General features: G+C 42.3%; 6 protein-coding genes and 3 long non-coding RNA genes across 28 annotated transcripts; 5 read left to right on the plus strand and 4 right to left on the minus strand.

Annotated features, from left to right (window-relative positions):
- Positions 1-13,443: 13,443 nt before the first annotated feature.
- On the plus strand, positions 13,444-22,541 carry LOC127060084 (uncharacterized). Its single transcript, XR_007778682.1, has 3 exons — positions 13,444-13,930; positions 14,811-14,974; positions 22,450-22,541. It is a non-coding gene; the product is annotated as an uncharacterized LOC127060084 (long non-coding RNA).
- LOC103824150 (uncharacterized) lies at positions 15,626-21,366 on the minus strand. Of its 6 annotated transcripts, XR_007778680.1 has the most exons (6): positions 21,247-21,351; positions 20,141-20,243; positions 18,788-18,853; positions 17,681-18,266; positions 16,848-17,332; positions 15,626-16,063 (listed from the first exon to the last, which is right to left on the minus strand). It is a non-coding gene; the product is annotated as an uncharacterized LOC103824150 (long non-coding RNA). The 6 variants fall into 6 exon arrangements; XR_007778681.1 differs by lacking the exon at positions 20,141-20,243 and having other exon boundaries at positions 18,083-18,266; positions 21,247-21,366; XR_003944848.2 differs by lacking the exon at positions 20,141-20,243 and having other exon boundaries at positions 16,977-17,332; positions 21,247-21,366.
- An 18,582-nt stretch (positions 22,542-41,123) lies between the features above and the next one.
- FGD5 (FYVE, RhoGEF and PH domain containing 5) lies at positions 41,124-116,877 on the plus strand. Its single transcript, XM_018924469.3, has 21 exons — positions 41,124-41,257; positions 48,799-51,742; positions 68,458-68,587; positions 71,274-71,332; positions 71,443-71,473; positions 81,569-81,720; positions 83,510-83,666; positions 84,070-84,157; positions 86,741-86,791; positions 88,312-88,370; positions 92,493-92,564; positions 94,053-94,121; positions 99,404-99,487; positions 100,983-101,062; positions 105,328-105,427; positions 107,189-107,326; positions 108,376-108,478; positions 110,472-110,602; positions 112,314-112,442; positions 114,094-114,242; positions 114,754-116,877. The coding sequence occupies exons 1-21, from the start codon at positions 41,245-41,247 to the stop codon at positions 114,788-114,790; spliced, it is 4,776 nt and encodes a 1,591-aa protein (XP_018780014.3). The 5' UTR covers positions 41,124-41,244; the 3' UTR covers positions 114,791-116,877.
- A 3,570-nt stretch (positions 116,878-120,447) lies between these two features.
- NR2C2 (nuclear receptor subfamily 2 group C member 2) lies at positions 120,448-159,451 on the plus strand. Of its 7 annotated transcripts, none has more exons than XM_050979488.1 (16): positions 120,448-121,662; positions 124,769-124,852; positions 126,106-126,205; positions 132,659-132,769; positions 133,617-133,817; positions 135,043-135,145; positions 136,179-136,358; positions 138,113-138,260; positions 139,877-139,991; positions 140,406-140,539; positions 143,170-143,347; positions 143,619-143,740; positions 144,259-144,398; positions 147,243-147,380; positions 148,887-148,992; positions 151,115-159,451. In XM_050979488.1, exons 4-16 carry the CDS (start codon positions 132,698-132,700, stop codon positions 151,287-151,289), a joined length of 1,812 nt encoding a protein of 603 aa, XP_050835445.1. In that variant the 5' UTR covers positions 120,448-121,662; positions 124,769-124,852; positions 126,106-126,205; positions 132,659-132,697; the 3' UTR covers positions 151,290-159,451. The 7 variants fall into 7 exon arrangements, with proteins under 7 accessions (XP_050835445.1, XP_050835443.1, XP_050835446.1 ...); XM_050979487.1 differs by lacking the exon at positions 120,448-121,662 and adding an exon at positions 121,881-121,996; XM_050979486.1 differs by lacking the exon at positions 126,106-126,205.
- Positions 126,217-159,728, minus strand: LOC108963539 (uncharacterized). 2 transcript variants are annotated; one of them, XR_007778699.1, is made up of 6 exons: positions 159,630-159,728; positions 142,457-142,690; positions 137,697-137,787; positions 134,019-134,146; positions 132,420-132,504; positions 126,217-130,795 (listed from the first exon to the last, which is right to left on the minus strand). It is a non-coding gene; the product is annotated as an uncharacterized LOC108963539 (long non-coding RNA). The 2 variants fall into 2 exon arrangements; XR_001992239.3 differs by having other exon boundaries at positions 126,217-132,504.
- Positions 159,729-159,899: 171 nt separating this feature from the next.
- MRPS25 (mitochondrial ribosomal protein S25) lies at positions 159,900-161,343 on the plus strand. Its single transcript, XM_009099364.4, has 4 exons — positions 159,900-160,077; positions 160,198-160,304; positions 160,613-160,700; positions 160,924-161,343. The coding sequence occupies exons 1-4, from the start codon at positions 159,944-159,946 to the stop codon at positions 161,108-161,110; spliced, it is 516 nt and encodes a 171-aa protein (XP_009097612.1). The 5' UTR covers positions 159,900-159,943; the 3' UTR covers positions 161,111-161,343.
- Positions 161,344-161,980: 637 nt separating this feature from the next.
- RBSN (rabenosyn, RAB effector) lies at positions 161,981-175,982 on the minus strand. The gene is made up of 12 exons (XM_050979485.1): positions 175,890-175,982; positions 175,385-175,613; positions 173,974-174,117; positions 172,063-172,163; positions 171,381-171,426; positions 171,125-171,286; positions 170,025-170,266; positions 169,146-169,216; positions 167,372-167,458; positions 166,844-166,946; positions 166,330-166,404; positions 161,981-165,445 (listed from the first exon to the last, which is right to left on the minus strand). The coding sequence occupies exons 2-12, from the start codon at positions 175,545-175,547 to the stop codon at positions 164,363-164,365; spliced, it is 2,277 nt and encodes a 758-aa protein (XP_050835442.1). The 5' UTR covers positions 175,548-175,613; positions 175,890-175,982; the 3' UTR covers positions 161,981-164,362.
- An 8,256-nt stretch (positions 175,983-184,238) lies between these two features.
- On the minus strand, positions 184,239-185,868 carry TRH (thyrotropin releasing hormone). Its single transcript, XM_009099361.4, has 2 exons — positions 185,676-185,868; positions 184,239-184,816 (listed from the first exon to the last, which is right to left on the minus strand). The coding sequence occupies exons 1-2, from the start codon at positions 185,866-185,868 to the stop codon at positions 184,239-184,241; spliced, it is 771 nt and encodes a 256-aa protein (XP_009097609.2).
- A 15,895-nt stretch (positions 185,869-201,763) lies between these two features.
- TMCC1 (transmembrane and coiled-coil domain family 1) lies at positions 201,764-275,616 on the plus strand. 8 transcript variants are annotated; one of them, XM_030227879.2, is made up of 8 exons: positions 201,809-201,875; positions 203,930-204,003; positions 205,377-205,623; positions 215,446-215,502; positions 218,618-218,862; positions 261,706-262,640; positions 268,998-269,133; positions 271,472-275,616. In XM_030227879.2, the coding sequence occupies exons 5-8, from the start codon at positions 218,659-218,661 to the stop codon at positions 271,784-271,786; spliced, it is 1,590 nt and encodes a 529-aa protein (XP_030083739.1). In that variant the 5' UTR covers positions 201,809-201,875; positions 203,930-204,003; positions 205,377-205,623; positions 215,446-215,502; positions 218,618-218,658; the 3' UTR covers positions 271,787-275,616. The 8 variants fall into 8 exon arrangements, with proteins under 8 accessions (XP_030083738.1, XP_030083743.1, XP_030083740.1 ...); XM_030227878.2 differs by lacking the exon at positions 203,930-204,003 and having other exon boundaries at positions 201,764-201,875; XM_030227880.2 differs by lacking the exons at positions 203,930-204,003; positions 205,377-205,623 and having other exon boundaries at positions 201,779-201,875.
- The last annotated feature ends 11,781 nt before the right edge of the window (positions 275,617-287,397 follow it).

Genomic DNA, 287,397 nt, shown 5'->3' on the forward strand with positions numbered 1-287,397 from the left:
TAGAGAAGGAAGCGGACTGCCGGGTGACCGTGGCCGTAGCTCCGGACCTGAAGGTGAGCTCCTCGGGTGAAAGATCTGTGACGATGTCGAGTCGAGGAAGGCTGATGATGCAAAGTCTACAAGAATGTGGAGATGGGTCGGAACTGCCCTGCCCGGCAAAGGCCCTGGTGAGGCTGAGGAGAAACCCTCTCCCTTTACTTCCAGAGAGTCTGTCCCACTACAGACCTCTCCGCTAAGCTGACATCAAATTGCCCCCTGTGATAGTAAAGGTTTTTCCCCTTCTCCCAACTACTGGCCCCGACACTTAGCTTTTGGAAATCGAGCCGACAAAATCCATCGTCGGTTGGACGTGGACATCGAGAGGTTCTCCGTGTGTGCTTCGGTGCTGCCGTTTCCAAACTTGGGCTACAAACCTCCTCAGGGTAGCTAAGGCGAAACAGAAAAGGTGACTATTGCCCTCAAAAGGAGTAATCCCTGGGCCTCCTCCACACTGCTGCCCTAGCTCACCTCAAATTTGATTTGACTCCAGAGGCTGCCCAGAAGATATCTGCAAAAAGAAAAGGTAGACGCTTAGCATGCTGCTGCTTAAAACTGACCTATGAGTCACCCTGCTTAAACGCAGACTCACCTGCTCTCCTCTGTTCCTGGCCGTGCCTAGGGCAGCGACAGCACCTGCAAAGAAACAAAGCAGGAAAGCACGCTGAGATACTGTGAAAACACAACCACCCTAATCTGACAAGTGAGCCACACCAATACCTTAAACTTGCACCCACCTGGCATCAGGCATGCTCGGCCAGGATTGATGGCAAGTGGCCCACCTAAAATAAAAAAAAACAATAGTGGATGCTTAGAGCTGCACCAGAAATTGAGACCTGAGCAATAATAACTACTTCTCTCCACTGCTCACCTTCACTGCTGGTATCCAGACTGACTTCCTAATGAGAAAGACAAAGAACAGTGCTGTAACAGAGTCACCATTTACACTTCTGCTGCAGAGACAAATGGTGCCTCACCTGCTCGGGGGGGCTCCCTCACCCGGGATGGGGCCCTCTGGCACAGATTTAATCCATATGAACCTGAAAAAGAGTTAGGACAATAGTCAAACTGTTGCAGGATAGCTTAAGAGCTCCAGACATCTTGTGTCAATCTACAAATCCCATCTGGAGTCCAACTACATCCCACAGAATAAACTTTAAGGCCCCGGGACTTCTATTGAACCGGGCTATGCAGCAGGGCAGAGCAGCTCCGGCACAAATGTGTGAGGACACCCGTGACACAAAACAGGACGTGACAAACAAAGGGGACACGACATGGACAGAAATCTCTTGGCAAGGAAAATGACTGCAAGGACTGAGAGAATGTAAAAATGAGATGAGCGAGGTGAGACTGATGGTGAGCTGATGAGGCTCAGATAAGCTGGAAAGAAGAAGATGCTAACTGAATGATTTCTTCCAAGAACTGCAAAGATGGATGCCTGGGAATCCTACGGTCAGAATCCTCTGCCTAATCTCACATTCTCACAAGTCCTAATCTGCTGTAATGGATCCTTGTGGGGTGCAGCTGTCCATACAGCTTGGAACAAGACCTGAGAAGACATCTGACTGGATGCTTCTAAAGAGACATGCGAGTCCGATGCCAGTCTGAGCTCCCGAGTCAAAAGTTCTATGGCATTGGTGCCAGAATAAAGAACGCAGATCACAGATGGCACGACTGGTTTCCGATAGGCCCCTCAAAGGCCTGAGGTAAAAGACATGAGCTACCCAAACACACAGAATGCACGATAGACAAGTGACACGATACACACCGGACCTGCTCTGCCCTGTGCACCTTGGCACTCTGATACAAAGTGACATTTTCCCTTTACAGGGCCTAAGGAGGCATTGCTTGGACATCCCTGTCTCCAAAGCCGAATCAAAATCCCCTCCCCGTGAGTCGTGACCCAGATCCTGATTTCATCCCCTCTCTGGGTTGTAGCCCTCTACTTATCTCTCAGAGAGGTGGGCGTGCCGATCCGTGCCGGGTGAAAAGAAAGTGGCCTCGCCGTCTGGGAAGTCCCTGCTGACACCAGGCTGTTGTCTCTTAGTCTGCCAGGAGAAAGGAAACCAAACGTGAGTGCACAATCTTAGCAGCACAGCGGCCAAAACATGACAATTTTCCTGCTCACCGTTCTCCTGAGAATGCCCGGCTCCTCGGGCCGCACGCCTCAGACCTGCTCGGCAGCTGACGCCATTGTCACATCGTGCACCTGGGTTAAAGTGGAGACAGGGTGATCTGGCATTGCTGAGACCTGAGTGTGGAGCCTCCCTCCTCCTCCCTGCCTCCTCGACTCTCCGCAACTCCTCGGCCATTCCTGAGAGCTGCGAGGACGGGACCACGAAACAGAAAATCTGAAGGCTTCATCATCACAGACTCCTGTAACACTTCCACAGGGCTCACATTTGCAGGAAACCCAATCCATCGGCCAGTGAGTGACGGGGGCTTGGCATACTCCGAGTGGATTGCCTAAAGCGCACAAACGAGAATGGAAGCTTAGAGTTGCACCAGAAAGTGAGACCTGAGCAATAACGACTGCTGCTCTCCACTGCTCACCTTCACTGCTGGTATCCAGATTTACCTCCTAAAAAGAAAGAAAGAACGTGCTGTAACAGAGTCACCATTTACACTTCTGCTGCAGAGACAAACAGTGACAGACCTGCTCAGGGGAACTCCCTCACCTGGGATGGGGCCATCTGGCACAGATTTGATCCATATGAATCTGAAAAAAAAGTTAGGACAAAAGTCAAAGGGCTGCAGGATAACTTCACAGCTGCAAATACCTTGTGTCCATCCACAAATCCCATCTAGAGTCCAACCACACCCCACATTAAAAACTTCAAGGCCCTGGGACTTCTCCTATTGCACCAGGCTATGCGGCAGGGCAGAGCGGCTCCGGCACAAATGCGTGCAGACACCCGTGACACAAGACAGGACGTGACAAACAAAGGGGACACAACACGGACACAAATCTCCTGGCAAGGAAAATGACTGCAAGGACAGAGAGAATGTAAAATGAGAAGAGTAAGGTGAGACCGACTGCAAGTTAATGAGTCTCAGAGAACCCTGGAGAAAGAAGATGCTAACTGAATGATTTATTCCAAGAGCTGCAAAGATGGATGCCTGGGAATCCTACGGTCAGAATCCTCTGCCTAAGCTCGCATTCTTACAAGTCCTAATTTGCTGTAATGGATGCTTGGGGGGCGCAGTTTTCCGTACAGCTCGGAAAAAGACCTGAGAAGACATCTGACTGGATGCTTCTAAAGAGAGATACGAGTCTGATGCCTAGCTGAGCTCCGGAGTCAAAAGTTCTGTGGCATTGGTGCCAGGATAAAGAACACAGATCACAGATGCCAAGAATGGTTTCTGATAGGCCCTTCAAAGGCCTAAGGAAGAAGACATATGACATGGCATACCCAAACAACACAAGGCACGATGGACAAGTGACACGACGCACACCGGGACTGCTCTGCCCTGTGCACCTCAGCAGTCTGATCAAGAGTGACGCTTTCCTTTTACGTGGCCTAAGAGGACACTTACTGGATATCCTCATCTCCATAGTGTACTCAAAAACCCCTTGCAGCAAGTCCCAATACAGTGGCCCCTTTTTATTCCCTCTAGCCCTCAATTTATCTCTCAGACATCTGCGGATGCTAATCCCTGTTGGGTGCAAGTTGTCTGGGAAGCTCCTGCTGGCACCAGGCTCTTGACTCTTAGCTGCATGAAAGAAAACCAAGCATCAATGCATTATCTCAGCAGCACATAGGCCAAAACCAAAAAACTGTGCTTCTCGCCATTCTCCTAAGAATGCCCAGTTCCTCGGGCTGCACGCTTCAGCCACGCGCAGAGGCTGACGCCCTTGTCACAAGGAGCACCTGGGTTAAGAGGAGAAGAGGTGATTTGGCACTGCTGAAGCCCTCGCAAACCCTCGCTCCTCCTCCCTACTTCCCCGACTCACCGCAACTCCTCAGCAGTTGCCAAAGGCCAGCCGGATGGGACCGTGAAATGCAAAGGTTCAGGGCTTCATCACCAAGTCCTGTAGTACATCCAGAGGGCCCAGAAGACCAGGAAACCCAGTGCATTGGCCAGTTGGTGACAGGAGCTGGACATATGCCGAGTCAATTGCCTAAAGTGCACAAATGAGAATGGAAGCTTAGAGCTGCACCAGAAATTGAGACCTGAGCCATAACAACTACTTCTCTCCACTGCTCACCTTGACTGCTGGTATTCAAATTTACTTCCTAAAAAGACAGACAAAAAAGAGTGCTGTAACAGAGTCACCATTTACACTTCTGCTGCAGAGACAAATGGTGACCCTGACCTGCACCTCACCCAGGATGAGCCCCTCTGGCACAGATTTAATCCATCTGAATCTGAAGAAAAAGTTGGGACAAAAGTCAAACTGCTGCAGGATAACTTCACAGCTCCAGATAGCTTGTGTCCATCTACAAATCCCATCTAGAGTCCAACTACACCCCACATTGCAAACTTCAAGGCCCTGGGACTTGTATTACGCCAGGCTATGCAGCAGGGCAGAGCAGCTCTGGCACAAATATGTGCAGACACCCGTGACACAGGACAGGACAAACAAGGGGGACACAACACAGACAAATCTCCTGGCAAGAGGAATGACTGCAAGGACTGAGAGAATGCAAAATGAGATGACCGAGTTGAGACTGACGGTGAGCTGATGAGGCTCAGAGAAGCCTGGAGGAAGAAGATGCTAACTGAATGATTTATTCCAAGAACTGCAAAGATGGATGCCCGAGAATCCTATGGTCAGAATCCTCTACCTATCCTCACATTCTTACAAGTCCAAAACTGCCTTGATGGATCCTTGCGGGGCGCAGCTGTCCATACAGCTCAGAACAAGACCTGAAAAAGACATCTGAACGGATGCTTCTAAAGAGACGCAAGTCTGATGCCTGTCTGAGCTCCCGAGTCAAAAGTTCTGTGGCATTGGTGCCAGGCCAAGGAATGCAGAGATCACAGATGCAAAGAATGATGCCAGGGTTTCTAAGAGGCCTCTCAAAGGGCTAAGGTAAAAGACATGAGACACCCAAACACACAGAATGCACAATAGACAAATGACAGGATACACATCAGGACCATTCTGCCCTGTGCACCTTGGCACTGTGCTTAAAAGTGATAGTTTGCCTTTACAGGGCCTAAAGGGCCACTGCTTGGACAACCCCATCTCCAAAGCCGAATCAAAATCCCCTCCCGGTGAGTTGTGACCCAGACCCTACTTTCATTCCCTCGGTGGGTCGTAGCCCTATACTTATCTCTCAGACATGTAGGCGTGCCGATCCGTGTCGGGTGCGAAAGAAAGTGGATGCGCCGTCTGGGAAGTCCCTGCTGACACCAGGCTATTGTCTCTTAGTCTGCCAAGAGAAAGGAAACTAAACATGAGTGCACAATGTTGGCAGCACAGCAGCCAAAACATGACAATTCTGCTACTTACCATTCTCCTGAGAATGCCCCGCTCCTTGGGCCCCATGCTACAAGCATGCTCAGCGTCTGACACCATTGTCTCAAGGTGCACCTAGGTTAAGTGGAGACAAGGTGATTTGGAATTGCTGAGACCTGAGCGGAGCCTCCGTCCTCCTCCCTGCCTCCTCCGCTCACTGCAGCTCCTCGGCCGCTCCCGAGAGCTACCCAGATGGGACCAGGAAATAGAAAATTTGAGGGCTTCATCATCACAGACTCCTGTAATATTTCCGCAGGGCTCACATGTGCAGGAAACCTGGTGCATTGGCCGGCAGGTGACCAGGGCTGGACGTACGCCGAGTGGATTGCCTAAAGTGCACAAACAAGAACGAATGCTTAGAACTGCACCAGAAAATGAGACTTGAGCAATAAATGCTTCTGTACACTACTCAGTGCTCACCTTGCCCACTTGGCCTTGACTGCTGCTCTCTGCCTTGACTTCCTAAAAATAGAGACAAAGAACAGCGCTGTAACAGTCACCATTTATACTTCCTCCACAAACAGTCACTGACCCCCTCGTGAGAGCCCATTAACCTGGGATGGGGTGCTCTGGCACAGGTGAATTGCATCTGCATCTGAAAGTTAGGGCAACAGTCAAACAGCTGGAGGGTAAATCAACAGCCGCAAACATCTTATGTCAATCCCGGAATACCATCTAGAGTCCACCTACACCCCACGTTACAAATTTCAAGTCCCCGAGGCTTGTCCTATTATACCAGGCTATGCAGCAGGGCAGAGCAGCTCTGGCACAAATATGTGCAGACACCCGTGACACAGGACAGGACATGACAGACAATGGAGACACAACAGGGACAGACGTCTCTTGACAAGAGGAAGGACTACAAGGACCGAGAGAATGCAAAATGAGATGACCGAGGTGAGACCGATGGTGAGCTGATGAGGCTCAGAGAAGCCTGGAGGAAGAAGATGCTAACTGAATGATTTATTCCAAGAACTGCAAAGATGCCTGTATATCCTCCAGTCAGAATCCTCTACCTATCCTCACATTCTTACAAGTCCAAAACTGCCTTGATGGATCCTTGCGGGGCGCAGCTGTCCATACAGCTCAGAACAAGACCTGAAAAAGACATCTGAACGGATGCTTCTAAAGAGAGACGCAGTCTGATGCCTGTCTGAGCACCCGAGTCAAAAGTTCTGTGGCATTGGTGCCAGGCCAAGGAATGCAGAGATCACAGATGCAAAGAATGATGCCAGGGTTTCTAAGAGGCCTCTCAAAGGGCTAAGGTAAAAGACACGAGACACCCAAACACACAGAATGCACGATCGACAGGTGACACAATGCACGCTGGGACTGCTCTGCCCTGCGCTCCTTAACGCTGTGATCAAAGGTGAGACTCTCCTTTTGTGTGGCCTAAGAGGGCCACTGCTTGGACATCCCCATCTTCAAAGCGGACTCAAAAATCCTTCCCAGAGGGTTCCAACCCGGCACCCCGCTTTCATCCCCGCTGTGGGTCTTAGCCCTCTACTTATCTCTCGGACATCCGGGGACGCCAGTCCGTGTCAGGTGTGAAAGCCATCTGGGAAGTTCCTGCTGTCACCGGGCTCTTCTCTCTTCGTCGACTACGTTAAAGAAAACCAAGTATCAATGCGCGATCTCAACAGCACATCGGCCAAAACCCAACACATCTGCTACTTACCATTCTCCTAAAAATGTCTGGCTCCTTGGGCCACATGCTTCAGCCAGGCTCAGAGGCCGACACCGTCATCGCAGGGTACACCTGGGTTAAGAGGAGACGGGGTGATGTGGCATTGCTGAAACCTGAGTGGACCTTCGCTCCTCCTCCCTATTTCCCCAACTCACCGCAACTCCTCAGCCGATGCCAAAGGCTACCTGGAAGACACCTTTAAACAGAAACGGCAAAGGCTTCATCACCGAGTCCTGTAAGGCTTCCACAAGGCTCACGAGAGCATCAAACCGGGTCCATCGGCCGGTGTGCGACAGGGCCGTGGCGTTCTTCAACTGGATTGCCTAGAGCACACAAACGAGAATGGAGACTTAGGGTTGCACCAGAAATTGAGACCTCAGAAATAACAGAAGCTTCTGCCCACTAGTCACTGCTCACCTCGCCCTCTTCAACTGGACCGCTGCTATCCGGCTTGACTTTCTAAAAAGAAAGGCAAGGAACAGTGCTGTAACAGTCACACATGACACTCCCCCCACAGAGAACAGAGACTGACCTGCTCAGGGGAACCCACTAACCTGGGATGGGGTGCTCTGGCACAGATGAATTGCATCTGCATCTGAAAGAAAGTTAGGACAAAGGTCAAAGGTCTGCAGGACAACTACACAGCTCCAGACATCCCGTGTCAATCCCGGAATACCATCTAACATCCAACTACACCCCACATTACAAATTTCAAGTCCCCGAGGCTTGTCCTATTATACCAGGCTATGCAGCAGGGCAGAGCAGCTCTGGCACAAATATGTGCAGACACCCGTGACACAGGACAGGACATGACAGACAATGGAGACACAACAGGGACAGACGTCTCTTGACAAGAGGAAGGACTACAAGGACCGAGAGAATGCAAAATGAGATGACCGAGGTGAGACCGATGGTGAGCTGATGAGGCTCAGAGAAGCCTGGAGGAAGAAGATGCTAACTGAATGATTTATTCCAAGAACTGCAAAGATGCCTGTATATCCTCCAGTCAGAATCCTCTACCTATCCTCACATTCTTACAAGTCCAAAACTGCCTTGATGGATCCTTGCGGGGCGCAGCTGTCCATACAGCTCAAAACAAGACCTGAAAAAGACATCTGAACGGATGCTTCTAAAGAGAGACGCAAGTCTGATGCCTGTCTGAGCACCCGAGTCAAAAGTTCTGTGGCATTGGTGCCAGGCCAAGGAATGCAGAGATCACAGATGCAAAGAATGATGCCAGGGTTTCTAAGAGGCCTCTCAAAGGGCTAAGGTAAAAGACACGAGACACCCAAACACACAGAATGCACGATCGACAGGTGACACAATGCACGCTGGGACTGCTCTGCCCTGCGCACCTTAGCGCTGTGATCAAAGGTGAGACTCTCCTTTTGTGTGGCCTAAGAGGGCCACTGCTTGGACATCCCCGTCTCCAAAGCGGACTCAAAAATCCTTCCCAGAGGGTTCCAACCCGGCACCCCGCTTTCATCCCCGCTGTGGGTCTTAGCCCTCTACTTATCTCTCGGACATCCGGGGACGCCAGTCCGTGTCAGGTGTGAAAGACGGCCACCTTGCCATCTGGGAAGTTCCTGCTGTCACCGGGCTCTTCTCTCTTAGTCGGCTACGTTAAAGAAAACCAAACATCAGTGCACAATCTTAGCAGCACACCTACAAAAACCAGGAATTCTGCTACTCACCAGTCTCCTAAGAATGCCCGGCTCCCTGGGCCATACACTTCAGCTGTGCTCTGAAACCGAAACCATTATCACAGGGTATGCCCGGTTTAGACTGACTCTGCCATCACAGGGTACACCTGGCTTAGAGGAGACAAGGTGATGTGGCATTGCTGAAACCTGAGTGGACCTTTGCTCCTCCTCCCTATTTCCCCGACTCACTGCATGTCCTCAGTCATCCCTGAGAGCTACCCGGATGGGACCTTGAAATAGAAAATTTCAAGGCTTCATTGCATAGTCCTGTTATACTTCCAATGGGCTCATGAGAGAATCAAACCTGGTCCATCAGCCATTGTGCAATGGGGGCTTGGCATACTCCGACTGGATTGCCTAAAGCACACAAACACAATTGGATGCTTAGCGTTGCACCAGAAATAGAGGCCTGAGCAAGAACTGCTTCTGTCCACTGTTTGCTGCTCACCTTGCCCGCTTCCCCTTGATTGCTGATATCCAGCTTGACTTCCTAAAAATAAATACAAAGAACAGTGCTGTAACTAAATCACCAGATATGCTTCCCCTGCAAACACAGAGACTGACCTGCTCAGTGGAACCCTCTCAACTGGGACGGGGAGCTGTGCCACAAATTTTTTAATCCATCTGCATCTGAAAGAAAGTTAGGCCAGAGGTCAGAGGGCTGCAGGATAACTTCACAGCTCCAAACATCTTGCATCAGTCTAGGATTACCATCTAGAGTCCAGCTACACCCCACATTACAAGTTTCAAGACCCCGCAACTTGTCCAATTATGCTTACACCAGGCTATGCAGCAGGGCAGAGCAGCTCTGGGACAACAGTGTGCCACCACCCGTGACTCAGGACGGGACAAAACGAGGGGATGCTAAACACAAAGAACACATTATGCTACGGACAGTGTGACACAAGGTTGACCGAAAAGTTACTAGCAATAAGAAAAACAGCAAGGGCTGAGAGGATGCTAAAAGAGTTGACACATGCTATGGCAATGGTGGATGGAAGAGGATCTAAGGAGCAGAAGGAAAGACTGTAACAGAATGACTTGTTTAAGAAACTGTTGGTCATGATGATGAAGATGGCTGTAAGACAATGCTGCATTGAGAATGCTCTCCATATCATACAATCTTATAAGCCCAGGGCATTACAACTCATGGCTGGAAAGAATGGATGGTGATACAGCCGGGAACAAGGCCTCAAAAGACATCCGACTCCATGCTGCTGAGATGTGACTCGAGACGCGGCCAAGCCGGCCGGTAAAAGAACTAATGATATCGGCATGGTGCTGAGAAGCGCCAGTGTTTGAGAACCTAGAGATGACGGCTGATGCTTGTGCTGAGGGCCTCAAGGGGAAAAGGCAGAGATACCTGATCCAAGGGTAGGTAACACAGGACTCGCTAGGTAACACAGGACACCAGACAACATGACACAGACCAGAACGGTTCTGCACTGCACACCCTAGAGCTGCCATCAAAAGTAGAGCCTCTCCCTTTAGCTGTTTGAAGGGGCATCTTAGAGGACAGCCCTTTACCCACTGCTAATTTTTTACATCTGTCCCAGGAATTTCCAACCCAGCACTCTCCTATCCTCCCATTTCCAGGCTGTGGCCCGTGACTTAGCTTTTGGATAACCGGTGATATGAATCCACATTGGGCCTGAAATAAGTCTGCCTCACAGGGCCCCATGATCACCTGTTAGCCTCTCAGCCAGCTACAATAAAAAACACCAAGATCAACGTATGAGTTTAGTGCTGTGTGGGCCAAATCCCAGCAAGTCAGCTACTTGCCCTCTCCTGAGTGTGCCTGGGTCCTCGAGTCTCCAGCTTCATCCTGAGTCCAAGGCTGTACCTGTTATTATGAGCAGCACCTGGGTTAGACAGCGGCAAAGTTACACGGCATTTCTGTGAGCACAGTGGATGAGCTGACGTACTGTAAGATGCGTGAATGCCTCTGCTCTGCTTATGAAAAGCCTTAGGGGCCCTCAAATAGACACCATTACTCACTCTGCCACTCTGCTGCCTCAACCCCTACCCACCCCCGTGCCCCAAATAACTCCTAACTGCATACCCTGCTCACCCTTCCTCCCCTAGCCACAAGCTTCAACTTAACTCATCTGAAGTCTCAATCTCAAATATCATCTTCAACAAGGGGGCAGATCTCTTTTGTGAAATGATGAATCTGCTGAAAAAATCTGAAGTGCTATACTTAACACAACCTAGAATTTCAGGAAGTTGCACACTTCTTTAAAAAAAAAAAAAAAAACCCAACCAAAAAAAAAAAAAAAACCAAACCACAAAAATCACGAAAGTGCCTTACCACCCCTGAACGCACAACCCAAAATCATGAACTTAAATACTCCCTGTGTTCAATGCAGTTTTCTTCACAGCATCTTCAAAGCCTCTGCTGTTTTAGAGGCCCAAAAGTGCTTGCTGAAATATAAGCTGAAAGAGCCTCTTCACCAGAATGAGAAGAGAGCTCTTATGCCCCCTGATTCCAGAGAGGGACTGAAGGCCCTTAGGAAAGGCTGAGGTTAATATACCCCTGATTGGCCCCGCCTCTCGTTCCCATGAACACCCAGGAAAAGGGAGGGGCCAAATTGCACCAGGTATAAAAGCCCTCAGAGCGGCTGCAGCTGTTTGGCTCCTCTGACTTGAATTCAAGGGGAATAAAGGGCTTGATACAGGAGAAAACACCTCTGATAAATAACAATGGTTTCCTTTTTGCTACAACTACTCGTAGCAAAAGGGCAGAAAACAGGTAAGAAATAGAACTTTGTGTTTAGGCAGCGCAGTTAGGTAAGTTAGGTAATTTATTGTTAACTTAGATAATTATTCCTTAGTGACTACTAGGTAGTACAGTACACGTGATTAAGTAGGGTGGAGAGCAATACTAATGATAAGAATGGGGTAAGTCTCCTTGGGACCTCTAATTAGGGCTATCTACATTATAAATAAAAGCAAGAAAAAATAATAGACTCTTGGGTGATCTTAGGATTATTTATGTGCCGGACATACTCCTATACAAGATATTTCATACCAGGGCATGGGTAGAAGCACCCTGAAATGCATGCTTAAACCCTTAAAATGCTGAAAAAGGGAGAGCTTCCTTCAAGTGAATCCTTTAAAATGAAGAAATGGGTCAGTAGCATCCACTGAAACCGATACAATGGCAAATAAATGGTTTATTTCCTTTAATTTAGTCCCTCAAAATATTGGGAAAAGAGGGGTTTTCCTCACTTTAAATTTCTGATATGGTGGAAAAAGGGAGATTTTTCCCCCTCAGTTCAAGCCCTTAAAAAACCTAACCCTCACTCCTAACCCTGTCGTACAGTGTGAGTGGCTGCAAATGGAGGCCACTTTCCATGGAGAAAGAAGTCATTTCCCTAGAGTCTGGGTGTCAGCTCAGAGGTGCTGTTTGGGGCTTTAAGGGTGTGAAGGGGCCTACTTGCTTCATTCCTCCATTCCTTCATTCAGTTCAAATACAGACAGTAATGGGGGAGGAATTGCTTCCCTCACTTTAAATTCCTTTTGTCTGCATAGTTCCTGTTTTTTCTGGGCATGCTTTGTAGAGACTGGCAAGATGAAATCAAAAGTGAAAAGGAGAAAGATTCCGCCCTGCAACTTCATGCCCTGGCTCACCTGCTGAGCTGCTGCTGCTTGGAATGAAGGTTTGTCCCTTGACGCCTCCTTTAACCGATGTTCCACGCATCCAAGTTCACAGCCTGGTGCTTTTCCAGGCCTTGTGAGAAGTTCTCGCAGTCATTCCATGAGGCAGTCCCCAGGAGCCAACCATAAACCCCTCTCCTCCAGCAGCTTGATGCAAAAGTGAACTGAGGAAGCCCCTCCTAAAGCAGCCCCCAGCAGGAGCCACCCTCTCCTCACCCTCACAGCTCGCATCTGGGGCTGTTGCCACTCTGAGTGTGAGGGCAGTGGCAGAAGGGACTTGCTGCTCATTCCCTGGACGGTTCATTGTCCGCAGCTGACATGCTGGGGCACCGGGCTTTCCTTTCTATGCATAAGAATTGTTGCAGTATGTTTTCTTTGTTCAGGTTCACTCCTTAATTTGTGGTTTTGTTCACTGTTTGATCTGTGGGTTTTGTAATCCCCCTGCATTGTCCTCCCCCTGTCTTCGGAGTGGCATCGGCTCTTCATCTTCTAGCTTATGTTTCTAGAACTAGATGTGCTCCCTCATTGTTATTCAGGTCAGTTAGATGTCAATCTCTTTGTTTGCCACCCAGCCACTCCCTACCAAGTGGTTAATCCCCAGTCTTCCCAGTTGTCAATCCCTCTTGTCCCTGCCTCCCACAGAATGTCAATCCTAGCCCAAACCTGCCCTCTCTTCTGGAAAATTCCCTGTCTATCCTGTCTTTTAGAACCCTATTGGTTTACCCAAGTTGTGTTCCTCCCTAATGCTCCCTTATTGGTTCAAGTGTAAAATGTCCCACCTTCAACCCCTCCTCAGCCATACCCCTATTGGCTTGCTACCCTAATCCCCTCCTCCTGAGTGATGTTATAAAAGCTCTTGTTTGTCCCAAGTCTTGGGTCCTCACCTTGGATCCTTCACTTGGATGCTGGTCATGAAATGAAGCCACCCTTGCTTCACCCCAAGACCCATGCTGCTGCCTTTTTGTTCCTGTGCCGAACCACTGCTGGTAGCTGGGATTTGCGGAGCTTGTGAGGGGGATCTGTCGCGCCCCCGTCGTCATCACCTGGCCGGGCAAAGGTCGGCACCGTGGCAGTTGGTGCCCAGCATGTGAGGCTCCCTTCCTCGTCTTCAAAAACAAATGGGCAGGATTGGTGGGGGCGCCCGCCTCACGGAAAAGGAGGAAGGGAACAAAGACATCGATGACAGCTTCAAGCTCCGCCTTGTGACTCAAAGAAGTCCCCGGACTATCAGTGAACATCGCATTTGATCGGCACACCTGGTGAGGAGAGGGACTGGTGCAGGAAGATCCTCAGGGACCATACCCCTATTGTACCTTAAACCCGTGAGTCAGCCGAGGATCACCTGCCAGAGGATGACCTGACACCCGTGCTTGGAGGGTAAGTGAATCGACGAGCACATTAGGGGCTGATAGCGGCCGTGCACAGGGCTCCAGGGACGGGCCTTGAAGCACCGGGAACACCCAGATCCTTGGAGGTGGTGGGTCATCCCTCCTTCACTTACCAGAGGGTGTTTTGTCTGCTTTCATTTTTCCTGCCCCAAGTTAGGGCTCTCCCCCAGGAAACTGGGGCACCGCTTGAGGGGGTGAGAGTGGAGAACACCAGGATGGAGCAAAAATTTTTCACTAAGCAGCAGCACGTCCAGAAATATGGGAGATATATTTAAATTATTGTTAAAAAGACCTTTGATCACCCTGAGTATCATCTTATTTGATTGTGTCAAGCCCTTCTCTCATAGATTCGCCTATAGCTTCTGTGAAGCTCCCTATACCCTCTGTCCCTCAGACTACCCAAAAGCTCTTCCCTATCCTAATTAGGGCCGGCCACACTGCTCCAAGCGTCTGGCCCCACACTGTTCAGGCCTTATTAGGCACCTGCAGTGTGCTGAGCCTCCCATTCCAAGATGGCGATGGCCACGCCGCTTGGAGCCCACTTTCCCACCAAAACCCTTCTTTTACGGCCCCACCCCTTCCTCAAGAGCCGCCTCTCACATTATGGGTTGTAGGCCAGTCCCCCTTGCGGGAGGTTGGGACAGAAGCAATCCCTAATCCTTCTTTTGGCTCGTCCTCTGGGGAGGGACTGCCAGTGGGCTCTCCCCTCAGAGGACCTCCCTCCTTGAGGAGTCATCCCTCCCTCTAGGAGGACTCCCCTCTGGAGGCAGGCGGAGCTAGAAACCCAGACCCGGTCACCGTCATCTTGTTCCCCCCAGGGTGGCGGTGCCTGGATCTCTTTCCTCACCTACCCCCTTACTTACTTGCAGCAGCCACCGGTTTTACCGTAACGTTCCCCGTAAGATTCGCACCTGTCGCGCCCCCGTTGTCGTCGTCGCCTGGCTGGGCCACGGTCAGCGCCGCGGCAAGGATCCTTATTCTGCTCCAGGTGCCCAGGGCTGAAATTTGGATTCCATCTCCAAAATTCTATGAGGTTAGTAATTCCCAAGGAAATTCCCCACTGATAAGCCATCACCTACAAATTCTTCTCGGGAAACATTACTGCCTTGGCTTTCTGTGGGAGTGTTTCAACCATCCACTGGGGATTCAGGGACTTGGCTGGACTGTTTAGGGCTCATCCTGACAGGCCCAGGCCAACTCTAACCACCCTCATCACTGCCGCACCGCCAATTTCAGGGATATATAGATAGTTTATAAATACACTCCTTGCCTGCCACTCAGTCCTTCACTGCACATCCCAGGAGTGGATTTACTCCATCCTTTGTTCCCAACAGTACCTCTTCAGCACAAATCCCACTTCTCGCAGACACAAACCAGAAATCTAGTACAGCTGTTGGCTCTAAAAGTAATTTTCTTAGTACATCTGGCTACATGATTAAAACAGATACATGCATTGCTGGTCATAAAGGGAAAGCTCTTCAGAGGAGAAAACAGCCATTTTGGTAGCACACTTTCATACACCTTCAGAAAAAGCAGAATTAGCACCAACTCCTAAGACCCCTGCTGAGGAATCCAGCCCTTGGGACACTCAATGCGGCAGACATTGAAAGAGAGGAAAACCCAAACTTGGAGTGCAAAAAGAGAACATAAATACATCAGCCTTTAAAAAACCTTCACGCCGCAATAGTGAGAAACAGTGACATTTATTGTTTCCTTGCTTTTTGTGATGACATAAATATGAAGTAGAATCACATTAAACACAAGGCAGAGCTAGGATTTTCCAGGTCTTCATTTTGGCAATCTGGATGACAAATACCTCTTCATGTGCTAACACCCAGCCCAGTTAAAATCCATCCTTAGCTAGCTCAACCTTTCCTCACCTCCCATTTCCCACCGCTCTGCTCAGGGCTTTGCACCTCACGCCCTTTCCTCCTGCGGTGGCATGGTGCTGGAACACAGAAAGGTTTTGGCTGGCACTCACGCTCCCACCTAGATGATCTTATTACCAGGAACTCTTCTGCTTTCCACTGCACGAGCCGTGATGACATCTGCTCACAAAAACAGATCTTTTCCGCAACGAACCGCAGGTGTGAGGGAACGAGTCCTGAACAATTTTTTCAGCCTAAAACAAAGAAATACTTTCTAAGGTTTGGATTCTGTTTCAGTCCACCGGAACCAAATGAATCTGCTCTGGCTCTGAAAACATCGGCAACACCAAACACAGCTGCCAGCATGAAGCACCTCGCTGTTCCTACCTGCCCTGTCCTTCACACCCTGCTTTTTTGTGTCCTGCGCTACCATGCTACAGACTGCTGGAAGCAAGATTCATCCCCAAGAACCGTCACACCGATACCCCTGAATATTTCAACTTTAATGTGAATATTGTAGGAACCTCCTGAATGCCATTCCCTAGTACAGCAACAAGACAAGGTCCTCACTCACCCAGTATCTTCATAAAATAGAGTACAAGGTTTAAACAAGCCTTGTGGTTTGAGGGGCATTATCGGCCCAAAAAGCCCAACTCTGCATCCAGATGAAATGAACACGAGAAACAGATCAATGAACAACAGATGCATGGGACGCTGTCAGCTTGGACCTGTATTTAATTCAGCCATGGAAAAATATGGGCCCGAAGGTCTCGTGAGAGAGTGCAAAATAACTGAATGCTGTTTCTAAAATGTGCCCACATCATTACTTTAAGGTGTGGCTCAATTAAGGAACAATACCAGTAAAGCCCACAGACACAAAGCTGGTTTTTTTCCTTCTTTTAAAAAACTCGACTATCTAAATTATGGTTCAGTAATTCAGGTGAGTTCAGCCTGCTGCTGTCTGTTGAAAAAGGATCAACTCAGTCTACACTCTAAGATATAAACAGCAGTTAAATAAATTAAAGAGGTGGGACACACAGTATCATCCTTCCACTGAATGCTGGCCACAGAAGAAGCTTCTCTTTGCCCCAGGAGTTGCAAGGAATTTGGTAGGTGAATGACATCAGAAAATTGCTGTAAAATCAAAGGCAGAAAGAGAAGATCTACCGTTAAAAGGCAGAAAAATGGAAAAGGTTTCAGAAAACATCTCTGCGGCCCAAATAATAATTATTTCCAATTCCCCAGTGAGAACGGGAACCTGCAGCAATTCGGGCCGCACAGTTGACGGCAGCGAGAACTCAGCACGCATCCAGAGAGGCATTTCCAGCATCTAAAGTAAAAAAAAAGGAGAAAGAGTTGATTTATTTTATTTTAAAGTTACTTGAAGTTCTGAAAACCAAACCAACCTTTGCTCTTGATTTTGGCTCACTGACACACACGCAGGAAGCTAATGGTCACAGAGGCCCTGCTTGCAGAATTCCTGATCCAAATCCTCGCCTTTCCCGGCCAGCGCTGAGGGAAATCTGACAGAGGAATAATAAAGAGCCTTTGCCGAGAGCAGTCATCACCCCTGTCCCCTGTCACCCACGCGCGAGGGGTAGGGCCCTGCCTCGGGGGGCTGCAGTACCGCTCTCTGTCCGCAGGGCGGCAGCACTGCCGCAGAGCTCAGCCCGGGGCTGCGACGCGCTTTAAGGACAGGCAGAGAATGGACGCAAAAGTTGCCAGAGAGCCCTATTCCCTTCAGCCCCAGCAGCTTTTCTTAAGGATTCAGCTCCTCCACCCAGCGATGCTGGGGTGTCCCAAATGAGATCTGAGCCTCCACCCCATCCCCTAGCCTTTCCTCACCCCCAAAGAAAACACAAAACGAGTACCTGGACAGCAGCGTGTTGCTTTATTAAAGCATTTCCATATGCACACGCCCCCAAAAAGGGGCTCTGCTGCAACAAGAAAGGGTGGCAGCCCCCAGAAGGCCTGAAGTTCCTCCCCAGCTCTGCTGTCGTGGACTGACAGCCACCCCACGGCACGGGGGCAGTGTGGCTGGGGACACTGCCTTGGCTCCTGCTCATGCTCTGCTCTGTTCCTGTACTGGGGCCGGCGGCAGCAGTTGGTTCATCCCTTCCCTATGACACTGCCGCTGCTGCCCCCCGGGATGCCGTATGTTCAGGTTCCTCGCATGGTCCCACACTTGATCTTCATTTTTAATGGCTGTTACGTATTCCCCCAGTCCCTGTCTTGAGGGGCAGGGGCTCGAGAGAAGTAGGAAGAGAGAGTACCATGGAAAACTGAGATGAAAAAGTTGCTGAGTATCTCAGCCTTCTCCATGACAATTGCCTCTAGTTTTCTTGTCTTGCTTATCAGGAGTGCATGGGGAGTGTGATGTATGCATTTTCTTTCCTTTTCTGTTCAACATACTTTGTCTTGGCCTTCCTGACCTCATCTCTGCTCTGGGCAGCATCCCTGCAATGAAAGGAAAGCATACACTGAAGACAGGTGTGAGGTTACAAGTAATTTGGAATTCAGCCATCCATGAGTTCTAGATTTACTGCCCATTTAAGTGCACATATTCCAGAATTTTGCATATTTCACATTCACAGAGGCATGTTGCAAGAATGGCATGCATATTCAAGAAAGGTCCAATAGAGCTGCCCTGACCTATAAAAACTGGCATCCAGCAACTGCACGGTCACAGTGCTAACATTCATAGTAAGAATTAATGGCAAAGCCAGATGACAACGTAGGCCGTTACATCTGAAATTCGATATTAAAGAGACATCTTCCACTTGTAAACTCAAGTATAGTATTCTTGCTAATAAGGGATTAGACAGACCTGCAACTGCACAGGGTCTTCTACAGTACACAAAGAAATTAGGTAAGTAGGAAGTATCAGATTTGGACTGTAGAAGTAGAGATTTGCATTTAAATCTTCAAAAACTTCAAACAAATACCCATGATGTACCAGGCATCTAATGTATTCTTACCTTTATTGGCTAATAAGTCTTTCGTGTGGACAGGTTTTACCTTCTTTACTTGGCAGCTGAGAGATGCTGTATGAAGAAGCAAAGAAAACAAGAATATCAAAATTAAATTAACAAGACCTGTCTTATGGCTTTTGAAATGTACATTTCCAAATGCATGTAGTTCCGTCATCAGTTGTATTCTGGAGAAGCTAATAACAATTGCCACGTATTAAACAGTCACAAAATTGTAAAACTAAGCCTCGTAACCGTATAAATCCAACATGAAATTAGAAGCCCTGTGTTACGCGTTTCCCACGCTCTTCATTTCGTTCGAAAGCTGGAAGCTTTTGGAATGCCACTAATAATATGAGCTGTATCAGCTGACTTTGTGGTATTACCTCCCAAGCACTCCATCAACTTAAGAGGTATGAATGAATGAGCCGTGTATGAAGGATTACCTGTATAATGCATCTCAGTCATACACATGCAGATAGACCGCTGAAGGGTTAAAAAGGATGGTGTCCTGAAACTCTGGACCCTCTTTCCTTAACCCTCTTCCTCAGAGTCTATATGAGATCAAGCAGTTGATCACAACCATTCATCCTCCAGAGGCACAAGCTGGAGTGCAAGGACCACGGCAGTAACCACAGTCTCCTACTGAACCGCATTTAGCCTTTCACCACTTAAGACGCTGCAAATCTACTTTTGCTGGCTCAGGACTTGAGTCAGGGGAAGGCACAAACCAATCAGTGTCATTCAAAGGCATAGTTCTTCAATTTATACTCATTATTAATTCAGCTGCTGCTATTAATACTATAGAGGTCTATAATTGTACAAGAGAACAATTATAGATTAATCTGCCGCAACTGCTAAAAACGTTAGTAAGTGGCATAGAATGTAAGTGAAAAAAATCCAGCAATGCACAGCTCTGCTCTAACACCTGGTGTCAGGGCCAAAGTAAGTGACCAGGTCAAACTACAGCTTCCTCCTTTGATTTTCAGAGGGGGAATTTTTGGGGGCTTGCTGTGAGCTGGAGGGAAAGTCAGCCTGAATAACCACCTTCTCAAACTGATTGTGCAGTGATTGTCCTTCTCAGCCAATCCACAACTAAGTCCACAAGTTTTCACCCCTGGAGGTGGAAAACTGAAAAATGTAGAGCTGTCATTCATATGTTCCACTGCCCTCATCTCACTCGCATGATACTGAACTCATACTTTCCATTTCTAGGATATGTTCTAAGGCATGTTTCTTCTTCCCTGGCTTCAAACTTGTCACTTGGCCTCAGTGTCACCATATATATTTAGTCTCATTTACCCCATTTTTGTTTCTTGCTTCTTTTACTGCTCCTTCCACTAGAGGCTTCTTTTTCCTTACCTTATAATGTCTTTCCCATTGCCACTGATCACCTTCAGGATCCTTAGGGGGTCATGTCCATGTGGGGCACGGGCAGTCCAAACAAAACATGCCAAGATGTAAACTGGTGCATGAGTTATTGCTAGTATTCATATTATTTTGAATGGCAAAGGAGGTTGTAGTTATTGCTACATCATATTACTATTCATAAACCTGCTAACATCAGTGGTTATTTTTCAGACCATTACTCAGGATATTGCCCTATAATTTTCTTTAACTGTAATAGTCTGCTTCATTCCTTTTTTTGTTTTTCCTGAGTGCTGTGGGTGGCAAAATATAAGCAGCTTTTGTTTAATTCCCTGCTTACTCCTGAAGGCTTGAGTTACTCCACTTACCAAATCTCCTGCTTTTCTATCTCCTGGTCTGTCATTATGCTAGCCAGTGATCTATACCTACAGTGAATTTCCTTTAATAGATTTTTTTTTTTACACTTACAGCTGCTTCATTTCTTTCAGTGGGGAGTATTAAACCCATTCCAAAACTATGCACTCGATGATAAGCAGAGACTTTTTTTTTCTTTTTAAATTTAGAGCAGTTTATAATTTGTACTCTTTACCAAGGTCCCCAGGCTCTCTCATGCAAGAGACGGAAGCTTGGTTATATTAGTTTACTGATAGAATTTAAGGGGGGAAAATGAGATGGCAGAAAGCATCTCGTGGCAGCACAGAGCTCTGAACCCCGCTCGGACCGTTCAGTAAGCACAGCCCACGGCACTGCGCGCGTCACCCGCGGCCAGGGCCGCCCCCTCACTCGGGACGAGCCGCCGCCGCGGTGGCAGCGTGCGAGGAGCCCCGGCCAGACCACGCGCCCGCGGCCGCCCGGGGCAGGCGCTCCGTCCGCCGGCCACGACCCTGCACCAGCCCCACGGTCCCCCAGCGAGCGCAGGCACGGCCACGAGGCGGGCGAGCGGCCGGAGCAGAGCCACGGCGGGGGACAGGGCGCCGAGCAGCCCTCGCCCAGCGCAGTGCCAGGCCCCTCCTCGCCCCCTCCTGTGCCCCAGGGGGGACGCGGGCACGGCGGCCAGGAAACATCCAGAGGCCCGTGGCCACCCGCGGGAATGCGCTTACTTGGTCGGGGCCCAAGCGAGCTGTCGACAGCTGGGAGAAGAGCGGCAGCGCGGGGCGGAAGCTGACACGGCTCGGACGGAAGCACCGCGGCACACGGGAGGGCCCCGCCCCGGCCCCGCCCCGCCCTCACGGCTGAGCCGCGCTCGTGTCCTACCGGCCCCTGGCCGCGATGGGCGGCGGCCGCGGGTGCGTGCTGCCCGGCAGGGGGGAAGGCGCGGCGGCTTCCCTCTCCGGGAGAGACAGCAGCGCCGGTTGGAAAGGCGCAGGTTTGGGGTGGCCAAAAAGTGTTACCGCTAGACATGAGCGCACAAAAGAGTGCTCGGTTCTCTGTTCCTGCCCTCCCTCGCCGCTGCTCCCGATCTCCGGCTAGGAAGAATGCGTAGCACTGGGAGCGCCAGATGCTGAGAAAATACAGATTTGGGAGCCCTGAACAAAACAGGAAAAGGAAGACGTTTAGTCCAAGCCAAGACTCCAGCTGTAAAAAATACATTGGTTTTCAGCTTTCAGTTTTGATGGGTTACCTATGTTTGTCTATGAGTCAAAAAAAAAAAAAAAAAAAAACCGCAAACCAAAAAAACCTCAACAAAAACCGTCCCCAACACCAAACACATTTTAAAACGCTTGCCAACTAATCGCTGCAAGCGTTGCAGCAGCAGAGGAAAAAGTAAAATAAGCAGCCTGTAATTTTTATAGGCTCCTTTGTCACATATGTGCTTAAAATAAATCACCCAAATAATCGCTTTAATTCTGCATTAGTGTGTACAGCAGTTTACTGATTTTATGGCTGATGGTTAGGCTTTATGAACACTTAGTATTTCAGTGCTACAAGGAAGGAAGTGCTGAGCACAGATGTTTGCAAACAGCGATAATAGGATAATAAATTACTGCAAAGTAAAGACAAGCTCTTGACGTCACATACCTACTCTCTTATTTATGCAGAAAAAAATATCTTAACGCATTCAGTAAAAAGCTATCAGGAATTCCTGGCCGGTGCTGCGGTGGGCAGAGATACGGCGGGCCATGCCTGAACACTTAAAGATTGTTCTGTCATTGTTTGAGCCGACCTGGTGGAGGTATTTCTCATATCTAATTCTTTTCATTTTCTTTAGTTGACAGCTGTAGCTGAAGTCCGATGATGAAGAAGTACATTTTGGAGATGGCAGAGGCTGGAGGGTGCTGAAGCTGTTCTATTCTTTCTTGCAGGGCAAGGCAAAACCATTCTCCTCATCACCACAACTCACAGGAACTGAAAGCTGGGGACTAAGAAGAGGGTTTTAAAGAAGTGACATGGATGGCTCCAGTAGGATCACAGGATCTGAGCCCCTTAAGATTAGACCGCAAAAATAAAATTGCTGTAGGTCTGTGGCTCATTGCTGCTTTTCTCTTTTTACTACCTGTTCCCAGTGTATGCTTGGTCTAGAATATCAAAACTAGACAATCTGTTTCTGAGACAGATCTGAATTTCAGAGCACGTGCTCTTCCTGACTAACATCATGCTGCCTGCAGGCTTTCCACATTCTCCTTGCCAGGAAAATATCACACCTACTTTTAAGACATCAATACAAGTCAAGAGCAATTGTTGATCCTCTGCTCATCCAGGCATAATTTTGGAGATTCAGTATGGACCTGCTGGGACAAGCAGGGGCTCCAAGCAGCCTCTCTGATGTGAAGCATGCCGCTTCTCGCAGTCACCCTCCTGAGTATTACCTATTTCCTACCTGGTGAGAGGAGGTGTGCAAATTCTTCTGGCATCAACGATTTTATGGCACCTGCCACCTGGGCACATTCCTCAGTATGCCTCTGGCAGCTGCCAGTTCTCAACACTGCTTAAATAGTTCTCTGCCCCAAAAGAATGTACTGATTTTCTTGATTCTTCCCTGAAGATTGTAAATGAACCTGATGGAGCAGAAAGTGAAGAGGACATATTTTTGTGGTCACTGGTTTGGAGCACAAAATTTACCTTTGGCTCAGAACCCTTTTACAAAGGATCTTCAAATACTGCCAAACTACAACAGAGGCTGCAAGTGAGTGAAAAAGCATACCAAACCTCCTTTGCCCTTTAAAAGATAGAAACTCCCTAGAAGACAGTTATATTTAGCAGTCATGAGAAAAAATACATTAGGAGCAATCAACACAGAAAAGGTCCTCTTCTTTTTATGCTGGGTTCTCTACTTTCCCCTTCCTTCTTTAAAATTGTTTCTCTACATCTGAGAAAAATTACAAAAATTAAAGCAATTTTCCTGTGTCCCTCATAGAAACGGTGATGCGTTTAAACACTGATCTAGTGTGCAGAAACCCTCCTCACATAGCCACAGGGACATTATATATATATCTCACCTTCCTATCATAAGTTACTTTGAAGCCCTTCTGGGTAGAAACCCAGAGACAAATGCAATCCCGCGCATGGTGCTGCTCAGACCCTCTCTCCTCACAGAGACATTTCCTCCCCCAAGAGCAAAAAGATACAAGGGGCCACCATAAGGTCACATGAACCAGAACACAATGAAGGAGGGGGAGGATCTGGGGGCAATATAGTCCCAGTATTGTCTGCTCCTTCAATAGCTCTTAAGTGCAAGAAAATTACCTCTTACTCTTTTGACATGAAGCAACCACCATTGCTATTGAGGTGTTGCTGGATTGGAGTTCCAGAACTCACAATATTTCTGTGAAGGAGTAGGAATGTTAGGTGTTTGCTCCTGAAAGCTTCTTTCTCTCCAAACAGGGACTATCCCTTTGAGAGAGTCACAGGCATCTCACGTGGTTGTTATTATTTAGTGCCTTCCTGTTACTGGCAAAGATTTTCCTTCTTTGACTGACCTACTTGTGTCAAGGCTCCTACATGTGAAGGCTCCTTTCTTTGATCTTTCTAAAGCAGGTGGCAAGGCAGAAATAGTGAGTGAAATATCTACTACAGCGTTGGAAAGGCTTTTGTTGCAGTTTTATGATGTAGCTTCTATGGCAATGGAGAGGCTGAAAGTGCTATTTCCAAGTGAAAATATGTCAGTTTCTCATGTCTGCTATGTCACCTCATTTTACCACATTAAATGGTTGAACCCACATTTTATTTCAAGCTTATTGATAATGTTGGTAGAGAAGGAGAACATCAGCAACTGAAAATACAAGCTGAAAATAACATTGTGCATAATTTTGGTCACAAGCACGTGCTGTGCTGAATCTGGAGGTACTGATTGAACAGAGACTTATTTATCCAAAACAGTCAGAGTCCATTGCATAGTTTGTCCATATGATCACTCTGTGGTCACTAACCCCGGTTTCAGAATTTAGTCATCACATTAGGCAACCAGTTATTGGGGACCTATTCTGACAATTTTTGACTGACTGGCAGAGTTAGATGAGGATCCATGTGGGACTGGGAAAAACCTAAGCAAAGGCTGGGCAATTTGCCATCTGCCTAAAGCACTGCTCCAAATTTATCTGTTTTTTCATTATTAATTGGTATATAATACTCTAAGGCAGATGGCATATTCGTGTAAAGCAGAATCTAACAAAGGAAGGAATCAAATGCAGTCCTCTTGGCACTTTGTTTTCCTAGTAAACCCTTATGACAGTTCTCCTTCTGACACATTCCTCATTATTTAGCTTACAAATTCATTCTTTCCACTGTAATCTTTCTGGCTTTTGGCACAGGTGTAGAAAAGCCAAGCAGTAAATAACTGAACTAGGAATCTTGAGAACTGATGTCAATAATTCCATGGCCATTTCAAAGTTCTTTGTGTTGAACCTAAATGTGAGATCTCCATTCTTTTGTTAGCTCTCCTGAGAGAGATAGGATTGTTAATATTCATCTTCCTCTGATACGATTTGGTTTCAGAGGCTCCTTGGGAACCAGCCAGATTGGAATAATATAATCATAGTAAATTGCTTGTGGCAAAAATTGTATATAAGGCCGCTCCAATACATACATTCAATCTCTGGACAGCAAAAAACATCATAACTGAATTAGACTTTTAACAAGATTTTGACAATTGATGAAGCAAATGCAACCTTTAAAACCAAAAGTTCCCTCCCCCTCTCCTTATCGTGTCTGAGCTGTCAACAGAGAAATCTGGTCTACCTCCTTCATGAATTAGTCTCTCTATTTATGTATTGCCTTCCTCAGTGTTCCCATTTGCTACAAAGCTAGCCAACCCAGTTAATTTTGTTCCAGCATTATTAAAATTACTATTACCATTGCAAATGTTTCCAAGGGAGATAATATTAATAACAGTCTCTCTCATCAGATCCTGTCAGTTCCTGGGGTGATTAATATTCCTGTCTGCAAGAAGCATCATATCATTTAGAGAGGGCATATTGCTTGACTCACAGGCTATAATTCTTTATGGTCTGCGATGAGTGCATTGTGATCTGCTATTATTGCTTCACTGTTTACACATCTTGAGATACCTCATAAAGCAGTTAGGAATAAGATGAAATTCAGATAGATTCAGATCTATCTCACACTCTGCAGTAGTGTATCACTTGTCATGCCAAAGGCATGACAAATATATAAAATGCATCTCTCTAAAGACCACCACAAGCAAAACATGCTTGTTCATGTGGGCAGGAACAAGTCCTGCTGTGAAAGGGCGCTATTATGTCAAGGTACTTTTAAGTTTCCATTCAGATTTAAAACCCACTAGTTGTCACCTTGAAGCACTATCACCTCCAGGCTGTGCAGAAAGGTGTTCCCTTTCGTCCTTGAAGAAAAAGCAATGGCAAAATGCTCCACTTTACTGTGGAGGCACATGTCTTTTCTGAGGCAAAGAATATGATGAACTAGTGAATATAGAAGGTACTTACAGAATTTTGTTCACAACTCCTTGTGTATTTGGGAGAAGTATGACAAAGATTTCGCTTTCACTAAAAAGGATATTAACACTTTTGTCTTTGCCCTTAGGGGCTCACAGTATCCCTAAGGCTTGCCCTGGAGTTTTTCTCCGCTGAAAGATATTCAGAGCTGCCAGTGCTAAATATCAGTACTCATGTTAGTGCTGTAAGATGATACCATTCAGAAGCATTAAAGAAGGGGCTGCTAAATTTCTATTCCGGCTCCCAATGCAGCATGGGAAGAGCAACAGAGCATCACTGACTTCAGCAGATCTACTGATGATTATACTGGGAGACATTTCTCTCCACTAGTTGTACATAAATTACCTGTTTGAGAGGGATAAGCTCCAGTCATGAGCTTTATCCCTAACCTTCCGACTAACATGTACCTTCCCAAATGGAAAACTATAAACAGGCATTTGGCTTTAAAACTTCTCAGGAGGAAGGAAGAAAAATAAATTAAACAGTAGAAATTGAGACGTGCATTTTAATAATAGTGTTCCACTAAAACACGAGTCACATTTATAGATAATACGCCCCCCAAAAAATCAAAACACAGAAAATTTGTTCCGGGAAAATAATTATTTCCTTTTTCATTGTCAAAATTTCTTTAGGGTAGCATATGCCTTTTGGTTTTTTAAGTTCTTCTAAAAAAATTTTCAGTGAGTGCATACTTGTATAAGCAAATCTATGTATGTATTCATGCATGCCATTATCTCTGCGTGTGTAAATACATACAAGTGCATATGAGTCAGGGGAGGTTTAGATAGATATAAGGAAAACGTTTTTCACTCAGAGGGTGGTTGAATACTGAACAACTCCTCAGGGCAGTGGTCATGGCCTCAAGCCTGAGTTCAAGAAGCGTTCACTCTAAACCCCAATGTGGGGTTGTTGGGGTTTCCTTTGTAGTGCCAGAAGCTGGACTCAGTGATGCTGGTGGCTTTCTTCCAGCTCAGGAAGAGCTATGAGAGAGAGTTCTATGATTCTATGCTTCTACATGTAAATATCTATACACAGTAAGCAGATTGTAATTTATATGCCTGGCAGTTCAGTTGAACCTCATGAAAAGATCATAGTCTTCAAAACTAGGCTGTCAACTAACAGAATACCAAATATTGTAAGATGCGTTACCTATCAGCTACCATGATGAGTCACTTAAGCTGACTTGACCCATCAGGAGTTTAACTGAGGTTGATTACATAATACAAAATAATGCAATTATGGGAGCCTGGTCCCTGGAAATGGCTGGAAGACAAACACAAAGCCAAATTCTCTTATAGTGCAATCCTGGTGAAGCCAACGTACATCTCCTGAGGATATGCATGTCCTATTAGGGGACACAAGAGCTGTGCGCTTGCTTGGTGGCAGTCATTTATCTCTCTGGAGGATACCGGCTTATAGCCTTGATCTTTCCAGGAGGTTTAGAGGAGATTTTCTGGGAAAGTCAGGGCATTTGATACCAAATTTGTCTATTAAACCTCAATCCGTAGTCCTTATTGGCAGATACCATGGTTTCATTACTGTGGTAGCAAACCTTGCAGGACTACACAGCACTTGCTACAAACAGAACAGTTCAGTCTCTGTCCCTGGCTTATCCTGCAAAGGACAACTTTAGTAGCTAGGATGTTAAAAGGAAAAGCTGCATAATTCTTTCGAGGAAGTGTCTTTTTGTCATTCTGCCTTCTGGGCACAGAGTCCACTCTAGGATCTACTACACTGTGTCATTTTAGACTTGTTCTGCTCAGAGGGTGCTTAAAACTGAGCCAGTGGAAATGGAAGTAAAAAGAAACAAACAAAAAACCAAAGAACAAACTAGCAGGGTGGGGAGGAGGATGAGGGGAAGCGAGGGGCAGTCACAAAGTGAGGGACGAGATGCCCAACAGTATTTATCTGCTTTTGCAGTCTGTTTTGCTTCTGTTTAAGATGTCTGCTCTTTGGGCAGGAAAAATATATTTTTCCTTGGCATGCATAACAAATAATAATAGCAAATTTCCAAGAAGGTTGTCAGGACACACTGCGTCTTTATCTATGTTTATACTTTGTTCTTCTAGAGATCCTAGTTTTGGGTTTAAAAATGACAGAGGTAAATTATTGTCTTGCTAATTAAATCCACACAGGGACCTGTGCTATACAGATTACATTTTAATTGGTTCTTTTTATCACTTTTTGCACTGTATCTGAAAAGCAGATTTCATGCTAGATCAGTACAGATTGAGCAGATTAGTGTCTACGTATGTGTGGGCAGTGTATGCGATAAAAGAATGTGGATGGATAAATTTGCACATATTTTTCCGTAGAATTGGGTTTTTTGCAATTCACCTTCCTAAATTCTCTGTGCTGTCCATCAAAGAAAATTATTAATTTATTAATCTATATCTGGTCTACAAGGAAACTAGAGGTTGCTGAAAACAATTTGGGAGTTTATCCCTGCTATAAATAAAAGACAGAATATGCAAATCGTCAGGGAAGTCAGCTGAGCGAGGGAGTTTTATTGGTAGATCATGTAAATCAGGTGACTTGCAGGTAGGAGAAAAACCATGCAGTGAAAAAGTATTCAGAGAATAGAGACAGAAATAGGAGTGTTGAATCAATGATGTGAAGCAGATGATGATGAATGAATTTTTAGAAAATAGGAGATAAGCAAGATTACCAGCTTGGATTCATGCAGGCCACAATGGGAAAACATGACTATTGCTAAATCTGAAAATGAAGAGGGTACAGTAACCAACAGAAAAGGTACTAGGGTCTGGGTAACTTCTCTGTCTGGAAAAAAAGAAAAAATGGGACAGTTAAATAAAAATCCTAGACATGAAAATTGCTCGCAAAACCAAGTCACAATTCCCTTGTAGCATTCAGAAATAGTCTAAATTTTGTTTTAAGTTATAGTTTGTATTTGATGGAGTTATTGCCAAAAAGATTAGCAAATCCTTTCAGTTCAGAGACATTTAAATTTAGCAGCAGGAAAAAGAAGTTTGTTGAGTGTGGAATACACCCCTGCTGCTCCAAAACAATCAGAAACAGGAAAAAGTAATCAAAAGGGAGTTTTAATGAGTTATAGAGCTATTGTTTACTGGGGAGGGCTGAAAGCCTGAAGCCCAAGCCTGGAGGACCTCTGTGACCCTGCCCTGCCTCTCGGTGGCAAAATATTTGCTTGAAATTACGTCAAAACAACACAATGTGTGTGTCTGAAGGCCAAGGGGGTGGGGGGAGCAGTGAGAAAAATAGTGGAAATTCCCTGAGTCTCTGAAGGTACTGAAGGCTTTCCCTGAAAAACAAGGCAATAAACAGCAGCTGTATTTGTACATTCAAGCAATGTACCGCAGGCAGTGTCTCTTTTGGCTGTACCAAACCGAAGGCTTGCCCTGTCGGACAGCCCCAGAAACAGACAGGGGACAGCCCCTCTTTGCTCCACAGCTGCTGAGCAGGTGTGGGCTGTGGGGCTGATGGTCCCAGGCACAATCCTGAAGGGCCAGGTGCCCGCGGGGCATGGACTTGCCAGGATGTGTGCGAGGCCCAGGACCCTCTGTGGCAGCCAGGGTAAAGCAATACTGCCGTAGTCTCCTTAGCCTGCCAAAGTCAAAGCTTCACAGGGGAATCTGGAAGCTCTTCTGGAGAGGGGCTGAAAGTGGGAAGCTAATTTTTCCAAGGAAATAATTATATAGAAGTGCTGGGGTTTTGAGAAAGGAGACTTCTGTTGCTTTCCCAGAACCCTGCCCCAGGTAAAAAAGCACAAAATTAAGTTAGCACACAAAGGCAACAGTTATGTTACTGTAGTGCCCACCAGGAGTTCTTATTCAGTAGCCTGTGTCTGAGAGTAGCACCTACCTGGACAGGGAAAGACCACGTGCCTCTCTGCCTGTCCTTATTGACTTCTTGGGTGGAAAAATCTCTGTTTGTCTCTGCCAAAATGTTTGTGTCTTGCATTTAATGCAAGTCATGCACCACGGAATTGGTATAGACCCCTCCAGCCCTCCCAAAAGCATCCAAGTAAGAGGAAGACAACTGAATGAAAATAAGCAAAAAGATTCAATGTTTCCCATGGAAAATAGACACATTAAAATGAACAGCAGATCTTCACCTCAAGAAATAGCGATGAGGTTTGTGAGCTCTGCTCAGACAACAGTCAGTGATAGCAGAGAGTCTTGAGTTATGTAAAATAACAGATGACCTACTCAGCCATATACTGCATAATCCAAAGAATTTGTCTACCCATCCATCACAGTAATACTCCCAACCAGTACATGTAAGAACAAATTGAGCAGGGTATAAGCCAAATCCTTGGCAAAAGTACAATATGTTTGATGGTCACGAGCTAGCTGGCCCATCTAGGCATTCCTCTCCTGTGTTTTACAAACTGCCTAATTCCATTCAGTGGCACCATGCACAGTTATGTAACATCCCAAGAGATTCCCCTGGCAGCTGGAAGAAAGACATTCTGCAATGTGGAGCTAGACAGGAAGCAACTCACAGCATCTTCCAGGTTAACGGTCCCCATGAAAATTTTGGTTCTTCCAACACCCTATTAAAAGAAGGCTTTCCCTCTGTATAGCACACACTGGCCAGCATGACGTCACTAACAACACTTAAATTTTGTCATTTTTGGCACAAGCAATCACCTGAAGAAGACAGATGACAGCTGCGTCCCCTACAGGTAACAGGGAATGATATTTAAGACAGTACTCAATGTTTAGTACAGATTGAAAGTGCTGTTGACAAACTGTCAAACCAGACCAATTATTTTTATTTCACCAACACCTACTATACTATCAACAGGTTTGTTAAGCGCCCAGATTTTATTTCACTTTCACCTTTGTTAAAATGCAAAATAGCCATCTTTTATCTGCACAAGATCCCATGTGGTCATATGGCTTTCCAGGGAAATGTAAGACAATAGCTTTGTCTAGAGTTATGTCATTTTCTTTTCAGTCAGATCAATCCACCAAGAAGCTGAAGTATTTTAATTAGATATAATATGTAAATTCAAGTAAGAATTCAAAAGCAGGAAAACCCCATAAAGAGACTTTTTAATTGGCCTCTAAAATGCAGATTCTTAATTTTTGCAAGGCAAATTAAAGATTTTTAGTCCATTAACATCCACATCACCTACAGCTGCCACTACAGCTGTGAGACAGCATTTCTGCAGCTCAGGATGGAACAAAATAGAAGCCTTCAGGCCCACTGACTGTATCTGAAAATTTCATACACACTCAATAAGATACGCTCGTACATTGACATATTGATTTTCTAGATTGTGCGGTCATGAGCAGTACTTAAGACCCAATAAGGTCTTACACAGACAGAATTAGCATGTCTAATTATAGCTGCATTTGGTATGTCATGTATATAGTCATATATATGAATAAAAAGCTCACCTTGATTTTGTACATGTGTTTAATATGAACCAAGGTGTTTGTTGTAAGACACACTGTTACAATTGTAATCTACAACAACTGTAATATAAGTGAGCCAATACTACACAGGTATTCAACTTTTACCATGCTGAAAACTTTAGATCAAAATTTTGAATTCAGAATCAGATTGTGGATTTGCACGGACCTACCAGTACATATAAGAACATTGTGTTTTCATATGTACAAAAGACGCCTAGCTACAATCATTCTGAATATTTTTGGCCACTTATTCTTCAGACTCACAAGCCCTCACAAGCACTTGTTCTGCTGTCAATCTGAAAAGTGCCAGCAGGTCTCAAAATGTTGCTTACAATTTAAATGCAAGAAATCAGTTTGACTTTTGGAGCAGGCAGGGGGGCAGGAATATATATATATATATATATATATGTATGTATATGTAATATATATATGTTCTCTATATTTTATTTATATATATATATATTCTCTCTCTCTCTCTCTCTCTGTATGTATATATATATATATAATTTTTTTAAGTCAGCAGCAAAATAAAATTTACTTTCTTGATGAAGAAAAAGATGTTTTGCCATGTCTTATATCTGTTAACAAAACTGGATGTGGGGAAAAAAAAGACATATAGTAATAGGCACAACTACCCCCACCTTCCTCACTGCTCACTCTCTCTCCTGCAATTGTGTAAAGCAAGGAAGTAAAAAGCTGGTAGAGACAGAAAAACATGTTTTTCTTTGAAAGTCCATCTGCAGAAATATTTATCAGCTGTTGGCAAAATGCATACAAAATAATATTCTCTTTTAAAAGCCAGGAGCAGATAGGTCCTTTTTTTACTGAAAAAATGGAGGACATTTAAAGTCCCTGTTGTTGGAAAATGAAAAACATGTTTTTCATTTGCTGATTTTGTGGAGATTTTTACAGCTCCCTAACAGTTAATTGGGTCTTTGGCCACTCAGATATGCAGTATTATCCAGTGTATTTTTGCTCCTTGGTCAGTCAAAATCTTCCTTTTTCATGAATCGATGTCACCAAAGCTAACCATCAAGAAGATAATTTAAAAACCCTCTCATTTATCTGGGTGCTGTAAGTAAAGGCTAGATAACCAGGCAAGGGTGGGTACATAGGAAGAGACATGCTGTGTGTACACCGTTCACAGTAACTGCAGCAATAGGAGCCCTGGCAGACTGCCCCCAGAAAGGTCCTTGCTTTGGAGGGGGAAGGAACCACAGTGGGGGAGATCTCTGTAGAATACACCAGATACACAGTTCAGTCAAAGCCAACCTTTCCCTGGTTTAATCTAAGAAGTCTGGCAAGTCTGGGGCTCCAGGATGGTCTTGTGAATTAGGAGCAAAACCCTTTCACAGTTCACATTGACCTCTAGAAACAGACCTCTTTCTTGCCAGCCTCTCTGGCTCCCTTCTCTTCTCAGCTTACAGAAGAGAAAGTTCCTCTCAAAGGAAGCACGCTTGTTTTCAGAGCCCTTCCATATCAGTGCTCAAGAGGATCTGCAAAAATGGGTTTAAACTCTTCTCCCACTACGAGGTGCCCAAGGAAAAGAAAAAAATGCTAGAACAAATTAGTTTTCCTAATTTCCCCACATCATTTTCCCAGTTCCCACTATGTTGTAACCACAGAACTTCACAAGACTTTGAAGAATCCCTCATTATGACAGGAAGGACACTTAGAAAATATGTAGAGAATTCAGGCATCACTTGAATTCTAATTTAGTGAAAAGGTATGCAGAGCAAAACAAGAAATTGTTTTTAAACAATTAAAACTCTGTATCTCTGTTTTAAGGATAGGAAAGACCATTTTACCGCTGTACAAAATGGTTTTATCATTGTTGTCTTAACTAAGGAATACAAAAATCATGGAAAGTGTATGGTACTGACACGGCTAAGCAAAAGTAGAGATGTCCTGGAGTGATGGAAACTCTGGTAAAATGTTTCCTAGCTTCCTGGAAAAAAAAAATCCAATATCCTGATTTTAGGAAAGCAATGTACTTTTATCCACATTGAGAGTATATAAGCTAATGCCTCTGTAACTTTGAGCAAACAGTTTGAAAAATGGTGCAGGCTAAGAAACTTTGGAAGACTCCTGGTTAAGGAGAAAGGATAGAGACTGTGATGACATGAGGACAGTGATTCTGTCCTCATTAATCAAAACACTTAAGAAAATTAAATAGCTTTAAATATTGTCACCTGATAAAATTTTGTCCCTTTCTCTCTGCTTGGATCAGAAGTGGACTCTAGGAGCTCTGACCCAGTTTTAAAGGTTCATAAATGCAACCACCCAGCATATACACTTGTTGTGTGTCTTGTCACTTCAGTCCTCCACATTAAAATTCCTTCCACTGAACTTTATTACTCTCCTTTTGATGCTCATCACTGAAGATCAAAGTCTGGGATCGGCATATGGACGAGAGAGAAGGAATCAGTACAGGAGAAACTGCAGTATGAGTCCACTCTTTAACAGATACTAGGGAATTCAGGGAGTTTTTTGTTTACAGCCCAGCTACAGGCAAGATCTTAAAATCAGACTTCACACTATGTTCCACTTGAAAGGCAACCATGAATGACACAAATTTATGAGAAGTCAAATTTCATACATTCCAGGGCTCAATGCTTTTGAAAGAAAGTACTGCCACAAAATGGGCAGAAGATACTCTTGCTCTGCTTTGATAGAATTGTTGTACAAACACTTTCTTGTGGCTGCGTACACGTTCTTCTCCAGGTGATGTCTAAAAATGTTGCAAATATATAAATGGGGACTGATTCATTCGGGAACAATGTTTATTTGGCAGTTCTGCCTAGAGGACATCAAAGAAGTGCTCCAAAGTAGGCTGCTCAGATACCTTACACAGAGAAATTTCAGTGAAATGAAACCTAATGTCAAAATTAGGAATGAAATAGATCTTTACACCCTTAAATAGCTGTAATTACTTAGAAATGCTTGCTAGAGGCAAAGCAATGCCAGACAGAAGAGAGAGATTTCAGTTTTGATGCTCCACATGAGGAGCATTTCTGAGTGGATTGGTTCCACAAGGCTTTCATGCATCCTGTGTTGCTCATTCACCAAATTACAATCAGTATCAGTGGAGCTTCTCACCATCCATACCAGTGCTTGAGAGCATGCTCAAAAAGTTAATTGCCTGGCTCGGTAAGTTAGTGAGAACTGCAGGAGTGCCTCACATCTTTCCTCCTGTGTACTTCTACTCGAAGCGCATTGACTTGCACTGCAGCCAGGACATGGAATAACACCCTGGAACCACTTGGCCTACTCTAAACACAGTAGAGCAGAAAACAATGTTCTCGGTTACCTATGAGAGAGACTGAAGAAACAAGGAGGGTGGTGCTCAAAATAGAAAATTTTGGGCATTTCACAACTTTTTCATCTCAAATGAGGATCCCAGCATAAATGGCCCCAAGGCATAGATATATCACAAGCAGTTTATCCTACGGTCCAGGCCACTGTGAAAAATGTTTCCATATTCTGATCACACCGCTTTTGTATTACTTCTCCTCATGCAGCAAAGCATCACCTTTTAAGAGTTAGGTTTAAGTTTTTTCCTCCAAAGAACAAAGAAACTCCCATGAACTGGGAAGACCATAGCAGCAAGCTTGTGTCTTATTACATTCTTCTCACATTTATGACCAGGCTTAAGTAAGAAAAGTTACATACAGCTTGCATTTAGCTTAAAACATACTGGTTTCTCTCCTGGTTTGGTGAGAGGGCTGAAGGAGAGCTTGTCTGCCTTATGACCCAGATCAGTCAGCTTATCAAGATAAATTGCTTCTCTTGGCAAACTTTGCTTCTCCCTTTAAAATTCACTTGCAGTGAAAGGACAGGCTTCTGTGTGTATGAAAATCACTAGAAATAATGAGAAACCCTTCCTTCTGTAAGGCATCTCTATACACTACTGGCAATTCAGGTGGCTTGGATTACAGCAAGAATGAGCCACAAGTACATAACAGCTTCCCCCGTTACCTGCTGATTACCAGGGGTAGAGTCATAGGCAAAATAATTAGTCTAGATTTTGAAGGCAGCCACTCTAGGATTAACAGCATAGCTTGTTGGCAGGAAATCAGATAGTTTGAGGGGAATCCTCCATTGTAGCACTCTACTGTCAGGAAGTATTTGGTGAGAAAGTAGCTGAATGCAAAGGAAAGGGTAACTTCTGAATGTTGTTATATCCTACTGCTCTATTTCCTTAAGCCTAACACTAGGAAAATTACTCAGACATCCAAATTGCTCAGCTTTATGGGTGGAGCTGACAGGGGCTTTGCATTTACTGTCAAAAGACGATCATGCATGTAGAATTTATGTCCAAACCCAATAATAAGAACAAAAATTTCTCACCGTTTATAATTTTCATCTACTGCATTTGTTTTTATGCTCTGAGGTGCACTTTCACCCCCTATCAGATACAGCTAACCTGCAGGCTCTTTTAAAAGTACCCAACAAATCAGAGCTTTAGAGTAAAATTTTTGACACTCCCTATGAATGCAGAATTACAGAAGTTTATACTAAGTTCAACTATGCTTCGCTGGCTCTGCTAGTAGCAAGCTTTCAGTGATGCAACCTATAAGCATGCACATAGTTTTCTCCAGGACTACAAAGGACTGCATTCAAGCTGCAGTGATTTGCTGAAAGCTCCACTTCTGACTACTAAAGGAGGTTTGATCATAAGTGGGAAACTACTCAAAGAGCAAAGCATGAGATAGCAATACTTTTTAGTCAAACGATACTTGTACTGTCATTAAAAAATTCAAAAGAGAGAGTGGCAATGTTGCCGTGTTCAGTAACCTCTCCAATGCCAAGTCAGAGGGGCAATATTACAAATTTATATTCCAGAGATTGGTGGCACAAGATCAATATTTAATCATGAGGATGAAAAGTGTTTGCAAATGCTTCCAGTGGATAGGATTATCGTCTGCTGCCTAACATCCAGACCGTTTAATGAGGCAGCAATGTAGGCACAGAGAGGTGGGAGCAGTGGTGCATAGAAAGGCACTTTCCAAGCTTTCAGGGTAGATTATGGCTTGAATTATGAACTCCCACTATATCTGTTATGGCACCCCATTAGTTAATATGAGTCTTTGTCTACGGGTTGCTTCGGAGACGGTTCCTGTATCTCAGGAAGCAGGGAGAAGAGAAGTTTCCTGTTTTGAAGAAGGTTTAAGAACTACTTTCCTCCAATCAGGTAGCAGATGCCTGGGCAGGAAATGGAGAATGCAGCTGCCAACCCCACTCTGGGTCAGTGGTTGTGCTAATCAATGCAGCCAAGATCTACCACAGCCAAAAAAGGCCCTAGTGATAAGTAGGTTGCACAGTAAAAGTGAGGATTTGTGGTGGAAGGTGCCTAGACTGAGACTTTCACTGGCACAAGACCAAAACAAATCCACATACTGAGAGGAAATGGGCGTTTGTCTTCCTCCCTATATGTAGCTCTTGTACAACAGATTGCAGCCAGTACATAGCCATGATAAAATGAGGTGTGTAATTATTGTTGTGGTTCAAAACAATGCTCAGAGTAACTGTCATTGCTGTAATCTTTTCTCTCATTGATGACCCACTGCCGTTGCATTTATTGGGGGGTATCGGATGCATGGTCCCATCACACACAGGAAACCAGTCAAAATTTCTCCAGCTGGGTGAGGTTTTTTCCCCCCTTTTTGAAATGAAATTTAGCAAGAGTGTTTGCTGACTTCAAGAACTGAAATTCAGCTCTTGAAGGTCCCCTTCAACTCTTGAAGTGCTGATGAGTTTCTTTAAGCCAAGTCTCGGCCTTTTTGACTTGGTGACCAATTGACCAATTTTTATTTCACTGACATCAATTTTACACCTGCATAATATTTGACCTTCAAAGGTATTGCTCCTCACTTATACTTGGTTATTTTGAGTGATGTCTGAAGCACCTGTCTACTATCCTTCAGCTCACAGCTCACCACCTGATTCTTTTTGATGCTATTTCCTCTCGTGCTTTGTGTAACGGACAGCATCTGCAAGGGCATAAAAGTCTGGATCAAAACAAGTAACTGCAGTAGGCCAGTCCATCAAAATGTACTTTCAGCTACTTCTGTTTGTTGCCAGTAGATCTGTATTGACATTTTCCAAATACAGGCACCAAGTGCTTTGGAGTGCAGAACCATCACATGCCATTGAGTAAAGATAGACTTGTTTCTGGACACATCGTTGCCCAAGCTACGTTACATTAAATGAAGTCATACCTGGGTAAGACATTGGCAAAAACTAATCCAGGACACGAGAATTAGGTATCTGGGCAGTTGAGTGGCAAAGGAAATTTCCATGGCAGTGAGCAATGAGTAGACCCAAATGTGGGGTTTCTCAGATTTTGCACAATTGGCTACAATTATACTAAGCGGTAAAAAGCTCATAAACATGATTCATCAGAGGAACCTTGATGGCACTGTGAGCCTGAATGGAAACACGTAAATCTCCATCCTGAGAGGCCTGGTGCTCTTGCTAAGGGCCCTGTACTGAAAATGATAAGTGAAGCAATCATATGTTCATTTGATCAAGAGAGAGTCAAAGATACATTTGGAGTATTTCAGAATTGTATTCCTTTGTAAGTAATAAAAACACAGACTAGTTTTCTAGGCGCTGACGCCACTATCCTTGTAGCCTCCCTCTCCTACGACATGCTGGGGTCTGTACACGTCGACCATCTTTCAAAATCTAGTATCTCCTGTAGTCTGAAATGAGCTCTATAAACTATGTAATGGACAGCACGTTTGCAGCGTTAGTCATTAATAACTGGTAACTGTAATCTCTTTTATTGCGAAATAACGTTGTGAAAAAATGTATGCTGTGAAGTAACAAACTACTTGTATGGGACAGAATACTCATCATGTAGCTATAACTTTCCCAAACTTCTTTTCCTCTCTCCACTTCATGTTTGTCTTCATTCAGCTTCTCTTGCCTTTAATGAGGATGTAAAATCAGGGGCCAAGGCTATTGTGGTTACAGACAGTCTAGTCAGAAGGAGAGAGTCAGATAACTTTCACAGGCATTGTCCTGGGAAGTTTTAAGAAAATTCAGAGAAAGAATTAAAGTAATCCCTTATCTTTGCAGCTGGTGTTCTGAACATGTTAATTACTTGTAAGATGTTTACAAGAAAAATGTTGTTCCTAATTAACCAATGACATCAGGGGTGTTGATTGAGGACCAACCAGGTCCAGCTTTATCAGAACAGTCTATAAAAAGAAACTGATGTCTAATAAACTCAGCATTTTATCTTCTGAGACCTTAGAGTCTACATCTCGCTTCATTCACCCATCTCAATACAACAGCGACAGGTTATGACATATATACAACACATTCTTTGCAATCATTTTTGATGTAAAGAAGAACATAAATGTAGAGTGAAGGCAGCAAGCAAACTGTTTGTCATAAAAGGTATATTGGTGCTCAAAAATAGGAAAAAATTACCATTATATGCCAGGAAGTATTGTGCTGAATTGTGCTGAAATGAGCAGCTAATGCTGTCAAATTTTTATATGAGCAAGCTTTGCTTTCAGACACTTCTGTTCTAGCCAGGCAATATGGGCTCCTGCAGGGTGAAGGATTTCATCAGATTCTCCATTCTGTCTTTCAAAGAAATTTTCACCAATAATCTTTGAGGTCTCATCTGAGCGATGGTCCTTTAACTTCTTTCTCTACCAAGAACTCTCAAGAGAAAAAGAGACAGAAGGGTGAAAGGTCATGAAAAATGCCCTGAAAGACTGCTTATAAAGAAGCAGACCTCATCTTGGCAAACACCTCTATGGGATAACATAAAGAGGCTTAAAAATAACAATTAGGATGCTTAGGTAGTGCATTATGATAGACAGACTCTATAGGACTCCATTAAAATGGCAAAAAGAGTGTTAGCTCCTGTTACAATGATGAAAAAGTAAGACTCCAGCGTGCTAGATAGCTCTGACCTAACAGGGCACTTAAGTATACGGAGTAACCCTACTTAAAACAGATTATATGCGCTTGATTAAATTTAAACATGTACTTAAAACAACTGCTGAAAGGGGATCTATAAACCTAGAACATTCATCTGAGTTTTAAATTCATAAAATATGTCAAATGGGTATTTGGGTTATGTTAATCCCTATTATGTTATGTAATCCTTTGTCAAAAGACATCTCAGTATTAAAAGTTAGTCAAAATTATTTTTTAAATATATGCTTCATTTATTGCAATAGATGACTTAAGAAATTAGACATGTCAATTCCACCTCTCATCAATTAAGTCATGGGTTCTCCCTGGGGAAAATGATTTTTCTGTTCTGAACTCTGCTTACTTCAAGGAATGTGTTATGTGGTGTGGACTCCACCCTTTAAAACCTTAATTGCAGGATATGCTTGCAAAAGCAGAGATTCCTCTTCTGGCTGCAAAAACTTGATTTGACCCTTAAGCATCTCCTGAACATGTTCACATGCATTCACCTTCCCATTCTTCCATTTGTAATACAGATCGTTCCCCATTATTTTTCGAGAGGATTACAGAGTAAACAGACAAATTTCAAGCAGTTATTTTATGGTTCTTACTTGCCTTTAGCTACAAAATTCTCACAACATTTCATCATTTCAGTACAGGAAATTGCATCCTGGATTGTCTTTTAGGCTAATAATAAAAATAATATAACGCTTTTGCTTACTAAGTATACTTTAGTTGCACAGATTTTGGGGAGTTTTCCAGGAAATGTAGCAAGGCAATATAATGCCTCCATTGAGAGGAAGGGAGCAATCTAATTTTGCTTGGGTGTTAGTGCTGCTACCAGCCCTAAAACTAGGTGCCTGCATTAACCTCGTTGAGCCAGATGCTGACTTATGGGAGAGAGCTGCAGACAGCATCCTGCAGCTGTCTGAAACTGCTCTGAGCAAGTGTGGTTTGTATGCGAGGGACCGTGCCTGATTCCTCTGCACTCAGATCCCGCTTCCAGCAGCAGGTGCTGTCGGCTCCGCAGGGATGCTCCCGGTTAGGGAAAAACGCCTGGGGCGGGGCGGGGGCCTCCCCGAGCCTCGTTCCCTGGAGGGTCCTAGGCTGGGGCGGTCGTGTTCCTCGGGGGAATGGAGTGGGTGCGTGTGTGTGAATGAATACATTGAGGGGGATGGACGGACGGGGGGAAATTATGGAGAGAAAGGAAGGCTGGGCAGGAGGACAAGGATGAAGAGAGGGAAAAAGATGTTAGGAGAGGGGGGGAGATGGAGGCGATATGGAGGGAGTAGAGAAAGCGGGAGAGGAGATGGAGAAGGGGCTGAAAGGGAGCGCAAAAGGGGACCAAGGGCGGTGGAAAGGGAGTGGGGAAGGGCGGGGGGGGGGGGGCGGGGGACGCACGCGAAAAGGAGGCCGAAGGACACCGCCGCGCCTTTCAATATTCGCGCGCTTGGGCATCCGTGCCGCATCCATGTCCTCCACTCTCCGCGGGGACCCCCGGACTCGCCCCGCGGCTGGCTCTGCCTGCAGTCGCTGCCTGCAGTCGGTCCTGCCCCGCCCGGTCCGGCCCCACGCGCCGCCGGCCGTGCGGGGCCCCGGCGCCGCCACCGCCCCCCGACGGGCCGCGCGCGGGGCAGGGCGGAGGCGCGCGGCGCTGACCGCCCCCGGCCGGCACCGCCACCCGCCCAGCCCGCCGTCCGCGTCCGGCCGTCCCGCTGCGCTCCCGTGCCCCCGCAGGGGCTGTAGGGCCGGGCGCGGCCTCGAGGGGCGAGGGCGGCGGGGCCCCCGGAGCCATGCGCTGAGCGCCCGGAGCAGCCGGCGAGCGAAGTTGGGGTGGAAGATGAACAACGCCGGTAAGTGCGCGGGCCCGCCGGGAAGGGTCTCTCCTTCTGGACATCTTTTCCCCGGAGCCGGCAAACGCCGGGCGGGCTTCCTTCCTCCGGCACGTCCCATCACCAGGACAGACCCTCTGTTCGGGTACGGCTCCGCCGGGGCTCGCGTACCCCTTCGTCCCGGCATCCCTGCATCTGGGCCGTGCCGCTGGGGCTGGCACCTCTCCCCCGGGCACCCTCCGTCCAGGGCCGGCCCTCCTTTTCCCCGCGATCCAGCAGGTGCTCAATGGCTCCCTGAGTCTGCGAGTACCCCATTGCTTGCCCAGCCATTGAGGGATCAAGGGCGGGCGAGGTTAGGTGTTCCGGGGACAACCAGGCTGGCAGACCGGCAAGGCTGCGCTTGCTAAGGAACACGGCGCCCACTACTCCCTCGGATACACACAACCGTTCACGAAGTTCCTAGGGAATCTGCTGTGACTTTCTTTCCAAGAGTATATTTTTGGGGGAAGGTAATTTTTTTTTCAGAATTTGCTCTCTAAGGCAAACCCAAACCCTTCCTCCTCCTTTCTGTTAACTTTTCAGATGTTTCCTTGATGGAAACTGGGAAGGTGAAAGAGACAGAATAAGAGAACAGGCATTCAACAGTTAAAACATGAAAAGAAGCCACTGGAAAATTGGGGCAAACTTTAAACTGTTCACCAAGACTTTCTGATTTTCAGGGATGAGGCATGTGTGTGAAAAGCATAACAATACAGGAAACAATTATTGCTAACTGGAATTATTTAGAAAAATTTAAAGCTGCTTCTAGAATTAAAGATGAAAAGCATAACAATACAGGAAACAATTATTGCTAATTGGAATTATTTAGAAAAATTCAAAGCTGCTTCTAGAATTACAGATGAAAAGCAACAGATCTTTTTTGTTAGCCCTAAAAATTTCCGTTGTGTTTCCTTGCTCCAGGTAAATATTGCTGGGCACCTCACTCGCAATGTATGGGTACATCCTGAAGCCCGGAGATTTTACCACTAGATACCTTGCCCTACAACTGTTCTGTGTTTGGAAACTATGATTCATTTTTTGCCAAAACATAGTGACATAGGATTGGAAAAGTTATTTTCTGTCAAACCCAGCACTCCGCTGTTGTATCAGTGTGTTATACCACTCCTCTGAATTTAAAACAAAAAGGTTCTCCTTCCTCTAGTAGTCCTAAAATCTGGTGATATTTCCATTCTATTTGCTGATCCTGGTCTGGATTCTGTCCCTCCCAGGAGGCAAACTCATTTGAAAATGAAGCCAGCCAAAAATAACTTCAAGCAATGATGCTCCTACCTCTCTTTTTTCATCTCTCCATTATTTAAAACAGACCAGCTCTAATCTAGTCCTGTTGTCAGTGGAAGTGCAGGGTAAGGAATATTAGATGTATCCATTTGTAAAGAGTTAAACTTTATTAGTAGGTGTTTTTTGGTTTTGGATTTTTTTTGGTTGGTTTTTTTTTTTTTTTGAGGAATGTAGGACTGAATGGGACTGCCTTCACTATCAAAAGCGGCACCCGTTGTTATTATTGCTTTTAATAATTCCTCCAATTATATCCTAAACAAAAACTTTTCAGGTAGCTCTCCTGCTACTCCTGGTTTCCAGACCAGATTCAACACCATTTATTCTTGTGATTACATTGTCCTTTTGCTTAAAAATAGTTCCTTTCCTCTTCTGGTGTTTACCTCCAGGCTGTATTTATAGAGTGCTCATATCCCTTCTCAGCCTTTGTTTTGTATGTTTGCACAATGCAAGGAATGTCTCCCCCATCAGTGCAAAGCAGAACTTCCTACTGAATCTGAAGGAGAGGGATATTTATTAACTGGTACAACATGGGCACCAGCATTAGGCTTTCACTGTATTACAGTAAGTAACGCATAGCACCAGTAAGTAGAGTCATATGTGCAGGCATACATGGCAGCCTTGATCCCACAGAACTTAAAATAATGACGGACTGAGAACAGGAAGGGAGATATGGATTATCCTCAGAGATGCAAAACTGATACGAAAGATGAAGCAATCCACCCAAGGCCACAGGAAATCTGTGGTAAGAGACAAGAGACCAGACCAGCTTCATATATAGGACCTTCTAGCCTCTAGTAATTTTTTTGCCAGGTGGTGAAATGATGTAAAAGGAAAAGTGCACAGACATTAGACTCCAGATTGTTCAGAGATATAAGCAGATTGTATATTCTTTCAGCTGCTACTGAAAGTGATATAGGAAAAAATGCTGTATGGACCTGTCAGAGAATTATAACCATCTTCTTTGGCTCCTAAGAAGTAATATATGAAACAACAGGTTCTCTGCCTCAGCATTAAGTTACTGTTGTGAAAACAGAGTAACATCGCCAAACTGGTAACAACGCAAACGCTTACAATTGCATTAAAAAGAAATGTATGGTAGTAGTTTAGAACCAAGATTATTTGTCATGTACATGGGGTTTTTCGTTGCCAAGCCCACCAGCGAGACTTATGTGTACAGTCTGCTAGAGACAGTGAAAACACGGGAGAATTTTTGGGATCAAGATGATTTTGGTGTTGAAACATACCCTTTCCTGATTTTATTGCCTTTTGATTTTTCCCCCTTCTCCAACACTGTTTCACTGTGGAATATTATACTGTTGAATTATATTTATAGATGACTGCAGTAAAGTTATATAGTAAAAGAAATTTGTAAGGTATCGATGTGATATTCCAGCATCATAATGCATTGATCTAATCATAGAGGATGTGTTCCAGTAACTGTACATAGCAGCATTTTAGTTCTGCAGAGTGGGGTGGGCTTTGACAGCCCAGCTGTTAATATTGCAGCTATGACTTTTAGGATGATAAAATTCCTATGTGAATTGTTGGGAGAGTTACTAGTGACTATCGGTCTGTCTTCACGCTGTGGAGCCCTCTTTCTATATGCAGAGTACCTTTGATCACAAGAACACATACTGGTAAGACAGATACTTCTCAAAAGTATCAGACTTAAAAAGAACATGAAATACTATTTTTGTAAATATCTGAGGCATTTAGGGGCTTGCTGATTTTGACCTCGTATTTCAAGTTCCTGAAGTCCAAATTCACAAAAGCCATGTAAATATCTAATACCTGTTCAAGTCAAACTAGTATCTGAATCTGGACTGGAACCCCAATTAATAGGAAGACTTGCAGTCCTATATCATTTAAAAATCCTAGTCTGAATACCTCTTCCATTTCAAGTGATTCCCATGCAACTGTTTCCACTTCTTTTGTAATTTTTGTAATCTCAGACTTTTCTCCAGTAGTGTGAAATAAGTGATGCACTTATATGCTGTAAAACAAAGAGAACTATTTCTGCATCAAATGTTGCACAATTAATAATATGGAAGAAACAATAATAAATGGAATGTTTCAATGGAAGAAGCAATATTAAGTGCTGGAAATAGAAGCAAGGCAGCACTAACTGGAAAAAAGGGCTTCATTTTTAAAATAAATAATTAATTACAGGAATAAAATATGGTGATACTAAGGTGTATAGTCTACCTTTTGCTGACTTTAGACCAAAATCTTCTAGAAAATCAGTTTTAGCTTCATTCTGATATACCTATGTGAAATTATAAAGCTCCTGATCAGAGCTGAACAGGACTTTCTCATTTCCTTCTCTGGATAGTCTCCCTCTACCTCCTGTTTCTCAGACACTTTCCATCTGTGGATTTCAATCCCTTCTTCCTGGGCAGAAGCAGTGGCAGACAAGACTTGGTTTCTACCAGGATTCTCAGTTTGGTGCAGTCCCATCCCGCTGTTGCAATGTTGTCCCTTTACCTGCCCTGTCACTTCCACCCAAAAGCTCTGCAAATCCTTGAACAATGCATTTCTGCCCTCTGTCCTCAGTGTCTTTGCCATTTTAACGAACGTCTGAGTTGAATTTGTGCCAAAGGCATGGAGGAAGCACAGGTCCACAGAAGTTCGTTGGTCAGAAAAAGCTACTTTCAGCATCTTAAAAGAAGCCTGAACTGGAGTGCAGCACCAGTCAAGGCTGGAACCAGTATCTGCACTCTGGAGCTATGTACTTTCTTGAGCCACTAGCAAAGACCATGGCCCTGGGACACGTCTACAATATATCCAGGCAAATGTGAAACCTCAGTTTAGTTAGTTCTCGGTGGTGGTGTTTTGTAAGTATGGCCCCTTATAAACCCTAATTAAATTCTAGGCTAAATTTGAAATCCTAAATGTGAAAATATTTGAAAGTGGGTAGTTGCAGTATTTCTGGTAAATACCATACTACAAAATATATGTTGTTTCAAAGAAATACTTGAACAGCGAAGGCTGCATGGGTTGCTTGCTATTCCAGGAGAGCTGTACCAGATGACCTGATAGACTACTGTTGACTGCTTAGAAACTTGGACAGGAGGAGACTAATGTAGTGTAATTTCATATGGATCATGGCAGGAATAGAATTATGCAGGGTTGCCTGAAGGAAGGTGGGTAAGGAGAGGAAGCGGTCCTTGTCAGTACAAGGAAGCACTGAACAATAAGGGGAGGAGCAGGCTAAAGGAATTTGTATTCCCCAAGAGTTTCCTTTTAAGCGCAAGGTGGGTGTGTCTCCCTCCAACATAAAATACATCCTAAAATAAACATGCACAATTATTTGGGAGCATACACATTACTTATGGTGCAATGTTGCATTTAGAAGTTACAGCCAGAACCTTTCAAGTGGCTCAGACAGCAAAGGAAGCAGAAATTGAAGCAGAATGAAATTGTGATAAAAGGCAAGAAGCTGTGGTTTCTTTTGTTTGGGTTATTTTTTAAACAAACACTTGCACTCCCCTCCTGCTACCTCTTCCTCACTGCCACCAAAGAAAAAGGAAAATTGTTTATGGAGACTCACGAAAGGCAAGATCAATGGACGAAGCATCTAGGAAAAAAACTATGTAAGGAAACAGTAGTGACCAGTAGCTGGCACAAGCGGGTAGGAGAAGGACATGACAATGCCTATTACCATACTGTGAACAGGCTCCATTACCATAAGTTCTCTTCCAACAGCAGTGTTACTGCTGTTTCTGCTGAAGGTAGCAGAAGGGAAAATGCAAGATTACTTGATCCTTTTGCTGTAGAAAATTGTCTCTGGAGGGAAAGTGGGTAATTGTTTAAGTTGCGTTTCTTTTAAGTGGATGTCTCCATGGTTATTTTACTTAAAGGAAACTAGTTCCTGTCATTATTTTATTTCGAATTTGTTTATACAACAAAGCTTGGAAGGTCCTGGCATTCTCTAAAGTCCAGTCTTTTCCTCATTATTTACTGTTTTAACACAAACAATCTCTGAAAAGAACAAGGATGAGAATGGAGAAACTTTAAGTTTTGTCACATTCCAGGAACAGACTAATATTTTTATCCAACTCTTGGATATGCATTCCTAGGAAAGGCCAAGCACTGCAGAAAGTGGTGTAGTACCTCCAAAATGATGGGCTTTTTCTTTCTAGGAGTTAGTCCTAAATATGTTTTATTATGGTGGTAAAGGTATAAAGACTCAGTTTTAGCTAATAACAAATTCATTCATTTTACTACCAGAAAGTAAGTTTAGGATGTTCCATAATTTCAGTAACTAATTTAAAAATGCAAAAGGTAGCTCTCGCTGGGGCATCAGGCTTACAAGATACTAAACCCACTTCTGTTGCCTCCCTGTTTTTAACTGGCAAGAGTCTCCAGTACTCTACAGCCTTCAACCGCTGCCTGCAAAAGAAGCAATGTTACTTTAGCAAAGGTGGAGTGTTCAGCACCTAAAGTTTCTGACTTAGTGGGCAGGGAAAAACGAGTTACCCATTCTGTGATTGGACTGACACCCAGCAGCCTAAACCAGCAGTGGATACTGTGAAACACCACAGTAACTGCGGACTGGTGAACACACAGTTCTCTCTCTCTCCTTTTTCATGAGTTAAGTCTCCAACATGCAGCTAGATAGGACAAAACTCCAGATACAGAATAATCCTTAAGTGGTTTATGCAATAAGGCACCTGCTTATAACAGATTTTTCATTCCTTCTGGGCTGAGATCACTGATTCAGTTTTTAACTTAGATAAAATCTCTCTGGCGTCTGATAACTTTAGAAAGACTGTTTTCTGGTTACATCAGAATGCCAAATTGTCAGCTTCTTTCTTGTATCAGAAGAAATTTCAGAAAGGTTAAGATCAGAAGAAACAGCCTTTTATGTCTCCCAGAGTCTAACCGAACAAATAGGCCAGTATTATTTCAGTACAAATTACTCCAGTTATACTAGGAAAACAATAAGAAAAGTACCATGCCACCAAATATTGGGACAATCAGAGAATCTTTTTCAAGCAGTTTGCATTCAGTATTCCTTTATTCTCAGTACAGTGCACAGCTTAGTTCTAACTGTCTGCACTGCTACGCATCTAAAGTCTGTATTTCAAAATGCTCTAAATGCAACAGCACAGTAGCTACACTTTCTGAAGCTCATACCATTATTTTGGGTAGGATTTCACATAGGAACAGTGCCCCAGCTTTTGTCTTTTGACATGTTGTTCTGTTATTTCTTGTGAGTTGTGCATGAAGATTATCCACAAATAATTGTTTCTATCTTTGTAATGATGAAATAGTTTGTCCCGTGCTTTTGTTTACAATGGAGAGCTCTCCTTTTTCCACCACCATGAGTAAATTAAAAATATAATTAGAGATTTCTGATTGCTTAACAGTGCCATTATCTATTGATGGCTAGGAAACAGCAATAGGAGGAAACCACTTCTCCCTACTTTTTACTATCTGTAACCGTTTGTTATGCTGGCTTCTTCACACTACATATTTTATCTCATAAAAAATCTCACAAGGGAGGATCCCTATTGCTGCCTATTTATGCAGTCTTTCAGCATTTTGTTTAGTTTTTGAAGAAAAATAATTTCAGGACCAAGACAGCTGGAAATGGCTGTGGCAGGCAAGCTACTGAGTAAAATGGTGATATAGAAACAATTTAATTCACATAGCTTCAATCTAGTTTATTGCCAGTCTGCTTGATTTCCCCTACATATGTGTCAGCACTACAAGCAGAAATACAAGGCTGGCCTTATGGTAAATACATAACAATAAATGTATTTACATAAATATATTTAAAATACATTTTGATGTTTAGAGAAGTTTGTACCTGCAAGGGATCCTGGTATTTACAGGAGGAATGGAGGATCTTTTGACTAAAGGGCTAAAGAAGATGTACACTGAAAACATAACTTGACTTTAAACCAGTAAGTGTCCTCATGTTTTGGGTTGAAGTATGATACATCCTTGGCTCTGCAGCTGTACATCTTTCCCCAAGTGTGCTAGGGCTGCATCTAGTTCACCTCAGATTTGGCCTTAAACTATGCTCACTGGAATAGCTACAGTGTCACATGGAGGGACGATCCATATGCTTTGCTCCTTCAGTTCTCTTTTCAGCTTTTTGTTGGCTGGACTACTTCTGCATTACAAGTCACTGATAAAGTGTATTGCAGGATATAGTCTGATGACTTTAATAAGAAACCAAGATGACTAACATGACTTTTGTCTCTTTTCTCCAGAAATCTCAAAACCACCATTAGCACCGAAACCAAAGATTATTGGTCATCTTTCTCCAGCACCTGTCTCCAAATTTTCTCCTTCACTGCCAAGAGCTGATATTCTTCATCACCCGAACTCTGTGTCTAGGGGTCCCAAACCACCTATTGCTCCCAAGCCAAAATTCTCAGCTGACACTGATGGCAAATCCAGTGTTTCTAACAACAATAATTTAAATAAATGTGCAAATGGGAAACTGGTGTGTCTTGGTGGAGAGCTGTGTGAAGGAAACCAATGCAATGCTGATTGCCTAGGATCTGAGGCAGATAATGAATACATTGTAGCTCCTGAAGCTCAGCTGCCCAGCAAAGACTCTAATGATTTGGAACATGAGCATGATCAAAACCTAGATTCCTCTGTGGAAAATGAAGTCTCAGAAACTCCAGAAAAGGTAGAGAAGGAAGAGGATAACATTGCTAGTGATGAGAATACCAGTAATCGAGAAGTCATTGGAGATGAGCATCATAACTCTTCAGATACTGCTGAACCAAGGGAACCAGACTCTGAAGAGTCATCCAGAGACTGTGACCAGTCCAAAGTACTTTGTGAGGAGTCATTAGATACCCCAGATAGGGATAACAATGCTACCAAGAATGCAGATGAAGATGAGGATGTTGTAGGTGATTATACTGAAACCAAAAACAGGCAAGAAACTTCTTACAGCCTGGAGCTGGTCAAGAACAGTAGCGATTGTAAGACTGACAGTGATAACATATTAAATAGAGATGAGAAGCTAATGGGTGATACTTGTAGAGATATCATTGCAATGCCACTGCCTGCAGATGAATCAATCCCAGCTTGTGAGAAGGTAGGGCAAGAGGAGGAGGAGGAACTTCCTGAGATTTTAGAAGTGGCAGGGTGTCTAGCACAAAATGATGACCACAGTGTGCATGCAGAGCTTGATTTGAACATGGAAGGGGACTTAGAAAATGATGACTGTGCAAGCCCTGACATGCTGCCTGAGGAGGCCAGTGAAGAAACAGGTCCTGACTTAGAACTGTGTGGAGATGAACCTGGTGCCAAAAACAGTTTAGCAGAGTTAACCCATCAAGCAGCAGCTGAAGAGGAGGAAGTAGACCCAAATGAGCACAATAATACAAACACAGGAAATGCCAGTGATGGCTGCCAGATCACTGAGAGGAAAAGTGAGAAGACATCAGAGGTAGCCTGTGAATCAAGCAAAGACTCTGGGAAAGAGGAAGAAGAAACTGTGAATGCAGAGAATATGGATGACGGGTGTCAGATTGCACCTTGTGAGAATGAATGTTGCGAGGAAATACCTGTGGAGCATTCAGATGAGAATCTTCAAACAGAAGAAGCCTCTCTGCATGAAGATGGCTTGATTTCTGATAGTCTGCCTTGTAGTCCAGGGATGGAGCCAGAACTAGAAGCTTTAACTGTTGAAGAGCATAATGAAAATACTGCGGAAGCCTCCAAATCAAATGAGTTGCAACTTAAAGACAATGAGATGGAAGCAAACAGTCTCAGCAAAAGTGTCCCAAGTTCGCCTCAAGAGGTCCCACTTGAGGATGACTTAGAAATCTGTAAGCATGGTAAAATTATTGTAGAGTGTGGGACCAGATGTGTTTTGCGCGAAAATCTAGCAGTCCCTGAAGTGGTCATTGTGACTGATGAATCGGAGGAAAGAGAAACTAGCAGTGATTCCCTAGATGATCCCTATGTGCTTCCTGAAGAAAATGAAATTGTCCATGATGTGCAGACTGATGTAGGAGCTGATCAGAGTAAAAGGGGTGAATTAGGCATGGATGGTGAAAACAACTTGCTGCCCATTGATCGTAAAAGTATTGTCACTAGAACACGATCTCTCTCTGGAAGAATGCCAGGCTATGTCCCAGAAACTGTTCCAGAAGAAACTGGACCTGAAACTGATTTACCCTCTTCTCGAAGTGGCTCTGGGACAGAAGACTTGAGCAATAATTCCTTTTCATTGGAAGGAAAACCAGTGGAAGCCAACAGGGCTTTACCAATCAAGTCAAGACGCTTTCTCTTATATCCTCGATCTTATTCTGTTGAGGGGAGAGAGATACCTGTCTCTGTTTACAGAGAAAGTGATGTCTGTGTACTGGATGGTGTTAGAATAAAAAGGACAGAAGACAACTTGTCCTTGCCTTGTGTCAATGGTTCCTCAGGTAGTTTTTCCCAGCAAAATCATCTCTCATCATGTGGCATATCTACTCCATCCTCAGTTGTTGATATACCACCTCCATTTGAACTTGCCTACATCACCAAAAAGCCAATCACTAAAAGTTCACCTTCACTTTTGATAGAGAATGACTCACCTACTAAGTATTCCAAGAAAAAGAAGTCTTCTTTTAAGAGATTTCTTACTCTAAAGTTCAAGAAGAAAAGTGAGAATAAAGTTCATGTAGATGTTAATGTTTCTTCTTCAAGGTCGTCATCAGAGTCCAGCTATCACGGGCCTCCTAGGCTGATGGAGCTGGAAGGAAGGAGCCTAAGTAGCTCACCTCAACTAAAATCACATGTGGGTAAGCTCCGTGCATCTGAGTCTCCCTCAGCTGTTCTTTTCTATAAGGACGGTAAAAGAAAAGGAACGCCCAAGTCCTTCAGCAGGACTGTGTCAAGGGTGGAGTCCTTTGAGGACCGGTCCAGACCTCCTTTCATGCCACTGCCATTAACAAAACCTAGGTCTATTTCTTTTCCCAATGCCGACACATCTGACTATGAGAACATTCCTGCTATGAGCTCTGACTATGAAAACATACAAATTCCTCCTCGGAGATCCACCAGAGCAGGAACTTTTACCGAGTTTTTTGAAGATCCCAGCAGGGCATTATCTGCTGCTAATGAGAATGATGGCTATGTGGATATGAGCAGCTTCACTGGCTTTGAAAACAAGCAGCAAACCACAGACCAGGAAACAGAAAGGTACTGTAATAAATTATTATGTAAGACCTGCTAGCCTTGGCCAAACAAGCAAGGCCTTCCCTGCTAGGTATCATAGGCAGATTCTCCATGTTGGCTGACTTATACCCCTCTCAGGAAATGCTTACAAGAAAGATTGGAAGAATACAAGATAAGCCTTTATCAGTGAAAAAAATAAAAGACATCAAATTAACTCCTTACTTTGTAAATGAATACTGGATCTGGATCCTATGATTTGCAGGCAGAAACCAAAGAATATTCAAAAATATTTGGTTTATCCAGTGGATCTAATTTTTGTGGCTGTCAGGGGAAATGGGGAGAGTTTGCTTTGTTCTTCAGTAAGAAAGGTTTCTGACGTCTTGACTGAATGAAAGGAGAGCCTATGTGCTGGAAGGGGTCCTGCTTCTTTTTTTAAATTCCTGTCAATTTCTCAGAACAATAATATATACCTAATTTTTGTTTCTAAGTACCTCAGTTAAATATAGACCAGAAAATCCCAAATCATGAACTAATCAGAGTAGACAGTGAATTTTAGAAGTTGCTTTAAGGGCTGTCATGGACCTTGGACAGAGCTGCTAACTTATAAATGAATTAAATAGTTCTGAAATCATATGCACTGCTAACATTAATAACAACCTTTCACCCCATTCCATTAGGTTGTTGGCAACATGAAAATGTCTTTTTCAAAGGAATGTAGGAACAATGCATTCAACACCTTTGAATTTGAACTTGCTGTCAAATTATAGCATACAATCAGTGGAATGCAGAGATGTAAATAAGAAGAGCGTTTTCTATTAAGTTTCTGTTTAACAGGTAATGAGATAACAAGTGAATGGAAAGGAATGCCTTTAATGCAGTTGCAGTTTGTTGGAGCTGTATGAAAAAGGTAAAAAACCTTAGAAATAAGGTTTTCATGCCCATTTGCATCCATCATTCTCTAAAAGATTTAATATTTGTGTTTCTTTGCAACATTCATTTTTTCTGCTCGTCTCTCTTGTCATTGTGGATGGAACAAACCATGGGCATTTCACAAGCAGTAAAAGAGTGAAAGAACTTTTCTTTAACACCTCTGAATGAGTCTTGCAAACCATTTCTAAGACACAAATGATGTGGGGTAGTGAGTAAGACATGGGAAAAGAGATTGCATCAAGGCTTAAGCAGTGGATCCAAACACACCTGAAGCTGAGGGATGTGGAACACAGGCCTGTGGTTTAGCTCTTTGGAGACAATGGCTGCCTGCAGTATTGTGATGATGACACAGGGACATGGTGGAGTAGAATGCAGCTTCACAGCACACATCACCACATCCCCAGAGCAGCAAAAGCAGCAAAAGCTACATTACTCAATTGCTTTCAGTGGTTTGCATTTTCCCCACCGCACTGACATTTGCTTTTGAAAAAGCCGGGAAGCTCTTTGTGTCCATGAAACACCACCCATTGTAGGTAGTTCTTGAAGAACCAAGTTAAAAATATTAGGACTACGTCAATTGCTGTGACTTGGGCCCATTTATGAACTTCCTGTGGAAGCCTGCAGTTTCAAAGGGAGAGCCAATCCAAACTGGTTCAGGAAGTCTCGAGGTCAAGGCATGAACATAATCTTCAGCCTGCTGCTTGTTGTGCATGCAGTTTTTGCCACTGGGGGTGAAATGAAGGCTAGGCTCTGTACAGCTCCTTTATCAAGATAACCAGGGTGGAGGGGAAGAGCACCAGGCAGACATAATTACTGCTGAGATAGCTATTATTTGCTGTATTTTGTCAGCATGTTTTGGACAAAGACATGCCTGAAAAGCTTTGATGAAATGTAAATACACATCCCGTGTACATACTCATGCAGTGGCGTAGCAGACTTGAAGAAACAGTGTATGGCCTAATTGTAAAGCAAAGCAAATTGTACAAGCAGGTGCACCTATTTACACATGCATACATGATGTACGGACATGGATATTTTATTTGCTGCTAAAGTAGTTTGGCCTAAAATGCCTTGCCATGGATTTAAGTTTTCTAGTAAGAATACCTATCAAACATAACTCTACCAGACTGAGATAAAAAATTTCTTTGGACTGCAGCTTGTTCATATCCAGAGGCTTTTTTCAACTGTTTGAGAGTACAAGTGTGTTGGATTAAACCCTTGCAATACATGGTTTTTGAGCCCATGAACTTCTTTTTAGTGCATTCACCTGTAGAGCTCTTGTGTTAAACATCTGGTTAAACATCTGGTTTACCTTACGAAATTGCTACATTTTTGATGAATAACTAAGTTCAACTCATCTATCACACTTCAGAGAACAGAACATGAGTGTTATAAAAGATTATTATAAACCAGGAACCTTCCCAACTATGTTTGACTGGGGAACAGCAGGGCAGGAGGGGACTTCACAGCAACTGTGATGAGAAGATTCACTGTTTCAATTTCTTGCTTAAAAGGACAGACATTTGAAGGGTGCTGCTATGCAGTCATCAGGAGAATCCTAACAGCAATACCAAGATTTTAATCAGCTCTGAAAAATACAGTTTTGGTATTACAGAATCAATGGGTTGGAAGAGACCTTCAAGGTCATTGAGTCCAACCCATTCCCTGACACCCCAACTAAACCATGGCACCGAGTGCCACATCCAGTCTTTTTTTAAACACATCCAGGGATGGTGACTCCACCACCTCCCCAGGCAGACCATTCCGGTACTTTATCACCCTTTCTGTAAAAACCTTTTCCTAATATCCAGCCTATATTTCCCTTAGTGCAGCTTGAGACGGTGACCTCTCCTTCTGCCAGTTGCTGCCTGGAGAAAGAGACCGACCCCCACCTGACTACAGCTACCCTTCAAGAAGTTGTAGGGAGTGATAAGGTCACCCCTGAGTCTCCTTTTCTCCAGACTGAACAACTCTAGCTCCCTCAGCCGCTCCTCACAGGGTTTGTGCTCCAAGCCCCTCACCAACCTAGTTGCCCTCCTCTGGACGCGCTCCAGCGTCTCAACATCCTTCCCAAACTGAGGGCCCAGAACTGGACGCAGCACTCGAGGTGAGGCCTCACCAGTGCCAAGTACCAGGGAAGAATGACCTCCCTGCTCCTGCTGGCCACGCTATTCCTGATCCAGGCCAGGAGCTGTTGGCTTTCTTGGCCACCAGGGCACACTGCTGGCTCGTGTTCTGTTGGCTGTCAACCAGCACCCCTAGGTCCCTTTCTGCCTGTGCATTGTCCAGCCACACCATCCCCAGCCTATAACGCTGCAGGGGGTTATTGTGGCCAAAATGCAGGACTTGGCACCTGGACTTATTAAACTTCATGTTGTTAGTCTCTGCCCATCTATCCAACTGTCCAGGTCTCTCTGCAGAGCCATCCTGCCCTCCAACAGATGGACACATGCTCCCAGCTTGGTGTCATCTGCAAATTTATTAATGAAAGACTCAATCCCCTCATCCATGTCATCAATAAAAATATTGAACAGAGCTGGCCCCAGCACAGAGCCCTGAGGAACACCAGTGGTGACTGGCTGCCAGCTGGATGCAGCACCATGCACCACCACTCTCTGGACCCTGCCATCCAGCCAGTTCCTAACCCAGCAAAGAATGCTCCTGTCCCAGCCCTGGGCTGCAGCTTTTCCAAGAGTGTGCTGTGGGAGACAGTGCCAAAGGCCTTGATGAAGTCCAGGTACACAACATCCACAGCCTTTCCCTCATCCCCCAGGAGGGTCACCTGGTCATAAATGGAGACCAGGTTTGTCTAACACAACCTACCCCTCCCTAAACCCCTGCTGGCTGGCTCTGATACCGTGGCCATGCTGTAGATGCTGCATGATGACACTCAGTATAAATTGCTCCATTATCTTGGTCAGGCTGACCGGTCTATAATTACTAGGATCCTCTTTCCCACCCTTGTTGTGAATGGGCGTCACATTGGGCAGCTTCCAGTCATCTGGAATGTCACCAGTGAGCCAGGACTGTTGGTAAATGATGGAGAGTGGCTTTGCAAGCTCACCTGCCAGCTCTCTCATCACCCTGGGGTGGAACCCATCTGGTCCCATAGATTTATGAATACACAAGCAGCTCAGCAGTTCTCTGACTGCCTCCTCTTGGATAATGGGGGGACCATTCTGTTCCCTGGCACCATCAACCAACCCAAGAGGACAGTTGTCCTAGGGACAAGCTGTCTTCCCGCTAAAGACTGAGGCAAAGAAGGTGTTAAGTTCTTCTGCCTTCTCCTCACCTGCCGTTACTAAGTTCTCTCCCTCATCCAGTAAAGAACAAAGGTTGGTCTTACCCTTCCTTTTACCATTAATAGATTTGTAAAAACATTTTTTATTGTCCTTTACAGAAGTCACCATTTTAAGTTCAAACTGAGCTTTAGCCTCCCTAATTTTTTTCCTACATGCCCTAGCAGCCCCCTTATAGAGGGTCAGAGACCTGACCCTCTTTCCAAAGATGATACATCCTCCTTTTCATCTTAAGTTTCTTAAAAACCTCCTTGCTCATCCAAGCTGGGCCTTTAACTCATCAAATCATCTTTCAGCACACAGGGACAGTCTGTTCCCGTGCCCTCAAGATCTCTGTTTTGAAACTCACCCACCTTTCCTGAACTCCTGTTGCATCAGATGGGCATGGAGGATGGCCACTAGAAACTCCTGGAGCCTTTCACTCCGTGGATAAAAAATGCAGCTGAAGCAATAGGTACAGCTAAAGCACCTGATTGTTCTTTTATACAGGTGCAACCTGCCCCTTCCATGACAATTAATTCAGGTGAACTCTGGCACAAAGAAAACTGTAAGGCTATAGTTGTTTCTGTCCCAACAAAGAGCAAATGAAAGGGAAGCATTCTAGTTGCTTCTAGGTAATCAAATTAACCTCATATACAAGGAGTAGGTGTGAAAGGAGAAGCAACAGAAAATTTCCAGATGTTTCTGACATTTTCTAGAAAACACGGGCAGAAAAAAGACACACAGTTTGTTAGTTGGTTTTGACTGTACAACACCTGCCCATATGCCAACCATATCAAGACTTCTCATCCCAATGAGCAGTTCAGTTACCATACTTTCCTGTTTATGGTAAAACTCAAGGAGAATTTTGTCAAGAAGATAAAATCAACTTATGCTTTGTTTTGCTGCTTGTCCTAGCTAGAGCTGCTCAGTACAGGCATGGCTGTCAGAGGATATCCAAACAAGATAACACATGTTCAACACAGTTCAAGCTGTCTTTTGGTTCACTGCTATGTATGATAATAGCAATGTTGCTGACGTATCCATGCATTTGTAATAGAAGCAAGCTGTATCTATACTGGAGATAAAACTCTGCAAAGCAGGCTTTGAGCTACAGATTCAGCATAGATTTTAGATAGTTGTTTTGGGAAAGATTTTCCCATCCTTTCCTTTTCTTGCTTTCACAGGAAAACAAATTCTAGCTGTTGATTCCACTCAGTTCCTAGTTCTCCGATTCTTAAATCTCTGCGCTGTGACTACACTAAGCTAGCATGCACACATAGAATTGATGAGAAGTTTTACAAGAGGCAGAATTTTGGTTTTGTAGATCTAGCATTTCTTAGGGCTGGTGATATATTAATATCTATTATAGAGGTAGCACAGAAGCGGTCTACTAACGGGGCTTAGCTCCTTTAAAGACCTGTGTGGGTCAATTGTAAGGAATTTTGCTGACAATCATTAAGCTGAAGAGAACCAAAGTGATCATGAGCATTGTGAGAGGTTTTTAAAAGAAACATAATTTTTTAAAAAATCACTCATAAAATTCTCTACATGGTTTTTGTTTTTTTTTTTTTTTTTTAATGTCAGTGTGAAACATGCTGTGCTCAAGATCTTGCAGATGGGAGAAAGTCCCATAAAATTGCTGTCACAGAGGGAAGGAGGATCAGGGACTGAGCCCAGAGACAAGGAAAAGAGACACTGTCGCTTGTCATCTGGTGAATAGGACAGAAAATAAAATCTCATGAGCTTTCATCACTTCTTGAATTTTGCAGCATAAACCTGAAAGAAAGCTTTGTAAGTTCATTGCAGAATAAGGGATCCCAGTACTATACTTGACTTCAGGCCATGCACAACCTCTTGAAAATCTTGACAACAGCCGCAGCCAGCTCTGACACAAGTCATGTTTTTATTTCTGTTTACTTGAGCATTGTCTGAATTGCAGCAGGGAATTTGAAGGTGACAGTTGTTAATGAAGAACTTCTAGCTGCTCATAGACTGGGAACAGTCTGCTGGAGATAACCCATTGCTGATGGGCAACGGGGCATGCTTCACCTTGCACTGTCAGGCATTCGAGACAGAAAATATTAAGTGCTCTTGGATGGCGGAGTTTTTCTAAGAAGCACCTCTGAGAAGTGTCTCTAGACAGTATCAGTAATGTCATATTAATACCAAAGAATGAAAGATTAAAATACACTGCCCACAAGCAGGTATCAATTTTCCAGCAACTCCATGACTGCTCTCCTGTTTCCTCATATCAGTGGAGTTGTTTGTCTTGGTTCATGCAGGGGATGCAGATGTGTAGGGACAGTATAGGTCATGAGAAAGCCAGTGTGCTCCCTAGCACAGCTTTGCATTGCATATCACCATCCTGCATACATAGCACAGCCTCAGAGAACTGCCGCTACTTAGACACAACGTGGTGGATCTCACCCTGGCTTTGTTTATGAATAATCACCGTCTCGTATACCTCCCAGAAAATGGTCCAAAAACCTCAGCAGATGTTGGCTTTATTAGTAGATGGACTTCATTGTGATGGCTACTTTAATTATCAAATTACAGTCCAGAAAAGAAGGAATGTGTACACATCGCCCTATTCATATCCTGAGGCCTTTTATGGGTTGAATTCTCTGTCTTCACTGTTTCCATTAAATGAACCAGAATTATATTTCAGTGGGGTTACACAAGAGAAGAGAGTCTGCTGTGCAGAATTGTCCTGGATGATGATTATGGAGCCAGAAGTGATATTGGTGTGATTTAAGCAATGCTAGCACCATGCAGAAAGAAAGCGTGTGCTGCAGACAGGGTGATGAAATGTTTGTAATGGTCAGACCTTTTACTGTCAATAACATGACGTGTTATTGCATGCCTTGTTCTGTGCCTACCTTTCTCCTCTCCCATCCCCACTAGGAGCCTCACTGAGAAGATTTATTGAAGGAGAGATTGCATATTAGAATGCTGCAGCCTTTCCAGAATCCTCTGCTCCATGACATGGGGTGTATCTCTAGATTAGATTTGTAGCAAAAGCAACAGAATGCTATTGCATTTTAAATGCAAATCCAGTCTAGTATTTTATGTTTTGTTTTGCCACCCAGCAAAGCTATTTATAGTGCACAACACATTTTTAATTATCCTACAAGAATTCTTCCTTTACAGGACCCAAAGAGGGGTTAATGTAAAAACTCCCTCTAAAAATTTGGTGTTCCGTGGCATACAACAATTAATTTTACTTTAATTGACCAATTAGAGTTAATGGATGGAAGAACATATTTAAGAGGCGCTGTTGGTTTTGCCAAGAACCCTCTTAAACAGCTTATAAAAGGATCCTTTCACTTGAGTAATTGGCTGGATTAATTAGATTCTATCCATAAAAAGCCTAGAGCAAACAGATTTAGACCTATTGTTATTGAGCACCTTTTGGTGCTCTGACTCATGCTACACCAGCTTTGTCAGTATCACAGGGATACTCAAACTTTTTTTTTTTCTCAAAAGAAATACAGCTAGGTACTGATGGACTGAGACAAGAGATAGTTGCCTATGTCTGCTGCACAGTCTCCATCCAGTTATCCTCAGCTGTCCCAAATTAAGTACCTCTTCAGTCTCTTGGTAGTTTGTCCTTATGCCTTGAATATGTTCACTAAACTTGGATATTAACCCACTGCATCCCCCTGATGGGCCCTCAGGGCAGGTGGACCTCATCAAGGATAGCTAGTTTGGTGTTTCTGATGAGAGTTTCTTATCCTCTTACATTTCAGGTCTCAGTCTGCAGTCTTAGTTCTGAGAGTTGGCTAGAAGAACTCAGAAAAGACTCTTCCTTAGCACACATGTCTACAGAAGTAATGGACTGCATACAGTACAACACAACTTTGAAGTCAAATCTTCTGGTCCTTAAATAGAAAAGGGCAGTATGTGAGGTAAAACTGGGCACCTCAAAATCTTTCCTTCACTCTTTCTACTTTCACATTGCTAGCCTTAAAAAATCCAGACACTGTCAGTGAGATGAAACTACATCACAGTGAATACATCCGGGGTAAAGAGCCTCAGTGAGAGTGACATATATTAAGTTGTCTGGACAAGTAATTTATCTTGCCATTTGATTGCAGTTTTAAGAAAAAACATTGCTTCAGTGGCTAAAAGAGAGATAAAATATGCGTGCCTAATTGAAAAGTCTGAGAAAAAAGCCGCAACAAAATAAAGGAATTCTGTAGTTTATGACATTTTTCTGATTGCTTCATTTGCAAGTAAAAAAAAAACAACCATACTGAAGTAAATTCTGAACTAAACCATATTTTTGAATTGGAGAAATAAGATGGTTTTGCTTTTCCACAATTATTTGGGAGAGTGGCCAGAAGCATATAATGGATTCATCCCAGCCAAATATTAAAAATCTATGTCATTTTTAATCATTCCAAGGCTGATTTTTCAATTTAAAAAACCTCAAAAAGTACAGCAAACTCTAATTTTGATCTGGGAAATGAAGACAGAAGAGAGCTCTTTCCTTCAGCCCTATAGATTATCAGTTAAGCTCTGTTTCTCTCCTTCTGGAAGCACTGTTTTAACAACTGGGTGAATCTCTGATATGCAAGAAAACTGAGTTCACTTGATCCTAGCTTCGCTGCATTTCCCCCCTGGTTTGTCCCCAGATTTAGCTGCATGGTGTTGATAAAGCAATTGATCCTGGTAGTACAGGGAAATAATAACTCGCCTTCCATCTTAAGAGTCCTGCAGGGCAGAATGGTGTTCATTATGTTGAACTTACTGTGAGTATTTTCCATGGAAAGTATGGAATAACAAACTGGCAACAAAATGAAAAGAGAACATAAAGACTCTGGTACCAAGTTTTAGTGTCTAAATTATGCTGCCAAAAACTAAACAAAGTAATAATAATCAGGAGCATATCCCTAATTGCCAGTCTATGATATGTGCCATGTTAACAGTTTCATTTTGTGAAATATATCATCTTTTCCTGAGAGGATCCAGGACTCATAGTCAGAAGGACATAAGTAAAGGGTATATAAGTGGAATCTGGATGATAAGTGATACTATGCCGGATACTCATGTGGGGTACATTTGGACCTCTGAGGATGTGAACAGCAATTTGTGATTTGACTGCCTTGATGATTTGTGCTAGAACCTGAAATGAGAATGAGCTGAAACATTTTCCAAAAGGGAAACATTCACAAAAGAATTGTATGTGAACCATACATCTGTTTTGACAGAATGTAAAGGAACTCCTATATGCTGTAGCCTAAGATGTAGAAAACCTAGTCTCTGCTTCTTGCATGTCTGCTTTTCCAGATCACTTTGAGTGATGACTTCGAAGCAGTCAGCAGTGGTAATTAGATTATGAGTTTCTCACAACCGAATGCCTAAAACACCAGCCACAGGGAGAAGGAAATACCTACAGGTTTTGGTCACAAGATCCAAAAATGGACACAGTCCTGTTTAATTTCTAGAACATCTGAAATAATTTCTTTTCAGTTGTCTGAGGTACAAAAATAAATTCCTACACCTCAGATGTCGCAGCAAAGAAAAACTGTGGTCTTCTGGTCAAGTTCTGTACGAACTGAGCTAACACTTCAGACTTTGCAGTAATCAGAGTTTTGCATTCTACATTCTGCCCTCTTGGGCACTCTTCTACTGCTGGATCTGAGACACAGATGTTGTTACTGCATTGAAAGGGTTCTCTTAAAGAGAACATACATTACAAGTGTCATTTCCATTTTGGAAATGGCAATTACAAACCAAGGGTGTCCTCCCATTCCTAATACCGGTTTTGAAATTCCATGTTCTGCCCTTATTCTGCTATGTGCGTAACCAACTGTTATTCTACTTATGCATGAATTAAATTTAATCCAGTAATACTATAACAATGCTTAGAGATATTTCTTGTATTAGGACTCATTATTGTACAAGATGTTTGTAACTTCACTTCTAAAAAAGGTACTATTTGTAAGAAATTAGTATTTTGTCTGTCATAGCAGATTCAGACTTTGTAAAGTATTGGTGCTATGTTACTGCTACTTTTCATAATTTTAGAAAAAAGTATGCTTTTTTTGAAAAGAAAGGAAAAAAACCCTGAAAACTGTCATTACCTGCATTGGTAGTATCATTTTCTCTGCAGTCTAAAAGACTCTGGGAATACGAATTTTAAGCCTTTTCCCAATACAAGTCTAAAAAGCTTTTTAAAAAGGCAATGTTCTCTACCACAAAAACGAACGCCTCTGTTGTCCACCAGTTCTGATGTCTTTTGGAATCAGATGCCAAGAATTCAAATTTCTATTAACAAACAGCTGACTAAAAAGTCTGTCTGCAGCAAAAGATGATTGATTCAAGTTCAATTTTGTGTTTGTGTTTCACTGACACAATTTCCAAGCTGGCATCCTCCTCTGAGTTTTCACAACTATTATCACTTACAGTTACGTTAAACTGGATATTCTGAAAGGATTATAATGAGTTGCATCCATTCATTGCTATGATGATCACATTTGCCTAACTGACACCTAATCACATCTCATCCAGACTAGACTGCAGAATCAACAATGTAATCCTGGCTCTACTCTGAGTTTCAGGACTATTTGTGCAAAAGTACAGAGTAACTGCTGTAGTGTACGAACCTAGATTCACTAAGGAAGAGGACTTGTAAAGATATTCTAGTTCTTTGTAGCTCACTATAGTCAATAAGCTCCTTGTGCAGGTATGAAATATATCTGGATCAGATTCTTACCTATATAAAATTTTAAACCTGTTTATTATGCTTGTTAGATAGCAGAACTGTCCACCAACACAGAATGTCTCCAGGGGATCCCTATGTGTGACAAACGTGCCTTGGTTCTGGCTTGGCTCCATTTGCAAAACTCCCACACGCTGACTGATGCAGATCTTTTTCTGAATTGTCCATCTGCAATGTTTTTATGAATTCTAATTCTTTGGGCAAGTGGTACTGCTTATTTCTTTCCTTATTGCTGTTCTTCTCCAATGTGTGCCTTCGTGCAGAAATAATCAACTTGGCTGCCTGAAAGCCATTGACAGCCTACAACTCAAGAACCCTCACCACCAGCAGAAAACAGCAATACTAGCAAGCATGACTGTTAAATAGTTCCAGGTAGATTTCTGCATCTCAGCTAGCGATAAGAATGAAAACACTCCTCTGTGCCTTCAGCATGGGCATAATCCTGGGATACCCATCCCTCTCTCAAGGACAAAGTGAAATCCCTTTAAGTTTGCAGTTAACAGAAAGAAGTAAAATTGTGCCTCAAGGGAGATGGACAAAGTAGCTCTGGTTTAGACCCTGTCAGGGATCCAAAGTGTCCAAAGCTTTCGGTCTGACCTCTAAACGTCACATTGCTCTGGGATCACCCACCTTACACAACTGACTGCCAAAGCACAAAGTTAAGAAACATGCCAAAGATCAAACCAAATAATTTGTAGTAAAGCAGTGGTTTCAGCTTTGCTTCCCAGACAGTGGTCTCCCCAGAGAGGTGTACTTCTCATATTCTGAGATGACTATGAGGCGACCAGCTGAAAGTCACTTCTAACTTATATATTTTCCTTCCCTTTATTAATGAAGTTCTAGGTGGTTGGTTTATTCTGTCACTGATTTATAGAGAGGGGTAAGTCTTACAGAGGGTTATGTGAAATCACAGGGTCTTCTGCTGCTCAAAGATCACAAATACAAAGTGAGTCCACTGAAGTCAGGATGAATCCTCCCCAGTTTTACGTCATTGTATCCAAAGTCAGCCTGTCACTGAGATAAGTCATTTTATAGGGGAGAATACGGCAAAAGCTTTGGGTGGTTTCACAGTCAGACGCCATTTGTACTGTGACTAGGGAATACTCAGCAAATAATTTGAAACCTATCCTGATAATTGGTGGATGTGTTCCCTGTTAGCTTCTGTGCCTTGACAGAAATGCAGAACATAGCAAAAGGTTACCTCAGATGGGGAATGATAGGATGATGGAGATCAACGGGGCTATGATTTAGTAAGGGAAAGAAGAAAAAGAGAAGCATAAAAAGAATCTTAAGGGAAACCTCTGCTGTGGCTGTTGGATATAAAAGCTCTGGGGTGCCTGTGAAGCTAATGATTTATTGAAAGTAAAAGCTCTGTGGTGGCTGACATGTGATGTGATTAATACATTCAAAGGAGTCCCTAAAGGGTAGAGCTGCCTTTAATAATATATTATGTATTATTGGCTGCCCCATTGTACCTTCTGGCACGGTGGGGCGCTGGGTGTGGTGCAGCTGAGCGTCAGCCCTTGCTAGTTCATTGCCAGGTCATCTCTGGGGAGGAACTGTTCCCTGTTTACAGGAAATGCAGGACAAGGGCCGAAGGGCTGGGCTGAGCACAAGCTGAGGCCACTACAGCTCTCTGCCTCTCCCTCATGCCTGGGAGAGCAGGAAGGAGGTATGCCACTTGTCCGAGGCCCAAGGACACTGTTTTGTTTCCAGGCATGTCCAGCTTTTACTGCTGCTTTGTTTTACCTAGTGTTTTAAAACCACAGGACTGGGGAGAGTAATGGTGCTCACCGACAGCAGTGCATCCCAGGGTACATCACTGAGCCTGAAGTGTGGATTGCCTACACAGGTGCCTCAAAGCAAAAGCCTCAAAGCTATCCATCCTGGCACATCTGGGACATGGCTAGTGAAACCTCACTCTCAGGCTTTCTCTTATCCCTTCTCTACTGATAGTGCCCCCGGTTGGCCCAGAGGACACTCCCTAAGATGGAGCCCAAACACCTTTGTGTTCCTCACTTCCTGCATTCCCTTTCAAAACTAGACCTGCACCAGCACTGTTGTTCTGTGACCATCTCCAGGAGCAGCGGTTGAAGCTGGGAGAGTTTTGTCCCTAAAGTTGTCTGGAAAAGAGCAAAAGCCTTATGCACCGGATCAAAAATCCTCTTCCATTCTCCTGTATTCTGTAACACAACAATGTAAGAAAGAGCAATTCAAATTGAAATGCTTGTGGAATTATAAAGAGCCCCTTTCTGGCCTTGGCAGGCAAACAGCTTATGCCTCAGAGTGTGAAATGTGATTATCCCTGTGTTACCTCCTCAACCAGCTGTGTATGTTATTAGCAGGCATCATGTCTTTCTTGACTTTCTCAGACTTCAGGTAAAATATTTGCCTTGATGATCTGCCATAGGGAACTTACTGGCTAAACATATGCTGTACTAATAAACATTTCCTTTTATTGGCTTTAAATGCATTTGGACTTTATTTTCCTTTATTAATGAGCCTTCCTTTTGCAGAATGAATTAAAACAATCATTTACAAATTGATACAGGGAAATAAATAATCAGTTTTAATAAAACAAGGTACTTCAGCACTCCATTGCATCTCCCAAATTACTCAATCACTGCATTGAGTTCATATTATTTTAGTTTTTTGCAATAAGAATGTACTGTCTGAGAGTTTGAACTAGTAACTACCGGGCTTGGGACTTGAGACAGGGACAGGGACACTGCATGCAGAAAAAAGCAGGATTCAATCCTCTTGGCCAAACAATTGAGGGCTGGGCTCTTTACAGGTGTTGATTTTTTTGCTTTCCCACTGGATGGCATAAATTTTATATATGTGGCTTTTGCATAACCCAGATGTGTCCAGGGTTAGGGTGAGATCTCTCCCAGGGTGAGATTCTGGTCTTGTATCCAATGCATTATAATTAGTTATGAGCTAAGATTCCTGTAACAGAGGAGTTTAAATGGGCACAGGGTGGGGTCTGTGGATGGAAAGGTTATGGCAGCAATTTAGTAGTCATTTGTAAATTTAGCATGTGTCTTCTAAGTTGATGTGTCAAGCTCATCACCACTCAGCTGGCTTCAGGGGAGATATACTTGTAGAGGATGTACTCTACAGAGAAAGAATAACTGTGCCTTCCGAGGTAGTTCATATAAGCTGCTTTGCTGACTCAGGTCAAATTACTTGCATTTTCAAGTAATTGCCAATGCAAACAACAATACACACAGAAAAACATTTAGGGTCATAACTGTCGTTCATTTCAGAGCATTTCAGGATCTAGGTCTAAATGAACTCAACACTGCAGCCATTCTCTCTTAGGCAAATATTTGAAAGGATTGTCTTTTAGCAGTCTAGAAACATGGTTTCACTAATGAATGGATGAAATATCCTAGACAAAAAGACATTCTGTTACCCCACAACAGGCAGAGCAGAAGTTAGTGCTTACCTCAGAAACCCAGACAGTTCACTTTCTTCCTATTGCCACTATGCGTAAACATTGAATATGGTGAGCCCTGTGTTAATAATTACTGACAAAGCACTTTTAATATACTGGTTCCACTGTAGGAATGGAAGTGGGGATGTGATTTCTAGCCTCTTCTACTGCTTTCTTCATCTTGCGGTGAAATTTTTGGCAAAATACTGTTATTATCTTTACTTTCAGACACTTTCGTAACCATAAGTAATTTTCTAAATATATATCGGGGGCTCTTTGGCCTTCATGTACATTGGTGGTAATTAATTTGCATCATCAAATTGCAGTTTGCAACAGATGCAAAGAAAATCAATATTCTCTCTCTGTCCTGCCGTTGACTAGGAAGATAGAGTGAAAGACCACAGGGAGGCAGCCAGGAGGTAATCCAGGTAGTCCAGGTGTCTGAATGCTGAACAGATACCTGTTAACCAAATGATGTCACAATGGTTGAAACATCAGCACATCCTGGACACTGTTTTTGGGACACGTTAAGCAAGGTATCCTTTGCTGACCTCTTGAGCTTTATTAGCTGGGATCATCCTTTAGGCAGTATGTACCTTATGGAGACAAATTATTAGTTCATTTTAAATATGAACACAGCAGAGGTTCCTTAAGTACTGCACTTGTTCATACCCTTCTTTAGACTGAAATACAAGCTCCTGGACTCTGAGTGTGAGGGAAAAGCTGAAGGCAGAACAGAAAGGCTGACAGCCACACTTGCATGGATGACACATAGCCCTGTTTGCAGCTTAGAGGTAAATGCAGATATATAGGGAGTTTCCTTTCTGAAAGGAAATAAGAATCTGGTCAGTGACCCCCTTGGGAGTCTCGTCATTGTCCTCTCACTTACATTAGCTCATCTTTGCCCCGCCTTATGTTACTCTAGTATTGGCTTTGATGCCTTGGGTTTGTTCACATCTGGGGTCTCCAAGCAGATGAAAGAAGAATAAAGGGATGAAGTAAAGATGTGAAAGGAAGTTCATGTTTCAGAGGAAATGAGAAGTATAGAAATAATATAAAGTGAGTAATCCAGGCCCACATTACAGACTGACCAGGCTGGCCAGCATGTCTACTAGAAAACATGGCAATGTCAGATTTTGTTTCTCAAGACAAAAGACTTGCCCTCTTGCCTGAACACAGGAACCTTGCCCTAAAAATGTAAAAAGCTTGAGGCCACTGTGGTGTATAAGCTGTATATAAACTCCTAGAATGACACTGTGGTCAAGAAACCAAATCTGATCCTTGAATGTGAAAACTCAGTAAAGTCAGGTAGGAATAGATGGGTGTTGCAGCTTATATATACAACTTGGTATCCATCTTTTGCCAGTGCCAGAATAATGAATTCCGTGTTGCAGTACCAAGAGCAGTATCAAAACTGGATGGCAGCAAAAGCTGATGCTAAAATGATTGGTAAATTGAATAATGCTAATGCATAATTGGATGAAGTTGAGAGATTTTAGAATTATTAAATCATAAGTGACATGACATAGTAAGACACCAAAATCTTCACCTCTTTCATATAAAATTAAAAATTAAGGGACAACTTGAATATAGCTTGTGAGTACACAGTAACAAAATCTGAAAGACTGGCCACCAGTTCAGCAAAGGTTTAACAACATCCAGCAACTGGAATTTGGAGCTAGGCATATACAGATTGGCTTTAGTCATGCTTTGTGGAGGTTTTGAGATCACTGGCAATTTTAATTTTTTTTTTTTTTTTTTTTTTTTATAAAATGCTGTGAAGCCACAGGCCTGTACTGCACTGGCCTGTGTTTTGCACCAGGTCTAATACTCTTACTGCACACCTTTCTCTGGGTTTCTGCAGCTGAATTCATGTTCCCTTGGAACAATCCAAGGATTCTGGAACCTGAGTATCTTGTAGTTTAATTGATGACATTGGTATTACCAGTATACTTTTCTCATCCTTTTGATGTTTTCCCAGAAAACCCATTACCACAGTATCTAACTTCCATTTAAAATTGTTCGTGTGATTTTACTGAGTCTATTTTGAGGGGTTGACTATGGAGGAGCAAAGCAATTCTGCTTCCAGCTAAGTATGAAGTTTTTATCCCAAACTGGCCCAGAACAATGATGTCTTGAGGAAACTTAAACAAGTTCATTTAACTTCCCATTGCTCCTTTCAGAATCTTCTGCTTGCCTAAATGGTTGCCTTTGAACATAGCAGCCAAAAAAAAACCCAAAAAAACCCTGCTTAATAAGTCTTGCTTTCCAAGCCCTGCAGTTCTGCAGGGATTCTATATGTCTGAGCAACAGTGAGTCTGGGAATAACACCATTGAGCTAGTCTGTTCTTTTTTTCTGCAGTGCCTACACTGAGCCCTACAAGGTGTGCCCAGTCTCTGTGACACCAATGGAAGTAGTCACATCAGATGAGGAACAAAAGAGTTCAGAAGATGATGAAAGCAGCCTTGGTGATCCCAGTCTCACCAACAAGGTAAAAAACCCTAAAAGTGGTTAATGCATGAAACCTGGAGAGGGAACAGCAATTTGCAGAAGATCCTGGACTCTTAGCTCTCTGCTTTTTGTCTGGTGCTCATTTAGAAATGGCAGAGCCATCAGTCCTTTACTCCCCCACTGCACTAAGAATAATTTACCTCTGCAGCACATGGCAAAGGCAAAGAATGTAGTCTGAAGATGGACAGTGGAGGCAACATAAACAGGAAGAAAGGTCTGACTTGAATGTCAGGAAAAAAGTCTCACCCCAAAGCACTTAGTTTCCATCTTGAGAATTTAAAATTACATTGAATCAAAAAAGACATATGGAGAAGACCTGTACTGTGCACAAACAGGGACCAGTAAGCAGAGTCTCAAAGGTCTCAAAACAAGCAGGGCAGCTACTGACTCAAAAGCAGCAGTACATAAGAATGTCTTTGCTGCTCCTTACACATTTCCACCGGTTTCCAGACTCCAGGAATCATTCTGTTTTGCAAACTTTTAACATAGTAAAATATGCGCTCATGTGTACATTCACAAAACTGAAATGTGCTGGAGTTGGGAACTACAGATCTGTGTGCCTTGAGGAAGCACCTACTTCAGATGTCTTTCAAGGGATAGCTCTTGATTTATATAATTATGCAGATCCTCCAGGACAGCTGCAATCTAGCTCTTCAAGAATGGATCTGGAAGACAGATATGGACTACTTTTCCTTCACTCTCACTGATTCACAGAGCTAACCTGAAAAAGTGAATTTTTCACGTAATGCTTCAGTTTACTTACCATTGGCACTACTGTAAACTGCTACATAGTGCAAAACAATTGCAAATGGGCCATTATGAAGTCACTCAGATACCAAAGCTTATAAAACTGTTATGAGCCTCTGATTCTGACAGTAGCACTCTTGTCTGAGTACAATCAAGCTACAATGCACTCTGAAGTACAACACATACATAATAAAATGCATGAGGAGGTGAAATTTATCCATGTTAGCATGGCAAGTTAGTGGTACACACAGCGATAGAGCCTCTGCTTCTGTGTTTTCATGAGTTGCCCTCCTTTGAAATGCAGAGGGTACTCCAAAAGACTACTCCAGAGAAGTGACGTGCACACTGCTTCTGGTTTAGAAAATTGTTCTATGATCTACTTGTGCAGCTCTTAGGCCAAACAACTCCATCCTAGCCCCATGGAGGCAGTTTTGCCTCCAGCCCCACAATTTTTTTAAGCTGGATCTGTTTGGTTCAGTTTTTTAAGGACACGAGTCTGGTTCTGATCAAGGTCATGCAAACAGCTGGGTCAGCACAGCTGAGAGCTGGCACTATGCTTAGAGGGGAGTGACTGGCACTGTCACCAAAGTGCCACCAATCTTTATGATTAATGTGTCATAGGCAAAATTCAGGGACTTCAGTGTCACATTGTCTGTCTAGAACAAGTCTGAGAGTGTCTCTATGCATTGTCTGTCTTGGGTTATTTAATTGCTGTTTGTTTAACCAGGAAATTAACTCTGAGATACACAACAGTGTTTGTAGACAGATTTCTGGGAACAGGGGATAGAGTGGGTGCAGGTCCCTCAACTTTTCACTCTCTGAAACAAAGTCCAAGTGATTATTCTAAGACTGCAAAGCTACCAGCGTTTTAGAAATCTTTACTCCCTGCAGCCAGTCATGTGCCTAGTCCTGTGGTATAGCTTTCTCCCAGCTCCCTCTTCGGAAGCTGCCCTCTGGGCCTTGCTCCAAGACTTTGCTTAGCAGATGGAGGCCATGGCAGCCGTGTAGGGACCCTTGACTTTCTGCTTCGCTGAGTCTTCTTACCAGCATACTTGGCCTGGCGAGCAATGTCACAAAGACTTGATACTGCACTCATTTCCCCTGAGTCCACTTTAGGTCACTGAGGACTGCATTTCTTTGCAACTACTAGACCACTGTTTTAGCTCCTTACTTCATCACTGCTGAAAAAGTCAAACTTTTCCCAGTACATTCCTTTCAGTACATATTTCTATGCTTTGGCCATCTCTTACCATAAGGATGAATCATGAATTAGGAGCAAAATACTATTAGCCACATGCACCTCAGAGCCATACAGTTTGCTTCTTTCACAGTCATCTGTGTTTTCCAAGATGCCTACCAGTTAAATAGACGCCTCTGAGATTTCAAACAATGTTGGCTGGTGAAGTACTGAACTAATTCTGGAGATATTTAAGGCCATTTAGTTTAGACACTTTTCTTAGTACACAATAAAGCCCTTTGTCCCATCAGTTTCCACAGGTCTCACTGACAGCAGTCAGAACAGTTTGGAATATGACCATTTTGATAAAGAACTCCCCTTTCCAAGTGGTATATCCTCAACAGCTGTGAAGCTAGCCTGTTCAAAGTTAAGCACTTCCTGCTTCTTTGACAAATTTTGGACCTGTAAAAATCCACAGAAAATTTCACTCCTCCTTCAACAGCAAGACATTTTTCAAACTTACTATTTGTATTAGCAGCTATTACACTGTACTGTATTACTAGTATTTGAATTGAGGAAAATGGCCTGTCTTGGAAAGTCCAGGATGCCAGACACTGAACAACAAAGAATAAAGGCCACTATTTTTACTATAGAAATATGTCAGTTTAACGTGCTCTCTAACACTGCTTTACTTTGTAGAATGAGAAATCTCCTAATTGCTTCTGATTTCTTCTGTTGACAGAAAGAAGGCCAGTCCAGAGCTTACCTCATTGCCCAGGAACTAATGTCTTCAGAAAAAGTGTGAGTTTGTTTTTATAATCTACCTGTTGCGCTTCTAAAATTAAAGCTATACAGTCCACGCTTCAGTATCGATTTGATGGCAGTTAACGAAAGTTTGTTTCTCTCCCCAGATATGTGGAAATGCTCCAGTTGTTACGTACGGTAAGTAAATAATTTTAATCACTGAAACCTAGATTCCCTTTTATTTAGCTGCAATTTAAAAGACCTAAAAGCACTGAAGGGATTTAAGTGAATTTGAGGAAGAATGGCTTACTGTGAACCATTCTAATCTATTATTTGTCATCTAGAGGGAAAAGTGTTGGCCAACAGTTGGGGCTTCTTGAGGTTGAGACTGGTGTAAGGTGCATAACAAGCCTAGTACAGAGAAGGAGATGGTGATAAACAGGTGTGGACACTCTCCCTTCACAGTGAGACAGATGGGAATAGAGCTATGAAGCATGGGGATTTGGTTTCAATGAACTCACTGTGCTTGCATTTAAGCTTCTTGTTTTCTAATACTGCAGTATTGGTTATAGCCAGCGGGCTCTGGGTATCCACACTGTGTCACTGCTTTGGTTTAAGACAATTTAAGAGGCAGATGCTCTAAAATGAGTTTCCTGCCCATTGATTTAACAAATCCCTTTCCACCAATAAGGAGAAAGGAACAGGAGTAGATATAAGTGAAAAAATAGTTGTCTATTAAAAAAAAACAGCAACAGGCAAAAAATAACAGTAATCCTCACTAGTTACAAAGTTGCTGAGCTCTCAGGGACTACTGGAAACAAACATAAACTCCAAAGGGCAGAGTAACCCCTCTCCCAAGACGGGGCCCTCCGCAGCCCAGAGTGTGTTGGAGACAAAGGGAAAAAGTCAGACAAACCCCTCAGACGGTGCGCTCCGCAGACAACTGCATGTGGGGAGACAAAGATGGCAGCAGCCCTCCCCCCTCATCTCTCAGCAGCAACAGCTCCGTTGACAAAGGTGGCTTGCACCCTCGGGCATCTGGAGCTTGGGAAGTGAAGAACTCGGTGAATCTGCAGTGCCAGCCTCTCTGCCTGTCCCTAGGCTGGTGGCAGCCAACAAGCATCAGCACCGCGTCCTCCAAGCCCCTGGTGCTGGTGCGGTGCTGCTCTCTCAGGTCCCTGTTCTGATGGGGGCTCGGGAGAAAACGGAGCCTCAAGCACAGAAAGAACAGTGGCTCACCCCCAACCAGTGCTGGCCTTGTGCTGCAGGCAAATGTTCAACATTCACTCTGAAAGCTTTTCATTTTGAAATGCAGCCTCTCAGGTTACTACCCAGAAGCAATTCTCTTCTAAGGCCAGAGGGAAACAAAAACAAGCCAAAGCTTCTACCTGCACTGTCTCAGCTATCTTGCCCTTCAAGAACAAAAGGGGAAAGAGCAGAGCCGAGCGGCAAGAGAGCTCTGCTTGGGCAACGTTTCATTGCTTGGGCAATGAAAAAGACGGGCACCATCTGGTTCTGCTTCTGGCTGCACCATGGGGTCTTAATGAGACAGTAACAAGTTTGGTCTCAGATAGGTATGAAGTACCAAACATTTTGGATTAGCCAAGACACACAGCTAATCCCCATGGTGAAAATACAGATTCTAGTATCAGAAACATGTGAGAGAACACCCAGAAATAATCACTTTTAGTCCCTGATAGAGAATACTGGCATGGCATAAACTGACTGGTAACTTTGTCCTGGAATACTCTGTGTCCTTTTAACAGATCTTCCTCTGCTTCCCTAGAGACTGGTACACAGCTTAGATGGCCTTGCTGTCAGTTTCTTGGCTGTTAGTTGAAAGGTAGTAAGGAATAATAGCCATTACACAAAGCATACTGCTGCTATTTCCACTGCTGCTTGGAAAGAAATTTCCTGAGAAGGGAAAAAGTAACCCCAGGTTGTCCTCAGAGAACATCTCAAACACTAGCAGTGGAACAGGAACTCTGATGGGGACAAAAGTAATGAGGTTAGAACTCAAAGTGTGACAATGTCACTGAATTGGGAGGAGCTGTCAATTCCTTCAAGGGCAGAAAGGCCTTGAAGACAGGCCTTGACAAATTAGATAGGTGGGCCATCATCAACCACATGAAGTTTGACAAGGACAAGTGCCAGATTTGGTGCCTGGGACAGGGCAACCCTGGCTGTGTATACAGACTGGGGAACAAGAGGCTGGAGAGCAGCACTGTGGAAAGCACATATACAGTGGAGGGAGAGTATTTAGTGGGGGTGTCTAGGAGAGGCCTCTCATTTGCATTACATCCTGGCATTTTCCCTACACCTCTAGGAGATAAAAGTGACTTACTAACGCCAGAAAACTTTTATATATATATATATATATATATATATATCCAAACTTAAAATGCATTTTAGAGCCTTTATCCACAGTATAAATGGCTGCACACCCTCATGGCTGCTATAGCACCATGTTACTGTCAGGCTCCCTTACCTATGCTATTACTAGGTCAGGAAAGAAATACTTCAGGACTTTTCCTCATCCCTTCCCTTTTCTGCTTCCTCTCATAAATCCCTGTGTAGTGAAATTTGTTTCCCTGCCTGCCCATCCCACTGGATTAAAGGGATCTTATAAATATTTAGCATGTTCTCATTATTTCCCTAGTTATGAAAGAAATTAGGGAAAAGAGAAAGAGAGAAAAAAAAAGAGAAGTTATTATGTCAAATGAAAGTAAGAAATGGACCAAAGTAGACCCTTGAATGAATGCACTGGTGGGCAAAGTTAAGCCACTTATTGGTTGTGAAATGTCAGAATAACTGTAATCATGCACTGTGACATTCTCTGTCCCAATTCCCTGCGTTAGAAAGTTTAATAAAATCTCATCAATTTGAGAACTGGAACGAGCCACCAGACAGATGAGCAGCCACCAACCGTATGAAGTTTAAGAAGGGCAAAATCACAATTTTGATTAATCATTTCCCCATACAGTGAAAAAGTTCATATATGTCTTGTAACCATTTGGGTTACAGGAGGCATTTCTTCCGCAGAGCCAACAAGCGAGTTTCTCAGATAAAATTTAATTGTTTTTACGAGTTGGCTTTCCACCTAGTGAGGATGTATAAATGGAACCTGTGCCAGGGAATGAGGGAAAAGAGAGAAACAGGCAGCCTTTTTTCACACTTGTCTGCTAGTTCAGACAGTCTTTGGTTCAGAAGAAGTCAAAAATCTGTATGGAAAAAGTCTCAGAGGGTATGTTTCTGAGTTTCATTGATTGTCTGTCACCCTGGCATACCCCATCTCTGCTGGTATAAGCTGATATCTGTATGATACCTACCTACTGCAGTGGCATTCAGAAATAATCTGCAGATTTCTCCAAACGTTTACAAACACATTCAATATAGAGAACACTGTCACTTCCTCTGTCCCAACTAATGTTGGATCTTTGTATTCACTTGCTGCCCAGTGTATTGTTCAGAATATCTAGAGAAACTATTACCAATATTACAACATGCAAGTCCCTTAGAAGATAGGGGTAATATTGGTTATTGCCTAACCAAAGCAACATTTTCAATACTGCCATAACACTAAAAGTTACAATAATCTAATTGTTACTTTTGCCATATTGTAATAGTTTTAAGAATAGTCACATGAGCAAAAAGTCATGGTTTCCTGTGCACTCGCTATTGACACAAGTTCCGCTGGAAGATTTCAGAAGCAACCAAGAGTGCCCACAGTCACCAAATTGATCTCAAGGTACAACACACCATTCATGGCCAGTTAGGACCATCCTTAACAACATTCCTCAACCCAGACATGCATTTCTGTTTCCCATCACCAACTTTCTCAAGAAAACAGTTTCTAAATGCTTAGCATCAAGTCTCATCTTCTCATGTAAATCCACATATTGGTAAGAAAGGCAAAGAACTAAACCACACCCTAGCTGCTTTCAGAAAGGAAAAAAAAGGCTTTTCTTAAGCCTGCAGCAAGAGTAATTTCCCATCTCGTTTCCAGGCTTGGCTAGTGCTGCTGTTCATTCAGCATAACAGAGTCTGTTTGGCCTTTCAGCACAGGCTTTAAAAAACTGATTGATTGCCAAAATGATGACATTTCCATACACCCACTCTGCTATTGAACTGAAAGACTGGAAGCATTGTGTTAGCTCACAAACTTGGTATCCATTGGTGTGGTAGTAATGATAATAATCTAAAAGGTTAGCTGTTACTTTCCCTACTCCAAGGTAATGCAGTTCTCTGGAGCAGTGAGTTCAGGACCCATTCTGGTCTGAGCAGGTGGAACTGACAGGGCCTTGTAGTCCAAGCTGATGACCTCTTGGTACTCACAGTTTTTCCAAAGTCGATTAGTCTTTGAATTTCCTTCAAGATCATTTAATCTTCAAGCTTTATCATTCTGTCTCCTATTATGCTTCCCCAGAAGTGCAGGCTGCCCTTGACATCCTTCATTTAGTAGCTGCTCCTGAACAAAATGCTGCAGGTGGCTTTCTCAGCCTAAAATTTCACACATCACCAAGATGGTTTATTTGCTTCCTCTTAGCTGTCTGTTTCAAATGGCTTCACAAGATGTACACAAATGAAATCTAGTGTGACTCAGATTGCTTCAGGATCCCAGTCCGTATGGGACCAAGCATTTGCTTGATAGTGTATCATGATCACATTTATTTTCCTTTCATTTTTAATAGTGGACCATGTTCATGTTTATTTTGCCTTTGTCTTTTGTACATAAAATCTTTGTGTGTGCATAAACTCCTTTGAAGTTATTACTTCCCTCCAAGATATTTACTGAATTAAGGACAGGTCTGCACTGAAAAGACATCAGCCCCAACATCTCCTTTGAAAAAGAAAATTGACCCTATTTCCTGGTTTGCATTTTCCTCAAACAATGGACCACAATTGTTAGAAACAAAGAGTCCTGGATTTATGCTTCCTAAGCATCTGGAGATAGAGCTATGAATATGATAAAGATTGATATGTACTAATTCTCCAGCCATCAGAGGAGTTTGGAATTCAACATTGCACTGGATATCCCAGTGTTCATGACTGCAAAATAAATCTTAGGACGTAAAATGAACAAAATAATCTTAGTGCTCAAGCCTCTAACTTAAGATTAAACCTCATTGATTAAACTCTACTTTCAGAATTCTTGTATGTGGCACATTCTCAAAACCAAAAATTAACTGCCTAATTTAGGAACCACTGCTGCATGTTAGACAAAACAGAATTCCATCTATCTAATTATCTCATGCCATCTTTCTAATAATTTACACTTTCAGTGAATGATTTGCTGAGCCTTTTTTATGACTGTGAATTTCTTGGATGATGTTCAAAGTTCTGCTGGACCAATCAAGTCATTACTTTCCTAATAAAATGTTTTAGTGAATGCAACAGGCTGGTTAAGCAACGAGCCAGCTTGCTGTTAGTCCCTCTGAAGCTCTTATAACAGCCTAAGGACACACTGTTGCAAAAGAATAGCCTGCCCTCACTTACACTAGGCTGATTTTTTTCTCATTTATTTATTCATTGTTGTGTTCATCAGCAGTGGGAAAATAACTATGTATTGGCCAGTTTCCACAGTGGGAATGCTGAGCCAAAATACCTTTCAGATAATCTGTGTATCTCTAAAAAGGAGAAGGAAGCCACACCAGCCCATCTGGATCAGGACAATTCCCTGGTAAAAAGCTGCACCGATACAGTATTCTCAATGCATTCTGTACAGTCTGCTGTTCTGAAATTAATTTGCAGTGTTTTGGATGAATGTGTCTATTTGGCTGCGTGTGAGTGTGTGCTGAGGTCAGGGTTCCTGACCTAGATTGTACCCTGTATGGCAGGATAAGGGACTAATTGTGGCTGCTGCGATAGCATTTTCTGCTGTTCATCTGGCATTGTTTCTGCTGAGTCCAGTAGAGAGAAATGTGAGATCACTGCTCCATACAGATCAGGGGTCATTCAGTCTGCTATAGGAGATGTGCCACTTTTTAATTCAGGAGTGCCACTTTCATCATTCAGAGAGGGGCAGCTGACTGTGATGCAGATACCTCCAAGAATCTCCATGAGTCAAACTCGGTTCATGGGGCACTGTACAGCATCTCATGTCTGCACTTGTCTTTAACATGGAGGTTGTCTTTTCCCCCTTTGAACTCTTCACCCTCCCCTCAGGTATAATGCATAGATGTCCAAAGGAGCTCTGGATTCTGCAAAGTGCAGAATCTATTAAATCCACCTTCATTCTAGAAGTGAGAGTAGTTATAAAATCCTGCCCCACATTATACAATTAGTGTAGACTTACATAATTTGGGCTGCAACAAGATTTCCTGTTGTCCTCCCTAGCTGCCTTATAAAGTGTCAAATACAATGACTTCCCATTAGTATCCGTCCATTAAAACACCAGCTTGACTAGGGAAGCATTTGCAATTCTAGATATACATGTAAAATTATTTTGTATGCATGTATCTTGATGTATGTATGTATTTTGCTGAAAAGCATAAAAGTCTAGATGCCAGGTGGGTGTTGTGGTGTGAACAAGGTAAAAACACGCTGTGTGCAGACATGATTTCTGTAGCTGAAGTGCTGGTATCCCCATATGAAGACAAAGGCAGAAAAATAGCTGCAGTTTTCCACTGCAGCATCTGCTCTGTACACTTGCTCCCTTTTAATTTTCTTTTTTTTTTTTTTCAGTGTTATTCCCTAATGGAATCTCATACATCTATTTTAAAAATTGTAGAAATATCCCAGGGGAATTTATTCACCCATCAGACCATTCCCTTTTCTTTAATACAGACTAGAGATGTATGCAGAAAAGCTGATTCAGCCATGACAGCAGTAGAGGTCAGATCTCTGCTTCATGTAAATTTACATGGTTTTACTCTGGCAAGAACAGCAGATGATTAATGTCTTCAAAGCATTGCATTTCATCCTTTTGAGTTAAGATTTCTTTACTTTGTTAACAACAATGTGAAGCTAATTCAAAATTTGGGATGCAGTTCAGCTCTATTCAGCTTTGTACGATTTTTGTTCCTCCCAATGAGACATTGTAATAAAGAGCAAATCGACACTTTGTTTTCAAGACCTGGAATCAAGGTCACCCATAATCCTTAGACTGCGAGCATTCAGAGCTTTTCTAATTCAGCCACAATCTAGCAATCTGTTCCTTCTAGTACGATGTGCACTTTTTGTTCACAGAAATGCTATTTGTTTCAGGTATTTCTCTTGGCCTACTAAAGAGTGGCTTTGCTCTATAAACAGCATTTTCTACTAGAATGTCACAGTTTCTAGTTCAAATGCAGACCTGATGCTAGAAACACAATGCTGTGAGCCAGTGAGAAGGAACCTCAATCCCCACCTGCAGAGGAACTGCTGGTTAAACCACAGGACTAAAAATTACTATTGGCAAAGACAATATTAATGGTGGTGTACTCCCTCCTCATTCTGTTCTCCTGCCATTGTGGTCAATATGCAAGGACTAGGATTTTCATTATGACTAGATTAGAATTGTCTATGCTAGTGCTTTAGAAGATGAAAAATGAGAAACCCAAGCAATCTAGCAACTGATCAGCATTTCTTGGAAAATTCTAAAAGGTCTTCTTTCAAATAGAGCTGTCTGTTTAGCTACAACTATAAGTCAAAATCCCAAGTTTCCCTTCTTTAGTGTACTCATCTTTCTAGTAATCATAGATACTTTCAACTCATTGCAGATGACAGAACCATTAGCTTTTTACAGTAAAGGTAGAAAATAACTTCAGTCCTATCATTTTCTGACTAACTCTACTAGACTGATTGCAGTAGTCCCCAGTTCCCAGGGATTCATTCATCTCTATTGGATGAACTGATCTAATTTGGCCTGTTCTGTTATATACAGAAAAAAAGAAACAGACATTCTGAATCCAGAATGAATTACTGCACTCCAAGTTAATTTCAACTAGAAGTTGAAGAAAAGGAGTCCCCCAACACAGCATATACTTGTATGTATGTATGTGTAGATGTACAGAGAGGCAATTTTTTTTTCTCCAGGATAACCTACCTGCCTGATAAGTCATAAGTCTGACAAGAGATTAGTTTTCCTTCCTTTCACTAGGGTCCTGCAAGGTTAAATGCTCTCATTTAACTCATTTAGCTAATAAAGGCTAACATGTATACAGGATTGCTACAGTTGAAATTTGCAGGTGGACTCCAAAGTACGTTCACCCCCCATTGTTGGAGAGAAACGATACACAAACTCACTGTTTCTGTATCTGTTCACAAAATCCTGGAAGCTAAACCCAGAATTAACTCTTGTCCAATTAACTGCAGCTCTTGCCCTTTTATTTGAATACCACATTTCACATAGATGTTGAATCCTGTACAGAACTTTCTTGATAAGTGCTCTACCAAAAACCTCTGGTTGCTGGCATTGCTGACTTCTTTGAAAGAGTACTTAGAAATAACTACCTGCTACAAAAGTATCAAGGTTGCTGATCCTAAGTAAATTGGGCTACTTTTCTGTAGCCTAGAGCCATGTACCTAATTTTTCTTTGCCCAGCACTCCCAGCATCAGTAAAGCATCTCATATCCCAGCATCTTGCGGGGAGGCTCATCACCTCAAAGAGGGCATCAGATTCTCTTCCAAGAGCCAGTCATGTGCCAGTTAGGCAGGGCTCCACATAAAACATAAGATATTGTTGAAACCCTGCATTCCTCCTGGTCTCATACTCTTATGACAAACTCCAGGCTACAGTCCCCATTTACAGCAGAGAACAGAATTCTTCAGAGGCATCTCTGGAGGGAAAAGATGTAACTTGTGTGTGTTAGTAATGTTCATAAACAACAACAACAACAACAAAAAACAAAACAAAAAAAAACAAAAAAAAAAAAAAACAAAAAACCAAAAAAACAACAAAAAACCCCAAGCCAACAACCTTTGTGGCTGTGGGGTTTGATCCTCTTTGTTTCGCTTCATTATTTGTAGGGTTTATGTCAGGGATGTTAAGGATACGGCCATTTGATGGCTGTAAAGGGCTTATTTATGGATGCCCAAAATATAATATAAAGGTTTGTGTTTCAGAAATGTATTTTCATAGCTGGGCTGCTAACCTTCTGTGTCACCTAGGCAGCTTGGGTTATGCTTTCCATGCATATGCAGGTACAGGCATAAGACTGGTGTGAGATCTGTAGGCTCAGGCAACCCTGGATGAGATTGAGCTTTGTAGCTATTACACCAGAGCCCTGAACTGAACAACTTCTGTTCATGAAGCTGTTTTAAGAAAGTTTTGATCCATCAGGGAATTATATGGACTCAGTGTTTAGTACCTCCTGTACTTAGACATTGGGCTTTTGTGAGAGACTTGGAGACATTCAGGTGCCATGACTGATTACAGTCAGTGAGATTGGAAAAGCACTTTGCATTTGATTAATGGCCTCACAGACACTCAGCATTTTCAACAGTGACATAATTATTTTAAATGGATGTTTATAGTGATTACTGTTATGCTGCAGGGTTTTTGTTAATCATTAGAAAGTTGGCTATCCAGGCAACTGGAATTAAATTATTTGTCTGAGAATTCATTATAATCAAGGGGACAGACAATTAATAATTAATTACATCTAGTGAGATGCTGTGGGAAAGGAGTGTTAATCCTGTTGCTTGTTGTGGTGGAAAGTGGACAGATACAGAGCTGTTTGATGTTAATTTGGAAAAGATGACATCTTTGAAATGTAATAGATTACTTAGGCACATCACTGGTGAACTACAAGCTATTCACTTGTCTAGGCACAATAAGCTGAGAGAACCCTTTAGATTCTTTCCCTTTCCCTGGTCTGGATTAATTACGATGACTGAGGACTTTGAAAGGCTGCAGATTCCTTTGAGTTAGTAAAAGCATCCAGAAGAGAGGTTGATTGGCTTAGTTTCTTGAAAAAACTTCTGAATTATACTCTGGCTGAAACGTGAATTTAGATAGGCTAACTCACATCAGAAAAAATTGGAAATTTAATAGCACAACATTGGGATTATTTATGGTACTGGGACAGGACATGTTGCAGAAATTAGACCCAGATAATTAGGAAACATAGTAATACTTTTTCAGAAATCTTTATGGTATTTTTTTATCCAGGATATAGTTAATAAAAAAGAAAACTGTCATCATGATCTTGTTTTTTCACCTCTGATCTCCTTGCCATACTGAACACTATTGCTGTTGATAGCATATCTTTTAATTTTTAGAAAGCATAGTTTAGGAGTCAAGAAATTGTAATAATTTCAGTAAAGATATTTTAAGTCTGTTTGCCTGATTTCAATGCTGTTGTTTACAGGATTTCTATGAAGGTATCTTGAAAGTGCTCAGAGACGATGATGAAAATGAACAAGAGGAAGTTAAGCTCAAGCAAGGTTTAAGTGATCTCCCTGAAATTTATGAATTACACCAAGACATCCTAGAAGAACTGGAAGAGAGAGTCCTTAAATGGCAAGTACAGAATGCCATTGTTTGATGGCCTTAACATACCCTCCACAGCAGGTGGGTGAACTCATTGGTATTCCCTTGACCATCCCAGCAGAAATGAAAAGAATAGAATCTGAACTACTTTGGCAGATTTTGCATACAGACAAGAAGGAAGAAAACGTAGAGGCTGTCAGACTAAGAAATCAAATACTGAAATATGTGTGCAGTGAACAGCCCATGACTTTGAAATGGCCCCATCAGTCAGTGTGAGAACAGCCAGCTTCATATGTGTTATCCCTTGCCACTTCTCAGTCATGACCAAGTGGCTTCACACCCATGGCTTCAAGGTCACAGGCACATATGTGGAAAGCAGGAAAATCTTACATCAGAACTGATCCTAAAAATCATCTGCTTACAGAAATCTACATAGCAGTTGTGTAGGTCTCAGTTAGGGACAGCCCCTTGCTCCCAGCACCAAGGCAAGGATCTGCTACCCTAGGCTTCCAAGCCAAATGGTCTCTGGCAGCCTGTTAATGGGACTCCATCAAACATTCTTAGAGGGAAAAGTCTTTCCATGAGAGAATAAGACCATGAGTAGGACAGACAATGCTGCAACATTCATTCAGCTGAGGAGGCCCCTGACTTAAGCCAGGCTGCCAGGTTCTATTGAATGATAGAGCATGAAACCCCACACCTCCAACTTGCCAAACTCCAGGAGGTACTGGTCACTGAGAATGGATGATCCTATTTCTGCACAGCCACTGAGCTATTAAGGAAGTCAGTTAAACTAGCAGAATTTTTCATTAACAATCCTAAATGTAGGGCGCAGGTCTCCTTGCAGCCCTGCTCTTCCCAATCAAAGCATACAACAAGGAAAGGAGAGGCTAAGGGAAACTGTGTTTTGGTTTGTGCCCACCAAGGGACTGTAGAGAGAAAGACTTAAAAAGTGTCACCGATGATTTATACACTTAGAACACAAACAGACACAGTGTTTCTGGAATCTAAAATTTCTTGGCTATTAAAGAAGCCACAACCCTACTCTAACAGCATGCTGCCAGCTCCCTAAGACAAAAGGAACGCAACCATAAATACCTTGAGAGTTCTGTCCAGAACTACTCTGTGGCACTGGGGATAAAAGAGGACTGTATTGCAAATGCCTGCCAGCACAACAGATATACATATGTTATACGCCTGCATTCAAAAAGGTTTCCAGGTCATTACCATACCTGAAGCTTCCAGTAAGCCCTTCCCTGTGCCTGCACGCCCCGAGACACTCTGTTGCTCTGGACATCCCAGAAACTCACATTCCTCTTTTAAGTATGATTTCTCTTTTGTGAACTCAGATTTTGTTCTGCTCTCTCCTTGTACATGCTTTATAATATTTCAATGCTGTGCACCTGACTACTGAGAGAGATGACAGCGAGGCAGTGCTGAGAAACAGGCAGTGAAGGAGAGTTGAAGATCTGAAAGCGCAACAAATGTTATATTCTCCCCAACAAACAGTGCTCAAAGCACTGCAGCAATTGGAAGGTCTATTTACAGGAGGAGGAGCCAAGTCCTGAAAGGAGCCTCACAGTGATGCTATGGCAGAGGCACGGCCAAAGCACCAGCCCCCATGGTGCCCATGCTACAGCAGCCTGTGGTGTTGTCAATCTGTCTTGAAGCACTCTTCCTTTCCTGCTGTTTAGCCTAGGCTTTAATGCGCAGTGTATAGAGCCATTGTGGGTCTAATACAATAAGCAAGAATATGGCTCTACTTCTTTACTTTTATTTATTTATTTATTTGCTGCTTCTTTTCTTTCTGTGGACTTAGGGATGAACACCAGAAAGTTGCTGATGTTTTTCTCTCCAGAAAATCAAGGCTGCATCACCACACAGCATACATTATGCAGTTTGACAGGAATTTGGCTTTGCTAGATGAAATGTGCCTTAAATATTCCCAACTGGCTACCATGATTCAGGACTTTGAGGTAAGGCTCACGCGTTTTTTTTACATGCGCTAATGCATGGCTTTGCCATGGGGACTACTCAAGGATTTATTTTTATCTGTAACTCCACCAGCGTTCACACATAGGGTAGAATTAAAGAATAGTCTTTTTTCACAGACCTGATGCTAAAATTGATGTGTTTGTTTCTGTCTCTGTTGCCCACACACTCCTGTGTGCGTGTACAGAATTTGTGTTGGTGAATCTACAGATCCATGAGTATATTTTGCTGAAACGTATTGGAGTGGTTTCTTGGTCACTTATTAACTTATCAAGTTCTTTGAGGATGTGTTAAACTTAATAACCGGGATTAAAACTAGGATGACAATTTGCTGCTGAGCTCGCATTCCTCCTGATGTCTGTGTTTCTTCCCTTCCGCTGAGGACAGCAAAGCTCTGGTGACAGCCCTTACAGTGTGAAACACCAGCTTCTAAAAGTGGTACACCGTGTCTTCCAGTATCATGTGATGCTCACAGGTCAGTAAAATCACTCTCAAAAGAACCCAATAGAAACGCTGCCCTGATGTGCTGTGCCTCCACTGTGCTACATGTTGATGCCGTAACAGCTAAAATAGGGCTAAAGCAGTATGGGATTTCCTGGGAACTTCAATATGCTTCATTCAGGATTCAGGAAGTGTCTGGCAGCCTGGGAAGATGCAGGCACTTCTACAGGGCAGCCATGTTGAAAGGTCACAATAAAGCATAGTCAGATGCTTTTAGCCATTCCTTCTTGGCTTTTTTCTTCTGTGAATCAGGAGAGGCAGAGTTCAGCCCCACTACCAACAAACAGGTTTGATTTCTTATTATGTCAAGGGTAGTTATCAGGGACACTAGAAGACAGGTGACCTTGGCAAGGAGACTCTGCACTTCATCCTGTATGATAGTGGCAAGCACTATCTTATCAACAAAGCAGATGTACCCAGTACTACATCATAAGTGCTGTGCACAGTATACCAAAACCTAGCGATTAGTCAATAAAACAGTCCAATTTTGCTGCATTATAGGAGGCAGAGATATAAATTTACTTTAACAGTACATTTAGAGATTTTACATTTACAGTTATACCTTTCCTTTACATTCAGGACCGTATGTATAACTAGTACCTGAGTCTCTCCAAGACTCAGGTACTAGTTATATGTTCCTTCTCTGCAAGCCACCCCCAATCGAGCCTGTGAGGAGAGTAGGCTTTCTGAAGCAGAATGTGGCCCCTAGAAAGAATTGCGAAGTTTAGAACTGGCTAGAGAAGGAAATGGTGAAATGTAACAATGAAACTCAGTGTTGTCATATAATTTAGTCAGAACACAAAAGAGCAAGGCTCCATAGACATAAAGATAGAGAAATATTCTGGAAGTATGCATATGTGTGGGTGAACAAGGATGCAAGATTAGTTATGCCCGGGACAGTAAAAAAGGAAGCCATAAACCCTGCCCATACAGCCAGTGAAAGGCACAGTGTACTAGAAGGGGTTTCTATAAAAGCAGCAGAACAAAGTGACCAGATGAAAGCTTTAAAATAGCCCTTTTATCCTCTGTTTTCCCACTTCTGTGGTCCTCAAGATAAATTGCAAACATGCAGCATGGTATTTTGTGAGAAAGCTGGAAGGGCTTCAGTGAAGCTCCAGTGATTGGATTCTATCTATGCTTGAAACAATTGAGCTCCTCCTCGTCCCCAGGTACTGACACTAACTGGGAAAATGAAAGCTTTTGTGTGTACCGAGATGAAGTCCACACTGGATTAAGATAATACAGAAAACAGGTTTACTACTTTAGTTCTTCACCTCAAGAAACCAAGCCCCTCTTTGACTGCTAGGACAGAATGAGTCTGGAACTGTGCAGTTCTTCAGATTCTCTTGTGCGATAACTGGCTGATTCTATCAGATAAGGAAGGGTATTTATGAGGCTATTGGTTACCACTTATGGCACCACAACTGAAAGGATTTGTCCACTCATGCCATAGCTGAGGACAGAGCTTGCAGTGGTGAAAAGGGACATTAAATATTGCCTGATGACATCACACAACCCCTTCCTGCCTGCCTGAGTACAGGCAGACGCTTTCCAGAATGCAGGTAAAAGCCAGGTGAAGTTCAGGATGCCAGGGAAGGCACAGCACTAGAAAGAGAAATGTGTAGGGATAAGGCATTCAAGGGAACAGACATCCATGCCCAGCACCATTCTCAGCACAGAGGTCTAGTTCTTCAATGCAGAATTTAGGAATCTGGACTAATCAGCAAGATAAGAATGAAGTGTTTCCAGGCTAGGGTCTTTAAACTGTAGCACTTACATACTACAGTCTTTAAAAGCATAAAGACCCAGATGCAGAATAAGCAGGTGGTCCAAGAAAAGTAGTCCAAAGTAACACTGGTTAAAGGTTTGTATATAATGCAAATATAATTGCTGTCACACTAAGCGCTATTGTATCTATCTTACAGAACCTATTATCAGATTATGATTGAGTTCGGTAGTAATTGTTTAAACCCTGCTTGTACAGAACTAGTGTCTCCTTCCTGTGCCCATAAAAAGCATACGATTCATTTAATCTAACTGCAAGTATAGCCAACAGCATTCATTCAGATGGGAAATCAGAATTAATTAGAAAAAGAGTTATTTGTAAAGTGGCACTACTCAGCAATTCTCTTGAGAAATATTTTTGACACAGTTTATTTATACCTTCCAAGTTATATGAGCCCAAATGTGTATCAATGCTCTTTGCATTAATTCTCTTAAGTAAAATGCCATCAAAGATGAATTTTGCTTTGGAAAGAGGCTATATATACGCTTAATGATTTGGGAATAAAGTGCTGTGGGACATTACTGTGGATGCCCCATTCCTGGAAGCATTCAAAGCCCAGGTTGGATGGGGCTTGGGGTAACCTGGTCTGCTGTAAGATGTTCCTGCCCATGGTAGAGGGATTAGAACAAGATGATACTTAATGTCCCTTCCAACCCCAACCAGTGTCTCATTTTGTGATTAGGATTTAATGTTTTAGCTAACAACACTACAAATTATGTTGATCTGAATTCTGATTGTTGGATGTCTGTGTTTGTTGATCATTTGCTACAGATTACTTGAATAATCTTTGTCCTGATTCTACAGAGTATGAAGCCACACAAGGTAAAATGAAATTGGTAGAAGAAAACTTCAGTTTTGCTAACATTGCTTCTGAGGAGGTGCAAGATTTCTATACTGGTAGTATATATAAAATGATTATTTTCAAGATTTTGCGTTAATAGGTTAGATGCAAAATCTGTAAGAATGGGTTACTAACGTAGAGAAATTATTTAGGACAGGAATGGTATCTTTTTACTTTTAATTGAAACATATGGGCTTCCTATAGTTTTGGCATGATGGAACTTAGGGAAGAAGAAACCATCTATACAGGCATAGTGCAGACACTGTAGTTTTGCCCCAGTCATTAAGGAAATCTTAGTCCTCTTTGACTTTGTAAATATTTGGCCTGGTCATTGTAAAATCAGTTTGGATGGTTCCCCCTGCCTGATTGTGTTACATTAGCTATGGTATGCCTGTTGTGCTCTGTGAACTTGGGAGAAACCAAGGAGATCTGAGTTGCATATCTGTATTCTGGATTCCTTAACGTTACATAAAGTTGAAAGACATTGCATAAAAAGCAGTTCTGCAAAATCAGGAACAAATCCACTGCTAACACCATCCTTTACATGAGATAGATAAAGTAGGAGTCTCTTACTCCCACTGAAATCATAGCAAGATTTAGTTGTGATGTCTGTAGGAGTATTTTCCAGGCTGGAGTAAGCAGCAGACACATTGTACTAATGAAATTAATTCAGCCCTCTTATATTGATTATAAATTCAAACCAACTCCTAGCAATAAAGTCAGTGGTTAACTCAAAGTCAGTTTATTCTGCCCAAGAGCCAAGACGTATGCAGGATTTAGGACTCCAGTCACTGACAGTAGAACAACAGCTATACCAGTAATTTAAACAGCAGCTGGGCAGACACTCAAGCCCTCTGACCACAATTGCCTATCTCATTTCGGTTAGGAGATGCTTGTGCCATTCCTAGCCAGCATGCTCCCAAGTTATGGCCAGAAACTGATAGAAAGCCCTGTGCCAGAGGGGAAGGGATGTGAAATAAGGGCCTGAGCCATGTTATGCCACTGCTCTCAGTGCCAGCAAACATGTCCTAGCCCAGGTTATTTGCCAGTGGAGAATCCAGGAATTAATTTGTGTCACCACTTCACACACATTTCTATCAGAAAGGGATGACATGTCCCCTCTCTCAGCAGTAAGAGGTACAGTTTAGACTGCCATGCTATTTGGTGGCTAAAGTTGGGTTACATTCATCTCTCTATATAACAAGACATTGACAAAAATCTGCAACTAGAAAACATTACAGAAAAGACTTAGTGCCATCCTAGGTGCTTAAAAGGGACCTCATTAGCTCTCTGGATCAGCACAAGCATGATGCTCTTTCACACAAGCAAATGATGAAGGGAGGAAGGGGAGACAGCACCCTGTGCCATGTCAGAGTTGCTGGGCTGTTTCATTATGAAAATTACAAAGAAGCCAAAGGATGCCCTTGCAACCAGGAGAGATTTGAGTTATTTTTTTGCTCTTTTGCGTGATGTATGGTGTTTGTTTTCCTTCATCCCTCAGCTGCCTTATTCATTGTTTCTGAAATCACGGACCAAGCCAATGACAGCATGCTCCAAGCGGTGAGTCCTACCATGCTGCATGCTCCCCTGATCAATAGTGTGTTTTTTGCACATCTGTTCAAGTGAATACATTTTTCTGCTAGATTCTGAAGCCTTCTCCAAGGTGAGACTCAAGGGCTTATACAGATCTGTTTTACAGTACTGCAAATGTGGAGTTGGTCTGTGCCCTTTAGTGCAGCTGTGCAAGATGCAAGACACTATAGCAAATAGCATAGAGGAGGTTTTTTCCCCTCTTGGGCTTCAACTCCTTTATTATTTCCTTTTCTGAGCAATGAGAGGGTTGTTAATAATCATCCAGGCATTGGAACATTAAATTCAAGATACAAAGAGAAAAGGCATCACATTAAGATGATGAAGATGAAGGAAAGGAGTGAAATATCAATCTTCTTAGTAAGAGCTTGTTTTCAGGTAGGCTTTTAGGGCTGAAAAAATGAATGCACCTGAATTGTTAGGGAAGAATACACTAATCAGTTATGAAGATGAAAGAACAGATGTAGGTTGCAGGGAGGATATCTAACAAGATTAGAGTTTTATCATGAAAAAGGAATGTAATCTGACCCCTCTGTAAACTAGACTCTGAAACTACAGACTTACTAGGCAAAGTTTTCAACTGGTTTGATTCTGATTTTCCTTCTCCTCAGGCAAAGAACTTATAATAATATTTTCCCATTATTAAAGCAGTCTTTGTACCAAAATAAATATTTCGTCCAAAACCTGAGATCTCATGCAAACCTTCCAGAAAAATCTCAGAGCTTTAGGGATATCTGTGTAAAAGGTTCAGAACTCTGAGAGCTCAGTTCCTAACAGATCAAGGTCACACATTCCTGGCACATTTGCTTCCTTAGATTTCACTCCGATATATGGGATATTTATTGAAATACTTTTCTGAAGTCAGAAGTATATGTAAGTGGCCAAAATCAAATTTGTGTTGCATTGCCATGAAATCATTTTGTCTCTACTAAGCCATGCTTCAATTTGAAGAACATCATTGTATCCTCTGAGTCTTACACATGTCATAGACTGTATAATAATTGGTATAAATAATGTCTGTTGTGGAATAATTTCATCACAAATTCCAAATATATTTTTACATTTATTTTTTATCATGTCATTAGAGCACATTTACTATTTTTCAAAACTTTGGTATGGAAGAGATGAAACAAAATTTTCTTCTTTCCCTTTTGCGTGAATGTGGGGGGTTTTGTGAAAGCATGGGTTCATGAGAAAAAAAGTTCAATTTTCTGCTAAATCAGAGGTTGTCCTCCTGAATTAACATCCAAGACACAAAAGCCACAACCAGCACGTCTTTTCTTTCTCTCAGTTTAAAAAAAAGAAAACATAAAAGCAAATAATTACTCTAATTACAGAAGAACCTGAACAATGCCACTTATTTTGGGACATTAATAAATTGTCATGTACCTGGCTGAATTTCTAAGAAATAATTTAGACTTGGCATATACCCGGAAGGAAGATGATTTCAGTTCCCATGTACCAGCTCATCAAACTACACTCCAAAAGCCTCATAGGAGCACTGAATTAGGATCTACATTTTCTACAGAATATCAATGACCCTTTTTTTTTTGTTGTTTTATGATAATAAGACTCTAGCAGTTTTTCCTGGGGACTCTTAATCCAGGATTTTCAAGCAAATTATGACCATAACTTTCTCCACAGCATTTTCACCATGTAGGAAAATTTTACTTTCAATTTACGGATGTACGAAAAGGCACACCATCACCACAGAGTATTCTGTCTATCTCTAATTGCAGGAGATGAACTAAGCAGGGTTTGTACTGCTCTCTGAATGTCTACAATCTGTCAGAGGCCCTGAAATGCTAAGAGCTATAAATCACTGTTGCTATTAACAGCTAGTGAATTCCTTTGGGAGGTGTTCCTGCTGCATAGACATCATGATAAAATTATGGAAGCTGCAGTTCACTGCTAAAATGGCCACAGCAGTATTTCTGACACCCACTTCTGCAGTACTGTCTGGGTGGAGCTTTGTTTTTATTCCTTAATTGTAAGATTGTGAAGGATCTTAGAAAGAAGAATAGTGATAGTTTTAAGACCAATGAAGAAAGCTATATAAACTCAGAATTTTGAGAAACTGACAGGAAACTATGCCCCCCCCTCAGCTGTCCACATTCCCAGATAAACCACTATCCTTCACATGTGATGGGTGTTTGACTTCCTTCAGGAAATGAGTTCAATACTTTTCTGTCCGTTTCCTGGTGACCATGTGTCCATATTGCAAACATCAGCATTTCAAGAGGCTCCTCTGCCAGCAGTCCTGAGAAAAGCTGGGCTGCTGCAACTTCTCTCGCTCTGGTAGAAACCCAGATGAGTAGTACTAGCACTGGCATGAGCATGCTCACAGGAGAACACCTTCTCTGCAGATGAAAAACAGGTTTTCTTTGTGGAAGTTGTCAATTGGACAGGTTTTGCCAGGCTAAAATACCCTTCGGTGACAGGAAAGTCGTTTGCAAATACCTTTTGCAAAAGTCAGCTGTCCCATAATCCCTGATATTTCTTGTGCTATTCCTTTATATGTTGCTATTTTATTTGCCTATAGTATTTTAGAAGTGACCTGAAAAAATCCATTTGTTACTTCCTGCATTGCAAAAGAGATACCTGACATATCAAATTCTTGCAAATGTGTCAACTGTCAATTATGTTGCATGGGCACAGTGAAGCCCTGTGCTGGTCAAGCCTTCTAGGCTTGTAGGTATTTCCGTGTATTTGACATCCAGTTACTGATTAAGAACTAAGTATCATGCTAAACAAGTGCAATGTTTCACTAGGGCAGTAAGATACGGAGCTTTCAGACTTATTCATAAAGCAAGCCTAGATAGGTATATGAATTGTGTTAGCTGAAATCCACGGTAAATTAGCCTTGACATATCATCATGTTAACTTGGATATGCTCCTTCTGGTATATGTGATAACTTTCTTAATTAGCTGATCCTGTAGACATGACTGATCTGTGTCAGGCAGATACAGTGTATGATCTAATCAAGGCTGACTAATCCCAAGGCTATATTAATGCCAGTCAATGGAGCAAAGGAAAACATTGCGTGTTGAAGCAGAAAACGGTTCTAAAAGGCTGTCAGGTCACAAAGCTGTATCAAGTGTGGTCCTTAGTCTGTATTTATCTGGGTGTATAACTGAAGATACAGGATGCAGTGGCTGTATAGTATAGGAGACTTAGGCAGGAGGCTCCTAATTTGTAGGCATATTCCAGTGAGGACTCACTGCTGCTGGGTGGCCCATTCTACTGTTCTGATCAGATAAAACCACGGCTGAATCCTATGCGTGAGCCTCTGTTTTAACAGCCTCATCTGCTAAATGGAAGGAGATTTGAAAAGACTAGCAATATTGCAAAGGTACAGACATCCCTTCTTCCTTCTTACATTAATCTGATTTTCTTTATGGGAGCACAAACTTATCTAGGGTAATCTTATTTACCTTCTTCACGGATAAGTTCATGCCTGGTGCCAGTATCCACTGACTGACTGTGCTTTAAGGCCAGGTAAATAATTAATAGCATCAGAGTTGAATCAAAAACTTTCTGTTTGGATGCTTTGCAAAAACCAGGAATGCAGGTTCATTGCCTGCTTACTAGTGTACCCTCTAAATCCCCTATTGCAAAAGCATTAATCTGTTATCACAGCATGTAAATTTTCAGATAATCCTAGCAACAGTCAGCATCAAAGCATGCTTTGGATTTTTGGTGCCATGGCTCTTATACACAGGCCTTTGGAGCAGATACTTTTCTTTGTCCCTATTTTATTAGTTCACAGGGCCAGAAAGTCAACAAAGAAGCCAATGTATAAATACCATATGAAGTTAGTCGATCCTTTGGAAGGTACACTGGGGAATCACAGGTAAAAGAACTGTAGAAGGTCACAGCAGATGTGAATGCAGGTGATGAGGTTTTTAAAATCCATAAGGCAGGAAGAAGACATTCTGGGTGTAAATCTTTGGTCTCAGTTCTCTCTGAAATCTAATTCTATAATATCAGTTCTAAAGAAATAAAATGGTGAGGAGGGGTGAGGGAAAATTTGCCTGCTTGTATAAAAACAGTCTCCATGCAGCCTTCTAAATGCTGTTTTTCTCTCCCAGGAAAACTTGCAGAAGCTAGTACACATTGAGCACAGTGTGAGAGGGCAGAGTGGCCTACTCCAGCCAGGAAGGGTGAGTGCTGCTGGCAGACCTATGCAATATCTCTGTGTGGATGGCCATTTTCAGATGCCTGCAGATGTTGTTTACTGAGCTGTTGTGATACAAGCTGGAGCACTGGTTTGTGTAAAAAACATCACTCTGGCAGTGCACAAAAAGAAGGTCGTGCTGAGAAAGACATGCATTGTCTCTTCTTTTACACAGGGGAGCCTTTGGGCTTTTCACTTCAGCAGTCCTCAGACACCTCAAGTGTAGTGTATTTTGATGGAGGTACTGCTTTTCTCCTTATATACTCCTGTCAAAAGGCTGCCATTGTAGCAGGAATTGCTTTCAGCCTCTGTGCTTATATAGCTTATATATAAGCCTCTGTGCTTTATACAGCCAGCTAAGAACCTTAAATTAGGGCAATTAATTTTTTTCAATTTTATATTTTCACCATTCCCCTATGGTGCTTTTAATATAAGATGTTGTTTTTAAGCAACACATCAACAGAAACATGAGAGAGTGTACAGTGTCTTGCTATCAAATGCAAATTTCTTCTTCTGACTTTCAAATCTGTCCAGTTCCCTCAGCTCCAACCTGCTTCTGTGCTTCAAAAGATTTCTTTCCTGAGTTCTGCAACTCTGAATTTTCCTTCAGTCCACCAATATCTTTAACAAAATTCATAAAGCAATTTCCAAAGCATGCATACTCATTGCGTAAGAATACTCATCAGCCAAATACTGCAAATATTTTTCTCTCTAACATCAGTATTCTCACTTGTTCTTACTAGGTAATGCTTAACAAATTCTGCAAAGCCCAGCACAAAGATTTTACAGGATTTGTCTCTTTGGTTATAAACTATTCTAGAGTGAAGAAGTACATTAGATTCTGTTCTCCACCTGAAAAGAGCAGGTGACTGTTAATCCACTGATGTAGTTCAGTTAGTTATGGCAGGCTTTTTCAAACATTACTGCAATGAAGTTCTAGTGTGCTGGTTTAGCTGGTTTTACATACACCGTCCTACCTACACACTTAGTAACATGATGGACTGAAAAATACTGTGCTTGCAAAATTAAGCAAATTATATATGGAGGCATAGTTAAGATGGTGTAGCATACTAAAACCCAAGGTTTCAGCTTTTCTCATTGGTCTGCCTATTTTAGAGGACTTGTAAAGACAAGAATTATTTTCTAAAGCTCATTACATGTTAGCTTTCAATCTGTGACAATCACCTATTAGCACAGTCCACAGTGCAGAAAGAATGGGCTGAGGACAAGCGGGTTTCCAACCCATTTTGTACTGACACAAGTGCAAGCCATGAAGGGTAGCAGAGCTAACCCAGGCAAAGAGTAAGCCAGATCATAAAAGGAGTAAGGCTAGAAATAAGTGTTGAGGCTCTCTATGTCTTCTTGTACTGATGAATGGTGTTGGAGTAGCTCCTTCCCTAGGAGAAATGCTCTTTTTTCTCAGAAAGATTCAGAATGAAATCTCAGGATTACAATCTGCTGTTTTCTCCTTCAGATCTTTGTTAAAGAGGGAACGCTGATGAAAGTCTCTGGCAAAACCAGGCATCCTCGACATTTGTTCTTGGTAAGATTTTTTAATATTTTTACTGTTTCTCTCATATCTTTCCACGCATTTATGCAACCCTGAAGCCTGGGAGATTTTAGGCCGCAAGTCATTTAACTATCAACAGTGATGTAGTGAGTTAGTTCCTGTTGCTAACAGGGCTGTAGACATTTCACACATCCCATTGGCCCTGCAGACAGGAATACGCGCTGTGCAACCCTCCGGTTGTGCCAGTTATATACAGCCTTCACCAGGACATAATTCTGCAAGGAAGTGCAAGTTTTCAAGTGGATGAGAAATATGAGAACTCCTGAAAACTTTCAGGAATTAAGCTACACACTTGAAAGTCCTAAGACCTTTGAAGATTTAATCAGGAGCAAGAGAGAATACCCTACTGCTAAGGTATCTGAAAACTTCCTTTGGTCACACTTGGGAGAGATCTTTGAAGCTGAAGTACTTGCTTTTAGCTCCTGCTGTCCACATATATGTAAATTACCTGATAATTTTGTGCATTGCCTCAGCATTGTTCCTCTAAACATACACCTCCACCTTAGCGTGGATTAGAACAACTGTTTTCAGTGACACTTTGCAACATTCTTCTAGGAAAATTAGGAAAAATGGACCTTCCATCACTTGGCTAGAATACCCTTTACAAGGGTCCATAACCCTCCTACAAGTATTTGCAAATCAAAACAGATAAACCCCCCCTGTTTTGGAGATCTGCTATGAACACTTATGCTTTCTATTTTGCATCACACACTCCACTGAGCAGTTAGGGAGTATCTGAGACTCCAGGCTCCTGAGCTCTGTTCTCAACTTTTCAGGTAGTGTATTTTGTAACCACATGTATTTTTGTGCACTTTTCAATATTAAGGGGATTATGATACTTGCCTGTGTCTTATGACTTTGTTATCTGCCTACCTGTTAATATTTGAAGAATTCTTTAGAGCTCCCTCCCAGAAAAAAGACATGAAGTACTGAGAATTACTGATGCTATTAAGATTACAATACTGCTTGCAGAGTTAATTTTAAAATAAATGTTATATATGCCTGGAATAAGTATTTGCTGTTGCCTTTAAGTGCAGACAGCTTTTCACCATGGGATCATTGGAAGGAGAGATGACTTATTACAGAAGCCATATATTTTGCATTAATCCTTTATATTTCTCCCTCTTAGCTGTAACTCCTATTTGGGCATGAGTGTATGCACAAGCTTCCTTCCCTCCTCAATCACATATTGCCCATCACAATCAAAGATCAGATGGAATGGGATGAAGTGCTGGTGCTGCACTTTTTTTGATGGTTTCAGTGGTTTCTGTAAAAATTCAGACTTTTACGTACTGAAAATTATGGATTCCACGTGAATCTTCGAATGCGAGTTAGCTGCAGTTCTGTTTTACAGAGTCATCCTCAACGGACTGTAACAAGTACAATAAATGTCAAAATCGTGACTCTGTTGCAGTCACAGGAAAAAGTCTAAGCCAGAAACTCCAGGAGATGGCCTTAAGAAACAATGTTCTCAGCAGCAGTAACTCTGAAGTCTACCGATAACCACTTAATAACAGATGATAGTTACATTCCTACTGACCTCTCATCTGAAGCACTTGCCTCTGCCAGTCTTCAAAATTACTTTGGAATTGTGGCTAAAGCTGGGACAAAATTCTAAGACATCGCTACCCTTTAGTCTTCCAATGTGTTTGTTGCTGCCATCATAACCCATTACTAGAGCAAAAACTGAAGTGCTACAAACTTAGCTGTTGTAACTGATACAGAGAATTTTAAAGAAAGATCAGAAATCAGGTTGATAATAAACGCTGAGAGGAAAGTAATTTAAACCTGGGATAAACTTATATGAATTTCAAGTCATCCAAAATGGTTGTACCAGCTTGAAGGTCCTAAGCCACAAGAGGCCAAAATTACTGGAACAGAACAAGCACAGAAATTACTTTCTGGCACTCTCTAGTTTAGGAACTATTTCCTGGGGAAAGTTCAGATGTTAACTGCAGAGAGAAGTGTCTCTTGACAGCTGGAGACATTACAGTAGCCAATGTCTTATTAATAGAAGCTCTTGCTATCCAGAAACAGTGGGTTTTTTCTTCCTTTCAGTCAGCAAGGCAAATTGTGACCAAATGTGCTGTCATGCACAAGAATGGGGTGGAGCTAGTCATAATGGTCACTTTCAAGAACCAAGAGACACATAAACCCAGCTTCTTTCCTGATCTAACACACTGAAGTTGCAATTACTTTGGGCTTCCTGTATTGGATCTTCAAGGGGCAAGGAGAGGGTGACTGGATCATTGAAATTACTTGAAACTTATTGGCAAATATCTATCTTCAGGTTCAGTGATTTCTGTGGAAGAAAAACCCATGAAAAAACCACAAGACTAGAATAATTTCCTAACCATTGTCTCTTAAAACTGACATTTATTTAAAGCCTTTATCTTCTAAGGACCATATTGTAATCCTTTGAAGCCACTTGCAAAACTCAGGTTTGTGTATTAACAAAAATACCTTTCAGAACTCCTTTTTAATGCTTCACACGTCAGCAGTGACTCAAAAAGATCAGATAACATGTAGAAGATGTAGCTTGGCTTTGATGGAATAAGTATATTTACCTTCACTATCCCAAGGAGATTTTTACAAGAATAGCATTTTCTGAAGTTCTTAGTAGCAAAGTTGCTCTGACTGAAGCTAAATCAAGACCAGGACCTGGAGAGAATTTCAGAACAAGAGTACACACTGAAGGATAACCCTGAGAACTTAATCCCTACTCATCCCAGGAGATGAGCCCATCAAACTGAAGTTGTAGCTAGATTAGGCTGTAAAACTTGGGTGTGTGCCAGACTTGTACTTGGCCTGTGCTTTCAAAGTGTGCTTTAATGGTGTGCTCTGAATGTATATCTGCCCCTAAGGAGCACTGTATGTCTGTGCACAGCACATATGTGCATGACAGTGTAAAGACAAATTTCAAATGTTTCTGCAGGTGTATGTTGTGTGTATCAAAATGTTACTCGAGCTGGCAGTTTTTTGCAGGCTGATGGTATTGTTGAATCTGGTGTTTCCTGGCAGGATGTTTTGTGAGTTTTGCTGTGTGTCTGTTTCCTGAGTCCAGTCTCTGTTTACAAGGATGTTGTGGCCTCTGTGCAGCACAGTATGGGCTGCTGAAACTGGCAGGTCCCCTAACTGCCCCTCACCACAAGACTTTGCAACTCAGAGCCTGTCTCTTATCTCACCCTTCTAAGAATTTCTCTACAAAGACCACTTGTTTTGAAAATGGATTGCAGGAAGCTGCTATCAAATGGGAGACTGTTTAATGCTGTATCTGGCAAGGTTGGAGTATAGGAGATTTTTGGAGTCGCAGCTTGAAAAACACAGCTCCAGCACGCATTCAGACCGGTCCACTGACACTCAGGGCATGTTTAACTCAGACTTGAATAGAAGAAGGCAGGGTTCATAATTAGCTAGCCTTTAAAACATTCAGAAAAACCAAACATGCAGTAGAAGCTTTTAGACAGAGTGTATATCACATATGGATGCCAGCAGTTTAGCAGGGCTTAAATTTGTTTGGATCAATCAACTTGAACACTGTAGGTTAGAAAACTTGCACAGACTCTGGGTACCTGTCACAACAGAGAGAATTCTAAAAAGAACCGGGCGGGGGGGAAGGAAAGTAGCGACAGGAAAAAAGGGAATAAAGGATGAGACATATCCTTCTTTCTCTGTGCAGAAAAAGGGTATGTGCTCCAATATCAAACTCTGAGCAGTCTGGAAATCCGAATTATTAAAAGTGTTCTGGCAAACAAGAATTGTGTCTGAAGCCCAAGGACTTGTGGGAACTTCCCACAGGGTTCTAGCAGTCCATCTCCTCTACCACAGATTTCTGAGAGGCTGCAAGATCAGCTTTTATCATCAGCCAGTCCTCACTGCTTGAGGGAACAGTGGACAGTTGAAGCAGGAGGAAGCATGAAACCACTGGTACTAACACTAATTCTGTCCATACCATTCATATGGCCATCACTAAGATCTTTGCAAAGGAAACAGCAGTGAGTGCAAACCCTTTCTTTCTTCATGAATATGTGTGCCTTGCTTCACAAGCTTTGAAATATTTGTCATGATTGCACTGTGTCAAGTTGTAGCTCGTAAGACCTCCAAATCACAGCCTACTGCTAAATAGGGGAGAAAAAAAGGAGGGAAAAAAAGGCAAATAAAAGAAAAGTAACATTTAGTAAAATCTTGGGATATTAATCAAAGTTGTCATGCTAATGGTGTGCACCATAGTGTCATCCTTTATCAAGAGTAATAAAAAAAATAAGCAGGTTTTTAAAGAAATGTGTAACTTTTAAAATACATTTTAAAAATTGAGTTTGCTATTCAAGAAGCCTCATAGCAGACTATGTCAGGATCCTGAAAATCTCTCTCAGGAGTTCACTTCCTTTGGTTTAGTGCCCAGGTGCTGCAGGGCCCATTTTGGAGCCAGAGCTGTTTAATATATTCATGAACAACAGGGATGCAAGACTCGAAGGGATAAGAAGTAAGTTTGCTGATCACGCTAAACTGGGAGGAGCTGTCAGCTTCCTCGAGGGCAGAGAGGCCTTGCAGAGAAATCTTGATGAATTAGTAAGATAAGTAATCATCAACCATATGAAGTTTAACAAGGACTAGTGCTGGGAAGGGGCCAACCTTTAGTGTAGACCAGGCAATGAGGTGCTGGAGAGCAGCACTGTGAAAAGGGACCTGTGGGTCCTGGTCAGCAAAAGCTGAGTATGAGTCAGCTGTGCCCTGGCAGCCAAGAGGGCCAGCCGTGTCCAGGGGCGCATCAGGGTCAGCATCACCGGCTGGGTGAGGGAAGGGACTGCTCTGCTCTGCACTGGGGCAGCCTCACCTGGAGTACTGTAAGCAGTTTTGGGCACCACAGCAAAAGGAGCTAACACTGTTAGAGAGCATCCAAAGGAGGAACACAGATGGGTAAGAATCTGAAGAAGAAGCCATGCAAGGAGTGGCTGAGGCCATTTGAATTGTTCAGCCTGGAGAAGAGAACTGAGGTCAGACCTGATCATGGTCTGCAGCTCCCTCAGGAGGGGCAGTAGAGGAGCAGCACCAGTCTCTGCTCTCTGTGACAGGATCCAAGGGAACAGCATGAAGCTGTTAGAAGAGGGTTATGCTGGATATTAGGAAAGGGTTTGGGTTAGGTAACAGTCCCAGCAGTTCATCAAGTTACAGCTTGTTCCAGGTATACTCCCCAGGAGAATGGGCAAGCCCGAAAGCCATATTGCAAATTATTGATTTTGTTTCTTTTCATGTAGATGAATGATGTTCTGCTGTACACGTATCCCCAGAAGGATGGCAAATACCGACTGAAAAACACTTGGGCTGTGTCAGGCATGAAGGTAATGCTTCACCTCTATTAAAAGCTTGAATTAAAGTTTTATAGGGAACTGCTGGTGCTTTGCTGGTTTATGTTTCATATCAAGCAAGGGGAAAGAGGGGACGGACCTGTTATCAGGGCATGCCCTTGTCTCCTACAGGAGACAGAAGGAAAAACAGTAGAAAACAAACATAAAAAGATTATCTCTAAGTCTGTGACTTAGTATGACAGCCTTATTCAGACTGCATAAAAATACAGACTGCATAAATAATACAAGCCAAAATCAGTTACCCTCTAAACATGAAACAGGAAACAGAAAAGATTTATTATCTCCTTTTGTCTCCAGCCAATGCATTCTTGTTCCCTTCAATATACTCACTAGAGCTCAGTCTGCCTGGTTTTAAACTCCTGCTACTCAAAATTTACACATGGCTGGTTTTCATGTGCCTTTTAACTGTTTTCATCAAAAGCATTAATCATTCAAAAAGCAATTAGCCAACTTTGTTCCCACTACACTTTTCCCCATAATTTCATGCAGTGATATGAAACCAACTTCTTCTTCAATAAATTTATAAATTGCAAACACAATTAAGGTGTCTTCACACTCTTTCCCTAAGTATTCATTGGCACCAGAACCTATGCAACAGGAAACATTGGACCAAAGTGGTCTATTGGACCTTCATAACTGTTCTATAACTAATATTCCAAGTTGTATTTATGTGAAAGAGGATTTGAAGTGACAAGTCAAGAGTCTGATGATCTAGAAAACACACAGGATGAGAATTACTAATCATTAATTTCAGTGGAATGACATAGGAAGTTTAGGGTGTTGTGAAAATGTGGCAGGGGTCGATCACGCCAGGGACCTGAGAGTTTAAAACTAATTTAGGGATCCCAGAAATTCCTAGGAATTGCCAAAATATTCTACTGTTTAGTGAAAAGGAGTTGTGGAGCAGGTTCTTACTGAAGTAGATTTGAAACACTTTGTCACTAGCATAATGATGCTTGTTAATAAAAATGTATGAAATGATGAACGTATGTTTCTCCTCACTGGCTATTAGCTGGCTATTAATATACTCCATGGTGGGGAAAAGATTGTAGCTGAGCTGTAGCTTTTAAGTTGGGCAGGCATTCACTGAACTGAAGTGCTTCACTGTATAATGCCCACATGTCAGAAAAAAAGTGATTTCTGTTCATTACAAGCATAGACCAAAATGCTCTGACACTTGGCAGAACTAAACATCTCCTAAGTTTGTCATATTAAAACTGAACCCTCACAGATGCTCAATTCTTATAGGCTGGATTATGTTATTTTTTCCCTTTAGCACACCATCATATTGAAATAGAGTTCATACCTCATTAAACAGCAATACAAAAAACCCTAATGCCCATCTTTTTGCATTGAAATATGAAACAGTAGGGATATAAGAGGTCACATGCACTGAGACTTGTGTGGTGTACTGATTATAGACAGTTTAACTCATGTCCACATTCATGTTCACGGCATTTGTTTCTAGGTCAGTCGCCCAGTGATAGAGAAAGCCCAAAACATCTTGAAGATTGAATATGATGAGCGTTGCCTGACCCTGTCAGCAAGGTACTGTTCCCAAATGTCCATGGCAGAGGGCATTATTTTCTAGAGCTGTATCTCTAGGTTAGTCCAACCAGTACCCAAGACTAAGATAGTGTCTCATTCTTTTTTAACTAGTGTTTTTCAGTCTCCTATTGGTGACAGACAATGTCTGAGTACTTGATTATGCAACAACAACATTCAACATTCATTATAAATGCAAGGCTCATAAACTGTAACTAATTCAATTGATATGCTCCCTAAAGACTACAAGTTGAGTCTGGATAAGACCTTAAAGAGAAAAGAAAGAAGAAGCCTGGGTACTTTCCATTATCTTTCACATTATTTCCCTGTGACCCTAGGAGTCTGTTATATCTCCCTTTTATAAGTTCCCTTGTTACCTCATACCTCTAGGGCTGCAAAACTCCTGGAGAAAATAGTAATTAGGTAATACCATGCAACAGATATAAAAGTATTTAATAGTGCTTAAGTGTCAAAGCCAAAATTGAACCTTACTGGCAACCTCATGGGTTTTTCTAATAAAAGGAATTTCACTAATGAGCTTGTATACTGCTAGTATTGATTGCAACTGGGAGTCAAGATCTCTGTCCTAGGATCCCAAGCCAGTGCCAAAAAGAGGTTGTAGATCAGTTTCTGGTCAGAAGATAGCAGTGTACTGTATTTTTCATGGTTCTAGCCCAAAACTATCCCATTAATTTACGTACAGCCATAGCAGAAAGGTAACTGGTTTGTTTTCTACATGCAGTTTATTACAAAAGATATAGCACACTACAGCGGTATTAAAATTAATTCTTCCAAATAACAAGGTCTTCAGTGCTTTTAAGTACTGACTTTCCCATCATCAGTCTGCAGCTACAGCATGCAACAGAATACCAAGAAACACAGCCAACTTCCTAAATTAAACAGTGCCAGAGAAAGACAGGGATGGCACTTTCTTACTCAGAATCAGGATTCAGAGCTCTCATCCTTCCCAGAGCACTTACTATCTGTGGGGAGTGCTCAGCTACCCGTTAAAGTCTTTTGGTCCATTTCCTTTTTAGAACCATAACCACATCTGATATTTCCATAGACCTCCACACTCTTCACAATCCTCAAAATATACTCACAATAATTATGAATTACCTGCCAATTATAAAAGCAAGATGTGTACCATCCTTCTGTATTATAGAGGGAAAATTCTGTTGCAAGTCCCCTTTCCCCAGACCAACTGAAGTTGTCATACCTAGTGAGCAGTTTGGGATGCACTGCTTGTATTATTAGGATGTTTCTTTGCCTTTTGTACTCATACCAAGTCCATGCTTAGTTAGGATAAACAAAGTATGTGAGGCAACTGTGAGCTGTGTTTGTTTGTAGATAGAACTAGCACCTGAGATTAAGGTTATCCTTCTGATAACAGACAGACAGAGGCTGGGATAGAGCCCCTTCCCTCTCCTTGTGCTGCTCATTCTGTGACCAATCTGCTGTAAGTCACCCAAAACCAGTTATTCCTCCTCCTTTTTCTGCTGGCTGGCAGAGGTAATGAGATATCAGTGAGCCAGTAGCCAGCAGGCTCTCCTGACTCCATTGCACAACATCCTCGGCCTGTTACACTCACCAAAAGACGCACCAAAGACAGAAAAGTGCAGAAGGCTTAAAGTATCCCTAAAGACTGTATATTTTACTGTTCACACTGAGGGGCTGCAAGCTGTACTATAGGCCAGTGGTTGACAACCAAAGTGAAAACCCCAGAGCCTTTATATTTGTATGAGACAAGGTGAATGAACTGAGTAAATACAGCATGAATGCTAGGGACTAAAGGCAGTAGACCAAGGATGACCAAAGCTCAGAAGTCAGCATGGCTGTATGAGCAGATAGCATTGTAAAGTCTTTGCATTTCCTGCTGAAAATGGCTCATTCACCTGAAGAGCCATGTTATCAGTTTAGCAGGGAGCTGCTAACAGATTAATGCACATCACCTTTATGGAGAAGGCTCATATACTCTTATATCTTTATTTGCATTTCAAAAATATTAATCTTGGACACAGGTCTAACTCTGTGGTGCTTATATAAAATACCAGAGAAAATATTAGGAGAACACAGTCAGTATTACCTCCTGAAAGGCTAATTTACAGAGATAGTGGTAGCACTCTGACAAAATCCCATCCTGGTCCAATTTCTTTGTTCTGTGGAGGTCCCCTGCTGTCTAGTGAAATGCAGTCGCAACTTGACCCCCTCTCTTTCTGTTTCCTTAATGATGAATATATGAGCTGACATGGATAAATGATAGCTCTGCACAGAAGATGTAGCCAAAAAATCCCGCAAGGACCAAATGTGGCAATGGTGGATCAAGGGCTGACTTTCTCTGAGTGTCAGAGGTTCAGCAAAAACTCTGCTGAGCCTCCATGCAACCAGTCAAATATCTAATTAAGAACAAGTCTATGCAAATTGACATAATTGATCTTACTTATAAGCATATGAGTGTTATTCCCACATTTAGTCACTAAAAACCTGTAATTACTTCCTAGATATTTTTAGTTGAGCGGAAAAGAGGCTTAAGGGGCCAGTTAGATATCAGGCTTTTGCTAGCATGTTGTCCTTCTTACCTGTCTTTCCTAAAGTGGCTTGTATTTCCACCGCTGTTTGGGCCATGATTTCCTTTGTGTTTCTTTTGGGTTTTGTTAATCATATCTTAATTCTCAAGTGAAGAGCATTTCCATTAAAGAATTAGCAAGACAAATGTTTAAATCAGGAAAATTGGGACTTTTTTTAGTGTTTTCTAGGCAGTGGACGTTATTTGTCTGGAAGATACAGACATCTTCAGATTTCTTAGAAAGTGTAATTTGACAGGTGGTAACTTTGGTAGTAATAAGGACTGACTAGGCTAAATAGAGCTCTGAGCAGCCTGGTCTAGGGAAAGGTGTCCCTGCCCATGGCATGAGATGATTTCTAAGGTCTCTTCCAACCCAAACCGTTCTGGGATTCTAGGACTACTAGTGTGACTCTTGACAGAGGTGATCTCCTGTAACATAGCTCCTTGGCTTCCAGAGGAAGCTACCCAATTTGTAGTACATACACCAGCTCAGAGTTCCTGCTCCAGGCTTGTTGAATTTTGCACAGGCTGATGTTTGTCAGACAAGGGCTTATGCTTATAGTGCAGACGGATGCCAAGTCAAAGATCATCAAGAATATCTGGAAATCTGGAATTTCCTCTCTTTTTGTGTCTTTTTTTTTTTTTAAGACCACAAACCACAAATTGTTCTCATATGTCTTGTTTGGTGGTCTTCATGAGGACAGTGTGAGGAAATCACAGCTGAACAACAGCTGGCAATGATGCCACTGCTAGTTTTTACAACAAAGTCTAGTAGGTAGCTTTAATGTGAATGGCTGGTATGATCTGGAAAGGGGAGACCACACTCAGTTGCATTCTCTCTGGTGACTGAGGCTAGAAACCACTAGAGCTGTGCAGAGTTTTAGATGAACAGGAAGTGCACAGTTTGAAGTCACAGCAGAAAAAACAGCTAAAACAGGCAGGATACCTCACAGCTGTAACAGAGCAAATGCATCTGTAAAATAACAGGAACCCACCCTGCTGGTTTTTGGGGATAGCTGGACTAGCAGGCAAATGCAAAGTGCTCGCTGGGTTGCCTTGTCCACAGGAGGCATCTAGGGGCCAGTCTGGAGAATTACTGGCCTCCACGGGTAACTGCAACTCCAGGGAACACCCAGCTTCCTTCACTAATTGCTATCCTAGCTTCTTCTGTTCCAGGAGACTGGAGGCTGTCTGTGAAGAAGCTAAAGGAAAATTGGATCATTCACACCTCTACCATGGGCGATACACTTCTGCATTTCCCAATACGCAATTCAGCTAAGCAGCCCACTGTAGAGATGAGCATAAACATGCTTGCTTTGAGCAACCCATATATGCCAACACTCTATGCACTAGAGTGCCTAAAAGATAGGGCAGACAAGGACAAAAAGACAGGACAAAAAGAGACTTCATATTGTCCTGTGTGATCTAGGATTGAGCAGCTTATAGCAAAGCCAGAGACTACTTTGAAAAATTTTCTGGGCATTTGGTTCCTTCTCAGTCACAGTCCTAAGCATGGAGCTACACTAATCATCACTCTGAGTATGTCCAACAGTCAATTTTGTTCCTGGTCAGAAAATTGTAAGTTCAGTGCAGGAGTGGGGAAAAGCAAACACTCATGAAGTGAAACTTGTCTCCTCTGATCAGTTTGTTTCAGTCCCTGCTGTACATGGCATTGACTGCTCTGCTGTATTTCATTCCCCAGCTCATGCTCAGAAAGGGATGACTGGTACAGCTGCATCACCAAACACATCCCAGATGACTGCAAAGCTCACAAGACTTCGACTTTCCACAGTAGCGTGGAGGTAAAAGGAGGCCAAAACTTTCAATGCTTGAAAAGGGAAGGGAGAGAAAGATAGAGACACAAAAGGAGGAGGGTTGTATGGAGTTCCTAGTAGCCATACATTCTATTTTTATTTAAATAAGATGCCAAGCTTGAACAATGAAACTCATCACAGCTCATGGGCCACCTCTGAAATATTAATCGCACTCCATACTCTGTGGCCTTTGCTTAATTCTTCTGGAGGAAGATTGTTTTGTCCTAAACAATGAACAAGTACTTATTTTGGATTTATTTAAAATAGCTACAAACTTCATAGATTAAAAAAAACCCACTACCCATTAATTACACTAATATCATGTACACAATAAAGTCACTATCAGTGCAAACCCCACAAGCAATATTGAAATTATGCCAGTGCAATTATGCATATTATTATCTGATTATTTTCAGTTATTCTACTCCCAGTTAAGGAGGCAAAACCTGCATCTGATAAAAAGTAAAAAAGCTATTTTAGATTACATAGAGCCCCAGTTTTACTAAATACGAAAGAGTGCTGGGGAGGCCACATCTGGAGTGCTGTGTCCAATGCTGGGCTCCTCAGTATGACACATGGAAACCTTGGGAAGAGTCAAGAAAGGGCAGCAAAGCTGATAATGGACTGGAGCATTTCAGATAGGAGAAAAGGCTGAGAAAGCTGGGACTGTTCAGCCAGGAGAAGAGAAGGCTCAGGGAGCATTTACTGTATAAATACCTGGAGGGCACAAAGAATAAGAAGCCAGGCTCTTCTCAGTGGTGTCCAGTGACAGGACTAGAGGCAGTGGCCACAAACTGAAACAGGAGATTTTGTCAAAACAGCAGCAAACACTTTTTCACCCTGAGGACGACTGAGCACTGGCACCCAGGGTTGCCTGAAGAGGTTGCGGAGTCTCCATCCTTGGAGATGTTCAGAAGACACCCATACACAGTTCTTGCCACCTGCCACTATGTGGTTTTGCCTGAGCAGAGTGGTTGAACCAGGTGACCTTCAGAGTTCCTTTCCAAATTCAACCATTCTATAAATTAATTTTTTAAGACCTCAAAGTAAAAAATTAATTCAAAACCAAATCAGGCTCTTTTTTTTCTGACCTGTATCAAATCTACTTTTAAATACTTAACAGAAAAAAAAATCTGAAATTAGTCAGTATAGTAATATAAACCAAATCCTTTTTCAACAAATGAAACAATTTATTTTGCATTTCTGCCTCTGGTATAAGCTCAAATGTGTGCATGGAGAAACTTGATTTGAAACTTGGAAGAATTTGATTTGTCTATGTTGAGATCCTGTTGTTGGCAGAAGTTTTCTTTATCCTCCGTTCCCTTATCACACAGCTGTCCCAAGGTGTAATGGCAAAGAGCTCAGGTGCTTTTTCAATTGAAGGTTGTAGAGTTTTTTTTTTGGATGTTATTTCAAAAGCTGCTTACAAAAAAGATGCTTTTAGGTCATCTTCCTACCTGCAATTTTCATATGCAATTAGTCAGACACTTTTCTGATGTGGAAGAGTGTAAGGGCCTTACCAAAAATAGATTTACGTGGATTTTTACTTTTTGTGACTGGCTTTAACAGCAGTGTGTGCTAATCTTTCAATGCTGAAGCAGCTGTATACCCTTTATAGAAGTGCATTAAGAATGAGAAAATGTGGGGATCTTAGCAGGTGAAGGTAGACTGAAATGAGATGCAACAGGGCTGACTAAGTGGATTTAGGAAATGTGGATGCTTCCTCATTTATTCTTCTTTGATTTTAAGCTAAGGGAAAGGCTTGGAATACCCTTGGGTGAGAGGCCTCCTACACTGGTGCCCGTGTCCCATGTCATGATGTGCATGAACTGCGGCTGTGACTTTACCCTCACTTTGAGGCGACATCATTGCCATGCCTGCGGGAAGGTAAGAGCTGTACAAGCTTCTCAGGAGGGTTTTATTCACATGTCTAGGACACTGGCAGCTGTAACCTGAAAATTTGTAGCAACATTCGACTTCTCACAGAACCAGTGAGGGCTTTGCTAAATTAGCTAGTAAGGTTTCTAATTCTACTTAGGAATAACAGTAACCTTGCCTTAAGGTCAAATTACCTCCTAAAGGCTAACAGGATAATTGTTGTTGAGTACAGCCCTTTTATCTAACACACAGCTAGTTCTAGAGACAATGAAGAAAAGACTAAAAATACAGGCTCTGTTCTGGACCAGAGCAGTAGCACAACTACTCCATGTTCTGTCCCTGATAACAGCTGGCAAAATGATCTTCCATGGAAAGCGAAGAAAGTCAGCAGCAGAGCATGGTTTGATCAATGACTGAAGGGAAGGTTTCCTCTGTGCTCCAAAGAGCTGTTGCCTTTTGCCCTAAAGCTCAGGGGATCTATAAGCTTTCTTGGTTTTATCTCTTGACCTCTGACTAAAGAGATCTGCCTGTATACATAAACTTGCAGTCCTGTTTCAAACCACTGCTGTCTTTTAACCTGGTTTTAAATTTTATTTTAATAAAACCACCAGCAATTTTTAATAGGATAAAAAAGCATTTAACTTAATCTTTTTTCCTAATTCCACTGAGAAAATCAATCTGTACATACACAGGGTTTGGAGGAGCACACAAGCTTGTTTATGAAAACAATGTTACTAACAAAGCTACAAAAACAGAAGTCGTATTAAAGTGGTCTTTCTGTGATTCAGTGGCAGGAAGGTGTAAGCTCCTGGAGAGAAGGACACAGCAATGGCGTGCAACCAAATACAGTCACCAGTTCTGCTTGGCTTGCCACAGTGTAAAGCTACAGCAATCACATTTAAATCAGCAGGCATTTCCTGACTGCCCCAGATTCAGGAAAGAGTCATGTTTGGTCCACTATCCAACTTCCTCTCCCAGCCAGCTCAGGGGATTTGTTTTGTATGTGCATATCTATAAACTTACATTGTATTTATGTGCCTCTCCTCTTGCTGAAACAGATTGTATGTCGAAATTGTTCAAGAAACAAGTACCCTATGAAGTACCTCAAAGATCAAGCCGCCAAAGTCTGTGATAGCTGCTATGTGGAACTTAAGAAAAGAGGTAAGATTCCTTCATTCTTGACAAAACTGACAAATCTGTTTCCTGCCTGTATTATGGGGATGATTTAGGACCTGCCTTCTATATTGTGTTTTGTTAAATAGTACTCCTCATTTCAAGTTTGAGGCATGTGTACTGAGGTTCTGGGAGAGCCAGGCTCTATAGCAGCTAAAACTGTTTAGTGAGCCATAAAATCAAGTTTAGCAAACTGTTTTTTCAGAGTGGAACAGCAAAAACTTAGGTTAGCATGACAGAAGAAATTCTTTGCTCACAGGGTGATGAGGCATTGGCACAGGTTTCCTGGAGAAGGTGCAGCTGCCCTGTCCCTTGCAAGTGTTCCAGGCCAGATTGGATGGACCTTAGAGCCACCTGGTGTAGTGAAAGGCATCCCTGCCCATGACAGGGGATGGAATGAGATGAAGCTTAAGGTCTCTTCCAACTCAAACCATTCTGGGATTCTATGATTATAAGCCAGTTCTCTGAGACCTCCTCTGGCCTTTAGATAAACCAGAGTAATGATAAAAGCAATGTCCTACAAGGAGCAGCTGAGGACTGAGTTTGCCTCCTTTGAAGATAAGGAGTCTGAAGGTGACCTCATTGCTCTCTGCAGCTTCCTGAGGAGGGGACATAGAAACAGTGGTGCTGATCTCTTCTCCCTCTGCTCCAGTAACAAGACACATGAGAAAGGCTCAGCACTTCAGTAGGGAAGGTTCTGACTTGACATGAGGAAACCTTTATTTTACCAGAGGGTGGCCAAACATTGGAACAGGCTTTCTGGAGAGGTGGTCTATACCCCCTGCCTCTCAGTGTTTAAGAGACATTTAAATAATGCCCTTAATAACATGTTTTAATGTTTGGGCAACCCTTAATTGGTCAAACAATTGGATTAGATTGTTGTAGGTTCTTCCTAACTGAACTATTTTATTCATTATAGGTGAAAACTACTACTTGTCATTTCTAATTAATTATCCATTAAAATAAAACACGTCTTTGTGCTTCTTCACGTCCTCATCCATGCTGTAGCTTTTACAAAAAGAAATACCAAGGCTAAGTGCGAAGTCCCTAAGAGCTGTTCTAGAAGGCGAGTTTATCTAGTTACAGATGAAAGTGTTAATTCAAAGCAGAAGAGCTACTGTCTATCTAGAAGTTTGTTTTATTATCCTACTAAGTCTCTTCTGATTTAAGTACACATCCAAATAAAAGACAAAAGGGGGACAGGGGTTACTGGTATATGAACAGAGAGTGAACAGGAAATAATTTACTTGCACAACTACTCACGTAGGCAGCCTCTAAGAGCTTACTACATTGCCAGGAAAAAAAGGCATGGACAGATGAAGTTTCGTTTTTCCCTTCTGATTAAAGAAATTCACACTGGCCAAGAAAACACATAAACAGATGCTTTCACAACAGCCAAAAAAGCATCTCCGAGCCATTGTGTGTCCAGAAACAGTTACTCAGATTTGTGCTAAACTAATGCTGTGCTTTACTAAGAGCTTTCAAATAATGTGTTGCCAGAAGTGAAATCATGAAGATATGAACTCAGACACATGGACCTAATGGAAATTTTCAGATACAGAATACCTGTCTCCCATGTACAATTCAAAGAGAACGAATGGTTCATACAGAAAGAATGTTGGCATTCGTGAATCTATCCCGGAAAGGTGTTACAGAACATAAACGAGAAAGATGTCAAAGCCATTTGCTTAATGCTCATTTTAAATAAGAAGAAAACAAGCTGTGCTTTGTGCTTTGTCAGCTTTCTTGCAGGCTTTTTCAAGAAACTTTAGGTTAGTACCATTAACTGAGGGTGCCATGGAACCCACTCATCAGACTTAAAAAGGTGATTTGAAAGAAAGACTAAAATAAAAACTGTGTAGAGAGGAGGCATTACATGTTCCTTAGTTATTTATATTAGTGTGTCGTGTCTCTACCCTAGAGACATGATACCAACTTATCCATTTCCCCCTTCCCTTTCTGAATTTTCTTATTCTTGCAGAGCGGCCACTAAGTGTGAGCTTCCCTCCAGCTTCATCCAGGTGTTCAAGCAGTGCCTTCTCCTCTGTTTTCCACAATATTCATTATTCATCTTTTAAGAAACAGAAGAAAATCCCTTCAGCTCTCATGGAGGTAGGAACCAAGCTGCCTGAGAAAGGCAAGGAACTATAGGAAACTGTGTGCTCATATTTCAGCAGCTACGATTTTAAATTATACTGTGTGCAGTGGGCTCAGCACATGCCTTGGTTTACTTTCATCATGCAATTTCTTTTTTTTTATTTACTTTTCACAGTAGTGTTCACAAAAATACTCTGAGCTCTAAAGATACCACAGAAGTGTCTTGAGCCCACTGAATGGGAGAGTATGGTAGTTTAAGTTGCTCATCAGCCTACGAAGCCTAAAACACTTTCAAGGTACTAGACAGAACAAGAGGGCAGATTAACAAAGCACGATATACTGTTCATCAGTTAACTTTCTTAAGAAGACCCTTACTTCTGAAATCTTACTTTGATTTGATTAAAGTGTTATTTTATTTCTCTATTTCAAGAGAAATAAAATAACACTTCCTTAGGAAATAGACTTAGTGAGTAGTCCTTGGCAGTCAATTCAAGAGCATACATGTTTCACCAGGCACTTTCCCTCCAGCTCAAACAAAACTATTTCAAATCAAATGGGTAAAATCTTGACTTCACCGATGTAAACAAAATTCCCACCAATTTCAATGGGGACATGATTTCTCCAATTGTGTTAGCTTTCTTTCCAGGAACAAGGTGCCAATCACGTTGATGATTGATTCTAGGCAGCTAAACTGCGCACTGAACTTGAGTACAGTAAGGTACTCCCATTTCTGTGGGCATTTATCATTGTATTAAAGAGACTAGGGTGCAAACATCTTGCTGAACTCATTGTGCAGTCGAGACACTGGAATTTCTTGAGGTTTGTTCATGAAACTATGCCAAAGATACAAGCATGTAATCCAAACACACAAATTGAGTACTAAAAGAACTAGCAGGCAGAATTTCAACCCCGTGAGCTAAAAAGCATCACCTTTCTATGCACAGGGAAGCAGCACATCTTTATTAACATGAACTATCTCACAATAGCATTACTCCATGTCCTGGAATTTTTCTGTTCTGCTGCAAAACACTGCTATATTAATTCTCAGTCATCTCTTGTATCAGTGTTACGAAAGCTGCTTTTGAGTCTCTGCCCTTTGTTTCCAAATCCAATACTACAACAGTTTACTGCTGTAACTAATGATGTACACTGCATTCTATGTGTGCATGTGGATAGTTCCTTCTACTCAAAACCTGGATTTTTTAAGAACATTAAGCCCTTAGAGCTCAAAATATTTCTCTAAGAGAAGCAAGTCTTCTTAGAAATATTATTTCAAAAATGAAACCAAGTCATTACCAAAGTGATTAACATAAATTATTTATTAACTATAAAAACACAGCAAGGCCCTATATACACACCTATGTCTTAAAAGTGTTCAGCAACAAGACTGTAATTCACTTCTGGAAGCATGTACTTTTAAAATATGAAAAACACCCAAAACCCACCAGATGTGGGAAAAGTGACAAGTTTGGCTTTTCAGAACACAACTGTAATCTTACTGACCTCAATAATAACTCAACCGCATATTTTCCATTAGAGTAACTGAGAATTAAGTTTAACTATAAATATTCAAACAGTTAAAAAAGAACCATAATACCATGCTTATATTTTTTTCTGTATCAATACTTTTAAGGTTTCACTTAGTGGTTGGTGTGATGCAAACATGCATAATCAAGAGGGGAAAAGATTTAACTGTTACAAATCCTGATTTCCTACCATGCTCCAGGTGGCAGCCTCAGGAGAGGGAGCTACCATCAGTGGTTACCTCAGCAGATGTAAGGGAGGCAAAAGACACTGGAAGAAACGCTGGTTTGTTATCAAAGGCAAAGTCCTCTACACCTACATAGCAAACGAGGTACTGTGCAATCTGTCTTGAAATAGTTTTCTGAGACTCCTTCTTTATTTCCTACAGGCAGAAGACCAGTAAATGGGAAAGGTATAAATGGTATTTCTTCCAACTAGCTGCTTCTGAGACCTGGTCCTAACAGACTGACTTGGCCACAGTCCTAGCTGGACTTGTCACATGCTGCCCTTCATTATTTGATTTCTTATTATTCATACTATTATAAATTGTCAACCACTGGAAACCTTAACATACATAATTATACCTAAAGACTTCAAGATCCTTCGGTGTTCTCTGGTGCACTTAGTAACTGTCACATATTTTTTGTAGAGAGAGAGTACTATGATCCATTTTGGGTAGGGAGGAAAATCTTGTTGTTTGGCAAATATAAATAAGACATGCTTCTCCAACTAGCACTAACAGGGAAAGACAGGAGGCAGAAGTGAGAACAATGCCTTCTGTGTTGGCCTGCAAGCTATTCCTTACAGTCAAGGAGGCTGGGTATCAGCTAGATAATTTTTATGTATTTTATCCCTTTTCTTATTATATATTAGCTGCAATACTGATAAACTTGAAGTGTGATATAAAGTTTGGTTATAATTGATAGATTTCATAAGCAGAACCATAAAAATTCATTTTGCTCAAATAAAGGATATAGAATGCAAAAACCTGTCAAAGCAATGCTTGGTATTTTAAGCCTTTAGAATACTTTGCAAACATCAGATGTTTAAACTTCATCACCATCACCCCTGTGATGGTTACATGAAGCAATGTTATTCCCTTTAAACAGATGAGGAGATTGAGTCACAAAATGATTCATGGCGAAAGCCAGCAGTTCAGACCATTAGCATCAAATTCTGTATCCAACACAATTGCCTTTTCTCTTTTAACCTTAAAAGCGATTTTTTCTGGTTCAGCAATAGGAAAAAAGCAACAATTGGTTACTTTACATACCTAGGCTGCAATTTACTTTCTGAAAGCAGAGGCAAAGGCAATATACGCATATAATCTACCTAAATATAGTGACCAAAACTGCAGCTATAAGTAACAGCTAAACTGCAATTTCATTAGGGCTCGTTTTTTTTTTTTTTACTCATACAAAGCTATGTCTGCCAAGCAAAATTCATGGAAGTGTCTTCAGAGTAAATTAACGATTAATTGCATTACTAACTAGGAAATTTCCAAGCAGCCTTTTGGAAAGCACGTGAGCAGCTTGAGAAAGAACGGATTTCTAAATGACAAGGTACCAAAAGAACCACTACTTGCAGCCAGCAAATAAAAATGATTGAAAGAAACATAACTGGAAGTGAGTCTCAGGCTTTCAGAACTGCTGCTGTACTCTTAGTAATCTCAATTTTGCCTCCTGGACCATAATGTCAAAGGCAGCCATCAAAGGAATGGCTAATTTGACCTTCAGGGCCATGTGGATGATCATGAAGAACTGGACTTTGAGAGCTGGTGTTCAAGACACAGACTGGATTAAACACGTGCAGTATAGAGGCACTGCTCCTGTTTGGGTTAAAAGCCATGCCTCCAGCAGAACATCCACACTACTGCTTTTGCAGAACTGTCACAGAGGGGTTGTATCATTTGCTTTTCAGAAAGAGCCCTCAAACTGTTACAAGCTTTCTCTTTACATTTTGGTTCACTTCTTCACTTCCAGGACAAAGTTGCTACAGAAAGTTTGCCTTTGTTGGGTTTCACCATTGCCCCAGAAAAGGAGGAAGGAAGCATGGATACAGTTTTTCATCTCTACCACAAGCAGACGCTCTTTTATAGCTTCCGAGCAGAGGATAACAATTCAGCACACAGGTATGGGGATAGACTTCCACATTAGCCAGTGAGCTTATGTGGGTATTTTCCCCTCCTTCACTTCAGAATGCCTTTGTAACAGATGAAACAAACAGCTTTCAGAATTTTGATTAAGCCGGATTGCATGTGACTGGCCTAATTGACATTAAAAACCTACCTGGTGCTTTTCAGTTCCTTCAGGAAGAAGAATTTGCTCCCTTCTGGAGGTAAAGAAGGGACTGAGCCTCAAGAGTCATAGCTAGAAGTCTGTCAAAAGTGATTACTGTAGAAAAACTTCCAGTTTATATGTTAAATTTACCTATTTCTTAGTTTTGAGATTTTACAATAAGTGACTGGTCAAGACTGTACTAGAAAGCAAGAGTCCCAGTACTCAGCTCCGAGCTTTAACCACAGAACTATTGTTCCTCATTAGAGCTGGGATGGAAAATACAGTCTCTTCTTCATGCTTTATGTTCTTAAAATGCAAACAAAAATTTTGTATGTACCTTTTTTTTTTTCCTCTACTTTTTAGGTGGATTGAAGCCATGGAAGAAGCATCCATATTATAGCAGCTTTCACAAAATGAACTTGGAATAAATTCTCAGATTTCTATACATTTCCAGCAACCCTCTTCTGACTTACAAAACTGAACAGTGTATTTCAGGCCTACTGGCCACACACACTGGATCTGAACTGTTTCCAGCTTGCTCTTTTTCTTCCTCCTTCTCACATACACATTGTTGCAAATGAAAATATCAAGATCAGAGATTATTTATGGTGATCAAGTTCAGCCTGTACTATAAGCTTCTCTTCTGATCCCACAGTAAACTAAGTCTAACATCAAGACCAGAAAATACATGGAAATATTGACTACAGTAAGTAACAGACTCAGTTTTACTTATTCCAGAGCACTATTGTATTTCATTGGGTTGGTTTTGATGTCTACTGTGACATGAGAAACAATGCAGTAAACAACAAATGATCATTTAAAGCACTTTATCATTTTCTATTGAACTACAGCTTCATTTTCTTAGTATTTCTAAGGAGTTCTGTACCTGATTTATTACTTGTCCATTAACAGGCACCAGCATGAAAATATGCCCTACATATGCTCAATTGCTTCCCCATAAAATGAAGGAAAAACACAATTTACCTGGTCTACGAACATTTCACTGACTATGAACCAACATAGCTACTATCAATTTATAATTTCACACAAATCACCATGTAATTTATGTTAAAGGTTTGGTTTCATATCACTGCAGTACTTTGAAATGCACTCCAGTAACTCTACGGAGACAGATGCTGAATTATATCTCTCTAAATACTTCAGACTCAAACCCAAAGGTTATTTTTAATTTATTATTGAACTATGGACAGTTTTTATTTAACACATCTACCTAGTAGTGTTAAGATTTTTATCATCTATTTAAATACTGTATCTTTATTTTCAAAATTTCTGTTGTTTCTGCTGTTCTTGTTACAAAAAAGTCTTCAAAAATTGATCCACATAACCAGCACAGCATTTGACATATACTGGGTGGACTAAAATGCTCTTGTCTGAACCTGCTCTGCTGGAGTCATTTGAAACTCCTGGGGCCACACCTGTCCTACGTCAGACTGCTGAGGTGTTTTACACCAGCTGAGGATATATATCTCTGGAGTTTGGGGGGTGGGGCTTTAGGTTTGTTTTTTTTTTTGTTGTGTGGGGTTCTTTTTGTTGCTTTGGTTTGGTGTAGGGGTTTTTTTTGTTTTGTTTTGTTGTTGTCGTGGTTTTGATTATTGTTTTTGTGGTGGGGTTTTTTAGTGTTTTGGGTGGGAGTTTTTATAAAGAAGATTAAGAAGTGATGTTCTAATCATTGCAATACAGTGGTTTTGTCCTCAGTCATAATATTTAACTGAGGAACAGAATGACATCTATGATTAAAATATATCTTTGTATAAAAATAACATGCTCAAGAATTTACTTACATTAAATTATATTGGTGGGAATTTTTATTACTTTTATTTTTCCCCTTTCTTCAAGGAATTTAATGGACATCTGAATTTTTAACCCTAACAAATTTTTTAGAATTTTCCATATTTTTAAGGGTCTATCATATATATCCAAATGGTAAGGTAGATCAGTTTTTCACCAGGATAAACAAGCTTTAAGAAACAAATACACATCTACCACTAAATAAAAAGGTCATTTTGGTTTTTTTTTTTTTTTAATACACCTGACTCTGACCATTTCATTAAGCATATATTATCATGTGCAAATAGAAACCAAGAACAAGAAAAATAAAACTTTTGTACTCTTTAGCTAATGGATGAACAGCAAGGTTAACTTTGTTTCATGTAAGAGCCATGGTTTTGCTACCAATGCACTATAAATGTTTATCCCCCCTTGAAAACATTTTGCACTGACAAGAAAAATATGACAACATTGAATACAGAGCAAGATCTCTAACCATTTTCTGAAACAAAACAAAACTCACTACAAATGACAATATGGTGAAGATTTAGGTGCTGATGTGTAGTGACTGTTGTATGAAGCTTTCAGTTAGAAGCAGGAAACGAACATGAAAATATTTTGTTGTAAAAAATAAGATACAGTGCTATTATACATTGGTTTAAGTAATGTAGAGAAATAAAAGAGCATAACATAACTGCAGTTCTACAGGCTTTTCCTTTACACCATTATTACCTTCTTTAATTCCAGCTTTGCAGTTCCAGTTACTGTTAACAGTTAACTTGCCTATTAAACAGTTCTCTGACAAATAAGAAAAAGCATCAAACCAGAAGATGGTACTGGAGGCCTTCCGGTAGAAACAGGATTTAGACCTAATTGGTATGATGACATGTTTCAATCACACTGATTTACCTTCTGTAAAGCCCACCTACTTTACTTCACCTTGACTTCAGTTACAGATACAAATGGTCTCAATGCGGCATAAAGAGGAAAAAAAAAAAAAAAAAGAAAAGAAAATGTCCTCACAATTTCAGTCCTACTGTTAACTGAAGTTGAGCAAAGCTAAGTGCCAGAGACAGAAATTTTAATTTCAGAGCTAACCCAGTAATCATCTTTTAGAAAATGCTAACACGCTAAAATAAGGGTGTATACTCAGTTTACTACCTGACATTTACTTACACAGTTTTCTCTTACTAATTTATAGCTAGTATTACTCCTTCAAAACAAAAATTTTGTTCCATGTCTTCACAAATATGATAAAAAATTTAGTACTAAGTCACAATGTACGAGCTGCTCAGCCAACACCTGGGATCAAGCTTCTCCCATTTGTTGTTTCAGAGTTCCTCTGTTTATTAATTGATTTATTAAAAACCATTAAGGTTATTAGTCATTATCTGCAAATAACATTTATACCTAATTTATCGTAAATGCTTAGTTAAAAATCTGGTTTTTTAAACAGTTATTACATTTTTCTTCAAATCAAAGTACAAGTCATTTGGAGATGGAGAATACCAACATGGCAAGATCCTATACCACTTACACAAGCACTGCTGGTCAAGACCTTGAACTGCTACCCTTCCTGAGCTGGTTCTCTACTGCTTTTATCACACAGCTATGACTACTAACCAGGCTTTCCTATTTGCATGCTGCTTTGCTACAAAAGCAGTAAAAACTATGTTGCCTGTAACAACATGAAGTGAATATCACTGCTTTTGAAGGTGAAAGAAGACAATATTCAGTAAGGGGAAAAAGTATTCCTTTAAATACTAAGGGAAAAAACACTAGTCTAATTCCACGAGTAACTTAGGAACATAACATACAAATTTCTGTGTATTAAAAGCTGTGTGATTCTTCAGCCTGGGTAACACTTTTCATCAAATTTTGACAAGAAAGTTTCTAGACTCCAGGGAATTGTGGAATGAGGTCAAAGGTAGAACTTGATGATCATGGAAGTCTTTCCCAACCTTTATGATTTCATGTAGTGATTTTTTTCTGCAATCAACAAAACCTACAGTGGACAGCCAACTCACTTTTACTAAGAGACAAACACGGAGGGCAAACCTCCCACTTGAGGGAGGTGAACATGGAGAAATGAGGCAAACCTCCCACTTCCTTCTGCAGTGCCCAGCCATGTACAAACCCAAATCAAAGGCATACTTTAAAAATCATCTGCTAACACTTAAAAGAGAGATTTAAATTGAATGTGGTAATAACAAGACCAAACAGTTCTGTTAAAACCTTATCAGTCACTTGTAATTGTTGATTTCTTCTGTACTAAATATTGGTTCTGCTTTGACAATTTACCTTGAAATTGCCCAGAAAATTTTAAGCAACTGAAATGAGAACTTAATAAAACCCCAAACAACTGAGTTCTACAGTACCATCTATCCCAAACATTCAAAACACGTGAATAACCTCAAACCCTATTTATATTTTATACTACATGGCATGCACTGAGTTTTGATCCCTCTTAGTCCATTATGTACTTTTACTGCCACCTCCTTGGCCAGAGAGAGAGCTCTGGCCCCTTGCAGCCCACACATTCATTGCAGAGGTCCTCTCCTTCCACGCTTCGTTCCCTCCCGGCAAATCTTACCTCTGTTCCTCAGGGAATTTAGTCTGTTCTGGGCAGGAACTAATTTCTGCAGGGTCTCTTCCCTCCTCTTTTTGCATGGCAGCTTTGTAGCTGCCTCATTTTATCTTCTGAGGCAACTATCCTCAATGGGAGGAGCTAAAACGTCCTTGTTATTAGCAGGTGCGTTTGAAACTGACCACCACTAAAGTCCTGTTATCAGCAGGTGCGTTTGAAACTGACCACCACTAAAATCCTTTCTCAGCTAAGGCTGGGAACAGCTCACTCTTTCCGGGCAGGAACTGCGGCCCGAGGAGAGGCCTCCTCGGGCCAGCCCGTTCTGTCGTCGGGAGGGCAGCCCTGAGGAGGGCAGCCCTGGGGAGGGCAGCCCTGAGGAGACCAGCCCGTTGTCCCGTCAGGAGGGCAGCCCTGGGGAGAGCAGCCCGTTGTCCCGTCAGGAGGGCAGCCCTGAGGAGACCAGCCCGTTGTCCCGTCAGGAGGGCAGCCCTGGGGAGGGCAGCCCGTTGTCCCGTCAGGAGGGCAGCCCTGGGGAGAGCAGCCCGTTGTCCCGTCAGGAGGGCAGCCCTGGGGAGGGCAGCCCGTTGTCGTTGTCCCGTCAGGAGGGCAGCCGTCGGTGCAGCTCGCGCTCCCGGCAGGACCTGCGGGATGAGGACAGGAGCCCTCCGTGAGGAGCAGAAGGGCAAGCAGCAGCTGACGTGTGTCGGCTGGAATCCCCCATACCCCGAGGGCCGGATGGGAGAGGGAGTGAAACTACACTTGGCAGAAAGCGGTGGCTAGAGAAAGTGGTATGTTAATTTTTGGCTTTCTCACCACCCACATCCATTTTAACTGGCAGTTAGATACATTTCCCCCCAGTCTGCTTTGCCCACGACAGTAATGGGTTAAGTGGCCACTCTATTTTGACCTCTGAGCTTTTTCATGTCATTTTCTCACTATCCTCCTATAGAAGAGGAGGGGAAAGTGAGTGACTGGGTTATCATGTGGCTGCAATCCACAGTCAGCTCACCACTGTGTGGTAGATGGATATAATTATTTTCTTTGCTGCCAGTCTAGTTATTAACCTTGACTCGTATAGTGATCTCAGTGCTCTTTGATGTTTTTCACCTTTGGCATCTTCTATTAATTTCTCTTCAGTCATAGCTAAGACCAAAAAGCAGTTTTTACTAACACTCCTTTATACATCTGTGTATATAAATTTAGCAAATTTTAGCATTAGATCTAACACAATCTTGTTTATTAAATAAGGGCATACGCTGTAGTTCTACAGTCATAGAAATTGTTGCAAAAACCACAGTGAAATTTGTCACAATGTTAATGCAGCTTTCCTCAACCTTAGCAGGCGTGGTGGAGTTGGGCAGCCAGTATGATTGCTCTCCACCAGAGCTCAGAGTAAAACTGCTGTAAAGATTTCTCCTGGTGGCAGAAACAAGGAAGATGGAGGAGAAAAACCCTCCTGCCTTCTAAACCTTTTCTCAACTTGCCCCTCAGGAAACACTGAGGGGGGAAAGCAGCCATTCATATTTGGCTTTAGCATTTTCCATTTTTCCTTTCATTTGGTCACACTTTTATAGAATATTTTATGAAGGTAAAAGAAATATCTGCTTCTAAAGGTATGCACATGTCCATATTGTGAGAATTTGAAATTTCTTCATGTATTTAACATTACAGTAGTAAGCACCCAAGACATTTTTGACACATTTTCCTTTATTTGTGTATTGCAAACATATCTGCACATCACATGCTTTACTAATTCCTGGTCTGTGAAAGTAAAGCTGTAACTTGTAGGTCTAGTACGTTAATCATACCCTTACCCCAAGGAGCCAGTTCTAAGAAAAAACTACAAAAAACTTCCAAAGAAAAATAAATTAAAAAAAAAAAAATCAGCATACATACTGCTGTTGACTATTCACCTCTTGTTTCTGTGATTGCCGCATTTAACTGCTATCTCTTCCATGTGCTTTCTTTCAGGTGTTATCTTATTCATCTAACTGCTCCTTAAATTAGCTTCTGTAAAAATTGTTAGACTCAAGGGAAACCTACTAGAACCATCAAGAACATTTTGATACAAGTAGGGTAAGAGATAGCTAGTTATGACAGGGGCATGATAGCCCCTGTCGTAACTATCTGATAGCCTATAAGAAGACAAGCATTGAAAAGCAGTAAACTCTTAAACCATCTCAGATACACCCAAACTTGTTTCATGCTTATCATTGTGCGTTTGAAGGCACAACATACCTCACTTACAGCCAGCTGTGCCATAAGAGCCCTAATCAATAACATTGAATTTACACAATTAAATAAAAACTCGACGGTCTGGCAGTTGCGCTTGTGAGAGCTTGCTCAATTGCAAGGCCACCTTTGCATCGTCAGCGAGAACCAAGATACACCTGGAACATCAATTCCATCAGCGCACTGGACAGCCACCGCCAACCCGCTACCTCGGGCTTCCGGCTCCTGAGGAGCCTCCCGAGCGAAAGGGACAAAGGCGGTGAACGTACCTTCCCCTCGCTGCCCCGGAGGCCAGGTTCCTGCCGGCCCGGCCGGAGCGGTGCAGGGCTCGGCAGGCCCGGGAGGCCCAGGTAGCCCGGTAGCCCCTCCCCGCCGCCGGCCCCGCCCCGCGGGGGATGGAGGGGCCGCGGCCGGGCTGGCGCTGGAAGAGGAAGCGGGGACGCGCTACCGGGCGGCGGCCGTGGGGTCACGAACTCTGACCTGTCACAGGGCACGGCAAACACAACAAAACACGCCCGACCCCAACACAGTCCCGGCCCCCTCCCCTCCGCGGGCCCCACAGCCCCTTGCAGCCCCCGCGGGGGGAGGGAGGGCCGCTGCTGGGCACCGGCCTGCCCGGGCCCGGTCGGGTCACCGCCACTGCACCTTTGGCGCCCATTCCTGAGGTAAAAAACATTTTTTAAAATTGAAGCGGCCTGCTGGGTTTGTCTCGTGGGGGCCAGGACGAGGGAGGGGGCGCGGGGAGGCGGCAGAGGGCCCTACTCTGGACACCCCCGCGAGGGGAGGGGTGGGGTGACGGTGGGTTTAGGGGAGGGGGATTGACGGCTCCGGTATTTGTCTGGTAAGCGAGCACCGGCCGTGGTCTGGCCTGGTCTACAGCTCCTGGAGAGAGAGGAAACGACCATTGTGGCGTGCTGGGTCGATCGGCGGGGCAGTCCCGTGTGCCGGAGCCGCTGGTTGCAGTGTGGGCCGGCTGAGGTCGGAGCTGGTCCGGTCGCGGTGAGCAAACTCTTCTGTCCAAGGGGTGGAGGGCGATGGTCGCGGCGGTGACAAGCGCGGGATACACAGAGAGTCAGAAGATGGAGTCTGAGCGGGCGGAGGCGGCGGCTTGAACCCGACCCTTTTACCTTTGCCACCGGGAGGGCGGAGGGGAGGGGGCGGCGGGTACTTTGCATACGGGGCTGAAACCGCCGCCATCTTACCGGCCACTTCCTCACTGCCATGCCTGGGCCTCCTCTAGGCGGACACAAGGCTGTACCGGAGGGGAGGGGAAGGGGCCTAATGGCGGCGGCAGCAGCCCCGCCTGGGCTCTGGCGGGCGGCCAGCGCCGCCATCTTGTGCTCAGTGAATCCCCGGGGGGCTTTCCCTCTGCTCGAGGGGCGGTACCGCCACTATTACAAGCAGGTGGCTCGGCCAATGGGCGATCTGCGGGGGATCGCTGCGCCTGTCGTGAGGTCATTGGTCGGGCCGGGGGCGTGGCTCGGCGGCGCGCAGCGGTGAGCTGCCGAAGGCCCTTCAGCAGCGGACGGGGCGTGGCGCAGCCAATGAGGGCGGGCGGCGGGCGTGGCGCAGCCAATGAGGGCGGGCGGCGCGCGCGGCACAGCCAATGGGCGGGCGGCGCTGCTCGCGGCGTTCCGCTCGGTCGGCCGTGTCCGGTTGTGGGCCGGGCTCCTGCCGCCGGGACCATGTACCGGAGAATGCCGGCAGGGCCGGACCCGCTCCTCGCCTGTCCCGCCAATGGCAGCCTGCTGGAAGCCGCTCGGTGTAGCCGAGTCGAGCTCACAGCGTAAAGAACCTCGTTTCATTAAGACAAAGGCCGAATTCAAACAATAAATTTGCCATGTTTTGTCAGTGGGGGCATACCCTTAGAGCCTCTCAGGTGGAATTTATGATTTGCTTCTGAGGTTTCACTGCAGCTTAGGGAAAGATTAGTGATTCTACACTGAGTTTTGGACAGCGTATACTGAGCTGGCTGCCACCCTGTTAAGCTGAAAATAATTTCCTGGTGCTCCAGGTGCCTCTTCCTAGTTTTTAAATTTCACCTCTTGTGTTGATTTGGGAGGTTTTGTTGTGGTTGCCTTACCAACTGTTGCTCGGGGCTTTTGCTAGGAAGCTGATTTTGCCTTCTGGGAGTTGACACCATTAAGAAGCTTGGCGTGGCTGTGTATGGTTCTGTGCTTCAGCTGGATTTGATCAGATAGCCTCAGCTTAAGGTTCTTTTGTGAAGGTCGAAAGTAAAGGTGAAAGCACCACCAACAGCAAATCTGTCAGACTCATTCTACAGCAAACACTTGTGTTTTGTGTCTCTGAAAGCTACTGTTATGAACAAAGTATCTCTATCTGAAGGGCTTCTGTTTTCATAAAGCGCTGAGAAAATAGCATATTATAAGCATATGATTATGCTTCTTGTGCTTCTTGCTGGACGTAAAAAAAAAAATAAGAGGAAACACTGAATAGGAACCATTGAACAACTGAGAAACCATCCATAAGCTGAGTTTGGTGGAAATGGTTCATAGTCTTAATCAAGTGCAATACTTCAATAAATTAATGACAAGCTGTAGGAGAATCTAGCATAAATATAATTTCCATGGGGAATGTCTCAAGTTTGATTTGCCGTTGTTACAAATAATCTATATATATATAGAAAATTACTTTCACATTTGTCACAATATAAGTGAATCAATTTAATTTAATGAAATTTGACATATTTAACTGTGTTAGCTTTGTAGATGTTACATTTGAATGGGTGCTAGAGACATGCATACATTTTTCTGTTACCTGTGCTGCTATTGGTTGCCGTATTTTAAAATTTTATATTAAATGACTGCTTTGCAATTTTAAGCAGAGGTTTCCAATGAAACATCAAACAAGCCAGCATTCAGGAATGCCTTTTTATTACCTATACCTGAATCAGAATCTGAAGTCTAGCCCTATAATTAGCAAGTCACAATTAAAAACTGAACACATTAATTGGAAATCTTAATTAAATTTACCTTGGAAGAAATACACCCCTAATAATGATAATTAAAAATACATTGCAAGTGTTTTTTTATTGTTTCTTTGTCTTTGATTTCCTTGTATTTTTTTCCTAAACCCTGAAGTTGAAGGTGGAGTTACTTGGAATAGGATGAAATGATTCTGCAGTATTTTCTTTTAATCGTGAAAATAGTATCACATTATAATAAAGAAATAGTTTAAATAATGGAAGATACATTTTAGCTGTAACTGTTTATTTCCCTTATTGTGTAAGATTACTCTTAAGAATATGGATGAACGTGACGGTTTGACAAAACGACTCAATAACATTTTATGCCAAGCAGCATTCTTAGCTTGCGCTTCCTGGTCCAACATGTGGTGTAGAAGCAGTTTAAGGGCAAGGCTTCTCCTGCCTGAGCTGAGGAAAGTGCCTTTGAGATCTATGAATTCTGCAAACGGCATTAGTACTTGACTTTGAAATTAGTCCTTTCTCATTTATGAAATTAACATATCTTCTTTACAGCTTAAATTGTGGACTGGAAAGAGTTTATTAGAGGCTTAATAAAGTAAAAGAATAACTGTACCTCAGCAGTTTGAACAGTATGCATGTCCCATATATGTTTATGCGTGCGTATGTATGTGTCCACACACATGTCAATGGCACCTTCTCTTACTTGCCAGATATTTCAAGCAGAATTGTAAATTTTCAAAAAGTCATATCAGAGCTTTCTTTAATACTAAGAAAAAACACAAACTTTTGTGCCTGATGGAAGTTGCTGGCATCTTTCCGAACAGGTTCTCTAATGGTCTTGTTTCACCATGGCAACCAGTATGGAGGTGCTGGCTCAGCAGGTAGTGGAGACTCAGCAGGTGGCTGAGGTGAGTGACAGATGATATCACAACAGTTGGTATATGAGATTTTGAAATTAAAAACTTATTAGGGAGTCCCTGCTGTTTACAATTAAGCATAAACAGAACAGAAGATCTTTAAAGAAAAGTGCTGCTTTACACTTGGGTACAAGCATGAAACCAGTCCAGCTGGGACACGTTTTGTTCACCCTACTTTGTTCTGGTGACCCCCATATTAACAGTGTAAGTTAAAAGTTCAACATGAGCTGTAGAGAAATTTGGCTGTATTATGAATTGTTTAAAAAATTAATACAACAAAATTTCTTGACATTTGATCATTAGATTGACCATTTGGGACATGGAAAGCTTCTGCACCTAATCTAGATCCACCACAGTGTTTGAAGTTACCTGTTTTACTTATGCGCTATACTGAATTTACAGCAAGGTGGTTAACTTAAATCAGCTTTTATATTTTGTGCCCACATTTAAAAGAAAAAAGCTCAAAACCTACTTAAAGTGATATAAAGTGATTAAGTGATGTCTTGATGCATATTCACTGAAGCTTGGATGCTCAACAGCTAAAGAGTTTAAATCAACTCATAAACACAAACTGCAAGTGTTCATGGCCATAGAAAATAATTTATCTCTCTCACTATGCAAACTTCAGTCAAAAAATAAGCTAGATCTTTTGTCTAATTAAAATTATTTGGTTTAGTATCCTTGAAGTTTACTGTGATTTTTCCTATGGTTATGTAATTAAGGGATTTAATAAATAATAAAGGGCAAGTGGGCTGAGAGACATCTGTCGATAAGGCCACTTTTCAGACATTAGTGTGGAGTTTTCTTTCACCTATTGAGCTAAGATTACACATGTATACTAAAAATATTTTTAGTTCAAGAAGAAGTCCTATAAAAGAAGAAAATATAAGTTTAATTCTGTTTTTAGAAGTTGATTTGAGATTCCCTACTTAGAAGTACATTTTTTAAAAAAGAAATTTCATTCTTTTTAACAAAATGGCCTAGTGAGTGTCTTGAAATTAACATCTTGGAATAGTTTCAAAAAACTTCCCAAGTTTCACAGTGAAAACCAACAAGAGATTTTTCACTCTAGTTTTCTGTACCAGGTATGAATTTGGCAAGCTGCATTTTTTTAAAAACACTTCCAAATATACTTGGAAAGAGACACCTGTAATGGAAAACTTTATACTATTTTGGTAGAGGTTGGGTGCTGTAATAACATCTAAAGCACATAAAATATGTGACGTTTGTAATTCCTCGTGCAGGAAATGCACCGTGGTAACATAGTGTGATGGTTGTATCTTGCCACTGGAGAGATCGCTCCATCTCAAGAGTGTATGAAGCTCTGTGATTTCTTCCTGGCCGGTGGGTAAATAGAGGGCTTCATCTCTTTATAGTATTCGGCTGCTGCTTAAATGATATGCCTGTCCACTGTGTAACACCATGAAAACTTCGTTCATGGAAAACCAGTTGTAAGCAGCATTATCTCATAAGGAATCCATTTATACTATGACCATGTTAATATTGAATAATTTCTTTATGAATGGCTGGCTGCCTGCTATTTGTGTCTTCTGTCAGATAGTTTTTAATACAGGGAAATACATAACTAGTTTTCTTTAAATATGCTAAAATTCTATATTTGTACTCACCATATCTTAGAGAAAATGTAGAATCAAACTTGGCACTGGCTTTAAAAAAAGAGACTTTTGGAATATCATATTTTTTATCAATGAAAAGAGCAGGGTTATTAATGATTCACGGAATTTCAGGCCATGAACTGTGAGAGACAAGTTGCAACCGGAACAACCTAATGCAAATATTAGTAGCTTTGCCTATATCACCATCACTTTTTAAACATAACTGCCACATATGTAGTGCATGGGTTTATTGAGAACTGTGATGCCAAGCACCAAACTAGACTGTCATGCAAGTAGGCTACATTGTTCCTCTTTCTTGAGCAATATTTAATCAGTTTTTTCATAAAATGGAGTGTTTCACAGAAGTTGCTTAGTGTGCTCCAGTGTTGCATGTATTTTTGTACTTATTCTATTAGTAGGACTTTTAAAAATTGTTCTTGTAATGATTTCAAATGATTTCACTGCTTTTGCTTCCTTGTGCTTTATACAGTGTCGCTTGTTTAATTTTTTTTTTCCAGTTGTGCATTTCTGAACAGACTGGATGAGAGTTCCATTTTTAGTGTTTGAAGTTGCCATTACTTACAGTTCATGAAACTGAAGAACAGAGAGCAGCTAGGGGATTTGGAGAGAATTTCAGCAGTTTCTCCTCATCCTGAGGAGCTTTTGAAAAGCAGGAAAAATACTTCAGCCTTAAAGCAAAAATAAGAAATGCTGCTTTTCTGAAGTATTTATTTAGTACTGTCACTGTACAATATGCAAGTGGCCTAGGTGCAGTCCCAGCACCAATTGAGATCTGACTTGACTACTGTCTAAGAAAAATGTGTTTGTTTTTAAAGGGGAGGTGCATTCCCTGTGTAGTATCTATGATTTTAATGCAAAATTTAAAAAATTTTAAACAGAGCGACTGGGGGCAGGGTGGGGGGGGAGGAAGGGGAGGGAAAGTGTGGTGGTGGAAATAAGGGCTATTTCATCTTTCCAACAGCAGCTCTGGTGTAACCAGGAATAATTTTTAGTAGTTGCTAAAACTGTCTTTGGCCAGCTCTCTGGCAGCCACAAACTATTCCCGGTGCATCCTATTTCCTGTCAGAGGCTTCAGGGAGAGAGTCACATGAGATGACTGTTGAGCCCTGTGCTTCCTGGATCTTGTTTATGACAGCTGCATTGATGGATAATTTTCAGTTGCTTTCAGTTCCCTCAGTGTCCTGATAGGAAACTATCAAAGTTTGGAGCCTTTTGGAAAGCATGTTTTCCTATGAAGCTCAAAAAAGACCGAATATCTCTGTCACATAAAATATTTTCTTGACCCTCTTCAGATATCTCTGACATGTTACATCATAAATAGTTCTGCAGTTCAGATTTTTGTCCAGATGAAGGCAATGGGCTGGAAAAGGAGAGTGGAAGCACTGTTGTTCTGATAGAACAAGTTTTTATTTTGTTTTAAGAATTTATGAAGTGTGATATAAGACCCTTTATATTTAAAATTTTATTGCTGTCATTGGCCACTTGCTCATTTCTGATGATTTTTCAAAATGGAGTTTTGATGCAAAGTCCTCTCTAAACAATTTTTTGTTCAAATACAGCTTTTCTCAAGTTCCTGTTAACATTAAAAGACCTAGACATACCATGAGCCTGAGAGGTATCTCCCAGAAAGTGCAAATGGGAGTAAGGAGATTGGTTTAGGCAGTTGGGCAGTATTTGAACTGAAGACTGTTGCCAGATGTGGCATAGCTGCTGATGTAATAGAAGTGTGGGGTGTTCCATAAGAGCTGGTCTGAGGTTTTCTTTAGCATACAGATGTGCCAATTGCAGTTTCTTCCATGATTGTTGCCTTTTTATGTGCTATACAAGATCTTGCACTGGCATCCTATTAGGGCAGTTAAACTAGAGTTCTTCTAGTGGCAAATTCGACTTTTATCTGCCATCCTACAAACGGCCACTTGGGAGTGGTCAGGAGAGCTAATTCCAAGGAGAATCACTGAAACTTTTTTTAGATGTGTCTTATACCTGTGAAAGAAATATATTTGTATATATATTTTTGGTAAAAGCTTATTATTAATTTAATAGCTAAAGCTACTCATTAGGAAAAATATCTATGGAAAAATAAGTCTTTCTGATTTTATTTGAGTTGCAGGTGTAAAACTTGGTACCATATTTTTCATTGAAATTCTTCAGTTGTTTTATGGGTGTAGTTAAAAATATTTGGTCTGTGATTGCTAAATTATGCTTTAGTTAATATAGGAAAGAGAATAGAAATTATTAAGTCTGAAATTGGTTTACACATAAAGTATTCAAGCAATATGATTACTTTGGCTTTTACTGGAGTGAGTATATAAAATGTTTTTTTGCTTAAGTTAGAAAAGATTAGAGGCTTTAAAAATTTCTCTCTATGTGGCCAATGGATTATTCCTTCAATTTATTTCTCAAATACTGCTTTTATAATCAGGAAGGGGGAAATAAGCTACAGAACGTATTGAAAATTTGGTTAGTCAGGACAAATATTTATTATATATGTACATATGCTCATACAAACACACATAGATGCATATGTACATGATGGGCAAATCAGTAAATTACTGTATAAACATGACTATATGCCTATGAAGAAGCCTTATTTATTTCTAATGACATAAAATAATGAAATGCTTGGAGAAACTTGACTTCAAACCACTGATTTTATATATGCCTATATATTTTATATAAATACACCCATCTACAAGAATTTTCATATGATTTCAACTAAAATTTAGAAACTGAAAAAAGTAGAAAAAATAAGGTAAATATACAATTATAGATATTTATGTTTAAAAAGAGAAAAACTATTAATAATTTAAATGCAAGAAACCAAATTTTATTTTGCCAGCCTTCAAAATGCACCTAATTGCCAAATACTTGTTTTTAGTTTAATGATGAAAAAGGTAGATGCATATGTATTTAAGTGTGTTTTTGGACTTCTTGATCTTTGTGCAGATTTTCTGTGTCACTTAAGGCAAATCATTATTAATTTCTATAAACTTCAGCATATGAAATTATTGCTAGTGGTACTTACTGGTTTGAGAGTCCAAGCAATTATATTCTAGATACAAATAATACTTTCTTCTACACTAGATCACAGTTAGTTGACCTAACATTTACAGAGTACTCCTGCTGTAAGTACACTCCCGTAGGTAATTGCATATGGATGCTATTTTTAGAGAGATGTACAATAGATGATTGTATTTTCTGTCAAGTAAAGTGCTTAATTTCAATAGTGAGCATATTTCTGTGCTATGGAATCCTTGAAATTAGAAGAAAATACTAATGCTACTTAGACAACTAAGTTATTCATTTGCTGCAGAAAATTTTCTTGTGGAAGTCCACTGGATTTTGTTCTTTATTGTTGTTAATAAGTTCATTGTTGTAAAACTTGTCAAGTACTTGGTCACTTTCTCAAAACTTCATGTACCATAACTTTAACAAATTTAACTTTTGAAAATCTTAAAAATATTTTTTGTTTTCATCCATTTGTCAGCTTTCACTGCAGCCTCATAAAAATCTTTTGTTGTGGAGTGAATTTTTAGAGCTAAAGATGCTCTACAGGAAATCTGATAGATTTTCCTTTCAATTTTGCTAATTTTAAATTATTTTTCCAAGTGAGATCACATGGCACTCACAAGACCGGGGAATCAGGCCCAGCTAGTGTAGGTTTAGGAAAGGCAGGTCCTGCCTGACCAACCTGATCTCGTTTTATGATGAGGTGACCCACCTCGTGGATGAAGTAAAGGCTGTGATTGTGCCTACCTGTATTTCAGCAAAGCCTTTGTTACTGTCTCCCAGCACGGTCCCAGGGAGGCTGCGGCCCATGACTTGGACAGGTGCGTCTTTGTGGGGTTAAGAACTGGCTGGGTGACTGGGGCCAGAGAGTGGTGGGGAGTGGTGCCACATCCACTCTTCAGTCACTAGTGGGGTTCCTTAGAGCTGTTTTGGGCCCAGTTCTCTTTAACATCTTTATGGATGACCTGCATGAGGGGATTGAGGCCAAGGCCAACAATGTGAAGTTCAACAAGGCCATGGGTCCTGCTGTTGAGTCACCACAACCCCACACAGCACTCCAGGCTTTGGGCAGGGTGGCTGGAAAACCACTCAACAGGAAAGTACTTGCAGGTGCTGGTCGACAGTCGCTGAATGTGAGCTGGGTGTGCCCAGATCACACAAGAAGGCCAATGGCATCCCGCCTTGGATCAAGAACAGCATGGCCCGCAGGACCAGGGCAGTAGTGACTGTTGCTCAGTACTGGCCACTAGCGATGCCACACCTCAAATCTTGGGGTCAGTTCTGGGCCCTGCAGTGCAAGAAAGACATTGAGGGGCTGAAGTGTGTCCAGAAAAGAACAAAGGAGCTGGAAGAGAGTCTGGAGAGTCAGTCATTGAGAGCTAGCTGAGGGAGTTGGGTTTTTTAGGCCTGGAGAAAAGAAGGCTCAGGGGGGACCTTTTCAATCTCTTCAACTCCCTGACAGGAGGGTGTAATCAGGTGGGGAACAAAAAGAAATGGCTTCAAATTGTGCCACATGGGGTTCAAATTAGGCATCCTTTGCAAACCCAGAAAACGACATGGCTGTTCAGTTCCAAAATGTTTAAGGAATTTCCATGCAGGTGCCTTATGTCCATCTGTCTTGTCTGTCTTTCTCCTTGAACAATACAGAAGAATAGAGTATTCTATTTTTCCAGGCTGCCTGCATTACATTGTGGTGTAAGGTCTGAAGATACATCAATGAAAAGCTAAGGATTCTACAGCTGAACAACTGTAAAAGAGTTTTAAAAGACTTTCTTGCTCTAATTTAGTTCTTTTAAAGGGCACCTAGCTTTGTTAATAATTTGGCATGGAGGACAAGGTCATCAATTAAATGTGTCCTCTAAGAGTCTGGATTTTTGGGAGTCTCTTTTCTCACCTAGGTATCTTGTTTTCTGCAGCTGAAAACTTTGTATCATCCAATAATTAGAAGACACCTCTTATTTCTACATCTCTCCTGTCTGTTTTCCTCATTTAGCGTGCAACTTTTGTGACCTGTATTAAAGATAATTGGAGACTGTATGTTTAATTTAGATTACACTTTTACAGTATGTGGAACTACTTATGGTACAGGCAATAGTGGTGAAATGGTATGGTTTTATTAAGTCTTGTGTATTTTAATAACTCTGCTTCCCCAAAGAGACTGCAGTTCATGTTCCTTGCTATCTAAACTGGTTTTCCTTTATGTCATAAATTAACTTTACTGTATAATAAACAAAGATTTTTCAAAGCTAAAATTGAAACTGTCCTGTTGTCCAGCTGTAAAGATTTTGATATAATTCCAAGATTGTTTAGAAGAGGATTTGATAAAAACAACTTGTGACCATCCTAGTTTTGGACACTGATAGATACCAGGTTCACAGAATGGTTTGGGTTGAATGAGACCTTCAAGATTGTCTAGTCCAACTCCCTGCCTGGACACGTTCCACTGTCACAGGGGTCTCCAAGCCCTGTCCAGCCCAGCACTGGACACTCCCAGGGATCCAGGGGCAGCCACAGGGTGCTCTCTGGGCACCCTTTACCAGGGCCTCACCACCCTCCCAGGGAAGAAATTCTTCCCAATATCCAATCTAAATGTTATAATCCATGTTTAGTTCAACACTTAACATTTTTGCTCTGAAAATGGCTTTGCAAGGGATGTTTTTTGGGCTAAGTATTCAGAACTAAATTTGCATTATAGTTTGGTAGTTTAGAAACATATGGAATAGGATAAGAAACAATAGTATTCAGAAGCAGTGTGAGAGTTAATCTCTGTCATTAAAAGTACTTCGAAATTATTAAAAGGGGAACTACTTAACATTTTACTTACAGAAGAAAAAAATGAGACAAGTGTATAATCAAAAGTGGAAAAAAGTATTTGTGCATTTCAGTAAGCTAAAGAATCATACAGTACTTACCCAGTGATTCATTTTAGCGGAGTGGTGGTGGTAGTTGTGGTTTGGTTTTGTCAGATTCACTCCATTTCCAGAAAAAGAAAATATTCTGATAATTCATTGAAAACCAATCTGAGTTGGTTAAATGACTGCAATCTTTCCAGTAAATTTAGATTCTAAACTATAGGGCTATCTGATCTTTTATAAATATATGTATTTTAAAAAGTGTTCAATACCTTAACACTGAATTTAAATTCTGCCAGGTGCCAACTGTTCAGACTTCGCTATCTGAATCTCCAGTGATGACCAGCCCTTCCCAGCGTATCCAGATAATTTCCACAGACTCCTCTGTAGCTTCACCACAACGCATTCAGGTAAAAATTCAATAATTAACCAACTATCATATATTTTCTTTTTTTCTTCTCCTCCTACTTAGCTTTATACAAAAGCATGCTAAAGACTATGGAATACTTCCTTTAAGTCTTGTGAGATTAGGTAATTTTTAGTGAAAACTAAAATTCTTTTCCCTCAGTATAGGTGCTGACTAGGTGGCTGTATATAATAGTTAGCCAGTGAGGAGTATTATCACACGTTAAACCTTGCCTGCACAATCAAATCTCCTGAGCTTTGGCCACAGCAAAGGGTGAGGTCTTGTCAACAGAAATCTGAGATTGTCTCCAAGTGGATTCCTCTTCCACTTATTTAGGAGCCAGTAGGAATTTAATCTTGTTAGCATAAAGTTGGTCTTTGGGAATGCTGCACAGTGGAACTTTATTACTGGTAGATAATAAAAAGATGTCATTAATGTATCAGAATGTATTCAATGGCAAATTACATAGGAGTTGCTAAGTTCTAATGAAATACTAGTGCATATTGATACGATTACTCTACCAGGCAAAACAGAGATCATGCTACCAGACAAGTGTATCAGAAATAGAAACCTTCCATCATAAGAGAATCCTGAGAATTGGCATGTGAAACAATAAGGCTGCCTGATTCCATCTTTTGATGATAACTTTAGGCAATAACATCTTGTGTAAAATATGTAGGTAAAAAATGCATTGGTAAATGTTAACTGGGGAACATCTCCTTAGTGATATTTATAAAGAAAACTTTCAGAGAGCTTCTTTGTAATTTTTCACTGATATAATTCTGAGGTGGAATGAAAGGTTTTAAAACATAAAATTTACTGTGGTCACTAATTTCTTCAATGTTTTACAGATTGTCACAGATCAGCAAACAGGTCAGAAAATTCAAATAGTGACAGCAGTGGATTCAGCTGTGTCTCCAAAGCAACAGTTCATTTTAGCTAGTCCAGATGGAACTGGTGCAGGAAAGGTGATCTTGGCAGCACCTGAGACATCTAATGCCAAACAGCTTATCTTTACCACCACAGACAACATTGTGCCTGGCAGAATTCAGGTAAATAGAGTAATTTAGATAAACCATGGAATTTTTTTCGGGGTGGGGGGGTGTTTGTTGTTTTGGGTTTTTCTTTTGTTTGTTTCTAAATTAAGTCCAAATTGCTTTAAGACAAGTTGCAGTAGTTTTCTCATTACATGGATCGGGCATACTAATTTTAGGCTTCATTGTTCAATCATAAATCCTTCAGTCTTCACCTACCTCATGTATTCCATTGCACTCATTGTCCCTCGTCGTGTATTCTCATTCAGGTTCCGAAGACATAAGGGAATCCTTATGTGCTTGATAGTGCTTGTGAGAAGTGCCAGGATTTCTCAGTCTAAGATTCACTGACATACAGAGATACACCTCACCTGAGCAAATTTACCTGAGTTTATACTTTACATTCAGTATCAAGACATTGCAATAAAGCTCTGTTTTGGTTTTTTTGTGGGTCTTGAGCGTAATCTACATGAACAGAAGCTTTGCAAAGCCAGTGATCTAATAATAATCTACCTCTCGTGAAATTTCAGATTTCTTCCTAGCAGTCTTAAAAAAAAGAATAAAACAAATGAGAAAGTGCCTGGTCTCTCTTGTTACTATTACATAGTAATAGTAACAATAGAGAATATTTTACAGGAAGAAGAGTAACTTCTACATAAATATTTTTAAAATTATATTAAAAATCTTCTAAAATTTTTTCTTCCATGCTAATAGGATATCTGACATTACAGAGGGGTTGGGTTTTTAAATTTTTCTTGGTTAAATTGAATGTTCAGAACAGAAGTTTTGGAATCCAAGGCCTTTGGAAGCTGAACTGTTTCTATGATAGATCTGAGCTCCAGGCTATCCCGTCTGAACCATACATCCGTAATAGCTAGAGAAGAGATAGATGGGAACAGTACCTGAAAGCCAACTCCCTGTCTAAACTATAACAGCTGCTTGAGAATATTTGCAAGAAGGGAAAAATACCGTTGATTGCGCAAGTGAAGAAACATTTGTCATAAACTAAGCTAGCAGTTTTATTTGTAATTTGTTTTGATATGACTGTTTCAAAAGTCTCTATTGTCAGCAAGAACTCTCATTAAACTGCATTTTGTACTACTTAATTTCATTCCACATGCCATACTCATTTATAAATTCAGTCCCCTCTTCTTAGCTGATAAACCAGTCTTGTTCTATAGGCAACACTCCTTACCTTTATATCTGGCTAATTACATCTTTTTGTTCTGGAATTTTGCTTTAGATAGTGACAGACTCTGCTTCAGTGGAACGTCTGCTAGGAAAAACTGATGTTCAGCGGCCCCAGGTAGTAGAATATTGTGTAGTCTGTGGTGATAAAGCATCAGGTAAGGAAGCCTACAAAGTGGTATTGAAAAAACTTGCTTGAAAGGATGACTGGGATGAAGAGATGATTTTTCATGTGCTTTAACTGATTTTAGTTATGCTCATGGCAAAAATAGAGTTTTTAAATGGAAAAATATACTCTGTATCTACACACAAAAAATAGCTAAACTCTGCCTGGAAGAATATTAGGTTTTCTCCTTGAACTGAAGCATATGATAAATTGCCTTAAAGATAAATAATTATTAAATTGCTCCTGGTAATTGAAAAAGACTGCTTGAAGCATGTAGTCAAGTTCCCCACAGTGATGTGCTACCATGAAATAAACATGTCACCTAAAAATGTCTAACTACTCCAGGAAAATGCTTCTTAGTGCTCTCTAACAAACTTAACACTTCCTGGTAGATTTTGTTCTTTTATCACAAAACAAGGCAAGCAGAGATTACATGAATCCTCAGTGCTTCAGATCCATGTAGTAACAAGGAATCTTAAGATATAATTTTTATATTAGTCAAGGGGGTGTTCTGTGCTTTCATCCTAGAGAGAAGACACCCTTCCATCTCTTTTTCTCACTTTCTTTTATTTCTTTAGGTGTTTATGAAACTAATACAATACCAGAATTAATATGGACAGAAAATTTAAATTAAGATTGCATTCTAAATTTTGGTGTAAAATTACTTGTTTTCTGAAATTACTTGAGCTCTTAGCTGATATATTCTCTAAATGTATCCTATAGTCTGTAACAGCAGATAGAATTGTATCTGTACTTACACAGAGTGGGAACTACACCTTCATCAACTGCACATTCAGAAATAGCCTGAGCCTTCCTCTCTTCTCTCCACTCTCTCACCAAAACCCCTGACACTAGGTGAACCAGAAATATCTTGTGAGACTGTAGTAATGGTTTTATGGTCCAAAATGCTGGCCCAAATCCAAAACAAATTTAAAGGGCGACTTACAGTGTTTTACTTGGTTAAAATGAATATTTCTATGCTAAAATATAAGTAATTTCCAACTGATAATATATATGTTTCCTAGGTCGACACTATGGTGCTGTCAGTTGTGAGGGATGCAAAGGTTTCTTTAAAAGGAGTGTAAGGAAGAATTTGACCTACAGTTGTCGTAGCAACCAGGACTGTATCATCAATAAACACCATCGGAATCGATGCCAGTTTTGTAGGCTTAAGAAATGTCTAGAGATGGGCATGAAAATGGAATGTGAGTGTTAAGTACTCAATGTGATATTGTGCCTACCAAATAACAATTATGTGGACTACCACTTGTTAGTGTGTTCTCTCTGTTTTGGTATATGTTGCTTGAAGGAAACAGAATGCTTTGGCAGCATCCAGTGCACCTTTCTTTCATCACCATTTTATGTCAGAGGTGCAGCAGTGGTTTGTTCTGAACCACATCTCCAAGTATTGCTGTCTGTGAGGAGCCCAGTTACAGCCTCACTTACAATGCATGTGCCAAACACAGTGTATGTTTATAATAGAAAATATTTTGACAAGGATGCACATGAATCTGAGTCTAATATTCTGTTTTGAGAATCTGCTTTCCTTCCAGTTTATTTTTGTGGCTTTTTCAGCCAGCGATAGAAAATAATTAGTGGGTTTTTTTCCTCTTTTTAAATTTTCATGTTAATTTGATAATTTGTGAGCAGTGCTTTATGAGGCATAGTACAAACTGTCATATGTTTTAAAATATGCTTTCATGTTTGTATGTAGTACTCCATACATTTCCAGTGCTAGCAGTCAAATACTTGTTTCAATATATTTTTGTTTTCAGTTTATATCACCTGTTCTTCAATTTAGCACTATGTGAAACAATCACAAGGTTGTTTTGTGATGTGATCTTTAGTTCCAGTCACTGTGTTCAAGGGAGGCAGAACTTTAAGCTGTAAATAGGAACATAATTGTTGTATTTGCACTCTGAAACTCCAGACCTGTTGTGATGATTCTGTGCTTTATGCACAATGTGCTGAATATACGATGAGATATTTGTACAAGAAAAACTGCTGCCGTTCTAGAAAGTAAATTTTTCATATACCAATATGATTAGGGTATATGTTTATTGACTTCACTGGCTTTGGGTCAGGCCTCTGATTAATTTATATATGTATTCACCAAGCCAATAAATTTGATATGCCAACTTGGAAGCCCCTAAATTTTGCTAATAGTAACAGCAATAGTAAAAATAAAACCAGGAACTAAGTAACTCTTGCTGTTTGTAAGGATAACTTTCTGTAATATGTTTAATAATAGTATTTTAATATTATAAAGATGCACTTTTCACTTTCTTTAAAAGTTACAAAGTAACTGCTTCTTGCCTTTTTTTTTTTCCCCATTAAAAAATTTGCTACAGTTGTTCAGCACTTCAGTGACTGAATGACTGAACTCAGTTTGTTTCAATTCTCAAGTATAAATGTAGATTATGAAGGGGTTAGTTTTGGAACACTCTTCCATAACTGGGAGGAATTAATGTCTGTGAGTGAAGTGTATGTCATGCAGAGAGTATCCTCTCAAGGAATTAACCTGCATCTCTCAGGTAACTTACCTCTCTTGACTTTTTCAGGGTTCCTTCTGGGTTTGCATTGTTTTGTGTCATCCAGAATAGGAATCTGCCTAACATTTAGATATAGCTGTGCCTGTGAAAAAAAATACAAATGGAAAACACAATCTTTAGAATCTTCCATCTTATCAAATGCCAAAAAAAAGCAGTATTTTATTCTAGATCAGCAAAACTTGAAGCAAAAGATCAATGTGTGACTTTCTTAGTTAAAAGTATATATAAAAATACACATACTCACAGATATAGTAACATTGGAGCCTGTGTTTCTTCACTCTTGGTATTAAATTTCCAGTTTTTAACTGAGCTGGTACACTATCATAACTGCAGGAATTTTACTTACTTTTTGTATTTTTCATTTGAAATATTTCCTTTCAAATCTGTATGTTTCTATCTTTATGTAGCGGTTCAAAGTGAAAGAAAGCCTTTTGATGTGCAACGTGAAAAACCAACCAACTGTGCAGCTTCTACTGAAAAAATCTATATAAGGAAAGATCTTCGAAGCCCTCTAATAGCTACTCCAACATTTGTGGCAGATAAAGATGGGACACGGTGAGTACCTCAGTTCCACGTATCTTCTTTCACATTATTTGTGCATAATACTTTGCAGTCACACCTATATTCTTTCTCCCCTCTGCTCTTAGAGGGAACAGAAAAGAACTTTAATGCGCACATCATCTGTTTCCATTACCAAGACCAATGTAGGTTCTGCTTCTCATGAAAGTTTTTTATGTCTGCATACAGGTATGTGTTTTTCAGTTCAGAGCTGGCTCTAGTCCAGCCAGGTCAGAGCAATGCAGAGCAATTGAATGATATTCAAGCAGAAAGAATGTAAGCTAATGCTGTGATACATTTGAGTTAGCACTTCTCTGAAATCAGATCTGCAAATGGCAGACTCAGGCTTCCTTCTCCTAAAGACACTAGTTAGGGGAGACTCAGTGACTGGTGATTCACATGCCAAGAGACTGGTTTCAACAACAGCAAAACAGCAGCTCCTTTTACTATATGGAAGATACTCCAAGGTGGTTCCTGTACCCTGCTGCTGCAGCAGTTCCTGCACTCTCAGGTGTCTCCTTAGGCAATGGGTGTGAAAATGCACATTGTTACAATCAAAAGCAAGATTTCTTTCTTTTTTTTTCTGAATAGAATAAAAAAAGTCTAGGTTAAATATGACATTTTAAAAACTGTAGTTTATGAATGGTTGAAAACTATGTAAAAAATTGGATATTTTTATTCAGTTTTCATATGGGGGGAAGTGTGTGTATTTAATTTTTCATATACATATTCCTTGTTGAACAAATGACACTGCAGTTAGGAAGTCTGGACTGCAGGTTTCTTGGAGAATTGTTTTTCAGTGTTCTTGTTTGAAAGAAGTACTCACAGAGCCATTTGCTTCTTAAAAATTTCCTTGAGCTACAGATCTATAAACACTACTATAGTCATAAAAATCACTCTGTTATTTATGTAGGATTCAGATTTGCATAATGCACGATAATTTGCTGCCTGTTATTGTTCACAATGATAGCTATTAGTGTCAGACCCCTTGTACTGTAATGTCCTGCAGCCTTGCACCTGTGTTGTGTGCGTTGGTATTGTGTTATGGACACTTGGAGCATCACATAAGTAGCACGTAAACTTCTTGCTGACTGCAAAGACTTTCCACTGTCTCCCTAAATTAGATACAGGAGAGGGGAAGGATATTTGGACAAAAAGCAGCAGAAGTAAAGGCAGCAGAGATTTTATGCAGGCTTTGATTACGTGACAGTTTCTGAGTATATTTTGGAATGTAAAAAATATTTTTATGACTTTTACTTAGTGCTGGCCAGTGTCTTGCTTGGAATACAGAGTTATGCCTTCCTCCAAAGTCTAATATAAAACTAAAGCTACTAGGTGACTTCTGAGAGAATGAGATGACAACAATTTCTGTAAAGCAGACCAAACCAGAACAAAAAGCAAATGAGAAGATAGGCATTTGGGAAGTTGTCGTTGTTTTTGCACTGGAAATTATAAGATCTTTCAGTCTGGGAACCGTTTCAGAAAGATTTAAGTCCTGTTAAATAAACTGTAAGCTTCACTAAATTATTTATTTAAAAACTGGTAATTTTTTTAATGCTCTCATAAGTTGTTATACATTCTTCTGATTAATGAAAAATGCTGTTTATCATCAGATGCCTTACGCTTTTGAACAGGTCAGCCAGTCTTCTTGATCCAGGAATGCTTGTGAATATTCAGCAGCCTTTGATCAGGGATGATGGTACAGTCCTCCTAGCTGCTGATTCCAAGGTATTACTGGCTCACTTCAGTTCTGAGATGTCTATTAATTTGTTCAGATTACTTTATCTATTGCACAGAGTCTCAAATAGTTGTTGCACTTGAGAAGATAAGGTTGTCATAAGTGTGAAGAACAGTATGAATGGATATAATAAATTGATCAATAGGATTGTGGTTTCTTTTGGCAAGCATATTTCTGCAAAAGGTCAGCCACAGGCAGTTCTCAATATGATGTCTCATCTGGGACTAGGATTGATAATTAGAGTAGGATTTAAAGATAATTGAGAACCATTGTTCTTCCTGGCATTCAGGAAGAAGGAAAAGGTGCATAGGGGAAAAGGATCAAAAAGATTGAAAATGAGGGGGAAATTATACATGATATATTAACTGTAATTTTGATTTACTAGTATAGTGTTTCCTTTTTAGGCTGAAACAAGCCAGGGTGCCTTAGGAACACTAGCAAATGTTGTAACATCTCTTGCTAATCTCAGTGAGTCACTAAATAATGGAGATACTTCTGAAGTTCAGCAAGAAGAGCAATCTGCAAGTGAGATTACACGGTATGCATTTATTTTTACACCTTATTTAGTAATTTGTGTTCTATGTGGTGCATCCTTGCACTTAAAGAAATTTGCCATTATTACACCAGTCACAGTATAGATTGCCAGATTGCCCCTACTTTGAAACAAAATACCAGCTCTTTAGAAATCAGTTTTGGCTCTTGCTCTCTTGTGAAGATCTGTGTCCTGTGTTACAAATGTAGTGTTCTAAAGCTAGACCAGATTTGGTTCTCAGAAAAATAATAAATGACTAGTTTGTGACCTTGAAAGACTCTGAGAATAGCAACATTTCAGTGCCATTTTATTTCACAGGTGTGTTTTATGTAAGCTTCTCCTGTGCAATGCTTGTGCCCTAAGCCCTGCTCTTTGAGTCTGTATTACAGCAGACTTATTTTTGAGATTGTGCTGCCATAAAATTTCCTGGTAATGTAGATTTAGAATGAGTTTTAAGTCTCTCTTTTCTTAATGAAAAATATATGAAAAAGGAGCATGGAATATTAAAATTTCCAGCACAACTTGAGATTTGCAAGGCTGGGATTTTTTTTTTTTGGTTGGATGTTTTTGGTTGGGTTTTTTTTTTTTTTTTGGTGTGGGGAAGGAGATTGGTTGAATTTAGCAGTATAGGTTAATAAGACAAAATATTTGGACTCAAAACTGTCACACTGTTTCTCAGAAAGAAGATTTTTAAGAGGAGCTTAACTGTCATGGTTTAAGAATGGTATTCTGCAATTTAATGTTCACATTTAAACTATGCTGCTACTTCCTCCCCCTTCATCTCCAGTCAGAGGCACAAAAGGCAGAGATCACAGGTTGAAATAGGAACAATTTACTGGAAATGGCAATGAGACTAGCAAACAAACAGTAACAGCAAAATGAAACAGTAATAGCCACAACGTTAATAACAAAAGGTATAAGAAAAATGATTTACACAGAAAAGCCCCTGACAGTAAACAAATACCAGACCAATCTGCCCACTACACTGACTGGAAAACACCTCTCTGGGGGGAGAGAGAGAAAGCGCAAGAGCGAGAAGGACATTCATTAATGTCCATCTGGGCTGGCTGGGTTTAAAGGAAGTATAATGGATAGTTCCACACATGAGAAAAACAAGATACTGTACCCAGAGAATAAAAATGCTCCTTTATTTCTATTAATTAAGGCTGCTAAGTCTTTCCTTTGAACTCCTCAAGTGAAGTAAATTAATATTTTAAAATTGACACTGCAATGTCAGCTTATGTCAACGTCTTATTCCTTCTTTAAAGCAGAAAAAAAAATTATAAAAATACCTCTCCCAAAAAAACATCTTGACAAAAAAATGGCAAAGACGCAGTATACCAAAATAATGTCCACTGATATGAAATTGTAACACAGAATTCTTCTTTACATTTAAGCACTGTTAATCCAAGGAGAATTTACAGAGATCTATTTGGGTAATGATCGCACAGCAGCTTGAGTATAAAGAAGACTAGGGACCAGTCTCTCTTGTGTTACTGTCATAAGGCTTTTAAGGCTCTATGTATACTGGGAGATCAGGAGTTCCTGCCCATATTTCATCTTAAGGGAAAGGAAATTCAGGCATGTTGTCTAGAAGAAAACCACACTGTTCTCCACTGTCCCAAAAAGCTTGAGATCAGGGATGGGGACAAGGACAGGGACTTTGTTCTACAGAATACATCTGGTCTGTAATCCTCGCTGAACCTGTGAGAAGGGGGAATAGTGAATGCTAATTGCACGAGGACTGTTGAGGTTTATGCCCAGCGGACAACTAAGCCTCACACAGCTGCTCCCTCAGTCCAGTGGGACTGGCAATAGAATCAGAAGAGCAAAAGTGAGAAAACTTGTGGGTTGAGATAAAGACAGCTTAATAGGTGAAGCAAAAGCCACACACAAGCCAAAGTAAAGAAATTCATTCACTACCTTCCATGGGCAGGTAGGTGGTCAGCAACCTCCAGGTCAGCAGGGCTCCAGCATGTGTAACAGTTACTTCCAAAGACAAATGCTATCATTTCAAAGATCCCCTCACTTCCTCTTTCTCCTCCCTTCTTTATATAAATGTGACATCACAAAGTATGGAATAATCCTTGTATCAGTTGGGGTCAGCTGTCCTGGATATGTCACCTCCAAACTTCTTATGCATGCCCAGCTTCCTCACTGAAGGGAGGACAAGAAGCATAAAAGGCCTTTACCGTGTGCAAGCACTGTTGTGCATAACAAAAACATCTCTATATTATCAACATTGTTTTCAGTACAAATCCAAAATATAGCCCCATATTAGCTACAGTGAAGAAAATTAACTCTATCCCAGCCACAACCAGCACAGCTCAAGGCCCCTTTACTAGTACGAATGCCAGGATAAAACTATCAGAGCAGGATTTACAGTATGAAATCCTTCCCTTATAGGGGAGATCTTTTAGCAGCAATATGTGGGCACCTTTTTTTTTTCCTTTTATTAATGCCCAAAGGGCACAGAGGGACCAAACTGTAATGAAACGTCTGACCTTGTGTCATCCTAAAGAGTTCTTGTGTGTGTTGCCTCTAAGTGGAAATATTTTATTTTAATTTGAGCATTATGAATTTTTTAAGATCTAAGGAAGTACTCTTTCATTGTTTACTTATTTTTTATTTTTTAGGGCATTTGATACTTTGGCTAAAGCACTTAATACCACAGATGGTACAACAGCTCATAACTTGGCAGATGGGATGGATCCTACAGGAGGAGGGAATATTCATGTAATCAGTAGAGATCAGTCAACACCAATTATTGAAGTGGAAGGACCCCTGCTCACAGATACACATGTCACATTTAAGGTAGTTGCTTCTTTAAATGTCTTACTAAACAAACTAATGCTTAAGATGTATGAGCTCCTACATAACTTCTTGTCTCATATTCCCAATTTACATTCCTTGACAGTAGTAATGAATTATTTAGTACAATTTTCCTTTGACAACTTCTTGTCGCGCTGTTGATTGTGATGGACTGTGAGAGTAGTTTGAATGGTTTTGCTGGTTATTTCACCAATGATAAAAACTAGTTTATGTCTGAACTATATGTGTTGTACTGTACTTTTATTTTTTGCAGCTGACAATGCCCAGTCCGATGCCAGAGTACCTTAATGTACACTACATCTGTGAGTCAGCATCACGACTCCTTTTCCTCTCTATGCACTGGGCTAGGTCCATACCTGCATTTCAAGCTCTTGGGTAAATGGACATACTCCGTTTGAATGGTTTGCTTTTGAGTGAATTTAAGTACTGATCTGAATGCTTCCCAGATATTTTGAACTTTTTAGTTACAATATTGTTTAATTTTTAATTAATATTTTAAAATGTGTGAAGACTATGCAATATTCCCTGTTTTGAAGAATAAAATAGAAGATGGCAGAAGGGAGGGTAACTACAAATCTGATGTTACTGTGGTTACAGAAACTAAAGCCAAATCAAAAGCAAGCATTAATTTGTAGAAATTAAATGCTTGCTTTTGATACCTTACTAAAGAATCAATAAGCACCATTTCACAGATAACCCAGATTTCCCATAGTCTATAATTTCTTTTTGCTTCTTGAAATACTTGTAATATGTTAATATATGCCTGTTACCAAAAAGTTTTGCAGTAGACTAATCCTTATTATGAATTGTTATACATAACATAATTATACATAGGGCAATACCAAGGTGATATGCAAACTACCTAGTGTTGTTTGATTTTCTGCTGTTTATAGGCAGGACTGTAATACGAGCCTTGTGCGTGCCTGCTGGAACGAACTGTTTACCTTAGGGCTAGCACAGTGTGCACAGGTGATGAGTCTGTCCACTATCCTGGGAGCAATTGTCAACCACCTCCAGAACAGCATACAAGAAGGTATGTTACCAGTGCTGCTAACAATATACAGGGACATTTGGATAACATTGCTCACAAGGTGTTTCCCCATCAGTGGCAGAACTGTTCACCAGGAACCAGGAGAAGGGGAAGCTTTCTCTTGCATAATTATCTTTCCCCTGGTGATTTACAGTTTTGTTGCACTATCCTCACAGAGATATTTGTGGGATAGAATTGTCCATAGAGGCAAGGGGGTCTTCTATGCCTGACCGGTATTACAGAGAAAGACAGTACATCGTAATATACTCCTTGGATGTGCTCAGAGGGTTTTCTTCCCATCCAGATGTATGTGTTTTCCTCTTAGAATAATGATATCCTCTTCCAAACCACACCAGACTTTTTCCTTTAGGAACTTTCCTTCTCCTCTTTGCAGTGTAAAAACACAGCATTTGCCAATTATCACAACAAGCATATTCTTGCATGTATAATGGTTTTGGGTACTACTGTAATGTAATAATGATTAATGTATTTTGAAGTGCCCTTGAAGCCAAAAGCAGTCTAATTTCTTGGCATTCTTAACAAGATGTATATAATTTTATTTTTTGATTCAACGTTGGTCTGTTGATAATGATGATTATATCTAGAATGGATGAAAATCTGTTATATTTGCTTTTTCTTTCATTCTTTAAAGACACTTCCAATCAATAGGAGGGATTAGCATGAAAATAATATTCACTTTTAAAAGGAGGAAGAAAACAATGCTAGCAGTTTTAAACTCTGCAAAGACAGCATAATACATGAGAACTACTTTAAATTTACATGTGCATTAAAAGCAGTTATAGAATACTATTTGGTACCATTTTAAAATATTTTTTTATGGTGTCATTATTTTGCACAGATTAAAAATTAGAAAATAGTTTTTTACTGAGGAGAGTAAAGCAGATGTATTTTTCTACAGCTGAAGGATATTAAATATTTTTCCAGCTATCTTCTTTGTATATTTTATAGTTCTACAATCAAGTTTTAATCTACTCTATTAGTTTCATCATGATAAAGTACATTAGACTGAAATTTGATTCTTTAATGGATAGTATGCTTTAATTGCTTTCACAATGAATATAGAGTTTTTTCTTCGTTTGGTTTGGGGTTTTTTTGTTGGTTGGTTTTTGTTTGTTTTGGTTTGTTTTCTCATTTAAGAGAGCCTGAACAGTCCCAAAATACAACAGAGTGCTGCTCCTTTCCTACACAGAGAGGAAAAAGTTGAAAAGATCAGTAGGGAAACCTGCATATTGGATGTTCTATGCAAAGTTAGGCTTTATATCTGTTTCAGAATACACAGAGTTGTCTATTCCACCTTTGTTCCAAGCAGTGGAGAGGAGTAAGTGGCAGGGCTGTTACAGCTGGTTCCACTTCAGTTCTTATGCATCAATATTGTAAAAAAATATTTTTTTTCTAGAACCTGTACTTGCACTCATACTGTGTTAGCTGAGACCAGCCAATAAAAGAGGATCATTAGTGTTATTTATCTAGTCTGCAAAGTTATCATGTTATATTGTGTATTATACCTTCAAAATTCAAAACAAAGTAAAGAAATTTCAGAACTTTATTTATTAGTAATGAAGCTACTTAGAAACTCTGGAATTCTAGTTTGTTTTTCCTGAGTTTTTCTGGAATATATATTCCTGCTTAACATAGAAATAAAAATATTACATTATGTCTGTCTTCATCTATCTTGAGTAATTAAAAAATTGTATCACAATTAATGATTTAAGAAATGTAGATTATGCTTTCATTCTTATTTCAAGACTGTGCAAAAAATGGTTCTTCTATTCATTTAATCTTCTTATTGCAGTTTCAGAAAAATAGATCAAATTGTAATAAACTATGGCAAAGATTCTGTTTAAGCCACATGGAGTCTAAGCAATCCTATGCACTATTCGTTGTATAGAGAAAAATAAAATATTCAAATTAAAATTTTATTAAATACTAGCATTGGAGATTGTGACTGGAAAAAAATTATTCTAATGTGTTTTTCAAGGAAAGGTTTTATCCCTTGTAAACTGACTTCTGAAGTTTGATAATAGTAATTATAAATTTTAAAAACTGTCTTAATGTATTCCCTAATGTTTTTATTCCTTGACTATTTTATAGATATGCATTCCAGTATAAGGATTTCTATTTACCAAAATAGAAATCTCTCCCTTCGTAGGTTAGCAGCTAATACCACTCACTCGTAACAGATCTATAAATAAAATACATTTTTTAAATTGAAATTTTAAGATAGATTTTGAACCCAATATAAGGAATGTGATCTTTCAAATGATGGAAGAATCTGTGTATGTGTATTTCAATGAATTTATCCTATCAGATGGGAAACAGACTATTTACTATAGATAATGAAATGTTCGCTGCTAAAAGTACAGATAGAGGAAAAAGCAGCACTGTCATTACTGTTGCATTCACATTTGGAAAGGCTAATTCAATAATGTTTGAATTTAAAATTAGGGTTGCGTGCATTTGCTTTGTGCTTCTGTTCATTCCCAGAATCACTCTAGCCATTTGTAGAATAATGTACATCATTTCAGAATCTCTGCTCAGAACAGTACATCACTGGAAAAAGTTTGGTGTGGCAGATTATGCTGTGCTGGCAACAGGATAACATTCTGTTGCTAGAATGTTCTTAACATTGTTTGCTAGCTCTGGGTCTGACTCAGACTTTTTAAATTCTCTTTGCTTTTGTAATAATTCAGGCCATCCTTAATATTAAGTGGTTCTAAGACAGCAAAAGACTTTCAAATATACTTGACTTGATTTATAAAACTTTATTTGTTAATATATTAGAAATGCTTGAGCTCAGATGAAATAGTAAGCAATATCTTTTTGTAGATAAACTTTCTGGCGACAGAATAAAGCAAGTCATGGAACACATCTGGAAACTTCAGGAGTTCTGTAACAGCATGGCCAAGCTTGATATTGATGGATATGAATATGCATACCTTAAAGCTATAGTCCTTTTTAGCCCTGGTAAGGAATTTAGTAACCATATCTTTTTAAATAATAAGCCTTAATATGTAAATTCTTTAGCATTTTTTAAATGAGACTAATGTCTTGAGATGAAACTCATCTGTTAAGCTGCAGATAAAATTATTTTTTCATAATGATTATCATAATATGTTGTCTTAAAATAACTTCAGAGCAACATATCCATGTTATTTACAGTTCCAGTCTATCAGGTGTTTCCTATATATCCATCCGAGAATATTAGATTCTCAAGTTACTCTCATCTGAGAATCTATGAGTAATAAATTATCTGGAATGTGTGCTAGCAGTATTAGTGAGGTAAATGGTGAGGGGGATGAGAAGAAATGCATTTTCCAAGTGACAAAAAGAATTTTGCTTTGATTTGAGTATTTTTAATATACTTATAAGAGGAATAGCTCAGAGATGAGCAGAAATACCTATTGTATATGAAACTTCCACAAAATCTCAAAAACTGAATGTAAATAGGCTGCCTTCCATTTGTTACTAAAAATGACACAGATAGCTAAAGCAGAGTTTCTGAAAAATGAAAATTTACTCAAAGAAGACAATTGAGATTTTCTGGAATGATAAAGAAACTGGAAGTGTCAGTCTTTTCAGCAAAGATGGAAATGGTTCAAGAACACGCAAAGGTTAATCTAAAACTTCTGACAGGCTGAGTAAAAGGGAAGGTTTTGCTCAGAAATGCATATTATTTATTTTAATTCAAAGGTATTTACCATTTTGTATTTAATAGAATACAAAGAAAAAAGATATATTGCTATTGGTGTGTTTGCTTGGGGTTTTTTGCAATGATAACTATTTTTCTCTTTGTAATAAAACTTAATTAGAAGATAATGGTGTCCTGAAATGTTCTTTTGAATTTTTTGGGGGAGATTGCCCCATTAGAGTTAGGTTTATTAGAGCTTTTATTTGAGTTGGAAAAGCAAGAAACTATCCGAACTCAAGGTAGCTCTTTCCTATTTCAAGGGACAAGCAGTTTGGACACATGAATGAAGATATTTCGGCATACTAAGAGAGGTGATATTTTGTGGGTTTGCTTTTTTTTTGCTCTGAGCACATGGCTGTCTGAGGAGCTGAGTCAGCTGGAATTAAAACATGAGACAGACTTGAGAAGATTAAGACATTGATCTATCAAGAAAATTACGCTAGATACTTCTTAGCCAGCCTAGTTAGAACAAATCACAGAGGTGAACATGTTTACATTTAAACAGGCAAAGTTAAAAAGAAATTCTGTGTCATTGCCTGGTATGCACATACAGGCTTAATCTTTGTCCACTTTCTTATGGATACACACAGCTCTAGAGAGAAAAGCAAACAAGCTAATTCTGAAGCCAGGAAGTAAATGTTTACCTCTCTGCAGCTAGCATGTTAAACATCACAATACCAGAGAAATATTTCATTGAAATTAAATGTGAGAGTCTTATAAATACATTTATTTCACAATGTATAGGGAAACAATCGACATACAGAAATGTTTTGTTTCTTTAGATCACCCTGGTCTGACCAGTTCAACCCAAATAGAAAAATTCCAGGAGAAGGCACAGATGGAATTGCAGGACTATGTACAAAAAACCTATCCAGAAGATACTTATAGGTATTTATTTCTAAAGTACCCAAAGTAATGTTGTGGGCTGTAGCTAACAGAAGTACAAAATAATGTCATTGATGTTTTTGGTATCTGGGGTTTGGGTTTTTTTCTGACTGTTGGTGAGAAAGAACTAAAACCTAATTCATTAAAGCAGGTTTGTTTAAAGATATGTAGAAACAAGAATAGCTGTCTAGCTTCCTCCATGTAAATTAAATTTATTAGTACTTTCTTGGGTTTTGAGGGGTTTTTTTGAGACTCTCATAGTCATGTTTAGAAAAGTAAACAGACTTATTTTTTAGAAGCTTGGGGGATAACTGCTTCAACTGACTAATTCACACTGCTTATTTTTTCAAGTTAAAGTCTCTTGGACAACTACCATCCTTGATTTTTTTTTTAAGTTGCATATGCAGAAAAATGTTAAAACTGTCAATTATAGCCCTTGGAAAAACAATGATACATATAACAAGGAACAATTACCATTTCTCAAACTTCTGTTTATAAGAAGTTCCCACATGCTACTTATTTTCTCCTCTGGGTTTGGTTTTGTTGTTTTTTTTAAATTTCCGAGGACTTCTCTGAAATTATCTAGCTTGTTTTTTCACTTCTCAACTATTCTGTTTGCTATATGCTAGAAACAATTACTGTATTTTCTAACAATCTCCATCAAAACTCAAAATTAATCAACAATGATTCTCTGCACTATCAGGGAACTTCTCACCTCTGTCTGTAAGATATACTAGAACATGTTCTTTTTTACTGTGAAAGGCATCCTCATGTAAAGAAGAAATCCCATACACTTAAGCATTGTCTGAGTGTGGAGTAACAAAAAGAGGAAAAAAATCTGTCTGAAAAAGAGAGCTTCTCCCATCACTATTTTCTGCCCTGATCTTGCAGAATTAACAGTGTGGTGCAATGAAAATAGGATTCTCTGCCTCAGAAATATCCTCAAATCCCACATTCTTCCATGAACGATTGAGGCCTTCTGGTTTGATTAGTGAGAGCTGAATATCTACCATAAAACTTAATATAAAATTTGTTCCATATACTTACTTCTCATAATAGTGTCTCAGGGAAGAAAATCAGAGTTACATTCCCCAAGCAGTGTCTCGTATTTTAACTACTAGTGTCTCTATCTCCATGCTCACCTATAGACAAGTTTAGAGAACAACTCTGTTTATTTCTGAGCAACTGAGTGGTGGTAAAAATTGAGATAGGGGACAAGTGCTACAACTTTCCTAAAAACAACAGCATAGTTTGAATCTTTTTGCCCTGAAGATTTCAAGGTAGGCTATATTAGCAGAATGGACCTTAGATATTATCTCCATAAATATTCAAGCATTTTCCAGAGCACCTGTGGTCAGTGCTACATGAGGTTTGCTTTTACATGGTTCTGGTTCAGAAAATGTATTTGGTTTAGCATTTGTGATGCCCATCTGCCATATGAATGGCAGCAAAATGCTTTCATCACTGTCCTAAATTTCATATTAATGGGATGTCTAGCATTTCAATAGTCACTTCATTGTATTGGTTATCTGTTAACATCTTGGTAAATAAAACACCAGGGCAATTTGGGAATATTTATGCTTAATAGTACATTCCCCCAAATTCCTTCTTTCATTAGAAGCCAATTCTCTTTTTTTCTGTGTATATACATCTAACCCCCTTCCTGCTATCACATTTGGCATGAAGTTGCTAGGCAACTGAGGACTATGCTGTTTATGGCTGAAATTTTAATTAAGCATTGTACTCTTAAAATGGCGCAAATGTTCACACTAATCAACATGAATATTATTAGTCTCAGCATTGTTTGTCCAGAGCTGGGAATTTCAAAAGTAGGCCAAGAAAGTTGTGTGTTTGTTCGTACATGTTCTATCTACAAAGAATACTCCTGAATTAAGGGCATTAACATGTCCCTTTCATTGGAAAACTTCAAAGCTACTTAGCTTTCATTTTGCTTGCAGGATAAAATAGCAACCGTTCTTTTTTGGTGTAGCCAAATTAGCTTTAATTGCCTCTTTACGCCTATTCATGAATTATGGTAATAATAAAGGCAGATCCAACTCTTTAGCCATAGAGTACCTTAAACTGGTCTTACATGTATTTATAATCCACTGAACTTCTTTTTCAGGCTAGCCCGGATCCTAGTTCGCCTGCCAGCACTTAGGCTGATGAGCTCTAGCATCACTGAGGAACTGTTTTTCACAGGTCTAATTGGAAATGTTCCCATTGACAGCATAATCCCCTACATTCTCAAAATGGAAACAGCAGAATATAATGGTCAAATAACTGGCACGTCTGCATAGAGGGAACATCGTAATTTGAGGGATTGAAGTATTTTTCACAAAACCTGTATAATTACGAAGTTAAAAGAGTCGTGTGTCGGTATGTGCAGATAATTCCAATTTGTTATCAGTTTCCTGACAGATTTCTCCTTGTCTTTTTTTGATGTTGACAAAATTTAAAGCAGCTATTAAAAGACCTATTGTAGGACCTTTCCTGCCACAAGGAATATTTTGGATGCCTTTCATTTAAAAGGCCATAGATTACTGAACATACTTTTCACATGCTTTGTATTTAGAAACTATCAGTGGTTAAGAAGAGTTTTATAATATCAGAGTAGTAATAAAATTACTTTAAAAGTAAAACAAACCAGTATGTATATATTTAAAAATATCCTTGGAATGAATGTCTAGCAAATGCCAGGGTATAATACTAGCACTTTGTAATCACTTCTTGTCAGAGCAACAGCATCATCAACATCCTGCTTATGAGTATGGAAAATGAAAAAAATGCATATGTCCTTAGTCAAAATGCTAGTGATTTTTGTAAAGATGTAGAATGCTAAAGGAGACAATCATTTAATCTACAAAAAGTCACTTGCTGTTATGTTATGCATGAAATTTTAATGTGGATTCTTAAATCAGATATCCACATTATATAAAACTATATCTGTTAAATTAGTGCAGTTGTAATACACGGTACAGTGCAGTCATAGTGACTATTATGTGCTACAGGAATTCCCCACACTAAAGAAAAAAAGTGTTTGTCACAATAATGATTAAATATGCAGGTTCCTTAAAGTGTTTATTCAGACAAACACAATCATGACAAATGTTATTCTAAGAAGCAGCCTTTTGACTTTGGGGAAAATCAGTCATTAACTGGAAAAGCAGTAATTTTCAAATAGAGATGTGTGATGCTCTTTGAGTATGCTCTTTGTATGCTCCAAATTTACTCCTCTTCTCTGTACTTTGAACACCCTCATAATGTAGCCACAGGGTATAATTTAAGACCTGAAATGTGTAGAACCTCTGGTTGTTAGCAAGAGTTTATTTCAAAGCTCTCTCACTTAATTTCTCCCTCCCTTCCAAAGCACTCCCGGTTTTGCAGTGTTCTCAACTTTCCTGTCACTCACTTTGAAGAAATCAAAATATAGCTAGGATTTACTCTCACTCATGTACAATTGCAGTTGATGACTGATGCACCATGGTAGTATAAAATGAACTACTTTTTAATTGTCTCAAGTGATGAGCCATCAACATGTTTGCTAGTAGTACTGGCCATTAGCTGCTAGCATAGGTTTCATTTTAGTATAATTTACTATTATGGCTGTTCAGTATTTTAAAATCAAAGATTTTTTTTTAAGTCATAGCAATTAATACATTCATCTGATCCTGGCACATTAGATGCATTAATTATTTTAATTATTTGTGTGTTAGAGGCATTCTTACTTTAGTAGATGTATGTGACAAAACTTATCTAATGGTAAGTTCAGCACTTTGGTTTTTCTTCTGTTATTGATATTTATTTAGAAACATCAACTAAGTTGGTGTTTGTGACTTCTCAGAGTCTGAATTGTAGCCAAAAGACCTTAAGCAGCTTTAGATGAGGCTTCTAAAGTAACAAAAAGAACTTGTAGACTTCATGCTTGTTAGGAGTCTGATATTTGTAGCACTTACTGTGGCACAAAAGACTATTTAATTTTAGCTTCTGGATGCATTGGTCTTCTATAGTTACTATTTTTAGCACATTCAGAATCTTCTCTTCTCAGAAGGGTATTACAGAGTCCAGTATCCGTGCAGAGATTTGTAATACTTCACTTGTATTTGTCTCAGCTTTTGCTATAGCAAACAAAATAGTGATATTGTTCATGCGATGGAAAGTCTGCTCTCTACGTGTGAAGTCAGCTGGACTTCAGCTTTTAGTGCCAGCCATTTGATTGTAGTGTAACTGCTGTGGGATTGTGTCAGCTCTTCTGCTGCACAGTCCTTACGTTAAGGGTATACAACTTAAAAATTAAAAGTGATTAATCGGAAATGGTAGCTACCTTGGAAAAAGTAGTGGCTGTTTTTGTTAAAATTTTAAATTTTACTGGATTATGTCATTGTTCTACAAGAAGAATGCATTGAAATATTTTGATTTTTTTAACTGCCAGAAGGATTACAGAACTTAATTTGCTTTCAGAATTTAATAAAAATTATTTAAGCAGATAAGAAAGCCTTTTAATGGTAAATGAGATAGTCCTTAGCACAAAAACTAGCCATAGGAATATTTGGTTTTAAAACTCAATACACACCAATTAGCTTTTTCTTGACAAACATCATTTCAACTTCCAATTTTTCAAGTAAAAGTGCCCCATTTTCTGTGTGAAAATTTGTTTGCAATTTTTATTACTTGTGAAAATAACAATTTAAGAAAGGCATTTTAGTTGTTTGGGAACAAAGCAATCACACAAAATGAAATGTAAAATGTGTGCCTTGCATTACATATGTAAATCGAAACAATAAATATCATGCAATTCTGTTTACAAATAAACTACACACCCCACAAATACAAGGCCACATAATTATATACTTGCTCAAACCCTGCTAGTTACTTCCTCTGCAAATAGTTATTAAATAGCTTATTAGGGATAAAATATTAATTTTTGTAAACTAAGTAATAACCATGGGATCCATAGTTGTGCATGCATTTAATAGATGAAATGAAGCAGTTCCATCCTTAAAATTTAGATATTACCACCTAAAAGCTACAAGTCCCTCTCTCTCTACCATCATTAGCATGATTTGCTGACTTGCAGAGGTCAGAACTAAGTCACTTAGTTCAGCTGTCATTAACAAAAAGTAATCTTTCTAACTATACGCCATTTTGATTCCAAGACTAACATTTTGGATTGTAGAAATTTGAACATATGTGTGTGCCTGGGCTGTTTCCTACCTAGGAAAAGGACTTTGGGCTTCCCCTTTGAACTTCACATGGTTCCTCTTGGCCCATTTCTCCCCACAACAATCTCTCTCAGTGGCAGTAGGATCCTGTGATGCACATAGTGCAGCTGCACAATCAAGCAAGCTTTGCACAGTCTCTGCAGAAAATAATATTGCAACATTGACATAGCTCTTGGAATTTCTGAGGTTTGTTCCATCCCTCCTGCAGTGACTGGAAGATGGTTACAGGCTAATCTTAGTAGCTTTACTGTTAAATGAGTTTGGAGTATTTTTCTCCTTTGAAAGTGCAAACTTTTCCTTATGAATATGGGACAGGAGAGTTTTTTAATATTGTAAAAATTATTGAAGAACTATTTCTTGAGTATTAAATATAGAAATAGCTTGTTTTCATAAAGGTGAAATTTAAATGCCAGACTTGTTTTCACAAGAACCTGGAGTCAAACTATCACAGTCACAAAGTGATTCTAGGAAAAGTTCATCTCACTGAAGCTCTACTTAGTGCCAAAATTTATTCTCTTCAGAAGTTTTGAGGTTCTATTTCTGCTGCTCTTCAAATGAAAATATTTAACTTGGCAGAAATACAGTAATAAATTATCTGATTAGATTTATCTGAACCTGAGCAAATGTGTATACTAGTTACAATTCAGTCAGACAAATGTTAGAATTCTGTGCTGAGACTGGGGCATGATAATGAGGCAATGCAGGAAATGATAATGAGGCAATAATGTCCACTGTGCTTCATTTGTTTTCCAACTCTTTTGCAAAGGAACTGGATTTCAGTCTTGTAGATAAAAAGCATTTGGGACTAGCTTTGTCATAATGATTTTAATTGCATTTTTGACAAATGTAGGAAGGTATACTCTTTTCTTCCTTTTATTTACTTACATTGGACTATAGAGTCAGAACTAATACCATGTACAAAAGTAATCTTTCTCAGCCTATTTACATTGCTTATAAATTGTCTGCAATGCTTTGGTGTCTGTGGAGTTACTCTGGCATAAAACTGGTAGAGGAGGAAAAGATCATCTCCAAGGAGAGATCCTTCTAAGAAGTCATACAAGGCTTTCTTTTAGCTGCCTTAAAATGTTAGATCATTAAGAAGGCTTCGTTTTCAGAGCACACTGTGGCAAGAAACAATAGTTGCTCTCTAGTGATTAGCTGGCGTCATTTGCCAAGTCTCCTTTCACTATCTTCTGAAGGCCATGGCCCCCAGACAGCCATGACGCCTCTGCTGTGGAGTTCTGGTTCCAGGTCTGTGTGCAGCTCTGCATTGCCATTACAGTTCCCTTTGGCAAAGGGCACATTCTGAGGCTGCCACAGAGAAACCAAGTCAGGGCTGAAGCTCCCAGGTGAAATCAGTTTCCTGACTCTTGTTTCTCCTTTGGTAGACTGTAAAACACTTGTGTGGTTTTTTTTATTGTTCTGTATAGTACACAGAACTCACAGATTCCTGAATTATTTCATTCAGGATACTGCAGGTGTCAGTAGATTTTCCTGCCTATTAAAGGTAAGACAGTAGTTAGGATTCTTTCTTGATTACCTGCTGTTTAATTAGTAAAAGACAATTAAAAAAAAATAACACCAAATAGCATGACTAGCAAAGGGTTTCAGGAATACAGTTTAACCAGGAAAACAGAACTGGAAATGAATGGGCAGAGGGTACTGCTCAAGCAGTGACAAAGCAGCTTCCTGCGCTAACAGCACCAGTCAGAACGCTGTTTGAATCAGGAGAAGTGAGCAGTAGAACTGATAGGTCAGTCAGACACACAGGTGTACCAGCACACATCTACTGGATAATACTATCCTGTAAAGAACAAAAATCTTGATTTTCTATTTGAGATCTCTCTCTTCCTCCCGTTACTCTTAATAGTGCAAAACCAGGGGTTTTTTTCACCTACTCTTGTCCATAAAAGGAAAAGCATAAATGCCAGGAAACACAGGCAGATTCCTACCAGTTCCCAGAGTTTGCCACACTGGCTATACAGCAACAGAAGAGCTTTTGCGGTAGTTGGCTTTGGTGATAAGCATTGGCCAGCTGACAACAGCACACAACAGTGTGCATCCTAACACCTCCAAACATCCAGGAGGGTTAAGCAAAGTGAGAGCATGGTCACACTAGAGAGGAAAGTGAGGGGCAGAGGAAGGACAAATTGCCAGCATCTACTTGAATGACAGGAAATTAGTTTAGAAACAGCATTATATGAAAAATTACCAAAAGGGGATGGCAAAGGAGAGAGAATGAAAGCATTTACTTTTTGCACCTTTTATTCTAAAGTTGCTGAGTCATTTTAACAGTAAATACTCCTGAATTAAGTTCAGGCTTATTGTTTGATGCCTTTAGCCCTTCTTGTTAGATAATACTACAACCCTACTTCAGCTGCAATCAGTGTTATCAACATATGGGAAATCATTTGTGAAAAAAAAAATTAGAACATTATATATACTGGGGTTACAAGTTTAAGTAAAATTCTTTGTAAAGTTTAGATGCTCTAAAATTAAGCATCTGAAGTTTAGATGTTTTTTATTGTGAAGTCATGCTAAGTTCATCACAGGTAATACTGTTGTAATGTTGCATTAATGCCCACAATCTGTTCAGTCCTCTGAGTTACATGAATGCTTTGAAAATGGCTTATTATTGTTAAATTCCTGCCTCTCTTTTTAAGGGGTTTGATAGAGTTGTACGTGTCTATTTTGTGCCTCCCACCATTGTGCATTTCTGCATGTTCAGTTCTAGAACTCACTCAAGCAGCTGATGCATATGTACATAGCTGTATGTATGTGTGTATGAATGTATATGTTTATACCTCTCTGTCTAAATATATTCTGTACAGTGTATAGGAAATGTGTAGTGTATGTATATATGTACAGATATGGAGCCATTATTCATCTATTCTATGTGCTGAATTTTTTTATTCATTTGCTAATCCAGAGCTTCCTAATTTGGTGAATCCTCACAAATTTCTGAGCTTTGTACCTTTTTTCTAAGCCAGTCTGAATTCACTATTTGCTGTTCAAAACTGACAAATATATTCCATTAGTTTTCTGGCTTTTACATTATTCTCTTTACCTTTTCTCATTTGACCTATAGAGGTCTGCCAGCCAACAGTTAATTGAGCATATAATGCCTTTTTAAAATAATGAATAAATAAATATAGTCATAGAAAATGCTTCCCTGCTCATTATATACTCATTCTCTTCCAGCCCTCCTGAGATACTTTTGTAAAGTTGTATTTTTTTGTGAAGCGTGGTAAGAGACTGATTTTTTGGCTTTAACTCTTCATCTGTGGCTAATTAAAGGTAAACCAAGTTGCCATTTATCACTGAACTGCAGCACACAGAACAGGAGGTAAATGGATGCTGTTTAAGAAATCAGTAGTCATATTGTCATAGTGATCCCATGAAACCAAGCTGTGAGTTACAGACTGTGTGCTCTGATCAGTGAAACAGCAGCTCTGGTACAATGGTAATTAAATAGTAGGGACATTGCAGTTTATTTCTTAGCAAGCATCGAGACATCTTCAGGATTTTCACAATGCATTTCAAGTGTATATTCACTTTCCAAAGTTTTTATTTTTATTTCCCAGCCTAAACTGAACACAGCTAGTTTCTTAATTTAGTTGTCAGACTAATGGCCCTTTCCATCCTGGCATTCTGTCCTCTCCTGGGTCTGCAATCTGTGCAGCTCCTGCACTGCCTGTGACAGACCCACTGTCCATGTGGGACCTGGACACACAGTTGGGAAATGAGATGTGGAGTAAGACAATTTCTTATTCATAATGAGGACTCAAACATTCACATTATCAAAGCTTGTTCTTCTTCTGTTTTGATGAAGCTAAAAAGGAAGCCTTCCATAAAGTAAATCTGTTAACTGTGGGTGTTTAAAAGAGGCTTTTCACAGACCATGCAGGGCAGTAGTTCAGCAAGTCTTGTTTCTGTCATTAAAAAAGTGAAATAGAATTTTCTGGGCATTTATTTCCACCTTTTGTGCTCGCTATGGCAAAGACTTGTGTATGTTTAATCCAATAAGACACTAATCAAAATAACATGAACTTTGTGCATGCTTAAAGTAAACCACAAGTCTGAGGAAATTTTGGAAAGTTTGCTATGGAAAATGCTGAGAATGTTCTCTTTCTTGGTGTATTGGTTACTAAGCATTTGTAAGCTTTTATTTCAAATATAGGAACAAACCTGTAGCATTTCAAAACCTTATTTCTGTGATTTTCAGCAGGAAAAATATGTAAATTAATGTCAGGAATTTCTGTGACAGATGTTCCTTCATTGGTGTCTGGACAATTGGTGGTGTTTGAATGCTTGCTTTCCTCTTTAAAGGTGAACAGAAACCTGAAAGTCTGTTAAAGTCACTGTACTGCAGGAACAGTTTTAAAGTTTAGGAAGCCAATTGGGGCATAAATGCAAGATTGAATCTGTTTAAAAACTCAACTGTCAATTCAGGAGAAAAAAAAAAGGCAAAATTCAGTGAAACCAAATGTGTTATATTCACATTTGAACTGTTTGTATTCTGAAGGACAAAATGTGCTCAAATTTAATGGCAATAAAGGCTCTGCAATAATACAACACAGGTCCATTTTATGGTATTTTCATGATTGTGGGTTAAAGTAGGACTGAGTACATTTAAAACAAAAAAAGCACAGTCTTTAAGAAGAAAACATTTTACTTACAGACTGTATAAGTTAAATTTTCCATATATGGAATCAAGATCAAAAGTTGGACTATTTTTAATAATTAATCTGTACTCTGAAATACACTGGAAGCCAGTGTTCATAGTTTCCTAACTGAAAACTGCACAGTTGTATCTGTATTGGCATACAAGGGAGTGCTGAGCTCCTAAAAAACAGCAAATTTTTATAAAAGGAAGCATTTGCTTTCAGTTCCTTGGGATATTTTCTGGAAGTCTCTATTCCTTATAATTTAGAAAACTATTGTTTATTTTAAAAACTGCAGAAGTTTTTAATTTCTCACAGCTTCTTTTGTGAAATCAGTATTGTTGTGTGTGATGGCATTTAAAAATAACAGCATGTTCTTTTTTAAAACTAAATTTTATATCCAAGCAATGTCTTCAGTCACAAAGAGGAATTTGCATTGTTGTGTTTGTATATAGAGTATTTCAGTGCATGATTTAGCTTATGCATTTTATTAAATGCTGTTGTGATATTATATTGTTGCAGTTAATACTAGTAGCTAAATAAGCTTTCTACCATTAAAGTAAATTACAAATATAATTGCATTCTTGAGTTTTATTTTGAAGTTCATTCAAGTTTCTCTTGAACAGGAGCTGTCTAAACCAAATACATAATTTACCATCTTTTAGGGAGAAACAGCATTTTACCTTCACCGCAGTGATTATCTTACGAATTACTTAACCGGGTCTGGTACAGAAAAGAAATCCCATTAACTTACTGACTCCAAGGACCTTCTCTAGGAGGAGAGAGGGCTTTTCCTAAGGTTTTAATCCATCGAGAACAGAAAAGCTTTGAGTAGCCCCAAAGATGTCGCTTCCCAGGGACCCTCGCGCCCCTCACGGCCCCTCACGGCCCCTCACGGCCCCTCACGGCCGCTCGCGCCCCTCACGGCCCCTCACGGCGCTCGCGCCGCCGGGCCCGGGCACAGCGCGCGCCCTCCGCGGGCACTGCCGGGGACGGGATGGGCGGGGCGCAAGAGCCTCCGCCAGGCGGCGCGCGGGAGCACTGCCTCCCCTTCCGGCCGCCGCCGCGATGCCGATGAAAGGTCGCTTCCCGGTTCGCCGGACCTTGCAGTACCTCAGCCAGGGCGACGTCGTGTTCAAGAGCTCGGTGAAGGTGATGACCGTGAACTACAATACGGCGGGAGAACTGAGCGAAGGCGCAAGGTGAGTGAGGGGCGCGGCGGGAGCGCGGGCTGCCCCTGCAATGACACCGGGGCTTGCGCGGGCCGCGCCCTCCACAGCGACAACGGGCCAGCCCTTGCGTGCTTTTCTCTTTCCTTCCAGAAAGTTCGTATTTTTCAACGTCCCCCAGATCCAGTACAAGAACCCCTGGGTGCAGATCATGCTGTTCAGGAACATGACTCCCTCGCCGTTCCTCCGCTTCTACCTGGGTAGGTGGCTCCAGCCGCGGGCACCGCAGGAGCCGCTGAGCCGTGGCTGGGTCGCGCCTGTACCGTTCTCACTCGGCCCTGCCTCGGCTGCTGCGGGGAAAGCTGCTTGATCGGCAGAGCTTTAGCCGTTAGCAGCTCCCCTAGACTCACCCTCATGGAGATTCTGCTTTTCCACTTAAAATACTGTATTACACATTAACCGCAGGAGGGAAGTAGATCCTTCATTCCTGTGTGTTTAAGTCCTCTCTAAATTGCATGCAGGAGGAAGTGGTATCATTTGATACACTATTCTGAATTTTTCTTGACAGACAGTGGAGAACAAGTTCTAGTTGACGTGGAAGATAAAACCAACAAAGAGATAACAGAGCACGTTAAAAAAATCCTGGGGAAAAGCAAGTAAGTAGCACGCAGTAAGCTAATACATCATCTAGCATACATATTACAAACTTTTGTGGAATACAGAAGGAAATACTACTTTTCCAGGATAAAACTGACACAAGCAAGGTAAAGTCCACAAGGTAGGAACTGTAAATCCATCTTTCTGATAACTTGGGTCCAGGGAAGGGAGAGGAAACATTGCAAGTCAGACTTCTGACAGTAACAATCATCTCTTTTCTAGAGAAACGCTTGAAAAAGAAGAAAGCGAAAGGAAAAAACTGTCACATCCAGCAACCTTTGGGCCCAAGAAGTATCATCTGCGAGAATGCATGTGTGAGATTGAAGGCCAAGTTCCCTGCCCTGCTTTTGTACCATTGCCCAAAGAGATGAGGGGAAAATACAAAACTGCTATGAAAAATGAGGCATGAGCCTGACATTTCAAGATCTCAAGTCCTGCAGCTGTTTTTCCTTAGGGCTGGACAATGAAGGTGCTTCAGTGAGAGACAAGAGCCAGCAGTTCCTGGGAACAGGAGCAAGCAAGTTCATTCAGTATAGACAACTCTGCCTCATAAGCCTTCTTACATCTACAACTAGAATTATTAAGTGAAAAATAAACAAAAGTTAAAACTGGCACAAAATAAAGCTGTGGTTCTACGAATAACTGGAAGTCACCACTGGAAAACAAAATTAATATAGTCTTATTTCTTATTCATGCCTGCAGGCAGGCAATTATAGCAAAACCATAATCATGTTTTCTTTGGGATAGAGAGGCTAGACTAAAAAGTTAAATCTTAGAAGTAGCACAGAATTCCATAATTTGTAGAAAATGGTGCAAAAGTCCGTATTGTACCAACTGAAGACAGCCAAATGATAATATAACTCCAGTTTCAACTGAATTTTCCTAATTTATGTAGCTACAAATCAGAAACAGTTCAGAGTCTCATTTCCAGCAGGATACAACTTTTGTGGTCGATACTGCAGCTTTGAGAAGCAGTGATCAAGTCAGGAATATCAGCAGGAAAGGAGAATGGGCAAATTGGTGTACGAAAGGCAAGTTTTACAATTATCAAAAAAACCCTTTCTAAATCATCACAGTTTCTGCCTCACCAAACAGTTACACCATTCCTGTAATATGTATAAACATGATAGATTGTACTCTACTGTACAGACCTTTATGTCAGGCTTATATGTACATGTCACTGTACCACTGTATTGCAGCATTTCTGAATTCACAGTTGAATACAAAATTTCACACTGATGCAAGCATCCTGTACAAATTGTCAAGGACAAACACAACACAAAATAAACATTTTGTTTTATTGAGTCTTTACAAAGTTTTCATATGGAGTAGTGCATGCAGTTGTAACAAAAGTCGATGCTAATTAGTTATTGAGCTTTATGCTTAAGACATCTTCATTCCCTTGTGCCTTGCAAGCCTATACCAGCAAAGGTCTTCACGTTAAAGATGATTTTTATATTAGCTGTCTAGTCTATCACAGTTAACACTGACAAAGATCATGAGGTATCCATGAGCTTGTAAAAATAATGTATTACATATACAATAAGAATACTTCAATTACTAGTGTATTAGCCAGAAAATATAAACAAGGCAGGATAGTTGCAACCAGGATAAAACCACTTTTTAATGAGAAAGCTGAAGCCACTGAAACAGCTTTTTATGTTGATATCTAAAAAAGCATTAGGTTACAGTGCAGGATGCAATTTTCCTGACTAGCAACCAAGCCCATCCATCCTAAATAAGCGCCTTATGCTATCTCTTAGATAAATCCAGGGACTCTGTTTAGCTATCAACAATTTTTGCTGCCTTCATGAATCTGGTGCTAAGCACCTGTTCTGTCAAGACCTTTAAGACTCTTGTGTTCTTCTACTTGGTGCAAAATAAAACTTGGGGATTAAATCAGCTCTAATAAAACATCAGTATAAGAACTTCATGGTCTTAAGCCAACCTCTTCTACACACCTTTCAAACCCAGAATTAGGCTACACCAGACAGACTATCAGATATCCTTGACTAGCTGGTCTGAGTTACTTCAACCTCTTGCTAGTTGTATTAAGTGAGGATACAAGTGGTTTGGTCTTTTTAAACAAGTTCCACAAGTGCCTACCTCCACTTGCTCACAGCTAGGAAACAGAGTTCCTAGCTGTTCCTTTAGGTAACAGAGTTACTTGTCTCTAAAATCTTAAGCAGTGTTGGGGTTACAGCTATGCCAATATCAGAGATGTAATTAAAAGATACATCCCATTCCACAGAACCGCACTTCCAAGTAAGCCCACTACTGCTAGTGCTATACAGTGTGATTTGCCTGATTTTCCTCTATTTCAGTTCTAAATAAACCCTTTAAGATTAACTCACCACCACCACTCCTGCACACAGTGATTCCTGCTGATGGGGCTGTGCCTCTCAAAGATAAAAATCAAAGCAGTTAGATTCCATCTTTCTCAAAAACCCTGCATTTGCCCAGCTGTAGGCCCTCCTGCATCACAGGTACTGGCTGTCACCAGGTCATCCCCCAGGCCACAGGATCACAAGAGGTCTTCAATCTGAAGTTCCTTATTTAAAATAGGTATGCCTGATTCTCATAAAAACTGAGGGGAATCTAAGATGAGAGAATTGTCATTTGGCACTATTGCAGCCAGACTCTGTCTCCCAGCTTTCACAAAATTCCAGTGGCATCTCAGCTTTCCATTATAAAGAAAATTTTTTGTTGCTTGGGTGCTACAAAATATTCTAGTCTCACAAATACAACAAACATGATCATTCTGTCCCCCAGAAGATTTAAAGGAATGTGTAGATTCCATAATGTAATTAGCAATTGGAGGTTTACCCTTTGTATTACAGATAGAAGTGGTGCTGGCCTGATGCTTCTTTTCCTGGAAATGAGCAAATGCTTGCTCCCTCATGAGTAGGTCTGAAGCCAGCAAGATGATATGACACCATCGTTTTCGCTCAGAGCAAACGGGAAACCAGAAGTGATAAAAAGAAGCATCCAAATTTTACTTGGGAATCTTTACACAGATACTAAAAAGTTACTCATAGTAAGATCAGTTAGAAAGTTTTTCTCAGTCTTAAGATCCCTTTTATGTATTTATTAGCATTGCATAAACTTGGTCGGCGAGTCTGTACATTCAGCACCCCAGAGCATCGCAGTAGCTCTGTAACAGCACATTGCCAGAACACCATTAGCAGTTAAACTACCCTGGATCGGGAGAAGATGAAGAAGTTTTAGAAAAATTTTCATCTCTTTTTAGTCAAAGCCACACTTGAAAGGCCAACACAACAGCAGAAAGCAGGAAAGAGGGCAAATCAATATTCCAACCACTTCCACATCATAGTTCCCTATTAGCACTTAACCCCTGGACCAAAATAAGCATTCAGTAAGACCAGTTAGCATTAAAAAGTGCTGTAAAAAGTTATTTTAAAATTTCTTACTCTAAGCTTTTGAGACCAGCAGCATTCCTCAGTAATTCTTTCTTCAAGACTGTGTAGTAGTGGCTATGTCTAAATGAAAGTGCTTTAAAGTCAGGATTCTTGTGATTCCCTCCCTCCCTCCCTCCCTTCTTCCAATTCCCTCTTGTGATCTGTACTCCTGTCTGTAACTATCCGCTTTACCTTCCCATATTTAACAGCAGACTGAATTATTACACAGCCCTATTGCTGCTTCAGCAGTTAGATTTCTCCTTCTGCTTTGCTAATGTGTGTTTCAGTTCCTTTAAGTTCTCTGTCAGTACCTCCACCTCATCCAGTCGTCCACTATGTTTGGCATCAAATATATAAGCTTTAATATTATCTATCTGTTGGAGAAGCAGCTCTTCCTCTATAGTCTCCTCTCCAGAGATCTCACTGCCATCCTCCACTTCAAAGGGATTGATAGAGGATCCCTCTTCAAATGGATTCCCTGAATTCCAACTGCCCCCAGGCTTTTCAAATGGATTTTCATCCTCTTCAAAGGGGTTTGAAGTACTGCCAGGTGCTCCATTACTTTGTTCATCTTCCTCCTCACTTTCAAATGGATTATATTCTTTTTTATCACTTTGTTGAGCTGTGTTAGAGAAAGAAACCACTGGAGAGGTGTCTTTGGCAAATGGATTAGTAGGATCTTCTACTTGAGGGGTATCTGCTTCATCCTCAAAGGGGTTTAGACAGGCTGGCTGATCACGGTCTTTGTCACACTGTGGGACATTCTGGGGTTTGAGTGTGAAGGTTGAGTGGTCTTTTGCTGGCAGCTGCTCAACAGCAGGAGTTTCAAAACTCGTGTCCCCTTTGGTCCAAGTAACATCCAAATGCTGTTTGACTTCTCTGAAGTCTAAGGAGCGTGTCCTTGAATGCTGAGACATGAATTTATAGTGCTCTCTTTCCCACTCTTTTTCACGAAGGACCTGAAGCTCCTCCCTCTGTATCTCCTCCTCTTCTGCCTGTTTTTTAGAAAGCTCAATAGCTTTCAGAGTTTGCTGTTGATCATATTCATCCTGAAGCTGCATCAGGTTCTCTTGCAACGTATGGACCTCATCTATCCTATTAGCTGCCTTTGCTTGCTTAATAAAGGATGTGATATTGTCAATCTGCTGAAGAAGTGGGTCTGCTCTCTCTCTCTCTCTCGAAATGCTAGATGTGGGTAACCAGCCTTCAGATTTTTTGACTGTTCCTTTTTTTATGTGAGTTCCATCACCATTAACTGCAGATGCAGATACGGAGATAAACTCCTTCTGCTTTTCCTCTTGTTTTCCCTGTGTTTCAAGAGCAACCTAAACCGAAAAACATGTAGTAATAAAACACTGCAAGCTTGAAAAATTTCATTCTAAGTATCCATAGGTACAAGTTAGCTGATCTTAAGACATTGTTGGCTGATGCTTAAAGGGATCAGCTGCCATTCTGGTTACTTTGAAAAAGATTCTTACTTTTATACCATTCCTTACATGTTTCCCTTGAGTTTGTGATGATACTGATGAAAAACCCATGACATCTGCCTCTACAAACCTGAGGGAAAGTAGGAGCAACAATTCTCTTTATGGAGGGAAAAAAATGCAAATGCATCTGTGCAAAGAGCGGTCTAGATTGATCTGAACATCATTCATATCACATAGAACATCAGTGTTTAAGGTCACTGATATCACTGGCTTTTGGAGTGGGATTATTCTTATTTCTCAACTTATACTTCAAGATGAAGTTGGCTTTAGTTTATAATTAAAGATATCCTCCCTCCTAAAGGGAAAAAAGCCTCTCTCCCTGCAGAGGCATCCTTATTCTAGTATGTCCTTTCCCACCAACAAAAGAAGTTTCCAAATTCTACTTATGTGAGTGAATTCCTGAACACAATTTCGAAGTCAGTATAAACTAGCACACTCACTTCGGGGCTTGCTCTGCATGCACTGCAGCAGAAACAGCCCATGCAGCTAACTCCCTGCTGGTTCCTAGAAGCGTCCACCTTTGTGCCCACCTACTTCTGTTCTGGGCAGAACAAAGCAGCAGCTTGGCAAATCCCTAGAAAAGGGGATGGGACGATATGGATGAAAAAATAACAAACTGAAATACAGTGTTGAAGGCAGCTACTCATATCCCCACACAGCTCCCAGGCTTGTATCTGTGAGAAAGCCTGATACAAGACGTAACAGATCCCAACTGGTCTTACCATATGCAGTCTTCTCTTCTTCAGTTCCTCATACTGATCCTTAGTTGGCAGGGACATTAGGCCAAGCAGTTTTTCCTGGCAAAAATTGAAATATTTACAATATTGCTTGCAGGTATTCAGCCCATTTTTCAAGTCCTTGAGAAGAGAGATATTACCAGCAGAAACCCCACCAACACATCAAAGATGCTTCTACACTGCAGTCCCTGCTGCAGGTCTCCACACACCTCTGCTGCCACAGCTGCACTGCTGTGTGGGCTCAAACCTCAGCAAGAGGAAGAGCGAAGGCTCACGCACCTCTTGGGTTCCCCAGGTGCAATGCTGCTCTGAGTGAAAGATCTGTGTTCAAGACAGCTTATTTAAGGCTATCATAAGTCATTAGGGGAACTACAGAAAATGCAGAAAACATACAGAACTAAGGCCCCTGTCAAAATAGTTTTAAATCACAGGGATGCCTGACAAAGAAGAGAACACAATCTAAAATGTACATTCATCTCACTGCATATGCTCTATTTACCTGAACAAAAAGTGTAGCTGAATATCTTATCATTCGCTGAAGTTGTAATATTTTAGGATGAGGTTGAGGATCTTCGTGCAAGCCTAGACTTAAAATCTTCTTACTGAATCAAAGAAAACATACAACCTTGTGAGTTCAAAAACAAAATCAGGAAAAATGCCACAAAAGCAGAGAGACAATATTGGATCAAAAACTTCTGATGTTCTTTTAGATAAACAGTTTTGGATATTACAATTTGCAAGACTTTCCACTCCCAGCCTTAGAAAAACAAAGAAACCCCAAACAAACAATTCCTTTCCCCTCAATGGTGCTGCTACTTGTTTCCTCTATGCTTATTCCTACTGCAGAGGAATGATTGAATTTTAAGGCTGGGGAAGAAAGCAGAAATTGGTAGTCTACAGGAACAGCATCTACCTTTTCAAATGCTCTTTACAACTGAGCAGACATATTGATCTTCCACATAATCAGTTAAGTCATAACAGAGATACACACATGCTGGGGGGGAAAAGGAGAGAGACAATCTTTTACCTTAATGCATCTATAAATTCATACATTTTTTGAAGCTCCACCCTCAAGTCATTAGCATGATCAAGGCTGTAGGCTGACTCCCCAGCACTAAAGAATAAACAGAACTTTACTGTAAGTCATGCATCCAGTTAAAAACATGTACAACACTACTAGTTATCCAAGATGAACAAGATTCAACAGTGGTAAGAACTGCTAACACTAAAGGGCTGAATAATTTTATTTCAAGCTCATGTTTAAAAAAACCTTTTTTTTGTGACAAAAATGGAAAATTATAATAATTTTGTGAACATGAACACTTCATAGAAGACTGTATTTATACACTTCATAATTGTATTCATGATTAAACACAATTATTTAATCATATATAAAAATTATTATTATTTATATATTATTACTTACAACTCTAGGAGAAACTGTATTCTAACACAAAAATGCCACTCTACAAGTAATATCTAAAATATATGTATGCTTAGCAAATGTATCTATCGAGTTCTTTCGAGACAACTCGGTGGGAAAAATCTCTAAGTAACTAATAACTACATCATTAAAGCACAACAGTTACCTCTACTAGCATTTGTCAGAAAGCAAAATACTATGCTGGACAGGGTGTAGTATTTAAAATGCCTGTTAATGACTGTCCACATGGGGATACAATTATTACAGGCACTTTACTAGAGTCTCCACTTTATTGATAGAACAAACTAGGACTTAGTGGGGAAAACTCTTCACGAGTTTTCAGCTTTCCTGTCCTTTTGTACCACAAATATAAATTATAAGAATCAGTTTCTCAAAAGCAACTTCACTATCCACAGGATTCTGATTTCCAGGACACACTATTAGTCAGAAATCCTTAATTTCACCCAGAACAAGCCTGTTGTTTTCTGATATTTACTTCCATTATCCAAGACATCTGTATTTTTACTTTTCTCCAGCTGCCAAGCCACATAACCCAATCTTTCATGAACTCAAGACAAAAGCAGTAAGATCTTAGCAGGTTTTTCACCTTCTGTACTTCTTCCTATTGCAAGGAGTATTTATACAAACACTTTTGTTACTAATTTTTCTACAACCATTAGATCTAAAGGACAAGTATAGCAGTATTTATTAACTTCAACTTTTCAAAAGGAAATGCTTCCTAGTCAAAGACCAATGCGTGTATTTCTCTCACTATACAAGACAAAAGTATAATCTGGCAACCTCTTGCAGACAGAGCTGGAGAGACTTAAGTTATCCCAGTGAGAGAAGACTACTGCAAGAAATTATGCACAAGACTGAAATACAAGATTGTTGCTTACCCACTGCGGCACAGGGTACCCAGCTACACTCAGAACAACTGCCAGGTGAAAGTGATGTACACAGAACAGAAGCATTCTAATGATCTGCTACTGCTAGCACTCCTTGGAAGCCAGAGCATTCCAGCTGAGAACAGCAACCGCTTACTGCAGCTGTTTTGAAGAGGCTCATTTACACAATAACTGTAGCCCTGTACTTCCCTTTTTTGCAAAGATGATGTGTCAAAGTATGACAGAAGTGCCTCACTGGGAAGTGGCTTTAAAAAAATTAACAGATCGAACAACATACTTCTCTGTATGTTACCATTAATAATTAATTCAGTACTACTTTGTTTGAAGAGCATCTGGAAGACAACAGATAATGCACTGATTTTTCTTTAAATTTACACACTCTGGCAGCCGTAGTACACCACTTCCTTACAACTTCTCACACTTGGAGGAAAAATACATGTATTCATAACATAGCCAGCAATGGGACTTACTTTAGTGATTCTGCCATCTTTATGTATTCTGGTGCCTTCTGGTCCACCTTCTCCATGCAGAGTCGGAGTTTCTTGTTATAATATTAAAACAAAACATATAAAAAAAAGAACTGACATTAAAACACTAATGCAAGAACATGTTGACATACATCTTTTCATGCTGCTTGTGCAGATTTGAAGTTAACCATGATGAAAGGCACTTTAACTGTTCAAGATGACAAGACTCTCCAGTTATCTCCAGAACACATATGGCATTGTCAGGAACAGAGAAAGACTCACTGTACCCCTACAAAGTGGACTTCGAATCTTGAAGCTGTTTCAATGGCTGACTTGGACAACTTCTAGCCTTACACCTCTTCACCAACAAGAGCACCAACAAAAACTCACAGGGGAGCTTGTGGACTCTACTGAAAAGGTATCTGGTGATCATCATTACCTGCTGCAAATCATTAGAATGTAATGTTGATAGAGATGGTTCAAAAAATGCATTTGCCATCAGTGTAAGGACTGATGGCAACAATGGTGACATCAAGTGCTATGGTTCCAGTGCAGCCCACCTATCAAATGCACAGCATATCACTCACTGGTTTAAACAAGTTCTCAATTTTAGGAGAGAGGCATGTCGGAGCCACTAGTTCCAGATGATGAGAATGAAGATGTATTTTAAAAATACATATGAAGTTAATGTGGACTATAAATACTATATTGCAACTGATTCCAACATTTCAGATATGTCTTTGCTACATGGCATAAACACCCAACGGTCTTTTTCTAACACAAGTCAGTATTAAGTCATAGAGTTTAGATATGAGGTAACAAGCCAAAAGTCAAGTAGTGACCACTGCAGACATATATGCTGTAGCACAGAGCTTGACTTACCTCATAGAGTTTCACAATCTCTGGTGTGTATTCTTTCTCATCAATCTGTTGCTCTCTTTTCAACAGGGTGTCTTTGCAGTGCTGACAGCAACGGATTCGTTCATCATCCTTTTCATCCAGAACAGAGCTCACACTGCTTATGCTGCTAATGCTGCCACGGCGGGAGCCATGGACACTGCTGGGTGAGGAGTTCGGGCTTGTATGAGAACCCAAGGCCTCTCTGCTGGCACTAGTGAGTTTGCCTGAAAGTTATACACAGGTAATTTTACAGTAACTGGAGAAGCCAACACATTTTACCAACACAAACAAACTGTCCTTTAACAGAAACTTTACATTCAGGCGGTACTAAAAAACTAGGTTGAAAGAGCCTGCTGAAAAACATGCAAGGATTGCATGACAACCATGACTGCAAGTCAGCAAATCTTGCTGTATTTAAAACTAGCTAGAAAGCAGACTGCTGAGCATCACATACATTGCTTATGACTAGAAGCATTCTCATGTTTGAGCCTGCACAGTCACAAAACAAGATGTAGAACAGGTATGATAATGGCTTCCAGGCTTGCACACTCTGAAAGGCACAGTTCATGTCATTTATCTCCACAGAACATATAGTCTCCTCTCCAGTGCACCAGATGAGAAAAATAAAAGTTGACAGTGGTTCTTAAAGACCTACACGTGAATTTCCGTAAGTTATTGTCCCAAGGTCTAACATTTGGACAACACAGACAAAACTGGAAATATCCACAATATTAAATTTCAGGAACCTTGGCAGTTCCTAAAGCTAACAGCTCCATAGTTATAGTACTCAGTAGGAGTTACTACTTTTTTACTACTTAGTATTTATTTATTTACTATTACGACTATTACTTCTAGTAAATTTTTCAGTGTTACGCAACACTTCCAAATCCAAAGAAGAACAGAGAAAAAGAATGGAGAAATAATTCCTTGTGTTCTGCTTCACAGACAAGAGTCTGCACAAAACTGAATGGAAGTTTTTTGCAGAGCCAGACTATTAGCAGCATATTTTTTTCTAATGGCAAAAAGCCAGGATGCACCCAAAGTGAGCTAAGAAAATGAAGAATTAACTCTATAGTACTTACTTGCCAAAGGAACACTGACAAATTCCATGCACTTCTTGCACATAATAGACCCACAAAGGCGGCAGTGGTGACGTCGGTTTCGGATACTGAACTTACTGCCACAGTCCGGGCAAAATGGAACATCCTGATCACTGACCCAAGGCACAACAGACTTCTCTATAGCTGTGAGCAGGAATACACACCACATAAGTGTTCAATTGATTCCTCAGCCGGTTAAACTATAGAGGCAAATAGTCTCAGGTAAGCTCACACTAACCTCTTATTTTAGCTGACTCCGTGTTTGCTCTGTCAAATGATGTAAGCTGGTTGAAAATAAACAATATATTCAAGAAAATTATACTTTTGCAAGGAAAAAACCCAACGCAACTCAGCCCAACAAGAAAAAGAAACCTGGTTTGTTTTTTTTTTTTTGAGAGAGGAGTTTCAGCTGGTTTTACATCAGGTTTATGCAACTTCCATTTTTTTTTTTTCTAATTCTATATTCATACCAGTGCTAAACAATGACTTATCAAACCTGTACAAATCAGCACATTTTGGACATAATCCTTATTGCAGCCAACATAACTGCATCTGAGCCAAAATGCAGGCGTACCATTGGCAGATTTTGAAGAATGAGAAGCTGGAAGAATCATGACAAAAATATTAGGGAGCAATTTAGTGAAGTAAAACATACAGAAAATAAAACAGGAGAACAAATGGCTCTTGAAGCATGTGGAAGTAGCATCTTCAGCTTGAAAATGTGCATAGAACTAGAAATAATACCCACGGCACAGAGTCAAATCATGCACAGTTCTCAAGGTATTGTGTAAAGAGAGTCGTAGTTTAGTATCTTTTATAAAATGTATTCCTGGATAAATGGACACTCATACTGAAATATCTTTTTTTTTTAATCTAGGAAACATTTAGAAGGCTGGAATATTAAAAAGCACCAAATTTACCTTTTCTAACCTGATTATTAACTTATTGACTTCAACTACATAGTGATCAATCCTGGCTGCTCGGTGTTTCTTGAATTCAGAAAGATGGCTTCTCATAGCACCTGCAGGGATAACAGAAAGTTGTCCTGGTCACCCAAGTACTCTGTATGGATTTAAATGCCACTTGAAAGACAGATGTCTCTTCTTTTCACCCTTCTCATGTTCAAATTCAATTTTAAAGACACATTGGAATCCTAAATTTTCACAGTGTTGTGTAAATAAAACATGCTGGTTAAAGACTAATATTCAGGCTAGCAATAAACAGTGGTTTACTTCTACTACAGAAAACAAGCAGCACTATGTCAAAGAGAAAATCTGCAACAATTTTTTTCTCCATCTTCATTACATTTACAGTTACGTTTGGTAAGCGGTTACCTACTAGTAGTGTTCTCAAAACCAACTCCCTTTAGTTTCCTGGCTACATGTTGAGCAAAGGGAAGAGGCAAGCCCAAGGATTACTGGAGGTCTATGCAACAGCAATTTTGTTTCAGATTTCTGATCATCTCTACACCTTTAGGGGCCTGAATCAAATCCTTGATGACAGTTTAGATTTGCAGAAAACTGATCACCAAGTACTGAAGAGAACTAGAGAGCATCTCAAAGACATGTACAATTCATAGTCGATAACGTTGGTTTAAGATTACTCCTTTTCCAAGTAAGGTGGGTGAGGTATTAAAAATCAAACTTATAGACAAAAAACTAAAGACCCCAAACTAACCAACCAACCAAGAAAAAGAAAGTCTTTCTTCCAGCTGGCAGAACCCAAGCAGATGTTTCTTTTTGCCTCAACCTGTGTAAATGTAAGAATCTCACTTCCTCATGCTAATGAGGTAACCAAAAATCCCCAAAGATGCATTCATAGCAGTGAAAGAGTCCCTCTGGGTAACTGATTTAAGCCACCGCTTTGGAGACACAATCCCTTTCACTGATCCATTAAATCACATGTCAAAATCTCTATGGTTCATCTTCTCAACACTCATCAGAAAGCAGTTCTCACTTCCCTAATGTCCATAAACCTCCCTAAATTTATTATTAGCTAATATTTACACTATGATTGCTGCTCAAATAGTTACAAAGTCAAAAGTAAAGAAATATACAGAACTCAGACCCTGCAAACCAAAGGACTCGGTCCTAGTCTGGCAGCACTATAGTGGAAACTTTCCCAGGATCCACAAAAGATGGTGCTGCTTCCTTCTCCAAAAACAACCATAGTATTTCAGCTATAGTACAGGCAACTGCCAGTAGCAGTATTTATAATTACAGGCTCAGTCAGCTTATCCTTGAAATTCTACAAATGTAGATTTATATTCAGAGGAGTGGAGTTTGTTTCTTGTTTGGTTTTATAATTTGGTCTTTTTTAAGCAAGCCCCCTTTTAATAAGAGGTGATTGCCACCACAAATCCAAGGGAAAAATGTTTAAATAAATAGATGGATAATCCTTTTGTCAAACATGCAAACTAACAGCTACTTTAAGTGTAGCCCAAAAGCTAGAGATTTCATATACTTATAACTTAGCTTTTAATTAGTGGATTATCTGTTTTGTAAAGTCACAAGATGAAGCTAGTTGCACAGAGGTAAACACATACTAAGCAGATCTCAGCAGGACAGCAAGAATGACATGACTAACAGCTCTCTGAAGGGTAGTTTGGGTACTGATTCTATACATGTCTTTTCTTCTCCCCATTAACCATGTTTTCCCCATGCTCCACCCAATGCAGATAGGCTGCTCAGTCAGTGTGCAAACCATAACCCCCTGCTAGCGAATCCAGTGCAGCACAGACACAATTCCAAGCCACTTCAGCAATACTGTAGCACTTTCCCAATTCAGTTAAAAACTTATCCTGACTGTGTACTGCTTTCTAGCTCTCCTACCTACTTCCTGGGGCTCCCACATATATGGATCTACTCCACCATAGCTGAATGACTCATATCGTTCCTGAGATCCAGAATCAGTTCTGTCATCATCTTCTTGTTTCAGCAATTTCTTCTTTGCTCTTTTGGCCTTCTGGACTAGATCTGAAAAAAATAAACCCAAGTTATCTAACATATCAGGTAGTCACCAAATATTTGTCATGTGAAGCCAGTATAGAATATTCCTCTTCTTTTAGCAGAAATATTTTTTCTGGATAAATTTATCCTCAAAATATTCTTAGAACAAAAATGCAATTCAGAGCACCACAGATGACACAGAATGCTCTCTGTTGTCTGTCATAAAGCAGAATGAGGTCTTAAGGACAAGAGAGAAGATTAAAACATTCCATTGTCAGACTTCACTGTAAAACAGCAACATGTCTTAAACTATGGGACCTGTCTCACTACATGGGGCATCAGATAGTTTTATCTTAATTCTCAAAATTCCCCATTATTTTTTTCCGATTCAAGGATGTTCAGCACTTTCCTTGTCTTATTGCACAAGCTACCAATTTCAGTGTGCTTGTACACATTAAGACTTTTTCAAATACTAAACAGCACACTGTTAGGGTTAGGGTTTCACCAAGAAAATTGGTTAATACTTCAGAAGTCTATCTCAAGAGGGAAAAAAAAAAAAAAAATCAAGACTGCCAGGCCACTACTTTGAGCATACTAAAACCAGAGTTTGCAGGAACCACAGAGAATTATTGCTAGATTTTAAACATTCTTCTCTCAATATAAAATGACATTGTGTACACAAGGGAGAAAAAAAAGGGAAATATCTTAGTAAAATAAAATTCAAAAGATTTTCCAAACACTACTGAAGGGCAGAAATCCATAACAGATATGGGACACTCCCAGCATCTCCTGCCACCTCCACCACCCACATGCATCTCCATGTTTTCCCAATAACAACAGTTCCTAACTTCACACTTTAACTGCAACCACAGTTTTATCTACTATCAAAAAAAATTAATTAATTAACTGGAACCTGGCAAGTACCAGAGATTCTCTGTATTCTCCACAGTCTTCAAATAATTCTTGGATATTCACTGGGTTAGTATAATTTTGAGTTTTCAATAAAAACAAACAAAAGACCCAAAAAGGTCAATAGTAAAAATCGTGCATAAAACCAGACATTTGAAGAGCAATATCCTTTAGCCCGTGCTTTAGAATAAATTTATGGAAAGTATCGGGAGAAGGTGAATACTGTGTTTGGCCTAAGGAGATTTACGGAAGAAGGGAACTGCATACCTCGCCTGTAAGCCCCTTCAATTAATATTTTATTATTGTCAGACATTTGGGAGCACGGGAAATACGAGCAGGGATTTCCCACAGCCAAGCCGAACGCGTTTACCGCGGCCGCCCTTACTTCGGAGCTGCGCCCTGACGTCCCGGTCTTCGCCCGGGTGCTGCTCCTCGTAGTGTGCCTGGAGCTGCCGGAACGCCTGGAGATCCTTCAGGCACAGCGGGCACAGGAAGCCCTCGCGCACTTCGGTCGGGTCCCCGAAGGCTGCCGGGCAGCCCGACGCCATCGCGGCCGCGCGTGCTGCCCTCACCGGCTGCCGGGATGCGAGGGCCGCATCGTCATTAGGCACTGCCTGAAACGAACCAGGCCAGGGCCGTGCGACCGGGGGCACAAGACGGGGACGGGAAAGGCCCGGGCTGGGCGCGAGCCCCGCCGGGAGTTCCCCGGCCGGTCCCTCCCGGTCCCTCCCGGGGCAGGAGAGAGGCCGCGCAGGGAAATGGGCGGGGCTTGAGGCGCACCGCCCGCCGGGGGAGAGGCCGCTGAAGGCTGCTCCGCCCGCCTGAGGGTCCGTGGCCCAGAGACAGCCCAGGGACGGCCCGGGAAAAGCCCGGGACAGGGCCCGCCTCACCTCAGCGCCCGGGCGGCCGGTGACTGTCTCCAAAGCAAGGCGGCCGCGGCCCGTCCCGGCTGCCGTGAGCGGCAGAGCGCGGCTGAGGACGGGGCGAGCGCTGAGCCATCGATGAGCGGAAAGGGCGGGGACAAGGAGGGCTCGTCCGACACGGCGGGGACGGTGCCGAGCGCAGAGCTATCGATGGGGGTCGGGAGCGGACGCGGAGGGCTGGCAGCGGGAGCGCTGTCTCTTCTGAGGCCGGGACCGCTCGCTGTACTCAGCCGCCTTGCAGTAGGCCTCGGTAACGGGTCCGCAGAGCTGCGGTGACAGAGTCCTTACCAGGACGGGGCGGCGCTGTCACGTAGGGGACTCAGGTCCCGCCGCCGCGCCTTCCCGCGCCGGTGCCCTGGGACCGTTGCCACAGCGCTGAGGAGTCGGTGCTGTGTGTCCTAACCGCTGGGCACGCTCGAGAGCACCACCGTTGACAATACCAACATGCTCAAGGTTCCCTTTCCCAGCCTACCGAATCTTCCTAAAGGAAGTGTCCCAAAACTGCAAACCAGAACAGCCGCTGACGTACTTAGCCACAGACGAAGCTCAGGAATCCCACTGCTTGGGTCCTGTCAAAGATCTGTGTGAATCAACGGCCGGGCATTTCCAGTGTCCCCTTTCTGATGCCAGCTTTTGTTTAGTCTCAGCTGGCAGCAGTCCCTTCTCTCACACACTCCCAATGGAATAGAAACAATAGGAGTGTGTGACCACACTTTAGCTTCATATGTTGGGATTACAAGCTCTTGGAGGCAGAGATTTTCTTAGGTGGCAATGGTATTTACGCTTGAGTCCTGTCCATTAAAGGTGGACTTTGACTCATCATGCCCTGCTCTTCTAGCCTCTATATTAAGCCCTTTAAAAGCTTTTTCAGCCTGGATCGTCATGGGGTGGGGAGGAAGAGAACCGCCTGAGGCTCAGTGTCTTCGAGGATTCACCTGCTGTGGTGTCATCCCTCTGGATTTGCTGGAGCCGGGCAGTTTCCTGGTGGCGAGCCAGACCTGTGCCACCAAGCTGCCTTTGTTGTTGCTCCTTTTGTCCTCAGTTGAGGCCATTGAGTTATAACTCACTGAACAGTGAAAGAACACTACAGCGATACGCGTGTCTCTAGAAGAACTGCAAGATCCATATCGCAGAGCTCTTAGGGAGCTTTCTGTTGGTGTTTCAGTTTTCTGGTTCCTGTTTCATGTGCTTGATTTGCCACGAGTGTGTAGGGAACGGGCAGAAAAAGGGGTGGGTGAAGGATGGCAGCTGTGGCGGTCACTAGATGGCACCCCAAGCCCGTCTGAGAGCCGCCGAGGGAGGCTGGGCGTTTCGCTGTGAAGGGTTTTGCTCTCCCGCCGGTGGGCTCTGAGCCCTGCTGACCCGGGCAGTCCACCCTGTCTTGCCGTTCCCAGGTAGTAAGAATCAGGTGTGTAAGGAAAAGCGAGGCTGTACAGAACAGCAAGCTCTTTCTTCAACCCTGTCTCTCCACAGCTTCAGTAACTGCTCTATTTCAAAACTAAAGTGTTGAAGGCTAAATAAAGTGGTAAATAGAACAATTGAAGTCTGGTAGCCTCCTGTTGGGATACAAACCATGCAGTGAGGACTTCCTGCAGTGAGTTGCGAGGAGGATGACGGCATGCTGGGGTGTGCGCAAGAAATCAAACATTTCATTGTATCTTCAGTTAATTGTGCTCTTTTGCATGTTCTACATTTGACCCCAGATATGAGAACACATGTCACCGAATGAATCTTTTTCAAGTACTGATAAAACACCGTGTAGTGTCAATCACTCTTGAAAAGAGAAATTTCAATAAAAGGTTTTAAAGAAAAATGCCACTTGTTTGCCTGTTTCTGAATATAAGTGGACTTTATCCCTTCCTGAGAAACTCTTTCCCCATGAAGTGACTGCACCTGATCAATATGATTTGGGTCCTTATGAGGGTATTAGACTTACTGGGAATATCTCAGAGACAATTAGAGAACTGATACTACAAAGTTAGGCCAGATACAGTGATGTGTGGAATGGTGTCAATTTGCTCCCAAAGGGAAATTGAGTTTCTGTGTCCCTTAACAGCTGTTGTGCTGGTATAAACAAGAAGACTTTGGCTGCTGTTATTTGGTCAGTCTCATCACACTTCCCCATACAGAGAGTGTTCACAAAGTGAAAACATCCAGATCAGTCTAAAGCAATTCAGTTTACAGTGCTTCAAAAATTAATTAGTCTTCATCCAGCTAGTTGCAATAGGAAGAGATATTTGGGGACAAATTAAAACTTACTGCAATTCTACAGGTTCTCTTGGGGACTGCATTTGTATCAGTAATGGCTCACAGGGAATGAATGCAAACAAACAGTAGCATAGAAGGACTCGCTCCAGCAGCCAAGTCAGACTTGTACTGCCCCATCCTGCCACTGGAATATAAAAGCTCAGACGACAAAACCCCACATCTCTAAAGTAACTTCTCCTCTGCTGCAGTCAAGGTCCTTTGCAAACAGTAAGAAAGTAAGTGGTAAAATATGTTCGTGAGTTGTGATAACTCTTAACTGTGAATTTTAGAACGTGGTCTGTTGCTAAATTGGTAATTGCTACCAATGTCCAAGAGGAGAAATTTCAGTGGGCTAAATTTCGGAATATGGCTGAGAAGGGAGACCCAGTTGGCCCCGTAGCCATGGCACAGCTCAATCAAAAATATGTTCCAGTTGGGGTCATCTGTGTTCTTCGACTTCTTGTAATACCTTCAGTACCATTTGGAATGTTTAGTAATGGAATCTGACCTCTGCTCAGGAGAGATAAATGCTAATGTTGCCTGTGTACTTCTCAGGGTATTCAAGTGGAATGTTTTTCACAAACATAGTGAAAAAAAGGTTTAAAATACCTGAAATTTAACAGCATTGAGTTCAATATAGACTCTATATTGAACTCAATGCTGATTTTTCACTCTGCTTACAGAGCGTAAGCAGAGTGAAAAATCAGACTGTTCTTGGGAAAATCAGAATGTCCTTTGTAAATATTCCCTAAACAAAACGGTCACTTAATTTAATTTAATGCTGTTTTCTAAATTTCCCTAAATTCAATTTTATATTTTAATGATAGATTAAAAAAAATTCATTTCAAATTTCCTAACATTGAAATGGGTAGCACAAAACTCATCTCACAATGTTATTGATCTTTGATTTTCATTTATCAGAGAAGATGTTTTGTTTCATTGTTTAGTGGATCTGAGCTAAAATTTCCTGTATTTTTTCATTTTGTTCAGAGAACTAAAATATTTTCATGTTGCTGTTCATTTTACATATATTCATATATTCAGTATACTCAAGCTGCTTATACTAAACATTTTGATACATAAAAAATCTGTTTAATTGGTCTGTGTAGACAGGATAGAAGCTACATTTCCATGCCAAATCCATTATTTTTACTGTGTTTGCAGTCTCATCAATCCAAACTGACAGCCTCGTGGTTTGTAAGAGCGGCAGCTGACTACTTGTTGTGCCCCTTTTATCTGATTTGTTGATTAACTGCTTCATTACCTGCAAGCCAGTCATCATTGCAAGTTTGTTTGGTCCCTTAACACTCTGAATAATCTGTCATATTGGTCCTGAGTGCCATGGAGTGGCAGCACTTACATAAAGTAGGTGAATTATAAAGAGGAGAGATGGGAAGATTGAGAATTTCTTTGCATTTACATTTAATTTAATGGCTTAACAGTAAGAGCTGTACACCACAATGCCTGGATTCCATTCAGGGCTCATTTCAAATGTCAAGTACACCACATTTGGGTGCTGTCTCTTCTAGCCTCTCATCTTCTCTTTTGTCTACAGACTTGTGCTGCAACCAATGCCCTTCTTGAAGACAGCATGTCTAAAAGCAATAAGTAGAATACCCCTACCAGGTGGTATTTGACAGGGAATGATTTATGATTTTTTTTTTGTAAGGTTGTTGTGGCTCTCTTTTTCAACACCACTTGCTTTTTCAAAGAGATTGCTTTTTGTCTTGACTGTTTTGGCTCAGAGAACATTTCATAAATTCTTACTACATTTTTCATTTGTCTAGACTTTCGTCCTCTTCCTCTTCTTTTTTCACAAAGCTTCTTCATACACCCCACACAGTACCAGCTTCAAAATCAAGAGGGAATTCATGGTGGAAACATATGCTTCTCTGTGAAAATTACTTTAAATCAGCAGTCACATTTCAGGCAGACTCTTCAGATCACTTCCCCAAGTTGTCTGAGTCATAATCTGACATTTTTTCCCAATACCAATCAGTCTATGCTGCATTATATTCATTACATCCATTATAGAGAGAAGATGGCAATGAACTAACTATGGCATGTTGGATCCTCGTTTACCTGCATTCCTTTTTGTAGGAGTATTTGTGCAATCTCTGAAGTCCAGATTCCCCCTCTTTCCAATGCATATGAACAGGAAGAAAGTGAAGAAATGTTAGCTATAAGTGAGGAAGGTGTTCCTTCAGTCAACTCTTCTGTGACGTACTGCTGTCTTGTCTGGATCACTGGCTGTCAGGTCAAACCACAGTGTCTGAAATAAGTTCAAGAGCTGGTTTCACCCTTTGGCTGGGATCATTCCATTGTATTGGTATCTGAATGCCCCATGTCTATCAGAAACAGGTATCCTGCTCTAGTGTACCAATACAATTTATGATCTAGTAACACTCCTTCAGCCAGTGCTCCTTCCATATTGTGGAAGCAGACAAGGTGAATTGTCTGGTACCTCACAAATGTTCTTTCCTTGGTTTCCTTCTTAATACATTTAAACTGTATTTATTTCATCAAGGAAACAAAGCACGAATATCTTCACATAGGTCTAAAAGTAGTCTTAAGGCAGGTATATTAGCTCATTTTTCTCAAGGAGTTTCCCATCTGGTTTTATTGAAGGTCTCTGTGTCCAACCTTTCCTCATTACCTTGTAGGGGTGTTCATGCTGTTCTTATCAGAAGGGGAAGAGAGGGTTCTGCCCTCCAGTTCTGATAGTCCACATAACCATTTCCTGGAATCAAAAGGATTTCCCTGTCTTCATTTTTTGTGTAATGTCTCTGTACAATCTAGACCTCACACAGTCTCATCCTTCTTGCATTCTCCACTTGACTTCTTTCAATCATATTTTTTATTTATAACAATGTCCTGACCTGACTGGTGCTTTACAGCAGCAAATGACCACTGTAAGTTTAATGTTAACTGAGTGAGTTACCAGCGAAGCAGTGACTCTACTTCAGCTGTGATGATGATGCTGTTTTCAAACTGTCTTCAACTAATGAGCCGTTATAAGTAGTAATAAAGGTGTTTGTTGGGGCCACATTTCCCTTGGAAACACTCAGCCTATGCTAATTACAGTGGGTCAGCAAAGAGGTCAAGGCTCATAAATGTGTGGGAAGGGGCATTGAACAGTAGTGATGAGAGGTGTTGAAAATAGTTGCAGGGAATGTTCATTATGCAGCTGGTTCACATGAACTTTCTCCACCCATTAAAAACAAAACTCATTTTGAAGACACTTGTAAAATCTGTGCTTTATGAATCAAGCTCCCTTATGTCTCAGTAACTGGTAATAATACCCAGATATATGAAACTGCAGTGGAATTAACAAAGAACTCATCTGTGCAAGGTGGGTTTAGTCTCAATTAAAGCTAGAAATAAGATTTTGCGTGACTGTGCTGCCTTATTAGAACCATTGCACAGCTTTGCTCTATGGAATTAATTCAGATTCTGCAGATTTTGCTACTGACTTCCATGACCTTTGGACCAAGTCTGCTGCTGTTTGTTCTCATTCCTGAAGAGCCCCAGCCTGTCTGACAGACAGATATGCACTTCCTCAGGGAACAGTGCAACTGTAAGGTCTGGTTCTGCAGTTGTTGCAGTGTGAGTGACAGAGCAAAGCTAGCTACTTGTGGGTGTTTGCATGGCTATTAAATTCTCTTAAGTTCTAATAAAAAGTGACAGTGAAGGGAAGATGTACAATAAAAATAAGATTATGAGAGAGAGAGATGTGCAATTAACTAATTCTTATGTTACAACTAAACAGTATATTTGTGTCTGAGTTGTTCATATTGCTAAGAGATTGCACTATATTTACTATTCAAATAAGCATAGCATAATAGGATAAAAGCTTTCTATTTTCTGCTTAGTTTCTTAGCCAAACTCGAGAGTCAAAAAGCTTTTAAGGTGTAGATAAATCTGACAAATACTTAACTTTGAACCTGTGTTTCTGTGTGCTTCACAGTCACAAAAGTGTGAAATCCCCTGTGGTAGTCAAGGCCCTGAGAATGATGTCTGTAGGAGAAAGAGTGTAGTTGCCTGTCAGTATGTCTGCAACACTGCAGAAAACAGGAAGAAATTAATAATAGAAATGAAATTTTCACACAGACATGGGAGAAAGTGTCCTTTTGATGAAAACAAGAACCTGGAAAATTTGAAATACTGGAGTGAGTTAAAAAAAAGAACTTGTGAAATATATAACCCATGTTTACCCTGTTGATATTTTTTATTTTGTGTTTTTCACTTATTTTGAAGATTTCATAGCAAGTAGTGTTTCCCAAGGTTTAAGAAGCATTCATTCACTGCCAAATGGTATTCTTCAGAGAAATTGGTTTTTCCCTGATAAAATGCAATTGAAGCATTTTAAAAAACATCATAAACAGAAAGTGTGCTGAAGGAAGTTGAAGTATATGGAATGTCCCCACCTATCTTCTCTAAGGATTTCAGCACTTGTTTATTAGAAACCCACTGCCAATAGAAGATGTCTGTCCATTGTCACATACTGAGCATCATATTACCTCCGAAGTTAGAAACTGTTTGATAGACCACGTGAAGTGTTGATCAGCCTGTGAGCATCTAACTTCAGTGAAATTTGTGAGATAATTAATTATTTTTCTTCAGGGTAGCTAAACTGATTTCTGCAAAGCTGACTTCTGTAACTGAGGAGGAGTTCCAAGTCAGCTAATGTATCTCGGTGATATTGAGGATTAACGTTGATGGAAAATATACTCATTTGTTCGTAAAAACAACATTCTAGCAAAATATTGATGTGCTAGAACCTCTTTTTATGTACAAGAAGTGATATGAGTAACACAGTGTGCTCAGTAACTGCATATCAGTTGCAAAAATCAGTAAATCTATTGTTTAGATGCACAAACAGGAAATCAGCTTCTTGTCAAGTTCCCTGTGAAGTGTATGACACAACTGATGTGAGTTTAGCCCAGATGCATAATTATGTGTGTCATACCGGTGAAAGATTTTAAAAGGGAGTCTATCATCCTTCCACTTCAGTAATGAAATAGTTTTAAGTACAAGCACGTGCTGACCACCAGCATGCAAGGAGATTATACATAGAAAAATACCCTTTGATGTTATTTTATTTAGCTTGAGTTAGTTGTTTGTTTTTCACACTATTGCAGTGTGTTTGCACAACCAATAAGGACACCAGAGTTGACTATTCTTGTTTATTGAATAACTCATATCAAATAAACACTTTTGGAAGTCTGACCACAGAAAGTAAAAGCATTCATTTGAGAGAAGAGAAATCAGAAATGCTCACTGCAAGAGAAGGATCTCTTCTTGCTTTATTATTAAATGCCTGAGGAGAAGGCATGATTTCAAGTGGCATGACTGAAGTGTGGACACACCAGGGTGGGAGCTCTTGTGTGGGCTGTACACAGTCAGGGGGGTTGCAATGCATGCTTGAGATGTTCAGGGATGCATTAACCATTTGCACTCTGTAGCCTCTTAGGCGAAGAGGGTTTTCTTGTGCCAGTTCCAAGACAAACTATGAAGTCACTAATTTATTTTGTTCCAGTTAAACTGTTCCTGACTCTCTATGGTGCTTGCTGTCTGGACAGATTGTAGTGTACAAGGACTCAGGTGTCCAGAATGTTATTATTTAGAACTAAAAACCTACTCTATTTAATTTTGAAACAATTGCCATATGTTCTTTTTAGTTCCTCACTATTTACTGATTTCACTAATGTGAGAGGAAACCATATAATTGTCCTGCTCCAGTAGCGTCCAAACAGAAATTTAAGAGCCTGTTTTATTCATTTAGGAATACACAGTTGGATTATTTTGGGGTCTGAGCTCCTAAGAAAATAAGCACTCTTCCTAAAGCGGTGAAATTGAAGATTCTCAGTACTTGCCTGTTCCATTCAGATGGGTCCTTTAGTTCCTTTGCTTTAAGTGTGTGACAAAGCCATTAACTTGGATGGGAGCATTAACACACTGAAAAGTAGGTGCAGAGGTCAGCAGCAGGAAGCCAAAAAGAAGTGAACGGGGTGTTTTGGTGATCTGTCAGTTTAATTCACCAAATGCAAGTGCTACACAATTATTTTCTCATTCCTCTGTTTCACTTTCCCATGCTGATCTCTTTCCTGGGTGCTGACGCTTTTCTTCTACCCTGCCTCTGCTACCATCTTCTACTAAATCAAGCAACAAGTTGCCTTTGTGACAAGTGAATGACTCCTGAAAGTTGCAGGGACCTGTGTCATCTGAGCGGGCAGCATTCCAGTACCTTTTTCCAGGATGCTGGCGTTTCTCACTGTATACCTTTACCTCATAATTCCAGCCTCTTTTGCTAGGACGCTGGTTCTTGTACATCAGATATCTTCTGCGGGGATGTTCTCTTTTGGATAGCTCATTCCTGTCGGTTAGCTGTGCCCCAGGGCTGTAAGCAAACTGATCCAACAATGACTTTCTGACAGGAGGCTGTTGCCTTTTCAGCTCCAGATAGACATCAAGGTCATCTTCCATCCCCCTTTTTCCTGGATGCTGCCTCTTCTGAATGTCTCCATAAGATATCTCTTCCTCAACATCTCTTTTTCCAGGATGCTGTCTCTTCTCCAGGTTACTTAGGTACTTTTTCCCAGGGTGTTGTCTTTTGGAAAGCTGTTGTAGCAGAGGGGCATTTGATTCTGTCCAAGGAAAAGAATAAGGTTAATAAAACCTCATAATCCTCCCTAAGGAAGGAAGGAATTTGTAGTAGGAATTTGTGGAGCAGGATCTTAATCTGTTGCTTTTTGAAAGCCAACTCAGTATTTCCAGCTACCAGTCATAACACTGTTAGTATCTCTTACTCATTCTTAGGCTCTTTTTAATATTTCAGTGCTTGGATCAACTCAACCAATTCTCAGCATTGATGTGGAGAGGGAGAATGGCTTTTCCTCTGGGCACTTGAGGCCAGCTCGTCTTCCACTCTGGAAGGGCCCAGTGCTCCTATTTGCTGGCAGGCACCTCTGTGCTGTTTCTTGCAATCCCTGAGTCTGCTGTGACTACTGGTAGCAGAGCATCTACAAGGTGGGAGATGTAGACACTGGAGCAGCCTCTAGCATTCCCAGCTGTGGAAAAAGCCTGCCTCTGTTGGGGGGTAGGAACCAGTGGATCAGGGCAGTAGGTGAATGGCAGCATGCCCACCTCAAATTTACATTAGGTACAGGGTCCAGAGCTGCAGAATGTCCTTCATGGGACCTCTTAGAGCTTCCCTAGGGAAGTACCTGCTGAACAAGAAGGTTTTCTGTGACAGGGTTCTACCTTTTTATTATGCAGCAGCTGCTTAGTGATAGTACAGCCTTTCCTGAGCAAAGAGATCTTAGAGAACAAAGCATCTGTGAAGAACTGTCTGTAAGTGTATTGTGGCAGCCCTCTTATCCTTCCCTTCCCCTTAGTTCCAGTGCTAAGTATGAACATTAAGACCTGGAAATCATACCTTGGATCTAATGATCTCAGTCAAGTGCTATGCCATCACCAAATGGGTGTCCCCAGTGAGATATATACCTTTATTAATATCTTCCTTTTCAGTGTTCTTGAGGACAGACTGAAGAATGAGGCTTTCAGATCTCTGAAGGATGTCATCCAGGGGACTTTTTCCCATGTTCTCACTCTCCTCTGGAAGGAGATGTCCCCCACTGAAGCAAACACCACATGAGATCAAGCAGAGGAGTAGCAGTGGCAGCTGGATGGATGGCATTGTGGGACAGGGGTTCCTGCAGCTTCAGTTGGACAGAGAACAACAGGGGAGGAGGATGGAGCAAGCAAACCTAGCAATAACAGCAGTATCCCCAGACACTGAAAAACATGGCACTGCTGCAGTGATTGAAGTCTCTTCGGGTCTTTCCTAATTTCTGTAACCAACCTCTCTGTTTTTTATCCTTCAAAGCATCTAATTTCTTCATAAAACCAGGTAGTTGCTCATTTTTCTGGCAGAATAAAGATGGTATGAACTTCCTGAGGCACAGGTGATTCTGAAAACCAGTGATTTTACTCTGCCTTCTGTCAAGAGGCAAATATCATTTCCCCCTTGAACTCTGTATGCACAAGGTATAGACATCTATACATACCTACTATCACCATCAGGGAATTCCCTTTGCTAAGAGTTCATTTTAAATGGTACTGAGATTAGCAGCACTTCCATTCCACCTTTAGTTAAAGGCAAACCTAAATAATGCACTAGTTTTTTGCTATCTTTTTCTATACATTTAAAGTAGCCATGTGCTTGGGTATTTGTCAGGCTAAGAAGACAGCTATGCTCTGTGTAGCAGGGAAATTTCTTGTGTGGAAAGAAATGAGGGAAGTACCTTATATATATTTTTAGGGACATAATAATAATTGTATCCTCTATTACATCTTGCCCAGATACCAAGTGTTTTCCTATTCCTTCTAGCTAGCACTGAATTCCTAACATGCTTAGGGATTTATTTTACAGTAAGCAGAGTTCCTTCAGTAGAATTGAATACATCTTTAATACTACTATAGCAGTCATTTATCTTATATCTTCAAAACATAAAAGAAATGCACAATTTTATGAAGTCCTGCAAATTTCCCAAATAGAAAATGAGTTCATTACCTTTTTTATTGCCAGGTTTTTATCAGTTCTGATCAAATCCTTGAGTAACAGCCCTAAGAACATCACATAGGCAATTTGACTCAGAGCAATCTTTAGACAGAAAGATAAAATCTGCTAAAGAGGAAATTATTTGATAAATTACCTGATTTGTAGTTTCAGATTTTTGCTTGATGCATCTGCCAAGTCCTTTAAAGCTGTTTGTGCACCTGAGCTTCAGCTGCCCTTTTGCTGCTGCAGGCACACGGAGTGTCCAACAGAAGCGTTGCTGTGTGCTCTCTGCAGGGCTCACGTCTCTGTACTTATAGTCTACTGCCTCTGGACCCTTTATGCAAACAGCTCTGAGGTAATTTAGGGGATATGATGTGGGGGTTTTTTTGTGTTTTTTTTTTACTGCTCTCAGAAAACTGCATTTTAAATGCATTTAAGATTCACACAGTTATCTGCTGGCCTCCATATATCCCTGCTCGGCTCCCAGAAACCATTATTTTCCCATTCTCTAAAGAGATTGTGTTGAACTTTATGTAACTCAGCATAAAGAAAAGGTTTTCTTTACTTAAAAAAACAAAGCTTGTTTGTCCTCTAGTAAGTAAGTGTTTTGGAGTAAAAGCAGAGAGTAAAAGAAGGTAATTAATTAGGCTAGGGAAGAAAAACAATGGCAAAAATGTAATGGATTAGATTTAAATAAGTGTATACCCTGGTTTCTTATTCTGAATGACACTATTCAGTTTCTGGCTCACAGTTCCATATTTTTTTGGCATAGGCTTCCACAAAAAGTATTTTAGAATATGAGGTGTATAGCATTAAATATTAAGACATGTTTATGTTGCTGCTATGTGCTTCAAAAAGCATTCTGCTACTGTGACTTGAAATAAGACTCCCTGTCTTTAACCTGTTGTCTACTTAAGATACTGCTCTGCACAGTACTGCTCATATGGGGGGACAACTCCTTGGCATTTCCTAGGTGTAGTAACTCCATAAGGTCCCTCAGGTACAACACCTGAGTTTAAAGAGTTACTGTATTGCCCTATGAAAGTGGGCATTGATGAAATGGGAAACTGCCTGGTTTTATCCTCCTTAAATCTGCTTCTTGACACACTTTTGAGCTTACTTTTAGAGAACATGTGTAAAGTACTGTGTTACAATTACATCCCAATGCAAAGCTCCTCAGCAGGTGCAAAATTATATTCACAGTGCAATGCCCAGAACTTCTAGTCTGGCCAGCTTTGCCTCTTTGCTCAGACTTATTTTATCTTATTTTGCACTCATTTTGTAGAGTTTTAATGCTTTGTTTAAAGGAAGAAACTTAAAATTCAGCACCTCAGAGAGTCGGGGTTTTTAATGAAAATGTCCTTTTTTTATTTCACAGCTGGAAAACTGTCTGATTTTAATATGATATCCTTTCTTTCAGAGTTCTGTTTTGCTTTTTTCCAGCTACATTTTTTTCAGTTTCATTTTCCCTACAGGTGATTCTTCTATTTAAAAGATTTCTGGAGGTTTGTTTTATGAGTGTAAGTGTTCTTTCCTCCCGCTGACTGCACAATTACTCATGGCACTGAGACAAATTCATGGGTAGGAGGGAGAGTTTGTTTTCTCAAACTCCAGAGTGTTCCAAGCTATACTTTTTTGTCTTGTCAAAAATACATTGACACACCAGACTTGCCCAGAGCTTGTATCAGCACAGGGTTTGGCTCCCAGTCCACATCTAAGTCTGTGGTAGGTTCTAGAATTGCACAGAGATGTTGAACTACCACATTTCACACCTAAATACAGCATTTCAGCAATCACATTTGTGCTGCATCCTTAAAGCCAGGCTTGAGGTCACTTTACAGAATAATTTTAAATGAACAGCTGTCTTTTACAACAGCCAAAAGCAACAATAAGATATACATGTCTTTAATTTTAAAAGCTGCTATAGAAATATCTAAATTTTGAAAGGGTGTTGTTCTGCAGTGAGGCACAAGGAACAGTTCTGGAACTTTTCATTCTGCTTTTACATCCTATTCTTACTTGTGCTCGCCGATTCCCAGTCACTGGGGATGCACCATCTGTGTCCAGCCTTCAGGAGCTTTGGAGCCTTGTACCTGACAACTGAAGCAGCCAGGACTGACAGGCAGACTATCCAAATATGCTCTCTCCTGATTGCTCCTAGCAAACTGGACAGGAGTACTGGCTGCAAGATGAGGATTGTGGACTTCAAAATCCAAATCAGCACTTTCAAGCACTTGGTGCCAGACACTTAATCTCTTAGCAACTGTACCTCACAAATTTCTGCCTCTTCACACCAAATTGTGAATTAGTATGTCTTAGCAATGAGTGTAAGGGAGAGGCACAGAGCAAGCACATCACCATGTCACTTGTTTAATTTCTATGGAAGTAGTGATCTTCTACCTACAACCATTCAACTGACTGCAATTTACCTCACAGTGTGAATCAGACTTGCTTCTGAAAAGTAAGATTAATGTTTTCTACCATTCTAAATCAAATTTCCCCAAATCTATTCTTGCTATATGATGAAACTTGCCCCAGTTCAAACATAGTATTTTGGCACTGTGAACTGAGCTGTAAATTTGCTTCATCTGATGACTGTTGGAAGTGAACAAGATCTTGAGTCTTGTCATCAGTAGCTGTGAAAAAACAACAGGCTGGGCAGCCGGAAGGTTTTTTTGGTGCTTGGAGGCATAGAGCCTTGTTTGTTTCATTTAGTGACATTATTTGTTTTGAAAGATCCTGGACTGTGCCTGAAATAAGAATCTGGGCACAGAAATATTCTTTCTGATGATGGCAATTTTCTTCCCAAATCACAGGGTTCACTTGACTAGAAAACTATAGAAATGATTCTGCATAAACATTGTGGAGATAATTACAAAATAAAGAATCATTACAATGAATCCATTGAGATCTTTAATTCCAAACTGCCACCATCCCAGAAAGAATAAACTGTGAGTTAGTCTGACTCTTAAGTATACAATTAAGCCTGTCAAGTTTTGGCTGCCTAATATGCTGTTTAATATTGAAAAATCTGTCAGTAAACCAATATGTGGCATTAATGTCATAATGCTTTGGGTTTGCTTCCTCATGAACAATGAAACTATTTAGCCAATACAAGCAACATGTTATTTATACACCTTTTGGCAACAGTTTTAATGATATGTGGGATACTGCCCTTTCCTTCTAATATAATAGTTCCCTTTTTGGGTTGAAATTGATGAGGGGAGCTGTGTATGTGTTCCATGTGAAATTTACTCAGTAATTCTATTAAGGACTTCCTCACAAAGAAATAAATGTTCTCAATCTCCTTCAATACTCACCCTACTCATTATTTAAAACAGAAGGCCTAATCTCTCCATATATTAAGTTTCCTCAAAGGGTTTTCTAATAGTTTCAATGAATTCAAAAATTAGGCTTCAGCACTTTTATTTTTGGAAAACTATGAAAGTCTGGGCCTTATGGTCAGAGCAGAAGGTTTTGCCGTTTCTGGAATTTTTGACAAGGAGGTGTTAACTGAAGGTTACACAGTTAACACCTCCTTCAAAAGGAATCCTTTACACGTCCGTATCATGTTCAGTTCATGCTTCAAGTGCTATTCAACATCACCCAGCAGAGCTTCTAATAATTTCACCAGATTCTCCAGCCCTATTCCTTCACCTGGCTGTAACTAAGGCTCACCCCCAAAAGGCCTCAGAGTTCACATCACAGCTTTTCATGGCAATAGATGTCACTACAATAGAAGATATTATACCTAATCTACAAACCTTGTATTAAATCTTTATCATTAATGGAGGCAGGGTTCCAAGCAACTTCTGTCTGCTAGTCCCTAAAATTCATTTGCTAAGTAAATGGACCATGACAGTTCTGAGAGGATGTAATGACCCGGGAAGGAGGTTTTTGAAATGCAGCCTACTGTGGTCACCACCAGTATCAGCAAAAGTGATCCCTTTGTGTAAACACACCCAGCCAGGGGGGCTTCACTATGGGCAGCAGATCAGCTTATCATAGCCCAGCTGGTTTGGCTGCAAGTCATCACAAACCCAAAACCCTTGAGGAATAATAAGGACAGCTTTCCTATTCATTTTCATTAGCTGTGAACATAAAACGTAGGAAGGGAAACGAAGGTGACTCGTCTATCATGTCCTGTTTCTTCCAGCACTGAGCCCCCACCACGGTACTTCTCTTGTTGCCTAGTGCAAGAGTCTGTAGTGGTAAACCCTTGTTTGTGAAAAGGCTTAAAAGTAAGCTGGTCACTTGCCATTACCAGAAAGATAAAGACATGCAGGCTTTGCTGTCTGATTCCAGCACAGGCCATTTATAGGAAGGTCTTAGCAAATATTAATGATACAGTTTACTGTTTCTAGTATTGTCCATTAGTCTCACTGTGTCTGCAGGGCACATGGCTACAGGAATTTTTATTCCTGTCACTTGCAACCATTACCAATGATACCAGTGAAACTGGAAGCTCTTACCTAGAACCCAAGTCTTCACTGTAGCAAATATATGGATTTGTGGCACTAGAGGTGTGGCTGGAAGCCACCTGGGAAGTGCTACTGCCTGTACTTGACTAACCACAGAAGCCAGCAGAGATCTGATATGCTGCCATGTGTAGCTTGTGTAGAGCACAGTAGGTGGGGAGTCCTTCCTTTGGTGGATTGTGTGAATTAACTGGTTAATATGAGGGAAGTTTAAGGAGTACTCAGTATAGAACTGCTCCCTTGCCCATCGTGCACAGTCATTTAGATGGATTAGATGAGAGACTTGGAGGGGGAGGAAGGTCTCCACAACCAGTTGCTCAAGACAATTTTCATACTGTACTATGAGCTACATAACAACAATGACCTTTATCTAATTTGCACCTTTATAACTTTCATAGTCATTGTAATAACGATGGACTCTTCCCCGGGTGCTTAATGGGTTTGTTTATGAGCAAACAGCATAAAGTGAGAATCAATAGGTATTCAGATGCCATTTTGGGGGCAGGAATTGTAATTATTGAACAAATACTAGACATTGTTCTTTATGGGGCAATAAAGGCACACATGAGGTCAGTGAGGTATCTGCTGAGACCAGGAGTAGTATTGATTTTTAGAAATGGCTTCTGTGATATTCTTGTGGATGTCTCTTCTCATCAGTCCAGCTGGCAGACTCTGTGCATCCCAAGGGAAGCTGAGTGAATGAACATGTAGCACTGGAGTAAAAGTTCCTTGAGTCATTTAACACCTGCTTCTGCTGAGAAGACTGTGAGGCACAAAGTCTGTATGCCTCTCAGGTTTTGTGTCATTCTCTTCCCCTGGGTGTTTTCAGCAAAGCCTGAACATGAACAAAGATACATTTAAAAGTAGCTGGAGAATGGTTTGCAGATGCAAACTACAGCATGTATGTTGTATTTTTATAAGCACCAAGCTGGGAGACCGCATGGTTATTTGGTTAGAATGGAGTCTGAGAACTGAGCTGATTTTGTTTCTGTCTCTTACATTGAATTGCTCTGTGATTGTCAGTAACTCATTGAGGCAAAAATCCAGCTGTAGTTAAAATCAGAGTCAGACTTTTCATAGATGGTAACTGGAATTAAATAAGCCCTTAAATATCTGAGTTTTGTGTTCCCTGTCCACAAATAAGCTATAGTGATGTGATACAGAGAATTTTGATGCTCGTGATATGCTTTGACAGTAACAAATTATGACAAGAGAAGTAAAAATTGTTATATATATTTTGTTGGGGTTTTTCCTAGGGAGCAAGTAGACTTCACCAAGCCCAGTGGGCATGATATGCAAATGTTAGTAAAGAAATTGGAGAATACAAAACCTTTGTTTAATCTGACTCTGGTGAAGTTTTGGTGTGGTCAGTTGTGACAAAACCACAATTTTATATCATACATATATTAAATATCAGCAATTTCACAGGATTCTTTCTACAAACTGCTGATGCCTTTAATAAATAGTTTTCTCCTCCAGATTTCTTTCTTTCCTTGTTGAAGTTGCTATCAGATTTGAAATGTTCTATGTTGACACCTAAATGGTGTGATGGAATTCTAGAATGCACTCCTGGAATGGCTGGTGATGTCTTCCTTGAATGTGGTACAAGAGAATGCAGGGTTTGGAATTACTTCTAAAGGATGAGAAAAGGACATTATTAAAAGCAATCGTTTTGTTAAATTTCCTCTGTGGTGATCTATAGGTATCCTAGCAAATGCTCACACATCTAGAAACTGTAACAGAAGTAAAGCAACTAGAAAAAGTGAAAAAAAAAAAACCTCTTGGGAGTTGCTTTCAGACCTGCATTTCCATGAGTGATTCAGAGACCATCATGGAAAATACAAAGTTAAAGCTTTCATAACATTCTATTTTATAGAATGTTTTATCCTTTTATTTTATCCTTTTATTCAAAAATTTGACCCAATATTTTGACATTTGAAATAGCTTATCAAGACATGAAGGCTGCCTGGCACTGGCATTAACTCTGTCCCAGCCAGACCCAATATAGCAGTGGTTACAGAGGAGCTCTGAACTATACATAAAAAGGGCTCTGGGTTAGCTTGTTCTTTCCCTGGTTTGGATAAAGAAGCCAGTTTTGCCAGTCAAGACAGGTGCAATATGCTCACTCTGTAGCAAACTTAAATTGCAAGGTTATTAAGTCCTTTTCAGCCTCAGGTAGCTACAGATGTTTTAACTACAGGGTTAGTGATCTACAATAGTAGAGAGTTTGGGGACCTTAAGAGGTAAAACAGTACCTGATTACAAGTAGATCATGGTTTATTTGGACTTCTGCTTCAGAATATGGACTCCAAGGGGGTATAGTCTGGACCTCCCTACTTAAAAATTTAACAGACTACAAGTTCTGCAGACTACAAGTTTTGTAGTCTGCAGATTTAACTTCTGTTAGTTCTACACTAACAGAACTTCTTATTTCTTCTGCACTAACTTCTGTTCTTAGAGTTCTCAGCTGCCTGACAAATTGACAACACAAAAAATTAAAACCAATGTAATGACAGTGAATTTACAGTTAAGTGGTGATGTTTTCAAAGAGTTATCTTTCCCATTTAAACACAAAGGAAGTAGCCAGGTTTGCTCAAGTAGTTGTTGTCTTGGTTGCTTTGGTCCTTTGAAGGTCTGACAACATATGGAACAGTGGCAGCTTCTAGGTACCAGGTGTCCTCTTTTTCTGGCTGTGAGAGCAGAAGCAGAGCCCTACTTTAGCATATGAATCAACTTCAACCCTTGAAATTGTATAGATGTAGAGTAAGTTTGTGATTGTAGCAGAATTTAACTTCTATCTCCTAGGAACCCAAGTGAAAAGACAAGGTTGAATGAGTGATATTGTGTCATCTTACTTAATATTGCCAGAGGTTGCTAAAAGGTCTTTGCTTATTTAATGTTTATCTACTTCAGGAAATATATTAATGTCTGAGCCAGGTAAGGAAACCTGGTCTGACTGTGAGAGTGAGGTAGAAACTACGAAGGGTCCTCAGTCCCAGCTCAGGTGGTGCAAGTGTGAATGAATACCAGAGTGGCTTCCTGGATGGAAGTTTCCTTAACACTGCTCAGAGGGTTGTACCTGCAGGTGCTGCTGTGCTGTTCAGAGCCCAGTGAACCAAAGGGGAGCTATAGCCATCTTATTATCTTTAACTGGTATAAAGTAATAATGTCCTTGTGTTATTGAATTTTCAGCATCCAAATGATGATGGAAACTTTCCAACCAGATGTGCTTTCTTCAGGATCCTTGCAGATGTTTCTAATTAATGTGACTGTGCCTGAACAGCTTTGTCTCAATTCCGAGGCAATTCTCCTGGTACTCAGGAGTGCAAGAGTTTAGGCTTGACTTGTTCAAACTTGTATTTGTCTTATTCCAGTAATATTAACACAAACCTTGTAGCCTGTCTAGCAATGGGAACAGAGCACAAACAACAAACAGTTTGGGTTTTTAAGAGACTTACATATCCCACTCTGGAAAAACAATCAATGACCATTTAGGTGCTTCTGACTGAACAAGATGTCTTTAAATTAAGTCTCACATCTCATATGAGACTTGGAAACAAGAGCACTCTGACTTCCTAATTTAGCCACTGAAGAGCAGAGGAAGAAGTTTGAGTTGTTTGGCCAGGTGGCATGTATGCTTCCACCAGGGGTCTTCAGCAGGGGAGCCTTTTTCCTTTGGGCATCTGTCACAGGGAAGAACCGCCTTTAGGGGAGCAGAAAGGCTGGGGAGAAAACTAAAATACTCAATTGGTGACCCTAAAATTAAGCAGCAGTTGGTGACAATTTTCTGATATGTTTCTTCATTCAAAGAACTCACTGGTTTTGGAATGAATTGGTGGTGCAAGAGTTGCAGCACAGTCACCCAGCTGGAGGTACTGAGAATAGAATTGGGGCAGCTGGTGTTAGACCAGTGTCATCTGTGTCACTGTAAACCATAATCAGACCTAATTGCACACAATCACTGAAAAGACACTCTCATTCCTCTTTATTCCTATCCACACTGCTCCAAATTCATGCTTGCATAAATTGTAGGGGCTGCTCAGCCCCAGTTGATTTAATTCAGCATACTGATCCGATGTATCCAGAAGGGTCAAAATTTGGCACAGAGCTAGACATTCCCATGACAAAGGCTGAAATGATACTCTGCTTTCATCCTGATGTTATAAGACCTGCTTCTCAGGGCAAGTAAGTCTAGAATGGCAACAATTGTGCTGTTGATCTTTGCTTATTTTGTCAAGGGTGGGCGTGATGTTATCTGCCTTTTTAGAAAGATCTGAATAAGCTATATGTATTAGTATTAGGAATTAAAAGCCTCTTGAAACTGCTTACCTGAGCCACGAAAGGGGAGCTTCCAAGTTGCTCTCATAATTATCAAAAAGTTAAATCTTTTATGGAAATAAGAGCCAAAGTGATTAGGAATTCATTTGCAAAGGAAGCAAAGATTACAAACTTGTTTGTTTTCTCACACCTGCTCTCCACTTCAGCAGTACAATAAAGCAAGGCATAGTAAATGCATTTTCCCTTAAAATTATTAATGCACTCAGGGGAATATGATCAGCTGAGGCTTTGGAGATCACACTGCCATTTGCCCAATTATACCTAATGATAACACAACGTTCCTGCAAAATGTGTCTATTCTTTGGTAGGTTACATTTCCTCTCAGCCTTTTGCTTATTGATCCAGTAGTACCTCATGCAGAACAAACTTCTTTGTTGGCAAGTCATGTTTATGAGAACAGAAAAATCTTTTATGTTACATTTTTAACATCTGACAAAGTCAGTGAGAGGAAAAGCTTCTTGTATGGAGCATGACAAATTTTTGTGATTTCTGTAAAACAAAGCAATAAGTCGAATGTCTATATGGTTTGGGCTATACAAATAATTCATGTTCTGTGTTCACTATTTCTTTCTGCTTTGATGTCATTAAGCATCTTAAACTATGCCTGCATTACATAGCACTCAGAGTAAATGATCGCTTTAATCTTGTACTCCAAGTAGGTATATACTCAGTTCATTACAGAAAATGATATGTTTGCTCAGCAAAGCTGCAGCATCATGAAGCTCAAGGTATATTTACTTGTTGTTGTAGTTGTTGTTTCGGTTTTTTGGGGTCTTTTTTTTTGTTTTGTTTTGTTTGGTTTTTTTTGTGGTTTTTTTTTGGGGGGAGGGGTTTCTTGGTTTTTTTGGTTTTTTTTTTTTTTTTTTGTGGAAGTGGAAGGGTTTGAAGAAAGATGGTGAAATGATGTATTCCCGACTAAAACACTTAAGACATTTTTGTGTCTGCTGTGAGTGTTCATGACAACAAGTACAAGCTGATGAGTAAGGGCAGGGTTGGATTCTGATTTGCTCTTACAAATTGTCTCTCTAGTTACTTTTTTAATAGTTGTAAACTGCAACAAAAGAAATTGTTTTTTCAAATGCAGAACCATATCAAGATAGCTCACTACCATGATTCAGCATTTCTAGTTGGATTACTGCTGTGTTCTTCAGATCCTTTGGAGTTTTGTCTTTAAAATTTTCAGCCTCATCATTATTGCTGTCCTTGCTTCCAGCATTTTTCCTGAAGTTCTCTCTTATATGCTGGTCTCCTTCTTGTAAGAACCTCCAATTTTGTTCACACAAAGGATCTTACCAGTAAATTGAGCTGGGGGAGTATACATGGGCTTTGTATTCCCCTTGTGAAGCCTGAAAGCACTGAGTCTGAGAAATGCAGCTGAGTGCACTGGCCACTGCTTGAATCCATTTTGTCTCCCTCACAGCCTTCATTTTCGGTATGCATCCTCAGAAAGATGGCAAACCTGGAACTTTTACTTACAGGAAAACATGAAAACATGTTTTTTCTCTCCCAGTGTAAGAGAACTGGGAGTTTATCATTCAATGTCACAAAGAGAGAAACTTATTATGCCACCAATTCATTCCTCCCAAGCTAAGTATTGATCCTCTGTTTTCAAGTAAAGCCTGCAGTTAATCATAATAATTTTGAGACTTCTCATTCCAGTGACTGGATCAATAATGTCTTTGATGGTGTCCTGCAGTGTTTTCCTGTCATTCCTCAGGACCTCTCTGTCACCCACTGTTCTTCCAGATCCCAGTGCAATAACCTGCTGCAGTGGTGAGAATGCTGTCAGCCCCTTCCCACTGATGTAGGACTCAGCCAGGAGGATCTGGATGAAGTCTCAGATGAGAGTGTTTGTAATCAAAGTCCATGTGAACTCCACACTTTCCCTCACACTGAGGCTGGGCGATTCCAATACAGTCAGACCTAATGCCCATAGAACGATTGTCATGAGCATGCCTTCGGGCAGAAATACAGAAAGATATCCCCGTTCCCCTTCTCAGAGTAAACCTGCCAAAGAGCAGTGAGTCCAGGGGCTCACTGAGGGATGGAGGACCAGGAGGCAGGGAAGGCAGGGGCCTCCCAGCGGCACCTGAGGGCACTCGTGCCTCGGTGCAGGGCGCAGGCCGCACTGCCGATGGCAGCCAGAGTCACCCGGAGCCTCAGGGCAGTTTGTGGTGACAAGGTCCAGCCACCACATCCGTCCATGGGTCAGGATCAGGTCTAGTGACAGCAACCAGGGTTAATGTGATTGCCAGGCAGGTCTGTAGAGTCAAGACAGGTGATCTAGGCTTGGTAGGCCTGGCCACAGCCTCTGGGCCTCTCCTGTTGATCCTGCTCCGGGGCTAGGGGAGGCCTGGCTTTTGGAGGCCGCCGCCTTGCCAGCTGTGCTATGGTGTTCTGCTCCTGGCTCTCCATACTTTATTGAGTGCCCTGTTTTTGCCCCTTGCTGTGCCCTTTTTTTACCCCTTCTCTCCTTTTCCCATTGTAAAATGTGCAGCTTAGGGATGGGAAGAAATCTGATTTGTCACAAAATTTTAAAGATGGAGCTGCAAAACAGAATAGTGCTGTGTTGCCTGCTTACCCAGAGCTAGATGTGCTAATCTTAAATGATTTCTGAATCTTTCTGATAGACAAGGATGGTTGCATGTTTGTTACATGAAGCCTTGGTCATTCAAAAATTGCCAGACTGGGGTGTGGGTTTTTTGTGGGGCTTCTTAAGTTTCTCAGGGATGTGGTTTCTTCTTTTTATACTACTTTGGTGACACAAATCACATCTTGTTCAGATGTTGTTATAGAGAAACCAACAATATGTGCTATAAGTTCCTCTAAGATCTAGTATAACTGTGTCCTCATGAAAACTTTTACGTGCTGGTGATGTCTCCCACCAACTTCAATGGTTTTATCTCACTTACACACATGGAGAGAAAGAAATATTTGTATTTGCCTTAGAAGTGTAAACACCTAAGTCTATAACGGTATTGCAGTAAAAAGCTTTATACATAGTATAACTAAAATTTTAAAAGGCACCTTGCCCCATACTTTCTTAGTCCTCATCATCTGAAAGCAAAGGTGTGTTCTTAGATCATAGCTGGGAACCTTCAAGACATAGGCCACAATAAGATTTTGTTCTGATGGAGGGATGTCAGGTGGGAATTTCTCTTAACTGCATTATAAGCCAACAGTCTTCCTATGGTTGTAAAGTACCTCTACTAAACTCAGAGGAAAAAATTTAAGGTATGCTTTAAAATAATTGCAAGTGAATTTCTAGTTTATTATTTGCCTGCAAGTCAAGAACTGAGCTTAGCCTAACACGTTCCCACACTTTGTTCTCACAATGTGATTTTACTCCAAGCTTAATTCCACACTGGTTAGTTAATTGAAATATGTCAAAGGTAATTTTAAGTTAATGCACTGGGATTGAACTACATAATATTGCACAGCCTTTTTGCAGCAGTCTGAATAGAAGATAGTTAAGGGCTCTAAAATATGGTGCATACCTAGATGCTGTAAACTGACCAAAGTAGGATGGACATATTTTAACATTTGTAGAATTTAATTTCAATCTGGGATTTAAATATCCCAAATTCAGATGTTGTCATCCAGATCTCAAGTCAATGACCTGGATTCATCATAAAGCCCAGCACCAGTTGTTCACCTCAAGCTATCCCTCAGTTCCCTGATAGTCTGTACTTCAGGGCACACAGTGCATAATGCAGTTCTTCAGCCAGTCTTACTCTCTTGTTCTCTCTTATATACACAGTTAAAATGGAGGACAGGGAAGAAGTGGAAAACAAGGACCTCCTGCATTCTTGCATTTCTTTTTTTCCCAGCCTGATCCCACCTCGGTCCCAGCCCGATCCCAGCTCAGTCCCTGCCCGATCCCAGCTCAGTCCCAGCTCAGTCCCAGCCCGATCCCAGCCGGATCCCAGCTCAGTCCCAGCCCGATCCCAGCCGGATCCCAGCTCAGTCCCAGCCCGATCCCAGCTCAGTCCCAGCTCAGTCCCAGCCAGATCCCAGCTCAGTCCCAGCCCGATCCCAGCTCAGTCCCTGCCCGATCCCAGCTCAGTCCCTGCCCGATCCCAGCCGGTCCCAGCTCAGTCCCAGCCCGATCCCAGCTCAGTCCCTGCCCGATCCCAGCCGGATCCCAGCTCAGTCCCAGCCCGATCCCAGCTCAGTCCCAGCCCGATCCCAGCTCAGTCCCTGCCCGATCCCAGCCGGATCCCAGCTCAGTCCCAGCCCGATCCCAGCTCAGTCCCTGCCCGATCCCAGCTCAGTCCCAGCCCGATCCCAGCTCAGTCCCTGCCCGATCCCAGCTCAGTCCCTGCCCGATCCCAGCCAGATCCCAGCTCAGTCCCAGCCCGATCCCAGCTCAGTCCCTGCCCGATACCAGCCCGATTCCAGCTCAGTCCCTGCCCGATCCCAGCCAGATCCCAGCTCAGTCCCAGCCCGATCCCAGCTCAGTCCCAGCCCGATCCCAGCTCAGTCCCTGCCCGATCCCAGCCGGATCCCAGCTCAGTCCCTGCCCGATCCCAGCTCAGTCCCAGCCCGGCCCCAGCTCCGCTCACCTGGATGGGGCGCTGCTGCCCCCTGCCGGACAGATCTGCCATCGCGGGGTGCGGGGCTCCGCCCGGCGTATCCCCCGTGCCTGCCGTTGCCCGGCGTCCCCCGCTGCATCCCCCGTGCCCCGTGTCCCCCGCTGCCCTGTGCTCAGCCTATGCGAGCGCAGCCGACACGCGTGTGACACGACTGCCCTCGGATCTGACTGCTGTAACCCCCGGGGGTACACACTGCGAGGCGTGGGTGCCCGTAGGCAGCGCAGTGTTCCTCCCACTGCCGTGGGTACCCGTGGGCAGCTGTGGGGTGCACGGGCCGCTGAAGTGGGACCCAGCGAGCCCAGGTGCTGCGAGGCGCCCACAGTGCTGGGTAGAAGGGGATTGCACACAGTCGGTTTACTCTCACACTCTGCCCAGTAGCTGGGCCTCACAAGGGGAAAAGCTGTCCAGGGTTTCATTCCAGTGCTCTGCACAGCACCGGGAATCCACGGCAACCCAGTCACACAACAAGGACACGTGCTGCTGTACGCGGAGAAATCGTGCAGATCAGCTGTGGCGCCTTGGTGTTCCTTGCTGATGTTGAGCATTATGCTGGGCTGGACCTGTGCCCTCTGAGCATTGGGTGCCCTGTACCTGGACACTTGAGAAAGGTGTTTTTAGTACAGCACCTCCATCTGCAAGGGCGGGGGGGTTAATCACATTTATCTAGCTCAAGAGCAATGATATCAGGATGACTTTCTTGGAAATGCCACATGAACAACACTAAATTTTTGTTACTATTTGCATTAATTCCTTTTCTTTTACTAACTTCTTTGGCTGTTGGAGCAGTTACAAGAGACAGAGCATCTTGCTAATGGAAGTGTATTTTTCATTATTGCATTACACCATTATCTAGAGAATAAAGTGCATCCTTCGAAGTTATAATGAGCCATAATTTCATTGAAGGCTGTCTAGCATTTCTGGACCATGAGAGGAAAGCTACAGCAATTTAGTCACAGGGACCAGAAAATCAGATGACAGCCCCTTTAATACTCAGCTGGGAATATGCTATTGATCTGAGATACCTCAGGCTGGAGTGTCTGCTGTAGTGGAAATGGATGGATTTTACCTTTTAGGACATTTCAAGCCATGGTAACTATTCCGAGCCAACGCTGGCATGACTGTCCTTTCCTGCTCCTTCGACACAGAGGTCAGAGCCAAGGGTGTTTGGCAGGGGGAGGTGGGTTTTCCCTGCTCTTTGGAAGGCTGTGCTTTAGTCAGTGCTGAAGGGGCCGTGAGTCACCTGTGCGAGGGTCACACCTGAGCGGGGGTGCCGGGCTCTCAAGGCGAGGAGCCACCCAAGGGAGCTCAGCCGTGGCTGCGCCTGAAGGGGCCGGGCCCTGCGGGAAGGGGCTGCCGGAGACGGAAGAGATGAGTAGAGAAAAACGGTGTCGGGAGTGCGAGTCTGCCGCCACCGCAGCACAGAGACCGAGAGCCACCCCGCGGCCGAGGCCGGGAGGGGGCCGGGCCGGGCAGAGACCAGCGGGAGGGGAGCGGGCCGCGCCGGGACCAGGCTGAGGAACAGAAATGGCCCCGCCCAGCCCACACGTAACCGGGCAGCGTTGCCGGGGCGGGGCCCCGCCACGCAGGCGCCGTGGGGAGGGCGTGCCCTACCGCAGGGCCCGCCCCCGCAGGTGACGCTACCGCGCGCGCCCGGCCCCACCTCTCGCGCGACGTCACGCGGCCGGGCCGGGCGGTGGCGGCGCGCGGGGATGGAGCGGCCGCCGCTCGGCCGGTGAGTGACCGACGGACCGCGAGATCGGGAACGGAGAGGGAAGGAGATCGGGAACGGGGCGGGAGAACACCCGGAACCGAGGGACTGGGCGAGGGGACTCGCCCAACCGGCCCGCGTGCGCCCATCGCTAGCGCCTCACCCACCCCCAGACCCGCCGCTCGGCCGGGCTGTCTCTCACCGCCCCCGCTCCTGCGGCCGGTTTAGGACGCTCTGTCCGGGTCGCAACCCCGCCGGCCCGCTCGCCCCGTTCCGGGCCGTCGTCCGGGACGCAGGGCCCGGGCTTCGCGGGGCGATGTCCGGCCCGGCGGCGGCGAGCGGCGCTCTCGGCCCCTGCCGTGGCCCCCGCGATCGCCCCGATCCCCGCGGCCCCCACAGCCCCCCGGGCCCTCTCGGGAGCGGCGGCATCCACGTGTGGCCTGTGCCGGAGGTTCGCGAGGCACCGCCTCGGCCCTCGCGCTGGTTTGGGGCGGGCTGAGGCGCGTGTTCGCTTCACTGGTTCCTGCTCGCCTTGACTGTCTTTGATGAGATGGTTAAGACGCGAAATATTTCATGGCGAACTCAGAATTTGCCATGACTTTAAAGGAGATAGTCAGTGACAGGCCTTTAAAGTAAAGAGCTTACGGGGTAAAGCAGCAGCTTCGAAGCTTTATGAGTGCCAAAATTCAAGAGACTTGGAGCTGACACTGTGTTTGTGACTTGTGTGCAGCTGCTGTCACTGGAGACACGGAAGTACCTGGTGTGCATTAGTGACAAATGTGGTGGCCGGCAAAACTCCCATGGTGGGTGGAGGCATCGCTTTCACTAAAAATCTCCAAGAGTAGGGAAACTTAATGAGGCAGATGGGTAGGAGGTGCAAAGGTCTGAACTGAAGGTACTGAAGATCTGAGTCAAAGGCTAGGAGAGAGGGAGACAGAAGATGGTAATGTAACTCCCACTGCATCAGTGAAAGTGTCCATCATCCACAAACCTTAAAATAAGGTGTTTCTGCAGGTTGGAAGCCCTTAGTAGCAGTCCAGGCTACTGGTGTGGTCACTGAAGTAGTGATGCCTTGACCTGAGCCAGTGCCACTGAATTCTCCTCAGTCCAGGGAGTAAGTGCTGCTGTCCCTGATGCTCACCACTGACTGTCTTACTCAAGATTAACATGTGGCAGGTGACTCCATTTTTGGCCATGATCCTTCTCTTGGGATAAATTCTTGATCCATCTGGAATTGTCTAGAGGCACAAGGAAGGCCCTGTGAGTAGGTGTATTCACTGGAAGGGCTGTTTCTGTCTTGGTTCCAGGGGGGCTCTTTCTTCTCTTGTCTGGGGACGATGGAGCTTCCTAGCTCGCAGGGCTCGCGCTGCTCAGCAGCTCTGTAGCCACACAGGGTTCTGGCACCAAATGGACAAGTTTGTTGGAGCTTTGTATACACTGCGTCCAGTTCTGTTGCCTGATAAACCCACTCAGCTCGTCTGGAAGCCATCCAAAATATGGAAGCAAACTGAAGACGGAGAAACATCTACTTTGTGTGGAATTTGCTTTAGAAAGAAATTGGAACTTCACGTTTCCATAAAGTTTGGGGTTTCCCTCCTCCATTAAATTTACCGCATTTACCACATTTCTGAGTTTGGTTTTCCAAGCAGTTCTGTGTCATACTTTGAGCTGTCTCACATCTTAATTAATCACAGCAGAAGTTCCTGTGATTAAAACCTATGTCTAATTCAGATACAAAATAGAAATCATTGGAAGTCTATGGATTTTGTTTCCATGTGTTTAGAGAGGCGCGTTCTGCAGGAAATGGGTTGTATCTAGTGAGTCAGCTCCTCCACGGCTTGGGTGAATGGCCTGTTCCTGACTGAGCCGGCAACTGGGGCTGCTCTGGAGTCAGACAAATCTTGTGTTAGTGTTTTCTCTGGTCTTTCTGAGAATTGTTTTGAACCATTCAAAAAGACTTGGTTTGATAATATCTTGGGCTTGGTTTCTAGGAATTTTTGCTTAGAGCTCTGGAGGAAGAGTCTTCCCTTTCCACTGGCTTCCCCAGCACATTTACTGTTGTGGTGTGTTCTCCTCAGGTGGTTCTGTTGCTGTCTGCCAGTGAGAGCTGGGTTTTGGCACCTGAATTCACTAAGTGCAAGGTGTTTCTCAGGTGAGCTGGCTAGTTGGCTGCCTCTTGATAGACCTGGAGTCTTCTCACCCCGGAAAGAGAGGGGGTGGTTTTCCCTGTGCCTGTCCCCTAAGATCTGATAAAGTCTGGTTGCTGTGGCACGCTGAATGCTGCTTGGCACAGAGGTCATGCACTTTCCGTGGTGGATGGAGCTCGTGGGGACTTGAGCTCTCCGGGGCTCGGAACAGGGTGGTCTCTCAACAGCAGGACTTGTATGAATGGTGTGTAGGCAGTGAATCCTGGGTGGCCCAGGTGACATCAAGAAGTCCCTTCCAAGGTCAGCAAATCTGTGAACTGAGCACATTGTTTCCTAGAGGATAAACTGACATACCTGGAAAGAGTGAAGATGGGTGAATGAAATGGAATGTGAAGGTGGCAGTCTAGACATGCATTGTCTGCGCTTCTAGAAACTCAGTATTCTGATGTGATTAAATACTGAAAATACTTTTACTCCCCTAAGCAGTTGAGACCCTGGATATTGTTACAGCACAATGACCTGATTCTTTGGACTTGAATTTAAGCTCCAAATTCTTAAAATTGTTCTTCCAGCCAAGCTGTTAAAGAAAAAAGAAAGAAGAAAACAAGCAATTGCGTGGAGTTAAATGTATTTTTGCAAAATGTAATGTCTTCGTACTTTCAGAAACATTTAATGGTGATTCAAATCTATTTGACCCTTTTTATTTATAGACTCGTGTACCAAAAATACAAAATACTTCTATCAAAATAAGATTGAGAACTTTGATTTGGAAGCTAGATCTGACACACCATGTGAAATGCAAACACAGAACAGGAGATCTCTGCCCCAAAAATTTTTACGTTTTATTAACTTAAATCTAAACCTGAAAAGTTCAGAAGTTTGCCAATACTCCTGAACATTTATGCCATGCAGGTCCCCCAGGTATGTACTTTATGAGCATGCTGTGTTGGGGCTTCCATCACACTCTGTGTTGGTCCTTGTTTTGGGCAGCGGCTTCATTCTTTACTCTGACACTGGTCACACAGGCACTCCTGTGGCAAAATACTCAGTGAACATCAAGGCATTTGGTGAGCTGGGAAGGTTTGTCTGAGTCAGGGCACTCTGTGATGTGGTATAGTGTTGCATGCTCTGATATGATCAAACTTTATTTGAATGCTTAGAGGATTTCCCTCCTTGAGATAATTTATTAGGTTAAAGTAGTCAGAGTATGAGGTAACTTCAGAGGCTGCTTCTGATTTTAAATATGTCAAAGCTAGCAGGAACCCAGTATTTCAAATGAGTTAATTCTTTTCTCTGAAGGGGACTCTGAATATGTGTACTGTTTTATTGTTTATCAGGTATTAATGGCATTTCTTATTATGCTTGTTAATTTTGTCAGGTCTTTCTCCTCTACAAAGAAGCTTTGTTGCCAAGATTTACTCTGAAAATGACCTACAGTACTGACTGCAGATGTCTGCAAGTGTAGAAGCTGATAAATCATATCTTCTTCCCTCCCCTGACTTTCCTGTTTCCTCTGGAATTTATACTTCTAAATTTGTTTAAAGTTAGATGTCTGTTGATGACATTTGGATTACAACTGTGAGCATACCTATGCAAAGAGACAAGCTACCTTGAGCACTTTTGAGGTATGTATGTGTGCTATGACTTAGAACACATGGAAGGGGAAGGCCATCTGATTAGGGTAAAAAGAACTCTAGGTGTACATATTCTAGATTTAGGCTGATGTGTTTTGCATGGTTTTAGCAGTAGAATATACGTGTACACAGTGAGGCAGTAGGAGCACCAGAATACACAGCTGGTGTTTTATAGTGGGTGATCTTGGTTGAACCTGCTGTGGGAGTACTCAGAAGATTGTCTTTAGAAAAGCTCTATCCACTGCTCACCCATTCAGTTCCTAAATACCACCATGGTCTGCAGAAATTTTTTTAGTCAAAGTATGTGACAGACATGCAGTAGTCATTGAAGTGCACCTGGGAGGCCATGGTGGTTGCTCTATTTGCTTAGGTAGAGCACTCACATGAAGTTACAGAGTACTTGCCTTGGATTTGGAAGCATCTGGAATGAAGGTTAGGAAAGAAAGATAGTTTACTTGCCTTCCTGTGCACAGCTGCTGGCACAGTGGTCTCTGCTTCCAGAAAGGAGCAGTCTCATTAAACAATATGCCTGTGATGTACAAGACACAAGCAGAGCTGGGTGGGATTTCCCTTGTTGCTGTGCAGGTTTGTCCCACCCAGGTAACAAGAGATGGACAGCCTTGGCTGTTTCTACGGCATAGAAAGTAACCAGTATGCACAGTTTTATTTTCATTTTCCTAAGGCCTCCTTTGGAGGCTTTTAGCTGTCTATAGGTATTCAAAACCTGGAATGAGGAAGCTGGCTAACTGCCTCTGTATGGGCTTAGAAGAGGCTGGTGTGCACTGATAACATCTTTTCCTTCTGTAAACTACTTGGACTCCTTATCCCTTCTGTGATGTAGATGATAACATTCCAGAGCAGTGGAGGTCTTGTCAGTTAATGGTGGGCTGCAGTGAAAGGCAGCCAAACACATACCTCCCTGGCTTCCAGAGGAGACATTCATTAGTGGGTTTAGTTTAAAAAGGAAAACTTGTGCTGAAAGTAGCTACCTGACTGAATCCTTCATCATGCCACTGTTGCTCGTACAGGATGTATTTAGCAGACAACACACACTCTTCCGTTGATAAGCTCCAGTGATTCAGGCTGAGATGATACTGGAGGGACACAAATCTGACCTACCTCACTGTCTGGCTTAAAACAGCCTGATGGTGTTCCTGTAACAGGAAGGCAGAATGGCCTGTGTTGCAGGGCAAGTCTGAAGTGTTATGGGCAGTAAAGTGCAGTGGTTGGGAAGGGGATCCCTTACATGTGCTGAAGGAACTCCTCCATCATTGTCCTGCAAGCAGAGCTGGGGCCAGGGATTGGCATCTTGGTGAGAGTCGCTGTTATGAGTGGGCAGAAGTTGGTGTAGCACACTTTAAATGTGTTTCTCAGTCTGCCTGGACAGTGTTATTTGGCTGTGGCAGTGTGCAAAAGCAGCATTGGGCAGAAAGGAGGAGCATTGTTTCCTGTAAGCTGCTTTCATAGAAGCTGTAGGAACACACCAGGAGTGGTTTGCTGAGCTGCCCTTTGCCACCTTAGTGCTGCTTTATGCAGTGTACCAGGGATGTGGATTCTGTAACTCTGCTTGGTGCATTTTTTTTGGTGGTATATAAGTAAGTTATGATCTCTGTATTCCTATCAATTAATGGTGCACATTTCCCAAAAAAGCTGCCATTCTGTGAAAATAGAACAAGTCTTGCAGTATCTTTGAATACCTGTAAAAATACATAGAGTGCATGTCTCCATGAGTGTATAATCCTAAACAGAGTATTAGTCTTTATTTCCTTAACCGTAAGATAATGTTGACCTGTCTTTTTAAAACATTAAGTTTCATGAAAAATGTAAGTGCAGTTTAATTAATCAAACTTGTATAACTAAAAGTGTATTACTAAAATGTTGGGTTTTCTTTTTCTGTTTTCTTTTGATGTAAAGAAGTGGTATGAAAGGTGAAATTGTGTACATTGGAGAATGTTGCATCAAAACTGTTCTACAGGTTGTCTAAAAAGTTCAAATAACATTAGAGGACACTGCAGTCTTGAGATGAATGGTACTGCTGTTGATTCAGCTGGTGGGATGGGTTATGACAGGAACTTAGCAGATACCTGCTTACAGTTTCTTCAGGCATAAATTTGGTGAATTTCAGTATATTTTGGATTTGTGAGATCTGATGGTGTCCTTAACAAATCCCATAGTGGCCTTCGATACTGAAACTGTTGGCTATTTTTCCTGGAAGCCAGTTGCCATGGTGATTATCCTGAGGGCAAAAAAATGTGGTTTTCGTGGTTCCTAGTTATACTAGTTTTGAGCAAAAGGACTGTGGCCTTTTCTGGGCTCACTGGAAGTGCTGCACCCATAGCACTCCATGGTTGTAAATCACTGCCCGCTGAACAAGCATCTCATGTTTAGTGGGTCACAGTCATAAAGGGTAGTGTCACTTGTCTGTGAGAAGCAGTGAGTATCCTTGCTGTGATCCTGAGGTTGAATAGCAGTTAAAATGGGAGAAATGAACACAGAGCAGCTTTGGGTCAGAATCTGTTAAGACTGAACTTAGCCCATTCAGGCCATTGACTGCTGACTGACTAGTAAGGCAAAATCTCTATTGGCGAAAGCCAGTCCCTCCAAGGTGCGTGGGGCTGTGGTCCTTCCTGTGCTGGCTTTCAGCTGGGGTAGCCTCTAGCTCTGGCTGCTACTGATTTATATTAAATGCTTTGTGGAGGGAGATATTCTGTATATGTGAGCCTTTGCATGACAGAAGAACTTGGCTAGTACGCATTGAATACCTGTGAGAAGTTTGACTGCCTGGGCTGCTGAGCATCCTGTGGTGAGAGGCTGTATCAGTGGCTGCTTGCTGCTCTGCAGAGCAGTTCTTGTGCTGGTCCTGCTTTTGCTGTGGGAGTTAGTTCTCAGCTAGTTTGTTGTGCTGAAAGTTTTGGTTCTGGTTTATTGAAGTCCTTTAAGTGCTTCTGGTGTAATTCCAGTTTGTTAGAGAAGTACAGGGTCCAGTACTGTACAATCTCTTTATTAATAATATATGAATAGGGCCAGGTGAAGAATTTTGTAGGTGATGCAAGATGGGAAGTTGATAGACCTGATAATAGTACTTCCATTCAGAGGCACCTGGATAGGCTTGAGGAGTAGGCAGGCAGGAACCTCATGAGGTTCAGTGAAGGGAAAGAGGAAGCTCTACTCCGGGAGAGGACCCACCTGGTGTAGCTGGTGTTCTATAACCACCCATGTACTGAAATTCCTATAATGTACCTATAAAGCTGCTCTGCAGCTAGCAAACAGGTATTCTGGCAGAAACCCAAGTTGCACGACACCTCTGTAAGGAGCCATTAACTTGGCTCTTGGTTTGGCTCTGATTATAAGCCCTCAGTTTCTCAGTGGTAGCTAAAATTCAGCCTTATTTCAAATAAGACTGGTCTCCTCTTGTGCTGCTTTGGGTAAAGATTTGTGGGTTTTTTTATGTGGACTCTACCATGAATGTGGGAGGAAACATTCTGATTTTGGCTGAGGTTTTAAATGCATGACTGCTTTTTCCCATTGGCAGCAAAGTAGTCAAGCCAAATTGCTCTCTACCAAATTACTGCCTCTGTGCAGCTGGATGTGGAGGTGGATATTGAAGAGCAGCATATTTATGAGTGGCTGCTTTGCTGTGCTGTGTTTGTGCAGTTTGTGTGTGTGTGTGTGTTTCTAAAATGCATTATAAGATCTAATAGAAGAAAAGGACCATAGATATGCATCGGTATTTTTATTGCAACGTCCAAAAAGTGAGCAAAACAGGGAATTCACAAGTCTGGTAGCAGTTGATGGGTGACTAACATGGGTCCTGTTCCAAAAGGTGCTGCTGGGAGGGGATAGGGAGTTGTGGCCATGCTGGGCTGGTTCCTTGGCACCCGAAAAGAGGCTGGCCAGCATGTCTGTGTGCTGCAGGGCAGGTGCCCATTTCTCTGCTCACACGGTGTCTGTGAGATACACAGGCCAGGCTGATGCTGTTCCTAGTCGTTAGTGTACATAGGAATGCAATTATATTGTTCCTTGTCTCAAGCTCTGCTTGAGCCTACCTGGGACTGGGAGAAATGGCTGTAATGAGTCAAGTCAAAAACACCTTATGCAGGTCTCCTGTTTTTGTTAACAGCTGATAGCAAGTTTTTAACATTGAGAACAGGTAAGAAGGTGTGGGTGGGGGTAGTCTTTTACTGATAGGTCCTCCCAGCCTCCTGCAAGTGCTGATTGAAGTACTTCAAGCAGTGTTTGATGGGCAACCTGAACATCTTGTTTGTAGTCCTGCAGGGAGGAATGTGCTAATGCTTGATTGGAAAAGGCCATGTAAACAAACTGGCCCCAGATTAAGGCTGCTACTGTTATACTAATACAATTTTTTTAAAGAGTTGCACTTAAGTAAAAGCTCCCTAGGTTCGCAGTCTTGAAAAAGGATCAGGAGGGAGAGTTTTCTTTTGAAGAGCAGGACAAACTGTCAGTGGTTGAGCAGCATCAATGGTCAGAATAGCAATGACTATTGACTTCTGGTCAGAATTTGTCTTGCCAGATTTGTGTCACATTTTAAACAATACTGGTAGAAAGAGCTGGTTTTGAGTCACCACTATTTTACTCTCTGTGTGAGGTTAGTTCTACTTCTTTCACAAGTCATTGTAAATATGATACTTTCCAAAATTCAGGGCTAAAAGCACATGTTAAAATCACACATAGTGTGGGGTGTGGGTTGGTAGTAGATTATATCTTTCTCTACAAGCCTGCTAATTTAACTTGTTTTAACCTCCTTACAACTGCAAGCCTGGAATAAATCTTTCCTTTAGAACTAGAGTTGCTAAATCTTGCCAGCATCTCTGCTAGCATTATCACAGGTAATTCTGCTTGGAGTTAAAATGAGAGGCCATCTCTTCTTTTCTTTGTATTACTAGCATGCTTAGACGTCTCTCTTTAATGCCAGAAATAGGTGTAGTATAATAACCTTTTGTCTTCCCTTGGAAGTGGAATGAAAATACCTGTATTTCCACTTTATGGTTGTCTTGTTCCTGGCATTTGAGTCGGCTTTGGCACACAGAAGGGTGGCAGTGTCTCTTGGCAGACAGGCAGTGAGGAGATAAGAGCAGCTTTGATCTCTTCCCTCCATCCCTTCCTCTCCTGAAAAGATCCTGCTGAAATTGTTGCTGTGGCCTAGTACTGTTGCATTTTTCCAGAGACTGAAGAATCAGATCCAGATAACGCAGATGTTAATAGTAGAAGTTAATAGTAGGAATACAACTGATGACTAAAATATTTGAGATGCTTCAAGGAATTAAATCCATTCTTTTCTTTGTGGAAGATACATTGTTTTGAATATTTGCTTAACACTTCTTCAGTCTTTTCCTTTAGGGGAGGAAGTTTCTCTGTTTGCAAAATGCAGTATTTGAACTGTAGAAGTGAAATCACTTGTATTCTGATGAGTCCTTGCTGAAGCTCATGTGAGTTCCTGTTTCTGCAGCTGTTATGGCCATAGCATCAGATAGGAGGTTTTTGATGGCACCATTTGGGAGTAATTGTGTACCCTGTCTACTTCCTCTCTTTAACCTGATTCCAAAGTTGTTATAACCAGGTCTGTGGTCAGATTTGTCCCTCAGTCCTGTCTTCCTTCAAATAAGAGGGGTTTTTTTGTTGTTTTTTTGGTGTTTTTTGTTTGTGGTTTTTTTTTTTGTTTGTTTTGTTTTGTTTTTTGTTTGTTTTTTTGTATTGGTTCATATCACAGCCATGGAAATATCTGTGCCTACAAAACCTAAAATTGAATGCCATGCTGTGGTTCGGAAAATGAGCCCCAGGGGACAAAAGAGCTTGGAAATTTCTTAAATTACCACTTCTGTTGTACTTCTTGTGTTGTGCAAGGATGGCTTCAGATTCCTGCTTGGACTGTGGCTGGAGATGTCCCTTCAGTGTTCTTCAGTGAAGCCCTGTGTTCAGAACATGCATTTGGCTGGTTTGTAGAACACGTGAATATGGGTGCAGCATTTTTCCCTTTTGCAAAAAGCAGAGGTGTTTTAGAGGAAATGCTGCTGTTTGGCTTAACTTCAGTTTTTTTTTGAGGAAGAGTGGGTGAGGATGTTAGTTTTCTGAAACAGGCCACTAAATTAAGTGAAAGTGTCAACTGTCATCCCTCCTGTGGCAGACCACACAGTTTTGAATTGCAGGTTTCCTCTTGAGCCTAGTAAAGCAGTCTGTCTTTATAATAATTCTTCATCCAGTTTGTTTTTCTTCTAAAATCCCTGCAGACTTTACTTTTAGTGTTGTCTCCCAAATTTTAAGTATGTTCACAAAAAAAGTCAAGAAAATGTATGTGATATATGTAATTGTCAATGTCAACTAATCAGAAGACTAGTTAAATCTTTCTTGAACATTCATTTACCTTTCTTGAAGCCCTGTTTTTATATAATGTGATTGAAAATAGCCTACATGGAGCCTTTTCCAGAAAATCTTTTTAAGTGGTTTGAGTAGATTTTAGTTACACTGCTGTACACCGTTCATAAATGAATCTGAAGGTGGCAACAGGAGAAATCATAGAAGTATAACATTAACCTTATAAGAGCAAATTTTAAATTTGGTTCTCTGCTGTAAAAGTGTCACATAACCTTTAGGCAGCTTCTTGATTTTTCTGTGCCAGGGGGATTTGCCTGAAAACTAGGGAAATAATAATAATTTAACATAATCTAGGAGCATTCAAAGGGTGAATTCATGGACTGCTCACATTTTATGGTATTATTAACCTAGAAATAATTTATGTAGCTAAGAAATTCATCAAGGATGAAGTTCTGCTGAGCTGTGGAACGAGCAGCATTGCCCCACAGTGAGACTCCACGGCACACCAGCTCTAGAGGCAGCAGTGCAGTTGGGAAAGGCTTCTGATAAATAGGCAGGTCACCAGCTTTAGAAATACAGCTGAAACATTTTGCTTTGGTTTTCATGTGAGATTTTAATATATCACAAACACGGAATGATTACGTATTGGTACCTCTGCACGGTTAGTAATTTTGGAGAAGTCTTGATCTTTACTTCATAGCTTTGATTCAAAGAGTGTAACCACTGAGTCACTGAATGTTCAGAGAGGGGTGGAAAAGATGTGAGGGGTAGAAAAGATGTCAGGGGCAATCAGTTGTACTCCAAGGCAGCAGAACCATTTCTGAAAATGAGTCACTCAACTTTAGGCCACTTTGAGTTATTACTCAAATAAACATGGAAAATTGCCTCATCTTTGATGATGTTGTCTATGGTCCTGTGATGTGAACTTCTAACTTTGCAGACGAACCAGCAGTCTGGCCTGTGTAGAGCTGTTTTAGGCTTGTGAGGATTTTAGAAGAAACATTTCATGTTTTGCATGGGATCATACATAATGCCATTTTTGTCCCTGAATATCTGAAAAATCACGTAATTCATACCTGAACACACTGCCAGCCTTTTCCTTTAACAGTGCTCTCAGCCATACTCCCTTTCTGGTCTTGGCCTGGGGAGGGTCTTTGTGTATCTGTATATGGCGTTTCTGGTTTTTCTTTCAGAATTCAGTAGAATTTAAAAAAAAAAATTCTTGGGTGAATTTTGGAGGAGGAGGATGATGAAGAATTATGTATGTAAAACTGTAGGTATCTTTTCCACTAAAGATAGTATTGTTTTCTGTTTTCTTTCTGCCTGTATCGTACCATTTACCTAAGGTATTTGTATTTAATTAATTCTTGTATGTCATCATCTTCCATTCTGGCCCAAATTCTCCACTCAGACTTTTTCAAAATTGTTCTATTGTAATAGCTAATTATAGACATTTCTCTAGATATTGTGTAGTCATGTTACTATCCCGTTTTCTTGAGTCAAATTACTAACTGTTACTGATGTCTCCCTCTTTAAATGTTTTCCAGATGACAGCCCCCTTGAATTTCACACTCATTCTGGTTTCTCATGAGTTCTTTTTGCTGATAGGATTAGCTGTTAACACACCCAGAGCTTTCTCTCTTTATTTGCTCTGCTGAGCAATGATTCTTTTAAAATATCTTAATCCTCCTTTGGATATAAATCACTTGCTAGGGTTCCCAATTCCTGTAACAGGTGGCTTTCCAGTGTGTGACTGTTGCTTCGTTAGTCTTTCTTGCCAAGCTGCTAGCCTCGATACAGACTCCATTTTGGGATGGGTTTCTGAAAATAATCTGGGGTTTCTCAAACTAAGCTGGGCTTTTTCTTAGCAAAAATCGCTTCTATTCTGAAACAACTGAAAAGTGCTTTTCTTTTACCAAATAGGATGAGTGGGAAGCATCTCCTTCCTAAGATCCCACTAACTGTGATGACAAGTCTACAGTGAGCTGTTAAATTGACCTGTTTATGAAATAAAAGGAATGTGAGGATTATATAGCAAATTGTACTTCAGCATTATTATTCTGGGTTCATGGTGTTCATGCTCATATACAGCATAAGTAAAAGGTATTTGAAGTACTCTATGAGAAGGTGGAGTTTTTCCTGTTTACTTTCCTTAAAAATAATTTTTCTTCCCCATTTCTGCAGTCCTGTAATGTTTGTTTCTGTAACAAGTACTTCAGCTGCAGATAAGTAATCTCTGAACTGGTTTTCAGTGGTAGCTTCAGAGTTCACTTTGTTTACAAAGAACTGTGATTTTGAAGGGAGTTAATTAAACTGATTAGTTTAAAGTAAATATTCACTTGAATAAAGTCTAAAATCTGAGGTGTAGAAGTATTTTCAGACTGATACTTGTCAAATTTTTAGAAATGTTCATGTTACAAAGTATTTGATAAAGAAAAGTGAAAGAGTGGGAAGAATTGTCAAAAAACATGAAAGCCAAGATGATGTCTATGCTTTGTAAGTACATGGAAGTGACATGACTCGTGTGACCAGAACTTCACACATTATATTACTTCTCCACTCATGCTAGTATAGAAATGGAATTTCTTCTATATGACGATCTTTTTCAAAAATGTGTCCATTTTTTTCAAGTTCCTAATATTTGCTGTCATCACTTTCTTCATATTCTAGCATCCCACTTCAGTGGATCAGAGTAACCCTTTCTACCTCTCTTTCTGTCTTGGAGGTGGGAATCTGATGCAGAATAAAACAGTCAAAATACCCCCTTTGTGTAGAGTTCTTGTGGTGCTCATCTGAAGAATACTGTGCTCCCTATTTCAAGAGCTGGTTGAGTTTATGATCATTTTTGGAAAAGCTAGGTGATCTGGCTGTGTTTCAGAATAGTCCTTGAGGCTGCCTAGAGAAGTGTGGTCACCATGTCTGGTCTCAGCTGTCCTCTTGTCATCTCCTAGCAAGCACCTGGCCTTTGGGTTTTTTGCAGAAATGTACAGGCAGGAGCTGCCGGGGGACAGCAGCTGCCTGTGCAATGAGCTGTGGCAGGTGCAAGTGTGTTTGAATGCTCACAGCTTTTACCTCCCGTGAGGTGAACACCAGAGCCAGCTGTTTGACCTGGGCTGGGAGAGTGGAGAATGACTATATAGGAAAAAAAAAAATAAAATCTGTATGGTGCAGTTGGAACCCTGGCATCTTCCTCTGCTTTGGGTCTGTGGTGGTGGCCATAAACCCCAACATAAAATGCTCCTTCACAAGAGCTTCTTGATTAAATCCGTAAGATTCAGTTTTAACTTCAGTCATATTTGTATCCCTTCAGTTATTTGGAAGAGTTTAAAATAGGACAGCTTCCAGGGGTGCTTGCATTTCAATGGGAAAAAAAAATACTAAGAAAAAAAAAAAAAAAAGTTGGAATCATGCTCTTTCTTTGTTGTTTATTTATATCTTTCGTCCAGTTTCCGTATTGTATCTCATACCCAATTTCTTTTGCAGTTCTGTTCAGTGGAGGGACTGCTGTGGGTCAGCCATGCTAAAGGGCAAATGATGGAGGCAAGTACAAGTTTATCCTTTCACTGTTATCTACTGTTGATTTTGCCAGTTTTTCCTTTTGAGCTGTTTTGTTTCCCAGGGCTCCTGGGAAATAGTTGCACAAATGAAGAACTGTATTAGAATGTTCTGGGATGTAATAATGTTGTAACATTTGCTCATTCGGCTCTATATGTAAATGTGAATTTTGTTCCTGATGTAGTATATTCTTGTACAAATGAGAAATGTATGTTTTTGAACTTTATGCTATAAAGTATTTTTTCCTCCCACTAAGAGAATATAAAGGAGATTGTAAGTAGAGAAAACAAAAGTGAGCACAAAAGTTGAATCCTAATGTAAATAAGTGTGCTAAATAATTTTGAAGATTCACAATTCTTCACACTTACAGTATTTTTTTTCTCAGAAGTAGATACTAGAACAAATAAATACTTGTAAGGATCTTCATACCAGATGTGTAATTTGCATAGCTCATTTCAGGCTCGCCACAGACTCATCCTATGGAAATAGAAGTAGGAGATGACTACAAAGCTCCCATTAGGAGCCTCTGAGAGGCCATATAATTTCAGAAATCTTTCCCGGAATACACAGGGTGGTCATGACTTGTTTGTGAGCTCACTGTGGGCTGTTTTGTTTCAGGTTGGTTTGTAAACTGCCATAGGGTTAATTTAAGCAGGGTGATTTTTTGTAGCAGATAGTGGGGGAATTCCAGTTAGACTCAGGTGGTGTTCTTTAAGACCAGCAGCATTGCCAGTGATAATGTGGATGGAGAGCATGCAGGAGATCAAAGAGACCCTGGCTGGAGGGTTTACCAATCATCTCAGATAAGAACTGCAGTTCTTCAGTGAGTCCTGACTGAAAATAAATGCTGAGTGAATTAGCTAAAATGAAAAAGGCAGTTATGGGTCAGCTGTCAGGTTTGTATTTTATACGCCAAATAGTTTTGGGACTCTTGCTTTTTTTAGATGGTGTGTTTTGTTCAATGAACCATTTGGTCTGTTGGTTAAAAAGGAGCGTCTAGTTTTGCAATTTTTTTGTCCCAAAGCATATATTGAGTGGAGACCTGTAGTCTAGCTTTCTGCAAAACCTTTTACTGGGGGGGGGGAAGATTAGGAAAGAGGAAGCTCAAAAGCCAAAGCATACTACTAGACAGAAAGTCACTTTAATTCATTTAAGGAAGTGTCAAGTATGTGGGTAGGTTGTTGGCACATCTTTTTTTCTTCTGCCACACAATTGCTGCATGAATGTGGTTAAATATATTTTTCTTGGATGTAGTTTATTCCTTTGCATTTAATGTGTTACTGATTAAACTGGCCAGTATATTTACACTCAATGCTTATAGCATCTTCAAAGCACTGAGATAAAATCCTGCATGATTCCAGTGTTCTGCTTTCTGTAAGTACTGAGTTTATTCTTGCCTCCAACTAATAGCAGTGACACGTGAAAAAAAGAAAGAGAGAGACAGCTCTTCTGATATTTTTGGATGGCAAATTGGAAAGCATTTTGGAATATCTGTTTAACCCATTGTGTTAGGCTTCAGATGCACAAAATCAAGAGCACTCCAGTTGTAAACTCAATGCGTTATGTTTCTGCAGCTGTTCTAGCATAGAAATGAACACTCTCAAATCCCAAATATGCTGAGTTTCAAATAATTATAAGCACAAACTGTTTTCTGCCAAGATTGAGGTAGACCTCTGTGAGCTGATTTCTGTATTTATAGAAGCCTAATCAAAGTTTTCTCTTGCAGAAAACAGTGGTCAGCTTCTGAGCACGTGATCTCATGGTGCTGATGTAAAACCCTTTCAGTTACTGTGTCCTTCCTTTCTTCCTCCCTTTCTTCCCCATATCTTTGCTGACCTTCCCCCATAGTTGCTGCTATGAGCAAGTGCTGAGCTGCACTGTTGTATAATCCAGTCCTGCCTGAGCCCAGGGAATGACTCGGGTTGAGCTCTCTAAGAACAGCTGCGCAGTTCCTGTGCCAGAGGCTGAACTGCACATACCTGGTGCTGATCCCTTGCAGATTTGGTTGCTTAATCTACTTTTCAAAAGGCATTCTTGATTCCTCTGAGAGCTGTGGAACAAGACTATGCCAATTGAAAGCATTTCACTTGCCTGTTCTTGCTTGAAGATAGATTTTCACGTCAAGTTTCCAGGGCATCAGTGGATGCTGGCTATTTCTCACTATGTGCAAATGAATAACTCATTTGGAAATGTTCTGGTTTTTTGCATGTATTAAATACTGTTAAGTTAGGGTCTTAGTATCAGATCTTTGTCAAAGAGCAAAATTAATTCTGCCTAAGTGACTAACATGCTCTTCAGAAGTTTTACCTCATGTTAGATGTTATTATCGGCTTGTTCTTAATAAACAAAACCCCACTGGTTTCTTCTTGCTTCTCCCCTTTTTGAACAGCTTTTTTACCTTTCTTGCTTTCCTGCACCCTCTGTGCTGGACTTCTCCCCCCAGGCGGTGAATGACTTGTCTCACACAAGCTTTGGCTTCTGCGTACAGCCTAGATGCAACTAATGCCACGTGGAGGGGTGCTCCAAGGACTGATACATTTTATTTTGTTAATGGCATGTTTTGCGCATTGGATTTTTAACCCACACTTGCTGCATGGATGTATAATAATGACTACTCTTTTGTTTAACATTAGATAAGCATGAGATCACCGTGGCACAGCTGCATGTATAGTCACTCTTGAAGCAATTACACCCCTAATTGGCTGGCAATCTTGGCATTTTCAAAATAAACACAAACCTTTTAAAGAAAGGGGACGTATTTACGTATGAATAGTCAAATAAACTTGTTGAGTGTCATCAATGGAGCCGTCTGGCACTGAACAGTTGTCTGATGACCCTGATCCTGGAGGCAAATCCCAAGATCAAGAGACCAAAAAACAACATGAATCAGAGCAAAAATTATCCAAAATAACGCATAATGCTTTGGAGAACATTAATGTCATTGGTCAAGGCTTGAAGCACCTGTTCCAACATCAGCGAAGGAGGTCGTCTGTTTCTCCACATGATGTCCAGCAAGCTCAGGCTGAGCTGGAGCCTGACCTGGATTTGGAAAGCCAAAGCGTCTGTGCTGAAATTGATGGTGTCTCCACCCACCCCACAGCTCTGAACCGGGTGCTTCAGCAGATCAGAGTGCCACCCAAAATGAAGAGAGGGACCAGCCTGCACAGCAGGTGGGGCAAGGGAGATGCCCCGAAAGGAAGCCCGCAGATCAACAGAAGGTCTGCTCAGGATATTCAGTCGGGTCGGCCCAGATCATCATCCACTACAGATGCTCCCACAAACTTGTCTGTGATGGAGATTGCTTCTGCTATCTATGTAGGTGGAGAAGAGGCCACAGCAGCAGCAGTAAGTTACTCAGATTTACCTTTGATCTTTATCATCTCCTTGTTTGTTTTCTTAAGCCCTTTGAAATCTTGTTTTGAAAAGCAGATTTCTTTCAGCAAATTCAAATGGTGCTGTGTTCAAAAGCTTCTTCAGTGGTGAAGCAAAGAGCTTAAAAGATACGAGCATTAGTCATTTTCTCACATGGCAGGTGGCTGATTTTATATGTATTTGATCAGTGAAATGAGAGCTACGTTTGAAACATATTAGGTTGTTTGGATGGCACACCTCAGTCAAACAAGGAGTCATGGCCTGAGCAGCAGCCAAAGTAGTCCTTCTTAGCAACTGTTAGCTAGTTCCTGCAAGAAAACCTTCCATTTACCTAGATGGCTTTTTAAATTCCTCTCTTACTTTCTTTTGTGTTTTATAAAAGCAAAGAATTCTGGTGTGAGTGGATGGTGCTGTTGGTCTTTTAAGCTGTGAGAGGCTCTGGGAGCATGGGCTGCAGCCTGCACTACTGTCCAGCCCCTCAGTGCTGGATTGTCTGTACGTGGTTTAGATCAGCCTGGCTGCTCTGCTGATGAGGGATCACTGCTGTCTCCTTCAGTTTGTCCTGCCTGTGTGGGAAAAGCATTCACTGAAATGACAGTCTCCGTTCTGTGACACGTTCTTGCAAAGTTTGCCTGTCAGCCTATTGATGATATCAAGAAGCAAGCAGCATTTGTCTTACCGTTTCTGCCCTCTCCCCTTTCCCGATCAATTTAGTTGAAGCATTCTTGGAGTCTGATGGGGGCTTTTTGTTTGCTTTTTGGAAGACTAGCTTTTTGATTAGCTAATTTTAGCTTGTTCAGGAAACTGGTTCAGAGAATCCTCTGAAAAACAGCCCTTAATAAGAAAGGGGTTTATGGAGCCTGGATATACTTTGTTTTCTCTTGGGAGGAGTCTGCCTGGAGCTGTATCTGAAGCTGTTGCCTCTTGTCGACTGTTACAACAACAGAGATGGTAATAAAGTAGTTGTGAAAAGCATGCACTCTCCCGGGCTGGTTAACTTTGCAGTTAGTCAAGCCATTGAGAGTTGTGAGAAAGAGACCTCGTAATAGCTTCAGGTTTACTTGTATATTGCCTCTCTCTTCATTGTGAGTGAACTCAGGATCTTTGTTTCAGGAGAATTTTAGGGGAAATTGTGTTTTAAATTTGTACCCAAATCCAGCAATAGAAGTTTATAAAGCAAGGTCTGGTTTGTTGATTTAAAACTGTCATCCCTTTACTTCATGTATGAGCAGGGAGATTGAACAGGTCTGAGCATATTAGGTAAATAATGTGGGAATATGGGGAAAGGCCTTTTTTCCCAGCTGTGCAGCTTGTCTGATAAAATGTTTGCCTGGATTGGTGGTTTCCAAAGCGGAATGTGGGTAGGACAGTCCACTGGAGTGTAGGAAGGAAATACTTTTTGGTTTGTTTTATCTTTATTTTCCTTTATAGTTTGTGTTTCTGTGTATGTTTTAAAATAAGCATATTGTATTAGTGGAGTAGTACATATACACAGTTTATAAATAAGCATACATGTATTGGGAGTCCGTGCTCAAACATTTTGTACTGATTGAGTGTGCAAAGTTTGGAAACCACTGGGATCACACGGCAGGAGTGACAGGAAAAATAAAGACTGTTAATCTGATAGCATTCTGCTACAGCATCTTGCAGGTGTGAGAACAAGTTTAGGAGTCACTTTTTGGGATATAAGGGCCTGTGATCAGGTGAAGCAGCCACTTTCACCCTGCAGCTGCTGTTCCTCTAGAGCAGCACGTGGTACGGGAGAGTGACTGGGCAGGGTCCCTGACCTCGTCAGGCAGTCACCCCACTGGGGAACCATCCTTGGTGCTGCTGGCTGTGCCCTTGGTGACCTGAGAGAGAGGGGCTGCATGGGTTTTTTCCCTTCCATGTTGGAGGGAGGAGAGAGGGGGACTGGAGTCTGACAGAAGAAAACAAAATAAGGGAGGAAAGGCCACCTTTGGGGACTAAACCATCGGAGACCTCTGTGATCAGTTGACCTTTGATAGAACTTAGTGAATTTCTAGCTGCTTTATAATATTAGCACAATCTTGTGGCAGACAGTAGTGATGTATACTATAGGTCTAGAGTGACACAGCCAAGGAAATACTGCTATGGAGAATGAGACATAAAATGAGAGGGAGATGGTGAGTGTCAATCCCTTGTACTGAAATCATGTGCCTGTTTTCTGTTACTACCTTTTGTCTTTTAGCAGGCAGTAGGAGAGGGAAGAAAGATGGGCGGGAGAGTTGGATTCTTTCTTTTCCTGGAAAATTTTTGCAGGTCTGGGTGGTGTACCTCATTTTCTCTCCTGAGAGCAGGTAACAGCACTATCTCGCAGTGTAGCACAAGTGGAAGAGTTATTCAGTAGTTTAGTGCCACCTTCCAAAAATGGGGATCTCTATCCCCTCATGCCTCCAAGAGACAGAAAGGTCAAGACTGCTGCAATATTACTATGCAATCCGCATAATGTTGGGAGCTGTAAAAATCACATGAACTACACTTGACTTAATTTGCTCAGGAAACACAAAGTAAAAATTGGAAAATAAAAATGTTGGTTTTTTTCACAGAGAGCAACAGAATGTTCTCTGATATTCTGTGCAAAGCACTGTGTGCGTTTGCTGTATTAACAATATCTTGCTCTTATTTTAGTCTGAGACATACTGTCTTGGCTATGGCATGTGTCTGCACATACTAGGTTTAAAGTATGTTGATGCCAGTTGAAGTTACAAATTAATGGGAGACAGCTTGCAGGTTAAATGCAGGTGCTTGCACAGCTTTAAATAATATATAGCAGCCTTTACTGAATTTTCAGTATAGAGGTGTAATGCATTTGTAAGTCAGCTCCATGTGAATTTTAAATCACTGATATGATGATTAGCAGAGCTTCTTGGTTTGTGAAATTAGTAAAGCATAATGCAGTCATTTGGTAAATCACCCTTATAACAGATGTCAGTGCTGTTTTCATTGGAGAAGCCGGCTTAACATTCAGGCTGCTGCACTGCTGGAATTTATGACTATACATTAATGAGTTGTTAAGTTGCAAAAACTAACTCTTCATTCAACAATTTGTATTGGAAAATTATTTACAGCACACTTCAAATGAGAATTAGTAAAGGGCCAGGAAAAATCTGAAATCATTAGAGCAAACGTAAAGTTTGATTTAAATTCAAACTTTAAACACTGTCTTGAAGTTATGAGGTATCTGAAGTTGTTTCACACAGTGTTACCTTAACCCTAAATTCTCCTATTTTATTTAACCTCACTGTGACTACATTACATAATGAAGCTTAAGAAATAGAAATAATTTGTTTGAAGTGTCTGGCAGATAATGCTCAGTCATCAGGGTTGAGAGTCCTCTGGCCCCCCAGGTTCTACCAAGCCTGTATGGATTGTCTCTATATCTAACTTTAACTTAACTTTTTTTGTTGTTTTGTTCTCACTTTCTCAACACTTTGCCTATTTGTCTCCTTCAGCTTTTTGTTATGTTATCTTTTAAATTAATTTTTGACCTTTTCCTTTTAATAAAGACAACAATTTTACTTCCTTGGTGTTTGCTGCTAACAGTGATGCTACACTGACTCACCTTCCCTCAGCAGGGAGTACTTCCTTCAAAATTATTTAAGAATTTCATAAATCCATCTATAATTAGAAAAAATACACTGAGCTACAGCATTGATCCATCTGTTGTGAACATATGGGCTATACAAGCTACAAGGAACAGAGAAACAACTCACAGAATGAAGAAGTTGTGATTTAATTATGACAGGAGCTACGTAACATAGGATTTGTAGAAAAGCAATATAATTCTGTTTTCTGGTTCCTGTCTTCCGTCATTGTTTGCTTTGCTGGTACCGCCCCCTGTCCTGACACAGCTTGTTCCTGTTGGTGTTGGATGTGTGCCAGCGATTCTGGGGCTCCTCTGCCCTGTCAGGTAACAGGTGTTGAACTGCACAGGGCTGTGCCCATACCTTGTCACCTGTGTCGCTGTGCTGGCACTGCTCTTGTGGCAGGAATTCCTGCTGTGCTTTCCTTTCTTTCATTATTTTTCTCCCAGTATTCGGATCTGTGACAGTTAGGAGGAATAGTGAACAATTTGTTTGCTTCACATGCTCTGTACCTGCTCACTAGCGCGTTGAAGTGAGAGGTGAAGGTCTCAGGGAGCTGCAGGCACTGCACACCCTTGTGTGCCATGCACCCTTACTGCTTTTAAGATTTGTCTGTGACTGCAAAGGTTTTGCTATGAGTAGATGAAGGAAGTCAGCAGACTTGGATTGCTGAGAAATTAGCCTTCATTTATATTTTATCAGAGCATTATTCTATGTGCTTTTGTGGGCGGCTGTGAAATTGTCAGTGCTTCTTATTGGAACGGCAGGAGCGTTAGCTGTTGCAGAACTGTTTTGTCAGGCATGGATGAGCAGGAGCCCACGTGCTTCAGTCTTGCTTACTACTGAAGCTTAAAGACCTGTTAAACACATCCGGGCTGTTTCCATGTCTTTCATGTTTTGTTGAGTCAAGCCCTGAGCGTCATCCTTCTGTGCAAGGCTGCACAGTGATTAGAGTTTATGCTTGACACTGCCTACATTAATGCTGTGTTGAGCTTGGCTAAAGCTTGTGATTTATTTTCTTGTTGGGCTGGTCCTGCTCAATGCTGTTACTTTTGCTTTTTAGTAGTAGTGCTATGTCTGAACATAGATAATTTTCCTTTGGAAAAGGAAAAAAACCCATATCAGCTTGGCCATGTCCACGAGGTAAATTGCACAAGCGCAAAAGGAAATTTTGTAATTAGATTCTGTGGTATACTAAGAAACCCAGGCCCCCATCAATGGGCCAGCTGTGGAAGGGCAGGGGTCAGAGCAGTGAATCTCTAGGAGCTGAGTTTTACAGCCAGCTCCCCAGAGTTCCCTTCTGCCTGCCTGAGTCATGTGCAGAGTACTGTGTGCAAGATATGGTATTGATATTAGTTTGTCTTGCCTCTGTTTTGTCTTGGACTGTTTAAACTTCTGAAAGCTTCTATCCCATTACCATTTTTCCACCCCTTTTTTTCCTGGTGTCTTTGTTCCAGCTATATGAACCAGATGGAAGTCATCTTTCTTCATGTCCTTCATCTTCATGTGCTGGACACCATTTTGAAATTTATACTGCATTTTTAAAAATAGCTGTAGCCAATGTGTGTCTTTCACTCTTGATTCACAGTTTCTGGCATGTGAGATGTCTTCTTAGGCCTCACGCTTCCTTTTTCAGGAGCTTCCTCTTTCCCCAGCCTGCTTATTTCACATGGCAGGGTCAGTTTCCAGCTGTCGCCTGATTAGATACACCTACACTTTCCTTTTCATGTCTATAACCCCATTACACACACACGCACACAACCTCCTCCACTAAACACTGTGCCAGAAAGCTTAGGAGGGTGATATCCTCAAAATGTTGTATTGTTAACTGAAGGGGGGTGTTGGGTTGGTTAGGTGTTGGTATTTTTTTCCCCTGCCAATGCTTTATGTGTGGATGCTGCAGAGTTTTGGAGACAGGAGTCTTTATTTATTGTCTGTTCTGCAAAGCCCCTGGGCCAAGGTTGGACCCTGGGTGCTGGGGCCAGGCTGCAGTATTACTGCATTGGCACTGGGGCTCACAGGGGCAACAGAGCTGCCTGCTCAGGCTGTTCAGAGAATTTAGAGGTTCTTTTACTGTACAACAGAAGTATACAACAATCTCTGCTTTAAGCACTGGTTTATGTGAAGAACAAGGTTAAGCCTGGAGCAGCTGTCAGAGTTTAGCAAGGGCTGTGATAGTGTCTTTCAGGTAAAGGTGGAAAACTCTGGTGGTGTTGTAACTTTGCCTCTAAATAAGTTGACCTTCTGTTAACTCATGGTTGTATGGTTCTTTAGAATAATGAGTTTTGGATGAGCCTGATTCTGTGGTGCTGAGGTCCTCCACTCTCAGCAGGAATGAAGGACATTGAGTATTTTGTAGTGTAAAGGAGAATAAATTCTTAAAAATCCTCTGCACACAAAATGTTTTTAGTTCACAGTATTGTTCCATTCTCTGTTCTCTCAATTTGTTGTTGAAATAGAAAGGCAAATGTTATCCCAAAACAACAGATCAGATTTTTCTGAATACCTCATTTATATATATTTGCATGTGTAATAATCCTGCCACATGTTTTTAGGCTTTGGATAGAAGCTGAGAAATGAGATTGTCATAGCATTGAAAGTGTAATAATTAAAATCTTACTGAGATACTTCACTTGGGCTTTTATTTCAAACAGTCTAAATATTTTTGCATAGATCTTTTCTTGTAGAGGCAACCCACTGAGCTGAGAAAATCAGGATTGTGCTTGTTTGAAAATGGCTGAGCCTGCACGGATCTCATTTGGGTCTCACATACTTACAGAGATTTTTGTGGCATAATTAATTATGTGTCAAGACCAAAACAATATTGATGTTTGAGCGATACGAAATTATTGGTACTTTGGTGAGCAGTTGTGTCCACATGAACTTTTATCCATGCCTGTGACCCACATGCAGGACCAGCACCTGGCCTTGTAGAACCTCACTGTGATTTTTACCATGGACATCTCTGTATGGTTTGCTGTCACCTGGGCATGACACCAGTGTTGGTGTTGGAGCATGGCTGTAGTGAGGTCCAGTTATTCAGTCTGGGTTCTGGACAGGGAATTGGTTTGGAATGTTTGGTGGAAGCCCTTGGCTGACACCATCTGGATTAATTTAGTACAAAGCCATTTGGTGGATTTGCAGCTTTTTGCCTCCGTAGGCCCAGACATTTTCTGGTTGCTATTTGCTTGTCTTAGGGCTGCAGGAATGATGAGAAAAAGAATTTACTGTCCTGCATTGGGATTCTCATAGAGCAGCTTTTCAAGGCTCCACTCACTTCAGTCCTACTGTATCCTGACAGAACTTCACATGTGCTCATCCGCTTGTCAATTTTGACAATAAGTTTTCATAAATATTTCAGGTTTCTTTGGGTTTTGGTTATCAACTTAAATTTGTATTCTGTTAATGTCCACATTTTAGAAAATTACTACATATACTTTGGCATAAGTTTACAGTCAGCTTGCAGCAGCATCGATATTTTTCAGATAATGTAGATCCCATGGGTATCACAAACCTACCAGCAATAAGCTTGCTTTTCTTAAATACTTACAGTGACTCCTTCCAAGTGTTCACACTGGTCTGAACACTGCATGATAACATAAACAAGACAGCAAGGTGCCATCCTTTCAGTATATGTAGATCAGTTGTGAAAGAATGAGCAGTTTCTCTCCAACTGTAAATAGTCTTAGTGGTAACTTATTTGCCAGATATTTTTTGCAAATTCTTCTGTCCTAAACACCATGCAATACATCTGGGAGAACCACCTGTGAAAAGGCAAAAGATAAGAGTTTTTTATAACATTAAAACTGTGTGGAAAGTCTGCTGTGGCTGTGAACAGTGTCCTGATCTCTAAAAGATGACTTTGGCTTTAACCCATTTCCCCAAACATCAAGCAGTCTTAGCACCATACTCTAGTGTTGGCTCTCTGTTCAGCTTACATTGGTGGTGAGCATTTGGTAATTTTATTTTTTTTTTTTTTGTAACTGATTGAAATAAAATATTTGTAGTTTTGGCTGTAAGGGACTGGAAATGCTAAGAATTATTTCACTTTCAGCATCTGCAGCTGAATAATGTTCAGCCAGCACCAACTTGCACAGTTCCTGTGAAGGGAGAACTTGTGCTCTTTTGGAGGGTGAAGTAGGGCTACCCTGACAGCCAGGTATACAAGAACCTCAACAGACAGTGTATGAGGAGCATTTCAGGACATCAGGAATTTATCTCTTTCATAAAAGTAGCCCTGTACACCCCTGGAACTGCAGATCCAGACTTCCAACATATCTGAACGGGGTTGTGTCATTGTTTCCAGGGCAGCTCTGGCTCCCAGTGGAAAAGTCAGCCCAGCATTTGTGCAGTGCAGGGTGATAGGGATGCACTGTTTGTGTCTTGCAGCAAGATGAAACGCTGGCAGATCACTGGGGTGGCTTAATTGCAAGTTGAGACAGGTTAGGAGTAGGCTGAGGGTTATTTCACAAGCTCAGAAATTAGTCTTCAGTTGCTTAATTGCCCCAGAAGCAATTTCCCTCTCTGGGAGCAGTGGCTTTGTGGGCAAAGGATACACACACACACACACACACACACACACGCGCGCGCGCGCGCGCACTCACTCACTCACTCACTCTCTCTATATGGGAAGAGCCAAGAATTTTAGTATAGCTGAAATCTGAAGGGTCTCATCATTATTGGTCCAGATCTGATTTTTTACAGAAGGAAAAATATTATTGGTGTTATACACACACTTCTTATTTTATAATCCCTGCCCTCAGTTTACACTTCCCCTTTCAGTGTTCCTCAGGTCCTACAGTAGGTGATGTTGTTCTGGGCAGGGTGGAGGCGTTATCACCTCAAGTTGTCAACAACTATTCTCCTTCACTGGGAGGTTACTTGGTTGCTTAATTATAAGGCTAAAAATGTAACCTTCTCTAGGCAGTGCTGTTAAAACTCAGTGCTGCATCCTCTGCTGACATGGTTCAGCCGTGATAGAGCAATCTCTGGAGACAAGTACGTGCTCCAGCAGGTAGCAGAGCCACTGCAGATGTGTCATCAATGTTTTTGACTGGTCTGCATCTACCACAGTAGAATACCATCCAAGATCACCCCCAAATCTCTCTCAGGACTGGGGTCAATTTCAAAAAAATAATGATTTTGAGCTGTTGGGAAAGGGGCTGCACCATCTTTATCCCCATGGTCTTTAACTGCGGGGATGTCACCAAAGTGATAAATGCTTTGTTTGCTTGTTATTCATTGTACAACACTGTCTATGATAGTTAGGGTGCTAGAATCAAATTTCATGGCAACTCAAAAACATTTTAAGTAATTTCTAATTGTTGATTTGACTGTGATATATATCTTATTTGTCATCCTTTTGCAAAGTTGTCATGAGTTCTTTCTGAAACAGTTATGTAGAAATTCTAAGTGTAATTTAGTTGGAAATTAATGTTAAAATAATAAAACCTGGGCTTTTGCTTTGCAGTGGCCCATATAGGAAGTGGACGGCAGAGAGGAGAGATGTTGAGTGGTACATGACACTCTGCCAGGGTGCTAGGATTAGGCAGGGCTGTGGCACCACTGGGTGTGTTTATCTGCCTTGTGCAGTTTGCAGATGGAAGTCCTGAATAAAAGAGCTAATCTAATCTCCCGGTACCAAATGGTGTGCAGGAAGGAAGGATATTTTACTGGGGCATGTTCAAATATTTTATGGGAATGCTGTGACTTTCCTGGTGAGAAGTGGAAATCTGCTGTACTCGAGCGGCAAATCGGTGCTGGCCAGGAACAGAAATATGGTCCCTGAAAAAACGGAAGTAATTTTTAAACAGTGCAGTGCTATACCTATGTCCCACTTTCTGTAAGTACTGAATGTGGCCAGGACAGGTGAGTCTTACACAAAGTAAGATGGCCTAACCTAAAGTAGACACAGAGGCCTGGGTCAGCAGAGTTCGGGGCTGAGAGAGGCGAAGTCGTGCTGATGGTGGCTGCAGCCTGCCAGCAGCCAAGGTGCTGCAGTGGAGGACGCAGTCTTCTTTTTCCTCTCAATCAACTTCATTTGTGAACTTGTTGAGAATTTTCTTAGGAGGACATGGCATCTTTTAAATATGTGAGTTTCTGGTGATCTTTAAATGTGAAGGGCTTTGATATACCCCAAATCTGGAAGTGTTCATGGTAAGGTTAGATGAGGCTTGGAGCAACCTGTGCTAGTGGAAGGTATCCCTGCCCTCAGCAGCGGGGTGGAAGGAGATGATCTGTGAAATGCCAGCCCAGTCAGTGACAGGAAGAGGTGCTGGGCTGTTTTGGCGGAGGTGCAGGTGTGGCGGTACTGCGGCGCTCTGCCGCAGGTGCGGCGGGTTCTGCCCGTGCCCCGGCGCTCCCGGGCGCTCGGGCCGCACAGCGGCGCTCCGGCCCGCAGGGGGCGCCGCGGGGCCACGCCGTGGAGCCGGGACTGCTCGGGGGTGTCTGATAGCGCGGGGGGGGGAAGTCACAGAGACCTACAGCAGCCCTTACCTGCTGCACGCAGAGACCTGGGGCTCGCTGTCATGAATCCAGAGCACCGAGGCGTCTTTAAGTGTTTTATTTTGAAATACATATAAAATAAGTTGAAAGGGGTTTATGCTGTGGGTTTCAAAATATTAAATTTTAATCTTCCAAACCTTCTGCAATAAGAAAATGTCTCTCCTGTTGGTTATCACAAAAGGTCCCTCTGTAAGAGGTTATCAGGAAAATGCCTTCCTGTTCATTTACATGTGTCAAGCATTGATGTAACATTCATACATACATATTTCTTCTAGCTTTTTATGGTTCTGAAAGATAATTAAAAAAAAACTGCTAAAAACTCTGTATTTGCTATACAAGTAAAAAGCTGTAGAAGATCTCCATGAGAGGGATATTAAAACAAATAATTTTCTTCTTTACTGAGCATTTTTAAAAAGAAAATTATTTACAAGATATTTTGTACCAAAGATTAATTCTAATTGTGTTTTGTGTTCTCATGAAAGGGTATCAGGCAGAGGCACTAGTTCATTATGTCAAGTTCATTTTAAATTTGAAAATAAAATTTGGTGCCTTTTACTGAAATCTTGCTTTTTTCTTCATCATGTTTCCCGAATAAAAACAGAAGAATTCACCAATTAAGCTATTGCACAGGAAATAATTGCTGTAGGAAGGTAATATTAGGAAAAAAGTGACAATAGCCCAGCAACAGGGGACTAAGGCATGTGTTCAGAGCAGGAGCCATTAATTAACTGTGAAGATCATAAGCATCATTTTGAAAATGCTGAATGTGAGGCCTTGGCTCCAGAGACAAAGGAGAATGTTGCTGCCTTCAATTCTGCTAATCTGACAGTCCCATCTCAGTCTGATGTGGATTATATCCCAGCCAAGCTGGCTCCATTCCTTATCTGTATCTCTGTGATCCAGCCTCTGAGCCACAGGAGCCTGTTGGGGAAGGGAGATCTGAGTGTCTATGGAGGAAGTTAGGCACTCTGTGTCCCAGGTGCAGGGCAGTGGCTAGTCCTCAGCACCTTGGGCACCCAGCCCAGCAGGTGGGCTGATTACCCAGAGCCATTGGTATCTGCTGTCAGGCAGTATGGAAGTGGGGAGGTTTGGGTGCAGCAGATACGGTGACCAGCTGGCTGTCCAGGCTCCAGTGTTTTACTCCAGGGCTATGGTGGACTCCCACACTGCATCACTGTCTGACTGTGTATGTGCACACACTCACACTCTCACACGCTCTCGCACTCCCACGCCATCTCACTCACTCTTACACTCTCATTCTCATCTCACACACACTTGTCCTTTTGGTCTCTGCAGTGGTAGGCACGTGAGCTTTCCCTGGTGCACAGCTGTTCAAGGTGGTGGTATGGATTTTCTGTAGTCAGAATTGAACAGTGTGCATGAGGCTTCTGAATATAGCCAAACTGCAGAACAAGAAGTACTGACCCAGTTCAGGGAGGAGGAGGAGGATGCAGCTGCTAGATGCAGAATCCCCTTAGCATCTGGTGTCTCCTCGGCCTGTACAAGGAGGTGCTTCTAGTGTCCCAGTCCTGTTAGTTTTCTGTGCTGTCAGCTGGTCATCACAAAACTGAGGCCTGGTAACTGGGTAATGTACTTTCTGTATATTCAAAAAAAAGGAGAGTGTTTTGAAAAGGAGTCAAAGTCAGGGAATACTTTCCCTATACAGAATGTATCTGCATTCAGTACCCTTGAGTTACCCCTGACTGGGCAGAATGCTATTGAATCCTGCTCTCATTTCACAGCTGGGATTCGGTGCTGAAGAATGCATCTATTGATGTTACTTTTGAATGACAGTTATAAAATAAACACCTCTGTTTAATCTTCTTATAACTATCCCTTCAAGGTCTATTTAAGGAACCACACTGGCTGTTCTCATAACCATCTGTGGCCCAACTGCAAATGTCTGTTCTATCTCTAGTGTTCAGATCACTTGATGACCTTAAAAATAGGCTAGAAACATTTTCCTTAACAAGGCAAATATTCTGGCCTAAGACACCTTCCTTTTTCTATAAGACTATGCAATCATGCATGGCAGTAATCTGTACCTAGTACCTGCCATTGGGAGGGATTTGGTATGGAGTCAATGCACAGCTGACTCCTAACAGCCAAGTACACACCATAACCACCCATACTGTGCTGTCTGGAGCCCCAGAGTTGTCCTAGCTGAAGCATGCAATGGAATCTCTTCTCACCACTGTGCCAGTACTTGGTACCCAGTGAAACTAAGGTCTGAGGAGAGTGCTAGTGAGCAGCACAGTCCTGGATAATCCAGCACTGATAGTGAGTCAGGATTTATCAGAGACATGCTCTGGCATGGGAGCTGTTCCTTATCCAGGAGTTTTGCTGATAGTTACTGAGAAACTATTTTTCTGTGTAAGACCATGTATTGGAGTGATCAAGCCATGGCCATTTCAGTGTAGTGCACAAAGGAAGCCTTTCCTATTGCATGCAGGAGGCAATTACAAAATGAGTTGGAAATAAAATCCTAATAAGTCCAAAACTAAAATGGTGGGACAGTACTACTTCAGAAATAGACCTGTTTCCAGAGATTTTGAGCTCCTCATTGTGTTTGGGGTTTTTGGTTTACCTCCTTCGTGTATGAACATCCTGGCAGCTGCCCGAGCCCATGGGTTGAGACCTGTCCCCCTCTGCACAGCATAGGCTGGCACTGTGTGTGTCCTGGCTGCTGGACTCCTGCACCCCTTGGAGCATTGCTGCAAAGTGAGGTTAGAGACCTGCAATCCCCTGTTCTGTACTGTGTCCCTCACTCACCAGTGCCGTGAGGAGGAAGAACACTTTCAGCATCCGAAAGCTACTCTTGTCGTGGCATTTGAAGAACTGTAAATGTACCTGTTTTATCACACATCTTTATTGCATATTTATGGCGGGGAGGGAGAAATACTTTCTTGAATTATTTTATAGTGATTGTAGCGGGGTCTTCTGTGCTAATTCCCGGGGCAGAGTTGACACTCCCGTGCCACAGTGTGCGAATGCAGCGGGAGCTGCGCGAGGCCCGCGTGCGGTGTGGCTCGGCGGGGGCGCTGGGACGGGCTCGCCCTCCAGGGCGGCCCCGGGGCGGGCGCAGCGCTCGCCTGAGCCCCGCGGGGCCGGGCCTTGCCGGCGGCGGGGCGGTGCCGGGGCGGTGCCGGGTGTGTCTGCACCCGCCCCCCGCAGCGGCAGGCGGGAGCGCCGCGCCCCGCGCTGCCCTGCCCTGCCCTGTCCTCTTCTTCCCTGTACGGCCCGGCCGGCCCAGCGCCGGGCTCCTCGGGGCAGCGCTGGGCCAGGACACGGTGCCGGCCCCGGCGCCCGAGGATGCGCAGCCCCCGCTGAGCGCCGCCGGCTGCCGCCCTCGCCCGCCGGGCCCCGCGCTGCCCGGCCCCGCGCTGCCCGGCCCCGCGGCGGACCATGGTGCAGCGCTTCAGCCTGCGCAGGCAGCTCTCGAAGGTGGGTGCGAGGCGCGGGTCCCCGCAGAGCCGCGCCCGGGCGAGGAGCCCCTCCGCCTTTGTTCGCGCCGGCACGGACACAAAGGCTCGGGCGGGCGGGGGTCCGCCGCGGCCGCGGATACCGCAGCGGTGCCGGCTGTGGGGGTCAGCGCAGCCTCCACGCGGTGCCTGGGGTACGCGAGAGGGGGCAGCGGAACTAACGGGTGTGCCCGAGAGGTGCCTGTGAGAGCGCTCACACGTGTGCTTTGTCCTGGGCAGAAGGTCCTTAGAGCTGTGAGCCGTCCCAGCGACATACCTGCAGGGACGGGGGAGCACGCCCTGCCCTGTGCAGGCTCAGTAACCCTCACTGGCAACACGGGGTTTCAGAACAAAGGAGCTGCCGTGTACAGGTTTTGCTGTTCATTAATTAAAAGTGTTCGAATTCGTTTCAGGAATCTGCCTTAAGAGAGAATAGTTAATCCAAGTAGTCTTGCAGATTGTCACTGAATCCAATGCACGTAGTTGCAAAAACATTTGGAAAAATCCATCCATGAATAAAAGTGAGTCTGTGTAGGACGCTGCAGGTATGAACTGTTCTCGAGCTGCCAGCACAGCCCTGTTTGTACACCATTTGTACACCATTCCCAGTGAGCAGAATTGACTCTGGACATAGAAGTTACAGTATTGGACTCTTAGAAGGCAAGCTGAACTTTCACTTTACATTTAAGTTGTTCTTCTCCATCCCTCCCACCCCCTTGTGTGTATTTGTAAAGGTTTTAAAATGCAGTCATCAGAATTCTAAAATGCTGTCATCAGCATTTAAAATGGGTCAGAATTCACATCCTGCAAACTGTCTTGAGAAAAGCTACAGCTTTGTAATCAAATAATGTGGTATCTTTCTAATTTTTCTTTTTTTTTTTTTACTACCTCCTCATCTTGATGCGGCCATTTCAGGGAAAAGTGAAACTTGCATCTTTTAAGGGTTTGCCTTTTTACGTGTCAAGCTGTGTCTGCAAGCAGTAGAAGTCTCCACAGACACTTTGTAGTTTAATCTTCCCCTCAAAAGAGACTTGATCTAGTTAGTAATGAACTTTATATCTAAGCTTTATTTATGTAGGGCAGCCAAAATAGTTAAAAACTCATTTGGATAACTCCATTTTAATCCTTGTTTTTCTCGGTGGGCAGGCTGATTTGGAAAAATGTTTTCACTCATTTTTACTATAGGAGAACTATTTTCAGTTTGTTTTTCTGGCTCTGTTATTTTTGTGTTGCCTGACACAATTGTGTCTTGCACTGCATTAGCTCTGATTGTATCAAACCTATTTTGTAAAATTGTCCAGCCCTGATATATTCTTGACTTCTCTGTTTTAATTGTAAAAGTTACACAACTCTTATAGTATGGTGAACTGAAGGAGAAAATGAAAGCTTGGTCTGTATTACCAAAACAAAAAGTGTAGTTGTGTGATCAATTGAAAGGGATTGTGTTTATCTCAGTTTGGAGGTAGGATGAGAACTGCATCTCTCTGTCTCCTCACCGTGCTTTAGATGGGACTGGGAAATCCCTGTGTATTGAAGACCTTGGCAGAGGAGAGGCAAATGGTGCTAAAACCATCTTTTGTCTGCTGGAAGGAAAGCATAGAAAATATGTATGATTTTGCTGATACCTTTATCAGCTGACATGCAATGACTGCCAGACTGTATCAAAATAAACCGTAACATTATTAGTTTATTTATTTAATAAACTTTATTTATTCTGTGAAAACCTTGGTTCTTTTATGGATGGTGACTTACACTTCAGAGTTGGCAAATCCTTTTGTAGGACGCACCTGTTCCTAGGGTGTGTCCACTTCTTGTGTGACATTGAGCATTATTATGTGGCATGCTTGTGTTATGCAGCTGCAAGGTCAAAATTTCAGTTTCTAACCACATTTAATGGTGGAGGCTTCAAATAGAATGCAAATGTGCAGATTTGAGAGCTGCAAATCTGCAGCTGAAAAATGCTGCCATCGGTGCTGATAAAACTTGAGCAGAGAAAAAGTAGGACTTCATGTAGGAAGGAGAAATATGGCCTCGTGATCCAGGCTTCAGTCTTCAAGATCTATTTTTCCACGGGGCTATTTGCACTGCATGGCTTCCATCAAATAATTTCAGTTTTCCCAGTCTCCATCTTCCTCCTGTGAATGAGGTTAATGCCTTTTTCTTATTTACATAATGGCTATCTAGTTTTAAAATACTGTTCTGGAAAGGGCTCTATAAGCACTTAACTGTATCTTAATTTATGAAATGTTTGCATGCCAAATTTGGTTTGTTCACTTTGTCATCTTCTGATTGGGTGGGAGGTCTCCATGCCTTTTTTTTTTTTTTTTTTTTGCCTTTCCTTTTTTGCCTTTCTTTTTTTCTTTTTTCATGTTTTCCCTTCCTCCTTAATTATCCAAGATGTTTTCAAAGTATTTTGGTTCCAACTGCTCTCTATCTTGTACTGTTTGGAAGTCCTTGGAGGCCCTGCAGTTACTGTCACCCAAGATCTCAAGAAGTGCAGTTGCATTTGGAGAAATCCCTCACTGTTGGGGAAATAGTACAAAACTGTATCCACACAACTTGTTACACAGTTTGAATTTGTTCAGGTGTTTTAGCTGGGTTTATGAAAGGAGAATAATGGAGACAAATTGAACTGTATTTGAGGACATTTTCCTAAGTTGTCATGCATTCCCTTTTTCAAAAGGTACTCCTTTCCTGGAAAAGATTCCAGTGAGCCAAGTAGTTAAGTTCAATTTAAAGAAAGAAAAAGCCAAAAAGAAGTAATTTTTGTGAACTGTGATTGATACTCCATTCATTTAAGCAGCACACAAAAATATTAATAATTTCAGCCAAACTCTTTTGCTCTCAAGTGCAATCTGGATTTATCAGCATCTGAACTGTCTCTGTGTTGCCACTGGTGTGTGTGGAGCTTATTTGTGGGAAAGAAACTTCAGTGTGTTATGTTGAAATAGCATGAGAACAGCTGAGCTAAAAGAAGCTCGCTTCTGTGAAGGTGACAGGGGGTGACTGACAGCACAGACTGCATTTCTCCTTGTCACTGACTCAGGTAAAAAACCTTCTTCCTGCCGTGTTGCCCCAGCTTCCTCAGGTCTCTTAGCTCTTGAGTCCCTGTGGTGTCGGGCAGATACACTCTATCCTGTTGTATCTGTTTGCTACCAAGTAATAGCTCTCACGGAGTTCTCGCTAAAACTGTCCTTAGAGAGAGATCTGGTGTAGCTTGTCTACACTTAATAGTGAGGAAAAGTTAGAAATAAGAGGAGGATTTGGAAATTTTATGCATCGACATAATTCTCATGTTTAACAGAGCAGCAGGCATGCAGTTTCCCTGTGGCTCTTCAAATTTGCCCTGCTTGTGGAACTGAAATGGCATAGTTGTACCCGTGGCTGAACAAGGCCAGTGGGGTAGTTGGATCTTATGAGACCGTCTGAGCTACAAGGACATATTTGTTACCACATTGGTAACTCAGTGGATTACCTTTAAATTTACCTTTTTCTCTTGATAGGCGTGATGCAACTTATTGCTGGGGACATCTGATAGAGGTTTGCTCACTCTCACTGCAGACTTTGTGGTGTGCTGCAATTCTGTCCCAGGCACACTTCACCATAATTCAGGTGTGTGCCCATGCTTGGGTCATGCTTGGAATGAACTTCTCCCAGTCAGTGCAAGGGCAGTTATTCAGAATTTTCCTGTTGCTTCTAAGGGAAAGGTGGCATTAGGTTGGTTTGTGTTGGCCATTTGAGCACCCTGTTATATACAAGCCAACTGGGGCATTGCGGTGTATTGCTGCTCATGTTACTTGGGTTTGAATATGTTCTTGGAGATATTTTGCATGGTGTACAGGGCAAAAGGCTTGTCTACACAAAGCTGAGAGGCAGCAATGTACAAAAAGGTCTCTAAGCATTGCTGGCTGTGCTGGTTTGGAATGAGTGACTAGAAATGCTGTGAACTTTTCTGGGTATAATGGGTTCTCAAGAAGCTTCCACTGCATCATCTTGCTCAAAGAAATGTGTGGGAAAATGTTACAGAGATACTACATTCATCTTAAGAAAGGAAAATGGGCTTCTAGTGCTCTGGTTGAACAAGTTGGAATATCAGGTTTCCTGAGGAGTTTGTTCTGTGTCAGTGTAACAGCTCCATGAATGCCATGACAGTGAGTAAGTGAAATAGACTTGAAGCATTTTTCACATTGTTAATTAACAGGGTCTGTAAAACTACATCTGCAGAGATGTTAGAGGTAGGATTTGGGAACTTCTCTTTGTGAAGAAAGCACTACTAGTAATCCAGAGAATCAGCCCTATCCACACCAGCTGGAGGTCTGGCAACTTGCATCTAATGGCTCATTGCCAAATAGACTTACAATGTATAAGGCTGTAAACACAGACTATAGGGCTATTCAGCTTACATAAATGCATCTTCCCTTGTAATAACGAAATTCTGCAGCTTATGGCAGTTTACAGAAGATCATCGTACATCAGGGATCAAAAGAAGCTTTACAAGTGTTGGCATCTTTACTCTGAATTAGTTACCTTTAGGGGTTCTTTGTAGAGATTTTGGCTTGTGTAGAATTTGCCCCTGCCCCCTCAATTCCTTGTGGCAAACCAGTTGGCTGTTTCCTCAGCCAGTATTTCTTCAGGGGCAGAGAAACGTTTGCTCTCATTTTGCAGGTCTTTCTGTTCTGGATGTGACAGTCAGTGATAAAGGTACGCATGTAAACTAGGTCCTTTCCAGAAGGGACAGAAAAGTCCTTGTGCTGGTAGAGGGCCTTGGAAGTTCAGGGGAAATGAAATAATGGTGCAAGTGGAGTTAGTTCTCAACATTTACATGATAGCCAGTTTGGATCTCCCTCTTGTGACAAAGAATGTGACAATGGCCTCCAAAATAATTCTTATCAAAGATTAATTGTGAACAGTTGTGCTTGAGCAGAGAAGAGGTTGAGGTTTCATTCACAGGATTTTGGTTGTTCAAAGATGGGATTTGCCTGTTCTTTCAGTCATATTTGCTCAGTGTTCCCAAAGTGGAGGGAGCTGACTTGCTCACCTTATAGCAACCTATTCCTATGGACAGGAAGAGTAAAGGAGCAAGATGGCTTTTTGACTTTGGGTGTTTGGTTGGTTGGTTTTGTTGTTGGGTTTGTTTGTTTGTTTGTTTTGGTTTTTCCTAACTTGAGACACATTTTGGATCTCCCTGAAATCAACTGGTATTTGAATAGGGAGGTCAGCATAGAAAACATTCCTTTCTTGAGTTCTCAACTTTGATACAATTTAAAATAGATAGGAAGAATTGCTAAGGAAGCAAGGTTCTTGTCCTTCAAAGATTTGCTGTGAAGGACAAGTATGCATGAAATAAAAAAAAATATTTGGATTTGAAATATAAGTAATAAAATATTTTAGCAGCATAAGTACTGATGTTTGAGCTTTGTGATAGGGCATTCAAAGAGCACACACTTAGCAAGAACAGAATCCAAAATCACCATAATGCAAACTGAAGTTTTGCTACAAGAGGGGTTTTGTTGAGTTTTTTTCCTGGCATGCCCTTGGTAAATGTTCCACTGCAGCAAAATATTTTCTCTGTGTTATCTGCATATTTTGTGGTCTTACTTAACTCTTGGAAGCCTGTGAATACTGAAGACATGTTTGGAAAGTCTGTAACTTGTAAAAGTCTCCATTCTAGAATCACTAACATCTCCCAAAGAAAAGGAAATGTTGGAGTGCTTCAGTTAGCACAGGATGGCCTTTGTGCAGGCACAGTTTGTTTTTGTTCGGGCATGTCTGCCTCGGAAGTGCACTGAGACCCACTGCCTACACTGTGGTGTGAGAGGTCCCAGATCCTGTTGATAGTGGACAAAAACTTACAGGGGAAAAATATATTTCTGTCATCAGAAAGAAATAATTTTAGCCTGCTGGCATTGGCAACAGGAGCAGAGAAATGAAGAGTTTCAGGCTGATGGGGAGGCAGTGTTTCTCTGGAGCCTGAACTGCAAAGCGTGTGCAATACTGGTGCAGAACTGCTGCCCAAAGGTCAGCAGTGTATGGAACTGATGGATTGGAGTGGGACTAAAGTTTCTTTTCTGCCCACCAGGAAGAATATAGGATTTTATCAGCTTGCGTGAAAAGTAAAGAGGAAGAAGAAAATACTCCTTTTCATGCCAGAAGAGAGCAAAAAAGCTAAAGATTGTGCAAAGAAGTCATTGTGCTGTTATAGATGTAAATAATTAGGTTGCAAACTGCGGGGCAAGGAGCTTTCCTTGGCCACTGAAGTTCAGTCACAGTGCACGTAGTGTGGCTGAATCTCCTGTTTTTCCAGAGCCAGATGAGGAATCCCTGGGTAGGTGTAACCCTGCAATGCCGCATGGAATACTGGCAGGACTTGGGCACCACAGAGCTCTGTGGCCTCAGTGCTACAGGTTTCTCCAAGCAAATGCCTGTAGTATGGCTGGCTAAAGAAACCAGAAAGCTCGTTGCTGCAAATTTTTGGTTTCAGAGCTCATCAGCTGTTGTTCAGCTGTTTTTCACACTGAACGAATTATAAACATTTGCTTTAAAGGGAAATCCTTCCCATGTAGGGTCTGGTTTGGAGGGGCACTTGTTCTTCTGTTACAAATGTTATCAAAACAATTGAGATATGTTGATCTTTTCTAGTTCTTCACTAACTACTTAATTTCTACATAGTCTTTGAGAGTTTTCTTATGTAAAGTACCATGAGAATGCCTTCATTCATTGTGTGGGAAAAGCTGTGGATAACTGGGAGGGACAGTAGGTCAACTTTAGCAGTTCACTGACACCCTGTGCCAGTGGGTTTATCATCCTTCTGTACTGATGGAGGCAGGAGAACAGTGAAGATTCTAAGAGGATCCTTTCACATGAGCCTAGACTTAATTATTTTGTTAGATATTTGGAAGTCAGGACTGTGCTAGGTTTCATGTTATCCTAATATTGATAAAATTTGGGAAATATGGAACTTGCTGCTACTGCTCAGAAATGCAGAGAGTGGACCTTGCTACAGGTGGCACTGGAGAGCTGCTGGAATTTAGTCAGCCAAATGTTTATTGTTTAACTGATAAATATTGAAATTGTATCCTTTCAGAATCCAGGTTAAATGTATATATTGGTGAAAACAGGGTAATGGAAGGGATAAACTTTAATGCTGTTCTGCTTTTAACTGAGAAAGTGCCTGCCCTACATACTGTGCAATCTGTGTGTGGTGCTTTGCTGCTGTTGCCCTTTGTCTGTGTGGGTTTTTGGGGTACCCATTACCTGGCCATGCTGCAGAAGTGTTCATGGGGCCGTGTTCAGGTTCATGCTGACAGCTGGATAGGGCTGGGTTGCCTAGGGCTGCATGGTCCAGCAGAGGCCAAGGAGCTTGGCTTTCCCTGCTGCTACCTAGCTCATTCCCATGGGCCCTAGCTGCTTGGGTCTGGGAAGATGATGTTCCTTTCCTGCTGGTGAGGCTGGTTAGTGAGCCTGGGGGAAGCTGGGGGGAAGAGAGACCCGAGTGCCAGTTGAGCTGCTTGTCTGCTGCTCTGTGCAGAACCTGAGAAGCTCTGACTGATGTGGCATGGAATGAGCACTGGGTGGAGTTTGTGCAGCTTTGCAGTGCCGGGGCTTTATAGCATTAGCCAGCACACACGTGCTGCCGTGCACTCAGCCTGACTGCTCAGGCTGTTCTGTAGTTGCTAGAAGTCATGCCTGAATTCTTGTCACAGTTCATCTCATGGAAAATTTTTAGTACGCTTGGACATGGCTCATCCTCCTCCTGTGATCATCCTCCTCTTACCTGCTCATGTCCTGGCCCAGCATGGCCAGGTTTGCATTTACAGTGTTTGTTACAAAATGTTTTTGTTAATTCATCCATCTGGAATATGACCTTGTATATTTTTTTTTAACTTAAAAAATTAATAGTTTTAGCAAAGTAAAGGGAAATTTAACAGTAATTAACTTCAGGTTTAGAGAGGAAAAGTGTTTAAGGTTATTAAGATGTGTTGAAGGGCAGCCTTCCAGTGCCCAAAGGGGCTCCAAGAGAACTGGAGAGGGGCGTTGGGCAAAGGAATGAAGTGACAGGACAAGGGGAAATGGCTACACACTGACAGAGAGCAGGGTTAGGTGGGAGATGGGGAAGAAATTCTTGACTGTGAGGGTGGTGAGGACCTGGCACATGTTGCCCAGAAAAGCTGCCCCTGGCAGGGGGGTGGGACTAGATGGTCTTTAATATGCAATTTAACCCAAACCATTCTGTGATTCTATGAAATGCTAAGAAGAGCTGAAACAAAAACCTTGACCCTGTGAAGTATAAACAGTTTGGGCAATAATACAGGGTTTGTGTTGTCATATAGCTGTTCAAAAATTGTACATATACTTTTTTAAAAACCTCACTGTCCATCAGCATCCGTCTGTCTAACTCTGTCCTTCTGGTCACTGAGGATTCCCGGCCTAGAGTTCTAGCTGCTTTCCCATAAGTAAACCAAATTTCTAGATTAAATTACTTTTCTGTTCCAGAAGGTAATTACCTGAGTGATTAAATTCTGTGTATGAAGAGAATGGTGTTGATGACTTTGCAGCATTTCAGCTAGAGGATTGCTGCTTAGTGTTGTAAACCTTATTGTTGTTCATTTCTTTGCTGAAAAATTATCTAACAGTATTTCTATGCCATTTTTCAGAAAGGGCAGTAAATTGCTTTAGCTACTTTGTTATGCCATGGAGAAGGAACACTTAATTACTCAAGTGGCTCAGTGGATATTTTGACTGAAACTCCATCTGCCAGTGCAGAAATTGGTTCTATTTTTAACAAATTGAGACACTTCAGCAATTATTTGGCTGAGTTGCTTATGAGGGGGTATTTTCATCCACTGCTCTGGACTGTCTTCTGGGTGAGGTTTATGTGTTGTCCTCTGTGGGTACTCTTGGTTGTCTTACAACAGCTCTTTTCAGCTAACCAATGGCAGTTGTCATTAAAAATGTGTGGGAATACTCCAGTCAGGAAACAGAAAACAACTAGGTACTTTTGGAAAAATTTTATTGCCTACTTTGAGACCAGGTTTTGGAATGGGGAGAGTTGTGGAGCAGTCAGGACAGAGAAGGCAGAACAGCGAGCACTGCCTGTCGGTACGTTCCTGCTGTGTTTGTGTGTGATTCCCTCTGTGAGATCAATGCCAGGGATTGCACTGCTGGAAAAGAGAAGTGGTGCTTTTGGTGAAATTTGCTATGTAACTCCTACTGTACTCTTTAGCTGCCAAACATTAGTTCCAGTGAGCTGGGTTAGTGAAACATGCTCTACTGGAACTTTTCACTTACCTTGGGTGATGTTACTGAAAGCTCAGGGAATGGCTCTGGCAGCAGCTGTAAGCAGGACAGTGACACAGAGCTGGGTCGGCTGGAAAGGTGCTGCTTGGGGGGAAGGAGCAGCAATGGGCCAAGGAAGACGCTGCCTTTGCCATTTGTTTCTAAGATATTGATTAGAAGGAATGGAAGCTAATAGCCATAGCAACAAATTTCACTCTTGCCCCACTCTTGTGTGTTAGTTAGTTTGGGTTATGTCCACGGCACTGCCAGGCAGCCACAAAGCCTTTTAGAGCAGCCCGTGCAGAGGGCGTTTATGTGCACAGGGAGCTGTCGTTGGTGCAGGTGGGGTTTTGGCAGCGTGCTGTCCTGGTGGGCAGTCAGTGACTGGTGTCCCAGCCAGGCTGGGGGTGGTCTGGCAGGACTCTGCAGCTGTGAATGCTGTTTAATGGTGATCTGGGGAGGTGACCCAATCTGTGTGGCCTTGTTGTGACCCAGGTGTGACCTTACTGTCCATCTGAGTGGTCATCAAGACCAGATATTAGGCAGGCCTGTGTGGTGAGTTGAAACTAAGAATGAATGAATATGTCTTGGGATCAGTGCATTATTACAGTAAACCTTAGAAATGTACCAACCTGAGTTCAACTGGAGCCTCCTGAAATAATTTTTACCAATTTTTTTAGAACATGCTTAGAGTTAACCTAGACTGAGACAGGTGAAAATTTTAAATTTTAGTGAAGAAAAAAAAAGGAAAAGTGGTAGTCACAAGAAAGGACTTGTCTTCCAAATATTCAGCAGAGTAAAAGCTTAAAACAGTGTGAAAGGAAGAAATAATATGATAATTCTGATGCATTGTAGGGTTATCAGCAAGCTGTCCACTATGGTGACTTCTGCAAAGGTTCACACTCCAAGTATGGATTTAGAGCATGTGAGTCCTGGAACTACCTGTGCTTTTGCTGAGCAAGAAGATAGGAGAGGGTTCCCTTTAAAAACTGGTAATAGTTACTGATCAGCTGATAGGGACTGCTGTCAGAACAAAAGGTATGCTCACTACCTAAACTGGAAGTGCATTTGTTTCCCCAAACTGTAAGCACAAGTGAGGTAGCAGTTAAATCAGAAAACCAGCCATATTTTGGCTTTTGAGGGAGGGCAGAAGGAGGAGTACAAGATTTGTCCTTTTTAAAACCATCTCTTCTTGTTACCAGTTTTTTTAAGTATTTCTGCAGTTCTTGCACCTTTTTCATTGTCCTGTCTTTAAAGAAGGCCTTTGCAGATGTTTCTGTTTTGCAGTGCTGCTGGGTGGATTTAGGACTCAGCAGTGGGAGTGGTTGGTAGATTGGTGTTGGGGGGTGCATCCAGGTGGGCCACCCTTGGGACAGCATGTGACAGAGCAGACTGCCTCTGAAACAGCGTTCTCATAATCAGGGTAGATTGGTACTAAGCAGATAGTTCTTACAGATTCAGAAAGTATACTCATGTAGCTTATCCATGTTTGTGACCTAGGAACCATGAGGGAAATGCAGCAGAGTGACCCTTAGACTTGGGTTTCACCTCTGCATTTCTTACATGACCACGGTAGAGCCAGTCAGGCTGATTAGTAATTAACAGAACATAATCTGTGTGAAAATATGCTCAGTGAATAAATTCACATGTCTTTAACTTTCTCTTTGAGGCTATATCTGTTATGAGTAGATGGTGAACACATTGTCTACCTGCAAGGCAGTACGCTGTGAGAGGACAACCTCTCACTTCTTTCCCAGAAGAATACATTGTTTAGACCATCACCAGACGGTTCTTAAAACATACAGGGTCTGTTTGCTGTGCTTACTAGAGGCATGAAATATAAGCCTCATCTTACAGTGTTTTCCCTGGATCTTGCCTGGGATCTGTTCAGCACCTTGTGCTTTGTGGTTCTGCATGTGGTTTCCTCCTGTTCCCCAGGAGAGCCTCGAGTCTGTCCTGTTGGAGGCATGGAGCAGGTGCAGTGTGTTTTTTAGCTCTTTCCAGTCTGATGGCTCTTTTTGTTTTTCTCTGGTTCCTGACTGGTACAGGGCACCTACTGCAGGATACCAGCCAGCTGACAGGTGTTCATCTATCTCACACAGGACTGCACAGTGCACAAGGTGTCTGTGCCCTCTTCAGCAGGGCATGGGTTCGATTTGTCTGCAGTTGCCTCTATAACCTGTAACAGGAGCCTCAACAATTTCCTCTGGCAGGTTGCAGAGGAAGAGATCTTGAGGCTGCACCTAGGCCCAGAGCTCTAGAAGAGGTGTAAAGCATGTCCTTCAACTCAGTAGTATTCCTCTTGAAATAAAACATAAGGTGTTTTCCTGTTCAAGAGTATGTTAGGGTTTTGCTTGTTTTTTTAAATAAGTTTCCAAGACGGTGGCCAGCAGAGCTACTTTGCTTTTTGGTTTTATTGTTATTCAGAAAACTTTATTATTCTTCAGACTCTCACTTGAGATGTGTTCCTGACAGGGGCAGGGAGGAACTATTTTTAGCAGGCTCAGTGGCTCTACTTGCAGCACATTCATGCCTTGCTTGTTCAGGGTTGCAGTTGCTTTTTCAAACATGCATTTGGGGCTCCTGCCAAGACAGCCAGGGCACTACAGCGTCGTGTTACAAGGTCCTGCTTTGTGCAGGCAGAGCTCAGCTCGACAGGGCTGGGTTTGGGCTCTGCCAACACAGTGCTGTGGTACAGTGTGTTTGGCCAGTGGAGGGGTGCTGGGGCTCACACTGCGTGCTGCCCTCGCCGCACACTCAGCATGGAGAACTTGCTGCCTGCCTCTGGAACCGTATGTCCTGGGGCTTTCTCTTTTCTTGGATGTCAGCTGTACTGGGGTTGTGGATGTGGCTGTTATGCTGGGCAGAACCCTGAGTCACCTTTGAACAGCCAGGCTCTGCATGTCTGTTTGCTGTTGCTGATGCTGCTGGAGTTTGCTTTTAAAAAATCAGTCAGCAAGGTGCTGTGTGCTATGACACCAAGGGAATGAAATCAAGTGTCTCCTGTCCATCCTCTCATCTCAGTGATTTAGGGTTTTTCTGCTGCTGTTTTTCTGCTCCGCAGCAAGCAATGTTTGTGGCCCAGCTTGTGCTCAACATTAAAATAAGGAAACCCATTTGTGCCGCTGAGATGCTAGTTTTGTTTTAAATGCTTGATCTGTTCTGAATGTGGCAGTGAAAATTGATCATTGGGAGACTCCCCATGAATGCAAAGAATCTGCGGTTTGAATGGTTTAAGTGATTAGAAAAGGTTTGTAATACCAGAAGTCCGTTTCAGGAGTATGGTTAATACTTCTCCAGGTCTGGTGTTTTCTTCCAGGGAGCTTTGAGGTCTGGCTTCCTCATGGGAATCCTCTGCAAAGTCTTCTGGAATTTGTCCCAAACAGCACAGAATGTGGGGGATTTGTCAGAAAGTGCCATGTACAGATTCAGTGAGCAAGAGGGAATATGACCAGCAGAAGAAACATGGCTGAGATAAGTTTTAGTAGTGTTTAAGACCTCTTTAGCATATAAAGGCTGCATTTTATCAGGACAGTAAGGAAATTCTAGGAAACTCCCTGTTTTTCAGGAGAGAAACTTGCTGGTCTTTGAAAGTCTACCTGCATATTTCAATGGAAATATTTTGGTCAACTAAAATGGGGTGTTTCATGAAGAAAACAGTGGTGAACCCCCCAAGAGCTCCCTCCCCTTGGTTTCCCGCCCAGCAGAGGAAATCCAGTCCCTGCTGGGATTGCTGCTGTCCTCAGCCCTGGTTGAGCTCGGTGATGTCCCCCTCCTGTCGCCTGCTGGGCGGGGATGGGCCCTGTCCCGGGCTGCAGCAGGGGTGGGCTGCGGGTGCCCCTGCAGAGCCGGGGCAGTGCCATGCGTCCGGGCTGCTCCGTGGGCATGGGATGGGCAAAATAACACTCTGTGTTCAGCCTGAGCATGCTCCTTCCCAGAGGACAGAGCTGCATTGTTGGGACAATGAAATGTGGAAATACTAAAAGCATTCAAACTATTTTCTTTTTATTTGGGAGCCTTTTGTGGAGCTCTGCAAAGCAGCCAGCCCAGTGTGTAGAACCACTGGCAGAATTCAAAGGTGAGCTGGGAGTAGAAGGAAAACCATAAGCTTTTTGGATTTTTTGCTGTTTTCAATTACGGGCTCTTATATTTTTATAGGGGACATTATCAGTGTCAGGCTAAGATGCCTGGATATGTGTTAACTGATCTGTTTAAAAGGAAAAAACGGTTTTTAGTCAATCTGGTTCCAGGTGGTTTATGATATGTACTATATTTCAATGACTAATACTTTGGTTTTAAAAATTCAGCTTTCTTGTTGTCATCTTAGCTACAAGTATCTGGGACTTCAGTACTTTCCAACAAAGCCAGAAAGGATCAGATTTTCTGCTCTTCATATTCCAGCAGTTGAAGGAAATATGGGTTAAAGAGAAGAGGGTTTCACTGAGAGGAGAGCTGTCAAATTCAATGTATCCAAGCCACCTTAGTGAGCATAAAGCCTCAGGTATATTATTGAATTAACAAACAAGCCTGTGTCAGCTAAACTGCAGTAACCCATCATGTCCTGTGCTTGCTGCACACTTTGGGCTTATTGCAAGGTAGAAACAAAACCTTGGATCCTGTCTTGCACATGGGGTGACCAGGACGACTCACGCTTGCAGGTATGGTGATAGACCCACAGCCTGCTCTGCGTGTCATTGTGGGCTCAGTGTTGACACTTTAAAGAAGTTCAGTCACTGAATGGCAAAACTCAACCACCAAGACAGTTGCTGAAGAGTGAGAAGATGTTTTTTGTGGGTTTGAAGTTTGGTTGGTTTTTTGTGATTTTTTTTTTCTAATACTTTAATAAAATGAAAATGTGAAAAGGAGAAGTTTGTTAGCTCAAAAAGCTTTACATGCTAACCAAAAGTAATCAATTTGATATACAGATGTGCAGCAAAACTAAAAACTGGCAAGTTAAATTCTGTTTGTAGAAAATTCAAGCAATTTCAACCACAGCAGTGTACCTTCCCAAGTTGTCATTGGAGAAAACAGAGCATTAAGAGTAAAAGAAATGTGGTTTTTGGGGAGTGTGTGTATTGTGTGTCAGTTAGACTTAGATATTAAACACTGTGGTAATGTTCATGCCAGCAATATGGAGAAATGACAAACCAAGTCTTCTTGAAAATGTTCCATTTCATCACTCTGCCGTTTTTAGGTTGCTTTATTGATAAACTTAATCCTTTATGCAGACTGGGCGTTTTGCCCTGATTGTGGTTTCTGCTGAACCGGAGCCATATTGGATAGTGTGCTAAGTGTCTTTATTTTTAATTTTCTGTATCATGAAGGAGGAAGATCATGTTTTATATGCAGATTTCTAACAGATTAACCAATTCATTGCTTATTACAAAAACAGCACTGTGGTTTATGGATAAAACAAGCATGGGTTTAAAACCCATGCTGCAGGTCTCAGGTCTGCTGAAGTTTAACTTTGTTTTCCCCTTGCTTTCCCTTGTGGCTGGAAGAAGATCCCAGTGATCATGAGGCAGCAGCCGTTGGTGAGCCCTCATCTGATAGTGCCAGACTGAGGTGTAGGCAATTATCTTGGACTTGTCAGTTTTTCCTGTACCTGGAGAAACAGAAAGGAGAGGAGACAGGACCAGAATTTAGTGCTGTTTTGCATGTCCTTTGGATGTAATTCTTTAAAGCTCCATTCTATGTTTGAAAGTGGAGCTTAACCAGTACTAACAGATTAAAGTGAGGCTTTGGATCATCACATGAGTAGCCAGAATAGACAAACTGTTTAGTCTCCCTGAGAGAAAGACTAAGTTATAAATACTGAGAAATCCATTTCTAACTAGACATCATTTAACTGTGTATGCAGATCTGGTCTAATAGCAATCTGGCAGGCAGCAGCTGGATTTCCTTCATTTTTACTGTGGGTGAGTCAACTTGATGCAGCTGTGATCACAAGAATACCCTTGGAAAATGTCCCTGATGTTGATACCTCCTGAAGGGTGACCTGCCCATCCATGCAGCCATTCCCTCTCCAACATGGTCCCTGGGGACATCTGCCGAGTGGGAGCTGCTCTGGCTGTGGGCTGCCCTTGTTGGTACCCCAGTCCTGAGCTGCATGTCTCAGCCTGCCATGGTCTTTCCTTCAGACTCAAGGTGGTGGTTTTGTGCTGAACTGGTTATGAAAAGTCCCATCAGTATGGCTGCACTTCACATCAGTGCTATGGGATGCGGGAATTATGAATTAACCTTTTTCTCTCTCATTTCTCCCCCTCCCCACTCCAAGTGCTAATGGAAACATTTGGAATACTTCTGGAAACAGGTGTGGAGAAAGGGAAGGCTATTTTTCTTCTGTTGATTAAAACTGGGGCAAGAATCTATGACTAGTAAAAAGAAACCAAGTTGTGTGCAGAGCATCCTCTGAGGGAAATCTGCAAAAGACAAATATAGTCAAAACTGGCTTTATTCCAATGGGTGTGTACAGAGGAGGGGAACTCCAGCTCTGTGCAGTGACTTTGAAGTCTAGGATCTTAAATTAGAAGATAAATGTTAAATAATGTATTAGCTTAAAGTGCTTCTGGCCCAAATGGTACCTCATACAATTAGGCTATTGCAGCATTTATAATCACACACAGGTTCATAATTTGTACATGCCAGCAGAATGTTCAGGTGGCTTCAGCCCCTGTCCTGGGCAGTAAGCACAGAAACAGTCTGGTGGGTTTCAGTTTGGGGATTAGTATGGATCAAGACCAGGGACCTGTGACTGGGGTCTTTCAACTCTGCAGGATTTTACTAATCACCACAGAATTAAGCAGGAAGCCTTATGCAAGAGGCCTCATACCACTGAGCTTATTGATCCAGGAGTGCCATTGGGATATTAAGTCTTCACTGGCTCTACAACGTTCCAGTCAATAAAGGCAACTTGGAACTTGAATTTTCTGCTAATTTCTCACTCTCTCACTTAATGTTCTGCATTACTTAATATTTGGCAGAATTCAGACTTTTCCTTGTAAATGGATTTAGGCCCTGCTGTATTTTTTTCCAAAACCTTTTGGTTTTAAGGGATCCTGCAAAGAGTTCTCATCTTGTTACAGGGGTCATATGAGCATCTAATCTCCGTAAGTTTTTAACCTCCATCAAAGCTCATTTGCTCCCACCCCTGCAATTAGTCATCTTTCCAGTTTTACTGAGTAACTTCAGGAAATAAATACTCTAGAATGTAAGCAAGCTACAAGCTGCCCCTGGCTACATCCCTGTACTGAGAACACTTGTAGCAGGGTGCTTAGTGCCCCATCCTTTCCCTGCTCTTCTCAGTGCTGGCTCAAATTAGGAGACTTAGTTCTTGGCTGTCTGTCTTCCCCCACATGGCTGAGGCTTGATGCCATCATCTGGCTCCAGCTGCAATGGCCACTGTCTCCTGCTGTGTCAGGCTGTCACAGAAGGGGGGGTGAGGAGTTCCTGCAGCAATGAGACCTGCACAGACTTGCTGCAGGATTGCAACATGCCAGAGCTGTTTGAGTTTTGTTTGCATGGAAGAGTGCCTGTTGGTGCTCTTTGTATGATGTTTTTATTTCTTTGTGGGTTTAGATGTCTCCTTTTTATGGCATGGGACACCAGTGCTCTGTTGCCATACAAAGTCACTGAGGAAAGCATGCGTTCCTTTTGGATGACTGAGACAGAGTCCTCTTATTGGTGGTGAAATTCAGCCTGGTAGATTGCATTTGGTTTTATTGCTCTGTAGCAATAAAACTTTTGAAGGCTCTCTGATTATATTAAGAAGTCTAATTAGCATATTTTCATGGATGTGTTTATTGCTTTATGTGGTGAAATGATCTATCTGAATAGTAGTAAAATTCACGTGAAGTCAGATCTGCTGTTGTTAACACAAAAAATGTCTTGGGCATCTGGAGGTTTCTCAGTATAAATACTGCTTTCTGAGAGGGAAATCTGCCGTATGAATTTGAAACAGCTCCTTGAAAAAGAGACTTTCTTCTTTTTTCTCTAAGTTTCTTGCTCTTGTGTTAGATTGTGATTCCAAATCCAAAGTGTGCTGTGAACTTGTGCAAGAATAGGAATTATTCCATTTCTGCATTTAGCCTGGACAGTGGCTTTTTAGGAGACATTTCTCACTAGACTCTTGCAATAGAATGGATGCCTCTTAGCCTGGTTCTTGCTCCCTGATGCTCTGCAGCACACGGATGGAGTCAGGCACTCTGCAGCATTGTGCAGTGCGGTCAGGGGGTTTGTGATGAGACCCTGCTGCAGGCCCTGGACGAGTGGGTTATCACAGAGATGGGACAGATGTGGGCTGGGATCCTTGTTTGGTGCAGGTCAGTGACTAATACCAATGTTTCTATTTAAGGGCCTTTTTTACAGCTTGAATGTGTTTGTTAGTGCACTCAATAGTCAGAGAATATCAATATCTAATACTCCCATAAGTTGATAAATTTTTAGAGATCCTTTTACCATATAACCCTGAAAATAGCCACAGAGAAATAGTAATGCAAATGTTAGTCGAATTAGATTTCCTGTAGTTTCTGGGGTTTGCAGTCATTTTCACGTCAGTATGTTGCAGTTTGCAATCCATGATATTATGGTCTGTTGCGGTAGTTTGATTTGCATTCGCGTTCTTTGCACATCTTGGCCTCAGTTACTGCAGTGCTGCTTCCTGGGCTCTTCCCAAGGCACAGACCCGCTGACAGGCGTGGCTCTGAGGGAGCCGGTGCTGTGGCAGAGCACGACAGAGCAGGGTGGAGCGGCATTGCTGGGAGCAGTGCTGGTACCTGCTCCCTCAGTTTCCCTCTGCAGGGTCCAGGTACACCAGGCACCTGTCAGCGATGGGGGGATGGGGACTGCAGGTGACCCAGTTGCAGAATTGCACCACAGACTCTTCTGAGAGCCACCTCCTTTTGCCTTTTCCCTCATCCATTGTCCTTCATGTCCTGTTCTCTGATGTCACAGAAATGACCACAGAAACGCTTTTAGGGCTGTATCATTTAACATCTCCACCCCAACATGGCTTGTCTCCTTCATGAATCAGATGTTACCTCTCCTGCCCTGGGGAGTGTTTTCATTCTCACTTCCTGTACAATGCCCTTGCCATTTCATCATAATGTTTTTTTAGAAATGCCACCTGATGTACCAATATAATTTGAGACAATGTATTTTCAGCTATTCTTCCTCTAATTTTGGTTCTTACAGAATACATTTTTGGCTTTTAATTTCTCTTCTCTTTTTTCCTAATGAAAACTGAATTTTGCACATAGGAATATTTTCTTCCACATTACCTGTGATCTGAGTCAGTCAGGAGTTTCTCCTCTGTTACATTCCTGAAATTTGTATTTTAGGAATTAACATTTTTGTGCAGAATTTCTTCACATTACCTGTACATTACTGCAAGTGAAGAAAATTATTGAAAAAAACCCACAAACCTACCAAACCCTTGCACTGTGATGTCTGTCAGGGTCTCAAAGAGTCATTGCCTCAAAGAGACAGACATAAATTAAAATGGGAAAGTTCAGTCCTTGTGTTGATACTGGTGGCAGACATGCCGCAGTATTCATGCAGTGGGGAGCTCCTAAAAGGCCAATCCATTCCTGTCAGGTTGGGCTGTTCCTGGTATTTCAGCCTTGGGAGCACCTTGCATACTCTACATAGAATGGTTCTGAACATCTCAAACTTAGATTATGTATGGCTTGTCTTGGGATCATCTTGTCTCTGTCCTTGGTGAGTGATAATATTTGCTACAGAATATCAGTGATACAAAGAAGAGCGAGGGGAAAAGTAGCCATGGGGGTGAGGGTGGCTTTTTACAATTGTGTCTGAAGGAGTGGGGCTGGATGGCATAAGGTGCTGTGAGTCAGAGCTGTCAAACAGGGTGGTGAGCCTTTGCTTTACCTCTTCAAAATATGATAGTAAAACACATTTTCTTTGATAAAGAAATGGAGGGTAGGGGATAAGAGGTGCTGAGGTTTCTTCATGCCCCAGAGTCAGTTGTGGTCACAGTGCTGTACCGGTTCTGTTGTGTACTGTAATCCTTCTGTGACAAAATCAGAGCTTCAGCCTTCCAGAAGATCACACTAATATTCGGAAAATTTTGTTTAGTGAATATTAAATAGCGTTTCAGCATTGCTATAATTAGAGCTTATCGCTTATAGGTGGATTTATGTCCTGCTGTGCATTTCTGAATCTCCAATGTCAATTCTGCTTGGCCTTTGCTCCCAGGTCTCTTATGTTGTGTTGCTGAGGAACAACTGTGTCACTTAGACTCTTATTGATCTGCTCTTGGTTTGGTTGTCTGTTATCCTGAGCTATTTCTCTGGCTCAAAGTATAGTTTTAAAAATAGTGTCAGGCGTTGCACAGCGCCTGGGAAGCCCTGTAGCTTTAAATCCCGTGTCCTGGTCCTGCTCCCAGTCTGGAGCAGAGCTCCCCACCGAGGAGCAGCGCTCAGCCTGGCCCGGCACTCAGCCATGCTCGTCCGGCAGCGGCGCTCGGGCGGCACAGCCGGCGCTCGGTCCGGCCGATGGCGCCGCCCGGGCAGTGCCCAGCGCCAGGGCCGCCCATGGCTGCGCGGTGATGTTTATGTGGTGCTGCTGTACCTGCGTGTGCTGTGAAAGGGACTTCTGCGAGCCCGCAAAGGTGAGGAGGTTGTAGGGGAACAGTTGTAGCTGTCATGTTTGGCTGTTTTATTTAAGTCTCCAGTAGTACTTGACCTCATTTTGTGCATCAGCCTTGGAAGCACTCCATTTTTCCTCTGGGCACTGCTGTTGAATTTCAGTGGTTGTTTTTTTTAATATAGCTTTTCTTTGCTTTTGAAGCTGGGAAGTGCAAAAAGGCTCCTGTCTGAGTGAATGTTGCAATCCATAAACAAGATCAAATGTGGTGCTGCTTTTTGGGATTTTCTCTTTCTGTTGTTTTGGGGTTTGGCTTGTATGATACAGTGAGTGATGAAAGAGGTGGGAGATGCAGATGCAGCCCAGTGCCCAGAGAGAAGTATTTGCATCAGTAGCTTTTTTAATGTGACCTCCTGTTTTGCTGTTTTTAGCTGTGCAAAATGTATTTTCAGGAACTAGTAAACAAACTGCAGAACCATATTCTTTTCCAGGTAAAAAAAGAGTAAGTGTTCTGCCTCCCATAGACCCAGCGACCTTCAGAAATGATTAAGTATTTTTCTTCTGTTTCATTGAGCTGTGTAGCTCAGCATTGCCCTTTTTCAGTCTGCATTAACAGTAAACTGTATCTTCCCCTCCTCCCCCATTTATTAAATACCAAAGAGAGACAGTAAGGTCTTTGATGCTCTGATCTGCAACACAAAATAGAAGCTATTTCTCTTTGAATTGTTGCAGTTAGCTCTCCCATGCTCTGTGGTCCAGTGTTTGAGGAAAAAAAAAAAAACTGGGATCCAAACTGTTTTTTTGCCATGGCTGATGGTTTACGTGGGGTCTGTTACAGTCTGCAGAAGACATGGTTGAATAGTATTCCTGTTGTGTTTGAAACACATATGTCTAATATATTTATTTCATTAACTTAGATTTTCCCAAAGGAAATTAATACCTTCTATATGTGTACTTTGTCTCACTGAATTCATTATTGTTCATAATAAAAGTGACACACAGGTGGCTCTCAGGAAGAATGCCTGTTGTTAAGTTGCAGAGGTACAGACTGTGGTGGTACAGGGCAGCAGGAAAGCCCGGGGGGGGGGTCACAGATGTTCCACATCCTAGGCTGATAGATATGCGTGCTTTGCATCTTGTCACACCTAACCTCAGGCTACTGCATCACCTCTTGAGAGCTGAAGAGAGGAGTAGTGAGCACAGGATACCATGTTCTGTGCTCTCTAGGCCAGGTCAGGGTAGTCTGAACAGCTTTCTACCGTGTATGGAGGAGATGCTGCACTGAGGGCTATCTCTAAATGGAGTTCTCAGTGAGGATTCTTAGCTTTTGCAGGAATACTGAAAGTAGCATAGTGATTTCAGTATTAAGCTAATTCAGTGTTCCCTGTGGATTTCTGGACAAGTGCCCTGTTGCCTCACCCTGACAGGTGCTCATCATCCCTTGAACACGTCTTCCTCTCTGATGTCTCGTTGCTTGCTGTTCTTTTCCAGATTTCCGAAGGCATCCATGCCACACATCAGCGGCCCTGAGGAGGGCGTGTTCATGGGCTGAAGGGACTGCCCTTGCTCACAGTGTCTTGTCCTTTACAAGCTGTGTTTGCCACTTGGAGGGATCTTGGAGATTTAGTTGGTGCTAATGCAGGAGCACTTGCAGCACTTGGAGTAAACAAGCTGCCTTTGAATGAAGCAGGAGTTTGAAGCAGCTGTACTGCACGTTTGTGACAAGCGTGATCTCACCTGATACTATGTGTATGTTGTACTACAAAGGCTTTAAATAAGGCAATATGTCAAGAAATGCTCTATGGCAATAGCAAAGTGGTATATTCACAGGAAGCACGAATCTTGTTGCTTTGAATTACTTAATATTGTATGAACTTTTGATTTGATAAACTTCAGGCAGGAATTTTGGTTATGGTCACACTATGTGTTGTACCTGCAAAAAATACTAAAGTTAAATAAATGAAGGAAGTGTAGAAGCATAGTTGCTGGAGCCCTTCGGATTAAGCACTTGGAGGGGATGTGCATGTTAAACCTCAGCAGAGGCACATCCCCTGAAAAAGGGAGAATCTTTGCTCTTGCACAGGGCTGTTCCGTGCAGAAGGATCACACAGAGGCATTTGTTCTTCCAGACTTCAGACCCAGTTTGCTCCAATGCTTTGCAAGTCAAAGTTAACTTGCAACCATAAAATTAAGCTGTGTTCTTTACAAATTAATATATAACATGCAACAATAATCTCTGTTCATCAGATAGCAGCTTGAAGCATGAAAGTCTGGGAAGTATTAACAAAAATTTTGTCTCTCAGGTAATGAGATGTGACTCAAACACTGGGGAAAATAGGATGAGATTTAAAAAAAACCAGAACCAAACAAAAAATTCACATATCATTTTACATAGTCACTTTCTTATAAAAGCTTGTATAAACTTGTTTCTTAATCCACCCTCTTCTGCTGGTTCCTGTACTTAACTTTTGCTCAGCTTTACCTCATTTCCTATCCTTATTTTTGTAACTTCTAGCCTGATTGGCACTCCCCACTAGAAATCAGGAGCTGCTAAAATAAACATCCATGGTTGTTATTTTGGCCATATCTTTTGCTGTGTCATCCCTTATCAGCTCCTACAAGTTCTTGTGTACAATTCAGTTCTTTCCTATTTTTCCGACCAGATTGTTGTATCCATTCCCTTGGACTTCCCTCACCCTCAATGTTGCCCTGTTTATTCAATCAACACCCATGATTTTCTGCTTGACTAGTCTAGCTTTAGGAAACCGCTACTGAATTGGGCCATCAAGCCTTACTTTTTTGTGCTCAAAAATATCTTTTTCTCAAGATTTCAGAAATTTGAGGTCAAAAAGGTGATGTCTTTGGCAGCAATGTTGTTTAAAAGGAATTAATGGGGCTGTAAACAACCTCTTAAGGGAGACTTTACACTGCATTGTGTCAATCCCTTCTGTTTCTGGGATGTCAGTAAGTACTTGCAGGCCAGGCTGGTGCCTGGTCCCACATGTTCCAGTCCTGCTTGAGGGAACCGCGTGTGCAGTGTTCCTTGCCTCAGCCCACCATGCTGGGCTGGTAGGTGTCAGAGATGCATGTGCCTGAACCACAGCTGGAAAAGGTGGAGGTGGAGGTCAGCTTTGTAGCTGACCAGTTAGTAAGCAAAACATTTGCTTCCCGAGAGGCAGGGGACCTGTGCGGGGGGAGTCAGGCAGGGGGAACATGTGGAGCCCCCTGAACTCTCCTGCACTGACAGCAAGGTGCTGTGGGGGAAGCATCTGTGACCAGCAATTGCATTCACTGACAAGGCTTTGCTGGAGCTCCCCTGTGGAATGAGTAGTGTTGTTTGTGACAGAAACTGCCTCTGGTACAGCGAGTATGATGCTGTGTGGCAGCAGCATCTTTCATCATTGCTCCCAACACCAGGGAGGGCTGCAGCTGAACACTGGTCTGCTTTGGGAAGAATTTCTGCTGCTGACAGCTCTGAGGAAAAGACAGCTGGCTGCTTTACAGCTAAACTATTTTTGGCACTTGATGTGACACATGAAGTCACATCTCCATTTCATACTGAATTAGGTACAAGGCCATGGGCAAGACGCCCTGCAGCTGGCTTTACCAAATCCCAAGCCGAGGGTTTGTTAATGTGCCTCAGGCCATTGCTTGAGGGATGTTGCTCTTGGCACCAGTGCCAAGTCAAGCAGTCCCAGGTCATCTTTTCCTCCAGTGGTGTTTCTGCTGTCTTGGGCCTGATGGTGAACCACATTTGGGAAAGGAGTAAGAACATCCCCGAGCGCCTTATCACTTGGTTCCCAGTGAACTCACAGCTTGGCTCTAGAGGGAGCTGCTGTCCTGTCTGTCCCCAGGCTGTGCCAGTACAGGGTTAGGCAGGGAGCTACTTGTCTTGGACACCCCGAAAGAAAGGGAATGCCCAATTCCATGCAGCATGTGTGAAATGTTTCCCCTTTGTGGTTGCCCACAGCCCTTCTGTCCGGGGCAGGGGCCTGCCCTCTCCCCTCTCTCCAAAGCAGGCCTGTGGGGCTCTGTGTTGGCAGATGTACCATTAGCGTATTCCTGTTGCAGCAGTCATCACTCATGACTGTTTAACTACTGTGAGTAAGGTGTAAAGCCATTTCCTCTTGGTGTCACAGTGTTGGTTTCCTGCTCAAGCTGTTGTCTGAGGCAGGCAAAGGCATTGTACTGGAATTTTTTCTTGAGTATTTTTCAGAGTAATTTTTCATTTTTTGTTTTCTCGCTGTTTTTTTTTTTTAACCCATAACCATGGTGATCTTCCCATGATTTTGAGGGTTAATTGCTCATAGGCAAAGGCTGTATAACTTTCAGAAATCCCCATTTTATAATCTAAACAATGAGCTGTGCTGTGAAAAACACACAGCAAGACTTCCTTGAGCTGTCCATCTGTTTGTGTGCTTTCCTTAGCCAGGTTTAATTTGGATTTGGATTTAGGAGCATGCTAGAGACACCTCAGTACAGTTGCTGTCAAGAAGGACCATAGGTTTCTGTGGGTGAGTAGCTGGAACCTGTTAAAAAGCGAAGCTGCTGCAGCTTCTGAAGATTCAATTGGTCAATACAGTTTTTCAGGATGACTGCAGTGTGTCACAAGGAATCACACTGGACATGTTTTTTGCTTTTCCTTTTTCTTGACAGTAAATCCAAGGCAGATGTTTTGTAAAGAGTGAGCAGTTGTTTCTAGGGATGGTTTAGTGCAGCAGTGTTTAGATCTTCTGTCTGTATTTACCTGAGAGATGAATGAACAGAAATATTCTCCCTTACTTATGCTGTTGTGCAGGATTTGGAATCACAGAAATATGCAACTAGAAATAAATGTGACCCATAGATTTGCTGCTATCAGATGCGTGGCAATGTTGCAGCAGACAGATCCAACTTTCTGTTACAGTCAGATCCACAAATGCAGGATGTGGAAGTAGTATCTGGGAGATACTCAAAAGCTTTCTGGACATGGTCCTGGGCAACTACTGGCTTTTGGTGAGGTTGGACCAGGTAAACTCCAGAGGTCCCTTCCAACTCCAACTGATCTGTGATTCAGTAACAACCTTTAAAAAGCAAAGCATTCGAAAAACAGACTCTTAATTCTAGATCAGGTGTGGGTCATAAAGAACTTATTGCATCACCCAAGCGGATGAGGCAGGGGAATTTGTGACACTTTTTTGTTTCCTTTGGGACCTGTGGTAAGTTGTGCCATATACAATGACTGTGTTGGATCCAGAGGAACAGGGCACTGACTGCTCATGAGACAGTGAGGCTGGTGTCATGTTAACCCATGTGTTTCAAGAGTCATGCGCTGCAGGTGGCATGCAGGGAGGTGACTTGTGGCTGTTGATGGCACTTAATCTAATGTGTTAAGGGTACCTCACAGTAATTTGTAATGTTTAAGTATCTCTTCGTTGTACCTGCTGGGGATTCTGTGTGTGTTTATTCAAATGTGCACTTAGGTGTTTTAATGCAGATCCAATGAAATGGGGCCTGGGGGGGGCTTTTACTCTGTAGATGTGGTCGGGCACAAAGAATGGTGGGGTTTTTTCCTCCCCTGTGATTTTTATTTCTTCTGAGGTGTTGATTAGAGGTCTTGCTCACTAACAAACCAATTCCCTTGTAATTGTCACAGAGATTTTGAGTCTCTGCTCCTGTCTCTGCTCCTGTGCCTGTCTGAGGCTGGAGACCATCTGTCCACTTAGTGTGGAGGGGTTGGCCAAGTCCCTATGCCCACCCTGCACCTGCCACGCGCTAATGATGCTGCTGAGTGGTGTTTCCAAACAGGAAGTCTAAAACCTATGACTTTCTGTGAGTCTCATAGATTTTCTGTCTGTATGACTGTATTGCCTTCAGCACAGTGGGAAAAGGAAGCAAAACAAGTTCTGAATGTTTTCATGGTTAGCTTTAGCTGCCAGTCAGGTGTGCAGTCACTGGGACGGTGATTAACCCAGGCACCTCAGGTGCTGTTAGCTTCTTTCCGGGGCTGTGCAGTCTCACTCTGAGCTCTCCTGTCTCCCTTTGCCCTCTATGTGTTTATTTTAAGTAGCATGACAATTTTCAGTCGCACTTCACAAAGCTCCAGGTTTCACAAAAGCTGAGGGTGGAGGAAGCAGGAGTTGCCCCCTTGCAGCAGGCTTGCTCTGAAAGCTGCTGTTTGCTTAGGCCAGCTGCCCTGAGTGTTTAAAAGCAACAATCCATCTTCTTGGTGAATGACCGGTATATGCTCTTACTGGAGGAGTTTTAGAAGGGTGAAATACCTTTAAAGGAACTGCTGTATTTAGTCTTCAGCAGCACCAAAAGGCAGAATCATGAGGCACTTTCTGGGCTGTGTGCTGCAGAATAGAGACACTGGAAAGCTTGTACAGGAGGAAAAGCCTGAGAGCATTAACAGTTGAGAATTTGGTAAGATCTGGAGAGAGAGGAAGCATAAGGCCCCCACATGATTTCACCTGCTTTGTGGCATAATGCCAAAGCAGTTCTCAGTGTACCTACTGGTGGAAGGGCACACAGCTCCCCTTAACTGGACTGTCAGATATAATGGAAAATTGTATTGCAAGAGACTATTAAATTGTAACCCCCTATTCTTATACAAACATTTATCATTATAGTATTTAATTTACCAGCATCTTTTCAGGACAGATTGACCATCATCTCAAATTCAATAATATGTCATCAGCATTTCCCAGGGACCCAGTTTGTGCTAAGTCTTCCCTTTACAAAGCCTTGTTGATATGGACAAAGTCTTTAAATTATCTCAGTTGTGATCCAGAGCTGCACTTAGTCAGCCTTTTCCTTTTGAATTGGAAAGAACCCTTTTTGTTATTTCCGAATAATATCCACACAACTGGTGATTATAAAGCAATTATCCCAACTTGGTTTATTCTATTAGTGCTGTTCTAGTTCATTTTCTACCACAGGTGTAGGGAGATAACCTGGGCAGATTTGCTGAAGTCAACTGACTTTAAGGGGTGGGGGGAAGAGAAAGTTTCTACCAAATTTTTCTCTCACAAAACTTGTGTCATGACAGGAAGAGTGTACTATTGGTGTAATTTATCCTAATTATCCGCATGCACACACTAATGGTACCAAACCTGGAGTAAATTAAGCTGATAGAAACTCTTTACTGCAAAGTAGTGTTGAAGCCCCAGTAGTTCTATGACATTGATCTGTGCAGATTTCAGCTCAGTGCCTCTGGGCTGCAGAAAAACTGGCAATGAGCAGTTGTTTGGTTCTGAGACACTGGGTCAGTCCCATGCTCACTCACCCTTACACTGCCAAAAAAAAAAACCAAACAATTAAGAAAAAGAAAAAATAAATTAAATTGTGGAAGTTTTGCATTAAAACTGTTGATCTTTCTGGTTTTCATCATCTGCCATTAAATACTGAAGTGTCCTTGGTCTGGAGGAGGTAGAGATTGTTAAGAATGGATTGAGAAGCCCTTGGTTCATAGGCAGTTAACAGTAATATGATTGTCTTGGTGTGCTGCACAGATGCTCTGTGCTGCTCTTGGGGTGGCGGCTGGTTGGCAGAGCTGCTCTCTGGGGGAGGCACAGACCAGCTGTGCCATGGGTGCTGGGTGATGCTCTCAGGCCAGGCATGCCCTGCACAGGCAGGGTCTTTGTGTTCGTCTAGGCCATAGGGAGAAGTCTGATCACTGACAGCCCTGGAAAAATCTTAATGAAATGACAAATTCCAAGAAGAGGTATCTTTACAAATGTGTATTACTTCCAAATGCATGTCTCTACATCTCAGAGACAGCACGTTCGCTGTGCGACACTGATATAATGCATAGTGTTGGTCCCACTGATTGATATTAATTCTTAGCACCAATTTTCCATTGATCTGTCCAGAGCTCCATGGTTTCTACAACTAAACCTTCTTAAGAAAGCAGTTGAGGAGTCACAACAGACGAAGAAATTATATTCTATGGTTTCCAGCAGCTGAGCTCCTCTAGAAAATGAATCAATTGCTTCCCCAGGTGTCTGGTTTTCCTGTTGATGGGACAACAGAGAACCTTAGGGTTATAGGAAGGAGCCCAGGTAACCCCCGGCGCCGACCAGTGTTGCATCCTGCGGGGTTTTTTGCATTAAATATGGAATGATGAATCACGAGAGAGGTTACAGTTAAGTGTAACAGCATTTTTGTTTTGTAAAGCGCATATTCACGATCACGGACATGGTTCTGCGACTGGGCAGTAGCGGTGGGTCGGCTGGCAGCTGTTCCAGTGGAACGGCCCGGGGAGCTGCCGGCTGGTCCCCGCCGAGCCGAGGGGGCGGGAGCGGAGCGTGCGGGCAGGAATCACGGCCGCTCACCAGCTCCTCACTGGGACAGGGGCCACGGGATCTAAACGACGCGTTCTGTTTAAAGCTCATGGGTGGAGACTCCCTGCGGGACGCGGGTGGCTGCGGCTCCGGGCTGCCCGGCCCGCGAGGCCTCCCTGCCGCGAGGGGGCGGGCGGGGCCGGGCGGGGCCGCGCCGCGGCGGGCGCGCAGCCGGGCACGGGCACGGGCGGCCGGCGGGAGCCATGCACGGGGAGCGGGCGCTGCTGCCCCGCCGGGACAAGGTATGGCGGGGGCCCGCGGGCGTTCCTCCGCCGGAGGACCCACCGTGGCCGCGACCCGGGGCTGGCCGGGATGGGAGCGTGGTCGGCTCCAGGGAGGAATGTCCGGGTCAAGACACCGGTGCGGCCGCACCTGCCCGGTCCATCGTGGGTTCGCGGCGAGTACTTGTCGGGTTGGATTGCGCTGAAACAGCCTGTAACCTTTTTTATTTTTTTTTTCTCCATACGAGGGGTTGTCTTTTGAAACTCACTTTTTTCCTCCCACTCGGAGACACCTTCTCGCAGGGTTTGCCGCGGCAAGGCGTGCATTTGGGTGCCTCTCACGCTCCATTTTTCTGTTAAAAGCACTGACCGTAGTAGATCCGTTGTAGGTTCACTGTTGCTGCTGTTCAGACAGGTGAAGCACTAGGAATGACTCGGGTGTGCTGTACTGTACAGTTAAACCGTGTGGCTTCTGCTCTCAATTGGTCTCTTCACTCTTTAGCTAGTTGAGCCCCTACCCTTGTACTGGTATCTTGGAGTGCTTGGTCTGCCAAACTGGGGTGCCCTGTTGCACATTTGTGCTTGAGTTTTGAATTGTTTGAGGTGATTAAGTGGAGTCAAGTATGAGAGGTTTTGCTTTTTTTAAACTTTTGCTGGATCTCTGTAAAATATATGAAGCTCTCCTGATTGATACTGTTCCCTGGACAGCTGAAAAAAGGTACAATTTTTCAGAATTGGTTGGCATAAAAAAGGAAAACTTTTCTGTTGGTGAAGCTGCTGATTAGCACTCATGTTTCTCTCTCTCTCTCTCTGTTCTTAGATTGAGCGATTGGAAGTCAGCAGCTTGGCGCAGACCTCCAGTGCCGTGGCCTCCAGCACTGATGGCAGCATCAATGCAGACTCTGTTGATGGGACCCCAGATCCGCAGCGGACAAAAGTGGCCATCACACACCTGCAACAGAAGATACTGAAGCTGACAGAGCAGATCAAAATTGAACAAACAGCCCGTGATGACAACGTGGCAGAGTACCTGAAATTGGCCAACAACGCAGACAAGCAGCAGAGTGCCCGCATTAAGCAAGTGTTTGAGAAGAAAAATCAAAAGTCAGCCCAGACCATCTTGCAGCTGCAGAAGAAATTGGAACATTACCATCGCAAGCTGCGAGAGATTGAACAGAATGGGATCCCTCGGCAGCCAAAGGATGTCTTCAGGGATATGCATCAGGGTTTGAAAGATGTTGGAGCAAAAGTCACTGGCTTCAGTGAGGGAGTGGTCGACAGTGTAAAAGGTGGACTTTCCAGTTTCTCCCAGGCCACACATTCAGCAGCAGGAGCTGTGGTTTCCAAACCCCGGGAGATTGCCTCCCTTATAAGGAATAAGTTTGGGAGTGCAGACAATATTGCTAATCTGAAAGACTCCTTAGAAGAAGGCCAGGAAGATGGGACAGGTGGCAAGGCTCTAGGTATTATTCAGAACTTTCAGTCAAGCCCAAAATATGGCAGTGAAGAGGATTGTTCCAGTGCCACATCAGGCTCGGTGGGAGCCAATAGTACAACAGGGGGCCCTGTGGGAGCTTCCAGCTCCAAAACAAACACTCTGGATATGCAGAGCTCAGGGTTTGATGCAATACTGCATGAGATACAAGAAATTCGAGAGACTCAGGCAAGACTGGAAGAATCATTTGAGGACCTTAAGGTTCGCTACCAGAGGGATTACACAATGATAATGCAGACCCTGCAGGAGGAGCGGTACAGGTATGTGCTGTGGTACTTGATTTGACAATCCAGTGCTGTGATTGCAAAGCACCAGAGTTGGGGATGGTAGTGCTCAGCAGGCAGTTCCCAGCAGCCTGATTCAAGTGGATAGTTCTGAGGTCCTCTCAGGACTATTCCCTCCCAGTTCTGCCTTTTATAAATATTTCTATCTTGCTGCTCACCTCCCGCTCTGTACAAGAAAGAGATTGTAAGGAAAAAGGTTATTTCAAAATGTTTTCAAGATAAAAAGTGAAGCTGAAGAGGTCTAATAAGGTGTCCCAAACCCAGGAGTACATTGATGCAATTACTGTTATCAGACAGTGCTTTGCCCTGCAAAAAATCCTGAAAATATTTGGATCAAAGCAAATGACAGGGAACTAATGTGGACGTGACTTGACCCTGCCTTCTCCAACACTCAGATCCATATCTACCAGAGAAAGAAACATTCCAGCTTTTTTCAGGTTCTCTAAAAATACATGATCTTGCCCATGTGCCAAAACTAAGATATCCCTTCTCTTCTCTGCTCAGTCCACAGTGGCAGCACTCAGGGAAATGAAGCTGAATTAAATGTCAGATACTGACAGTGCTCTTGTCGTGGAGATTATGGGGCGCTGGAAGCAGGTGACCCATGTTTCCATCAGTCTTCCCCTCACTGGAAGGGAATGGAAAGGTGGAGCAGTTGCTGCAGTACTGCTGATCCCTGATGAAATCACAGGGGAGAGGTGACAGTGGCCTTCACTAAGGCAGCCAGACTGGCTGCCCCCACCCCCTGCTGTGGAAAGCTGCCCTTGGAGAATACTTCCCTTTCCTTGCTGGGTGGGAGAGGCTCTCTGCAGACTGCCCTGTGCTGTCCTGACATCCCCCCAGGCGCATGCTGGGAGCAAGGGTTGACTCCAGGTTCTGAAGGGCAGTTATTAGCTGCCCTTCTGCAGGCATCCTGGTCAGGATTCTTAAACTTTAAATAACAAATGCAAAGCCCAAGCCCTCGTTCTGGTGAAGGACAGTACACTGTTGTCATGAGGTTCTTTATGGCCTTCATTACTTTGCCAGGATGTGAAACACAACCTGAAAGGCACAGCAGAGCTGCTGAGGGTGTGTACAGGCTTGCTGAAGTGCCCTGTGCCACTTGCTGCACTGGTTTGTGCAGCGTAACATGGAGTTGCCCTACAGCTCTTTAGACATGCTTATGCCAAAACATTGGAAAAACTCTGGAAAAGACTAACCTGCTAGGATCTGGTAGAGACAGCAGGCTCTCAGTGTGCTTTGCAGAGCTTGGGCAAACAAAGCCAGACCAACACTACTTTCTAATCCTGCTTTGCAATAATCAGCAGTTTGACTGAAACCAGCAACCAGCACAGCAGCTTTGGTTTCTAGTGCCTTGGTGTCATCAAGTCATCCCAAAGCAATGTGGAGCTGGATCTTCTGCTCCTCAGCAGAGAGGTGCTGTTGTCTGTTGCTGTGTAGGTTGTTGTTTCACACATACAGCAGCAGCCATTCATGGTGGAACGCTAATGCAAGCACGGCATAGCTGAAGGAGTGGCCTGAAAGTACAATAGCAGACCTTGGGGACTGATGTGTGCTGTCAGCTAAGCGGGCTGGTTACTGCCCAACACCTCTGAGCAAGGTTCACATAGGTCCCTTACTAGCTCACCATGAAGTCATATCTGTTATGTGCCATTATCCTTTGCAGAGCACTCCCCTGAGGTTAGCCCAGACCCCAAGCACCAACCAAGGCAGCCTGGAGTGAAAAGCAGGGAGAATCTGCATTTGGCTTATAAAAGCTTAAGACAGTAATTTAGACCTGTCATTTGGAATGTTGATGCAAATTAATTGAAGGTGTGACCTTTAAGGAGGACCAGTTAAACCACACTCTGTGCCCTTGTCTGCGTGGGTAACTGCATGATCAGCAAGAGCTCATGGATTAATCATGGTTAGATGACTGCAGGACTGTACAAAGGTAGATTCTTGTTTTTATAGCTTCTGTATTTTGAACTATCACAATGATAAAAGCCTACATCACCTTAAAAGTGGACGGTGATGTAATGTGTCCAAGGGCAGAGGGTGCTGCTGCCTTGGCAGGGAGGGGTGGCACCTGTTCCTCCAACTGGAACCCCTCTTGCTTCTCAGCTCTCTTCAGGAAAAACGTAAAAGAAGGGAAAAGAAGTTGTGGTTTAATGCTGGCAGGCTGGGGATTCAGATTAATCATAACTGGCTTTAAAAGTTGTAAATATCTCCTAATTCTGCTCTGTTTATGGGAAGCTTTCAAAAACAAACACAGAGTTGAGCTGGAGCTTAAAAAAAAGTTTTTGGAGAAGTCTTTTTCTTGTCAGGTGACACTGTTTGCATTGTACCTGGAAGGTGGAACAAAGAACATGCCATGACATTTTCTCACCTGGTCTTAATCCATTTCCTCTTTCTTAAATTGTCTACTGTTTTGTAGGTTCTAATCTTTTTTCCCATTTTTGTTTGTGCAGTTTCTGTTTATCAGCCATGGCTTGCCTTATAGGTTTTCCATGACCTCCTTCATCTCCTCCCTCCCCTCTCCCTGCTTCCAAATCTTGTCTACCATCCATGTGGCTGCCAGTTTGCTAACCCTAGTCTCTGAGGCAGGGACTCACCTGTCCAGTTGCTCCAGTTCTCCCGCCCTGGTGCAGGCCTGGCAGCACCGTGGCAAGGCCAGGGTGGGCTGTGCTGCCCAGCACGTGCTGGCCCCTGAGCACTGCTCTGCTCTGCTGGGGCTGAGCCACTGAGGAAGGAAGAGTCTGATGGTACTTGGCCATCATTGTTTTCTTCTGCATTGGGAGCAGGCGCTGAAATGGCTTTTTGCTAATCTCATTATTGGAAGGTGGCAGTTGTTTACTGATACGAGCAGGGACTTTCTGTGCTATCGAGACTGAAATAAAGTTCCTGCTGAGTATTTTCATCTTGCTTGTCCCTTCAGGAACCTGTTCGTACATGGCAAAACCATAAGCTCACATATTTGGAGTGTGGCCAGTCTAAGGTTTTGGGTTTCTTCCCAAGCCTGACAGCCTTGGAAAGGGCATTTAGGTCTCCCATGCTCCTGTCAGAAGAAAACCTTCAGCTGAAAGGCTCGTCACTGGTGCTTCTATTTGTCTGGGTTCTAATGTAGTCTAATTGTCACACTTCAGTCTGTCCCCATGATGTGTTTTAAAATAGATCAAAGGAGCTAAACCTCTGAGGTCTGGGAGGGCTGGCAAGGCTGTTCTGGAGTGTGGCCAGGCAGTGGAGGCAGCATGCTGATGCTCACCCAGCCAAGACAGCACCAAAACATCCCTGCAAAGCTGTCTGTCCTCCCTCCAGGGAGGCTCGGAGCTGGAAGTACAGGGATATGTGCGGGTGTCATGAGCAGCTTGTGCTCCCTGTTTGGAGCAAGCTCTGTCCTTCGTGTATCCTTCTAGATCGAAGACTTGTAGCATACTACAAATAACTTCTGGTTTTAGCTGTGTACTCCACTATTGGAAGCAGTGTGTTCAGTAGCATAAAGATGTATTTAGTGACAAATAAAGATTACATGAAGGTTTGCATGACATAGCTATAAAAAGGTCCATCTTGAGAGACATCTGAAGACAGGTACTAAACTTCATTCACAGTCTACTGCAGACATCTTTGTAGCATCACTTTGATCAGTTTCTTTACTCACCATAGCACTGAGTGCAGATCAAATGTCTTTTTTTATCACATCCCTCCTTTCCATATGCTGTGTTAGCTGTGCATTTTGCAACTATTACTTTAAAATGTCTTAAAGCTTTTTTTAAAAAATGAGATGGTCGTAATTGTGTTTCTGAGCCTTTTTCAGACCACTTTCGCAATTCCCACTCAGTGAGCCTCAGAAAACGTGGAAATACGACACGGCTATTTGAAATGAAGTTCCCATATCCCACACTTGAGCCAAGCACCCCAGCTATTTTCCTGTGTCCATAGGAACAGCTCTGATGATCTCTGTGATACTTGTGACAGGCAGCACTGGTCTGCTGCACAGAGATGTTTCCGGGCTAGACCTTGTTCTTTTAAGGAGAAATTTCACATTTTAAATAGTAAGAAAATAGTTCTTGAGGCATTTTCCATACATGAAGTGAAGTGGGATTTGATTATTCAGGGCACTGCTATATTCACAGACAAGTTTAGTTTGTTCAGTAGACCCTGGCACTGATGAATTAGAGGCATGTATTTCATCTTAACCCTCTTGACAGGTAGCCTATCCCTTTTATTTGTGTAATACTCCCACTTAAATACAAACCAGCTTTCAATTGGGAAACCCTGGTTCTGGGCCCCTAAGTGCTTTTTAAATTTGAACACCAGTAGAAAGCAGCTGGAAAAAAATTATTTTCTAAATTGTAGATATTGGGACAAGAAGTGAAAAGAAGCTGAATGGAGGATGTGTTATTTAAAAAATAAGTCAGGGTAGGTTAGTGGGGGCAGGGATGTGTTTTTTTTTTTTTAAATAACCTAATTCTAGCAGTTGCCTGACACAGTGAGTTCTGGAAGTGCAGGTGATTCTTGTTTGCAAACTGCAGCAGTTCTGGTGTTGAACACGGAGTGAAGTGTGGATTGGGAACGAGCTGGTTGTTCTGCAGTCTTCAGGGCAGGAAGATTGGAGCCAACCCTTCTGCTAATCATGTTCTGTTTAAACTCTTAACTATACAGATTAGCAGGGTTTCCTTATGTTTCCTGTAGATTGAGGTAGTTTTGAAGTTATTAAAATACAATTGTTTCCTGTTAGAGAACAGGATTTAAGCTGCTTGGCAACAGCTGCTTTATGAAAGGTGCTTCTGTGAGAGGAGGTTAAAAAATACAATCATGCTATTTTCAAAAATGCTTAAGTTTCTTTTTGTGTAATAAACACACTGCTGAATTTTGTAATAGAGTAAAAACTGAATATATTTCAAGTAATTGACACTACCTTTGGGGCTTGGAATGGGTTTAGTTGTGATTTTTTTGGTTGTTGGCAAGTTTTGTTGTCAGTTTTAAGTTGTGTGGGAACAAAGGGCAATATTAATTATCTGGGATCCTTCTTTGTTAGCCGGTCTTCAAATGGCCATTCCCTTGTCAGTCCTGGGAAACCAGTTCTCTGGTGTGTCCCGACACAGTTGCAGCACTCTTCTGGCACCTTTCTGGGCTCAGCCATGTCAGCTGGAAGTTGTCTTGGTTTCACTGCTGGTTGACCACATGTGTTTTACTGCTGCAAATTGTCATGCTGTGTCTGACTCCTTCTTAGTTTAAAGTAATATTGCATTGGGAACATAAACAAAAATTCTTTTCATACTTGTTTTTCAAAAACAAAACCCTAAGATTGTTTTTAAAGGCTAGCTTTTGAGTACAGATTCTAAAACACAAAAAAAATTTTGAAAAAAAAAACGAAAAGCAGGATTTGTGTCTTAGTTTCAGAACTTGCAATTAAATTCTTCATTCTAGATAAATATTTCTTATTTATCTTGTGGGGGGTTTTTTTGGTAGGAATTAAATTTGGTGGAGTCAAAAGAAAACCAAAATTTAAACAAGGAATTATCTCTGTGGTTAATTCCTTAGAAATGTCTTGGTTATTAGTATCAAGATTCAGATGATAAGGACTGTGTGGTAAGCTTTTTCCATCTGCTACAATGAGTAGACAGTGGAAAAAGCCCAATGGCCACCACAGCTGTGCCCATACCTTTGTCACCATCAGAGCTACCACTTCAGTTTATTTATAAGTCTCTTAGGGAGAAGCAAAACTTTATCTCTCAGAATTGTCATAACTCAGTTTGTTTAAGAAACCCTCTTCCTCGGGACTGCTCCTGGTCCATTCACCAGGAGCAAACTGAAAAATAAGCCTGCAGGTTAGTGATTCCCATGTCCTTCTTACAAATAATGTGATGGTATTTGCTTGTTAAGTTGCATCATTCATGGGAGATAAAGGAAAAGCAAATCAAAGACCCATGTGACCTCATGCAGAGATCAGACAGTAACACCATGTTCTCTGAGGCATCAGTCACATGTCATTTCCATGTAATTTTTATGCCCATTACTGTTCCAAGTGTAGATTAAAATGCTTAGGAGTTATGGTATTATAGAAGGGAACTGTTTGGTTTACACAGAAGTTTGGTGAATACCTCATTCTATTCTTATTCTATCCTCAATTTCTTGCTTCAATGAACAGTTACCATGCAATTGTGTGTTTTCTCCAGGTTAGGAACAGTATCACAGAGTTTACCTGGTAGAAAAAAGTAATTCCTAGCAAGAGTGCTAGAGTGTGGTGTGTGCTGAGGCAGCCATGCTGGTGTTCATTGCTTGCTTGTCACTGGTGTCATTTTGCCATCCTCTTCTCATTAAAGCCATTGTACCACATGTTGTCATTTCTAGATGTGAAAGACTTGAAGAGCAGTTAAATGACCTGACTGAGCTCCACCAGAATGAGATTCTCAATTTAAAACAAGAGCTGGCCAGCATGGAGGAAAAGATTGCCTATCAGTCTTACGAGCGAGCCCGGGACATCCAGGTGGGTGACAGAAGCAGTGACCCAAGTCCTGCCCTTTGCCTGCTCTTTCAGGAACTCATACACTTTTGAAGTATGCCTGCACTTCAATATTTGATTTTAATCCTTGTAGCTTTATTGCTAAACTGCTGCATTCAAAAAGGTCCCTTTTCCATCTCTGACCTGTGGGTATCTCTCCAGGTAACCTCCTCTGTAAAGCAGGGCTGTGTCCCACACAAAGGGAACCTGCTGCTCAGCTGCAGCAGAGCAGGAGCCAGAGCCCACTTTTTGTGCAGGCTTTTGTATTAGACACTCAATGGGCCGTGACCCAAACACTTTTTTACAGTCATGTTCCCTGTACACGGCCCTGGGGTGTGGTTGTGTCACTGATTTTACCGAAATGGTCACATACATCTAAGGAAAAATGGCTTTGTGTGTGCACTGCATTGAGTCAGGAAACAATTCTTTCTGTTGGCTTTGAAGAAATAAGGAGGTGTTTCTAAAAGAAAAGTTTCTTTTAGTATGTAAAAAAGGTTGTAAAACAGAGGTCTTGAAATTGGAGGCCCTTCTAAAAGCAAAGCAGGTACTGACCCTTACAGAGAAAGGCCTGTTCAGAAACAAGTCTCCTGACTATTGTATGTACTTGCTGTGGTAGTTTTAACAGATATCTCAGTTCTGATTGCTGATGGGAGATATTTGTAGTGTGAGCAGAGAGTTGTAGGTTAAGAGATCTCCCTTTTTCCTGCTGAGGTACTTCAGCTAGGTGATTTCCTCTGAAGACCAAGCAGGCTATGCTGTTCACACACCAGCTGCAACTCCGGTTGTCAAATGTTCTTCCTGGTCACCGCTGTTTGGGGCAGCTGAGCAATTCTGCCCTGTGCTTTCAGGGTCTTAACCAAGGAGGGGCATTCATGTTTCGTTGACCCCCACAGACATGATGCAGTGAGAAATGTAACAGGTGACAATGACCTTTAAGTTAAATTTAATCAGTGTCTGTGGACAGCGGTACAATGGCCCCTGGCAGTGTAAACAGGAGGCTCTCCCTTGGGCGAGTGTTAAAACAGTTGGGTTTTGTTCTCCTCTCTAAATTCAGATGGCAGGAAAATTGAATTGAAGTGGAGATTTCTCAACAGTTTTTTTTTTTTAATTTTCATTGTATGATTCAGTACTTTTAGTGTAAACTTAAAAGTTGGGACAGCCTATTTCTCAGCACTGCTGGGGAAGAGGGAAGTGTTTTGTTGTGTAAAAAACTATTTAAGAGCATGGGCTACTGTTGCAGAGAAACAGTCCTAGTTCCTTTTTTGGTGATCAGTCTGGGAAGGACTGCTGCAGACTTGTATATCATATTTGCAGTTGGCCTGTGTGTCTGGAAAAGGTGACTCTGAGGGAAGATTGGTGGAAATATTGTAACTTGGTATTTTCAAGAGCAGAAGTGTCTCTTGGTGTTAATCGCCTGAAAACCTCTCTCCTTCTCCCTAGCCCCCTGCATTGCATGTCATGAGTGTTTTAGTGCAGGTTGGGTAGGTCCAGTTGGGGTTCAGCACGGTGAAAAGGTCTGACAAATCCCCCTTGAGTCAGTGGGGCTTTAAAAAGGTGGATTTGTGCAGGGTAGTCTTCTTCCACCTCCTTTCATTTTGCCTCTTTCTGTAGGCAGGCAGTTCTATAAATCTCATGCTTCTTACCCTTCTAGATGTCTTTCCCCAGCCCTCACAGAGTCAGCTGGAGCTATGCCAGTGCCACAGCTTGCTGCAGTCTGGAGAAGATATCCTTCCTACAATGGCAGCTGTGCAGTCCGAGCCCTAGTGCCCCTCAAACCTTTCTCTGAGCTCACAGCTCACTAAGCAAGCAGAACACAGCTGAGCCTTTGGTAGTTATTTTTGTTAATGTAGTTTTCTGCAAGGTTGCCTAGTTTTCTGCAAAGGGGTCAGATAAGCACAAGTGACTCCAAGGAAGGTGATGGAAGTTGAGGTTCTGAGAATGCACATCCCAGAAGAAGATGAAGATTTCTGGCTAGGCACAGCACCTCTGTCCTCTGAGTAGCCTCTTGGAACCAAAGCTGCAGTGACCAGGTGGCTGGATAGCCCCCTTCTATCAGAAGCTGTGGGGTTTCCCAGCCTGGCAGCTCCATGTCAAGCCCTCTGGGTGTGGATGAGGTGCTGTGGTGTATTGCAGGCTGCAGTGCCCAGTCAGCAAGGGGCTTTTCACCTTGGATATGGGAAATGGCACTGCTTCCTCTGCTCCCACTGCAGGGCAGGAGCTCAGTGCATGAGCGGTGTGAGGTGAGGGGATGGTCCTGACTTGGCCTGGTTGTTGAGGTAACAGATGTGAACTTAAGTAACCCAGTATGTGTTCTTGCCCGCAGGAGGCACTGGAAGCATGCCAGACGCGCATCTCCAAGATGGAGCTGCAGCAGCAGCAGCAGCAGGTGGTGCAGCTGGAGGGGCTGGAGAATGCCACAGCCAGGAACCTACTGGGGAAGTTCATCAACATCTTGCTGGCTGTCATGGCTGTCCTCCTCGTCTTTGTCTCCACCGTGGCCAACTGTGTTGTGCCCCTGATGAAGACTCGCAATAGGACGTTCAGCACTTTATTGATAGTGGTTTTCATTGCCTTTTTGTGGAAGCACTGGGATGCCATCACCGGCTACTTGGAACGATTCTTGTCTCCCCCCAGATGATGGTGGCAGGAATGGGCTGCGCCGCTCCCTCCTGGCGCTCTTGGTGAGCAAGTGTGGCAAAGATTAGTCAGCGACTACTCTGCTGAAGTTTTAAAGTGTCCGAGTGAATTTGTTTACATTTAGAATAACGTTTTTTCTCTGCAAGATGCATTGCAATAGTATTTTTTAGATTTTATTCAAGAACTCTTTTGGCGAGAATCCTGGATAATTTTTATGTAGCATGGTTCTCTTTGGATGCAAATCTTAAGATTCTTTCAAGTGTACAAAAGAAATGAATAAAATACAGAAATTTGGAGCATACCAATGGGCAGTTTAAATTGTGGCTTGAACTACTGTACTAAACCTGTCAGGAAGAAGAGAACGTGGTTAGCTTAAGATGAGCAAAGCTCAATCTAGTGCACAGCCTTGAATGATGGTACCACAGCAAACCTGTAACACTAAACTTTTACTGTGAAGTCTGCTCACATTCCATGTCCGAGTGTATGCGTTGAGTGGTTTCTTTCCTTAAAAAGAGAAAAACAACGTGTGGATCCCTCTCCCAGCTCAGCATCTGGGTTCGCCGTTTGTGTTAACCTAACTTCAGTAACTTTCTGTAAGGCTGGCTAACTTGGCTGAGTATATGGAGTGGAAGCCTCATGCCATATACAGTAACTGCACAGTCGTGCTACAGTATTTTGAAGTAGTCCTTGAAATACATATACTCTTTAAGCAGAAGCCCTTGGTCGCACTTTTAAGGTTTTTTTTTAATATATGTATATTCACAGATTAAAAAAAATCCGAACCGCATACTTGAAGAGTGTAATACTCAAACTCTCAGTGCTTCCTTATTGTTTCTAATAGGATTTTTTATTATAATTATTATTATTATTGGGGTTTGTTTTTTTTTTTGAAGGGGTTGGGAGGGTCATTACTTTTTTTCTTTCAAATAAAGAAGTGATGTTTTTAAATGAAGAAATGCGTGAATAATTGTGAGCCGTCTTGTCCTGAAGCAGTTCTGAGGGCAGAGAGTAGTTTCTAGTGTCAGCCTGTCAAATGCAGCACTGTCCTTATGCCATTTGTCTGTCCTCCTGAGCTTAAAGATGCAGCATCATGGAAAACATCTGTTTTCTCCACACTTTTTTGTCATGCAGGGCTTTTTTTCCTTTTTCCACATGTGAAGGATGCTATGTTTGTATTTTTTGTTTGCATGTCATCTCTCATTCCGGGCCTCAGGATAAGAGCAAGGAATTTCTGCTCATCTCCTCCTAGGGAAAACACAGGTTCTTTTGAGGAAAGAAATACTGACTCAACAGTTCACTTAACAGAATAGTTATGTCAAAAATAGTTCTAATTAAAAAAAAACAAACAAACCCTGAAAAGTGAAACCAAAGTTTTCCTCCTGTCAGGCTCTGGTAAGATTATTTGTGTCTGTATCTGTGGTGTGCCATCCTCTTTTTCAGCCACAGGGGCCAGCACTTGGTGCAGACACCTTTACAAATCTTGAAAGGCAATGCCAGCTTCAAGTGTAAATCCAAGTCTTCACTATGTGCCATTACTGGTGACCTGTTGGTACAGGCAGACAGCCCTCAAGTCCAAGGAATCTGTGTTCATTCTGTGCTGATTTTTCACTGCTGTCCCTTTTACCATAACAGTGCCAAGATTCATCTTTTTGTCTTCATGAAATGTAAAAAAAACCTCCAGGATTCTGTCAAAACCATTTATGGTGTTTAGTTAGGTCTTACTGTTTTCCTTCATTTCAGGATCAACTTCCCTCTAGGAATCAGATGTTGCCCAAGTGACCTAAACCAGTTAAAATCATACATGGGCATGTATGAGACATGTACAACAAATATATACACACATACATAGGCATTGTTCTATGATACAGATTCTGAGTTCTGAGAAATTCCCTCAAAGAAGGGTAATACCTTGAGTGTTTTCTGATTGCCACTAAAGGCAAGCCTTCACTGTCCAACCATCTTTCTTCCTCCAAGGGTTCTTTTTTTCTGTAGTCACGGGAAACTCAGGTGCCCTTCCCCCAGGGATCCCAGTACACCTCTCTGTCACCATGCACACTAATCTGCTCCTGTCCTAATTAAAACAAAGATTGACATTTACAGCTGACTCAAGCCAAAACTGCTTGTGCTTTCTGCAGTGCCACAGCCAGAGCAGAGGTGTGTGGCGATTCCCTCCCTTGCTCCTGGCTCCAGTGAGGCTCTTCTCTAGTGACTCACATTTCTTGGCTAACTGTCATCTTGCCATTATGCAGGTTTTGTCAGAAACAAATGTGTGAATAACAGTAAGAACTGATTTGGCACATAACTGAAATACTTCATTGCCTTTTTTTTCTGAAACCTGGCCTTTGTACCTCTTTTTTTCAGTCTTGTTGACACTAGAATTGCTTAACGTAGGTTTTCGTGTGGTCAAATTAGGAAGGAGTTAAAAGCCAGTGGCTCTGGATACTCAATGTCTGTAGTATTTAAGGAAGTGTTTGTCCCTCTTCTTTATATCCTAATTTCATTTCTTTTCTCAACTCTTGTCATATTCAGTAAATACTATTCGCTAGCTTGCCAGAAGGTGCAGGCTTAATAGAAACTGACATCTCAGAACTCTTTAGTGAAGGCCATATACATATGGGTCTGGACAAAGTGTCTGTCTCTTTCTCTCTCAACAGTTTCTTCCATTCCAGAAAGTAGTCTGCAGTAATGTCATGTATGATGCTGCATCCACTTCTCATATCCTAACACAACTGCCATGTGTTTTGCCTTTTGCACTAGCAGAACATTTTGGGGTTTTCCTCCCTCTTCAATTTGAAAGTCTGTGATGATTTCTAATAGCTTAATGATGATGTTGTTGGAAATGTGATTCTAGCTTTAAAGCTCCCTTTCCTTGTACATGGTTGTGTTTGCTTTCCTGATGGAGTGTTCCTGGATGACGCGTAGAGACAGTTTCTGCTGTGGATGTGAGTGCGTGTGTGAGTACCTTTAATAGCCTCCTTTGTAGATAAAAACTTCTTAGTGACCATCTCTGAGTTGCAGAATGTTTCCCAAAACATTTCATATTCGGAGTTGAAGTGATTCAGAAATTGCTTAGATGTGTTCAGCACATACTGCCTTGGCACATAAAAAAGGAAAAATATAATGGACTGTGTAAGTTCCAAGAGCAGCACCTCCTCATTAACATTTGAGGGTTTAAGTGAAGTTCATCTGTTTCCCCCATTTCCTTCAATATAAAGAACAAAGAAAATCTTGATGCAAAAAAAAAAAACCAAACTTTTAAAACTTTGATAAAGTACTTTTTTCTCTCACCCTCATTAGTTTATTTCAAGGGTATTCAGCATGCTCACAGCAGTTACTCTGTTGGTTTATTCCAACCCCATGCGTGCTTAGGTGGGATCAGATGAACTGCTGACTTATGTGCATGTTACAGGAAAGCACTGTCTGTCAGCTTTGAAAATATGCATTTTTTAAATTAAAAAAAGGCATTATAACAAAAGAAGCCAAGCTACAAAGAGTTCAAGATTGAGTAGTTTTGCCAGTTTTTAAATGAATTCTGAAAGTGGCTAAAGAGTTACCCTGTGTGTCTGTGTTGTGTATGCCAGGTGGTATAGTCGTAGGCAATTGACTTAGCTGTAAGTGTGTTTTAAAAGTGTAAAAAAATAAGCAGAAAAACTCACTTGCACGGGTTGAAAAGTACAGAAATGACACTTGTGAACGTAACACTGTAGTTTATAGATCTTAAGCTGCTAATTGTTGAGAGAGATTTACATTTGTCTTGTCTGATTGTCACAGATTTATCTGTGGCAATTTTACTGTATATAAAAAACTTTAAATAAAGACCTCAGCTATTAACACCAGTCTAGTTTGGATCTTTCCGGAGGGGCAGGGGAAGGGAGGTGCTGTCATGGAGAAGAGGGGTGTGTCAAAACTGCTGAGCCTTGAGCGCTCAAAATGTGAGCAAGTTTTCCATAGCTCTGATTGTCAGACTTTATCCTACACTCTGCCAGCCACACACCACTAGGGTGCAACGAAAATAAGCTGGTGTCAGTGTCTGGTCTTTGCAGGTAGAGGAAAGAAAGGAGCAGCAGCATTGCATTCATCCTCACTGATCCTTTTCACCCCCCTTGTGCCTGGGACAGCCTCTGGCAGGGTCCCTGCGACCACAGTGTGACTCAGTTTGCAGGTCGGTTCAGTCAGACTTACCCAAGAAGTGTCTGTCTTGGAAGGACCAGAAGTTGATCCTGTATTTTTCCACCGCTGGTCTGTGGCCTGCCCTGTCCCAGATGAGAACAGCCCTTGCTTCTGTGGCCTTTGTCCTTAGGGGATTTCAGGGCCCACTCTGTGTGACATGCCTACGTGGAGGCAGGTGTGCTTGTAGCATCACCCATGTGTCTCAGGGATGTGTCTCTTGTGATGGAGCAGTTCCAGGCCTGGCTCAGTTTGGATGAGGAAGGCTGCAGCTGCCAGGACAGCACTCCTTAGCAGAAAGCTCCCTCTCCCTGAGCAGAGGCAAGAGACTGCACAATGTTAGTTGAGTACCTGCTGTAAACAAAAGGTATTTTGGCTACTGTGTTTCATAGAAGAATTTCTGAATCCCTTATTATTTGTACAAACTGAAAGTGAGCAGATTCCTCACTGGTGTGGAGAAGATACTTGTTCCTCTTGGGTTTTGGTCATGTGGTATCAGGAACAAAGAACCAAGAAGGGAATGGAAACAATATTTTAAGGAGAAAGGTACTGAGTCCTTTTCTCTGTTTTCACAGAGATGCAAGTACTGTAAAACCAGCAAGAGATCAAAAAGCAAAAGCAGCTGTTTGCAGGATTTTTCCCCCTGTAATCTCCTCACAACCAGAATGCAAATTCCAGCAGTTTATGGATGAAGCGAGTGTATGGTGCTGCTTTTGCTAGAGCTGTCTGGCTCAGGATGGGACACGGTTGTGAGGGTAAATGGTTCTGCATTCTTTTGGGATGGTCACCTGAGAGGTGCTGGCTGTGGCTCAGGAGCAGCAGGGGGCCACAATGACCAAAGGTGAAAGCACTGGCCTTCTACTCCCATGTCAACAGATTTTATCTGATAATATAGGGGATTAGGTGGTGTTACTCAGCTTTTTGGTTAGTCTGTGGGAAGTGGTTTGATAGCTCCACCCAGCTCCTGGGGAACAAACAGGGATATGGCAAGGGTACAGCTATGCTGGGTTGCAGCAGTGGAGGTAAGGAATTGGCTGATGTTTCTCACTGGCCAAATAACATCACTTTGATGTGCTAATAGTGGAAATTTTTTGCAAACGGCCTGCTCCCTTCCACAAAATACCTGTCTTTAAGTTGTTTCCTTCACACCAAATCAACTGGTGTTTAAGTGTTGGGCAGTGGTTCATCAGCCTCAGTGGATCCTCCCTCACTGACTGGAGTTAGAAATAGGAAGAGGGTTCTTTGCTGCCTGACTTGGCATGAAATAGAATATCCCAGGGCAAACCAGTTCTGCTGAGTGGCTCGTACTCTAGCCAGATCCCGTCTGAAATTAGGAAGAAGAGTCACCTTGAATGTGTTCTTGGCCTTTGTACCAGCCTTGTGCCAACCCTGGCCAAAGGGGAATAAATAAGTAATATTGCCTGAGAAGGGCCAGAGCAGGATGGGAAGATGCAGTGTGTTTTCAGCCCTCCTCCTCAGTGCAGCTGTTCCTGTAGTCCTGCCCACTTTCAGCTGATACTCTCCTTGCCTTACAACCAAGAGGTCTGAAGGCATTCAAAAGTTCTTCCAGTACACAAAAACAGTGTTTTCAGATTGGGGTCACCTACCAGACCTCTGTTGCGACAGCCTGAGGACACCTCTGGCTCCAAATCATTGTTTGAAGAACACCTTTACGCCTAATCCTAATTGTGATCTCCAGGGAGGAGGATGCCTGAGAGCCTGTCTGGCCAGGATAGAGAAGCAGATGAGTGTGACACCACATTGTGCTATTTGGTGAGTCAGCTCCTCAATTCCATCTGATTCTGGCACTACTGAAACATCTGCATATCACCGACATGCTTCCCCAGTTCCTGAGGGTGAACAGGAGCTCAGGGCCAAGCCAGCTCCTGTTCCTCCTCAGCCCTGCTGAGCATGTCGCTGAAGGGGATGGTGCTGACACAGATGAGCAGACTGAGGGGGAGGCAGCTGCTTGGTTTGCTCTGGGAAGGAGCTTTGACCAGAAAGCATGGCTCATGCTTGTCTCAGACATACCCTGAGAACTAAACGAGATATTTTACAAATATCCCCTCCTGCTTACCTGGGCAAAGGATCCTGAGAAGAGAACAGGGATTGTATGAGGAAGCAGGTGACTGATAGAACACTCCTCAGCAGAAAACATCTTCAAGGAAGCAACATCCCTCGACCCTCCTGATTGTTGTCTCACACATCTTGAAGCAGTTGTGACCCTTGGCATGGGTAAAATAGTCCTGTCCCACACTGCTCAAGAACTTGGACTATGTTCCTCCAAAAATGTTTCTTTGAAAGATTGTTCACTTTTTTCAGATCGGTGCTCCACCTCCATTGGGCACATCGGCATTTCCCTCCACCTCTGGAAACAGACTGGCAGGTAGGTATCAGCTGGTATTCCATCTGTCCAGTCCACTGCTTTCCCAGGGGGCAAAGGCCGGTTGTCGCTGGGAGCGGCCAGACTGGCCCAGGCGGGGCCGAGTCTTCGCTACCCCGAGTGCCCAGAGCCGGGCCAGGGAGTGCCTGGGCCGGCGGCTCCCGCAGCTCAGGCGGGGGCAGTTCCCGGCCTGCGGGTGGATGCCGGCAAAACCCGCCCCTCTGAACGGCGGCGGAGACCCGTGCTCTCCGCCGGAGCAGCGGCTGGGGCGGCCGGGAAGGAGCAGGACCGCCTGCACAGCACTGGGGCGCTGCTGCCGCGAAGTTATAGGGACGGGATCTGGACCGGCTGATGGGAACCCTTTTGATCTCGGAGTTAACGGAGGGGCCCTGACGGCTTCGACGGCTCCGGCCCGAGTGACCCGCGCGGGTCCCGCCGCGCCCTGAGGGGACTCGCGACCCCCTCGGCTCTGAGGCCGCCTGGCGGCGGTGTCTGGCACTGCACGTGCGCGCCGCCCGCGGTCTCAGGCGACCCCTGGCGGCCACGTCCGGCAGCGCGGGCGGAGCCTTCGGGCAGCGGGCCGGGCCCGGGACCCGCGGCGCTCTGTCCGCGGCGGCGGCGGCTTGAGCGCCGTGCCCCTGCACCCCGCGGGGCCGGGCTGCACCCGGCAGCGGCGGGAAGGCCCGCAGAGGGCATGGGAACGGGCACCGGTAGCGGGGCAGCTGGCACAACTCAGCCCGCCCACTCGCAGGCGCTGCCGGAGCGCCCCAGCTGTGCCGCTGACTGCTCGGTCGGTGCTGCAGCATCCCGGGGCAGCGTTGTGCAGCGGGGAGGGCACGGCAGACCCGGACCTGCTCGCTCATACAAACAGCTCGCCGAGGCTATCCCGGGCTCCGGGGCATCCCGGGTGTACAAAGGGCCTTGCCATGCCGCTCCACCGCCGGGCCACGGGCAGCAGCTGCAGCAGCACACCGAAGTCCCTGTGCTGGTTCTGTTGGGCAGGACCCCTCTCCCCCATGGCTCAGCATCATTACAGCAGTAACTCAGTGGTCATTACTGCTCGGATGCAGGCCTGTGTGGTGTTGGCTCAGATGAGGAAGAGCCTCGCCCTCCCTGCTCAGGCCTTGCAGGCCATCTCCCGATCCTGCACAGGGCAGCCAGGCGGGTGCTCGGCTTCACTCCGGAAAGGGAACAGGCAGACACAGGCTGCAGCTCTGCAATGCCTCATGCTCCCTGCTCTGAAGTGAGCCATTCCGAGGGGTCATTGTTCATGGGACATGCTTGATGGCTCTCAAACCAGCAGTCACATAAGGCTGAACGCTCTGCTTCTATTGTTAAGCATGGCTAGGTCTGTGATTACAGTGAAAATTAGTTATTTGTTTAATCTGGACCTTTCCTCTCTTCTCCTCAAAGTGGGGCTGGAGTCTACAAAGATTTGCTGAGAAGCTCCTCCCTGCTTCATCCACTGCAGCTCTGCTGAGCATACAGACCTGATCTGCTGCTGTTGCCTCTCCTGTTCCCATGCCTGTTCCCATTTGTGATGTCTTTACTTGCAGTTCTGGTTCTAGAGGCTTGGTGTCTCCTCTGGCTCCTGGGAAGCCTGCTGTCCTGTTTGCTGGCTTGTCCCAGAAACAAAGGGGAAACCAGGCTGATCAAGGCTCCCCAAGCACCAGTCTCAGCCCTGCTCTATTGGAGTGGTGTCCCCACCTACAGAGCTCACACACAAAGGAGCTTTTTCTTGGATGCAGGGTAGCTTCCTAAGAGAAAAGGAAATTGAAAAATCATATGAAATGTTGAGGTTCTTTGAGAACAGGACAGAGAGGACATAACTGCAATGGCTACATTGATAAATTCCCCATTTCCTGACAGAGGCTGGGAAGGAGGGACCCCTGCAGTGGCAGGACTGCAGAGTGATGAGGGCTGGAGGTGGCAGACAGGCCAGCTCAGCAGGCAGGTGGTAGTGCAAACAGAGCTGGCAAGCACAAGCTGCTTGTGGCCCCGGGGCTAGATAAACCTGCAGATTTTCAGCCTGAAGGTGTTCCCTTCACTTAGCAAAATGCCCATCATCCTTGTGCCATATTCCCCTTCGAGAAGTTGCCAAGAGCTGCACCTTTTTCCAGGTGTTACCTACATCGTTAATTACTGGGGGCAAGGTGTGGCTCCATCTGAAAATGGGGAGGCTGTGGAGTGAGGGCTGTGGGGTCAGTGCACAACTGTGAGTTGGGAAATGCAGGGAATTGTCTGGGAATGGGCTTTTAATTGAGCTGCTGAAATCCTTCCCCCTCTCCCCATCAACAGAATGAAATTGGGGGTTCTGCTGTCCAAGATAATAATTTGTTTTGCTCTGGTGTATGGACAGCTGTGGGAGCCGCTGGTGGGACCCCGTGCGGGAATTCAAGGAATGTAAAAGGTGAGTGAGACGGTGAGTCAGGTCCTTGTGCGGGGAGAGCTCAGCCCCACCGGCACCGCGGTGTTGGCAGGGTGCCCGGAGCACCCTGGTGGGTGGGGCAGAGTCATTGCAGGCATCAAGCCCAAGCTCAGTACAGGGGTGAGGAAGGACTCCTCCCGTGACAACCAGCTTCCAGGGGACACTGGGTGGGTGAAGGCCCTCCGAGATGGCTTGGCTCACACCTCATGCTGGCTTGATTGTGCCTGTGGCACCTGGCAGAGATGGTCCACACTCTGCTGCCCTCTATTTTTAGGATTCCCCTTGGAGCATGTGCATGGAGTATCTGCTGTCCCTGCAGATCTTATCAGGGCAGTGCCATCTCAGCTGCTGGTAGACCACTGCTTCCCTCTGAGATGGAGGCATTGGGAAAGGTCACAGGCCCAGAGACAGCCAAGGCCAGCCAGGACTGTAATGATCCTCCTGGCTACACCATTCAGACCAGAGGCATCACACTGGGGTTTCCCCTTGCTGAGGCATCTCCTGAGACTGGGGAGAGAGTGGGACGAGGTCAGTCCAGGGTACCCCTGCGTAGTCAGGGAGCCAGCAGCCCCAGTGCTGTGTCAGCCTCCAGCAGCTCAGAGAGCCAGTGCAGGAGTGGGTTGGATAGTGCTGGTGCCCCAAGTGCCTCTCCCCAGTGACACCAGGCCACATCCAGGCTGCAGGCATACACTGAGCATCAGGAAAGTTCTGATGGCCGGTGGGGGCCCCAAGACTCACTGCCAGCTCCACTGGCAGGAGCACTTTGAGGCCTCCCTGGAGGAGCTCCCGTTTGCTCCTGGAGGTGGGAGGTCTGGTGCAGGCTTTGGGGAGGGAGAGGGGGCAGAATAGAGCAGGAACTGGCTGGGCTTTTCTTGCCATGCTTTCTGTTTCCACTGCCTGTGGCCATCCCTCCTGTCTGAGACCAGGGTTTTTAAGGGTGCTGGTTTTGCTTCTCTGTTAGCCTGCTCCAGCCCTGACTCACTTCCTTTCCCGCTGCTGTGCCATTGGGAATGCTGAAGGATGTCCTTCTGTTCCCATCCTGGAGGCTGGCGAAGCAGGGACTGCTGTGCTTTGCTCTGTTCCTTCAGCACAAGCAGTGTCAGTGACTCTTCAGGTCACAGCACAGGCTGAGGTTCAGGCTCCCCTAATCACTGTTCCCCCCATGGCCTCCTGAGCAGCAGTGAGCCAGCACTAATCAGTGATTGAGTTTGTTTTGTTTATTGTTGGCTTTCAGCTTGGGGGCTCTTGCCCAGGTTTGGTTTGGTTTTTTTTCCTGGAGCATCTGGAACTCCAGAGAATTTCTGCCTGTGCAGGTAAGTTGTCACACCATCCAGATTGTGACACACCATCCCTGTCCTTTCAGGGGAGGTTCTGTGAAGGGCTGAAGATTTTCTTCAAATAAGTTTCCAGCACAGGCTTGGAACTCTGGCTAAGAATGTGTTAATTAATACTCAGGGTTCCTGCCAAGCAGCCTGGGAGGCCAGCCCTCCTGCAGCCAGGCGTGGGGAGGTGAAATGCCAAGGTCTCTGATGGTATTCCCTAAGGTCTCTTGGCAAGGTGGGAGAGATGTTGGAGCACCTGCCATCCTCCAGTGCAGCCCCTCTGTCCTGTGAGGGGCAGATCAGTTTTTGTCATGGTCAGGGAAAAAAAAATCACAAAGCCTGGTTGCTTTTCCACCTTAAATTACTATCAGCTTTGACAAGCTTTGTCTCTTAGCTCCCAGGATACTGCCAGCTGAATCTAATGCTGTTGATTTGATAATATATCTAATCTGACTTTCTTGAAAATGCCCAGTATATGAGAGCTTCTGTTTTCCTACTTGAACCATCTTCCCTCTTTCCCTTCTTTCTCTTTCCCAGCTGGGGCCAATCTGTCTGGGAAATAGTCCAATTTATTTCCATCTGATGGGAGCAGATCCCAGCTCCATTCCTTCCGTCTACTTCTTAGTTGAAATCAGCCTAGGTCATTATTTTGAAATCCCTCATTTTCCTGCTCTGCATTTTTGCTGCAGCTTTTCTCCCTCATAAGAGGCATCAGTGGAAACACCTCCAAATATCTTTCTGAGGGGTTTTCCCAAGGCAGTCAGCATGACCTGGATGACTGAGCTCCAGACAAGGTGTTCCCCAGAGTTTAGACCTTCCTGTGGTCTGAGCAGAAGCACCACTGTCCCATGTTGGGTAAAACTTCAGCTAGCAGGTCTGGCCAGGCCTCAGTCTTTCCACAATCGTTCCCTAAGGGTCAAGGCACACAGCACTTTGTGTCCTGTGGCTCTTGTGGCTGCTGGTCACCAGGGGGGACGGCCAGGTCTGTGGTCATGGACTCGTCTGCTTTTGCTCCTGAGGGCTCCCCTGGACCTTGGCTCTGCCAGTGTGGGGGCACAGTGCTGCTCTCCCTGCTCCGTGTGGGAGGGGTCTGCTCTCCTCCACTTGCCATGGTGCCTACCTGGGGCTGCAGTTCCACCTCTGAAGTGGGCCCTGAGCTGCTTCTAACTTTATTCTGGTGACAAGAGAATCACAGCTGAATTGTCCAGTTTATGGATCCCGAGTAAATTACCTGTGATTAATAAGCCACTGCCAGAACGAGCCACACTGCAGGCTTATCTGGGTAATCCCTGTTTGTGTGTTTAAAGGCTGACAGGAGTGCAAAAAAAAAAAAAATCCGGACAAAAAGATAAGGGCTGAAGATGCAGGATGGTGTCTTGAAAATTTAATTTAGCAGAGAAAATATCCCTTCTAAAACCACTTTATTAACTGCTGTCAAGTGAAGGCCATTTGGCCTTCATGTGCTGTGAATGAATTCAGGCAAGTTGTGTCAGACTGCTCTGAAGTGTGGTGCGTGCCATGACCCAGGCCCTTCCCTGGGCTCTAGGTGCATAAAATCTGCATGATTGCTCTGCAATGGGGCTTGTCAGCAGGGACTGCAGCTGGGTTTTGAATCACTTTAATTTGTCATGTGAGCAGGTTTCACACCAGCATCTCTGGAGGGAAAATGCTGGAAAACTGGGGGAGGGAGAAGAGGGGGAATGTCAGATGCTACCCTACTCTTCCACACCCCCCCCCCCAGGTTCTTGATGGAAATTATTTTCCCTCTCCACCAGCTAATGACTAGTCCTAAATTAATAACATGGAGAGAAGTGGCCAATATAAAATGTATGTGTTTTGTTTTCACTTCTGAGTCTAAGGTGGCCACAAGTCATAGTCTGTAATGATGGGGGGTGTTATCAGTCACACAATCTGACATTTTGCCAAAAGGTCTCTTTTGTCTCTTCTCTGAAGTGTGAATATAAGGGATGTTGTTTCTGGTGTTCTGTAAAGAAAAATGTGAGTTGCAGAGCCTTAAGGAGCCATTAGATGAAGGAAACCAAAGAAGGAGAAAAAAGTCAAGACCTCTTTCTTCAGATAATTACACAAATACTGGGCCTCTAGGGACACTTAATGGAAAACATTTTAGGAAGCACCTGAAAATCTGCCATGGAAATTTCCCATCCTGGCCATCCGATTGTCTCCTGCATCCTTTATTGGGGTAATGCGGAGAAAAATCAAAGACTCAGATAATAATTTGATTTTTTCTTTATTTTGTTTTTACTTATTCAGTTGCTGTTAAGGACAATAAAAATAAAATTACCCATTCCTGACTGAGTTCTCTCCACACTAAGGTAAAGTACTGAATTTTACAAAACATGTAGATTCCCACTGCATGTTATCCAAAGCAGCAAAAGCATAAACCAAATAGAAGCCCCTCTATGGAGATAAATTATTCACCCACCAAAAGAATTACTCACTGTGGGCAAGTAGGCTTTTACAAGGTTGATTTTTAGGCATGCAGATGAATGTTACAGCTGGTAAGAATTCATTAGTCAATGAATCTGCAGCAAAGGAAAAGATAAGGAGATAGAGATTTGTTTTTCCTAAGTGGAAAGGGTCCCACATTACGATGCTGGAAAATGAATGCCCCGATCTCTTCCTTTCTCAAATCAGAAAAGTGTTTGGTTGTCTGTTTTAGCTTCAAGCTCACAATAAGATCTCCTGAAATTAAAGAATTACTTGTTTTCTTCAACAGAGTGGTGCCATCTTAGACATCTTGAGAGACAGCTGCTCCCTAGAGAGGGGCAGTGAGTGCGAAGGTGCGACCAAGCACCAAACGCCTTTCCCAGTGCTCCCCCTCAGCAGGCTGCCTCTCCTCTCCAGGTGTGCCCAGAGCCAGGACCTCTGTGGCCGCTGCACAGCCTGGTTTGTGGCTCTGGGGCCACCTGGCAACATCAGGCTGAAAAAGGAGCTCCATCTCGTCCTGGTCATCCAGGCAGCCAAGCCCTCAGCTCTGGCCAGCACGCTGTTCACGCAGCCTTGCAGCAGGCAGCTCCTCACGGCAGCGAGCTGCAGTCCTGGTAAACAGCGTAGGTGAGAAGGAGCTGCTGGAGCTGCTGTGAAGACTTTTGCTTCTTCCAGATTCTGGCTCCCCCACCAGCCACAGGCCTGCTGTTGGAGTGAGCAGAGCCCAGTGCTCGGCAGTGTGGTCGGGCACTGGAATAACGTCACTGCTCAGAATCACCCTGCAACTGGAATAACATCACCCCTCAACATCACCCTGCAACTGGAATAACGTCACCACTCAGCATCACCCCACAACTGGAATAACATCACCCCTCAACATCACCCCACAACTGGAATAACCTCACCGCTCAACTGGAATAACATCACCCTGCAACGGGCGGGAGCTGCGAGTGGCGCTGGGGCGGCTCCTGCTGCGGCACAGTGCACCTGTGCTACCTGTGCACCTCCTGCTGAGGGCTGCTGTGCTCGCTGCCTGTGTGCACCTGTGCTACCTGTGCGCCTCCTGCTGAGGGCTGCTGTGCTCGCTGCCTGTGTGCACCTGTGCTACCTGTGCACCTCCTGCTGAGGGCTGCTGTGCTCGCTGCCTGTGTGCAGCAGGCATTTAGACGTGCCGTACACATCTGCTGCTGCCCAAAGGACCAACTTCCTCGGTTTCTTTGTATTTCCTGACTCCATCCACTCTTCCGTTGGTTTCTCTGATGCTTCCCTCCCCCCGTCCTCCAAAGACTGTGTGGAGGATGCACACGTGAAAGGAAGGAAGAGTTGGCCTCTTAAGGAGGAAGTAGGCATTGGTACTTTTTTTTTTTTTTTGGTCCAATTCTGAAACAAAAAAGCTCCAGCCAGGAGCTTGTCTGGTTAGGTCTCAGGATGAAACAGATGCAAAGTTTCATGTGACAATTGAAGTGGCACATGTAAACTGATGAATTTTCACATGCTGTTGTTCCCCATCTCTTGCATGGGATCAGAGCTCTTAGATCTGTAGCGAATGAGACCCAGCACAATAACAAAAGTGTTGGCTACCAGTTTCTTAATGGTCATTCTGGAGCTGGAGTGGAATATTCTTTTGAAATAAAGACCACAACCAGGGTCTTCTCATTTTTAAACAACCCCACTTCTTTCTATCTTAAAAAGAATGAAAGGAGAACAGGTTTGTTAATAATCCCAGAGCTGGAGCCGAGGTGCATTTACGTTCCAAAACTTGCATTACTGCCCAGCTGCAAGAGTTTCCAAGCAGGGTGAAAGCCAGCAAGCCAAAGGAGTTGGACAATTACACTCATTTTTCTGCCTTGTTGGCATTGAAATAATTCAGGCAAGGCCAACTGTGTCACTGGGATTCTCTAAGGTATAATTTAGGCATGAGATGTTTACAATCAACTCTCATTTGCATCAACTGCGAGAAAAACACAGAATTTATTGGTTATTTCAGCTGGTGGGTTAACTACTAGTTTAACCACTAATATTTATTCAACCTTCTGCATCTGAACAGCCCCGTGGCCAGATCCTGCACTCTAGCTGCCATGCTTGCTCTGCAAGTTTCCTGCAAGTGAGAGAGGAGCAAGGCCAGGACCTGCTACTGTGTTCGTTTTGCAAAGCAGAATTGGTGGCTGACTCATGTGGGTGTCTGACTGAGAGCCCCAGAACAGTGAGAGGTGTTGGCAACCATATGCACACCCTTTTTCAGTCCCAGGAACAAGCTAGAACAAAGATGCAGTTTGCTATGGGCCATGCTCTGTGTGCCTACCAGGGGTGGTTACAGAACTGCTGAGCAAAGAGCTTGATAAAATCAGTGGGGTCGTTTGTGAGCTAGGAAGTGCCTCCATGTGTGCCAGGATCTCGGAGACTGGCCCCCAGACTGCTTTGTGAGGGCTGCAGGAGGAAGTCCAAACGCTGCTAAGCAAGGCTGCAATGAGCAAGGTGATGGATTGACAGATTTGACTGAAACTGGAAGCAAGTTTTGCTGGGGTTTTTTAATCTGAGGCTTAAAAGACATCACTTTGAAGAGGAACATTGACAGAGAGCACCAAGAGGGAGATGAGAAGATTAGGAGGTCAGATTCCAGGCTACAGAAATCTCTGTGGGCTGTGTGGCTCTGTTCATCTGGGGCACCTCTGCCTGGGTTGCAGGGGAGAGGCTGATGACTGTGTGGGCACAGGACATGTGTGTGTGTGTTTGACTTTTGCTTATCTCTAAGATTAATGAATATGTTTCCTGCACCTAAACAATGTGGAAGCCTTTAAAACTGTTGGGGTCACCAGGGAAGTGTTGGTAGCAAGATCACACTGTCTGCATACAACACATCCAAA

This window comes from Serinus canaria, chromosome 12 (assembly GCF_022539315.1).
Source record: "Serinus canaria isolate serCan28SL12 chromosome 12, serCan2020, whole genome shotgun sequence".
Lineage (NCBI taxonomy): Eukaryota > Metazoa > Chordata > Aves > Passeriformes > Fringillidae > Serinus > Serinus canaria.

What these genes read in the sequence shown, in the direction of transcription:
- TMCC1 (XM_030227877.2), top strand. Translation starts at nt 218,317, where the DNA reads ATGGAGCCGTCTGGCACTGAACAGTTGTCTGATGACCCTGATCCTGGA. An exon ending in AAGAGGCCACAGCAGCAGCA is followed by an intron (nt 218,863 to 261,705) that starts GTAAGTTACTCA and finishes CTCTGTTCTTAG; the next exon opens with ATTGAGCGATTGGAAGTCAG. An exon ending in AGCGAGCCCGGGACATCCAG is followed by an intron (nt 269,134 to 271,471) that starts GTGGGTGACAGA and finishes TCTTGCCCGCAG; the next exon opens with GAGGCACTGGAAGCATGCCA.
- TRH (XM_009099361.4), bottom strand. Translation starts at nt 185,868, where the DNA reads ATGCCATCCATCCAGCTGCCACTGCTACTCCTCTGCTTGATCTCATGT. An exon ending in AAAGGAAGATATTAATAAAG is followed by an intron (nt 184,817 to 185,675) that starts GTATATATCTCA and finishes TTCCTTGGACAG; the next exon opens with AATCAAATGCCCCTCTGCTA.
- RBSN (XM_050979485.1), bottom strand. Translation starts at nt 175,547, where the DNA reads ATGGCGTCGGGCTGCCCGGCAGCCTTCGGGGACCCGACCGAAGTGCGC. An exon ending in GGAGTCAGCTAAAATAAGAG is followed by an intron (nt 171,287 to 171,380) that starts GTTAGTGTGAGC and finishes TCCTGCTCACAG; the next exon opens with CTATAGAGAAGTCTGTTGTG. An exon ending in GAATTTATAGATGCATTAAG is followed by an intron (nt 166,947 to 167,371) that starts GTAAAAGATTGT and finishes TCTTTGATTCAG; the next exon opens with TAAGAAGATTTTAAGTCTAG.
- NR2C2 (XM_050979486.1), top strand. Translation starts at nt 124,793, where the DNA reads ATGGCAACCAGTATGGAGGTGCTGGCTCAGCAGGTAGTGGAGACTCAG. An exon ending in TTGTGCCTGGCAGAATTCAG is followed by an intron (nt 133,818 to 135,042) that starts GTAAATAGAGTA and finishes ATTTTGCTTTAG; the next exon opens with ATAGTGACAGACTCTGCTTC. An exon ending in TATAGTCCTTTTTAGCCCTG is followed by an intron (nt 147,381 to 148,886) that starts GTAAGGAATTTA and finishes TTGTTTCTTTAG; the next exon opens with ATCACCCTGGTCTGACCAGT.
- MRPS25 (XM_009099364.4), top strand. Translation starts at nt 159,944, where the DNA reads ATGCCGATGAAAGGTCGCTTCCCGGTTCGCCGGACCTTGCAGTACCTC. An exon ending in GAACTGAGCGAAGGCGCAAG is followed by an intron (nt 160,078 to 160,197) that starts GTGAGTGAGGGG and finishes CTTTCCTTCCAG; the next exon opens with AAAGTTCGTATTTTTCAACG. An exon ending in GTTCCTCCGCTTCTACCTGG is followed by an intron (nt 160,305 to 160,612) that starts GTAGGTGGCTCC and finishes TTTTCTTGACAG; the next exon opens with ACAGTGGAGAACAAGTTCTA.
- FGD5 (XM_018924469.3), top strand. An exon ending in CTAATGTCTTCAGAAAAAGT is followed by an intron (nt 71,333 to 71,442) that starts GTGAGTTTGTTT and finishes TTCTCTCCCCAG; the next exon opens with ATATGTGGAAATGCTCCAGT. An exon ending in GCCTACTCCAGCCAGGAAGG is followed by an intron (nt 92,565 to 94,052) that starts GTGAGTGCTGCT and finishes TTTCTCCTTCAG; the next exon opens with ATCTTTGTTAAAGAGGGAAC.